The sequence below is a fragment of the Crocodylus siamensis genome, chromosome 3 (assembly GCF_052110815.1).
Source record: "Crocodylus siamensis isolate JL-2025a chromosome 3, ASM5211081v1, whole genome shotgun sequence".
NCBI lineage: Eukaryota > Metazoa > Chordata > Crocodylia > Crocodylidae > Crocodylus > Crocodylus siamensis.
Window position 1 is genome coordinate 30838404 of NC_143397.1, and position 288358 is coordinate 31126761.

At 43.5% G+C, this 288358-nt stretch overlaps 1 protein-coding gene across 2 annotated transcripts; it reads left to right on the forward strand.

Annotated features, from left to right (window-relative positions):
* The first annotated feature begins 17850 nt into the window (after positions 1-17850).
* PARP8 (poly(ADP-ribose) polymerase family member 8) lies at positions 17851-226731 on the forward strand. 2 transcript variants are annotated; one of them, XM_090038052.1, is made up of 27 exons: positions 17851-17979; positions 18507-18561; positions 102702-102875; positions 128978-129015; positions 136085-136174; positions 137344-137414; positions 140037-140114; positions 148711-148805; positions 153742-153802; positions 156161-156251; positions 164853-164919; positions 169849-169971; positions 170420-170984; positions 174654-174707; positions 174807-174902; positions 197831-197923; positions 203074-203199; positions 205175-205240; positions 207384-207451; positions 208257-208305; positions 209699-209811; positions 209952-210024; positions 211445-211514; positions 216282-216358; positions 217521-217590; positions 219206-219290; positions 220933-226731. In XM_090038052.1, the coding sequence occupies exons 1-27, from the start codon at positions 17889-17891 to the stop codon at positions 221033-221035; spliced, it is 2742 nt and encodes a 913-aa protein (XP_089894178.1). In that variant the 5' UTR covers positions 17851-17888; the 3' UTR covers positions 221036-226731. The 2 variants fall into 2 exon arrangements, with proteins under 2 accessions (XP_089894178.1, XP_089894177.1); XM_090038051.1 differs by lacking the exon at positions 102702-102875.
* The last annotated feature ends 61627 nt before the right edge of the window (positions 226732-288358 follow it).

Genomic DNA, 288358 nt, shown 5'->3' on the forward strand with positions numbered 1-288358 from the left:
GTACTCAAAGGGTAGTGGTGGACGGGTCATTTTCGACCTGGAGGGAAGTGGGCAGTGGAGTCCCCCAGGGCTCAGTCCTTGGGCCCGCACTGTTCAGTTTCTTGATTAGTGACTTGGACAATGGGGTCAAAAGCAGCCTGTTCAAATTCACTGATGACACCAAGATTTGGGGTGAGGTGGGTACGCTAGTAGGGAAGGACGGTTTACAGCAGGGCCTGGACAGGTTACAGGGGTGGGCTAATGAAAATAGAATGGGTTTCAATATAGAAACTATATTGGGCAGTAGGAACTAGCAGCACACTTATAAGCTAGTAAACTCCTTCCTTGAGAGCATGGTAGCAGAAAGAGATCTTGGAGTCATTACTGACTCCAAGATGAACATGGGCCGACAATGTGAGGTCACGGTCAGTAGGGCTAACTGGACCTTGTCGTGCATCCACAGATGCATCTCAAGCAGGTCCAAGGAGGTGATCCTCCCCCTCTATGCGGCACTGGTCAGACCGCAGCTGGAGTACTGTGTTCAGTTCTGGGCCCCGCACTTCAGGAGGGATGTGGGCAACATGGAGAGGGTCCAGAAGAGGGCCACCCGCATGATCCGGAGACAGTAGGGCAGACCCTAGGAAGAGAGGCTATGGGACCTTAACCTATTCAGCCTTCATAAGAGAAGGCTGAGGGGGAACCTGGTGACTGTCTATAAACTCACTAGGGGGGACCAGCAGGGTTTGGGAGAGACTTTGTTCTCCCAAGCGCCCCCTAGGGTAACAAGGAATAACGGCCACAAGTTGTTAGAGAGTAGATTCAGACTAGATATCAGGAGGCGCTACTTCACTGTCAGGGCGGCTAGGATCTGGAACCAACTTCCAAGGGAAGTGGTGCTGGCACCTACCCTGGAGGTCTTTAAGAGGAGGCTTGACATCAACCTGGCTGGGGTTATTTGAGCCCGGTTTTCTCTCCTGCCCAGGCAGGAGGTTGGACTAGAAGATCTACAAGGTCCCTTCCGACCCTGCTTCTATGAATCTATAAATCCATAATTGTGTGGCACAGGAAATTTAACTTTGTTTTGGTTTCTTAGGCAAACCCTGATGTCCTTGACTAGCCTAAGGTACTTTCTGTGTACTATACCTAACTGATTCCACAGAGCTTATTAACTTGTGTATATGGCTATGAGGGGTAAGAACTCACAGAGAGGCATTCTGGGAAAGCATGTGAATGATCCATAATAGTTTTTTATGAGCGCTGCCTGCAGTATCATTACTGTGATAGCTACTTTATAGCTGTACAAGGTTATTGGGATGATTACAGTATCCTTGTGTTTGGTTTAGTTTAATAGTAAGGGTCTACAAAATAAGCAGAAAACCCCCCAATAATTACAGATAAAAATATTTCCTGATAAAAGAAAAAATAGCAAACTTTTAAGAAACAATATCTGAGCAAATAGATGAAGAATCAAATGCATTGATTCCAGGCAAAATACAGAGAGCTTTTTTGGAACCACCAAATCAAAGGAACTATAAACAGTTGAAAACTCTGTCCAGAGGTGAAGGCAGTGTGCCTTCATGAGTCTGTTTTCTAGTTAAACACCTACCTGGAGAGTAGAAGAAGTTAGACCTCTGTTAAACTCAAATTCATGAAGATCAATTATTATTTTTATGCGCTTTTAATGCTCATTTGTTCTCTAAGATGGTCAGAGTAATACTGAGGAATATTAGATTAGAAACAGATATTGCCTGATATCACATCTGTGCCACCATATGATTTTTATGGTGGCACAAATGCCGAGCAAATAAATGTCCCTCCTTTGCCCCACCACAGCAGTAGCACAACAAAAGGTACTAATAGTTTATGCTGCTTTACTGTGGACAATGTCTATTTGCTCTGGGATGCACTGGTGCTTCAGGGGCTTGAGTGGCCCAATCAGAGCTGGTCTTATGGGTGGACAACCACCCAGGCTACAATGGTCAGGTGCTGTCCCCCAACCCTGCCCTGCCTTGGGCAATCCCTCCCCTTCCTCTTCCCAGACACTGTTTAGGAGGAGCTGGGCCAGGCAGTGTGGGTGGCAGCAGGAGCACATTCCCTGCCCTCCATGATGGGACAGAGGAGATGGGGACGAGCACTGGGAACCAAGCCAGGGACAGGGCCAACTGCTTAGGGCATTCCCCCTGCCCTTCCCTTCCCACACCCAGCTGTGTTGGGGGTGTTGCAATTACTCCCAGCCTCAGCAGCAGCTCCATGTGGACATTTGGCCACCGGTGGGCCAGACTGACAGCTGCCAGGTGGCTGCAGCATGGCATCTTGGGACAGGGCCGAGCCAGGGACAGGGCCACCTGCCCAGGCAGCTGTGCTGCCTCTGCCCTCTCCCCCCAACTCCACCTCCCTGTCTGCCTCTGCCTGCAGAAGCATCACTGACTTGGAGGGTGTGCCAAAATGCAAGTTTGCCCAGAGCACCACTTTCCTTATCATGCCCACCCCAGGTAAGATTGGGCTTCTTCTCAAGCTCCAGAGCATCTGTCTGGCTTTCCCCACTTACAGAAATGCCCAGGGCACATCTCAGCAAGCAGGAAAAGTCAGGGTTTCCCGCTTACGGAGACCTACCTTGGATCTCCAGAGGTGTGTGTGTCCCCACAACCATGGAAAAGCCACACAGGCCCTGAAATGAAAGCAAGGGACCTGGGATATCATAACGCCAGGCCTCCAAGCTGGGACATGCACAGAGCTGTGTTTCTTGTGGAAGCACTGATCAGTGTAGGTCCCGCATGGAGGCATGGGGTGCAGTGGATTCCCTAGTTCCCATGCTTCTTTGTGCCTCCTTACTGAGACCTGCATGGACCCATGCCTTGGGCAAAGGCATGGATCCTAGCATGGGCCCCTGCATGCAGGCACGGGATGCTGGGGGTTCTCCAGCTCTTGCACCAGGACCTGTGCAGGCTTGTGCCTCCACAGGACCCAGTGTGGGGCAGCAACAGACCAGGGGCATCCCTAGGGATCATTTCTTGTCCTGCATTGGGAAGGGGGCCCAATACGGGACAAAAGGAATCAAGCATCTGTTACCCAATAAAGCTCTGATAAGAGTTGTCCCACCAGAACTAATTCGCTTTGGTCTGGTGACCTCTGTTTCTACCCTTAATGTCTGTTTTTGCATGGTTTGCAAATTGCACAAGGACTCTTATTGAACAAGCCTCAATCTTGTAATGATAAAACTAGGTAAATTGCCAGGCAAAAAATGTTTTGGTTCGAGCTAGGCTTGTAAATATCTTTTTATTGCTTAAAAGAAAGTTCCCTTGAGTGAACTATGATTTTTTTTGTGTGTTTTTGAAAACACTAAGCTAGAAAGCCTAGAAACAGTAGCATAACTGACAAACCAATAAGCCGTATGCTACTATAATGTCAAACTGAAGTTTAAATTTCACATTACTACACAAACTTTAAGAGAGAAACAGTGTCACCAGGGAATGACAGAGATCTCACTGTAAGTCACTACATTTATGATGATTGTTCTGTACAGCTTTAGAAAATGATTCTAAGTTTCAAATGTAAAATTCCTGTGACACTTAGAAGAAATATGTGCAATACTTAACTGTATCTGCAGTGGTGGATCTTTTATCACTGGATTCCAACTGGAGACTTTGGCTAAGACATCTTACTAGGAAGAAAATGACTGAAATATCAAATGCCTGAATTTTATAAAACAATATTCTAAAGTGCATTTAGGCTGTACAAGATTCAAGTTGCAAATATCTAAAGGTCTTAATAAAATTATCCCTCACAAAAAGTCTTAATTAAAAGTGTTTTTGAAGAACTAGAATCCATATTTTAAACTTGAAAGCCTGAAGCAGGCTCCTCAATCTACATTTAGGCTTTTAAATAAACATAAGCTGATTTCCCCTCCTCCCTCCCCCAGTGCTGAGCACTTCAAGCAGTATTTGAATCTAGGCCTTGTTATTTGGATGGTCAGTATAATTTAAATGCCTCTCTGTAGGCATCTAGGTTTGTTCTGTTGCTAAACTATAATTTTGCACAACTGCTCCTCCCCATCCAGAGAGTTTGACCTAGATACACAAATTTGCACACACAAATTCATTGGGTTCCCATGGGCTATGTGCTGTAGGGCTTGCCACTTCTCTTTCCAAGAAATGCAAGTTCTGCATCCAACTTCCTCTAGACAGTGAAGGAGTTAATTTGTCACAAACTAATTTTCTAAAGATAGGTGTGTTAAGTGTTGGGGAAAACCCAGCTTCCTGTTATAGTATTTAAAGCAGCAGCTGTTCAGTGCAAAACAGATGTAGAATTAGGGCCTGGAGCCCTAAATCCCTTAGCCATTCAGATTACTGACCTAACCTCTAGGCTACAGTCTCTCTCTCATCCAATTAATCTTGAACTCTGAACAGTGGCACAGCTTCAACAGAAGGAGAGAAAATTCCAGTCTAGAGCCCAGGTGGTTAGGCCAGTCTCCTGGAAAGTTAGACTTCTCAATTTGAAGCCCTGATGCTGAGATGGGAATTTAACCCCCACTCCCCACCTCATCCGGACCTGCTCCCCACTTCCTTCCTGCTGTTTGGGGTCTGGGCCCATTCCCCCCCTCCCCACCGCAGCAGCAGTGACAATGGAAGAGGGGAGCTGTCCAGGTCCCGATCATCAGTCACACCTTGGTGATAGGATAGGTCCAGGTATCCTCATGTATGCAGGTCATATATATGCATTCAGGAACTGAACATTAGGTAGGGTCCGCCAGCTGCTCCTACACAAAGGTTTGGGCTGAGATCCGCAAGGGCCAGAACTTGGACATCTCCTACCCAGACTGGAAGTATATATGTTATCTATCCTGGAAGTTCTCTTCAGAGACCCCAGATTACCCCCTCATCAACTGTAGTTGCATCCAGTCTCAGTGCCAGTGCCCAAGTTGGCCACATGAGAAACAAGCCAAAGGTTTTCTTGGCTTATGATCTATTACCATCTCCCAGTGGTGACCCTCTCCTGGCTTGAGCTTGCTGAGCTCACCCTGTCATCTTGGGGAATGAGGGCATTCTTCAGGGCCAGGTGTCTGGCCTCCCTTCCAGGGCTCATGTGCCACCTCAATCTTTCCCTGTTTTAGGTTTGTAGTTTGGTGGGCCTGCCCCTTCGGCCAAGCTAGTCTTCCCACGTCCACTTCCTCCTCTAAAAATATTCTCAACAAGGCATATTGCCTCCTGTCCAGTGGCTACAGATCATTCCCAGGACCGTATTCCCAGGATTTGCCTTAATTATTATAATGTCACCACTTCCACCATTTTGTCAGCAAAATTAGTCTCCTATTTTAACCACCAGTTGCACAAATCCTTAAGGTGGTGCACCACTGCCTGAGGCCAAGAGTTGGGGTCAAATGGCTCTGCTCAGAACTACTGTCTGGAGGCCTCTTCTGCAAGTTCCACACAATCCAAAAAGGCCAACTTCAGGATGTTTCTACCCTTAGTATCTATTTTTCCATGGTTTTCAAATTGCACAAGGGCTCTCTCGCTGAACAAAGCCCAATCTTATAGTGATAGGTGCATGAAGCATTGGTTCCGAGGGCCTAACAGGCAGAGCCTTCCCAGTTAAGTAGGGTGCTACTTAATGGCCCAGAGATCACTAGGCCACCAATATGTCCTGGCCATTTGCTCAGATGTGTCTAGAAAAGCCAGGGGGTTCATCATCCAGCCTCATTTTTGTAAGATTACACTTGCATCTGTTGTGGTCTGGGATGCCCCAGCCCCTTTCATGCTGGGCTTCACCAGCAGCAGCATAAAGCATGGCTGTTCCTCTTGAATCCTCTGCTGGAACTGCTGCTCATGCTACTGCATGAGCAGCATCCATACTGCTGCTCATGCTACTGCATTCCTCTATCCATTTTAACGCTACCTTGGGGTTTTATTCTGCTGGCTGAAAACTACTCGCTCATGTTCTCCACCATGTATACCAGTTTTGGTGTCAGGGCCTTTCGACCAGGCTTTTTCCCTTCTCCAAGCATTTCTTGGTAAGCTTCAGTAATACAGTCTTTATCCACTTGGCCTTGCTGCCTGGAGCACCTCTCAGCATATCCTAGTCATATACAATCTTTCACGAAACAAGACTTTATTGTCTTGGACTCTGGAATGGGTCTGCTGTGGCTTCAGTCTTCCTTTCCCAAACTTGTCTTCGTAGCCCAGAGGTCTTGTTCCTTTGGTGCTTTTCCTTCCCTTGTTCTGCCTGTTAGGGTTTTTTATTCCTTTCCTGCTGTGCCCTCATTAGCCTTCTCACTGCTGCAGCCCTTCAGCCATGCTAGCTATGGATTATGACTGGGTTTAGATGAGGGATATGGTAGTGAGTTGCTTCAACTGCAGCAGTTCTGTGCATGCATACAAGCAGACTTTTAGGGGCATGGCTATACTCTTAATGGGCTGTGCTATGGCACAACGTACTGAGACTTGTAGTGAAGGGGGCAGCTGTGTGAGTTTATTTTTGAGATGATAATTCCATTCTGCCTAAATTCTTTATAGACTATAGTTCTTGTTTCTCTGGGCCCTATTCTGGAACATGAAACCTTCATGGATTTCTGCAGGAGTTAACAGTATTCAGTATCTTTATGCAACATTTGGTCAAAACGCACTAATTTAAAATCAGTCCTAGTTTGGCTGCAATTGAAAATGATGTTTTAAGGGGCAGGATCAGTACTTCATGACAAATTGTGACATGATGAATCATATTTAACATTACCAAAAATTAACAATTTGGAATATTTTTAGTGAAGTATGTGTAATCTTAGTGTAGTTTCTGTCATACCTTGTCTCCCTGTAGTTTCTGTCACACCTTGTCTGCATATAGACAATAGTCTAGAGGTAAAGGAGCAGTCCATTAAGATTTATTGCCAGGACTTTTTACAACACATTTACTCAGCAATTGAAAAATTTGATGGGTATGTTACAGCTGCTATAAATGAAACATTTCCTGTAATGGATTTTAGAAATAGTTTGTGCACAGTAGAATCATTCATTAAATATTGAGGGCCAGATCCTGTTCCACCTATTAGGCACCTGAGTCTACATACATGTTCTGTTCTGCCCTGCAAAAACATAACTGTACCTACTTTGGTAATATGCCATCATCTTAGCAGGAGGACTAGTCCACTTTTTGTATTACTTTTATTTCATGGATCCCCAGAGCGTGCAGTAGGAGGATCACACTTAAATGCTTAAATGCATTTAGGTGCCTAATAGATGGAATAGGAGGTGGTTCTGCAAGGCCAGTAAGAGTCCAGTCCTGCAAGAAGCTGACCACTACTTTGTTGACCACTACCTTCAACTCTTATTAAAAGTGGTAGCAAATTTATCCTCTACCGCAATTGTCTTAAATTTCCAAAATACTGTAAATTAGAAGCAGGTATCAGCCTTTTCAGGATTCCTGTCAGGTCAGGTAACAAAAGGAGGGAGGCTTGCTTCCTCTTGCTTCCAGTGCTCCTCTGGGAAGCCCCTGCTTTTTCTAGAGCAGACTCAGAGAAGATGAAATATGGGCAACTTTAGCAAGGAAGGAGACCGAATTGGAAGGGAAGGACAGAGACACTGAACTAGAGAGATGGATGGGATGGAGGTGGAGAGGAAGAGGAGTATGATTAATACTTGTTAGGAGAAGGAAATATTAAGTTCTTGGCTGGGAGAAGAGGGTTAATGAGGGCTTTCTCCTAGAAGGGTAGGAGAAATAAAGGTAATGCAGAGACTGACCTGGATGAAAAACAGGTCAGCGAAGAAATAGAAGGGATAACTAGAACAATGGAAACAATCATTAGGAAGTTTAATGTTAAGTGCTACAATAAATTACAGTGGCATTCTGGAGTGTGTTGCCATGATTTATTGACTGTTATTTAGAGCATCTATTGCAGCATTAGCCAGGGAGATGATTAAGAAGGCCATGCCTGTTACTGTGCCCTTGGTGGTGTCCGTAAAATGAATATTGGCTTTTGGCTAAAAGTTAGGGGGATCCACTGTCATCAGCAACCTATCCATGTGTGCTTCTATTGCTCTGTTTATGTGCAAAGTCCTTGCTGTTGCTAAATAGGATGATTAGACAAGCAAAATTATTTTTGTATGTTTCAGTAATTGAATTAAAATAAATCTTTGTTTCCTCACATACCATTTTAGCATTTTGCTACTTTTTTGTGGGGGTTCTGGTTACTTGATAAAGTTAAAAGAAGTGCTGGACTCCGCCTCTTTCTGAGTCACATTGCTGTACAAAGTTTTAAAGTTTTTCAATTATTAAGCTTGGTCTGAAAAGTCAGCTGATTATATTTTCCCTCTGAAATCATATTACCTTTCTTGCCAGATGTGCCAGAAATGATCAAATTGCCAGGTGGAGTTTTCTTGTTTGGTTGCACCTGAGTTACTGATTCACATGACTCTAGAACCATATACAGTGGAAGCTGGTAATTAGTAACTGTGAAATTTGTCACAATGGTTTTATTAGTTGGTGGACTAAATTGCCACCAGAATCCATTGCTTGACATGCAAAATGCTGTGGCTAATGCAGCTGTTAAATTGTGCTTAGTTATCTTCAATGGAGACATACTAAATGACAATGGAATTTGCTCCTGATAATTAGTCAGACTAAAAGGTACATATGCTTCTATAGTACCAGTCAAGCTAATTGATACTCACAAAACACTGAATACTCTTCTGATATTTTTGGCTGAACAATCATAGTTAATCAACTCTTAAATTTTCCAGGAAATATCTATTTTGGCAATAAGTACTCGGAAGACTGCAAAGCAAAAAACTTTTCCTGATTATACTCCACCATAACCATGTAATTTTTAATAGTTACATTCTAAATGTTTGTTGTAAGAAACTGTACATTAATCATGTCTTTGTATCATCATATAATGCTTATGCAGCAGACAGGGATGAATATGATTTGTAATATATATATAATATATGTAATATACACATATGTATATGTTTTTCTTCATTATAAAACATTATAAAACAGGATTGTAAAATTCATCCAGGGCCCCAGGTTTGATCCGGACCACAGGGTTCCTTGTAGATGGATCCAACCAGAGGCATGACAACTGCTGAGGTGGCTATTGTGGGGGCAGTAATGGTGACCTGGGGTCCTACAGCAATAGAGATAGAGGATATGGTAAGGGAAGGAGTGGGGGCAAGCCTGGTGGCAGGAGCATTGCAGGGTCCAGTGAGGGCAGTACAGAATCCAGCAGTGGCCAAACAGCAGGTTCTGGCTTGGGCAGGAGAGGCAGGATTGTGGGGTCCAGGGTGGTGGACTAAGCTCACCACCAATGGCCATGCCCAATGGGGCCAAAGGTCCCAACTTCTGGTGCCTTCAGATAGCTGGTGGACAGTTAGAGAGGCTTGCAGCCCATGGGCCATATGTTTGACACCCCTGTTGTATATGGTATGTATTGTTATGGTGTACAAAATACATGTTATAAAAAGTGGAAAATGGTTAAGTACTGATAATTAGTCATTCATAGATAACTAATAATTAGCAATACTCTTGAAGTGACAGATTATCCAAATTTCATTGTCTCTTTTTATGTACACAACTTCAAGATTTTTGTTTAAACAACTCCACTTTTTTTTGCTTCATTTTACATTTTTAATTTATTTAGTTAACTTCTAATTTCTGCTTGTAATCAAAGACCCTTTCATTTCTGTTTCCTATTAATTTATTTTTATTTATGTAGTACAATATCATCTAGGGCAGGGTCAGGCAATTATTTTGGGCGGAGGGCCACTTACTGAGTTTTGGCAAGCCATCGAGGGCCACATGACAGGCAGCCAGGAGCAGATAAATATTAATTTTCTAAATTTTTTAGGGCCCCCGTGGGCTATATAGAATGGCCTGGTGGGCTGCATCTGGCCCGCAGGCCACATTTTACCTATCCCTGATCTGGGGGTCCCAGTCACAGACTAAATTACTCTATCTGTTGTATAAATATAATATCTGACCCAAGGAGATTATAGTCTTGGTTGAGTTTATCACAAGAAGCTTGTCATCTATTTCATTAATAAAGAACTTCTTTTTCAGGATTTGCTCAAAATCAGGAGGGCCCACCTATGATATGTGTACCACAGGTGGCAAACACACCCTTTGTGTGTGTAGCACATGGCAAATCAGGGAGCAGACAGGCAGCACAGTAGCAGAAAGCAGAGAAGCACATTAGGGAGAGAGCACAGGTCAGGGTTCAGAAAGAAGAACAGCAGATCAGGCAGGGAAAGGAGATCAGAATGACAATCAGAGAGGTTGCAGGTGGCACCCATACCAAAAAGGTTGGCTGTCACTGCTCTGAACCATTCTCATGTCCATTTTCCCTTTTTTGTTGTCCATTGAACATCACACATACTTCCATTTCCTCATCCTTTTAAAGCTTCAATCTTTTACTTTGTTTCCCTGCTTGCACTGTGCCATTAACCCATTTTATGTTGATCCGCCCACATGAAGGGAAGAGGGAGGATTGATTAGGGAAGGGAAACAAACAAAAGGCCTGCTTTTTATGAGTGCCTACAAATCCTAACATATTCTGTCTAATGCATTGCCTTCTCATATGGTCTTTCAGAATCTCTTAATTGGAACACATTAACACTCCTTTAATCCTAGTAAAGACAAATCCCTCATGAGCAGTGACTAGCAGATACTAGTCTAGTGATGGGTGGGTTTGCTGATTGTGTAAACTCATAATTTTAATAGACTTATTTTCTTCCCTGAACTGTTTTATTCAGAGGCAAAGACTGAGCAGAGACCACTGAAATGTATCAAAGAGCCCAACTGGTGGCTTTCCCTTTCTCCCCAGACCCTCCCCTACCACCAGGCATCTTGCAGGTTGCATACTGGCCCCTTGCAGGCTGCCAGTTGGATAACCCTGTGTGTCAAAGAGCCTCTACTTTTGCTTTGGATGGTTGAAAACAAGTGCATAGCAGATAGCTGGTTTCAGGTTCACTTAAACTGGATTAAGAGCAAAGGAATGTAACAGTCCAGATATACTTATCCCACAGCAATGAGTATTATCTTTCTGCAGAATATAACTGCTCTTAGCAGACTGTTGGTAAAAGCTATTTGACTGTCATGGGCCAAGTATTGTTCTTTCAAAGGTATTTTAACAATGCGCTCATTGTTGGTAGAGTGAGATGAACATTATTGCTACAAACCTCACAATTTAGAATCTGGAATTTCTCATTTAGGTACAATTTATAAACAGGGTATTGCCCCGAGGAGGTTCCCCAGGGAGTGGGGAGGCATTCTGTCTCTCAGATCTCATCTGTACAGAAGTTACATGCTTGCTGTCATATTCTTCACTGTGGGCATGTCTACACATGCATTTACTCCATCTTAAATTTACTGCACAGTAAGTTACTGCAAAGTAAATGGGAACAGGCAGACATCTACATGAGCAGGCAACCTAGGACTAAATTTAGTCCCAGGTCAGAGCAGCCTACCGTGGGCCCCTGTGGCCACTGAGGGCCCCCGTGGGCCCCTGTGGTCACATGGCTGCCAGCACTTGGCAGCCATGCTGAGGCCACAGGCAGCTGCCAGCACTTGGCAGCCACCTTAGAAGCTCACCCCCACCCTCTGATCCCTGGCCAGCACCTTCCCTATCTGGGAGCAGCATGTCCAGTGCAGCAGCAGCATGGGGCAGCTCCTTCCTTGGCAGCTCCCTGCACTACGGCTGCCCCTACCCATGCCTCTGCCCCTATCAGCAACAACCAGTGCCCCATACTACTGCTAGCCATGGTGCTGGCCTTGCTGGTTGCAGCAGGCTCCCCCTGCCCAGGCTCCAGGACAGCTGTGCACCTGCTAGCCAGACCCAGAGCACCAGCTGCAGGAGGCTCTGGCCAACCCCCTACTCCTGCACTCCCTGCTCCAGCCCTCCTGACCCCCAACCCCCAACACCACTCCAGGGCACGTGCATGGGTAACACAAAACAGCTTTATTTCCCAAACAGCCTCCTCCACCATTTCTTCCCCCTCCCCCCTCAACAAACAGAACCCACCTCCCCACCCATCCATAGTAAAAAATGCATATCCCAAATTGAAAACTATGTTTAACTATAAGACCCGGTCCCTGTTTCCTGGCGTGGGATGCTGAGGAGTGGGCTGCTTAGGCTGCGGAGCCCAGTGGCAGGTGGCCAGCACCTCTGCCCTGAACAGTTACCCTGCAGGTCTGGAAGGTTTCATAGTTTGTAGGGTTGGAAGGGTCCTGAGCAGATCATCGAGTCCGACCCTGTGCCATGGCAGGAAAGAGTACTAGGGTCAAACTGCTCTTGCTGCAGTGCAGGAGGCCAGTGCTCCTGTCAGTCAGGAGGTACCCTTCCCAGTGCCCCTCCCAGACACCCAAGGTCAGGCCTAGGAGGGTCAGCATCTCCTGGTGGGGCTACTTCTGGAACTCCCAGTTCCTTGGCTGTGTGGAGCTAGAGTGAGTGGTGAGGCTGGGCCTTGGCAAGACGTGGCAGGGCCAGGAGAGGGGCTCCTGTGGTTGGGAGGCACTGGAGAGGGCTGTAATGAGGTGGTGGGTGGGAGTGAGAGGTCCTGTGGGGCCAGGTGTCAGGAGGCACAGGTGCACCTGCCAAGCCCAGAAAGGCATGCAGGGACTGGTGGTTAGCATCTGTAGCCACTGCTGCCTGGCCCTGGCTCTTGGCCTGCTGCTCAAGGAGCATGATGAGATACTCTTCCAGGGCCTCCATCCAGCCCCAGTGCTCCCACTTCACCTGCTGGAATGCCTCCTCCTGGGCAACATCCTCTACCTACCATGCCAGCTTCCTTTCCTGCTGCATCTGGTCAAATGCCTACTCCCATGTCTCGCGCTCCTGAGCCACCACCACCAGCTACTGGAGCAGGACAGTTCAGTCCTGGGTGCACTGCTGCCAGTGCCAACTCATCCAGGTGGCTCCAGCAATGGGTAGTGGCAACCTGAACCCTGTATCCAAACTGGGGTTGGTGGCCTCTCCCCTGTATCCAGATGTTGGCTCCACAGAGGCAAGAGACAGAAGCCTTTTGTGAGATTTTGCAACAGTTCAGAGACAAGATACTGTGCACCAGGGGCCATGATTGCTGTTGGCATCAGCACCTTCCTTGGGGTGTGAGAGGTCCGTGCCCACCCAGCTGTGGGGACACACACTGCCCAATAAAGTTCTGAACTGTGTCCCACCTCTCTGCGTACTGGGGTGGGGCCCCAAGGCCAGAGGACTTCAGGTGGGCTGGGCAGAGGCCAGAGCAGGGACTAAGAGTTTCCCCCCCACACACTATGTGGGATTTACCATGTGTCAGGGGTTGGTGAGGCTGGTGACTCAGCAAGGGATTCCCCAATGGCATGGGCAAGTGGCGGTGCCTGATGTCTGCAGCCTGTAGTGGTCAGGGAGGCTGACGCCTGGCCAGGGGCACCCCCTGGAGAGGAGCTGGTACTGCTGGTGGCTGGCAATATTATTGCCATCCACTGGTGGTAGGGCAGAAGGGTGCGGAGCTGGTGAGGCAGCTGCTGGTCAGGGCTTTCCAAGCTGGTAGTGGGTGCTGTAGCTGGGGAGGTGGGTTGGGCAGGGTGCTGAACACCTGAGGGCTCCTCCTTTAGGGAGGTGTCACATCCACAAGGGTTAGGGTGAGCCCGGGGCTCTGCTAGGCTGTCTCTGCTGGTGAAAACTGCAGGTGTGCAGCCTGGGTCCCAGGGCACCAAAATGTTGATCAGTTCCCACATAAAGGGCATAGTCTTGTGGACACAACTGGACCAACGGTTCTGGCTGTCACCGCTACCCACTGTGCATGGAAGGCCTTGACTTCTATGCAGCATTAGCGTGTTGACCAGAAGTGGCCTGTCTTGTGCATCCCACCCAACAGCCTCATAAACGTGGATGGTTGAGTGCCCGCCCCAGGCAAACTGGCTCTGTACCTCCATACACCCTTCCCCAGAGGGCCAAGAAGTTGCGCACCTCCTCCTGTGTCCATTTGGGGCCCCAGATGCTCAGCTTGGGAATGTGCATGCAGGTGTGGTCAGGCCCCACTGGGGAAGGATGGGGAGGACTTGGTGGTGGTGCCTTCTGTGCTGGGTCTCTAGGCCCCTATGCAGCTGCCTGTGTGGCCAGTATTGGACAACACCCAGGAGCACTCTGCAGTGGGTTAGGGCCAGGGCCCGGAAGCTGCATGGCAGAGGCAAGTGTGCCACAGCACATGCATATAGCTGCAAAAAAAGGAGACAGTGCTGGGGGTGCTCAGGAACACGGAGCCTATACTACCCTCCTACCACAGGCAGCCAGGCCAGGCAGGAGCCCTAGGGCAATCTGAGGAATGGGCAGGGAGAGCAGCAGGCTACAGCCCTTTACAAGACTCATCTGTGTCCAAAGGGCAGCTCTGGCTAGTGGAGTAGATGAGCAGCAGCAGCAGCCTGGGTCCTGTCCACAGGGCACAGAGGGCTTGCACTCCCCCAAGCTCCTGTGCAGAGTGCCCAAGGTACACAATGGCTACAGGCTTTTATACTCTGCAGCTGGGGGCTGCCAAAGAGCAGCCCAGCCAGCCCTGGGGGAGGGGAGGGGGCCAGCTACTTTTAACCCAAGGTAATTTAAAGCTACCTTTAGTACTAGCATTAGTACATAGTACTGCATTGTGCTTTGAAGACATACCTACCTTTTCATACAAATAGGACATTCTTATTACAAAAGACAGGATACCACGTATGTCCAGAGTTCCCAGATGTTTTCAGAGCTTTTTTGTGGTGTTCTCTTGTTAACTTTCTTAACTTTTTAAAACAGGTTACATCTTCAGTTCCTTTTTATGTAATTGAGGTAATATAAATCCTGGTTTTGCACATTGTTTAAAATCATCTGTGGTTTAACTGCATTAAAATCAGCAGAGGCATGCCAGAGATCAAGCTGGATCATTATCTAGAAATGTACACTAGGGAACTGAACTTGGTTCATCACAAATAACTAAAATATTCTACAATAGACATTTGTACTACACTTTCTACTTCATTTAATAGTGCTGTGAAACCATGAGCAGACTTCATCCTGTATTGGCTTCACTGAGGCCATTTGTGTTGCTGAATGGATGATTTTTATTCACTATTGTTTGGCTGATTTAACTTTGTCTACGGCTGAACAAGACTGTCAATATTTGTTTTTAATTGACAAGATTCTGGTAATATGGTGGTGATGAATGCAGACCAGAACAGTTATGTACAGCACTGTCAGCCTGACATGGCATATAGGGTAATGATAGACGTGGAAAAAATAATGTGCTTTATCAGAAGCAGCAGCACGTTAGTTCACCCTGGCTCGGCAGCATCTGTATAGATCGGGTACTTCAGCAAGACTTTTTGGCACTTTTATCTAATAGCTGATTCAATCAGCTATTAGATAAAAGCATCAAAAAGCCCCACTAAAGCACCTGATCTATACAGACATTGGAAAAGCCGGGTGCAGCTCAGGTGCTGCCTCTTTTGGGCGTGTGCTGGGCTCAGTTGGGCATGCAACCACGCTGAGTTTTAAGTAAAGCTCCACTTTTATTTTTCCCCCACATCTGAAAGTAGCCACAGCGTGCTGCCTGGCAGCTGGCCACTAGATTAGGAATGGACAATAATGATAAATAGATGTTAGGGATAAAGATCACTAATGCTGGGTGTAACTCTAAAATCTGACAGATGTTGGAAGGATCTCACTCTTAGTATGACAAAACTTGTATAACTTGTCAGACCAATAAAGTCTCAGTGAATTAAATTGTCTACCAATGGACATTTTGGCTGCCGCTGGTGTTTAGACATTTGAAAATTTTGCTGGAAAGGCTAGACTTTACTGGGTAACCAACATTACTTTAAGCCAGCCATAAGTGTCATTTTGAAGTCTCTTTTCAGTATCGAGTTCTAGAACAATTCCTCTTTGTTTACCAGTGAAGAACTGCAGTTATTTTCAGAGGCCCAGAACTAGTATGTGATTATTTCTACACTACAAGCTTACTGTGCCAAGCAGTGGTGCCCTCACATACACTCGTGCTACCTAAGGTTATCTCCTGATCTGGAAGCAGTAGAGATGCATGAGCTAATTAGCCCTTTAACCATGCACGTATAGCTATACTGCTTCCAGTTCAGGAGCTATCCTGCATGAAGCAGGGCAGTATATTTGAGGTCACTGCTGCCTGGTACTTTATCTTTCCAGTGAAGATGTATTTCTTTTAGAGCCATAAATACTTTGCTTTTTTCAAACAACAGATTCTCAGTTTTTTTCCTTGCCTAATTCACAAATCGGAGCAAGTGTAACATGGCATCCTTTATGATGTATTTGTATGTACTTGATATCAGAAAAATATCATGATGCATAATGTATAATTAAAACACATAACAAAATAAGGATCACATTTATTCTTCTGCCTGTGAAATCAACACTATATGATTCATACAGACGTATCTACTGGAGAAGCACTAAGGCAATTGTGCTTCATAATGAATAATCTATAGGAGTTGATTAGAGCTCAGTGAAGACTGGAAAAAAAATATCTGTGAATATTCTTGAATTTTTAAACAAATCTGCTTCTATTATGTTCACACCCATTTATTTGTTATGAATTATTCACCTAGAGCTTAGGCTGATGGAAGGTAATTGGTTTTGCAGCCATGGGGTTAGGCTTAACTATTCCATTTGAATTACATTACAATGATTATATATTACGTGCATTGTAGCAGTGCCCAGAGGCTCCAGTCTGGATCAGGAATCCATTTTGCAAAGCACTGTGCAAACACAGAATCCCTTTTACTGAAGCCTTCCCAGTTCCCAGATACAACTGTCAACCAGCGGCGCTCAAGGGACGTGATATACAGCTTGCGGGATGCGGGATGGGTGACAAACCTAACCTTAGTTTGTCATGGTTGGTTTGAATTGGGGGACAGGCTGTGAGGTGAAAGACAAGGGGTGAGTTCATAGGAACAGAGGATTCAGGAGGAGGGAACGTGGCAGGGGAACCTGCAGGGAGGAAAGAAAAATAACCCGGGGTCAAATCCTGAGGAAGTCGAGCCTGGCAGCAGGACGGCCTTCTGCTCCTTGGGGCAGGCGCTCCCGGGGGCTGGGGTACAGGTGATGAATGCCCCCGCAGGTGCTCCAAACCTAGAAAGAAGGGGCCTAACTGGGCTTCCCTCTCCCCCAGAGGCAGGCCAGGGGTGTCTTTGCTGCTGGGGGGCAGTTCCCAGGCCCCCGGCGCGGCGGGGAGGCCCTCCCATCCCGCCTGAGCAGAGCGGCGCGGAACCGAGCTGCTCGCCCCGGGGTAGGGCTAAGGGGACACTGGACCCCCAGCCCGGTGCCTCGGCGCTGGCGCGGCGGGCGCTGCTGGTCTCGCTCAGCGTCTGCGGCGGCGCCTCTGCCCCGGCGGGGAGGGGGTCCCCGCAGACGGCGCTGCCCGGTGCCCGCGGGTCCCCCCGGCGGCGGCGGCGGCGGCGCGTGTGCGTGCGGCGCGCGGGCGGTCGGAGTGTCTGGGCTGGGAGCGGCGGCGAGGGGAGGGTCTGCGGCTCGGCGGCGCTGCAGCAGCGGCGGCCTCTCCGGGACCGCCCGCTCCCTCCCCGTGCTCAGCGCTCCTGCTGCTGCTGCTGCCGCTGCTCTCCCGGCTCCGGCTCCGGCTCCGGCTCCGAGGCGCCGCCAGCCTCCGCAGCGGGATCTATTGTGCGGGCGAGCTCGCGCTGCAACCCCCGGCGGCGGCACCGGGGCGCTCACACCTGGGCATGCAACATCGGCCGCCGCCGCCGCCGCCTTCCTGCAGCCGGCCGGCTCTCCTCGGCGGCGGGCGGGCTCCCGCGGCTCCAGCCCCCTAATCGCTGCCGAGCGGAGGAGGAGGGGGACCGGACCAGACCGCACCGCACAGCGGAGCCCTCTATTTTTTTTTATTATTATTATTATTATTTTTTTATTTTTTCCCCCGGGGCCTCATTGCATGGGGATGTGTTCAAGGCAAGAGCGGATTCAGAAGGATATCGACGTCGTGATCCAAAAGTGCAAGGCGGACAAGGACTGCCTGTTTGCAGGTGAGGGCTGCCCGGGCTCTGCCTGCTCCCGCGGCCGCCCTGGCGAGCGGGGCTTGCAACAGTTCCCCCGCGGCGCGGCCCGGCCCGGCCCGGCCCGGCCCGCCCTGCCCCGCCGCCCGGGCCGGAGGAGGCAGATCCGGGCGGTGGGGGATGTGCATCCGTGCGGGGTTTTCCACGCCTGGGCCGGGCTTGGGGTTTGGCCCCCAGGAGCCCGTGGGGGCGCAGAGGGAGCTGGGCTGCCGCGCTCGGGTCCGCGGGCACGTCCCTGCCTGCCCCGGGCCCGGGCCCGCTGGTGGCTGCCGCTTGCTTCGACGTCAGCGCCCCGGCTTGTTGCTGCCTGTTGCCGTCACTGACAATGGAAATTCCTGTCGTTGCCATAGCACCGGGGCACTTGTTGCGAGGGGTGGGGGTGGCGGGGTGTTCCCTCTGCAGCTTCCTCCGCTGCCTGTTAACCCCTGTGAAGAGCCGATAGTTGGGGAGCGGGGTGTCAAAGGACAATGGAAAATAATGCAACTTCTGTATTTCAGATTTCAGGTACTCAGACTCCACCTTTACCTTCACCTACATCGGAGGCTCCAAAAGGTACTTTTCTCTAATAAGGATTCTCTTCATTTCTGGTTCTCTGCATTGTGTCTTCATAACACCCTTTTCTCTCTCTCCCACCCCCTTCTTTTGCAATAGCAAAATATTGAGCGAATGATTAACATCCACTTAAGGCATAAATATTAACCCGTGAAAAAAAGTATTGCATCTGAACAGGTGATCAGCGGGGTGAGGCTAGTCATCAGAGCATCATTCCTCCGAGTGCTGCTCTGTTCAGAGTCCCTGTCTTCGTTTCTGATTTCTGTCCATGTGTAGAGTTATCACAAGGAGCAAACTCAGTGAGAAAGGGAAAGAAGCAAAACCTCAAATGCAAGGTGTTAGCATGCTTTACAATGATCATGGTGGCCAACAAAGGAAAATAGGCCGAATTCTAATGTGTTACATCAGCACAGATTTATATGAAGTTCATATCACGACTTTCGGTCTAGTGATGGATGCAAGATCTTTTGCAGTACATCAAATAAAAGTGTAGAGATATGACATGTAAATGTCACTAAAGTTTATGATGCTAATAACCGCCATACATTTGTATGGCTGAACTGAACATACATTTGAATATTGCTGCTAAGCACTCTTTAGTTTATTCACAAATTGAGTTGAATATGTATGAATATTCATTATTATTGTTCACATAGGGCGTTATAGTTGTATCGGTTCTCCAGCTGCAATTCATTAGGTCGGGTTCCATGCAACTCTGTTTTTAAAGGAAAACATATTTTAAATAACCAACTATTGGGAAGTGTTTTGTTTGTTTCTTTCTTGACTTTTATTCTGCATGTATTTGTTAGGTTATCCTTTTGTCATTTACCTTTTATCACCTACTCTTATCTTACCATATATACAGCGAGGTCTTTTGGCTTGGGTCTATTTACAGCTCAGAATTTCCTTTCCCTGGACACATTGGCTTGAAATGCCTTATTCTGTACTCTGATCTTTGCAGGTGAAGGCCTGCACCCCGCAAGCAGAGTTCCCTTGACACCATCTGAGGTCCTGCGTAGGCTCAAGCACTACACTTTACAGGGCAAAGGTGGTAGTTGTACACAAGTTTGTAAATCACTTAGGAATGCTTATTTATCACAATCATGGCTTGTATCCATTCCCAGTGAAGGAAGTAGAAAAACTCCAGTTGCCTTCATTGCAAACAGGATCTTGCATCTAATGGCCAGGAATGAAAGCAAAAGTAAAGTATTAGCAGGTTGCTTAAGCCCCAGATTAAGGAGTTTAATTTTAAATTTTGTTGTGTTCAATTTTGTTCCAAAACAAGTTTCAGTAAGACTGGTTTATACTAGAAGAATTGTTCTTGTGACAACCTTAATTTGGAGGTTAACAAGTCTGTGCAGTGCTTGTAGTCTAAACATTGCAGTGTCAAATCAGGAAGTGAAACTGACTGACTGTAGTTCCTTTGTTGAAGCTGAATGAAGTAAAACGGTGATGTTGCGTAAGGAATGGAAAGTAAACTCGATTTATAGAAATGCTTTCGCTTATAGTAATGAAAGTTCTAGGATGTTCTTACATTTGCACCCTGGCATCTGGAAATTATAATACATGGTTTCAGCAGGCTCTGCAGTTGCTCGGCAAACTGCTGCCCTGAAAGTAGTTGCTAGATCTGGAAAATTCAAATAGAACTCAAAGCCTAATGCTGTTCCTAGAGAAACTGATGAAAGTAGGTTACATGGCGCATAGTCAAATATTACCTTCCTTTTGACATTTTAGGGACACTTAAAAATAATCAGTTGCTTAAAATAAAGGCTTCACATTGACTTATCTTTACTCAGATTATAAAAAAATAATTATAATTTTCATTGTACACTGAGATGCATAGGCAGCACGGTATATTGGAGCCTAAATGTTAGCTAAGACAGGAAGGGTAAAATTCTCATACGTCAAGCTGGCACCGAACAAGTGGGCTTTGCTGAAGAGAACTATGAGTAGTTGCAAGGAATGTAATTCTGTAATGATCTAACCTGGAAACCGGGGCTTAAAACAGCTAGGTGGCCGTAATGGCAGACTCCATAGAAGATTGTAATAGTGGCTTGCAATGTGGTTTTTTGGGGATAGATTTCTTTCCAAGATCTGTGTGGATTTTATGGCCATATTTTTTGTAAGCCTGGCTACTGACCTCGTTCCCACTACGTTGTTGCCATTATTGATTCCCTGCAACCCAGGGGCATTATGATTTGACCACTGCAGGCAGAAACTGCCCTTATGATTTAAAACCTTTATTAAGGTTGCACCAGACCTAACAGAGTAAATATCAGCTGATACTACTTATACCATTACCTGAGTTGCTCTCAGTCTGATAGCTTCATAGCTTCTGTGCTGGCAACACAACATGCTGTCTAGTAATGGGAAATGGGATATACACTGGATCTTTTTACTGAGAAATAGATTTTAATGACTAAGCTGGAATGGCGTGTAGGGAAGATTACAAGATGCTATCAGTTCTATAGCGTTCTGTACTCGCATTTTGAAACATATCCTTCATTGCTTTGCTTTCCTTAGATATGTTGTAAGGGAGATCAGGACGCTGAAATGTCAGTGCGTAGGTGGGTTTTACTTTGTTCATAATGGCTATGTACAAGAGCAAAATAGCTGAAACAAGACATGTTTAATGGCTGATGTTTAAGAAGATTGGTTTTTTGTCAGGTTGACTGCTGCCATGTTTCTACTCACCCTCATATAAAGATTGGCCTATTATGCCAGCAACTTAAACAGATCTGGGGATTTCCTCTGCACATAGTTGGTACCCATTGTCCACTGTAAGTCTATTAATGGTGGTCTTAACTAGTGCACTAATAGCCAGGTTCTTAGCTGCTGTGAATCAGTGGAACTCAATGGATAGCAGTAGAAGAATGCTGTTTCACTCGGACCTGAGCACATGACTTCTTCTAATTGTTCAAAAGTTTGTATTTATGAGTTTTTCTCTACATATATTCCCCCCTTTCCTATGCATTTTACAGCTTCCTCTTGGAACTGCACTGAGCTGTCACATGCTAATAGTTCTCACTGCGTTATCAAAAAGATAACACATAATCACTTCCTGAAAAACAGATTGTAAAGGTCTGATCCTGAGCTCACTTGTGCAGATACGCTGTGCTTCAACTGAGTTATTTTTTCTTACATTATGGTGTGTACAGATTAATCCTACACACGCTGCATGACTTAGCTATTATTGCATATACCAAATACCCGTTGAACTCAACAGAAGAATTTTTTTGTTTGTGGAATAGTGCCAGCATATGTCCCTACAGGCTGTATGGAGTAGTTACATTATATAAATAGTATGAGAAAGATTTAGCCAAGGTATAAATATGCTTAAAAAAGAGCCAGCATTTGAAGGGTTTGGGTCTTTTTTTTTTTTTAAAGTAGGAGGGAAAAATCTTTGTAAAAACAAACATTTGTACTTCATGGATTCTTATAAATATTTTTTTCTGTATGAGGCACAAGTAATCATTTAGGTCTTGTTCGGGCAAATTTTTCTAAAATAAGGTGTTTGGCAGTGCTGAGGTACTTGCCGGTTTAGCAATGCTATAATAGGGATTTATTAGTGAAGCACATCTTTGTTGTATAATGTGAGTACTAAATATGAAGCACACCATCTAACAGTTTATAATAATTTTTAATTTCATTTTCAAAAAGCAGTAGGCAAGTTGAGAGATGTTTCTCATAAAGTGAGGTGTTCATTCAGGTGCTGTGACTGCAAGATTTACTCTTATTTAACTGCTCCTGGCAGAATTTTAGAAACTGCTTCATTCTTTATGCTTTTTTACTGCAGGAACTAAAAGGATATTCTAATGCTAACATATCAAGAATCCTTCTCTTTTCAAACTCCTTATTATTTCTCCTGTCCTAATAGCTGGCCCCCTTTGTGGCACGCTGGGTCTTCAAAAAGCCAGTAGAGTGAACACAAATGTGGATCTGTCACTCTTGTACAGGAACTTCATGGTGTTCTGAATTTGTTTTTACTTTATAATTTGACATGTTTTTTACAAAGGAATATCTTGTTGACCTAAAAGATGTTCCTTTTTAAATGATAACTAAGGAGATCATGTCAACAGTGAGATATCACATGACTCATTTATGCATAGCTCCCTTTGTCAGTGACAATGAGGAATACATCCTTTAATGTGGATTGTTTCATGGGAGTTTTTAAAAAAAGGAACTAGGGAAGGCCTATAACAAGTAAACACAGATTAATTTTGTTGGTAAAAAATTCTTCTCCAGGCTGCACAACAGCCTCTGACGTGGTGTTTTTCCTACATGAGTGGAATGATAACAGTGGCAGCTCCATGCATGCGGAGAAAGCTGAACATCTGTCTGGAACTGATCTGAAAAAATCATACAGCCCTAAGAGTATATTTTGTCCATGCTTTTTCTTAAAACTGTGGCAAAATGTAAACAATTTTTGATTTTGAACGTTTAAATTCAGACTTTTATTTATAGGCTTATCCATGATGCTTATTAGTGTAGTATCAAAGAACACCATGTAAACTGAATTAATTCCCCCTTGTCTGTGAGACAGAGAAATATTTTGGTATGAGGAACTTTGTTCCAGAAAGGATAAGTGACTTACCCAGGTCACACAGCAAATATTGAATGGCTCCACAACCATTTTATTTCATGTCTGCTTTCTTCTAGCTGCCTAATGTGGGGGCTTGCAAGACCGTGGCTTACTTCTCCTGAGATCTGTTGCATATAACACAGAAATAGTGATCCAGGCACATAACCTAGGTACCTAAAGTCCCAGTTCAGTGGGTTAGAAGTCTGAGTCAAATGGATTCAATAAGTTTTTGTTTTTACCTGATTTTTAGGTCTATCCCAAAGCCTGCTTAAATTAATTTACTAAAGCTGTGCCCAGAAGAGAAGTTTTGTTTCACTAACTATTTTGAGCTTTTGAAACTTGGCTTCATTCACAGTTGTAATGAGAGCTGAATGTTACTTCTGTTGTACATTTAGTTACATGAATGAACTAAATGTCTTATTTGTGGTGAGAGCTATAACAATATTGTACGATATTGAATGAGTCTTGAGACAAGGGAGGAGGTGCTAAATAATCCTCAATGCATCAGAGATGATAGCTCAGGCCCCTGCTTCTCACATGGGTGATCAAAAGATTAATATCTAAAGGTAGAAGGTGAATGGCAGTGGCAGTGCTTACCTAAGCTAGCTAAGAAGAGAAAGTCACTGGCAGTTGAAACCTATTGTTGTGAATGCCCTGCTTTTGTTTATGAATTAATAAGAGAAAATTATTAGGCGAGTGATGGAAATGTTATTGCTACTTAGAGCACTCTCTTCTTCTCTAGTGGATGGTTCCTGCCCATTGCCTTGTGGGTCATAGGTTCAGTACTCAGAGGATGCACTTGTTTCACCCATACCAATCCATACTGTAGCAACAAAGGTTAGAAAGTAAATGCACAGCCTTGTACCCTGCAGTCGTTTTTTATTTTAAAAAATACCAAATAAATTATAGGTCAGGTATTGTTGTCATTTTCCCAGTGTATCACAGATCGACATTTTTGGTGGGAGAGCATATCCCTGGAATGCTGAAGATAAACATGCAGTCTGAAGCAGCTGTCTGGATTTAACAAATTTAGGCCATAGCTTGCTACTGCCTTTTATTTTCATGCATAAGTCTCAAGAATTTCATTAGGGATTCTACACATGCAGTGGAAGAATATAGCCCCATAACAGTAGATATTTAAAAACAGTTTTGTGTCAGGCTTAAACAAGATTTTATTTCAGTTTTAAAATCTTTAAAACCATGTATTTTTCACCTGGTAAATGCCCAATGGTATTATTCAACCCTACTACTTAGTATTAATTGTTGTGTGTATTAAATATTTTTAATGCAACCAATATTTAGATTAGGGCTGTCTAACTGGTGGCTCGTGGCCCACAGGGGGTTAAACTGTGGCCCCCGGGCTCCTGCTGCCTACCATTTCTCCATTGCTCCAGCTATAACAGCAGCTGGAGTCTCTGGGCTCCCCTTCCCTCCTTTGGCTGACACTTCCTGCTTCCACCCTAATAGGCATGGGGCAGTGTGGCAGCACAGGGAGCTGAGGGTGGTCCTGGGGCATGTAGTGAGGTGTGGAGTAGAGAAGTTTGGGTGGGTGGTGTCACAAGTGTTTGGTGCAGCGGTGCGAGGGGTGTGCTATAGAGCCTTGGTAGGGGTTGCCTGTAATATAGCTGTGGTGAATAGTCATGGGAGTGGGGTTGTGAGTTTATAGTGCAACGCAGCACTCTAGTAGCAAGAAGCAGAGCTGGCTGCGTGGAGTGCTGCCCCCAGCTGGTAAGTCCGGTGGTGGAAGGGGAGGGGAGAGGGAAGAGGCGTGGGAGGGGTAGATCAACGTCCCCCGCGGTGATGTAGGGGGCAGGGACAGGTGCTGCCCAGGTGGGGTCGGGGGGCGGGGGTAGGAGCCTCGGCTCATGGTGGGGAGGTGGCTCCTGGTTCTGCTTGCACCCTGGGAGGGCACAGTGGTGGGGCATGTACCCCCCAGATCTGCGTGGGGTGGGGTGCGTGGGCTGCAGCTGGGGCTGCGCAGGGCTCTTGGTGAGGGCTAGGTTCGGAGTTGGCACTGGCAGTGCTGGGAGGATACTGCATCCACCCCAGAATTCACCACTGCTCCGCTCCCAGTGCCACCTCTGCAAGCCGCCTGGTGCAGCCCTGGCTCTTTATGGTGTGTGAGTGGAGGTGGGGCGTTGAGCCGGGGCTGCACCAATCAGCTGGCAGCAGCAGCATGAGTGGAGCGGCAGCAACATTTGGGGTGGCTGCAGCATCCTAATGCCGCCGGTGCATGCTCCAAGCCCAGCCCCTGCCAAGAAGAGCCCCACGCAGCCCTGGCTGCAGCCTGCCTGCTCTGGGCAGATCTGGGGGGCACCCTCCCCCCCATGTCCCCTAGGGTGCAAGCAGCAGCAGGAGCCCTCCCATGAACTGTGGCATTATCCTGCGCCCACCCCACTTGGGCAGCGCTTGCCCTGCCCCCTCCCTCACTGTGGGAACATTTATATGGCTGTCCATGCCCCTTCCTTTCCCCCTCCCCTTCCCCCACACCGGACTTACCAGCTGGAGGCAGCTGTATCAGAAATCAGATTTGTATCAGCAGATATGCCTCCTTAAATATTGGCTATCGGTATTGACCCCAAAAATCTCTCTTGGTACATCCCTATTTGATAGCCCTGTTCTAAATAATACCTAGGTGATGGCTGCTTTTAGAATAGATACATTTTAACCTAAGTGATTAATTCTAAAAACAAATAAAGCGCTGCAGAGAACAACTGCAAAGTTTAAGGGATTAGGGAAGATAAGAATTGAACTTTGTTCACTTTTACTTTTTAATGGTCTATTCATCTTTTTCATAGTCCCTAGTTCTTTTGGAGGTCCTTCTTGCTTTACTATTAGAAACCTATTAATGTCTGAAGTAAAATGAATCCCTGTCAGTTATAATCTGCAAAAATGGTAAAGCAATAATCTATTTTAATTTATGTATATCAGTGGCTGGTTTGATATTTTGATGTGCTGTACTCTTCTTGCAAAGTGCCAAAGACAGAATATATAGATTTTGAGTGTCTAAATTTTGGCACCTGAAGCTGTATGTAAACAGCTAAATATGTAGCCTGATTTTTAGTAATGCTAGACATCTGCAGTCCCCACTAAAGCCAGAGTTACTGTATGGTTGTTCTGGAAATCCAACTGTTTATTTTGGTTCTAAACAATGGGCATGGATGCATAAATTGTGGTATCATGGTTTGAACATTTGTAGCTCCAAGGTGCTCATCCACAGTGGTGTGTCATCTGGCTCCTGGGGCTTCTTATGGGTCTGGAAACTGGTTGGCAGGAGAGTGGTGGAACTGATGCCCTATTGCCAAATGTCCAGACCTATGGAGAGCCCTCAGCACTGAGCACTGGATTGGGTGCTGGATCCCAGCATCCAGGGTCTGGCAAGGGTAGCACCAGACTCCAGGGCTCCATTCTGGCACACAGTGGCAGGAGCAGGTGGTTCCAAGTCCCTGGGTCCCAATTAACATGCATGGGGATGGCACTAAGTCCCTGGGGCTAAATCCTGGCACATGGGGTGGAAAGGGAATGATACTGGGCCCTGTCCTGGTGCATGGGACTCCATATGGCCTGAGGACCAGCCCTGTGCCAGTCATTTGGCACACAGGGCCAAAAAGCTGAGCACAGCTGTTTTAACTTAAATGTGCAAGTTGGAAAAATGTTTGAAATGCATATATAACACATTTTCAACAGCTTCTTTCTGTGCTTTCATCAGATATTTTAACACAATAAGTGCCTAAAAATAGACCTCTAGACTGTCATTGTTAAAGTATTAATATGATAAGACAAACATTTAAAAGCTGAGTTCACTGTGACAAAATCCATTTAGATCACTTTTGTCTGTATAGGGAGCAATGCCATTCCTGATTTTTCCCATTAGACCACACTAATGTCAATTATTTTTCAGTGTTCGTGCATGAGGACTTCAAGATAGTCCTCAGCTGGCATTTTTTCATGTTGGAATAGGTACTATACAGAATGTAAAGAAATTTTAGAGTTAAGTTATTCTAATTTGTGTGAAAATCTAATACTTTAAAATCAAATAACTTCCTTTAATAAATTACAATAGCGAAAAGCAACTCACATTTTAAACTACAGAATTCAGCTTCCCAGGACACAGTCTGGATGAGGCAGCAGAAACTTCTTGGAGTGGCAGGACAGCAACAAGATTCGGGTGCTGCAGCAGTGAATAGGTTAGCATAGGACTCTGCCCCTGTTTGCAGTCCTAGGGAGAAGTGGCAGCCATTGGCATCAGTAAGTCACAGAGTCTGATTGCTGTATTCCACCCTGTTTCTATTCCAGTGGTTTTCAACTTTTTAGACTTAAAGCATCCTTTAGTGGCTCAAGGTACCCCTCGTTCCACTCAAGGCACTGCTTGGAAAATGGCAGCTCTTACCTTCACTTGTTTTTTGACTACAGAGCAATTCTTTTGTAGCAAACAGTGTTAACATTGTGGCACCCTGAAACACCCTTGAAAAGGCCTCAAGGCACCACAGGTTGCCGTGACATCTGGGCTGAGAATCACTGTTCTGTTCCATCAAAGAAAAGAACAGCTTCTCGGGTGAAGATAAGCATGCCAGTATTGAAGGGCTGATTTTTTTGCAGGGGCAGGTGTATGCAGTACTTGCCTAAATATAGTATGTAATGTAAGTCTTATAAATTTCCAGTAAATATTTTTTGCCTTAGCATTAAATACGTCACAGTGAAGTGTATGTACCTATGAAGAATTAATGTATATATAACCTCATCAAGAATGTGATAATTATTTGATTCTAAATGTAGAACATTATAGTGGGTTACATTAGAGTCCACTGTACCAGCCTCTGCCTTAAAGGGAAAGAGCTCATGATGCATGAAGACCTCTGTGAAGGCTCATGACTTCTTGAAGTGGATACTCCACGTGAAATTGACATATAAAGGATGTAACAAATAGTTGATGTGCTTTAAATCTATACTATATTACAGCTGATCTTCTGTAACTGTTTCATCTGTTCACTATATCTTATGGTAATTTGAAACCAAACTGCAGTGATTTACTCCCTGTCTCATTTCAGGGTAAACTTTTGTGGTTTAGTTTCTCTTTTGCTTTTGGATAGAAGTGGACAGATGAACAGCTGCATCCAGTTGCAATAAGTTCCAGCCATCCCACGTGAGCACAAAACCTCTTTAAATCTGTCCACAGCCAGAGACAAGGTCAGAGCCTCTTAGCAGCAGCAGGTAAAGGTCTTGTTGCCTGTAGGTGTTTCTACATGAGACGCTTACTGTGCAGTAGCCTAATAACACTGTGCAGTAGCATGCCGGTCAGAAACTGTGCTAGTATGCTTCTGCACAGTGTTATTAGGCTACTGTGCAGTAAGCAGCACAAAAAACTATGCACTGGCACTACTGCGCAGTAACTGTAGTTACTGCACATTTAGTTAGTACTTCATTAAGCGAGTACTGAACTAAATGCACAGTAAGTACTGTGCATTAATGAACATGTGGACATGCCCACTGTCTCTAAGAGTACATGGAGCCTATACTGCTAAACTTGTGGAGATTCAGATATAATCAAATAACTGTCAGATTGGATCCAGCCCTTTGGCAGGGTAATAAGTAGAAGGAATTAAGGGCACATTATACAGGATATGGTTCTTCGGGAAAATCTACTCGAAGAACCTTGCCTACCTATGTCCTTAGACAAACATGGCTACAACCAACATCCCTGGGCACATTATACAGCACCCTTATATAGAAGAAGGGAACAGCTAGGATCTTTCTGACCCTGATTTTCATTGGAATAATGCACATTAACTTCAGTGAGCTCTGGATCTGTCATCATGCCTCTTTAGCAAAAGGAAGAACTGTAAGCACCATTTCTGCTTTACGTGTGATAGATTATAATAGGAGTGAGCAGTGGTCTTGCAAACCCCTACATGACCCAGCTAAAAGAAAGTAGCTATTGCGTGGAGAGTGTTTGTGGAGTGACAACCCTCTTGTATGGCTCCTGGAAGCATGGTGCCTGCCTGGGCCACAGAGTGGAGCGTGGCTCATCAGTACTGAATTCCAAATGCTTAGTCTCTTACACAATTTCTGCTTAATCCTTACTGAGACAGGTTTCTACTGTGCTCAGTGGGGATTTGCCTTAGGTGAAGAACTGGCGGAACAATACCAATCTCTAGCAAGTCCTCTGGATTTCGCCCTCAAGAGGTTGAAGAATTGTTCAGATGTAAAAGGATCCACAGGAATGACTCATGTAACTAAACGTATCAGGAAGATGTTCAGGTGGTTTATAATTAATGAAAAAGTTCCACGTTGTCAGAGTGACAGTCTAAGCCAGTGGTTCTCCACCTTGTTAGACTCAAGTCACCTCTTGGAGAATGCTAGCCATTTGCTTTTCACTTATTTTTTGACTATGGAAAAGTAGTAAGATCAGTTCTTGTGTTGCAGAGATCTCAGAAAGACTGTAACAGGTTCCAGAATGGTTTTGATAGTATGGATTCCTGTTTGAAATATCTGGGTATCTTGTGACTCGTGTGTAGGTGTTTGCACACACAACAGTGGTACTGTTGAGCAACACCCTTCAGTACTCTTACAAGAATCTCATTGATCATGTACTCCAACCCTTTGCTTAAGGCAGGAGCCTCCCCATCAAAACCATCAAAGATAAACATTTATCTAACCTGCACTTAAAAATTGCCAGTGTCAGTCTCTGCAACCTCTCTAGGTAATCTGATCCAGTGCTTAATCACCTTCTGATTAGAAAGTTCTTCCTAATATCTTACTGAAATCTCCCTTATTGCAATTCCAACCTATTACTTCTTGTCCTTCCCTCTTTGAGTCTGTTGGAGTATAGTAATAACTGGGTTCCAGCCAGCCTCCACGTCTCATGTTTCAGCATCCCTGCACTTCAAAATGGCAGTGGGGCACTTTAACTAAAGCTCATTCAACGAGCTTGAGATGTAGTGCCCCCACTGCCATTCTGAAGTGCAGAGACGCTGATACATGAGATGTTCTGGGCGCTTTAATTGGAACAGCTTTGGAGCTGTTCTAATTAAAGTGCCCCCTCTCCCTGGAACACGTGTAAAAGTGTGCTCAGTCCTCTCTTCTCTAGACTAAATAAAAATCCTATTTTTCCAGACTTTCGTCATATATCCCATTGTCTAGAGATTTTTCTTACTCTCTTCTGGACTTTCCTCAATTTGTCCACATCTTTCTTGAAGTGGGGTGCTAAACACTGGACACAGTACTCCAGGGCCACACCAGCACCGAATGAAGTGAAAGAATTGCTTCCAGCGATCTGTGAATGACACACCCACTTGGTCGCTGGCCTTTTTCCCCAACCATTTACAATGTTGACTCAAATTGGGTTGGTGAACTACTACAATCTTGAGATCCCTGCATGAATGCATCCTGTCTGGCTGTTTCCCATTTTGTATCTATGTATTTGAATGTTTCTTCATTATTGTAGTACTTCCTATATTGAATTTAATTCGTCTTAATTCAGACAATTGTCTAATTTAGTGAGAGATTTGTTTGAATCCCAGTCTTGTCTTCTAATGTTCTTGTAGCCTCATTTAGCTTGTTATTGTCCTCAGACTTCCAGACATTGAGTAGTACTTAGGATAGATCTTGAGAGAACCCCACTTGGTATGCTTTCCCAGTTTGTAACAATTTACACTATCCAACTGATTTTTTTCCCTACCCAATGTAGGATTTATGGCAGAGAATGTTTGCTCTTATATAAAGAAGATAGCCTACAGGCTAGAGATGGCATTCTGGATCACTGACTTTCCTACAAAACATGGCCTCATTGAATCATAGGGCTGGAAGGGAACATTTTATTTCTTGTTCTTTCCTCTCCTCGTGCTTCTTCTTTTCCCTTCTTTAATATTGACAAAATCACCTTTGATCAGAGCTCTCAGTCATCCGTGTTCAGTGAAGATGTGAAACAAATTGCTAATACTTTTGTGTAAGATTAAAAACAGGAAGGTGCATTTGAAAACAGAGGAGGATTCTGATAACATAAAAATCCATAGTGGGGGCCAGCTCCTGATTTCAGTTACGTTGCAATAAATCCAAAATAACTATATTGATGTGAGCAGAACTATCCCTGCATTTACAGCAGTATTGCTGAGAGTTTTATTTGGCCCTCCATGTTCCAGTAAATCAAAATGCACTTGATTTTTTCACACTGGGGAAGCTGTGAAGTACAGGTTCTTATTTTATTATTGCCGTCTTTGTTGAACTGTTCTCTTTCTTGAGTACTTTCTTAGATGATGGGAGACCTGCAATTTATCAAAGAAAGCTTCTTTTCATGCATTCTTATCAAGTTCCTGTCACTGCAGAGGGCAGTGACAGAAGGCCAGTTGTCAAAACTATGCTTTTTTTCCAACATCTTTTCAGCCTTAGTGTCTGAGAATCAGGATGTCACTGAATTCTTTTTTAAGAACATAATTTGTTAGGCCATATGAAAAATCTTTCATCTGTCATTCACATTAGCATCTAATGCTGATTCAAACTGAAGACTAAAATAGCCTCAAAACATTTTGTAGATATAACCATTAATTGAAAATAAAAATGGCCATTCCTAAAATAGAGTAACTTGTGAACATGCTTGAAAGAGTCCATGTTAACTTTACTGGAAAAATAACAATGAGAGTTTTAGTCATCTTACTGTATGTTAGTTCCAGAGGGAGGTTTCACATTATCTCAGAGGCATAAATAGCTTTCTAAGGCATAAAAAGCACACGAAACAGAAAAATGCATCAAAACTACCATAAACAATAGTATAGGCTTCATGGGCAATCAGCTAACATTCTTAGAATGACCCTTCTTTTATTGGAAAAAATCATATAAGTTTTTATTGATTTAAGGGAGTTCTATAGATGTGAGGTCAGATCCAGCCCTTGTTTATGTTGGTATAGCTTTGTTGAAGTTGCCAGATAAAGATCAGGAACATTATTATATAAAACAAAAGATAAACTGTAAGAGAGAAGTGCATTTTTAACTGCCCTACAGAATTCTATACTTAGGAGGATCATTTATATTTTGGTATGTTGTAATTTTGACATGTCCAAAGGTGATAATTTATAGATCCAACATGTGACGTGAATGAGGAGAAAATGAAGTTTGGAGGAGTTGAAAGGAATACAGGAGAAAAAACTGAGAACAAGTTCCTATAGATGTTATACACTGATTTTGTTCAACAGACAGAGCTCTTAATTGATGCCAACAGGTATTTCAGACGTGTTTAGTGTTTGGCCTCATATGTGCACATTAGAAACATGTACAAGCTAAATTCATGTGTTTCACATTTATCACAGTTTCATATATTCATATAGTTCACAGTTACCTTCCTGGGCTGAAAGCAATGTTACGTTTGGTACATTATCCTAGTTTTTTATACGTGCCATTTTACAGAGTGTCTTCTAAAAGAATTTCAGGGCCAAACTATGGTCTGAGTTACATCTGCACAACTGTATTAACCTTATTAAGATGGCGTAGAATGAAACCAAAATTTGGTTCTTTAATGTGGTGCACTTTGCTAAATCTTGTAAACCAAATAGGAACTTACAATTGTATACTTTTATCCAATCACATTGCTCTTGTTTTCAGTTGTCTTCTCGCTTCATTTTCACAATGGCAGTTCCTCTGTATGACTTCCTAAATTGGGTGTGGTGAATCAAAATAAATGCATATGCTCCACTTACAACTTTGCATTTCCCTATTATAAACCCCAGTATACAAGGGAAAAAATCTGTTACAGGCTATGTTGTACCTAAATTTAAATCTTCCAATTAGGATCGTGTTTGTTTCAGATTATCCTTCTTGTTCTGCATAATTGCTGCATTAAGCTGTCCATGTATTAAACATCAATAAATAGATATTTTAAGAATTAACACTGAGGAAAGTGTTACCATTTATTCAGGCGTGAAGGAACGTAAATTGATCTAACAGTTCAGCCAAAACCCGGCCTTTGTCAAGGACAGCAAACACATAGAGGTATCAAGTGTAAATACTTTTTGGCAACTGGCATCGTCTGGCTTCAAGACAGTAATGAATGATTGGAAAGCCCCAGAATCATAGCAGGCTAATAAGGATTAGGCACTTGCTTTATATGAAGAGAGCAGGAGTCACAGCTACATGAGTCAGAATAAAATTTACGAAGGCTATTGATCTTTATGCTGTAGGACATAAGCTGATCATCATCTAGGGTCAGGAAGAAGTTTCTACCAGATCATTGCAGAACCAGCCAAGGGCACTTTGTGTTGTTTAAATTCTCAAGTAAAACACCAGATAAAGCCACTGCTAGACATGTTATAGGTCTGACATACTGGGTTCTGTTCCCAGGCTGAGCTTAGAACATTCCCATAACAAGCACATTGCCATTAGTTAAGCAAAATATTATAGGAGATTACAAAAATCAGGAGTAGTTCATGATTATCATGCCTACTTACACCCACTGTGGTGGTAACTTACTTCTCCCTGACACAAGTACAAACAGCAACTGAGGATCTGACCCATAATTTTGTATAGTCTATTTAAAGCAAGAGCCTGCTACAAATGCTATACATATTTTAAATTACACTAAATAAACTAACTTTTGTGCTTAAGTTCATGTTTATATATCATGCAAAACGAAAATAGTTACATAGTACAGTTAAATTAGCACATTTATGTATTTTACAATTAGGTTAGAGATGGGACTGGATTCACTTAAGCTGGAGAAAGGACATATAAATTGCACCCTCTGAATTATTCTGGCTGTAGTGAGGCTTTTACTCTCAGGGCACTTTCCCTCTTTCCAACCTCCCCTAGGGTTTGCCACCTGGGACCAGCTAGAGGTTGCACCCAGAGTTCAGTTAGGATAGGCTACTGAGGACACTGTATTCACTCAGTGCATCTCGTGGCTGACCTGGTCATGCCACTTTTACTTCCAGTATTACAAACATATTCCTCCCTGCTATTCCCCACCCGTGATGTCTAGGTTGCAGTTACTTTCTATCAACACAGCTGCTTCTTCTGCCGGGTTGCGTCTATAGGTGCTTTGCATATAATTCTACACTGCAAAAAGTTGATATGTACCTTAGTTGAATTTAGTCTGGTATGTACCCACTGGTGAAGAACTGAAGATGCATGAAGTGCTCCGTATTAAATAATTGAACTGAGCTTGTATAAAAACACGATAGCTATAGATCAAATTTTTATAAGCTATCTCTAGATTACATTTACATCCAGAAATCCTGCTTTCAGTGCCTGAGAAGTTTTACCAATATAATTCAGAGTCTAAATGTACTTAAGCAGTTAGATCACATGTTCAGTGTTGCACGTCATTCAGTTTCTGATGTGTCTAGTATGTGGGTGGCTGGAAGAAAATCTCTCCCTTTGTAACACGGTTGAAATAATTGCAGTTGGAACCTGGGCACCAGTGTGATTCAGGAAACGATAAAAAAAATCTGATTAAGATTTCAGTTGTGCCTAAGAATGAATCATGGGAAAGGTTTAAAAATAATTTCCAGGTTTTAATGTTTTTGTTGCAATCCTAGCAATGCTTTAAGATTATTTTTGGATCTTGAACTAAAAGAGTTGGATGAAGTAACTCATCTCTGAACATTTCTTAAATAAAGCCACAAAGCAGTAATAAAGTTTTTTTATACAGTTACCTATACCTCTGCTTATGTGCCAGTTGAACAGCCATACCATTATCCATTACATCCTTAAAAATCACTGACACTACTAACAACTCATCGGTTACCATCTTCTAATCGCTATATTAATCATAGAAAATGTAAGAGTGTAACATCAAAATCAGTATGAACTGTAAATAAGCAGTTGTATGGTAGTATTAATTCTAACTCTGAATGTCCTAAGCTTGTAATGCTTTTTTGGGAATAATCACAATAACCCCTTAAAGTTTTTACCATATAGCAAAAACAGTATGTTCTCAACCTAAGTCCAGCCAAATGTGGAAATGTCCCTGTTTTATTCCAATTTGTATAATAGATATGGTTTTATTTCCACTGAAAAGCCATGCTGTAAACTGGTAAGTTGACTTTTCGCTGGTGAAAAAGCACATGAAAGAGAAGAATCAGGCTTGTTAAATCCACCTCAGAGCACTATCTTTTATCAGGAAGACTTTGAGCTGAGACATAGTCTTTCTTGGCAGGAAGAGTGAGTCAGTATGAAGAGTTCATCCCCCTGATAGTTGCCACTGTTCCACATGCTTCAGGCATTGGATACGAGGGTTAGGGACTGACATCCTGTGGCTGTGAGATGGGCATCATTTGAATTGTTTTTTTCCCTTGGTGTCAGAACAAATCATAATCTTAACTGATGGAACCAACAGATAAGACATTTATTGAGCTTGACTGACAGATGGGAAAGTCCTGCTGAATCATACAGTCTTGTGCATTCAGGTTCAATTAAAAACCAAGTACCCTAAATTGAAAAGTGTGCATGTATGTATTTGTAGTAATTGGAAAAAATATCTGTGATGAAATCTAGGGACCGAAGGAGGCATATAGGGAATTCCAAGATCTACGTCTGCAGAAGTGGTTCTCAGCCTTTTTTGTATCAGGCCCCTTTTGTAAACATTAATGGTCACTCCCAGCCCACAACCCTCTGGCCCTGCTAGTGCCGCTTACTCCTGACCCACGGCCCCCTGGCCTGGCCAGTGCCCTCGCTTCTGACCCACAGTCCCCTGACCCGCTTGGGCATGCTGCTGTCAACCTGCAACCCCTTGTCTCTCCAGCTCTACCAGAAGGGGTCCCCAGTTACCCTCGTCCTGCTCTGGCTGGGTTGCGGTGGCTGTAGTGGCTCCAGCTTGTGGGCAGCAGCGGAGCGAGTCCAGCCCCAGTACAGGATGGAGTGGGGAGGAGAGGAGCCCTGTGGCAGCCCCCCTGCCTTGGGCTGGGACTCCTGCACCATGCCAGGTAGCCTGTTCATGTCCCCTCCCACCCCCTGCGCAGCATCTTTTGCCACCCTGCCCCTGTGAGTATGGACACTGGCCCAGCCACACAGCTCCCTGCTACCCCTGAAGGACACTCCCGTTCCCTTCCCCCACTGGAGGGTCAGGCACCTGCCTCTACCCCCTGACTTTGATGCAGCCCTGGTTCCCAGCCAGCTTCTCCCAGTGCTGGCAGGCACACCCCCCCCACCCCAGACACACCCATCCCATACACACACCTGCACATGTACCCGGATAGTCCCCAAGCCCTAGACCTCCTCCCCCCCATACACTTATCTGCATCCAGCTTCTGGGGCTGCTCCCATTACTCTTTCTGGCTGCATGCTGGCCAAGTGCATGTATGCACACAGACATATGCATGCCCAGTGCCTCCAATCACCTCAAGCAACTCCTTGAAGCCTGGGATGCTGCCAGCCTGCAAAGGGAAATCCACTCTTTCCCCATGCTTTTCTGGGATTTGCTCAGAACCCTTTCAAATATTCTTGAGACCCACTTTTGGGTTGCAACCCACAGGTTGAGAAACACTGGTCTACAGTATTTGAATGGGAACACAAACCCATGCATAACCTCCATCTGAGCATAGTTCTTGTTAGGAGAGCATCCAAAAATCAAAAACAATATGAAGAAAACTGTTAACTACATTTAAACTACCAGAAGGCTTTATACAAGTTTCTTGTGTGAAGAGAGAGTCTCTTGACTGTAGACCTCAGTAAATTCTTACTAGAGCTGACATGTCTCCAGAATTCATCCTCTGTATGAAGATGTACATGCATTCTGCAGTGCAGCATGAAGCAAAAAATATGCTGTTGAAAGCCTTGGGGTAAAGGTCAAAGGAGAGAACAGCAGGAGGGATGTCATGGTTTGCTACAGACCACCAAACTAGGAGGAAGAGGTGGATGAAGCCTTTAAACAACTGACAGAAATTTCCAAATTGCAGGACCTCATTCTTATTGGGGACTTCAATTACTGTTAACTCTGCTGGGAGGAAACGCAACACTACACAAGCAGTCCAGCAACTTCTTGAAGTATGTTTGTGATAACTTTTTGATACAGGTGGCAGAGAGCCCAAGTAGGGGGGAAGCTCTTTTTGACTTACACATAGGAATAGGCTAAGAATTGGAAGGTGGAAGGCAAATTGGGTGACAGTGACTGCAAAACAATAGGGTTCATGAGGAGTTAAGAGGTCATATTAAGGGCACAGGAGTAAGCAAACCTGATGCAGCTGGAGAAGTGCAACAGGAAAGCAGCCTGGCTAGACAACAGTGTGTTCAGTTAATTGAAAATCACAAAGGAATCTTACAAAAATGGATAGCTTGGTCATAGTATTAGGGAAATATATCAGAATTGCACAGGTGATCAGGGAGAAAATTAGAAAGGCCAAATCATGATTTGGGATGCAATGGGCAAGGGGTGCAAAAAGCAACAACAACAACAACAACAAAAGGATTCTACAAGTGTATCAGAAGTAAGAGGAAACCATAGGTTCCTTATACAATATGAAAGGCAATTTAGTTATGGGTGATGCAGAGAAGCCTAAAGTATTTAATGCTTTTTTTACTTCTGTCTTCACAAATAGGGGCAGGTGCCAGATGATGAGTATACCTAGCAGTGAAGATAAAGGAGTTGTGGTTTTCAACCTATGTTTCAATTCATGGCTCCCTTAAAAATTTTGAACGGATGTGCAGACCATGGACACCTGGTGCCACCTTAGTCAGAGGGGCACATGCCCTCCCAGCGACCAGTCAGCCACTGGGGTGGGAGAGGTCCACAGCCAATCTTACCGACTCTGGGTGGGGAGTGGTGGGCAAAACTCATCAACCGCGAAGTGGTTGCGGCACTCCTGGAAGCAGCTGCAGCACTTCCAGAGGTGGCTGTGTTGAAGAGTTCGTGACCCCTTGCGGAGCTGTTCCCAAAGACACAGAGTCGCTGTCAGTCTCAAAATTTATTCAGCATGCTGGGCACCCTGAGCAAGCTCAGAGGCCCCGAATAAAACTGTTAGAGCCGATTTATAGTTTACAGACGAAATGTGCGCCCAGGTGGGAATTTTCCACTGTGAAAGAAAGCAAGATATCAGGTCAGTGTGAGAAAACTCTTAATTGTTTCACAACTGGTTTTTGGCTACGTTTGTTTTGAAGTGGTAACTCATAGGGACTTCAGACTTCAAAGTGAATAGGATTCGGTCATTGCAGAGTCTTATCATCCTGTCCTTGAAGCACTGAGTCTGCTTTATAGTTAACGTCTTACACTATTATTTATGGTCTTGTTAGTAAATTTCTACAGCTGCAGCTCAACATCTGGTCCTCCCGCTCCCTGGCCAGCACTCAGGGCGGCCACCAGCACTCCTGCCTTCCCCCCCGCCCGTACCCTAAGTGGGGAGCGCGGCCAGTCAGGGGGTGCACATGCACCCTGTATGCATCGCCACTGGTGCAGACCATTTTGGAAATCTGTTCTGTGTATAACAAACATAAGTAGACAATTACTGGCAAACTGTTGTGTTAAAAATAAAAATGACATCAACAATAACAGTAATAGAGTTTCGTGAACTCACCGTTTTGTCATCAGTTTTAATGAGATGGTTGAGCTTGCTTCCTGGCAGAAAGCACATAGGAGTTTGGTAGGAGAGGTGACAGTTTCAATCTTAGATGTCCTTCAACATCCAATTTGTTTCAGTATTTCATTTTTTTTTATATTAAGGCTGGACACCTACTTTCACATAACTACATGGTGGTGAATGGCATCCCATTAGCCCCAGCCTTCCACCACCTATGGGGCTATGTATCCACTCATTCTCATTGCCCATTTCAGAACAGTACTGGTGAAACTAAGAATTGAGCTCCAAGAAGTGTCCTTCAATTTCACTTTTCACATCATTGCCCAGTATCAAGTCATTTTCATCCAAAAAGCTGTCAAGCATTTGAATGTGTCAAAGAGTTGTTTTCTCTTACTTGAGCAATCCAGAGCTGAAGCTTCTCGTTGAAAGTCATCAGGTAGTCCTGTGCAACAGGCAGCCATTCACCCAAGGATTCTCCCAGATTGCCGTGTCAGACCCTCACAAATTCACATGCATTAGATGTGCTGTGAAGATGAAAAGTCAGGGCACAGACTGAGCTAGTAAGTATGCCTGTACCCCACCAGACTTTTGCTGGTAGCCTCCCATCGGTTTTATAGGACCTAACCTTCTACTAAAAATACGTACAGTTCTTATTGCTCAAAATAAAGCTTTCTATAAGTGTCTCAAGACACTGCCGATTTTCCCAAAATTCCAGCCAAAATGGTATGTGCTCTCTTTCTTTCTTTAATGGACTTACTAGACATGTTCCATGATCATGGGTTGAAAACCAATGATTTAGAGACACTAGATGTTGTCAAGCCATGAGGACCAGATGGGATGTGCCCTATGGCCCTGAAGGAATTGGCAGAGGTAATTTTGGAGTCTTGACTATCTTCTTTGAGAACTTGTGGAGTTCAGGTGAAGCCTGGGATGATTGGTAAAGGGCAAATGCAATGCCCATCTTTAAGAAAGAGGAACTGGGGAATTTTAGATGAGTCAGCCCAATCTCGATGCCTGGAAAGATCATGGAACAGGTTTCAAGGAATCTATTTTGAAGCAAGTAGAGGAGAACAAGATTATTAGGAACAACAGCATGGATTTACCAAGAGCAAGTCATGCCTTACCTTTTATGATAAATTGATAGCCTCTGTGGATTAGGGGAGAACAGTGGATGTGTTATACCTTGGCTTTAGCAAGTCTTTTTACGCCGTCTCCCATGACATGTTTATTAAGATGGAAATATACACTAGATGAAAGCGGATGTACAACTATGCTCAGCATGCTCAACAAGAAGTTGTGGCTCAATGTTTAGCTGGGAATGGGGAAGTGTGTAATCCTGGGGTCTGTCCTGGGTCCACTGTTGTTTAACAGCTTAATGATTTGGACACAGATTGAGAGCACGGTTAGCATATTTGTGAATGATACCAAGTTGGGTGAAGTTGCAGACATTTGGAAAGGTAAGGAAAGGATCCAGAATGACTTGGACAGATTGGAAAAATAGTCTCAACTCACCAGATTAAATTGAAAAAGGAGAAGTGTAAAGTCCTGCAGGCACAAATACAGACTGGGGAATGACTGGTTAGGCTGCAGAAAAGAACCTTGAGGTTACAATGGACCATAAACTGCATATGAGCTGACAGTACTTTCTTGTCGCAAAACAAGCCAACACCACATGCAGGGTTACATTAATAGGAATATCACTTGCAAACAATGGAAGTGATTCTTGCACTATATTCAGCAATGGTGAGGGCACATCTTATAGGTGTTTGGTTTTGGGCTCCATACTTCAGCAAGGATGTGGTGAGAAAAAGTCCAGCAGAGATCAGGAAAAATGATTAGAAGCCTGAGAATCAAGGCTTATGAACAATGTCTAAAATAACTAGAGTTATTTAGTCTGGGGAAGAAAAGGCTTGATGGAGGTTTTGATAATAGTCTTCAAATACCTGAGTGGTGATTATGGAGATAGACTATTCTCTGTGGTTGTAGGCCACAGGACTAGGAGCACTGGCCTCAAGGGTGGTCAAGTATTGGAAGAGGTTGCCTAATGAATCTGTGGACTCTCCATTTTTGGAAATTTTCAAGAACACATTAGATCAAGACTTGGCTGGGATGATTTAGTTGGGTATGTTCCTTCCTTGAGCAGGAGGATGGACTAGATTGGCATTTCTCAACCTGTGGGTAGCGGCCCAAAATGGGTCATAGTAATATATGAAAGGGTCACAAACATACTTTAAAAATGGATTCTTCTTTAAAGGAGAAAAGCATGGGAAACTGGATTTAACTTGAAGGCTGGTACAGTTCCAGCCTGCAAGGGGCTGCTTGGGGTCCCCCATAACCTGTGCGTGCACACGCTCACACACACACATACAGAGGAGTCAGAGTCAGGAGTGAAGGCACTGACTGGGCCAGGGGGCTGTTTTCTATTTAAAATATTTACTGGGTCAGGACTGGCCATCAATGTTTACAAATGGGTCCTGGTACAAAAAGGTTGAGAACCACTGGACTAGATGACCTTGTGAGGTCCTTTCCAGCCCTACTTTCCTGTCATCCTGTCCAGAAAGTTTAAAATAGAGGTTACAGAGGAAAAATGGTTTAATTTATAAGAGTCTAGAATGCGACTCTGCATTTACAGTTTGAATTCCTGATTCTGTCAGTGATTCTCTGTATAGTTTGGGCAAATCTCTGGATCCAGCGAAGGACATAGGTGCTGATAGCAATGTTAAAGTGGAATTTAAGCACCAAAGTCAAAATTCTGCATAGGTGCTGCCAGCCCTGAAGGTGCTTCAAGTCCATAGATGCCTATGTGTGTGTGTATGTGTTTATCTTAAAGTATTTTAGGTACCTACAGTCTTCTGCACAGACCCTTAACTGCCTTGGTCTTGGTAGAGCTGAGAAGCTTAGCAAGTTTGCCCTAAACCTGCTCAAAATCAGGAAACTAGGCATTTCTCAGTTCAAGAAGGTAGTGATTGTTAGAAAAAATCTAATGCACACCAATGTTAGACACTTTACAAAATGCAGTAGTGGCTGCTGTTTTTTTAAAAGGAGGTAGCATTGCCACCCACCTTTTATATAATTAGCTAGGGGTTAGAGAAGGGTTGGGCAATTACTTCAGCTGGAAGGTCACTTAATGAGATTTGTGAGCTGTTGAAGGCCACAAGGGTACACCCTGTGTCAAACTGATGAGCCCTCACACCCTTGATAGGTGCCCCGTCCCCTGGCTACCATCTTGGGACCAGGAGTCCCCCTCCCTAGCCCCTGACCTTTGCCACGAGAAGTCCCTGCCCTTGCCCCAGAGGTACTTGTTTGGGGGGCAGGGGGTGGAAGCCTTGGAACCAGGAGTCCTGCTCTGTCACGTGGTCCATGACATAAGAAGGACTGCCAGCCCAACACCAAAACTTTCCCTGCTTGCTGTTATTGGTCCCAGAATCCCCTACGCCAATCACATGATTCCTGACATCAGAAAGTTCACCTCTTTACTGGGAAACAATGCCCCTCCACAGGGCCCTTCCCCATGGTGTATGGCTTGCCCCTGAGGCCTCAGAAGTTCTGTCCTTTAGGTCATGAGGCACAAGAATGACCTATCAGGTGGCAAGGGGTTGTGATCCTTCTAACATCCTGCTCCATCATTCTCAACCAAGTGGTGGGAGTCTCAGGGACATTGGACCTCTCCAAGAACAGGGCCAAACTAATCAAATTGAGGACCACACACAAAATCTTTCTGAAGTCATTTTAACAATATATAGATAAAAAAATTAATATACTAAAAATCAAACATCTACTTTAAAAGATTTTAGTTTTATTTCAAAAACTAATTTTTGTCCTGACTTACGCTTTTTTCTAATAGCATATATAGAATCAATTGCATAATAGCTCAAAATCGCCTTACTGCCTGAAGTGTAGATGCAGTGTACTAGACCTCTCAAACTTTTTTAAGTTGGTCACCCCATTCCTACTGACTGGTCCCAACCAGTGGTCTCACCTGCCACAACTTGATGGAATAAGCTGACAAGGTACTGTCACATTAAAGGGACAGGCTCTTGGTTACACAACCCTTGTCTGGATGGGGTCCCCTCCATCCCTGTCCACTTTTTCTCTAGATGCACCTATTATCTTTGAGCCCATTATTCAAGGCTACAGGCTTCAGGAGCAGCATAGTATGGCATTGGCTTGTAACTGCCAAGATGGGTTGCATCAATGCCTTCCCGTCTTAGCTTCTCCCTCTCTGCCAAGCTCAAAGTCAATCCCTTGGTCTTGTCCCAGTCTTAGGTAACTACTCCCAGCTAGATTTACAGCCCCTCTCAATTTCTGTCCTCCCTCTTTCTGTCTCTGGTTTCACTCTCTGCTCCATCATAGCCCACTGGATTGTGGCTCACCTGTCATCCTGCTACAAAAATACTCTGCTGTGGGTTTACTTCACCCTGCACAGCCTGCTTTAAGTCCCAACTGAAAATGAAACCAAAAAGCCTTATCTGTTTCCTTAGTGCAACACTGACAGTCTCTCCACCTCGGGTATCTCTCCAGGTCACTCTTCCACTGCTTTCATTCAAGCCAGTTGCCATCTCTGCAGGGAGTCCCTTTCCATTTGGACTCTTACTGCTACTCTGCCTCTGTGTTCATAGTTGGGGCCTCACATAATGCCAGTGGGTCACCTGACTTTTCCACTTTCACCCCAGGTCATACCTATACCCGTCCCTGTGCCCATGTCCTTGTCAGGGCCTGGCCCAGCCTGCATTGCCTGCAGCTACCAGCCACAAGTCTCAGGGGCAAGGTTGGGTCATTGTGCTAGCTGCACACAGTGGGGCCAGGTACAGCTCCTGGCAGGCAGCTGCACATGGCACAGAGCAGGTCGCTGTGGCTCCTGACTCGAGTCCTGGGAGCCAGATGTGGCAGCAGAGAGTGGGGCTGGGCCAGCCCAGTCCCATCACTGGTGGCTCCCCATGGCACCGGCCAGAGTCCTGAGAACTGCATGCAGCAGCAGCAAGTGGGGCCAGGCTGGCCCAACCCCATCGCTAGTGTCTCCCTGTGGCTCCCAGCCAGAGTCCTGGCCAGAGACCAGGGAGCACAGCAGCCGCATGTGGCGGCACAGAGTGGGGCAATCTTCCACGTCTCCTTTTCCCCAGCTTTCTCCCAATAGGGAGAATAACAAGGTCCACAGCCCATGGAGCCCTTCCCTGAACTTCCATTCTTATGGGGGGAGGAGCTGAGGGGAAACAGCTGCAGGGTCATTGGGCAGAAGCCTCTGCCAGGCAGAAACTTTCTGTCTCCATCACTCCTACCTTGGGGCTGGGGGTGAGGCAGGTCAGGCCAGGATGGGTTGGGGGGTGGTCGCATAGCAACTTCAGCCAGAACTGCTGCTGTTGCCAGTGCCAGCTTTCAGAGGTCAGCCATAGGTGGGAGATAATCATCTTTTGGTGGGGCCCCCATGGGCTGGATAAAATTGCCCGGTGGGCCGAGATGCAGCCCATGGGCTGTGTTTTGCCTGCCCTGAGTTACAGCACTGTGCTGGAAATGTGTTGTAGGTTCAGCCTCCCTCTTGCTTCAGGGGATTCAAAGCCTCTACCTTTTTCTCTGAGTGCCTTAATCACCAGGCTATAAGTTATTTAGAGGGTGTGCTGGAGGGCATTCTCCACCCCTCATGCTGAAGCTGTGCAGGAAGAGTATTCAAGGTTCATTACCTGAGAGAAAGAGAAACACTTAGCTCATGTCTGAACCCTGCTGGGATCAACAAACAAAGCGGTCCTCTTATGTTGTCTGCAAGACCCAATTAAGTAGTTTTGGTTAGAGCACAAACCTGGGATGTGGGAGAGTGAGGTTTAAGTTCGTTTTCTGTCTGACAGGATGTGAATCGAAACCTATCCCCTCCCAGTTGAATACTGCAGTCTAGGGGCTTTGAGCTTACTTTATGCCTTGGGCCAAGTCCAGATTGTGGAGCTCTTTGCAGGTCAGATCTAGATTCCAGGGCTCCTTGCAGACTGGATCTGGACTAGGGCATGAGAAAGCTATGGTGGCAGCAGCCCTGGCATACCTGGTGGCGGCAGCTCTGGCTCCAACCTGGAGCACGTGGCAGCAACGGCAGCTCTGGCTTTGACTCGGAGCATACAGCAGCAGCTCTGACTAGCTCTAACCCTAACCCTGGTCATACAACATGAGCTGCCATGCCTAAGTTGGAGCTGCCTCCACCTTGTGCCCCATGCCATGACTGTAGCTCTAGCATATGGCCCACAGCTGCGATGGTAGATTTGTGGTAGTGGGGGTGGGCAAAGTGGCCAGAGAGTGACCTGGGCTGTGTCAGCCCTCACTTGCCTTCTTGCTGCCAATTGCCATGTCCACTGGGACCTGAGGGCCCTGGATTCTGTAGCAGACCGCTTTCCTCAGCCACACTAGTAGCCCAGTGGGCTGGAGAGGGTGGCTCTATGGGCCAGATGTAGCCTTCAGGGTGTGTGTTTGACGCTCCTTTTTTAGTATAACTATCCTACCAGAGGGTATTTCACTTTGGGCATCACTCAGTTTTTCTTGTTAAAACTGTTATACTTTGCATGAATTAATGCAACCCAGCTATATGTTGGGACAGGGAGAGATGCAAGGCTGTATAGTCCAATGCAGGGGTGGGGAAAATATAGCCTGTGGGCTGCATCCAACCTGCCAAGCTATTCTCTCCAGCCCCCTAAAATCTTTATCTGCTCCTGGTGGCCTGTCAAAGATGACAGGAGCCAGGCGCAGTAGGACCCAAGTGGAGCCATCAGTAGGATGTAGAAGCTCAGCACCACCCCACCCCTAGCCATTTTCCTGCTTTCCTGCCCACGCTTTGCTCCAACACCACGTGGCTCCTGGCTGCATCGCCTTACCATGGAAGCATGGGGCCTTCACTGGTGTCCTGTGTGTGCTTAGGGAGGGAGTGTGTGTGTTCATAGGGTGAGTCCCATGTACACATCCCTCCATACACATGCACCCACACCCCTCCTTGTACTGCCATACACATAGACACCCACACCCCTCATACACTTCAGCCACCCTCCCTCCCACGCACAGCTCCCCACAAACTCCATACCCAGCCACCCAGCCAGACCCCACATGCTCCCTCACCCACACCTATCCACTCCCACAGACGCACCCAAACCCTCCCCCACACCCCACATGCCCACAGCTCCCCACAAACCTATACCCACTCCCTGTGCCTCCAACCCCCCCACAATATACAAGAATAGGACTTCATTTTAAGCTGTTATATACTGTCAAAGATTAAAGTCTTTGATTTCAGATGCCGATGGCAAAAGGTCAGATGGCAAGGGGTCAGAAGCTAACAGAACAAACTCTGTGGTTGTAATTTATGCCTCTGTATTAACAGTGTTGCATATACACACCCCTGTCTGTGCCTCATTTCAAATTACTTGAGCTTTCCATATGAAAGAGAGAATCTGACCTTGACAGCCCAGCACAAAAGATAAAGTATCTCTAGTAACAAAATTAGCTAACTTTAGTGAAGTTGTAAAATTAATTAAATATACTATGCGTGCCATCCTGTGACCAAACAGAACCAGTACCACCCAAATAAAAATAACCCCCCTTTTTTATGAAACCTGAGCAAACAAAGAAAACACAAGTGCCAGCTCATTAATTATTTATAATTGGCATATAGTAATTGGTCACCTGTGTCAGATAAAACTTTGAAGAAACTTCCGCCCAAAGCAGAGAACAGAGAACTGTGTATACACTCAAGAAGAACAGATCGTGCACGAATATTTCTTTCCGCCTACGTTATCTTTTTGGCGTATCCCCGTTTATCTCTCTATCTCCGATGTTATCTTTCTTATCAAGAGCTCCCGGTAATATGCAGACTGCAACAACTTATATGAATCGCTCGGAAGCAACTGTCTTACCCATCCTGTAAATGCTGGGTAACATGATATCTGCATGCTGTAACTGAATGAATAAATCAACCCCACTGCCTGCGCTCTAGCCATCAGAAGCATAAGTAAAATAAATCTTTTGTGAAAACATCATGCTGTGTTTAAATCATCCTGACTCCTGTTCACCGTTATCACCCACCTGCCCGGTCATAAATCCCACTCCTCGTGCCAAGCCGGTCGTGCCGACCCAGGCTTGCAGGTCAAGGGTGCACCGGCGTTATGAGGCACGACATACGCAATCACATCTATGTACCCTACACAAACCAGGACAAAAGTAAACCAGGACAAAAGTATTTTTTAAAATCAAATTAATGAATGTTTTAGATGCTCACATTTTAGAATATAATTTGATATTTTTCTGGTTCTGAGATGGTAAAACCACTTGCTGAAAGGAGTATTTCTGGGGACAAGAGGAGGGACTTTCAGGGGTTAGGGGCCAGAACTTTCGGTCACAAGGTGGCAACTAGGGGGCAGGGCACCTGTCAAGGGGCGGGGCTACCTGTGTAACCCTCAGCAGCTTGCCAAAACTTGGTAAGCAGCCCTCTGCCTGAAATGTTTGGCCACCCCTGGTCTAATGCTTAAGGCACTTCTCTGGGTGAGGGAAAACTTTGATTCCCTGCTACAATGACCCCGTAAATATTTCTTGGTAAGCATGGGACCAGTGGCTAGAGGTCATGTTTCTCAGTCAGTTTGACAGTCTTTTGCATCATGCTTTTTCTTTCTGGTTGAATGACTGTTTATGAGCTCCATACATAGTGGAACAGCTTCAACTGAAGAAGCTTGTGATACAGCACCATGGATAGAACATTTATCCAGATGGGGAGAAAACAGGTTCTAATTCTTACGAGATGAGTGGACACTGATCCCAGGATTCCCAGAGCCTGTGTGAATCTTCAAGCAATAGAGCCAAACTTGCTTGTCATTATCTAGACAAAGGCACTTCTGGGAACGTCCAGAAAATAGAAGGTTAGGTGCTTGGTCAGCGTTAAGGCTGAAAACTTGCACATTATACACTGCCATAGTGGGGGGCAGCTGTATCAGGATTTTGTGGATCTAAATTTTGGACTTAGAATCTGTTTAAGTCCCACTCTAGATGCCAAGGTCTGTGGATGTAGCTCTAAATAATTGTGCTTATCTAGCATTTAATCTTTAGGCCTAAGCACCATCTAAATTTCAGGGTCTGTAAGACTTTGTTTCCCGTTTCCAAAATAGGAATAATAATGTTTCTTTTCTCCTGCACTTTTTCCTTTCTTGCTTGTTTAGATTGCTGTGGTCTCTGGGGCATGGACCGCTTCTTATTGTTCTTATATACAATGCCTAATATACTTGTATCACAGTTGGGACCTTTGGGCACTACTTGTAGTACAAATACATAAATTTTAATTATAATAATTTCTGCATCACATTGGAACCAGGTATAAGTTACACTGTTACAGTTACAGGATTTCATTTGTCATTCATTATGTCAGTTAGTGTGGTGCCAAATTTTATTCCATTTTATTTTGAGGAAGAACATTAATGGTATAATTTATTTTAATATTTTTAAATAAAGCCATTCATTTCTATAGCCAGTTGAAAGGACCAAACAGGTGCAAAAAGCAAGCTCTTCTGTCTGTAGTATTTCAGAGTTCTTTATTAGGTCAATTATATGGGGTTTTAGAATTACAGTTGAGTTGGCTGGGATCAGTTTTTGCCATATCATGAATCCATTACAAGTAGCAAACTTCAGCTTATTTCAGTTTTTAGTGATCTCAGTATGCCTGTGATTAATCAGATACAGTTCCATAATGAGTGCCATTTTGAACTGATTGACCCACAGTGTTACAATTATCCTATTCAAATTATTTTTGTTTTGAGGTTAGATGGTCAGAAGTGTCAACTGTATTAACGTTGAACCATTTTGTGTTATTGTTTTATTTGATAAGGATGAAGATTTAGCCTAAATGATGGATCAGTTTAGGTTTCGTCAGATTTGAATATAACCTAAACATTGGTAGTATATTAGCCTATTTTAGTGGAAGTAGGCTAAAATGTTCCCATATCCAATATCTCTTCACCCAAATAACCTCAACACTGTAGAAAGTAATATTGTTGCATGAGTATAAGCCAGGGAGGAACTGAATGCACTTCTTTCCTAATATAGGCAAATTCTGCAATCTTCTATACCTGTGTCACCTTGCCGATCTCAGTTAGATGTCGTGGGAGTAAGAAGGGAAATAATGCATTTGATGAAGTGCTGACGTGGCAAAACAATTAAGAATGTAGATAGTTGCATTTTAAGTTTATAAGCATCTTGTAGTATCAGATCACTTCAAATTCATCAGAGTAAAATTGGACTAACTACATACAATAATCGTATTTACACTTGTGATATGTGTGCCTCAGGTTTTCGGATCCTACTTGATGGATTCTTTTGCTATTGTTATATATTCATTAGCATTGACCATCTCAAAGAATGAATAGCATTACCAGAAGAATCAATGTTGGCTAAGTCTTCATTAATTACAGGAGAACCCTGAACAAAATTGCTATAACCTTTGCTCATACATTCAGGATTCTCTATAAACTCTATGGGTGTATCCACACATGCAAGCACGTGCACTTGCAGCAGCTCAAATAGAAGCGGTGCAAATTTCAGCTGGGGCTTTTTGCTTCAGTGCATGTGCTCGGACATGCACTTTGTTGTGGAGCAAATTGTGCCACTTGGGGCAAAATAATCCTGCCTGGCTCTTCCCAGATCTGCAGCCAGGGGGAGCTAGAGCCCAGGGCCAGCACCTATGCTGTCCCCAGCAGTATAAAAAGCTGCCCTGTCCTGGCCCCATGTATACAAAAAGCTGCCCTGGCAAACAGTGCGGGGCTACTCGCTCTCAGGAGCTTCTGGGAGAGGAGCCTCTGGGAGGAAGTTGGCCATGCCCCTTCCTGTCCCAGGCTGCTGCTGCTGCTGTGGCTGGTTGCTGCAACTTGGTCTCAGGAGCTTCTGGGGAGAAGATGGCCAGGCCCTTTCCTGCTGAAGCCAGGGAGCCTGGACCCTCCACCACTGATCTTTCCAGCTCGGGCAGCGGGGCCCCCTTTCCGGCACTCACCCGCAGGCATGGGGTGAAGTGCCAACTGCCCAAGCAGGAGAACCTGCACTTTGAAACCTGGGTGCAAGCCCTGGCTCAGGTAGTGGGCGCCCCCAAGATCATGGCGGCCTCTCGCTTTCATGGCAAGGGTTATTTTTCCCTTGCCTCAGAGGCCACTGTACGAAAGGCGGTGGAGAGGGGGCTCATGGTGGAGGGTGAGTATGTCCCCCTCAAGCCTCTAGAAGAGCGGGGGACCAGGGTGGTCCTCAGCTCCATCCCTCCCTATATCCCCAATTGGGCCTTGCTCCCCCAGCTCCAAACCCTGGGGAGAGTTATCTCCCCCGTGGTGGCCCTCTCACTGGGGTGCCGAGACCCTGGCCTCCGCCATGCGTGTTCTTTTTGTCACCAGGTCATGATCCAGCTGGCAGCGGGACCATGTCTGGAGGCTGAGGGTGCCTGGTAATTCCTTATAAGGGGGCCCTGGTGAGGATTTTCTATACACTGGGGAACCTGTGGTGTGTTGCCATGCCCCAGGGCACTCGCATCATGAGTGCCCCATGGGCCAGGTGGGGAGGGCATCTGCAGGTCCCACTGGAAAAAGAGATCCCCCTACCAATGGTGCCCCATCCCCCTCAGGCCCCCCTGGCACCCCAGCCACAACTGCAAGCCCACCCATGAGCTCAAGGGACCCCGCCTCCCCAACCATGTCTAGCAGAGTCCAGGGGAGGGCACCAGCAAGTGGGGGGAGAGAGGGAGCAGGGCCCCCCTGCCCCTAGTCATACCCCGTTGTGGCTGCCCCCCCCCCCCAGTTCTCACCTTCTCTTGCTGGAGCCTATCCACCTGAGGACCACCCCATGGCTGAGTGGGTGTAGGTCCCCTCAGGATGTAAAGGCAAGAGGAAGGCCCAGGCACACCTGGAGCCCTCTAACATGGAGGACTCCTCTCCCCCTCCCAAGACCACCACACATGGGGAAGGAATGGCCTAGTTTCCATGGGCCTCCCCAGCTATGCCTGACACCCCACCCCTGGGAAAGGTCAAACAGGTGATCCCCACGGAGGCTTCAGGGCTGCTAGATAGTCCTGAACAGGAGCCCATGAGGGAAGCCCTGCATTGTTCTGACCAAGGCCAACTCCCTGAAACCACAGGCACCGAGGCTGAAGCTTGCCCAAAGGAAGGCCTGGCGGCAGATCCTCCTCCCTCTGATCTAGGGGATACAGAGGCCCTATGGCTCACCCTGGTGAGTTCTAAGGAAGGAGGTCCCCTTTCCCATGACCCCAAGGCAGATGCCAGAGCCTCTAATTTGTGGATTTTCATAAAGCTTAGACATATGCTACCCACTTAGCTGTCTGGTATCACCAACAATGAAGCACATCTATACATAACCAGAAAACAGAACTTAATATCAACAACTAAGGTTCTTTTAGATGTCCTAGGATTAGGTGGCAGATGATTGGGAACTGTGAGTATCTAGATTTGGACTCTGTTGACTTACATCCTGTCCAAGTTTTTTCTAGGTCCTAAAGTGTGAATCAGAACATGCACAAGAGCATTGAGGTGCCTAAGGAACTTTACTGGTAGAAACTTAAGGTGCTTCAGGGTATTACCCATCTCCAGGGTTTACCAGCAGCTATGTGGAGCTTGAGCTTGAAGACCCGCATTTTGGAACTGGATGTCTGACAGTTAGGTCCTTTTGTGTATTGATATGATGAGTATCCCAACTACTGAGTCATTGTTAGGGGATGCAATTTAGTACTCTTGTATAAACAACTATATTTTCTGTTGGCCAGATCTTTGGCTAGTGTCAATGAGCATAGTTTGATTGACTGACTTGTTCACAGAATTTAGGCCTAGTTTGGTAAAATGTGAAGTAGTGGGGCAGATAAAATCCATTTTTCAATGCAAGACTAGGGTACAAGGTTTTCTTCTTCCATTGTCATTGGGAAAGATGGAAGTCACATCCCATATGTACCAACTCTGAGAGTTTCTGGGACACTGCATGGTGAGGGGGATATACCAATCCCTTTGCATTTAGGCAAATTTTACTGGGAAAGAATGAGGTTTGATTCTTTTTCAGATCCTACGTGTATTCAGCTCCAAAATAAATAAAGCTTAACCATACAGTTTACCTGAAGCAGCCTTATTGTAACACTGTTTATAAGCAATTTCCTTTCTGATCTGATCCCCAACAGTGCTCATAAACAAGTTATAGAGAATGGAGGATATGAGATCTAGACTACCTTACACAGATGGAGTACTGCATTGATAGAGCAGTGTAATTCAATCGTGAGTTTATGGACCCCAGAAACTATATGAGATGAACACAGATATTTGCATTTAGATTTCTGAATTATCTTGACGGTATTATTTATAGCGTAGACTATAGTGACATATTGTTGTATCATCATGGACATCTGTGGTTTTCAACAATGAGGAGCACTGTTAGGTCAGTTTTAAAGCAGAACCTTAAAGCAATTTGATTATGCAAATACTGCCCTAACTACCACAGCTTTGCTGTATTTCACAACTGAATGTATTCTGTTGTCACATTTCATTATGTGGCATAAAGACTCAAAGGTTTAGTGACATTGTTGGAAACATTGGCTATCATTGGCATCATTGGAAGTCTTTTGGGACTTGTTGCCATAATGCTCTTATAGAGAGCTATAATGCTTACTGTTAGAGAGGCTTTGTGCCTCTCAATAGCTAAATCAAGATAAAAAAGCAGACTAGAACATAGGTGATCCTTGATCCTTGAACATAATCTCCAGTTGTGCTAGCCAGGCACAACTGGAGTAAAGGGGTCCCTAAAAAGAGGAAAAGAATAAGAGTGAGAGAACTTGAGGATCCTGGAGAGAAGAGGAGGATTGGAGAAAGATAAATTTGAGAATGGGGAGAGAGTGAGGAGACAGGGAGGAGGGGGAAATGAAAAACTAAGACTATTAGAAGGAAGGCAGAGAACAGAGCTGAGCCAGAGAGAATGCAGAGCAGCTTAAAAGATGCAAGAGAAAGATGAAATCTGAAAAAGAAAATATGTCTTGGAGAGAGGAGGTTTGTAGACATTAGCTTTTTTTTTAAGGGAAATATATAGAGAATCAGAATGATGAAGTATAGATTACATAAATCTTAAGGAAAATTAGGCAAGTGAGTGTATAGATAGGAAAAAATGAAGTCCAAGAAGAGGAATGCAGGAAGAAAAAACCCACTCAGTGCAATGTAGGGGGCATGTCTACATGTTAAATCAGTGCGAATGAATAAACTCCGGTGCATATTGTGCTAGGCACCGCATCCAGGACCACAGCATGTTGAGCTGGGTTGGAGCAGTGCCAACTGGCCGAGGGTCCAGGGGGGTCAGCTTGCCAGCCTGGGGCTGCTCCAACCTGGTTCAACATGCTGTTAAGGGGCTGGCTGGGGCACAAGGATGTGACCAGCAAGCAGCCTCTGCACTGAGGCACCCTCATGACCCAACCAGCTCTGTCAGCATCTATGTGTGCATTGCTGCTCAGTAGAGAACTCTGCCATAGGCTAGTACTTGTGTTTACAAGTACTAGCCTGTGTTGGAGTTAATTAGTTTCCATCGGCCTCATAGGGCTGCATGTGTAGGTGTTGAGACTTTACTGCGGAGCTAATTAGGCAACATTGCAATAAATGTCTCATGTAGATGTACCCAGGGTTTCCCAAACTTTTGATACCTGGGGCACACTTTTCTTCTGGATTAAAATTGACAACACCCTTAACTCATACACCTCAGATGGTGTGTGTGTGTGTGTGTGTGTGTTTTCAAAACATAAAACATTCCATCCCTTGCCAGAGGAAATCATACCAGTTGATATGTACTGTGTAAAAGTTACACCAAATACATCTTTCTTTAAGTAAAAGATTCATCTCTATGCCAGTGATTCTCAAACTTTTTGACTCAAGGCACGCCTCCCTAACCTTTCTGAATTTTGTGGCATCCCAGTTGAAAATCGCTTGAGATAGAAAAGGTGTGGTGGTAGGCCTTGAGGCTGATCTAGGTGGTCCCTCACCCTGCTGTGCTGTGCCCTACTCTTTCCACTATCTGCCCCCTCCCAAACCCTGATCTGTACCTCAGGAAGCAAGGGCAGCTCTTGCTGTTGAGTCTGGACCTGCAGGGTCTCGTATACAGGCAAATAGCTCCACATCCCCTCCTGCCAGCCCCAGGAGCATGTGAGGAGTGAAGCAGATCAGTTGGGCTGCAAAGCGTGGCTTCAGTTGTGTATCTTCCTGCCTGCTCACAGCAGAGCTACTGCTAGAAGCAAGGGGGAGTGGAGGGGAGGGGACAGCACAGCAGCTTCCTAGGGGCAGGGAAAGATGGGGGAAGGCAGCAGTAGTCCCCAGAGGAATAGCCGCAGAGGCCACTGGAGTAGGTGAAACTGGAATAGCTAGTGCCAGACAGAAGAGCATTTACCTCCTCACCCAGGAGGACTCATGGCATGCTTCCATCATTTCTGTGTCACACCAGTGTGCCATGGCAGACCCTTTGGGTATCACTGGTGTAACCTATGATGAATAGGTAGGATGTACAGAGATAGAAAATGAGGGAGACTTTCTAAAAATGCCTTCTATACAATACACACATGCATGTGCATGAGCACACATGCATACAAAGTAACTCAGAAGATTATTATTAATGCTTCCAAGTCCAGCAAGTTAGGAAATGGCTAAAGTAAATTAACCTGTTGCTGCTGTACTTGAGCCCCCTTGTTCTCATGCATTATCATTAACCATATGGTCAGAGAATTATTTTTCCCCATGGACTCCTTCCTGCCTGATTCAGTGTATGGGATAACTGATAATCCATTAGTGACAAGCCATTCCATATTTTATTTTGTCTTCATTGTTCAATATGTGGTACACTCTTCCAACCCTGGTCTGAGGGCAGAGTTGTTATTTTCCTCATGGACTTTTTTGTGGCACTGTCACTATGGCAGAAGGTAAGACAGGGTACCTCAGAGACTAAGTGGTTCAGAGGCCTGCGCTTTCATAGGCAACAGTCTACTTTATCAAATACCTATGAAAGCTCATGCCTTTCTGAAACAGTTAGTCATGCCACATATTACACTGAAGATGTGATTAACCAGTTAATTATGTCCTAAGTTGTGATTCGGGCGCATGTTCAGTCAATTAATGGCATGATATAAGGAGGAATAAGCCACAAAATTATTCCACAAAAAATATGTAATACCTTTGTGGCTGTTTTCTATCACACCATCACCTGAATGTGTGGCCAGGGGCATCCCTACGGCTGAGAATCCAATTAGCTGACTGGGGCTTCCAGCTAAGGGAGGTGGGAGCACTATATGCCTCCGAGCCTGGGAGCCTACAGCTGATGGGGCTTCCAGCTGCTGGAGATTGCTACTTGCTGGGACTGTGATGCCAGGATCCCCCTGTACCAGCAGTAAGATGTGATGGGATCTGATGTGTGATCCCACAGTCACACCTCCTGCCACGCATCTTTACCTGCATGTCCAGAGGGGCCCCAAGATTCAGTCACATGGCCCTGGTTCTGCGGTCCCTCATTGTCATGGCTCCATGCTGTTATGGCCCTATGCTCCTGGGGTCTCTGTGGAGACCAGCTGGGAGCAGCGTGGGCAGTGCCTGCTAGGAAATGGAGTCTGGCTAATGGCTGGATCTGCCACTTTGCCCACCCCTGCTATAGATAATAGTCACTTTTATTAATACCCTGAATTCATTTTTAGATTAAGTCCTCTGGGGAAAAAAAATGTGGTCTTATATAAGGATGCACTGATAGAGATTTTGGGGACCAATACCAATAGCCAATATTTAAGGAGGCATATCAGCTGATACCGATCCGATATCTGATACAGCTGCCTCCAGGTGGTAAGTCCAGTGTGGTGGAATGGGAGAGGGGAGGGAAGGGGTGTGGGGGGGGGGGCAGATCAACACCTCCTGCGGTGAGGGAGGGGGCAGAGGTAGGCACTGCCCAGCTGGGGCGGGGGGGAGGGCAAGGGACAAAACCACAGCTTCTGGGGTGGGGGCAGCTCCTGCTGTGCTAGCAGCCTGGGAGGGCGTGTGCCCCTAGATCTGCGTGGTGCAGGGTGGGTGGCAGTTGCACGGTGGAGCTGGTGCTTCACAGCTCTTCTTGCCGGAGCAGGCTCTGGCAGCGCTGGGAGGAGGCTGCATCACCCCAAATTTCACCACAGCTCCGCTCCCAGCCCTGGACTGTTGCTCAGCGCAGCCCCGGATGAATACCCTTCCTCTACCCAAGCACTGGGAAAAGCTGGGGCTGTGCCAGGTGGTGGGTAGTGGCACGGGGCTGGGAGTGGAGCTGCGGCGAAATCTGGGTGGCTGCAGCTTCCTCCCTGTGCCATTGGAGCCTGCGTGGAGCCCAGCCTCCGGTGAGAAGTGACACTCTGCAGCTGTCGCCTGCCCCGCACCGTGCAGATCCGGGGGCACACACCCTCTGCCCTCTGGGGTGCAAGCAGTGGCAGGAGCCACCCCCATGCCATGAGCCTCAGCATGGTCCCACGTGCCCCCTGCCCTGGCTGGGCAATGCCTGCCCCTGCTCCCTCCCTCACGGTGGGGGGTGTCGATCCCCATGCCCCTTTCCTTCCCTCTCCCTTTCTCACCTACCTGCTGGAGGCAGCTCTCTATGCTGCCGGCCCTGCTGTGTGCAGCATGGGCATTTATCAGCCAAATTATCAGCCCCAAAAGGCCGATATCTGATATAGACAATTTTCTTCATATCGGTACTGATCTGAAATTGGACCCGTGTATCGGTGCACCTCTAGTCATATAGTTAAAGGTAATATGAAAATGCATACATGACAGGCGGAAGAATTACACTTGAAAAAGGAACTTGAATTCTGTCATTTCCTAACTTCTGGGTCCTTGCCTTTGCCTTTGTAGTTTTTATATGTTAAATTCCTTCACCTTTTTAAAAAGCAAGCTAGTGAAACATTCCATCATGTAGCATCATGTTGATGTCCCCATAAGCATAGTTGGTCTGAAACTCTTTAGATTTACTACAGTGCTTCTGTTATTTGTGCTAAAGTTGTCACTGATTACAAAAATAGATTGATATCTTGTATACGGATGGACATACAGGAGGATGAGGCCTATGAACTGGTACTTGTTGATAGAAAAGGAATGCGGAGCCATGGGATATTCCAGGTGCAGGAAAGGATTATGCTCTTGAGGCATTGATTTGTCTGACCTCTTCTGCCCAAAGCATTCCAAGGGAGTCTTCCCAAGTCTGTTCTCTTTTCTAATTCTGGGTCATGAACTAAAGTTACTGTCCCTGCTTATCCGTGTTCATTCTTCACTCATCAGACTTCTTTCCCAGTTCCAGTGTCCTGCCTAGCTAGTCATTGTCTTCCTCTTTGGACTCCTACCTAGTCTGTTATTCCTAATTTGTTCCCATTTTCCTACATCATCTCTACCACCATGCTCCTTCCTAGCCATTTCCAGTTTTTTTCCTGAAACCCCTAGTCCAGCTTTTGTCCTGTCTACATTTGAAGCGGATAGCTCTTTCCTTCTGCTGCATGCCAGTAAGGGAATCATTGTGAGTAGGGAAGAGACAGGCTCCCTGATCTCAGTTCTTTCCCAGTAGCTACAGTGACAGAGGAAGGGAAAGATTATGCATGTGGGGCACATCCAGATTGAATTGTCTCCTGCCCCTCTTCCCTTATAGTGTCTAGGAACATCTGTTAAGAGAAGTCTCACAGATGCCCTGAGCTGGAGCATGCCCCATCACTCTGTGAGAATGGGGCAGATAGTATGTGTGAGAGGCTCAGGCATGCTCAGGAGGAGGCAGATGCATAGCAGGGAAAAATTTAGCTCAAATAAAATAAAATTGACAGAGTTAGAATAACCTGAAAACAATATCTGAAAGTGGGAAGAATTATTGATAGTGCTATGGTAAACAGTTTCAAATTTGGCCATAAGCCTTTTTGTTTGTAACTTTTGTGGTTAATTGAAAATGATAACAGTAACCACTGAATCAAATTCCTGGCTGAACTAACATTTTCATTTCAGGTAAACAAATTAAAACTGAATTAATTAAGGAAACGCTTTTGGCCATTACTGGCTCAGTCTTCATATTATGGTGCTTTACTTCTTGGCTGCTCTGTGAAAACTGAATATGTACCTACAAGTATAGAGATGAGAGAGAGGTTGGCAATAATTTTCTAGTTTTATTGGGCTTAAATATGGAAATCAGTCCTGCTCCAAATGAAGTAAGTGGGACTCTTGTGATATAAAGCAAAGATTAAATGAAGTTGGAAATGTTCAGATCTGGCCTTAGTGTGTTTCAGATAAAAATCTGAATTCTAGACTAAGACTATCAAGACTACTGGGATTTGTAAAACAGTTGGTAACAGAGTCTGTTGTGCTACTCTTGGTGTTATCAGTACTTCATCACCAGGGATCGGGGCTGTCTGTTTGCTGTGGAAAAATGTGGATTTTCTCCTTTAAAGGAGAAAAATCACATGCATGTGACAGCCCGGCAGGGTAATGGAGACCAGGTCTGGCAGCTCCCTCCAGGTAAGTCTATAGGGGGGTGAGCATAGGTAATATGTGTGGGAAGGGGGTACAGGCGATGCGTCTGGGGTGGGGTTGGGGGAGGCTCAGGTGATGTGGCAGGGTGGCACATGACCCCCCCAGATCTGTGGCCACAGCAGGGCATGGGGCTATAGCTGGGCTGGACCAGCTCCAGGCAGGAGCTCCCTCAATGGCAGGACCTGGTACAGGAGGGAGTGCCACGCCACCATGGCTGCTGAGGTGAGGCACCTTGTGCCTTCCCTTAACTCCGCAGTGCTGCTGCCATGCCTCACCTTGGCAGCAGCACTGCCATGTGTCCATGGGGACACAGCGCCCCCTCCCATGCTGGGTCCCACCTGCTGTGCCGTGGAGGTGACTCCTGCCCAGAGCTGCTCCAGCCCAGCTGCAGCCCTATGCCCCGTACCCCACTGTGGGTGCAGAAATCTGGGGGGACATGTGCCCCTTGACACATCACCTGTGCCCCACCACTCCTCATGCGTCACCTGTGCCCACACACCCACCCACTTCCTAATGGAAGCCATGAGGGTGGGGATCGGCAGGTCAGGAGTGAGCAGTAGTGGCAGAGCCAGGGGTCTGTGGGCTGGGAGTGAGGGGTACCAGCAGGGCCAGGAGACTCTGGGTCAAGAGTGAGGACTGCCAGCAGAGCCAGTGGGCTGGGGGTTGGGAGTGAGGGGCACTGGCAGGGCAAGGGGTGTCTTGGAAGTGAGGGGCACTGGCAGGGCCAGGGGGCTGTGGGTTGGGAGTGAGGGGCACTGGCAGGGCCAGGGGCTGTCTTTGGAGTGAGGAGCAATGGCATGGGCAGGGGCAAGGCACTAACATATCAGGCATGTTCAGCACCACAAAGTCGGGTGGGGGAAGACAGCTGGACCCATGTCCTGGTGAGTGAAGGGGGCAGGGGGTGTTCTGATTTTCCAGAATAAAAAAATCAAATACCAAAATTTATAGGTATTTAGAATTTATTTTATTTTAATAGATTTCATAGACATTAGGGCTGGAAGGGACACTGTAAAATCATCGAGTCTAGCCCCCTGCCCAAAGGGCAGGACGTTAGCTAGGGTCAAAAGATCCCATCAAGATAAGCATCCAAATGCTTCTTAAAGGTGGTTGTACAACATCTGGAGGGAGTCTGTTCCAGGCTTTGGGGGCTTGGACAGTAAAGAAGTGTTTCCTTATGTTCAGCCTAAAACGGTCTTGTAGGAGTTTGTGACCATTGGACCCTGTCATTCCTTGGGGTGCCCTGGTAAACAGGTGTTCTCCCAGATCCTGATACACACCCCTGATGTACTTATAGGGTGCCATCAAGTCACCCCTGAGCCTGTGTTTCTCCAGGCTGAAGAGTCTCATGGCTCGTAGCCTCTCTTCATAAGGCCTGTTCTCTTGCCCCTCTGATCATGTGTGTGGCTCTCCTCTGGACTTTCAAGCTTCTCCATGTCCTTCCTGAATTGTGGAGCCCAGAATTGGATGCAGTACTCCAGCTGTGGCCTCACCAAGGCCAAGTACAACAGGAGGATGACATGCTGGATCTTGCTTTAGATGCATCGGTAGATGCAAGCCGGAGTTTTGTTCGCTTTGTCGGCTGTGGTATCACACTGGTGGCTCATGTTCATCTTGTGTTCAGTCATAACCCCCAAGTCTCTTTCGGTCGTGGTGCTAGCGAGTGTAGCATTGCTGAGCCTATATAAGTGTGATGTGGGTTTTTTTTCCCCTGAGGTGGAGCACCTTGCATTTCTCCATATTGAATGTCACCAGGTTTTAGTCCTCCCAGCTTGCAATCCTATCAAGGTCGGCCTGCATCACCAGCCTATCCTGAAGTGTGGATACTCTTCCCCAAAGTTTGGTGTCATCAGCGAACTTGGCCAATCCACTTTTGACACCAGAAAATTAATTTTAATATTAATTGTTGAAGCACTGATAGGTCTCCAAATTGCTTTAACATGGTAGAAATATCAATGAAACATTATGTTCAACCGATACATACATACATACACATACACATACATATATACATATATACATATAGATATAGTGGTGTTTCATTTTAATTATGGAAAACATGGATTTTGGGGGGTTTAATCAGAGAATTTGGGATTTTTAAACAGAAAAAAACCCAGTATCTCTCTCTGAATCATCACTGTCTCTAAAGTTGGGTTAGGACTTGAACTAGGAGCTTTCTCAAAGCTTGTTTTGTTATGTGGCTTCCTGAAACACTCAGAATTGTTGAAAAATTGACTTCCTGTTGTGAAAACTTGAAGACAAGTAAAAAAGGGATGTTTGGGGAGTTTGGACTGGTTTAAATGAAAGATGGAGGAGTGAGAGAAGAATCTCACTTTTGAAAGTTAGGGACTGGTTTAGAAGTGGGATAACTTCAGGACTCATGAACCTGTTCTCACGAATTTTCATTCCATGTTCACTTTGGGTTTCACTCTGTGTGATCTGAAATTCAAATGAAAGGTCTGGACCAAAAGATTCCAAGAGTGTTTGGATTTGAGGCCAACTCTAATTTTACAGGAAATACAATGTAATCACATAGACTGTAGATGTGAACGTGACCAGCCTCCTAAGTTTACATTTTCCTTTCATACATAAAGCTTAAGAATTATTTTTAATGCAGATGGAAAGAATGTGAGATCAGTTTTCTGTGATTGTTTTCATTTTAATTTTCAGTAACATTGATTTAATATAGGTTTTTTCCCCCATCCTGGTAGGAAAAGGGTACTACCTTCTAATTATTTCTGAATGTATTGTGCCGCATTGGTTTTGCACTGATATAATTGTAAATCAGTAGCAAATTCCACTGAAATTAGTCAAGTTGCATTTGTATCTACCCAAGCAATGGGAAAAGAATCAGACTCCGTTTGCTCTTTCAGGTATATTTTTACTCTTGGTTATTGTTAACATTGTGAACAAGAATATTGTGCATGCTTTTCAATAGTTTCTTTCCCAGACCTCAGACTGAAGCCCACTTTGATCCTGAAATATAGCCATTCTTATTTGCATGGATTTGCATAAATCAATATAAGTGCTTCAAATAGAGCTTTTCAAGAAAATTCTCTCAAGAATATTTGAAACATGTTAAACCAAACAAATATACTTCTGTGTTGTTCAGCTTGCCTTAATTCTTGGACCTGATTTTTTTTATAGCTATAGTGACTAATCTTAAATGAAAGGAATTTTATTCAGTAAAGTAATAGATACAAGAGGTATTGTTCTAACTACAAAGTGCTTATCTCAGTTCATAGTAGCACCTTGCATTTGCAGACAATTTAGTTTACATGGTTAGAAGCCATTTTGTCTCTGATACTGATCTACCGTGAATATTAAATATTTCTTCAAGCAGTTTGGTGTAATGTGGATGAGAGGAACGAAAGTGGCTGCACGAGAATCTAGAAAAGTATCTAATATAATTCAGATGACCTTTTTGATTAAAAACTTCTGTTAAGTATCAGAAGGCATTGGTGATTTCATGCACCTGAAAGAAGGACAGATGGCATCATTAACAATTTTCCTTTCTTTAGTCAACCATTTTAAGTGACTTAAAAGTAAAAATTGACAGTTGTTTTGTTGCACTTTTCATACGAAGCATATGGACACTATCTTTGCTAGTCTCTTAAAGTTATGTGTGCTATAGGTTAAGTTGGGTCATTTAGGTACTCTCCATAATCTTCTCTTTGCCTTCTGCCCTGTGCTCCCTGCCCAATCTACTGGTCTGTCTTCTGCCTCCTGCTCTACTTGCTAGTGTCTTACCTGGCACCTCCTCAGTCTGTCACATGCTACATACAGAGGCTGTCTATGCCACTTGTGGCATGCCAGAGGTTGGCTAATCCTCTGCTAGAGGAACATGCTGCCTGGTGAAAGGGACAAGATTTTTCTCTTCAGGTCTTTGTACTCCATAAAAACCAATTAGGGTGCATTCTCATATGCAGGGGTGTGCACTTGCAGTGGCAAATGTAGTAGCACAAATGTGTGCCGCTGCTTTTTTGCTGCTGTGCACACCCCTGCATATGTGCTTTGGTGTAGGGCAAAATGTCCCACTTTGGGGAAACTGCTGTTTCCCAGCTCCAAGCTCTGGGCATGCTGGAGGAGCTAGGGTGGAACTAGAGGAGGAGAGATGCTCTGGCCAGCAGCTAGACCGTCTCTAAATAGACTGAGCCTCCATGTCTGCTGATGCATGCTCCTGTCATGTGCACCATGTTGCTTTTTTCCACAGCTTTGTTTTTTTGCTACCAGGATTTCTTGGTAGCAAATTTTGCCCCTGCATTGCAAATTTACAGCCTGGGATATGTTTTAACATGCCAGGCCTGTGGTTTATGGCATCACAAAGAGGTTTGCAGTGCCACAAATCTAATGTGCTTGCATTTTTGGATTCAGCCTTAGAGGGAAACCGTTGCTTTCTTTCACTGAAGTGTTTGTACTGCCACCTCTAACTATGTAATCCAGCTGTCTTCCTTCCGCACAAAATAGTTATTTGCAGTGAAGCTGCCTTGCCTTTGGATGTCATAGTTGTTTGGTGTTATAAATATCATGTTGGTTACTGTGGAGAAGCTCTATCAGCTAGGAAGGACTTGCAGTTTTTCCTAAAGATGGTCAGACTTTGAATTCAGCTAGTCTCCAGAAGTTTTTACCATCAGATGCAATTGAGAATCCTTTGCCTGTGTGGCCTGGGTACACCTGGGGGGGGTGCCCTGTGCTCCAATGACAGTGGTGGCTGTCAGGCAGGGTGCTGAGGAAAGGGTCAGCTACTAGAGCAGCTTCCTCCCCTCTCTATAGAGCTAGGCCAAAATCAAATACTTAACTAAGTACAATTTATCACAAGAATAAATACAGATGTTTAATATAAAACATAGAATATTTACAGGGCTTAACGTATAATGCAATGTGTAATATTCCACAATTCTCATATAATACCAAGTACAAACCAAATAACTTACAACCTATACAACACAATTAACACGTAGGGGTATTAACTTATATAACCCAAGTCACTTAACCATGATATTTCTTTAAACCTTTACAAATAACAATACCAGTATACACACTGAGACATTAAAACACATAAACCATATAAACCCCCTTAAAGAATACCTCTGGCTATATAGCCTTTATCACAGCAACCTCAAAATAGGGAGTGCACGCTACACCTCCCTGAGGGGTTTCCTTGAAGCCCCTCCCCTTTAGGGCCCTGGGACGTGGACATGACCTTCCCACAATGGAGGGTGGAGGTGGCAGACCCTCTTCACCCATGTCTGCCTCCCTTGCGGGACCCGCTTCCCCAGTAACTCATGCTTCCTCTCTGGAGAAGTCAAGGCTCATCCCCTGGTGGCTGATCCTGCAGGAGCCTCTCCCCAGCGGCGTCTTTGGCTCCCCTCGATGGCCTGGTGCCCTGCACTAGGCACCCAGGGATTTCTCTCTCTCACGGGAACCAAGCCCTTGCAGGCTCCGACTCCCTGGTCTCACACCGGGGGTTCTCCCCTTTCTCAGGCCCTGCTCTGGGCACTGGGGCTCTTTTAGTTAAAAGTGGAGCCACACTGCGAGGCTTCGGTCACCCAGCCTAAAGGCTGGGGCTAACATGAGCGGCCACAAGCTGCTTCCATGGCGGTTTTCCATGCGTTGATCTGCGCACCAGGTGGTATGTGAGCAGCCTCGAGCTGCTCCCAGGGCCAGCTCTGTGTGTGCTGATCTGCACCCTGACTGCCCAGCTGCTTGCTGGGTTTGCAGGCTCAAGCCTCCTTGAGTAGCTTCTAGAGCCTGATCCCCATGAGCCAATTTGTGCACCGCTGAAGCTCAAGCAGGGTCCCAAGGATGGCTGTCTTTGGAGCTCCTCTCTCCTTGCTGTTTCTCCTCATCTCCCCTAGAGTGCTGAGCACATGCCCCTTTTATACTTTTCAGGGGCTCCACCCCCAAAGTTCTCCAGACCTGGCTGGTGCAGGTCTGATTCATGTTCAGCTGCTCCTTGCCCCCTCCCTTTGGAAAAGGGCAGGGCATTGCTTCTCTTTTGCTGCCTCCGGATTGGTGGGTGGGCTCCACCAATCGAACAGCAGACCCTCAATCCTGGGACTCAACCCAAGCGCTGAAGAGGTAAGCCTGCAATTCTGACAACTTCATTTTGGCCTTTGTAATCTGTTTATTCGGTGGAGCACAACTGGTATTACATAGGTTTGATTTTTGTAGCCATACCTGATCTTAAGTTTTTTTTTAATTTTGTAATTTTATTTGTAATGGCATATCCATCATTTATGGGCAGGACTTTTCCTCTATCTAGACAGAGAAAAACTGTTATCAGGCTGTGGATATTGTTATAGTCCCATTAGAGCCTCCTTTTCAGCACCATCAGCAAGTTGCTGTGTTTGAGTACCTAACACAGAAAAGTCCCTAATACAGACGACTTGTGTGCTCTTAAATTTCCCTTGCATTCAGTAAATCCTACCACTAACTTTTTGCTTAGCTCCTCTAGCACAATTGCTGGGATCATGCTCCCTGTCTGCCCTTTGTGGAATGAGTCCATGTGGTCCAGTGGCTCTAGTCACCAGGACCAATAAACTCTGGCATCCCACTCTCCTGAATGGCTTAAATACACCCTTGTTGAGTTATTCCTTCTAGTGCTCTGGGATTACCATTTAACTCTTTGGGGACATGTGCTAGGTGAAGCAACAGACAGAAACTTTGCAAAGTTTTCTGATCCAGTTACTCAAAAGATATCCAGAGAAAAACAACACTCACTTTTCTTCTTCAGTCTCTTACTACTTTTGAACTTTGCTTGGGTCAGAATACCCCATTCCTTCTAGGGTTTTTCTTCTGCAGATCATCTTCCTTAACCTTGACTGATCCATGGTTCAAGGTTTCTTCTCCCCAGTGCTTTGCAAGTGTATCCCTCTCCTTTGCTCAAAGATTCCTTTCACGCTCAGTGTATGCCCTTCCTTTCATTCCCTTAGAGTGTTGGTTCTCAGCTTTTTTAGACTCAAGGCACCCCTTGTTAGATTCAGAGGAACCCTTGGAAAATGCCAGCTTAGTTTTTACCCTTTTTTTTGACCACAGAAATATAATAGAGCAATTCTTCTGTTGCAGAGAACTCAGAAAGACCACAACACGTCAGAAAGTTTTTATCACCACGAATTCCTATTTGAAATCTCTGAATCGTATTTGCGCACCCAACAGTTAGAACATTGCATGGCATGCTGTAGCGTGCTGTAGCACCCTTGCTGTAGCACCCCAGAGAGCCATGACAACCTAGTTGAGAATGAGTGCCTTAGAGTTTGTAAGTCCTATCATCAATGCCTGGTTTCTTTGTTCTGTTGTTAGGCAAATTCCACTTTTCCAACTCTAAACTTCTGCAGACAAATTGGAGAAAACTGGCTTCCCTCAGACTTCAGCCCCTTCATTGATCTGTCTGAGCCAAGCTTGTTGTCTAGTTAATACACCATAATGACTGCCTCTTTCAAGAAAAGATATGTAGCTGCTACTTCTCTGCTCCTTAGCTCAAGCAGCATGAGGCAGTACACAGTAGTTCATAAAAGTAGTTCAAACTGGAAGTCATAGGTTGTTGCATATAAAGAGTCCTCCAGAATGTCACAGATGTTAATTGTAGTTGTTCCTTTACTCCCACATTTCATTGGTTTACTCAAGTTTACTAAGCTTTGTGATAGCTGGAACAACTTCCTCATCTATCATAGTTTCAGTGGTACCTTTTTATCAGTGTACAATCAGCTCATGGAGACTTCCTGTTTTTCTGAATCTTTCAGACCTTTGTTTCCAGCTCTCACCGTCTCACAGATTTTTGTTTTATGTCATCTAGTTTATTTTCTTGTTTAAAAACTTTGAAAAGAGGGCACCCAGTACTTTGCGATATTAGGAGAATTCATGTCATTCACGTAGAAAGCTTCACTTTCCCCAATATCTTTTAGAGCAAAACTTTTACAGCATCACAGAACAGAAGAAGACACACTAACTTGTTCTGTGTGCTGAATAGTTTTGAGGAAGAAAAAACAGTTATTTCACTATCCTGTGTTTTTCATGGGCACGATTTCTGTGACAGCAAGATAATCATATACTTGTGAATGCATTTGGCAAGCAGAACATGGTGGCAGAGCAAGTTGTAAAGGTAGACAATGTTTTTCTTACACTGCTCAGTAAACAGAGTCTCCTTGTATCTGATTGTTTAAACAAAAACCGTATGCATGAAATTGTCAGATGTATTATTGTGTTTAAAATTCAAACAGTTCCCACATTTCTGTTTATAGTGCCCAGTCGCAAAAAATTAAAAAATGTCAAGTTGTCCTTCATTTGCTTGTACCACATCCCCAGCCCTTTGTCCTATCATGGGCTAGTATGTAAACCTGTTTATCACACAGCTTATTATTATGTGATTAGAGAATACTGTGACCAGTGGTCTGAGCAAAAACCCAAGAGCCAGAAACAGTAATTTTTTTAAAACAAAAAATCTCTATGTACCTCAGTTTTACCTTTGTAGAATGGAAATAATTTTACTTGGCTTCACAAATGTTGTGAGACGAATTAGTTCATACTACCTTGCTGCTTTTAAGAACAGCATTAACAAGACTTATTATTTTATTAGTATGAGCCTCATTACTTTTAGTATATCATAAATTTAAGCACCAGACCATTAGTTGCTTCAACATTAGTTTATCTCTGTTCCCCATAGTTTTAACTTTGTACCACAACTGAATTGAAAATTATAGTACAGCCCATTTACGGGGGTGAAAAGCACACCGGCAAAAGTTAGCCAATGACACTAAGCTGTGGGAAAGTGAGGCCACGCATCAGGGTAGGCCAATGATCCGGGCACACCTAGACAGATTAGTTAGATGGGCAGACCAGAACCAGATGCAGTTCAACACTGAGAAGTGTAAAGTGCTCCATCTGGGGAGGGAAATCTGCAACAAACTTACAGACTCAGTGGTGCTACGCTAGCTAGCACCACATCTGAAAGGGACCTGGGGGTCATAATTGACCATAAAATGAACATGAGCTGCCAGTGTGATGCTACAATTAGCAGAGCAAATGATATGCTGGCATGTATCAACTGATGCATCTCAAGCAAAACTAAGGAAGTTATTTTCCTGCTGTGCTTGGTATTGGTGAGGCTGCAGCTGGTGTACCGCGTCATGTTCTGGATGCCACACTTCCAGAAGGATGTGAAAAAGCTTGGGAAAGTCCAGAGAAGAGCCACTCATATGATTAGAGGCCTGAAGAGCAAGCTATACAAGGAAAGGCTGACAGATGTGGGACTGTTCAGCCTAGAAAAGAGAAGACTTTGAGGGGGGAGTTGGTGGTGGCTTATAAATATATCAGGGGAGAGCATCAGGGGTTAGGCGAACAACTATTCACTGAAGCTCCCCAGGGGAAAACCAGAAGCAACGGTCATAAACTCCTAGAAGAAGGTTATATCCAGGTTATAACCTGGTTATATATCCTGGTTATATCCAGAAGACTGGATATAAGGAAAAACTTCTTCACAGTTCACATGACCAGACTCTGGAATAGACTCCCAGCGGGGGTGGTGCAGGCACTTGTCCTGGAGATCTTCAAAAGGAGACTGGGCACACCTTGCTGGGGTGATTTGACCCCAGCAGTCTTTCCTACCCAGAGCGGGGGGCTGCATCCAATGATCTCACAAGTTCCCTTCCAGCTCTAAACTTCTGTGGATCTGAAGAGCAAGCTACCTGGTTTTCTTTTGTGAACCTTCCCAATACAGGAACACCTTCATTTTTTTATTAACTCACACTGTACAAGCAGTCCTATATTTCTTTATGGTTAGAGGATTTAATATTTGCCATTTCAGTGTGTAGCCTGGGCAGTGGAACTACCTGCCAACTGCAGCCAATTATGGATCCCTGGGGTCTCTGTCTTGGAGCTCCCCTTCCTAAAGTGTGGGGAGTCTCCCTACAGGAGGACACTTGCAATCTTCTATCAGACAATACTCAATACATAACTATATACGATTTATTTACATAGGGAGAAAAAGGAAAGGTAGAAAAGACCATAAGGATCAATATATACACCAACAAAGATACTAATAATTATTATATACTAATAACTATTATACATATGCTACAGCAGCATGAAGCCCCAAATAGCCTCTTTTTTTTTGGAAATTTGGGAGCAGTCGGGGCTGGTGAGAACCCCTTACACTCAACCCTCAGGTTGGTTCCTAGATGAGTTTTGTCTTATGTTGCTTGTAGTGATGTTGTACAACTCCCCATGATGAAATTCACACTGGTCCTGGATGTAAGTAACAACCCAGTCTTTTACACGCACTCACCATCCCCACGGGAGACACAGCAAAGTTCTGACTCACTGACATGTGTAAACCCCTTCAGGGTCTTATAGTCTACAGTGTAGCAGTCATAGATCCCCCCTGGATGAGTCTTGTACCAGTCACCCCTCCTGCGGGGTAGGTGAAGCCAACCTCCTTCAGCCAGAACCTGGCTCCTCCCCCTCAGCAGAGGCTCTGGCAAGCACCATGCAGCTTACTACCGGGCTCCTGCACCCCGGGGAGGGGTTTATGTTCCGTTCCACTGCTCAGTGAAAACCTGTGGTTTTGCAATCCCCGCCTGCAGTATCTTTCTCTACCATTCAGAATTCAATGGGGCACTCTCCTCTGCGCGGGACAGGTGAGTCTCTCCACCGCCCCCTCACGTGCAGGCTGCGAGCACCCGGGAAAAGCTTCTCTGGGACTACAATTCCTTCCCCTACAACAACCCCTGGCACAGCTTTATGAGCACTCGTGGTGCTCTGGTGAGGTGCCTGACGACTGGAAAAGGGCCAAAAAAGGGAGGAAAGAGGATCCAGGAAACTATAGACCTGTTAGTCTTACCTTGGTCCTGGGGAAGCTCTTTGAGAAAATTATCCAGGAGCACATCTGTGAGAGGCCAGCATGGGAGTTTATGCTTAGAGGCAATCAACATGGGTTCATTAGAGGCAGGTCCTGTCAGACCAACCTGGTGGCCTTCTATGACGAGGTCACAAAAGCCTTGGATGCAGGTGTCGCGGTGGATGTAATCTTCCTGGACTTTAGGAAGGCCTTCGACACTGTCTCTCACCCCATCCTCATTAAAAAATTAGGCGTCTGTGGTGTTGACTACACAGTCAGATGGATTGTAAATTGGCTGGAGGGCTGCACCCAGAGAGTGGTGGTGGATGGGTCATTTTTGACCTGAAGGGATGTGGGCAGTGGGGTTCCCCAGGGCTTGGTTCTTGGGCCTGCACTGTTCAACATCTTCATGGGCGATTTGGACAAGGGGGTGAAAAGCACCTTGTTTAAGTTCGCAGATGACACTAAGATATGGGGAGAAGTGAGCACGCTAGAAGAGAGGGACAGGCTACAACTAGATCTCGACAGGTGATAGAGATGGGCAGATGAGAATAGGATGGGATTCAGTACTGACAAGTGCAAGGTATTGCACTTGGAGAGGAAGAACCAGCACCATACCTACAGGCTGGGGAACTCCCTTCTCATCAGCACAGAGGCAGAAAAGGATCTTGGAGTCATCATTGACTCCAAGATAAACATGGGCTGCCAAGGTCAGGACACAGTCAGGAAGACTAACCGCACTTTGTCATGCATCCACAGATGCATCATGAGCAGGTCCAAGGAGGTGATCCTCCCCCTCTATGCAGCACTGGTCAGGGCGCAGTTGACGTACTGCTTCCAGTTCTGGGTGCCACACTTCAGGAGAAATGTGGACAGCATTGAGAGGGTCCAGAGGAGGGCCACTCGCATGATCGGGGCAGCAGGGCAGGCCCTATGAGGCGAGGCTACGGGACCTGAACCTATTCAGCCTCCACAAGAGGAGGCTGAGAGGGGATCTGGTGGCCACCTATAAATTTGCCAGGGGGGACCAGCAGGCAATGGGAGAGTCCCTGTTCCCCTGATCACTACCAGGGGTAACAAGGAACAACGGCCATAGGTTGACTGAGAGTTGATTCAGGCTAGACATCAGAAGGCGCTACTTCATGGTCAGGGCTGCTAGGAGCTAGAACCAACTTCCAAGGGAAGTGGTGCTTGCCCCTACCCTGGGCGTCTTCAAAAGGAGGCTAGACAGCCACCATCATTTGACCCCAGCATCCTTTCCTGCCCATAACAGGAGGTCTGACTAGATGATCTGCTTAGGTCCCTTCCGACCCTACCAACTATGAAACAATCACTCCAAAGTTCACTTGTTACAACAGGTTGAAGCATAAGCCCAATCAGACAGAGACCAGGCTGTCAGAGAGCCTAACCTAACTCTGTTACAAGTCCTTTGCTTTTCCTTACAATTTTCAAGAGAATGTACAGTTCATGATTGTTACCATGCCACTCACAATCCTTGGGGGCTTTGACATCACTTGAGTCCTCAGAGTGCTGTCAGAATCTACCTTGTTTCTTCCACGACTCATTTCACCAAATACAGAAACAGCGTTATCTTCCAGCCTATTTTAATTTTTGCTTATTGTAGTTCATCACATCTCTGCATTTGTAAATTACTCATCACAATAATCTCTGAGTATCTAACCCATTCTCCCAAATAGAGCCACAGTTATCTTTCTTTTCCCTGTGGGAGTAGTGTCTGTTTTTTGTCCATTAGGCATAAAGTGGATGGCCTTTTTCTCCCCTAAAATCCTTATTGGCTATGATTCTCTTCCCTTTCCCCCTAGCTCCTCAGAAAATGACTTTCTGGCCTATTCCTTTCTCCTGTTCAAATTATGGGGTGCTTGTTTATTCATTTGCACCTTCAAATTTTTGGGACATAATCTCTTCCAGACTCAGAAGTGGCCTCAGGGGATGTTCCTATATGCAGGTCGGTTCAGATGCAGTTATACCTGCACTAGATTCTAGTAATAGATAATCCCCAATCAACCAAGTATTAAGAAACTTATTCAGCCTTGGTGTGTTTTAGTGATTCACTGAAATGACAGGATTATTTCTAGCTTCTGCTATAGCAGATGTATGTGGAGAGCAACCACCCCCTAAGCCTTGAAGATGTAGGCTGGGAAGAGAATGTGTTTACAGAACGCATCAAAGAAAAAAGAGAATACACGATGAACTGTGTGAGGAGGAAACTAGCTCACTGGAGAAATGGTTTTCTGGGAAGGGAAACCAAGATGTCTTTGCACATAGGACGGGATGGGACTTCAGTGGGTCACTGAGTCTAGTTCCCTGCTGTCGCAGGCAACCATGCTTAATATATATCCTGTTTAGAAATTACACAGTTCACAGTAAAATCTTGGCCTGGTACTAGAGCTTCTCCCCTCTGGCTCCCAACCTTCAATTAATTTCCTGACTAGATGTATTGGTAACCAGTTTATACCTATCTGTTTTTGTGTTAACACTGGCCTTTAGGTTAAATAGCTTTTCTTTCCCTCATGTTTATCATCCTGCCTCCTCCCCCCATATGTATTTATAGAGAGCAGTCATATGCCTCCTCAGCATTGTTATTTGGCTAGGCTAAACATAAAAATCTCTTTTTGATTCCTCTTGTAAGATTGCTTCACTTGACAATCAAGTGCAGGAATGCCTAATAGTAACTTATGAAATAAGATTAAGTATTTTCCAACTCAAGATCCATTCTCACTGTCTGCTTCTGCAGTCTGACTTGATTATGTGCTACCCTCTGACTCGGGCAAAGGGGTGTGTGGGTTCCTCTTGTTCTTCTGCACCTTGCTGCTCTTGCTCTGACTTCCATCTCCTGTATTATTCCTGAGCTGCTGGCATGGCTTATTAAACCAATGACAAATGCCACTTTATTAGTCACAGGTTTATTTTAAAAGTTTTTGTGTTTAAGAGTTGGAGACTTCTAATTTTGAGATTTACACCTTAAAGCATCAACTTTGGAAGAAAAGCCAGTCATTCATGCCTTAGTTGGCAATGATTTCAACCCTTTTGGTCTTGGACAAGTATCAGTCATTAGCCTAATGTGTTATAATTGAGCACATTTATGTTGTATTTTGAACCATCTGTTCTTCTTATTAGGCACTGGTACAAATTAAGGAACTGTGTGTCTTCTGGCATTGTTTTGATCATAATTTCATAAAAAAAAAGCATAGCATACTAGGAGGGCCACAGTCAGATATTTTTTACTGAGTTAGACACAGAAAAAAGATTCACTTTGAGGAGAGTGAAAGTTCATTAGACTTGGTTGTTCTTCATGTCCAACATGCCTTATCACTTGATGAATGGTGATAGCTATCACAACAAAGCTTTCCTTGTAATTTTTGTCTGATGATTGTATAAAGAAAGCTAGTATCCTCTGTAGACATGAAATTCAGATGAAAGCAGTTTATATCATTTGTAATTATGGTAGAATCATTTGTAATTAAGGGCATGTGTAGACGAAATGGGGGTCCTGAATTGAAGCAGTGGGTTTTTAAAAACACCACTGCAAATTAGAGCACATTAAACCCCTGTGTCGTGCACACACCTGAACTTACCTGTCTCTCCAGTGGTGGGGAGGGGAGGGCGAGCTTCCGGTGGGTGGAGTGGTCCCTTGCCTGCAAGAGAGAGGTGGGGGAGGCTGGTGCTTCCCTCCACAGCAGCAGCGGTCTTCCCCAAGGAAGCACTCACCCTCAGGCACCTGACTCACTGGCACACATGATCCTTGAGTGCACCAGGATGCAGCACCTCTACCTCCAGAGCCTCCTCTTGAGGTTCTGGTTGAATTTCACACCCCCACCTTTTTGTTTTTGGTCACCCGATGCATGGCCGCCCCAAGTCCTGGGACCCCCTGGTCAACCTCTTCCTGGCCTGGTGAAGTGGGCCCTGTATTTAACCAGGAAGGAGGCTCTGGCCAGGAAGGTTCCCAGAGACTGTGGGGCCGGTTTCCTTTCACTTGTCCATGCACATCACTGGGCGGAGCATCAGTGGGCGACATCCACCAGCTCCTTGGATGGCTTTGAGGATCGGTGGGTGCGGCTCAGGGGGCTTTGCTCCGTTTCCCCCTCAGGCACACTTATTTTCACGTTTTGACCCTTTGAACATTCCTGTTCTGTTTTTTGCTTTTGTTGTCCCAAGAATTCTGTTGTATCTTTCACCCATTGGCCCCACAGTAAGGGCTATTAGTTAGCTAGGTGGGCCTTAAAGCCCATGATACTTGAAGGATACAAATAGACACCTAACTCAGGCAGTCCTTGGGGGCACTGCAGCTATGAAGGGAAGCACCAGGCCCCTGCACAGCTCAGGCAGACTCCAGGGGGGGAAGAAAATAGAACTTGGGCAGAGCCTGCCTTGCTGGGCTGCTGCCAGGCTGCCTGTACAGGTTTCCTGCAGAGTCCCTGAGCTGCATGGACCCCAATGCTTCGCTCTGCGCCTGTAGGGCACCAAACTAAAACTCCTCGAATTTTAGTTTGCTGCGCCCCAAGTCATTAAGACGCGTTACACTGCCGAATTTGCTACAGAGGCTGGAATTACTGCACAATACGCTGCTGATGCATGCAAACTCCAGCACCGCTAAAATGGTGCAAAAGCATTTCCTGCTTTAAAGTGCCGTGCATACATGCCCCTCGTTTCATCTACACATGGCCTATGACTTTGGTGGAGTTTTAAAAAATGTATCTTTCTTTGGTGGCTGTATTTATGATGATCTCTCTGAGATGCTGGTGGAATTCAAGGGGACACTTGCCTCCCTGTACACAAATGCCAGGAGCTTGGGTAATAAGCAGGAGGAACTCCTCGTCCTGCTTAACACAAATAATTACAACATCATAGGAATAAGGAGACCTGGTGGGACTCTACCCATGACTGGACCACGGATATAGATGGCTATACCCTGTACAGGAGAGAGAGACTACATAAAAGGGGTGGGGGTGTAGCTCTCTATGTTAAGGAAAGCTATGCATGCCTGTAAGCTGATGTTGGTGGCCAGAGTGGACAACTGGAGATCCTCTAGGTTAAAATCCATGGGGAACACAGCACAGAGGACGCAACAGTGGGAGTCTACTACAAACCTCCCACCCAAAGTTAAGAGCTTGACCAGGAGTTCACCTGGGAACTGGCTGAGGCCGCATGCTCCAAGACCATGGTTGTCATGGGTGACTTCAACTACCCAGAAATCTTGTGGGAGCATCACTCAGCAAAATTTGAGCAGTCACAAAGCTTCCTCTCGTACATGGATGACCTCTACCTGACTGAAGAAATCTACAGGTCAATGAGAGGTAAAGTGCTGCTCGACTTGGTACTGGCTACTGGGGATGACCTAATTGGCGACCTAGTGATCGATGGGAAGCTGGGTGACAGTGACCATGAGCTGATCTACTTCACCATCTGCCGCAAAGCTAGCAAGTCAATCAACAACACTGAAGTCCTTGACTTCAGGAAAGCCGACTTCGATAATCTCAGGAGGCTTGTTAGTGAGGCCCTAAAGGACCACGACCCCAGGAGGAGGGGAGTTCAAGGAAAAGTTGTTGCTCCTCAAGGGAGTGATCCTCAATGCACAAGCTAATTCTATTCCATCTCAGAGGAAAGGCTGCAAGAGTGCACAGCAGCCCCCCTGGCTCTCCAGGGATCTAGCAGACCTCCCAGGGCTAAAAAGAAAGGCCTACAAAGGATGGAGGATGGGATTCACCTCCAACAAGGAATATTCTGCACTGGTCTGGTCCTGCAGGGAGCAAACCAGGAAAGCCAAGGCTGCAACTGAACTCCAACTAGCTTGAAGTATCAAGGACAATAAAAAGTCCTTTTTCAGATATGTGGGGAGCTGGAGGAAAAGCAAGGGCAACATTGGACTCCTGCTAAACCAGATGGGACAACTGACAACTGATGCCCAGGAAAAAGCCAACCTATTGAATAGGTACTTTCTGTCGATCTTTCGTGAGTCCCATGGGATGCCCCTGCCCACTGTGGGTCAGAGAGGCCCAGGTGAGGGAGATTGCTTACCCTCGATTGAAGCTGACCTTGTGAAGGAACACCTTGACAGGCTGGATACCTTCAAGTCAGCTGGCCCTGACAATCTACACGCCAGGGTACTTAAGAAGCTGGCGAGCATCATATCCCAGCCCCTGGCACGGATCTTTGAGAACTCCTGGCGCTCTGGTGTAGTGCCTGAAGACTGGAAGAAGGCCAACGTGGTGCCGATCTTCAAGAAAGGGAGGAAAGTGGATCCGGCTAACTATAGGCCCGTCAGCCTGACCTCTATCCTGTGGAAGGTCTTAGAAAAGTTTATTAGAGGCCATCCTTAATGGACTGGCTGACACCAACATCCTGAGAGACAGCCAGCACGGGTTTGTTGCGGGTAGGTCTTGCTTGACGAATCTCATTTCCTTTTATGACCAGGTGACCCATCACCTGGACAAGGGAGAAGAGATTGATGTCATATATCTTGACTTCAAAAAATCCTTCGATCTAGTATCCCATGGTCACCACTTGGCAAAACTGGCCAGTTGTGGCCTTGGGTCCACCATGATCTGCTGGCTGGGAAATTGGCTCCGTGGTCAGACCCAGAGGGTAGTAATTGACAGAAGTCAATCGTCATGGTGCCCTGTGACCATTGGGGTCCCCCAGGTCTCTGTCCTTGGACCCGTATTGTTTAACATCTTCATTAATGATGTGGACATTGGAGTCAGGAGTGGATTGGCCAAGTTCACCAATGACACCAAACTTTGGGGCAAAGCATACACACCTGAAGACAGGAGGGAGATCCAGGCTGACCTGGACAGGCTCAGCAAATGGGCAGACGAGAACCTGATGGTGTGCAAGGTTCTCCACCTTGGAAGGAAAAACCTGCAGCATCCTTACAGGCTCGGCAGTGCTATGCTGGCTAGCACCACAGAAGAAAGAGACTTGGGAGTCATCATTGACCACAAGATGAACATGAGCCTTCAATGTGATGCTGCGGCTAGTAAAGTGAACAAAAAGCTGGCTTGCATCCATAGATGCATCTCAAGCAAATCCTGGGACGTCATTCTCCCCTTGTACTCAGCCTTGGTGAGGCTGCAGCTGGAGTACTGCATCCAGTTTTGGGCTCCACAATTCAAAAAGGATGTGGAGAAGCTTGAGAGGGTGCAGAGAAGAGCCACGTGCATGATCAGAGGTCAGGAAAACAGACTTACGATGACAGGCTGAGAGCTATGGGGCTCTTTAGCCTGGAAAAGTGCAGGCTCAGGGGTGATCTGATGGCCACCTATAAGTTTATCAGGGGTGACCACCAGTACCTGGGGGAACGTTTGTTCACTAGAGCACCCCAAGGGATGAAGAGGTTGAACGGTTATAAACTACTACAAGACCATTTCAGGCTGGACTTAAGGAAAAATTTCTTCACTGTCCGAGCCCCCAAGGTCTGGAATAGCCTACCATCAGAGGTGGTTCAAGCACCTACATTGAACACCTTCAAGAGCAAATTGGATGCTTATCTTGCTGGGATCCTATGACCACAGCTGACTTCCTGCCCTTTGGGCAGGGGGCTGGTCTTGATGATCTTCTGAGGTCCCTTCCAGCCCTAATGTGTATGAAATCTGTAACTTTTTGTTGCTGTAACTAGTAAGTATCTGCTTTAATAGTACCAGAATCACTATTTTTTCTCTACTGTTTTATTTCATGCTTGCACATGTTACTCTGTGCATGACAAATATGTGCTTGGTTTTCCATTTTCAGTATATCAGCTCTGCTTTGCATATTAAGGGCCAAAACATCCTGTGTTGTAAATAGTTTTAGCTCCACTAATTTTAGTGGACTTGCATTTGTTTTAACTTGAGGAAAAACTAGACTGAGGCCATTTCATTTGGAATTTCCTTCTCACGGCAAGGGCTGCAGCTCCAGCTCTCTTGAGACTGTATGTTTTGGGGCAGATTTATTTAATTACAATAGTGTTATTTAATGCAGTGCCTTTCTCTTTCTTCTATCCAACTCTTTGGACCTACATAATTTTATCAGTGGGCTCAAGTCATGTGGCCGTTTTGTAGAAAACAGGTAGCTGTGCAGAGGAAGAATGACCTACAAAACTGCTTTTCCCTTTGCACTGCCCCTCAATACTTTTTTATGTCTGCTTTTCTCTCTTTTGTGCAGGTCAAGGGGATGTAGAGGTCTAAGTCACCTTTATCATGTAAAACCTTCACATTAAGCTGTACAAAATAAGCTCTTTTCTTTTAAATTACTGAGTCTTATGCAGTACGTTGATTAGTTAGTGAAGTATATGACCTTTTAGTTCTGTGTGCAGAATTAGATACTGCAGAATTATGCTTGTTCTGTGCTCTTTACAAGGAGAAACAATAACTAGGTGTTGTTGACATAGTTTGTATTTGCCCTATGTCAATAATATACTTCCTGGTACAGTTAGGCTCATTTAAAAACAAACTTGAAGCCTGCAAGGGGAAAGGCAAAGATTTTGCTAATGAACAGATTTCAAAATAACTAAAAAGAATAATTGAATTAAATTTTGAAGTATTTATCAAAACATTAACTCTTTGAATGTAACCAAGGGCGATCATATTAAGCTAATAGCTTTCCAACCAAGTATAATAATGATTATAAGACAGTGGACTTGCCTGTTGTGTTTTATTTCCTTAGATGACCAGAATTACCTACATGGAAGTTCTCAAGATGCACATGGTTTGTCCTGATGACACCAGTGTTATTGTTAATATTGCTAGTTATGATGGATGAATTATAATTGTCATGAGGTACTATGCATAAAAGAGAGGGAAAAGACTAATTTCATGCAGAGGTCTGCACTTTCTTTAATTAGGCCTGAGAATCTTACCCCAATCAGGGTTTTTGCTTTATACAGTATAATAGTTGGGGAGCACAACTTGGGGGCAAAGTTTAATTGTGGACTGTCCCAGCTACCTGTAGAGGGTTTGGGATTGAGGGAGTGGTCACGAGTAAAAGGTAAAAAGGTTTATTGATCTAACGAACACGGAACTACGCAAAGCTTAACAATACAACAAAGACAGATAGTAAAATTCTGAGTCAGCAACTTATCAACAGTCCCTTTTGATGCCTTTTATACGACAAGCCTCTCAAGATCCAGTGAAGTCAGCCATCCCAAATCTGCGCTGTCCAAGGGGGTACTGGGAAGGACCCTGGTATTTAGTCTTTTGGCTCCTTAAAATTCACTGGCCAACAGAAGCCAGGTCAACTACTCTTCCTTACAGCGATAGCTTTCTTTACCACGCTGCATGTCCCTTCTGTCGATTTCTGGATGTGCTAGCAAATTTATAAGTTTTGAACGATGCTGTCAGCTTACAGCCAGTTACAGGTGTTATGCTACAAACTTTCCTTATGATTAATTTCAGCTGTGCCATCACTAACGAAGCTGGCTTTAACTAGGTTTAAAACTTTAATTACACTCTTAAGTTTTGGCATATATTTTATAATGCATTAACAAATTACAGGAAATGCCTAGTTTGAACATCACAGAGCCCTAGCAAGCACTTAACTACAAACAGTTTTCTTTTACACTTTTTAGCTGTAATATATTTTGTGATGCATAGATAAGCAGCAGAAATCTTGGTTCAACCCTAAGAAAGCTGGTTTAGGCATCACAGGATGCTTCAGCAAGAATTTCTTTCAAGCAGACACTATTTTTTGCTGCTAAGAGACACGACCAGGTCACTACCACAGTGGGCTTCAGTTTTCAGCAGAAGGTTAGGTTTTATTTTGATGAATTTGGATTGGGATAAATTATAGAATGATTAAATTGACTGAAGCCAGGCCTAGTGCAATATTAGCTTCCCTGCCAATGTATGTCAAGTCTACTTTGTAATATACCTTGTTATGTCAGTCCCTAGCCTCTCCTGAACAGAAACTGTCAGTTAGAATGAACTCTGCTGAACTGCATAGTGGCTTTATGATGTAAAAAGGTATTTACTGGAAGCTATTGCCCTTAATGCACTGCTAGCCTCTTATGCCTTAACTTGTCTTGGTAGACATTTATCAGTGGTTCTCCAACACTAGCATTTATTAGCTCAGACAGATCAGTTTAGGGCTCCATCCTAGGAAGGACATATGTGTCTCTAAGTTGGGCACCACAAAATCTAAGTTCTAGGTGCACGGCCCTTGGAATAGAATCTGAAGCCCAGAAATTGAGGTTTAGGCCCTCTCTGAAGCACATGAGGAAAGGGAGTGTCTCAGCACATTGGATTTCTCAGATGGAGAATCTAGAAACCAATGAGAAATGCTGAAGACAGCTGTGTCTCTGATATTCTGTCCCTCAGAGGAGTTTAGGTGGCTGGCTAAGTAAGGCCTAGTTCTGTTTATTCGTGACACACTGCTGAGGGTAGGTAGCTACCACTGTTCTTAAAATATGTGAGCAGGACTCACTTTTTTTAAAACAAAGACACTGGTGGAGAAGATGGTAGCAATGCTTGTTTATTAGAGAACAGTATAGTGGTTAGAGTAGCAGCCTGGGAAATGAAAGAGTTTGGTTCAGTTTCCTTCTCAGCTGAGTGGCAATAGTGTAACTGGGAGGAGGAGGTGAGTGGGCCACCTGCCCAAGACACTGACTTACAGAGGGCACCAGAATTGCACTCTCTCCAGGAGTCTGTGTTGTGGTAGGTGCAAACAAGCCACAGAAGCTGGACAGCCTTGCTCCCAATATGTATAGGTGGAGCAGACCAATATGGTATGGGCTCCTTGAGGGCTTCCCTTGGTCCCTTGTTTGCACCCTCCCCTACATCTGCTGCTAGGCAAGGACCTGTGCCTCTCATGGTAAAAATCCTAGAGGTGCCAGGGGAGGGGGGGGAGGAGGCTTGACCTCTGTCCTCCAAATGCTGCTGGGTTGCACCTGCCATCACAAAAACTCTTGGGGGTGGAGGCATCCTCTATCCTTCCCATTGAAGCTGAGCCACTGCACAGAAATGAATGATAGATGCATTGAACCGTAAGCTGAGCATGCAGAAAAGAGCCTTCCCTATAATTTGGTGGTTAGGGAACTTAGCTGGGTGGGATGAAGTCTTGTTTCTAGTCCCTACTCCTGGGATTATTCATTTTACATTAAAAAGTCATTAGACAATGAATAGAAATATTCCTGAGAGAAGGAGTCAAACTACAACTTCCCTACACCTAATTCTGTTGTGAAGTCATTTCCTCTGTAATGTGGCTTAGCTTCAGCAGAAAGGGTGGTTGACTACCCTGCCTCACCCATTGCTTAGTGGTTAGAGCAGTCTCCTAAGAGATGGGAAATGTGAATTTGTTCCCCATCAGAGCGAAAAGGTCATATGACCTATATTTCCTGCTTCTGGGGTGAATTTTCTAAAGGCAGGCAGCATCGCTACCATCACCATCTTTTCCTCCAGGTATGTCTTTGAATGAAATAGCTCAATGTGGACTACATGCTGTAGGTGTGAAGTAGATGTACTCTGAGAATGTCTACTGTATTGGGCCTTTATAGTAACTTAATGTACAACACTGTACATTAGTTTCTGGGTCTTCAGGTGGCTTAGGAGGGAGCTAGTCATGTCTCTGCTCAGACTGAGGAAACTGAGGCAGTTATGGCCATGCCAGAAAACAACAGCAAATATCTAGAGATTATGTGGGTAACAATAGAGATGCATGTTCCAGGTATCTGGGGTTAAGCAGCTGGTGAGCAGGGTGGGGAGGAGGTTATCACAATTTTGAAGTTAGGCATGAAGTCTCACCATGTCCTTCTAGGGATCTGGTTCTTAAAATCTGTTTCTTGACAAGGTTATACCACTCAATTTTATGGCTGCCAGAGCTGGTGATGTAAAATAACTGAGTAGAATAGGCCAGCCAACTGCAGATATACAGGGCATCCCATCAATTAAAGTCTCAATATCTGTTCTTTGTGTTGTGCTATTTTCATGTGCTACAAGAAAGTAGAGTAGGGTGCCATTTTAGGGACTAACTGGTTTTGAGATGCCTGGGCTTTTGTAGGTAACAGCCTGCTCTGTCAGATGTTAGGCCTAGGGTTAAAATCATGTGCCCAATCTCCCAGAAGAGAGCCCTAGGCCTTCCACCTGATGAAATAGTTGTTGCATATGAAAGCTCATGCTTCTTTGAACCAGTTAGTCTGTGAGGTGCCACCCTGCCCTACCTCCAGCCTGATTTCAGATTAACACAGCTCCCCATCCCTACTTGTCAGATATTTTACTTTTGCAGCCCCATGACTTTCATTAGGCTAACATTGTGTATTTGTTGGGACATACACTTCTTTACTGCACTTCTGCGCAGTGGCTAGCACAATGGGGCATGACCTCAGCTGGAACTAGTGTGTGCTAAGGCATAACAAATAATGAATAATAACATTTTTCATTATAAACTTGACACCTGATATCTAACAGGGGACAGTTGATAATGTATTTTAGATAATACCAGTGTCAGCTTTTCCTCCAGCCTTCCTTATACTCTTATTGGTAAAGAAGTTGGAAGGAAAACAAAAACTTGTTCCTTATGAATCCTTGTGCTCTATTAGTGGTCACTGCTCCCTTGCCACCAAATTTACCAACCTGTAGGGAGCCCCATGGGCCAGATGTGATGGCTCCGTGAACTGAAGTTTGAGTAGCCACGGTCTAGACGACATTAAAAAACTGAACTGCAGTATCAATGTTTCATTAAAGCCATATCAAAATATTTCAATTTTGGGATGTTTCATGAATAATCATCAGTGGAAGAGAGACCCTTAGGATTAGCAGAAAACCCAAATTTTAATTGAAAACAAACTTTAAATAAAACATTTCCTACCCGCCTCATTTAAGTCCCATGCTGCATGCACTGCAGGTAGAGGGAACTGAAATAATGCAATCTCAGAAGAAAACTGGAAAAAACAGGAAAATAAACTGAAACAAAGAATACAAATACAAGACAAAATATGTTGAGAAAGAAGATGGTAGGCGAGATAAATCAGAGGGAGAGTCTTATTAGAGAAGAGATAGCATTGAGATTTTGACTACTAGTACAGTATCATATCAGAACTAATAAATGATTGTCTGTAAATGATTCATGAACACAGGAAAGAGGAACAATTACCAGTTTGGTAACTCTAAGGTAATATATCTTAAATACACAGTGATCTTTAGTGATAGGTTTTGTAATGTATTTTTCCATAAATATGCCCATTAAAATTGTAAGCATAAAGTGGTTTTTATTCAGCATAAGCCTTTATTTCCCAGAAACTAGAACCCTGTGAGCTTCTAATTACAGAAAGGACAATATTTCCCAGGTTTTATTTGATATGTTAAATCTAGTTTTCAGAAATAGCCAATACCAGCTTTTTTTCCATAGCAGAGTTTTATTACAGTGTAAATATTTTAATTTAAAATCAGACCTGAAATCAGAAGTGTTTAGTTCATTTTTAAAGTAGCAGATCTGGAGTTGACATGTAGCATCAGTTGAATCTTCAGTATATTGTTCCTGGCTTAGTTTAGGACTGGATATGACAGAAGTGGATTGGAAATGATGCTCATCTCTACTTTCTTTACTATCATAAACTCCAGAACTCCTTAGAATCATAGAATCAGTGAGTCGGAAGAGACCTAGACAGATCATCGAATCCGACCCCCTGCCATGGACAGGAAGGAGCACTGGGGGTGGGAGGGGTCGTAAGACCCCAGCCAGGTGCCTATCCAGTCTTCTCTTGAAGATTTCCAGGGAAGGTGAGAGCACCACCTCTCTGGGGAGCCTATTCCAAGCTCTGGCCACCCTTACAGTGAAGTAGTTCTTCCTAATATCTAACTTAAACCTATCCTCCCTCAGCTTGTGGCCATTGGTCCTGGTGACCCCAAGGGGGGCCCTGGTGAACAGACTTTCCCCGAATCCCTGCTGGTGGCCCCTGATAAGGTTGTAGGTAGCCACAAGATCCCCCCTCAGTCTCCTCTTGCAGAGACTGAAGAGATTCAGGTCCCTCAGCCTCTTCTCATAGGGCTGGCCACGGAGGCCCTCAACCATACGAGTGGCCTCCTCTGGACCCTCTCCAGATTCTCCACATCCCTCTTGAAGTGCGGCGCCTAGAACTGGACACAGTACTCCAGCTGCAGCCTGACCAGCGCTGCATAGAGGGGGAGCAAAGTCATCTGGGCCCACCGACTTGGATACATCTAAGCCGTCAAGGTAATCCTTAACTAGGTTTGAACTAACAGTTGGGGGACTCGCATCCTTCCTGGGCCTCTCTACGCTATCACCCAAGGGCACCCCATTGTCAGCAGACAGGAACAGGGAGGCAAAGAACTTGTTGAAGAGTTCTGCCTTCTCTCGCGTGTCCGTCACCAACTGCCCTGCCCTGCCCTGCCCTGCCCTGCCCTGCCCTGCCCTGCCCCGTAGGGGTCCAGTGTTACCCCGAGACTTCTTTTTGCTACCTAGATACTTGAAGAAAGATTTTTTTTTATCCTTAATACCAAAAGCTAATCTAAGCTCCAGTGCTGCTTTAGCCTCCCTTACCAAATCCCTACAAGCTCAGGTCAGGGAGGTATACTCCTCCTTTTTCCCTGCCCCTTGCTTCCACCACCAGTATGCTTTTTTCTTTGCCCTCAGGCCAGCCTGGATATCTGCTCTCTGCTATGAAGTTTTCTCGGACCCCTTCCCCGCCTTCCTGCGCAGTGGAATTTCATCCTGCTGCGCCCCAAGTATAGCCTCCTTGAGGAAGGACCACCTTTCCTGGACCCCCATCCTAGCTACACCCTGGGCTCCAAGTGCCTCCCTGACTACTGCCCTGAGCACATTGAAGTTGGCTTTCCTAAAGTCAAGCATTTGCGCTGTGCTAGTTACCCTCCCCACCTTTCTCTGAATAGCAAACTGGATCATTTCATGATCACTGTCCCTTAGCCTCCCTTGTACTAGCACATCCCCCACCAGGTCATCCCCAGAGGCTAACACCAGATCCAGTATGGCATTTTCCCTAGTAGGGACAAGTACCTCCTGCACGAGGTGTAGGTCCTGTACGCACGTCAGGAATCTTCGTGAGTGGCTAGACCTGGCCGACTGCTCCTCCCAGTCGATGTCAGGGTAATTCATATCACCCATGACCACAACATCCTTTGCACGCACGGCCTCCCCAGGCTGCCTGGAAAATTCCAGATCCAGCTCTTCTTCCTGATGTGGTGGCCTGTAGTAAACCCCTACCACCAGATCCCTCTCCCCCCGCCCTCCTTGAAGTTTGACCCACAGGGTCTCGGTTAAGCCTTCCTCTGGTCCAATATGGAAGGTAGAACTGGTATACTGTTCCCTAACATAGAGCGCAACCCCCCCTCCCCTTTTTCCCCTTCCTGTCTCTTCTAAACAACCTATAGCCCTCTATGTCTACTGTCCAGCCAAAAGTTTCATCCCACCATGTCTCTACTAGGACAACCAGGTCGATTTTACTACTTGCAAGCAGGAGAGCAAGCTCCTCCTGCTTGTTCCTCATGCATCTTGCATTAGTGAAGAGACACCTTAATCCCCCCGTGGGAGCCCTGGGCACCCCCTCTACCTGAGAGACAACTGGTCCATTGATATATACCTGAGCTCTTACCTGGGCAGGTCCTACACCTGGTTGAGTTTTTTCTTGCTCCTGTGGATCCCCATCCCCCAACAAACTTCGTTTAAAGCCTGCCAGAGGAGGTCACCTAGCATTTAAGAAAACAAACACTTACCTTTGGGAGAGAGATGGAGACCATCATGCCCCAGGACGCCCTTTGATCTGAAGTGCGGGTCATGGTCCAGGAAGCCAAATCCGGTGTGATGACACCAACTCGGGAGGTGCCAGTTCACCTCACGGATGCAGGTGCTCTGCCACTGACGGTGTCCAGTAACCGGAAGGAGGGATGAAAAGACCACCTGGGCCCCCAACTTTCTAAGCTTGGCCTCCAGAGCCCTGTAGCCATCCATGATCTGGTCCGGACTACTCTGGACTGCATCATTGGTTCCCACATGGATGAGGACCATAGGATAGTAGGTTCAGCTTGGAGGAGAGTTTTTTTTTAAAGGTCAAGTGTTGGATTTAATCTAAATTAAAAGGTTTATGGTGATGGTGAATGGTAAAAATTGCTTGAGGTGAAGTTTCATTTGATGTAACCCTAAAAGTAGTATTTCTGACTATCAATGATTTATTTGTCCCTTTTTACCATTTGTTTTCCATTCATTTCTTTCCTATCTCTTGTATTAATCATAATCGAATACAAGTCAGCAAAGAAATCTGTCAAGTGTCCAACCTATATATAGCATAATGAGGTGTTGAGGATATAGTTTATCTCCTTTGCCAAGGAAGTGACAGCCTTTCAGTTAAAGTACAAGAATGACATCGAGATCAATTTGAAATTGAGGGAGAAATAAATAAAATTTCATGATGTTACAGGAACCTAGCTTATTTTATGGTATAGCTCATGGATGGATTTAAAAGAGGTAAGATTAGTATCTTCTAATCTTTTCCATCAGAGAAATTCTTTTTTCTCTCTCTCCTTTCCTTTTTCTTTCTCTTTTCTTTCTTTACCTCTTTTTCTCGCTTTCTTTTTTCTCTCCTCTCTTTTTTTTCTCTCTCTTCTCTCTCGGCCTCCCTGTACACCTGGCACAGCACGAAAAAAATGATTGTTTTAAAACAATTTCGTTGCACACCTCCTGGCATGCTGAGGAAAATGTCTCTGTGTGCCATTAATTGGCATGTTTGCTGGAGGTTGCCTATCCCTGACCTAAGGCCTCTGGCAGGTACCCCAAATCTTCTCTGCGTTTAACATGCAACGAGCCTCCCTCTGCCCCAGGCAGCTTTCCCTTTTTCCTAGGCCTGCAGAGTGGCTAACCCAGTTCCACTATTAATTTGGGAGCCCTGCTGCTCTGTGGCCAGGAGCTCCTATCTTCATGGCTCTCAGGGCTAGACTGCCAGACTGGCTCAGGCTCATCAGGCTTGTCCCTAATAAATGCCAAGGTGCCCCTTGAGCATCTTCTTCTCTTAAAGGGACAGGCACCCCAAGCGCTCTGTCACAGGGTGCGTTGTTGTAATTACTAGCCTTTTTTTCGTATTTGGTGTTTAGCCAGTATTTACATATTTTTGTTTTGTTCTGACCCTAATTCTAGAAAGTCTGTTTAGGATAGGTTTCTTGTTTCATGGGAGTTAATACAGAATATATTTAGTTCTGATGGATTTCTGTAGGCTATTTCCTTATGCACTCAAAAATCACTTAGAAGTAAGTGTCATTTGAGGTGCGCAGGAAGTGTTAGCAGGCAATATGTATGACAGATAACATCCCTGTGATTGAATCTTCAGGATTTAAGCAGCTTACCTAAAATGCGTAGTGCAAGAGTTGAAAGCACAGTTTGAGTAGAAATTCCTGATATCTTTTAAAACACTTCTTGCTCCGTATTTTGATGCTACCTAGCTATTTTGTCATATTTGAAGTACTGTACATCCATTAGGTAATATATTTATGTTACACGTCTCTAAATCTGATATCAGAGAAAAATTGTACTTAAGGTCAAATCTTTGACATGGGGCGAAGGTAGTTTTACCCTTTAACAGGTCTGTATAGGTAGTCGGCACTGTCTTGATTGATTGCAGGGGAGGTCAGGATGGTGGAAAGCACCTTACTGAGTGTCTCTGAAGCTGTTCTAGAATTAGGAGCAACTGAATGGGTCAAGGAGTTTGCACTTAAGTTTTCTGGTTGCCTCTCCTCTTGACTGTAGCTCTGGTTATCATGCCTGTCACGGTTATTGGGCTGTGTGTACCTATACCATGCTGTCTGGTGTCTATTAGTGCACCTCCCACATTTGTTCAACTTCATGTCTTAATTGCTCAAGGGTGGAATATTGTAGTTTTCCCATTCTTAGGTAGCAATCTGGGATCTCTGAAGTTATTACTGCACAGAGCAGGTGTGTTTTTCTCCTTTCAGGAGCTTGCGTCCAGTGCTACACAGTGATATATAGCCTTCTTGAAACAAATAGGTGCCTATATCATTCATTCTAGTCCTCTCCGTATCATTTGCAGCCTTTTAGGCAAATGAGACAAAACTTTAGAAAAAAGTAATTCCAAAGCAACAAAGGAACAACACATTTGTGTAGATGCATCTAATCTTATGTTGGAAGGTGACCTTTCTGTGTTCCAGGAAAAAAATGTTCTCAATTTGCATTTTTACATTTACATTTCACAGCAATGCAGAAGTGCTTGGGCCTGAATGTGGTTTGCCTTTCAAACCCCAACCTATTCTGTCACTCAAACCTTGTCCACATCATACAGTTGTATTGGAATAGCTTTGTTGGCCAAAGGGGTGAGAAGATCACACCCAGTAGTCAGCATTGCACTGCCCGCTAAACCTCCAGTGTGGAGCTAGCTCTGCCAGCAGAAGATGGATTCAGGGCTTCTGTTGTTTGTGGGAATGGATGTAACTTGTAATAGGAAAATTTCTTCTGCTCATATCATAGAGCATTGCCAGCGGGTTCTGCTGCCATAGCTCTGCTGCTGCAGTTAATGTGGCAACAGTTCAGTGTCAGCTATGGATGTAGCTACGTGTTACAGCTAGCACTTGCTAACTTTAAGGAATGTTTGTTGGTGTTAAAGTTAGCATGTGCTGTGAGCAGTTGCACATTTGAAGTCAATACCCTCTTCTGTGATTTTCACAGCTCTGATCTGGTGCTAGAGGTCCTGTTTGCCAGCTCTTTTGCAGCAAGACCTGGCAAGACCTAGACTTTCTGGCAGCACATCCCCACACCGACCCCAAACTTGCCATTGATTCCTGCCACCAATGCCCCCAAGTAGTCGGGGGGGGCAGGGTGCATCTCCCCTGTTGCTGCTGCCACTCCCAAGCCCCACCTGTACTGCTGTAGGCAATGTGGAGAGAGGAGGGGGAGAGGCACAAGCAACAGCAATTGATGCTGTTCTCTTCCCCTGGATCTGGCCTATGCATCTGTGCTGGAACCCCTGTGATACCCGGCTGCTCACCATCCACCTCTCCTGCTTCCCCCTCCTTACTTACCAGCAGCTGCTCCAGTATCTGGGCTGTCACTGGGGGAGGCATGAGAGTCTGGGAGGGTAGCAAGCCCTTTTGGGCACGCTACCTCCTGAGATACTGGAGGACTGCAAAATTGGTCATGTTATGCTAGTAGAGCTGCTTAATGTTAACCTAACTTGAGCTGTGTAGTATGGCTTGAGGATAATACTCTTCTGAAGTGGCATAACATAACTTTTAGTTGCCTAGAAGGCACATAGCACTTGTTAACAGACATTTGCATTTTAACTGCTCTTTATGTGGTGGAATTGTAAGATGTAATCTCACCTATACCTCAGAAAGAAAACTCTGGTCTCAAAGATCCACCCTCTCTGAGTGTTTCTGAGTTCAAGGGCCATATTACTCAATGATTTTTTGATTAACTGACTTGAATATTATTTCTCTGTTGGGGTTTAATACAATTACCTTTGAGCACAGTGTCAAGTCCTTTCCAGATTTTAGAGACTCTTTTAAGCATTGTGGCAGGGCACTATGGGTGCCTGCCACTTTAAGGCCCTGGAGCTGGCAGCCTCCAGGTGCCTAATGAGGGCAGCCATTTCAGGCTCAGGGCTGCCTATATAAACAAGGCAGTTTGGCTGCTGGAGGCAGGCAACAACATTGCCTGGCCTGAGGGCTGCTGAGTTTCATTTGGAGGTATGGGAGGCACTGTAGGGGATAGTAGGAGGCTCCTGGTCCCCCTGGTACGACCAGAAACTACACCCTGCCAGGATGTGTGGCCTGGTGGGGCTGTCAGTGGTGCGGGAGCCCCCAGGAAATGCCAGGCCAGAGATCACCCCGGTGAAAGGCGAGTCAGGGTGGCTTAACCCCTCGCCCTCACCTTCTGGTGGGTTGCATACACCGGAGGTAGTTGTGGAGGTACAAGCTCCGAGGAAGAGAGTTGGAGGCCAGGTGTGGCCAAGGCTGCCTGAGCCCTGTGGGGGTTTGAGACCCCAAAGAGGAGAGTTGGGGCCAGGCATGGGTACAGCCACCTGTGCCCACCTGTGGAGGGAAGCCCTGAGACCCCGTGTAAAGGGGGTGTCATGAGCAGTGTGAAGGGGCTCAGCCAGAGAGAGGGAGTTGAGTCCTGACCACAGTAAGTCCTCCAATGCGAGGAGGCAGAGTTTGGGTTGAATATAATACTGGTAGTAGCACCACGACCTGCTGCCCAAGCGGGGGAAGTGAGAGTCCCCTGTGAGACCCAGAGGCACCAGCCATGGTGTGAGGTAACCCCAGCTGCCCATGTGTGGAGGAGGACCCAGACAGGGGGACCCTGGGATAAGAGTATGGGTCATACATTAAGGCCTGCCAGAGCTTCCCCTGACTGTCCCAGGTGGGGGCCAGGACCAGGAGGGTCAGAAGGGCAAGGAGGCCCACCCAGAGGGACACCCAAGAACCAGGGGCCTGGGGTCCCGACTGGCCTGGAGGTGGGCCGGGGCTAGTGTGAGCTGAAGGTCCCAGGGAGGGGACCACACCCGAAGGGGGACCGGTGGCAGGGAGATATATGGCCTGGTATGACAGCGGAAGAGTCTGCCTGAAGGGAGAAACTCAGTTGGGGTCCTACAGCAGGATTTGGGGCCCCATCATGGGGGGACTGGTGCATATGAGAACATCATGATTTCATCTGTGAGGCTTAGGCTGCAGTGTAGGGGAGGAATGGAGCTACAGATAGTGCCCCCTAGCAGCGGAGCAGAAAATGGGCAGCCTCCCGCTTAATTACATCTATCAATTAATCAGTTAAGATCAAGGCGTGGTGTGTAAGAAGGTGGGCAGTTTGCCGAAGAACAGGTGGGCGGGCCACGTGGAAATCAGCCCTGAGCTGGCCCCTTGTTACAGACATCAAAGGGTAGAACTCTAAATTTTTGTGAGAATCAGTAAATTGACTGGAGAAAATGGCAGGCACACGAAATAACAGGAATCTGGTACTTAAAATCAAGCAGTATAATAGATTCTACCTGCCGTGGAATCAGCTGTGCCTTTCTGTCCACTAAAGTTGACAATTTAAGTAGCTTTTCTCCTAGACAGAAAAAAAAGAAGAAACTAATTTAACATGTGCACCCTGGTTTAGATGGAACTGGGGAAGGTGGGGGGAAGACAGGCGGTCTCTAGCTTGAAAGCAGGGTGAGCAGGTTGAGGAAGTCTTTGAAGTACATGAGAATGGGATGGTGGAAGACAGGAAGCTTTTAGGTGAGATCCCAAGGATCCCCGTGAATTCATTTTACAGAAGCAACTCTTACATAGTTGGAAGGCTCAGATACTAAGTGTTTCTTCTCTTGAAATTAGATTTTTTTTCTTCTGCTTAGCCAGGCATATAGCTTAGCCATTTTGGAGAATGCCATTGTAATTGCTGCTCCCTTAACTCAGTCTTAATTAATTGTATCTGAAGGAGGGCTAAAACTGTCCACTGCCACACCACCTTGGAAACCCTGTACACAAGTATAATTTAGGATGCAAATTTCTGTTTACCCCCAGCAGCCCTTTTCCTATCTCACTGCCATTTTCTATCCTTCTAACTGCTCTACAGAGTAGAATTCTCCTGTGACAGGAGTACCTTGCACAGAGCGGCCGTGAGAAAAAACAGAAGAATCTAGGGAAGAAGGGGACAAAAATTCCAGTGAATGAGGCTCTTGGGGCCTCATTGGGAAGTGCTTTGCCACCTCTGACTTTCAGTGACCTAGCTTTTTGAAGAGGGAAAGACAGGAAACTACTGTTGTGACCGGGTTTTCCACCTTGGCTTCCATCTGCATTGTGGAACTGTTGACTTTCCTGAATCTGCAGACCACCTCCAGCTGAAATGCATGGGGTTAAATGGGGCAGGATCTTAGTTAATATATACTAACAAATGACATAAAATGGCCCATAGATGTAGAAAGTCAAGACACCATTGTTTCTGAGTTTTAAGGTTCTAAGCAATGAGTAAAGCAATATTTGACTATTCTGACTGCAATCCTAGAATATTTGGATCACAGAAAGGATCAGAAAACAACATGTGGGATGGTTCTAGTCTACTTTGTCTGGGATCTAGAATTACTGCAAGAAAAAACGTAATCAAAGCACTTCAGCTCTATTCTTCCACCCACAGATGCACTTCTTTATTCTGTGTGAGTCATCCAGAAGAGATATTTTTACATCACAACAGATATTAAACAAGTTTTGAATGACCTTAGACAAACTATTACTATGTCAATTGATTTACCAATCAAAAGGCCTGATCCTTCCTGCATTTCCTTACCTACACACAATTTTAATTGAAATTACTGGGAGATTTTTATAGTGGATAGAGACTGTCACAGATAATAACTTGGCAGAAAATAAAAATCTGCCTTCTGTTAATGATAAATATGGATTTAAAAACTGTATTTTTACAATTCTGAGGGAGAACCTTTGGCTCCTGGGAGTCAGTCAGCAAAACCAGTGTAAAGCAGTTCTGTTAAAATCAGTGAAGTTCTGTGATGATGTAAAGCCAGCTGAGAATCTGGTCTCTACATTACATTAATTTAAGAATTCTTTATTTAAATTGATTATAGATTTTATTATAGTAGTAATAGCAATAAACACTCTTCCTTTAAACATATCTAAACATTTTCTAGAGGTGAAAACTGTGGCGCAGGATTGTTAAGCATTGTGTCTGTTACAGGGCTAAACAGAGAACTCAGACTCCTTATTCTGACGGTTTTTTTCAACTGAATGACACTTTCATGTGATTCCTGCATGTAAAGAGGCTGCTGGGTTAGCTTCATGTTATTTTTATATACATTTAGAAAACTCCTAAATATAGCACTAAATCAGTATTTAGGCAAATGTTCAGTCAAATGTTCTTTGAGCTGTCTTATCCTGTAGAAGTATAGATCTTTTTTATTATTATTATTCACAATTTAGGCTCAGATATGTAACTTTTAGAAGATGTTGTTGGATTATTGAGTGATGTTGCATTGTGGAGGCTTCTGAAGAGTGCTAATGACAATTAGAATGATCTTAATCTTAATTTGTTGGATGCATAGGAAGTATTTGGAAAACAAATGGAGAATATGTACCCTTTTTGTTTACTAAAGGATCAGCCCTACAAAGCCTTGAGAATTTTGATGGATGCCAAATGCCCTCTGTTTTCACTAGGTTAAGTAGGAGTTCAGGTTGCTTAGACCCCAACCCAAAGTTGTCTTCTGCCTGGTGCCTGGCATGTACCCTGACTGTAACAGTCATTCTTAATTCATAAGGGTCTTGGATGTCCCTACATGTCCTGAATCTCTTCTTGCTGAGCTGTATCTTAGCAACTTTGTATAACTGTCAGTGGTGCCTTTGTAGCAGACTTACCTCTTGAGCTCTGGATGAGCCGTGGGCTCAAGATTCTGCAATTCTGATTGGTGGAGCCCATCTGCCAATCAGAAGCAAGCCAGGGAAAGCAAGACCATGCCCTTTCCCTGAAGGGAGGGGGGAAGGCGCAGTCTGGACCTGGTTTGAGACTGCGCTGCGCCAGATCTGGAGAACTTTGGGGGTGGAGCCCCTGATGTGTATAAGAGGAGAGCATGTTCAGCACTCTGGGGGGAGAGAGAGATACAGCAAGGGACGATGAGGTGAGAAGAGCTCCGGAGACAGCCGTCCTCGGGACCCCGCCTGAGCCTCAGTGGTGCATGTATCTGGGCATGGAGAGCTGGCCTTGGGAGCAGCTCAAGGCTTCTCGGCCCCCACTTGGTGTACAAACTGGCACCCGGAGAGTCAGCCCTGGGTGCAGCTTGAGGCTGGTTGGGCCCCACACGGTGCGCAGGTCAGCCCATGGAGAGCTGGCCCTCGGAGCAGCTCAAGGCTGCTCATGTTAGCCCTGGCTCTAGGCTCTGCATTAAATTAAAAGAGTTCCAGTGCTCAGAGCAGGTCCCAGGAAAGGGAAGGACCCCCGGTGTGAGGCCAGGGAACTAGAGCCAGTAAGGGCTTGGCTCCCATGGGAGCGCCCTGGGTGCCCAGTGTGGGGCTCCAGGCCATCGAGAGGAGCCAGAGGCGCTGCTGAAGAGAGGCCCTCATGGGACTGGCCACCAGGGGATGAGCCTTGGCTGCTTCAGAACAGGAGTGTGAGTTCCTGGGAAAACGGGTCCCACAAGGGAGGCGGGTTTGGGAGCGGGTTTGGGCATGTCTGCCACCTCCTCCACTGGGAAAGGGGAGTGTCCCCATCCCGGGGCTCTAAAGGGGAGGGGCTCCAGGGAACACCCTGTGAGGTGCTGAATGCATCGCCTTATTTTGTGATTGTTGTTGTTTCGTATTGTAGAGGTAAATAGAGTTATGGGTACTCCTTATGGAAGTTTATATGGGTTTATCTGTCTTCATTGTCTATATGAGTTTATTGCCTATTATCAGAACATACCTGTATTGTTGCCTGTGTACGTCAATGGTTTTGCTACCTCAACTCACTTGGGTTATCCAAGCTGATGTTCATATGTGTTTATTGTGTTGATACCTTTACTTACCTGTTCTAAAGTGTTAATGCTTATTTTGTGCAGGGAGGTTAATTGTTGCATATGCTGTGAATCATCTGGTTTCTGTTTTTGCAGTCCCTCAAAGTAGTACACTATGTTGATTGCAGGTTATTGTAAGTGGTGTTGCATACTAATTTTACTGTAAATATTTAATGTTCTTATTTATATGTATTTATTGTAGCAATAAATTTGTATATAGTTAAGCACTTGGTCTCAGCTTGGGTCTGTAGAGAAGAGAGGGAATGGCTCCCTGGTGGCCGGCCCCTCTCTCAGCACCCTGCCTGACCACCATCCCTTTCACTGGCAGACTGGGCACGCCCCTGAGTGTACCCGGGCTACAGCTTCATCAGTTTCATTTCCAACTAGGCAGAGATGAACTCCTTGAATCTTATTGTGTGCATTTTTTAAATGCACTGTGATTTGAAGACAGATGAATTTGGGCAAATTATCTTTGATTTTTATCTGTACAGAAAACCTCCCAATGGACCATAAAGTAAAAGAGATGATTGACTTTCATTCCGTCCTCTGCAGCAAGCTGTTAAACCTTGTACTTTTCTGATTCTTCAGAACATTATGGAATATCTTTTGTTTGCTTCCATGCATTGGTCATAAAAAAAGAGCATTTATGGATACTAGAGGATACTAGAATATATTTTCTTGCGTTTCCTTAGCGACACACTGAAAAAATCAGTGAAGTCAGTGTCAAAGCTCTTATTACTTTCATTGGCAGGGGATAAGATACTTAAGTTTTCTCTCTTAGAACTATTAAATATATACAGTTCCTGTTCACCTCTGTATTTCACCAGGTCCACAGACACCTCAGCTATGTGTATATATCCTAAGAGACTCTGTGCCACTTCCAGGCCATGGAACAGATACAGACAGATGAAAGCTGTTAAAACACATTTCTTTGATTTTTTGATTTTTTTTTATTTTAAAGTATTGTTTCTTAAAACTGGGATTTTTTGTTGCCAGCTGTGTAAGATCTATTACAGTCAAATGGAGGTTTTGTGAGAGCATATAAAGGAGAATTGAATTCTAAATGGATTTGTTTAGATTACTAAAGCTTTATTTGCCTACAGTTTATGCCCTTTTATCCTAAATTCAGATTGCATAATTTCTGCTTACACAAATATTTTAATGCCAGCAAATATAGCTCACTGAAAATATATTGTGTGTGTAAGTTGTTGATTGCCCATATTTGCCTACCTCATTAGGCACATTTACAGTAAATTGCTAAATTTACAGTAGATGAATTTTTCACTCCGAAAATACACAACTAATCAAATTCAGGTTTAGATTTTCTTAGCAAAGGTATGCTTGTTGATTTATCAAATGTGATGCAGAATTGGGGGACAGCAGGGGCAGAGACAGTAGGGGATGTTAAGCAAAAAATAAGAATTATTGTTTTTCTCTAGGCAGCACTTTATCCTCATATTATCACCATTATTCAGAGTCAAATGCTGTAGATACTATAGAGAGGAGTTATGCACAGGTTGCATTTATATAGGTGTTCATTGAGGTTGATTGTCATCGTGCACTTGTGGTACATGATGACAATAATTGATTTAGCTGAGAAAATGAATGTGAATTATATCAAAGTCCCATTAGAATTGAGACTCATTTTTTATGCAGAATATATTGTGAAAAAATAGATTTCAGTCCCTAATAGCTACTTCATATTGCAAAGATCCATTACAGAAGTTTTACGCACACAGGTACAGCTACACGAGACACCGCAGAATTGCCCGATTAGCTCTGCAGTAAAGCATCACTGTCTACATGAGCGGTGCTATTAGGCTCCAGTAAACTAATTAACTCTGTTGTAGGAAAGTACTGCCCAACACAAGTAGTGTCCTACAGCAGAGTAGTTATGCGTGGTGAAATGCATGTGTAGATGGTGGTAGGGCTGGCTGGTGCATGAGGCTGCTACAGTTCGGGGGCTGCCGACCAGCTAGCCCTACACCATAGCATCCTCGTGCTCTCCACAGCATGTTGAGCCAGTGTGGAGCAGCTCCAGCACGCCAGCCAGATTCAACATGCTGTGGTCCCGGGTGCACATGTAAATGCACCTGGGGGCAATAAACTCTGGCGTGAATTGAGCTGGACTATATTGCACTGAATAAATTTCATATGTAGATGTGCCCACACAGAATTAGTTTGACACTAAGGAAGCCCTTTAATTGATATGAAAATTTTCTCCAGTTCTGTTTTTTCTCTTCTGGTCTAGCTATATCTAGAAAATCTATGTTTTACCATCATTAAAAACCTTTTCCATGTAATAATCCCTTATGTAGTGAGAATAAGATTATACCAGGATGTTCACACTTAGTAAACTCCTTTCTGAGTGCAGTGTCCTAATAATGCCTCTCTATGATGATAGAAAAATGAGACTGTAATTTTTGATAGAAAATTAAGGGCATGTTAGAAGACTAGGAAAGTGGCTTGTAAAAATGAAACTTATTACTAGTCCTCTAATTCTGTGTATACTCATTTTAGCCAGTATGAATTTACTGAAGCACAGTTCTCTTGATATGAGAACCTATAACAATCAGTCATAGGCTTTTAAGAGTTCCTGCTGAAATAAAATGGATACAAGTTTCAATCATAAATATGTAGTGGATGTTTCAAGGATAAAAACAAATCTTTATGTTGAAAACATAAGGCACTTATACATGTGCTGGATGTCTGCTTGAACACATGCTAATTGACATGTGTTGGGGCAGACTGAATTAATTGAGTCTGCTGGTGTGTGCTAATTGGCAGCCTCCATGTAACAGGTATTCAGCATCCCCATACTTTAAAGTGGCGGTGGGGACACTTTAACTAAAACTTGTCAAATGAGTTACAATACACGTGAGGCTGTGGGTGCTTTAATTAGAGCATCTCCTGGAGCCATTCTAATTAAAGTGCCTCTCCCCCCACCCTGGAGCACGTGTAAAGATGCCCATAGATATCTTCATCAAAACCAACTCTGTCATCTTGGAAGTAACCGTGCTAGAGCTTTGTGGTTTGTAGGGCAAAATAAATGTTTCATACATATTACGCATGATTCTATTATGCAGTACTACACTCCAAATCAAACCACTGCTTTCAGTAGTATATGTGGTTTTCTATATCTGATGGCAATATGTTATTTTACTCATCTTGGATATTAACTTCTTGGTTGAAATAGTTAAACATATCTAGCTACGGTACTCCAGCTCTACTTGGCTAAATAGTTCATGGCTTGTATCCAGTATTTGTTAGATGGGGGTTCAAAGCTATGAACAAAGGCAAATCACTGCATTTCTGAGCCCTCATTCCCTATCCATGAAATGGGGATAATGGTTGCTAGTTGCTTTACAGAAATTTTACAAAAGGCAGCAATATTTTACAATAAATTTAGTGGTAGTAGTGTAGTTCATGATTTTTTTTTTTAAATAAAAACATATCTTTAAAGCCTCCACATTTTTCCTAAAGGTCTTTCTAACTGTTATCTAACTCTGAATAGACAAGTATCATAAGGGCTTTGTTAATGTTTGTGAGGTACACAGATATTTTGTGTGAGTGCCCATAGGCCATTAAACAATTATAAGAATAAAAAATACTTTTTCTGAAACTGCTCAATATCTGCTTAACTCTGCCCATTTGAAATGAATGGAAGATTTGCCATGGTCTAAACTGGGAGTAGAATGATGCCAGTACTGAGTGCTTTTGAGAACCTCCATCTATAATTTGTTTTCAGTTTGGTGTCAATCTATTTGATAAATGCTGTTATTAATGTTAGTTTATCTGAATGCAACATCCAGACTGTGATTTTATTAATGTGTCCAGGGGTAGTCCTACAGCCTGCTAAGCGTCATCAATTTTTACTAATGTCAACAAGAGCTGAGAAAGCTCAGTATCTCCAAGAGGTGCCAAGCCCTCACAGGGCGCATCCAGATGAGCCCACATGTGCCTCTGGTAGCAACTCAAACCCCTTTGAGACGGTGTAAGAGACACGTGCAGGAACAAGAAAATGTTCCCTGTTCTGCAGATTTGCAGCATGGGGGGGGCAAGATTAGACCCCTATCCAGGGATCAAAAAACCCCACAGAAAAACAAAAAAAACAAAAACGGGGCAGGGCATGGTCCCAAATCATGCTCTGAGGAAACTGGAGGCTGGGTCCTCCACAGATGCTGTGGCTGCTGGAGCATCTTTATTATTATCCTTCACACTGGTGCTGAAGCACACTGCCTGCCCGTGCAGGGCAGGCAGCGTGCCAGCTGTAGGGAGCTGGACCCAGGCTCTACTACCAGTAAGTAAGGGGTTGGGGGGGCTGGAGGAGGGGGGGACCCCCACCGGCTCCACCCTCTCCCACAGCCCCCCCGATCCCTGCCCTGCCTGGCCCCATTCCCTGCCTGCCCCCTGAGACTCCCCTGATCTCTCTCTTCCTCGCCCATCCCCACCCACACAACCTCCTGAGGCCCCCCCAATCCCTTCTGCACCTGAGGCCCCCCCCCCGAGCCCTTTCCTGTTCAGCCCCACTTTATTATTATGATAGGGACAAAGTTAGTCTTCCAAATTGCTTTACCACTCTAGATATATCATTAAAACATTGCCTAACTGATCACTCTCTCTCTGTAGTGGTCTTTTGTTTTAAGTGTGGAGGAACATGGATTTTGGGGTATTTTACAGAGTGACTTTGGGATTTTTTTTTATCAGGGATTTTTCAATTTTTCGATAGGGAACACCACAATTTCTGCTAGGGAGGCCAGTGGCAGGACTCTGCCTGCTCAGAGCTGGTACCTTGGACCCAGCTGGCTGTGGCTGATGTCCTGGCCAAATGGGGCCAGGAGGACATGCCTTGAAAGTTCAAAGCAGGCCAACACATCCGGAAAATCTTCTGGGCAATAGCTGCCCAGATGGCCAGGCAGGGGGCACACGAGGCAGTAGAGCCACACAAAGGCCATCTTTGCAGCTACAGCCCACTGGCAGCTGGCCCAGAGGGGCAGATGCCTCATCCCAGACTGCTGCAGTGGGTAGAAGGTGCAGGGAACTCTCAGGGCTGCTGCAGCAGTCCAGCTGGCACAAGGGGTAGTGTCCGCAGTTATCAATTGGCCGGGCCCCAGAGGGTCCTGAGAGCAAGTAGTCCTGAGGTACTTGCCAGGGCATCTTTTTGTACTGATGGGGCCAAGACAGGACAGCTTTTTATACTGCTGGGAACAGCACAGGTGCTGTCCCCGGGCTGTAGCTCCCCCTGCAGATCTGGGAGGAGCCAGGCAAGGTTATTTTGCCCCAAGTGGCAAAATTTGCTCCTCAGCAAAATGGATGTCCGAGCATGTGTGCTGAGACAAAAAGCCCTGGCTCAAATTTGCACTGCTTCTATTTCAGTTGCTGCAAGGGCACATGCTTGCATGTGTGGATGTCCCCACAAGGTTTATTCAGTGTAGAATAATTGTTAGACATACTGTTGGAAAAATATTAAAATTTATTACACATTTTTTTAATTCTTTGCCATTGTACTGTAATAATTTTCATGTTTTAATATAGCATTGTAAGTATTTATTAAGCTGTAATATTGCTGTATTTTCCAAGCCTTTTGCTATATAGTGCCTTATGTGAAAGGAAACTTATTTTTTTCCCTTAATAAGGATAAGTGATATCACTTTACCTTTCCATTTCACCCATGGGCAGTAATTTTGAACAGTTATCCCCACTTCTTCTGGGCTTAATCACACTATCAGATGATAGAAAGTGACTGACCTTTTGAAACAGAATGAACTATAATCACTCTACTGTGGTGGTGCTAGTTTTCAGTTTTGAAGAAACAGCCTTAGTAGCCTTGTGTCACCCAGCAGGGGTGCACAGGAAATCTGTTTATCTAGTGATCCAAATACTTCTGTGGCCCACATTACTGAAGTTTTTGAGCACAAGTAATTTTGGTATTCAGGATAGGATTTTGTATTTATTTTCAATTTTGGTAGGATATGTAGGTGATCTTTCTAAAAAGCTTTATACAACTATGCATATGCATCTTGCTCCTGAACTTCTCTGCACTTGGAAATAAAACCAAACAATTCATATTTGCTTTGTTTGAACATTTTGTCTGGTTTTAATTTGTTCCAAGCAATTACACCAGTTACTGGTGCTTATCAGTCTGCCTTTCCATTCTAGCTGGGGCATAAAATAGTCTAAATCTCTGATAAAATATGGCCCAAATGTCTAACATCAAGCATCTACACTTCTATATTTAGGTTTCTGAATTTCAGATGTGTGGAGCACTTGCAGCTGTTTGTTGGTTCCGTCTGTCTCTTTGCTTTGCTCACAGAGGTACTTACATACACACCCATGCATGTATACTTACAGGCGCACACATGCACACACACAGCTGATGCTGCCTGAAGAGGAATTGTTTTGTTACTTGTTTTGTTTTCTCTTTCCTGTTAATTTCATTTTATAAATTGTTTTTTTCCTCCATAATACTGTCTCATTGCTTCCATCAGGCCTGGCTTAGACATCATTCATTTTCCTCTCTCCTTTGTCAAAGTGCTTTTGAGATCTTGAGGCAAAACATTGTGTGTCAGCACAAAATATTCACTACCGTTGACTTCATAATTATGGAAAATCATGACTTTTTTTAATGCCCATGACTTCAAATGAATTTTTAACTGTTATTTTTATTTTAATCTTCTGAATGTATAAGAACAGCTTACAGTTATTTTGTCTTGGCTTTCACTTTCTCAATAGTAGAGTTTTCTAATTTTAGTCTTAGCATTCATATGCATACTTCCATCTTTAAAACATTGCATAATTATCATCAACACTGTTATTGTTCTTATTGGATGCATCTACATATAAAATTAACGTGATGCAATAAACTCTGGAGCAGTTTGAGCTGGAGTCAGCTGTTCCTTAGTGCAGTGTTTAGATGTGTGCCTGAGACAGCAGCAGTTTGAGATGGGGTGGAGCAGCTCTAGCCTGGCAGCAGGTTCAGGGGATCAGCCCTGGGCTCCAGGTGGTGGCATCAGGTGGTGTTGGGGCTGGCTGGGATACAAAAGTGGTAAAGTGTAGTACCCCCACACTTTGGCACCCTTATACTCTAACCAGCCCCTATCACCATGTACGTGTGCATTTTGTCATGCATAATTACTCTGCCGTAAGATAGTACTATCCCTAACAGTACTATATTATGACAGAGTTAATTAATTTACTGCACCCTAATACATATGTAGACAGTGACATTTTACTGTGGAGTGAATTGGTCAACTCTGCAGTAAAGTGCACATGTAGATGCACCTACTGTGACCTAAGTGTCATAGATAGTGGACAAACGAAAAGAGCTAGGTAGAAGTGGAGCTCTGAGCAATCATACAATTAAGGAAATGGGAGAAGACTTGCACCTTGTCTGTAGCATTATTCTCACCAAATTCCTAATGAAGATACTGACACCAAGTTGAACTCTGGCCTTGATGATGCCAGTGGAAGTATTGCCATTTCATTTTGTGTTTTTAAAAGCATGTGCCACTTCTGGATGCCCCATCTTTTGAGATTTCAGTTTGAGATACCTAGAGCCAAATTTTCAAGGGTTTCTTTAAGGGCTAGATCCACCAAGGGAGCCAGGCATGTAATTCTTTTTGGGATGGCTAACATTCCACTGTAGGAAGTGGAAGGTTCAAATTCTAGACCCTCCTCAGTCTCAATGGATACACACTCATTAGGGATGTGCGAAGCTTCAGTCCGCGATTCAATTCAGAGAAGATTTGGTGCAATTCAGAGGCTGAATCACCAAATCTGAATTGAATCGGCAGAAGGAAAAAACCCTCTGAATCTGTTTGGAGCCTCCAGATCCATTCAAAAAAGATTTGGGGATTTGGAAGGTACTGTTTCAGGGGAACAGGAACTGAGAGGAGGGAGAGGAAGCAGGGGAGGGAAAGACTGACATCTCTAGCTGGCTAGTGATTGTGATCTTTCCCCAAGTCCCCTTCCAGTCACAGTGCTCTTGGGATGGAAAAACAGTATATAAGCCTCTGTCTGCGGGCTCTCGGTGCCTTTTGTGAGCTGTTTCTGCCTGAGCAACAGCATCTGAAAGGTACTGGACTGGCTTGACTTCCTACCTAGTCAGTCTCCTGCTACTTTCTGTTCTTAGAAAGGATTGACTATAGCTTACTAACTAGAATCCCTCTCCTTATCCCTATGCAATCCATTTCTTTCAATTTATATTTGTTCTTGGGTTTTTTTTCCTCCACAGTTTTTAAAAAGAAAGCTGTTTACTCTGGCAGTAACCCCTGCACCTATCTCCTTGAAACTTGGCAGACCTAATGCCCTCAGAAGGGGCTACCATTTCTGCTGTTTCCATCTAAATCTGCCTTAACACACATGGCATGAGGTTCAGTTTTCAGCAGTTTGAGGTGCAGTTTCCCAGAAACCCCTGCATCTATCTCCGTAAAACTTGACAGGCTTCTGCCTTCCAGGAGAGTACCCTAAACACCACCCTATAGACTAGGGATAGGCAATTATTTCGGCTGGAGGCCACTTAACAAGTTTTGGTGAACTGTTAAGGGCTGCACACAATCTTTCAGAAGATATCATTTTAACAAATTATAGATACAATCATACTAAAAATGAAAAATGTCTGTTATAACATTTTAATTTTATTTAAAATATTTTTGTTCTGATTTATATTTTTTGGAGTATTGTATGTAGAGGTGATTGTATAATAGCTCAAAATAAAGTCTTTGGGGTATTGTGTGGGGGGTTTGTAGGGTTGATGTTTGTGGGGGGGATGTGGGAGGTATGTTTGTGGGGTGGTGAGCTTGTGTGGGGTGTAGGTATGGTGGGTATGGGAGGGCTGCCTGTGTGCTAAATACTAGGAGCTGGCTGGGGGTGCAGGGAGAGAGGGGGAAGTTCAGGGCTTATAATGGAGAGGTTGCCCAGTTTTGCAGTGCAGGTGTGGTCAGCCCCCACACACCCCATCTGGCCCGCAGCTAGCCACACAGCACTCCACATGGGACTAAGCCCCACTCACTTCTGCCCAAGGCAGCTCATACCACACTCCCTCCCTGCATCTGACAGACAGCACAGCCCCAGCCCCAGTCCTATCCAGTGTGCACAACTTCCCAGAGAGGCTGCTGCCTTAGCTGCCCACGTACTGCTTAGCTCTCCATGCCTCCAGTAGCTCCTCCTTCCTTGGTCTGTGCTGCTCTGGACAGCAAGTAGCATGGGGAGGCTGTGGAGATACGTGCCAGGCACCATATATTCAGCCAGATGGTGAGGAAACTGCATCTGAGTGGCTCCTGCCTCTTCACAGGGCTCCAGCTTCAGCTCCCAGCCATCTTCCACCCTCTTGGCTGCCCACAGGTGGCTGCTTCTCATGCTGGACAGGCAAAGTCTCCACATCTTCCCCTTGCTACCTTCTGCCTGGAACGGTGCAGCAGGGGCAAGAGGAAGAGGAGAAGCTGCTGGAGGTGGGGAAGCCTGAAAGGTAAGATTATTTTTTTTATATGTAATTAGGTTCGACTGACCACACAGTTTTATTTTAGCAACTAAAACTCAGCAACTAGACAGGACTTAAGCCCTTTGTTTAACTAGAGTCCAGAGCAATAGGGAGTTTTTTTTGGAAATGCTCTCTCACACCCCTTCACTGTAAGCTTGCTGAGAGGAAAGAGGTTGCAGGGAAAGGGGTACCCTTGAGATCAAGAAACAGCAAACAGGCCAGCTGTGGAGGCGTTTGCTAGGGAAGGTCTGCCTGGAAAGAGAGGCACAAAGTAAGAGGTAGCAGAGGACCCAGAGACATGGCTGGAGTATGTCACAATCCCAGAACTACTGCCATTTCTAGCTATTCCTCTGCTTCCATCTGTGAGGTGTGAGTCCAGGCAGGACCACACACCACTGAGGCTTCCACTCAGGTTCTGGCTTGGTGTTGTGAAGACTGTGGCTTGCAGATTCATTCCACTGTCAGCCAGGTGGGGAGTGTCTGCAATGCGAGTAGTGACTTCTGGTGGTGTCCCTCAGGGGGAAGGAAAGAGAGCTACAGGAGGAGATAGCAAGGCTCTGAAGCATTCTTTGCCATGAGGACTTCATTGATTCCATGCTGAAGGAAACCTCTAGAACTGTGGAGGAAGGACTGCCAGATGTGGTCCTAGAAAAGAAAGAGGGCATTGACACCCATGAAATTGTTAGCCACAAGATTGTATCTTCTGGCAGCAAGAAGTCGTCATCCCCATGTGCAGTGCAAACAGATATGGAGCGCTGGTAACAGAGGAGGAGGAGCACACTCCATTGGTGGAAGAGGCCAGGCCAGGAATCTCTAAGGTGGGAAGGATCGAGACCACTGCCACAAAGGGGAAGCAAGAAGTGGTGGTGGTTGGAGACTCCCTTCTGTGAGGGATGAAGGGATCCATCTGCTGACATGACCTATTGTCCTGGGAGATCTGCTGCTTGCCTGGAGCCTGAATCCAAGATGTCACAGAAGGATTACTGAGACTCATCTGACCCTCTGACTTCTACCCCATGCTGCTCATCCATGTGGGTACCAATGATACTGCCAAGAGTGAGAGACTACAGGGTTCTAGGTGCAAGGTTGGAGAGGATGGGGGAACAGGTGGTGTTCTCCTCAATCCTTCTGGTCAAGGAGAAGGGTCTTGCAGGAGTGGATGCATCCTGCAGATCAGTGCATGGCTGTGCAGGTGGTGTCACCCACAGGGATTTTGCTTCTTCAACCATGGGATGCTGTTCCAAGAACGATTGCTAGGAAGAGGCAGAATCCAGCAATGTAAAGAGGGAAGAGCATCTTTGTGGACAGGTTTACTAACCTAGTGAGGAGGGCTTTGAACTAGGTTCACCATGGGATGGAGAACAAAGCCCTGAGGGAACTGGGGGACGTGGAGGAAGCAGAAGCAGAAGGGAGCAGTAGGGAAGGCCTCATTCTTCTTGAAAAAGTAGGGCAATTGTCTAGTCACGTCAGGTACACAAATGTATGAAGCCTGGGAAAAACGCAGGTCAAGGGACTATAATGTGATTAGAATAACAGAAATTTGGTGGGATATCTCGCATGACTGGAGTACTGTCATGCATGGGTACAAATTGTTCAGGAAGGGACAGGCAGGAGAGAAGAGATGGGGGAAGTGGCTCTGTATTTAAAAGAGCTTTATGATTGCTCAGAGCTCCACTATGAAAATGGAGATAGGCGTATTGAAAGTCTCTGGGTTAAGGTTACAGGGGAGAGCAACAAGGGTGATGTCGTGGTGGAGGTCTGCTATTGACCACCAGACCAGAAGATATATGACAGACAACTAGCAGAAGTTTCCAGATCACAGGCCCTGGTTCTCATGGGGGACTTCAATCACTCTGACACTAGCTGGGAGCACAATACAGCAGTGCACAGGCAATCCAGGAAGTTTTTGGAGAGTGTTGGAGACAACTTTCTGTTGCAAGTGTTGGAGAGACCAACTAGGGGCTCTGCTCTTATTGACCTACTGCTCACAAACAGGGAAGAATTGGTGGGGAATGTTGGGCAGCAGTGAGCACGAGATGATCGAGTTCAGGATCTTGACAACAGGAAGAAAGGAGAGCAGCAGAGTATGGACCCTGGACTTCAGAAAAGCAGACTTTGACTCCCTCAGGGAACTGATGGGCAGGATCGCCTGGAAGGCCAGTCTGAGGGGGAAAGGGAGTCCAGGAGACCTGGTTGTATTTTAAAGAAACCTTATTGAGGGCACAGGAAAAAACCATCCTGATGTGCAGGAAGAATAGCAAATGTGGCAAGCAACCAGCTTAGCTAGCAGAGAATTCTTTGGTGGGGTTAAACAAAAAAAGGAAGCTTACAAGAAGTGGAAGCTTGGACAAGCAACTTTGGGAGGAGTATAAGAATATTGCTAAGGCATGCAGGGATGAAGTCAGGAAGGCCAAAGTGCAGCTGGAGTTGCAGCTAGCAAGGGATGTGAAGGGTAACAATGGTTTCTACAGTTACGTCAGCAACAAGACAAAGGTCAGGAAAACTGTGGGTTCCTTACAAATGGGGGAAGCAACCTAGTGACAGATGATGAGGAAAGGTCTATTTTACCTCAGTCGTCACAGGCAAGGTCAGCTCCCAGACTCTGAACTGGGCAGCACAGGTTGGGGAAAAGGTGAGCATCCCTCAGTGGTGAAAGAGAAGGTTAGGGCCTGCTTAGAAAAGCTGGATGTGTACAGGTCCATGGTGCCGGATGCAATGCATCTGAGGATGCGGTGGGAGTTGGTTGATGTGATTGTGGAGATGCTGGCCATTATCCTTGAAAACTCATGGTAATTAGGGGAAGTCCTGGGTGATTGAAAAAAGGCAAATATAGTGTCCATTTTTAAGACAGGGAAGGAGGTTCCAGGGTGCTACAGACTGGTCAGCTTCACCTCAGTCCCTGGAAAAGTCATGGAGCAGATCTTTAAGGAATCCTTTCTAAGCACTTGAGGAGAAGAAGGTGATTAGGACCAGTCAGCATGGATTCACCAAGGGCAAGTCAGGCATGACCAACCTGATTGCCTTCTATGATAAGATGACTGGCTTTATGGATTTGAGAAAAGCAGTGACCTTGACTTAAGCAAGACTTTTGATACTGGCTCCCACAGCATTCTTACAAGCAAGCTGGGTTGGATGAATGGACTGTAAGGTGGACAGAAAGATGGCTGGATTGTTAGGCTCAATGGGTAGTAATCCTTGGCTCAGTGTCTAGCTGGCAGCCAGCATCAAGTGGAGTTCCTCAGGGGTCAGTCCTAGGGCTGGTTTTATTCCATATCTTCATTAATGATTTGGAAGATGGGATGGAGTGCACCCTCAGCAAATTTGTGGATGACACTAAGCTGAGGGATGTAGTAGATAGAAGTCTAACAGCATGCTGGGCTGCATTAGTAGAAGTGTTACCAGCTGATCAAGAGAATTAATTATTCTCCTCTATTCAGCACTGGTGAGGCCACATCTGGAGTACTGTGCTCAGTTTTGGCCACCTCCTCCCCTATAGAAAGGATGTGGACAAGTGGGAGAGAGACCAGCAAGAGCAATGAAAATGGTTTGTGGGCTGGGGAACATGATTTATGAGGACAGGCTGAGGGAACTGGATTTGTTTATTCTGCAGAAGAAAAGACTGAGTGGGGATTTGATGGTAGCCTTTAACTACCTGCAGGGTGGTTCCAAAGAGGATGGAGCTGGATTGCTCGCAGTGGTGGCAGATGACAGAACAAGGAGCAAAGATCTCAAGTTGTAGCAAGGGAGTTTTAAGTTTGGTATTAGGCAAAACTTTATCACTTGGAAGGTGATAAAGCACTGGGACAGGTTTCCTAGAGAGGTGGTGGAAACTCCATCCTTGGATGTTTTTAAGGTCTGGCTTGACAAAGCCCTGCCTGGAATGATCATGCTGAGGATGGTCCTGCTTTGAGCAGGGGGTTAGACTAGATGATCTCCTGAGGTCCCTTCCAACCCTAATTTTCTATGATTCTATGAAGCTGAGCAGTACCCAGGTAGCTGCAGCTGCACTGGGAGCAGTGCTGCTGGGAACCACACTGACGGGTTAGGGCTGGGGCTGTGAGCAGGCATGGGTGGGAGAGCAGCATGAGCTGTTTTCATTTAAATACACGTATCATTAATATTAGACTTGACTTTCTGTTGTATACCTTGCCTAGACTTAAAGAAATGTCTCTTACACTTTATTTGGGCTTGGGTTTCTGGGCATATTTTCTGAATGATGAAGCATTTGACAGATGGTCCTCTGTCCAAAACATAGCTAAAAAGCTTGTGCATTCATCTCTGCATGCAGTGTTGTCACTTCCATATTTGAATGCAGAGAACTAATGGACATTTTGTGTTATATTGCATTCTGTCACAACCAAGCGATCAGTGGGTTATAACCATGGGGAAGAAGAGAAAAATGTGCACTTTACCAGAGGAAAACGCAGATTTCTCATTTTAACAGAGAAACCTGCGGATTTTATAGTTTTGTAAAGAGCTCTCTGAAGGCTGACAGAGTTCCAGCCTGCAAGGGGCTGGGAGGGAGCGAGAGGAGGGTGGTGAGGCAGGGGTCGCCATGTGCATGCACATGGCTGCCAGGTAGCCTGGAGAGCAGCTCCTGCAGGTAAGTGTGGGGGCGGAGATTGAGGCCCCCATAGAGAGGGAGGGAGTTGGGCAGGGCTGGGGCTGCTGCCCAGCCAGGTGGTGTGTGGGGCTTGGCGCCTGGGGCCACAGTGTGTGACCACAGGGCCCCAGCCGGGAGCAGGATGGAGCTGTGTGTGACTCATCCAGGAGGTAGAGAGGGGCAGTCCCGGGTGGGCAGGGGGGACCTGTGTCACCCGATCTGTGTGTGGGGTGTGGGCAGGCTGTTCGCTGCAGGCTCGGGCTCTCACCCTGCTGCCCTCCCTTGGGGCCTCCGCAGCCCAGAAGGTGCGACCCTGTGCTGCAGGGAACAGCAGGGCCACACAGGGATCTGAGACTGTAAAATATTCCAGATTTTCAGCCTAGTTATATTTTTCCCTAATTTTCTCTGATTGTGGCTTGTTATTTCTCCCTTGAGCCATCCTATAAATATCTTCTTTTAATCTTAACACCCTGTAAATATTTCTGGCCAAGCATCCTATTTCCATTCACATTACTCTTTGATTGTTGAAGCTATTGATAAATAGGATTTTGAATCTATTATTTTCTTTCCTTCCTTCTGTCTTTTTTAATAGTTTATTCCAGATTGACAGTCATTTGTGAAGATGATGTCTGAATTCTTTTTGGTTTGCCAACCTGTTTCTAACACTGAAATACTCAACTGGGGTGCAAGGGTGACTGCTCTCAAAAGCTTGCCAAGAAATTTTTTCCAACTACTCAGTTGTTTTAATAAAAGGGATCACATCTACTCAAAGAACCTTTCCTGCCTGTGTCCTCACACCAGCACAGCTACTACCAAAAACCCAGCAACCAGGAGTTCTGTATTCTAGATGGTGATATCACTTGTGCCCTATGACTAGGCTTTTCACACCCTTGTAAAAATTGTATTGGCTTTTTTCATCATATCCTTTGGTAGCCTCCTGTCTAGTTTGCTGACCCCTATGCAAGTAGTCCTTTCAGCTTTATTCACTGAAATTCAGAAAGAGCATTACCAGGAAATAAAAAGCATACAGAAAGGGATCCTCTGATCCTGCAGCTTTCAAAGAGCTATGACAAAATTCAGATGGTAAAAGATCTTGAAATTTTCCTCTCAGCAGTCACAATGAAATGTAAAAATAAAAATCAAACAAGAAATGTATGCTCGTATGAACTTTGAGAAGATATTTGTCCTTAGATTATTTGAAAGTATTATTTGTAGTACTATGACTTCATATGACCACAGATAAATACCACAGATAAAGTTTTGAAAATTAAATATATGCAGTTGCATATGTCTGATTTTTGGGTGTTATGTTTTTATGTGGCCAGGTATTGTGTGTGCATATGTGCAGTTAGGTGGATAGGTGGTTACATGTATGCAGGTATCTGAACTGTGTACACAATGTGTTCGTACAAATAAAATGGGTATGTGTAAAAAATATGTATGTACAATTGGAAATACAATAAAAGCTCTGTTATGCAGTGTCCCCTGGGAATGGGGGATGCCGGATAACAAATATGCTGGTTAACTGAGCGGCCCAAACAGGCATCCTTGCCTGTTCGGGCTGCCATTTCTCCTGCCATGTCCAGGGTGTTGCTGCCCTTCCCATAGCATTGTTGCCCCACCCACAGCGTCGCCGCCCCTCCCGCTGGCCCTGCAGGTCCCGCGGGACAAGGAGGCAGGCCCTGCCCAACCTGCTATGCCCTGGGCCATGGGGGCTTGACAGCGCAGGATGCTTTCTCCCAGGCAGTGAGGGCTCAGAGAAACTGGAAGTGCCACGGTAGGCACTTCCAGTTTCACTTTACCTTACAAGCAGGCATGCTGGTTAATAGAACATGCCGGCTTGTAAGGTGCTGGATAATGGAGCTTTTACTGTAAGTGTTTTCTGGCTGATGCACACTGAGCAAAAGCAGGGGCAAAATAAAATTCCTTTCTCGGTTTGGAATTTACATTAACGTTTGCCATTTGAAGGCCAAATTCTGCTCTTGACTGTGGTAGACAAGGTTCTTTGAGTAAATCTGATATTTTATATTGGATCCTACTCAAATAGTTGGAAAAATTCTTCCAACTATTTAAGTTGGTCTAATACAAGATACCAGATTTACCCAAAGAACCTTGTCTACCTATGTCCTTAGATGAACACAGTTATGACCTATACACCTGCTCTTCACCAGTATCTGGGGGAACGTTTGTTCACCAGAGCACCCCAAGGGATGACAAGGTCAAATGGTTATAAACTCCTCCAAAACCTTTTCAGGCTGGACATAAGGAAGACTTTCTTTACTGTCTGAGCCCCCAAGGTCTGCCGTCAGAGATGGTTCAAGCACCTACATTGAATGCCTTCAAGAGAAACCTGGATGTTTTTCTTGCTGGGATCCTATGACCCCAACTGACTTACTGCCCCTGGGGCGGGGGGCTGGACTCAATGATCTTCCGAGGTCCCTTCCAGCCCTAGTGTCTATGAAGTTGAATGTGTGAATTCTGTTCCTATTGAAATTAATGGGAGTCATCCACATAGGAGTAATGGAAAACATTAGCCTCTGGTCCACAGGTCTGTTATATCTGGAAGCATTACGGACTTGACTTATGAGAAATATAAAAATTACTCTTCCCATTATATTGATACTGTCAAACGTCCCAGAGGATGTAGCAGTTTTTCAATTTATTTTTTTTCTACACACACACACACCAGGAGAATTCACACACCTCATTTGATAAGTAAGCAAAATGGCGACTAATGAATGTCTAGAGTGATCTCAAAAGGACAACTAGAATCTGTCTCTTTACCTAAGTGATCTGCTATGTAGGGGAAAGGAGCATTTTCCTTGATTTATGGCACAACAGGATAGTACAGTATATATTCTTCCTAGTTCCTTATAGCTTTATTTATTTGCTTTAAAACAATAATAAAGGCAGGTCTGGTAGCACTGTCTTACTGGGATTGCCCAGCATGTCCTATTACAAGGCATTTTTATATAGAACTGCATAACTACCAAACTTTAACCATTTGACTTGAGATTTTCCATGCCAGGTGTCATCTGTGTTTTCTATTTTTGTTATTGGAAAATATCTAAACTGCTTGTAAAAACTGAAAAAAAGGTACTTCTGAGTAAAAGTATTGTGGAAAATACTCTTCTTTAGTAAGTCTCTCTTTTAAAATCCCCTTGTGACCTTCAGCTTTGGGGAAGGGACTTACTACTGGTATTTAGCACTTGGTGACTTTTGTGTCAAATAGGTGCTTTTTGTCATCCCTATGAATTTGCCTCAAATAGGCCAAGTTATAAGCTTTACAAAACTTACAGTCAAGGTTCCCTCCGAAGTGCCAGTGTGCATGGCCACGCATGATTTAAAATCTTGCTGCGCACCAACTTTTTAATGGTGTGCACCTACCCAGAGAGGAGCTGGGTGCGGAGCGCGGTGGAGGCGTCAAGTCTGGCGCGGGACATTCACCAGAGGTAAGCTCCTCACTCCTCAGGCAGCGGCTCCTCCCCGAGGCGAGATGAGGCAAGGCAGAGGCGGGGGTCAGGACAGGGACAGGGGCTTGGGGAGATGTCTCCTCGTGGTGCCGGGGAACTGCTCTGGCTGTCTGTTTGTTTTTATACCTTATTGCTGCCTGAATCCGCCCCTCTTCTGCTGCATCCGGTGTGCTGGGACATTCATTTAGTTACCAGCCGAGCCAGGGAGGAGTTCCCAGCCCCGGGGAGGGATCTGGCGTTCCCCAGAACAACATCCTGCAGGGGGTCCCCAAAGATTGTTGGCCAGCCCTGCATGTGATTTCCCTCATACAAGTTTTACACCACTGTAAGTTTCTATTTTTCAATGAAGTCACTGCTGATTTGCAAAGGCATAGTTGAAAAGAAAATATGGGCCTATAAACACCATAGAATGAAACTATGGCATGTAAGCAGTTCACATGACTTCTAGTGGTGCACAGAACTCTTTTACTGCTTTCTTTATTTTACTTTTCTTTGGCAGAATGTTTGGGTAAAGCCATTTAATTTAAGATGTAAGTACCTTATAGGAGTTTTTCATCAATACACACTCAAGTACTGAGATTATGCTGGTATCTGATTTTGTGTGAGGGGAATCAGACCCTAACCCTCCAGCTCTTTGTGACAACTGACAATTTTAACTCTTAAATCTGTTCATGAACATACAATGTCCCGTAAACACAATACCTTGCTGCTGTCTTTGAGACACACTGCAGACCCCCACCAGGCTTATCCAAACAATAAAAGCAGAACTCAATAACTATTCAAGTGGTCATGTGTTTGTTACGCTACTAATGGGAACAGACTGAAGTGGCACGCTCATGGATAGCTACACCTTAGAAGGAACGTTGCTTACAGTTTACACATATTCTATAAGGACCTTTATATATTCATAGCTAAATTATCTTAATCTACTGAGCCATGATCCATCCTGGGGCTGAGAAAAGGAGAACTTGCCGTGCACTTGCAGCTCTGGAAGGGTTCAGTGAAACTAAGGTGAGGGAGAGAGAGACTGGACAAAGAGCTGAAATAGGGAGACCTGGGACTTGTGATAAAGATCAAGGAGTGGGAAAGAGATAGAAAGGAGGTGGAGAAAAACAGGTTTATGGGAGAAAAATAGAAAGGATTGAGTTTGTCAAAGAAGACCAAAAGGGTATAGACTCACTGAACCAGCTAAAGCTGCAGTTTGGAGTGTAATGTTATAGATCTCTGCTGTCAGCAGAATATCCAGGATGCCTCCATACACAATGTGTGCCTCATCCCCTTGTAGTTCTGGTCTTCATAGAGGATGCCAGCCTACTTCTGATGTCTGACTGAGGGTCTCAGACTGGACTTCAGTTTCTTTATGCCTCTGATTTTCCATCCTTTGAATAGGGTTAATAATATCCTGATATCTTCCAGGTGTGTGGTTACTGTATCTATTAATCCATACTCATGAAGCACTTACATACTGAAGAAGTGGAAAAAGTCACGAGCAAATTAATTCCAGCTACATCACTGGGTTTGAATAATGTAGAGAAAATAGGGCCTTGAACTACATGTTGAATAATGAGATAAAACAATATGAATTGGTGCTCATCAAGGGCATGCTAACCCTACTAGCTTGTGTACTAAAACCACACTAGCTGAGCTAGTGGTCCTGCTGGGCTAATTTATCCTACTGAGGGGTTAATACTATCCATTCCAATCACTAGCTGGGACTGGGGTCCTGGGGAAAAAAGCTGTCATGTAATTAAGCAGTGTATCATAATAAATATGCAGAAGGAGATTTAAATATGGCTGCTTAATTCTGGCACTTCCCAATTGAGTACTTGACTTGCAACCTTAATAATGTACAATTATGTAATTCACATCAAAGCTATGCTTAGTTTTCTTTCGGTTCCTCCAGATGTAGCTTTATTTCATTAATTTTATTATTTTGATGTTTAGAAGTACCCTTACCCAACACTCCTTGAACAGATGATTAGGAACAATGAGGCCTCTTGAGTAGCGTACACTTACTAGAAGTTGACTTGTCATGTTTTTTCAGTGGAAACTTTGCTTAAGGGAAATGGTTGATCTGCAGTAGTTTGCATCACCTTTATTTGAATAACAAGCTAAATCGAGCATTGCTGTATGAATACTGTTGTAGTTGGGTGATGTGGAGGGATAAGTAGTATAATTATTCTTAGTGACAAATGCAAACATACAATAGGTTTGACTCAGCACCTCTGTTCCTCTTGACTTACTGCAGAAAGAGAAAGGAATACCATTTTTTCATGAGTGACATTGCTTGTATCTTTTTGAATTATTTCAATTTGTCATAAGAAAAAATGAGAGAGTGGTTTGGAACATGTTAAATATCATTCCATGTACATTTACCAACATCTTTCGTATTAGAGGAAAAGATTATTTACAGCCTCTTGTGAGTCATCGTTTCATAGTTAGTAGGGTCAGAAGGGACCTGAGCAGATCATCAAGTCCGATCCCCTGCCATGGGCAGGAAGGACTACCGGGGTCAAATGACCCCAGCAAGGTTATTGTTTAGCTTCGTCTTAAAGACCCCCAGGGGTCGCCTGGAAGTTGGTTCCAGATCCTGACAGTGAAGTAGTGCCTCCTGATGTCTAATCTGAATTTAGCCTCTGCCAGCTTGTGACCGTTATTTCTAGTCATTCCTGGTAGTGCTCAGGGGAACAAGGACTCCCCCAATGCCTGCTGGTCCTCCCTGACTAATTTGTAAATGACCACTAGATCCCCCCTCAGCTTTCTCTTGTGGAGGCTGAACAGGTTCAGGTCCCCGTAGCCTCTCCTCATAGGGCCTGCCCTGTGGCCCCCTGATCATGCGAGTGGCCCTCCTCTGGACCCTCTCCATGTTGTCCACATCCCTCCTGAAGTGTGGCACCCAGAACTGGATGTAGTACTTCAACTGCGGCCTGACCAGTGCCGCATAGATGGGGAGGATCGCCTCCTTGGACCTGCTTGAGATGCATCTGTGAATACATGACAAGGTATGGTTGGCCTTCCTGACTGCAACTCCACACTGCCGGCCCATGTTCATCTTGGCATCAGTGATGAATCATAGAAGTAGGGTCAGAAGGGACCTTATAGATGTTCAAGTCCGACCCGTTGCCAGGGCAGGAGAAAAAACTGGGCTTAAATGATCCCGGCTAGGTAGGCATCCAGCCTCCTCTTGAAGACCCCCAGGGGGTAGGAGCCAGCACCACTTCCCTTGGAAGTTGGTTCCAGAACCTACCCGCCCTAACTGTGAAGTAGTTTTTATGGATGTCTAATCTAAACCTACTCTCCAACAACTTGTGGTCGTTATTCCTTGTTATGCCAGGGGTTGCTAGGGGAAACAAGGTCTCTCCCAAACCCTTCTGGCCCCCCTAGTGAGTTTATAGACTGTCACCAGGTTCCTCCTCAGCCTTCTCTTGTGAAGGCTGAACAGGTTCAGGTCCCGCAGTCTCTCATTGTAGGGTCTGCCCTGTAGTCCCCGGATCATGCAGGTGGCCCTCCTCTGGACCCTCTCAATGTTGTCCACATCCCTCCTGAAGTGGGGCGCACAGAACTGGACACACAACTCCAGCTGTGGCCTGACCAGTGTTGCACAGAGGGGGAGGATCACCTCCTTGGCCCTACTTGAGATGCACCTGTGGATGCACATGACAAGGTCCGGTTAGCCCTGCCAACCATGACCTCACATTGTCGGCCCGTGTTCATCTTGGAGTCAGTAATGATTCCAAGATCCCTTTCTGCCTCCGTGCTCTCAAGAAGGGAGTTTCCCATCTTATAAGTGTGCTGCTGGTTACTACTGCCCAAGTGCAGCACCCTGCACTTGTCAGTGTTGAAGTGCATCCTGTTTTTGCTAGCCCACCCCTGTAACCTATCCAAGCCTTGCTGTAGTCTTTCACTCCCTACTAGCATGCTCACCTCACCCCAAATTTTGGTATCATCAGCGAATTAAAACAGGGTGCTTTTCACCCCATCGTCCAAATCACCGATAAAGAGATTGAACAGCATAGGCCCAAGGACCGAGCCCTGGGGGACTCCACTGCCCACTTCTCCCCAGGTTGAATATGACCCATCCACCACCACCCTCTCAGTGTGACCCTTCAGCCAATCTGCAATCCGTCTGACTATGTAGGCATCAATGCCACAATCACCCAATTTCTTAATGAGGATGGGGTGGGAGACGGTGTCAAAGGCCTTGCTGAAGTCCAGAAAGACTACATCCACAGCAACAGCTGCATCCAAGGCTTTTGTGACCTGATCATAAAAGACAATCAGGCTGGTCTGACATGACCTGCCCCTAATGAAACCGTGGTGGTTGCCCTTGAGCATCATCTCTGAGGCTGGCCCATCACAGACGTGCTCCATGATGTTCTTCTCAAAGAGTTTCCCTAGGATTGAGATAAGACTGACGGGCCTATAGTTGCCCGGGTCCTCCCTCCTCCCTTTTTTAAAGATGGGGACCACGTTGGCTACCTTCCAATCATCCAGTACCTGGCCTGAGCACCACGAGCACTCGTAAAGCTGTGCCAAGGGCCCTGCAATAACCCCTGCTAGCTCCCTCAACACCCTGGGGTGGAAAGCATCTGGACCCGCTGATTTGAACATGTCCAGCCCCTCCAGAAGCTCTCTAACCCAGTCCTCCCCAACCTTAGGTCTGGAGGCGTTCCCTTCGAGTCTGTCTTGTATCATGGTGGGGAAGTCCTGGTCCCTGCCCAAGAAAACGGAGGTGAAGAATTGGTTAAAGAGGTCTGCTTTCTCTTCTGGCGCAACCACCAGATTTCCCAGAGGATCTTGCAGGGGCCCCACATTTCCCGGTGCTTTCTTCATCCTCCCTATATATTTGGAAAAGGACTTTTTGTTATCTTGGATTTTGGATGCAAGTCCTAGCTCTATGTCCACCTTAACTTTCCTGACAGCCCCCCTACAGGCCCTCTTTGGAGATAGCACCCCCCTTCCACCGGGTGTACGCCCCCTTTTTGGCAATCAGGCATTCCCGGACACCCTTGGTGAGCCAGGGGGGCTTTCGGGCACTCCTGCCCCCCTTGCTTTTTATTGGGATGGTCACCCCTTGGGCCCTGAGTATCGTCTCCTTAAGGAACAACCACTCATCTTGGGCACTGAGTTCCCCTGCCCTTGAGATCCCAAGTGCCTCTCCCACTAATCTCAATCTGTTGAAGTTGGCCCTCTTGAAGTCTAGGGCTACCACCTTGCTGCAGGCCCTTGACACCCTGCGCTGGATGGTAAACTCCAGCAAGCAATGATCGCTATCACCCAGGGGTCAAGAACCTGGAGGCCCCTTACCAGGTTGTTGCCTGTGGCTAGGACCAGGTTCAAAAGGGCATTTCCTCTGGTGGGACTATGCACCTCCTGAATTAAGTGGAGGTCCTGTATCTCGGCCAGGAAACTCCTGGAACGGTCCAACCTGGCTGACTGTTCCTCCCAGCAGGTGTCCGGGTAATTAAAGTCACCCATGACAACTCCATTCCTTGCCTTAAGTGCCTCTGCAAGCTGGCCCAAAAATTCCCGGTCCAGTTGCTCCCCTTGGTTGGGGGGTCTGTAACAGATCCCCACCATTAAATCCCTCTCCCCACGGCCCCCTTGTATCTTGAACCAGAGCACTTCAGCTTGCCCCTCCTCTGACCCCATTTTGCTGGCAGAGGATGTGTATTGCTCCTTGACATAGCGCGCCACACCCCTGCCTTTCCTTCCTTCTCTATCCCACCTGTAAAGCCTATAGCCCCTAATGGTAACTGCCCAGTCATGGGATAAATCCCACCAAGTTTCTGTTAATCCTATTATGTCTGGGTCTGAACTGGCTATTCTGAGGGCAAGTTCCTCCTGCTTATTCCCCATACTACGAGCGTTGGTATATAGGCACTTAAGGCCCTGCCTAGCTGCGTGTGCTACCCCCCGATTTGGGAGACTGTTTGGACCCCTGTTTCTTACCTGGGCACTCCTAGCATTTGTTACCTGTCTTGCTCGGGTGGTTTTTCCTTGTCTTCCTGTGGCCCCCTCCCCTGGCAATGCTAGTTTAAAGCTCGCCATACGAGATCAGCCAACCTGAAAGAGAAGACACGCTTGCCTTTAGGAGAGAGGTCAAACCTCCTGCCTGAAAGCATGGGTCATTATCAAAAAACCCAAGGCCTGCCTGGCGGCAGCAACTGCTTAAACACTGGTTGACCTCGCCAAGGCAGGCCTCGTGTCACCGTCCCCGCCTGCTCACCAGAAGAAGAGAGGAGAATACCACCTGATGACTCCAAGATCCTTTTCTGCCTCTGTACTCTGTTCCCCAGCCTGTAGGTATGGTGCTGGTTCTTCCTCCCCAGGTGCATCACCTTGCATTTGTTGAATCCCATCCTATTCTCGTCCACCTACCCCTGTAACCTGTCTAGGTCCAATTGCAGGCAATTCCTTCCTTCTAGCATGCTTACATCCCCCCACATCTTAGTGTCATCAGGAAATTTGAACAGTGTGCTTTTTAACCCCTTGTCCAAGTCACTGATGAAGATGTTGAACAGTGCGGGCCCGAGGACCGAGCCCTGCAGAACCCCACTGCCCACATCCCTCCAGGTCGAAAATGACCCGTTCACCACCACTCTCTGGGTGTGGCCCTCCAGCCAGTTAGCGACCTAATTGACTGTGTGGGTTATCGACACCACAGTCCCCCAGTTTTTTAATGAGAACAGTGTGAGAGACAGTGTCAAAGGCCTTCCGAAAGTCCAGAAAGACTACATCCTCTGCTACCCCTGCATCTAAGGATTTGGTGACCTGGTCAAAGAAGCCCACCAGCTTTAATGAAACCCGTGTTGATTGCCCCTAAGCATAACCTTCCCCCGCTGGCACCTCATGGACAATGTGCCAGGATAATTCTTTCAAAAAGCTTACCCAGGATCGAGGTAAGACTAACTGGCCTATAGTTTCCCAGGTCCTCCTTACTCCCTTTTTTGAAGATGGGAACCATGTTGGCCCTCTTCCAGTCTTCTAGCACCACACTAGAACAGTATGGGGGGTGGGGGCTGATCCAGTCCCTGCTCAGGAAAATGGAGGCAAAGAAGTCATTATAAATAGGTTAGCTTTGTCATCTGGTGTGGCAACCAGATTTCCTAGTGTGTCTTGCAGGGGCCCCACGTTACCCAGTACCTTCTTTTTGTTCCTGTGTATTTAAAAAAGGACTTCTTGATGTCCTTGATCTAGGTAGCTAGTCCCAGTTCCATCTCCGCCTTGGCCTTCCTGACTGCCCCCCTGGAGCCCCGAGCAACCGCAGTATAATCCTCCTTGGTGATGGCCCCTCACTTCCATTGGGTGTACGCCTCCCTTTTAGCTAGGAGACATTCTCGGATGCTTTTGATAAGCCATGGGGACTTTTGTGCCCTCCTGCTCCCTTTGATCTGCATTAGGATTACTTCCCTTTGGGCTTGGAGGATCATCTTCTTAAGGAGTGACCACTCCTCTTGGACACCTGGCTCCCCTCCCCTCCGGGACCTCAGTGCCTCCCCGACTATTCTCCTTAGCTCATTGAAGTCTGCCCTCCTGACATGTAGGGTTGCTTTAGGTTTCAATGGCAGATGGACCTTAGGAAGACCTGGGTTGCATACAGATTTTTTCAAGTTGCTCTTGGGATAACTAGCTAATTTAGTCTGCAAAGATAAGCATGACTGAAGCTGGATCATCAAATACTGGATCACAAAGACTATTATTTTTTTCTGAACAAGCACATTTCAAAACATGATATAATATTATGTGTCTAAAAACAAATGTTGCAGAGACATTAAAAAGTAATTCGATGCTGAAAAAATCTGTTAAGTCATGATGATCTTTGTTTTGATGATGGATCTGGAAGACAATATGGTAGCCATGTAAAATAATTGGATGGTTTCAGTCAAATTTTGTGGAGTAGCTGTGTTTGTCAAATAGACCATCGTTTAAAATTTGCTCTGCATCTAATAATTCTTGTAAGTTTTAGCAGAGAGAGTATTCATTAATTCATTCATGCAGTCATTCATTCACAGAACAAATACAGAAATAGTTGGAGCAGGAAAGGTCCAATAGACTTAGTTGCCTCTCTCTTGTTATTCTGTAATCTTTGGTCAAGCACTAAAGACGTGGTGATTTCACTGGGCTGAGAATCCTGAATTCAATAGAATAAAAATAAAATGTCTTAAAAACATATCATTATTTCTGTGGTCAGTTAAAATACTTTTCATGTGCATCTTCACTAAGATTCTCAATAATGAGAAATGCTGTAAAGATTTGTTTATATATTTGGAAATTTATATTTTGTTAATATTTTTATTTTATTTCAAGTTTTCAATTCTCACTACAAATAAAAGTTAATCTTTTTGACAAAAATATTACTTTTAAATTATATTTGCTTTTCATTCTTCTGCAAAGGAGTAAAACCTTCTACTTAACCAATTATTTTAATTGTGTGCAAGACTGACCATTTAAAAAAATCAATATATTTTGCTATTCTTTGAAAAAGACCTAATACATACTTTTATTTTAAGGTGTAAGTCATGTCTTATGATCTGCTCTTGAGATTTTCTGAATGGTATCTTTTATATGTATTTTTACTTTTCTGGTACACATTTTATGTAACTGAAACTGATCTTAATTCTATAAATACTTTTACCACGTAATAGTCTTGTGTGGCTTTACTGTAAAGATGCTTTGAATGACTGACTAGCAGTATTTGCTGATCTTTTTATTTGGTGCACTGAATGTTTGCTTCCATATTAATATGATTTTCAGTACATTAAAGATTTACTAACCCTCCAGTATGGTTTGGCTAGAAATTCTGTAAAACAAACACTAGTAATATTTGATAAAACATTTACTTCATAAAAATTCTAGTGTGCTGTTCTCATTCTTTATTTATAAAGGCCTAAAAAATGGGTTGTAGTATATTCCTTAGCAAATCTCCACAAAATGAGGTACTTTAGTTGAAGAGATCCACAGCAGGATCTCTTCAACTTCACAGCACTATGAAGTAAACTGGGAATAACAGCCCCCCTGGATCTGAGGGTGGTGTCCCTTTCGTACAATATTGTAAGAAGTTAGTACAGGGCTAATAGAAAAAATATGGCTCTAGATAGTAAGGTGTAAGATATTGTATATATTGCTAGCTTGTTCTTCAACATATTCATGGATAAGAATATTTAGCATTCACTTTGGGGTACAGTCATGAGATTTTTCGATAATAAAACACTTGCATGAAGTACAGAAAGGTTCAAGCTGTTTAGGGATTCAAGAAGTTCAATTTTACATACTATCTATGTTCTATCATCTATACTGTTCTCATAATTAGACAAAACATTTGCTAACAAGTTGGCATTTTGATAGGGTTTGCCTGATAGGAAAGTTCTGTTAGCAGTAGAAGAAATTGATCATTTAAGGGACTCTTAGACAGTTGTAAGGACTAACCTGCTCTCATTTGCATGACATACATGTCCACCGGTATCACTTTCCATACAAATTAAGAAGAAGACATGAAATTGAAGAGTTCTATCTATAGAATATTTTAACAACTTTTTTAAACTCTTAGTTCCTCTCAATGAAGGTCTTAAGCTTAAACCACATCATATAAAGAAGAACATTGTGGGTGATATTTTTTTACTGGACCAACTGAAAGTTTGGGAGAGATTTAGACTAGCTGTACAGCACCAGACACCCTTTTCCATGTTGCCTTTTGCCTGGCTTCTGGCTTACATAGCTAACTACCACTCTTGTTTTTGTTTCTGCATTTTATGCCAGATGAGAGAGAAAAAAATAGTCCTGAAACCTGGAAACTACATAGATCTAGCTTTCAGGGATTGGTTAGATGAAATAGGTTTTATAATCTATAATATTTATCCATTAGTGAATCTTAAGCAAAAAGAGCTGTATTAGAATCTTGAGACTTCATATTACTAGATATTAGCGTGTCTAGAAGTGCTTAATATAGGTTAAAAGAGAAAATTTCACTCTATTCTTAATATTCTTGCTTTCCACTATTCTTTGTTAGGGGTCCATTATGAGCTGTTACAAGAAACTTTGGTTTTCTTTCTTCAACATATTTATTATTGAGGCATGTTCTTTGACACAATGAGAGAATTACTGAACAATGTATGGATAGAGCAGAGACTTATAGCAGGCAGTCAAACCTGTGCCACAGTGGTGGGTAATGCAGTACTACTGGTTTGGTGACTCCAAGATGAGCCCACGATCATGCAGTTTTTTTATACTGTGGCAACTACAGTCTGCACCTGTTGGCATAGAAAGGAACATTCAGGATTGATATATTGTTGTAATTGCTTTTACAGTTGTGTGTGTGAGGCACGTAACATTATTTAAGTACATTCCCGTGTTTTCATTTCCTTTGCGTTTGTTTTTAATCAGTGAAAAACCCTGTTACTTTAAATTAAGTCAACAGATGGAACAAAATGATTTTTCATATCATTGAGCTGTTTTACCTCAGTAACTTTTGTTTTGTTACTTAAGCATTATCTTCATTAACAGTGTCTTTTTAGAGAGAGTATGATTTAAAATTGTTTACTGTTGTAATCCCTGACACTACGAAGTAAACTCGATTCCTCACAGGAGTAGTATTACAACTAGGCATAGCTCTTGGTGGATCAGGTTCCTACTAGGGATTGGTGTTCTAGTACTGAGTACTTGCACAATTTACTATAAATATATCTTCTTTTTCTTTTTATAAATTGCCATTAAAATAGTTTGAATGTATGCTAGCAGCCTTATCCATCGTCCATTGAGATCAATGGTACCCACTGACTGACTTAAATGAACACTGAGTTGGGCCTTAACTCCTGAGAGATGGACTTTCGGGGGGCTAACACAATATGGGAGCATTTTTCTTATTACCTTTTAAATAATGTGAATGTAGTTTCTCTCTGAAATTCAGTTCTACATATATATTATATAATAAACAAATTCAGTACTTAGCCCAAAAGACTAAGGCAATCTTCTAAACATCTTAAAACCCACAGTAATGTAAATTCACATTTGAGACTGCTTACTCAATATCTAAATGTAAGATTCATCACAAAAATAGAAGTTATTAACAATCCTCAGTGAAAAAACTGTATCCAAAGCTAGTTTATGAATTCTTGTTCAAGTACAGATAGCAATTTGCAGGATAATCTCTGTAGAGAAAGAACCTAGTGTCTTACCCACTTTAGAAAAATCATTTATAAGAAACATACCATGAATAAAATTATCATTAAACTAAGGCTGCATCTGTATATGTGAATATTATTTTAAGCAATAAGAAGTTTATATTAAAATATTGTAAGTAGTGAAACATGACATTTCTCTGGCTTCTCAGATACTCTCTTAATGTTGTCTTTAAAATAACAAATATTTTGCAACGGCATTTCTATTACAAAGGTTGTTCTGAGCTTGAAGATCAAGGAGTGTCTTCATTTTCGGGTACCTGCTACAAAGTAGCTGCCTTTCCATCAATTAAATAGACTGAAAGCTGCCACTAAAGCATTGCCACTAATGCTTGTCTATGCACAAAGTTGTACCACTAAAGTATGCCACTATAGGGTATGGGGCAACTTATTTGGGGGAAAAATGGAGTGGGGCTTTATCACATATCTGCTATTCCACAGTACTTTGTGTGTGTGCTTTTAAATGACTTGCATGGTTTCGCTTCTCCTTTTCCATTGAGGGCTAACATTCCTTAGTTTAGCTTCCACATATTGTAGGGCACGATCATGCATATATGTAGGTACCACAGAGCCCGCACCCTGTCGTACTGTGTGTGGTAAATTGTTTGTAGATCCATAACCATAGTTAAAGCCCCACAACCCTGCTAGTGTGGATGACATTGTAGCAGTGTAAATGTACTTATTCCTGTATGGGGAAGGGAATAAGTTACATTAGTATAAGTCAGGGGTTGTCAACCAGGAATATGCATACCCCTGGAGGTACTTGGGAAGGCCCTAGGGGGTACACAGCGGTGGTGCAGAGAAACAGGGGTACTTGGGAAGCAGCAGCATGGGGAACAGGACTGCCACTGCCATCCATCACTCCACATTGCTGCTGGGCGCTGTTTCCCTGTGCCCAACTACCCTCGCTTCTCCACACTGCCAGTTTCGTGTCTGGCTGGGGGGACAGGGGTGATTGTAGCCGGCCAGACACAAAGCCGGCAGTGCAGAGAAACAGGGGTACCTGGGAAGTGGCAGCACAGAGTCTGTCACTCCGTGTTGCCGCCGGGTGTCACTTTCCCACTAGCCCAAGTATTCCCACTTCTCTGTACCGCCAGCTTTGCATCTGGCCGGCCTCTCTCCCCCACCTTGGTGTGAGGCAGCACTAAGCGCATAGATGGGGGGGGGGGCTGCTGTGTGGGAGCTCCCCACACCGCCAGCTCCACATCTGGAAGGGGTCCCCCCCTGGAAGGAGTACCCTGCTTTAAGAAGTTGAAAACCCTTGGTATAAAGCATCTTGATTCCAGCATAATTTTGTATTAGGGGATACAGTGATTCTCAACGAAGGTTACTCAGCACCCTGGGGTTCTGTGCAATCCTTTTAAAGGTGATGTGTAATACTAGCACTGTTAGGCATGTAAATGTCTACATATGATTCACAAGATAAACCCAGAGGTTTCAAACAGAAATATATAGTATCCAAACCATTCTGGCTTGTTGTGGTCTTTCTGAGTTCTTTATAACAAAATAATTGCTCAGTTATTTTTCTATACTCAAGAAGTGAATTAAAGCTAAGAGCTGGATAGTCTAAGGGGTGCCTTAAATTGAGAATCACTGGGTAAGGCTGATATTTTTATGCTGTTCAAAACAAAAAGCACACCTCTGACTGAATTAGATACAGTGCTTCATGTACATCAAGGCTAAGTTAAAACTGGTTGCCTGAACACTAACAAAACAAAGCTATTTCAGTACAGGAGCTGGAGGTGCTGATCAGCTATTAGTAGCATGCAGCTGTTTATCCTCTGCATCACGGTGTACACGTAAGTCAGGGGCCTGATGAATCTGCTTGTACCTATCACATCAAGACCTTTGACACAAATGCCTAGCCAAGAGTATGGAGGAGTGAAGCCTGCCTGAGACCTTTAGATCCCCTCTTTAGACCATTCACCCTGTAGACCATTGAGACAGAATCCAAAGGCCAGCCCAAGCCTCAATAGTTGTAGTTTTTGCCAGAGAATAACAGGTAAGAACTGCTGACTGCCTAATATCTCAGTGAGGGTGCATTTCCCTTAGCCTTTCTCCAGCCAAGGAGTACCCACAAGGCAGTGGGTGCAAGGGTTTTGAGGCACCCTATACTTGCCTTACTCTGGAGGTTAAAACATTGTGGTATTTTATAGAAGCTACCCCATCACGACTAGCTCCACTATGGTGCTACCAAGACCTCCAGTTGGATGCAATTTATGGTCATACCCAGGACCATGAACAACTATAATACAAATTGAGGGTGCCTGTACACAAGCCGGGGCATGATGTAATTGCAGCACGTTGGAGCAGACCATTACCATGCACCAGGCAGCTTCTGCATCTCTTGTATCAGGGTCCCTGCACTTCAAAATGGTGGCGGGGGCACTTTAACTAAAGCTCCTTCAATGAGATTCAGATAAAGCGCCCCCCTCACCATTTTGAAGTGCAGGGATGATGACACACGACATGCTCCGGGTACTTTAACTAGAGTGGCTCTTAGACCCTTGCCCTGCCCACAGAGCACGTGTGAAAATGCCCTGAATTTACTGGTAAGAGATGATGCTCAGCCCCCAATTCTTTGCTAGTCTTGTGATGCGCCCTTTTAAAGGATGTCTTTAAGTGTGGAACGTAAGTGCTCTTCAGGTATGATATAGCAGGTTTATAATCAATAGTAACTTATCACAGGTTCCTAAAATATTTTTATAGAGAAAAAGACAATTCTGTTCAATTTTTACGATTTTTTTTCCCCTGAAGTTGAATGTAACTAATGCATTATTACGAGGCATAACCAAATTGGGGTCCATAACTACATGGGGGTGAAGATAAACCGCTTGTTCTGTACAACTGTTGGCTCAGTTTAGCGTGATGGAAGGTATCAGTAAAGGGAGATGAGAAGCGGATGTGGCGAAGGGGGAGCTCTTTGTGGTCCAGTGCGTCTAAAAGTGTATTTGCACTCCTGTTGTCTTTTCAATGGAGACAGTATAAATATCCTACAAGGTTCAAGAGTGTTTAATGAGGAAGGGACTACATTGCTATGTGTGGATTTAGTTTTCAAAAACTCATGAAGGATTTTGCAGTATTATAACTAGAGGTGCACCGATGCATCGGTCCGATATCGGATCAGCACCAATATAAAGACAATTTTCTGTATCAGAAATCAGCCCAATGCGGCCGATAATTAGTCCCGTAAATGCCCGTGCATACACCCAGCCGCAGCGCAGCACAGCACTTGGGCAGGGAGGAGCAGAGCTGGCGGCACGGAGTGCTGCATGCAGCTGGTAAATCTTGTGTGGGGGAAGAGGAAGGGGGCTGGAGATCAAGGCCCCCGTTGGGAGTGAGGGCGTGGGGCTGGGGCAGGGGTTGCCCACCCGGGGCGGGGGCTCTGGCCATTGCCTGCGGCTTGTCCGGTACCCGTCTAGCAGCTCCCGCTGCTGCTTCCGCTGCTTGTGCGGGAGGACACGGGGAGGCAAGTGCTCCCGGACCTGCGCGGGCCGGGGCCGGGGCCGGGGCCGGGTTTTCCCGCCTGGGAAGACCCGGAGCCGCACGCCCTCCCTGACAAGCGGCCGGAAGAGCGGTGGGAAGTACCAGACGAGCACCAGACAGATCACGTGCAACGACGAGAGCTGCCCCGCCCCTTCCCGCGCCGCTCCGCCCCCCGGTGAGCTGGGCCTCTGTCCCACCGCAGCTCTGGTCCCGGCCTGCAGCTGCCCCCTGGCCTCCCCGACGCCTGCAGGCGTGCCCCGCAGCCCTCCCTGCCCCAGCTCCGGTGCCAGTCCCTCCCTCGGGGGGCCTTCCTTCGCCCCCCCCACCCCTTCTCTCCCCTTCCACCACACCAGACTGACCAGCTGGACCAGACTCTTCAAGCTGAGGAGCTGCCTTTCAGAAACCAGATCGGTATCCTGATATGCCTCCTTAACAATTGGCTCTCAGTATCAGCCCCCAAAATTTCTCTCAGTAAACCCCTAAATATAAACCCCAAAAAGGAAAACATTATAAAAAGCCCTATAGCATTTTGGATTTAAAACACAGTTGCTAGTATTTCTAATAATAGATAGTGGGGGGGTTTTCATCTTAAAGATGCCTTTTTCAAACATTTAATTTATACTGCCTCAGTCTCAGCTTCTTCTGGAGTGACAGCCCAGACCTGTCAGATTCTTCCATCTCTCACCCAAGGCGATACCACTATTTTGGTTTGGCAATTAGATTTTCTTCTTCTGTTCTCTTGGATGGAGGGAGGAGAAGTCAGATTTTCATGGTGAAGATTTTATCTATAGGTTTGATTCCCCTATTCTCAGCACCTTTCTCCCTCTGCCAGCTGTTAGTAACAGCACAAAACTATTTTAACGTTCTGGCTTTAATTCTTTTTTATCAGATGCATGGTTTCCAAATGTCTACACTGTCCTTCTTTCTCCTGGTTCATTTGTCTTCCTTCCTCTTTCCCTTTCTCTAATGGTCTTGCTACCAGGATTAGAGCACCCATGTACTTCAGTGAGCTTTGGTTATAGTTCACAAAACGAATGTGTGGATAATTTTTAATTGAATTGGTTGATCCTAAAAGTCCTCTCTATCTACCTATAAGGAGTTGTGTCTTCATGCTGCAAGAGTGGGAGTTACGTCTATGGAGGCTCCATCATATAGTATTTCTCATTAATTCCACCTCCATATGGTTAGAGTACCTGTCACTGCTACTGCTGTATTATGCAAATAGCATAACAATGATCAAAGTGATGGAGAGAAACTGAATAAAAGGAGAAGGAACAGGGAGTGACATTAAAATGAGAGGCACCAGTGTGCAAAACACAAGAAGGTAGAGGAAAAATAACAATTATAGAATCTTTTGGGGAGCAGGGAACAGGAAGGTATATTTGCACACATGATGAAGGAAGAAAAACGTAGATACGCAGTATGTGAGACTTGTCCGTATTTGAAAGTTAATTTGGATTAAGACAGTGTTAATTTAAAGCTTAATAGCAAACTCCTTGATAACTCCATACATGGATACTCTTATTCTGGATTCTTATTCTGTAATTGCTATTTCAGAATATCTTCATGTGCAGCCATACCCACAGAAACCAAGATGTTGATGCAGACACACATTCTGAAAACGTAAAGTCAATACCTACTTATCAGTCATAGTAGATGGAAGTGCACGTACAGTTGTCAACTCAACTTCAAGAGAAGTTTTGGCAAGACCTGACCTCTAGGTAGTTTCTTGCTGGGTTTGTACCACTCAAAAGTACAACAGTGCAAAGTGTAGCAAGCAACATACAGAATGATTTTGTAGACATTTCCCTTCATGAGTAAATTCCAAACTTTTAAAGAGATCCATTTTACAATTTGGTAGATTAGTTAGATTCAAACCTGCTTTAACGTGCTGGTTTTCTAGAAACAGTATCAGAAAAGATAGATTCTGAAGCACTTTTATAGTGTGTTCCAAAACTTTTAAAAACTGTCAATGATCAGGAAAAATAAATATTGTTTGATACTTTCAGAGCTGAGTAAGGGATTTTGTCACATAGTTCCCATAGCAGCTATTGAGAACTGAGTGCCTCTTGGAGGGTTTTGACAGTCTTAACCAGTTTGCATTTGTTTATGTGAACACATGCAGATGATGAAGAAATAAATGTGTATAAATTAGAATACTGCAGAATAATCAAAACATAAAACCAAAATCTGATACAATATAATGATGATTTCCTCAAACAAAAGAATTTTCTCAGCATTTTGTCATCTACTTCTACCCCATGAATTCATAATTAATTCATAATTAAATTAAGGTAAAAGTAATTTTACTCATCTGTCCATGAGAGAGAGAGGGACTACATTTATACGTTGGCATATGTAGACATTTTACCAGCATAGTTAAGAATGTCTACCTTATTCATGATTGAACTACACCAATTGTAGCAAAGATGAATAATAATAAAACCTTTCTGCCTCACTATGAAGCGTGTCTACCTGTCTCAATGCACTGTATGCATAGGGCCATATATTATTTAAGTGTGTTATATGAATTTTGAACTAAAAAGAAAGTTGTTATACAATAGACATTTTCAGCTAACTGGAAAAATTAGCTAACTTTATGCACATAGATATTATAAAACAAATTCATAGGTTTGATCCTACACATTGTCTTAGGAAAGACCCCCTCACGTATGCAGCCCCACTGTCATGGGTAATGAATGTTAATACTCTGTTGAAGGAGAAGTTATGCCTACATAAAAGAAACTGAAGAATTCCAACCATGTTGTAATTTTGCTTTAAAAATTAATCTAGTCTATAGGGGTAGGGGGAAGCTTTTTGACAGGCATGCCACAAATGAGCCCCATAGTCTCCACAAGTACCACTCCAGTCCCCTTCCTCTGCCCAATCTGCTACTCTGCTTTCTGCTCCTTGCCCAGCCTGTTGCTATTTTCTGCATCCTGGTGTATCACCTGCTGTGATACCTGTCCCTGCCCTAGTCTGCTGCATGCCACACACAGAGGCTGCCTGTGCCACTTGTGGCACATATGCTGCGGGTTGGCCACCCTTGCTGTAGTTGATTGAGCTGATACAGTGAGATATACTCACTGTATAATGCAATCCTAATATTTTTTTAAATGGTGTGATGTAGAGCTATACCAGTCTAGTAGAAGTGAGCCTTGAAAGTGGGGCATTACATTTTCTGAGCTATATACTTCAAAAGCTGTCAAAGTAGCTGTTACCTCCTGTCTTGGAAGCTGTCAGAAATCTATAAATAAACATAGAAAATGCAGAAATAGAAAACAAACTTATACTAACTGTTAGTGCTATTGTTATTAACTCCCTTGTTTATTTTCCTTTTTGTCTTTACAGTGTGTCCTATTCAGTACATGTCTCTGAGGATTATCCAGGTATAGTGAAACAGTCTTATTCATGAAGCAAAATCAGTGTTACAGCATTTTTCAAAGGTTGAAATGAAGATATTTGAAAATGCATTAAAGTATTCTAGGAGCTTCTTTATGCTAATCACTTTCCATTAGTTAGATTGTTTTCACAGCTATTTCTCCTTTTCAGCCTTCATTTGTCAGCAGGATCAGGGTGAGAAAAACCTGGCTCACGAGTTTTCTGAGAAGGGGGTTGTGACACTTACCATGCCATGAGCTGTCAGTGATGGGAATCTAAAAACTTCACTCCTGTTTGGTATGAACATAGGGCTTGATCCTACAAGATGCTGAACATCCTGGCTCTGATCCAACAACTATGTGCTAGAACTCAGGGAAACTACTCTGTACTCTTGAAATTAAGCATGTGCTTAGATGCTTTTATTTTATCGGAGCTTCACTTTTCAGGATTACAAGGGTTATTTGACAAAGTGCTCAATATCTGTAACATCCTAGTTTTTTGAATCAGCAAGACATTAAAGGGAAAACTATTTCATATGTAATGACTGCAGAAATTGAGATTCATAAAATATTCAGAAATGAAAAGCACAATGCTTAATAGTTATATTTCATAATATTGATTGATTGCTAAATAGAACCAGCTGTGAATTGTTGTACTAGTAGTCTAAAATATGTATGTAATTTATTGATAACTTTTCCTTGCAGTAAATAGTAATAGTGTATTTCATTGTTACAGTTTCATAAAGGCAAGCATCTAAATGTTGAAGTTCCCCCTAAAACTAAATTACAAGCTAAAGACTAGCAATTAATCCTAAATGACAAATTTCACTTCCTGATAAATTCCTCATCTCCCTTCCTCCCCACTTAGTGTCAGCCCCTATTCCTTCTTCAGCAGAAATCCAAGTAATAGATGCAATTTGCAGCATGTCTTGAAGGACAATAGCTCTGGGTGATTTTGAACCAGGTTGGTTCTAAAGCTGATTGAATATTCTTTAGCAGAGAGAGTTAGTTAGTTGTGCTAGTCTGGAGTCAGTCAGAAAGCAGGGTAGACATGCACTTTTACAGATTAACGAACTAAGATATAAAACTCAACATATATTCTTTATCATAAAACCTTCCCTTCCCCTCCCAATTTTAAATCATTAGGTTATTAACATTTTATAATATTACTACTTTGGAACTGGGGACTAAAATCTGTGACTATTTACTGATTCAAATCTAATTGTTTATGCCTGTCCATACCATACATCTTGGAAACAAGCTGATTTGCAATACTCAGTATGTTATGAACTACATCAGTCACGATGGATTTTTTCCCATTGGTAATGACTTCTCTCACAGTTCACAGAATCTCATTATATTCTTGCTACTACTCTATAATTCTTATCCCTAAAAAAATATTTTAATTTATTGGACCTTGTTTTCTGGTCCTTAATTGGGAAGAGAGGAGTGTTTGCTACTCCCTAGTTGTAGTTTACCTGACTAGATTGTATTGCTTTCTTTGTTCAATCCCCTGCACTACCTATCAGAAAGGTGGTGGTATATGTTGGAGAGATGGTGGGGGTTAGGGTCATGGTCATGTTGAGTTGTGTTGGACATTGAACACAATAGTAGAGTGCTCGGACAATCTCCAGGTGGAGAATGATCTTTTGGGTACTACTACCAGATCAAGTGTTCCTTTAGGGACAGCATACAATTACTCGGGTGAATAAGTCCTTGAAAATCAGGGTTTAAGTTCTTTAGCTGGCAGGTGTATCACACTTCCATATTCTATGGTTCAGGTGTGGAGGAGGTGAATAGAGACTAAAAAGTGGTTATGCATATTTTTTTTGGAAATACGTAAGAGGAATATCAGAAAAATATAGTCACCATGCAAACTGCTCTTATATTTAATAGGCCATGAATGCTGAACAGGTCAAGTTACTCTAGGATTTTGGTTGTTAACTTGACTAAAGAGAAAACTTCAGGTAAATTTGTAAATATAGGACACAAACATGACACATTTGCTACAGAGTAAATTGGCTTTGCTTTATAGGAAAAGCAATGACAAATGGCCATAAACTGGTAAAAAACACTCCACATCTTTAAGAATGTGACATTTTAAATTAAGCCAGTATACAGATCAGATCGTCATCCCCCTTGTTAGTTAATCCTGTGGGTAGATTTTTGCTCAATACAAACTGGCTCCCTGCCACCTAGTGATGAAGCACTGTATTAGCAACTGCTTCAGGCAGCCAGTTTGAGACAGCTATTTTTGTGTGTCTGCTCCTTCCTACAGCATACATTTACTACAGAGTAAAATCCAGGGTAAATTGCTCTAAAGCACTCATGTCGTGTCACATATATGACATGTGTTATGCAAAAGGCACCTTTACAGACTAACTAAATCAGAAATGTGTCACAAGCTTTCATAGGCAAAGGGCTTACTTCATCAGATGCTGTGAAGGAATTGCAGAAACAGACCTGTTAATACAAAGGGTCAGGTGGGGAAGGGAAAGAAAGGCACTGCTGGAAAGACAAGGTGAGTAGAAGAGAAACAAAAAAAAGCAGTTAATTTACTGAAGGACAGAGAGTTTATGAAAGGTAATCTAGTAATAGAGTGAGAATCCACCATCCTGGTTTAGACCAGGGGTGTTAAAGATCCGGCCTGCAGAGCCCTATTATTCAGCCTGCTGTAATGCCTGTAGGTCTTAGATCGGCCCTGCACAGTGCATGTGCCGGCCCCAGCCCCAGTCCCACATGCTGCATGCGACCTGTGGAGCCGATCTGATGTGGGGTCACATGGCACAGGGGCTGGATTGGTGTGCTGGCACAGGGGCTGGATTAGCATGCCAGACCAGCCCTGTACACTGGATCTAAGGCTACTCCAGATCAGGTCCATAGACAGTCCCCATGTGCTGGATCCAGCATGCAGGACTGGACTGACACGTGCCACTTGTAGAATGTGCCCCAGACTGACCCCAATTGACTCATGTTTCATGAACCTGGAGCCAAAGCATACTGTGTGCAGTGCGCAGGGCTGGTTCAGGACATGTGCTTTACATTGTGTCCATGCCAGACCAGCTCTGCACACTGGATGTGGGGCTGGTCTGGGTCAAGTACATAGACAGACCTGCACACTGCACCAAGTTCTCTTTGGTTGGTCTAGTGCAGGTGTCACATGCAGTGTATGCCCTAACTGGTCCAGGTGCCTTATGCAGCATGTACCCTGGACCGGCACAGTGTGCCATGCGCCGTATATGGGGCCAGGGCTAGGGCTGGCATGTGCAGCATGGAGTGCCTGGAACAGGAGCTGGTATTCGCATTGCATGCAGCCCAGGGGGCTGGTTGAGGGCACGCACTGTATGCATCATCAGTGCTGGTGCAGAATGCAGGCTGGTCTGTGGGCTCGATACAGCCCACAGACTGCCCCCTAAGCTGGATGAGCTTGACACCTCTGGTTTAGACTGAATTTAATGCAGTCCAGTCTAGGGATGATTTCTTGTTCCCCGGTTTCCTGGTCAAGTTCATTCTGAAGTTTTGTTGTCCAAGAACAGGTACTGTGAGGTCATCAGGGGACTGTCCACAGAGGTTAAAATGCTCTACCACGGGCTTGTGTGGAACTGAGGTCAGATCAGTGTTTATTCATTTTTACATGTGGGGGTTGCCCTCTTTGTCCAGAGTAGTCAGCAAAGAGGCATTGTAAACAAGCGGTAATATATATGATGTTGGTAGAGATGTAGATGAATTGAGAGTGGCTGGCACAGAATTTCTCAATATGCCGTTATATTTATGACAGACCTTGAAGTCTGCTTCAGATTCTTACCCCATTACCTGGATTACCTTCCATAAACCCTGTGTCCCTCACTGGGTTAACTTGTTTGTTTTCCTCTCCCCTACCCACCTTGCCTGTTTCAGCATTTCATCTCATTTTTCCTCCTCCCTTCCCTACCCTTTGTATTTAGCAGCTCTTATTCCTTCAGCCCCTTCTCAGCATCTGATGAAGTAAGCCCTTTGCCTATGAAAGCTTACGCTATACATCTCTGATTTAGTCTGTAAAAGTGCAAATCTTGCTTGCTTTTTTCTTCACTTCAGACTAAAATATGCAACTATCCCTCTCTGCCTATATTATGTACACACAAAAACATCTGAGATATCATGGAGATATTAGCTTCATGCATTACTTTATGTGTATCTCATCACCAATATGGCATTGGTATTAGTGTTGATATCACCTTAATATGGACAAATTGTTTCACAAACTTCTGAGAGGTTTTTTTAAAAAGTTGATTGTTAATCATTTATACTAAAATCAAAACGAGATGCAAGAATTTTTAATAATGGAAACTATTGTAAATTTTCAGATACAAAGTAAAAGCTAAAACTGTTCTTATATACCACGCTGAGGAACATAAATAGCAATGGTGTTGAGAGAATAATGCCTCACTGTTGTTTACACATTGCTGAAATTATGGAAGCATCACTAATATTTTTAGAAAATGCAATAATGGCTCCAGCAAATCTCTTTGAAATGTTTTCTTCATCATATTGACACATTATAAAAAGAATTATGTTCCAAAGGAGCTGTTATGGTGTATAACATCAATGAGTAAGCAAAACTATATTGATTCCTATTGATTAATAGGAATCAATATAGTCTAACTTCCTGAGCCTTGTGAGAGACATTACTATATACTGAATAAATGAATAAATGTCCGTAGTGATGCACGCTGGTTGATGTTATCTGATGAGGTATTGTTGTCTGTTGTGCCAATGATGTGTGGATTTCTCACATATTGTGTTAATGAAAACATCCTTCTGTTCTAAAAAATCAGTTGGTATCATTACCAGCTATAATAATGTCCTGAGGCTTGAGGATCCTGATGTTGCAGTGAATGGGTCCGTGCACCCAGGCATCATATTGAATATTCTGCACAGGTCTCATTGCAGGATCAGGGCCAAGAAAGTAAACCAGAGAGAGAGAGAGAGAAATTTAAGTTTCAAGTTCCATTAGATTTACTAGTAGAAAAAAAATCAAGAGTTGCCATTAGGGGAAAAAATTGGCAGTGCAAAATGTATTTTCAGGTTTCCCAAAGAGAATGACAAACAATGTGCTGTGAAAAAGATTATAATTAAAAATCTATAAAAGATGTAATGGAGTATCCTTTTACTTTGGTATATGTAGATGTTAGTCATTTTATATGCTGTAGGTAGTTTAGCATGCTATGCAGTACAGATGCTTATATTTCCTGCCATATGCTACACTATATTAATTTAAGTACAAGTGCATAGATTTGCTTTCTCCCATCCTTACATACTTGACATATTTAGACCCAAATTGTGACTTATGCAAACTTGTTAGAGTACATAGTGGAGAAGCTGTGTACGCACATATCAGAAGGAAGCTTGCATGTGCTACATACCCAGAAATAATCATGCAGATGTACACCCAACACTGTGAATGTTTCGTGTCATACCAATGAGAAAGGCCGGTGCAACACACAAATAGATGCACAGTTCCCTGTCAAAGGGGCACAGTCATTCAAATGTATTTTCCGAGGCAGAGCATACAATACAGGGTGGCAATATGTGGGAAGCTGTACCCACCACAAACTGAACTGGCTGAACAGCTGAAACAATTCCTATGCATGCTGTGTATTGTCTGGGCTATGGTATTCAAGAGTGAGGTACATTAGTTCGCAGATATTAATTTGATGCTGACCTTTATTGACCTATTTGCACATTATCCAAGCAAGGCCTTGGTGAGGACAGTGTAGCAGTGATAGCAGGCAATGGTGTGCGGTAGCATGTGGCTCTGTTGGTCTCTATATGAATGAGAATGAACATAGCTACATGACTTCCTTTTGTGAACTAGGGAGTCACATCCTTTTCATACGCACGTGGCAATGTAGCTTCTTATCCACAAAGGAGGTGGGGGGCATTGTAGCTAAAGATCAGCTGATGTAGCTTCAGGAGAGGGATATGTGGTAACTGCCATATGAGGTCATGGTCTGATCTTTGATAGTAAGTTCATTAGGGTAGGGTCCATGTCACAATATATCTGTAAAGTGCTTAAGCAGCATTGGGTCTTGATCTTTGTTCGGGGCTCTGGCAATATAGATTTTAAATCATATTAATAGTAGTAATAATAAAATTATATGATTTTATCCTTCAACTAGAAGCAGTTAGATAGTCACACTAAAGTCAAAGGGGTTCAATGAGCACAAATACTTGTTTAAGTGCTTTTCTGGATTGGGACCAGGATGATCAGCATTATTGAGTCCTTGTTTTGACTCTTTTTTTAACCAAATGTATTATTTTCAACCCATAAAACTAACTAATTCAATAGAAAACAAAACGTGTTCAGTGGCTGGTTAATGTTTCAGTGGCAATTTTTTCCAGCAGAGATCCTTCTCACAAAGAATACCCTGCACCTTCTTACTCATCACTACAGATGGGCTCAAGGGACCTACAGTTCAACCCCTTCCTCGTACTCCATGTTTTTGGAGAGTGGATTTAAAATCTCTGATTAAAACTCAAATCTACAGGTTTTAGGATGAGAGAGGCTTTCTGTAATCTATATCAGACAAACATTTTTCTATAATTTTTGGTTTTGTGTATATATGATCACCCAGTGTCACATGAGAACTTCTTATATGATTTTTATACATTCAAGGCCAGTTCTGAAGCAGCCTTCAATCTGAACACAAAGCCAGGTCTGAATGCTAGTCAGGCCTAAAACACAATCCATGGCCAAGTCGACAGCATAGAAAAGGTCAGAATCAGATCCACCTGAGATTGTTAGGAGTGTTCTGCTTCAGTGTTTTTTTGTTTAACTCATTCAGGGCATATGCTATTTAGATCATGATTCTGTGAAACTGGATGTGAACAGTGGCTCTTCAGGCCTTCTATAATTGGCTTCCTGGTAAACAATCTTAGCAGAGGAATTATGTATTGAAAAGTTATGGACTGTGATTTTTTTTCTTGCCTATGGAGTGGTTCCTCTGTTATGATGGAAGCATGCTAGGTGTGTGGTCTGGAAACATACTTAGATGGTGTTAATGAGTTTGGTCTTCAAAAGTATATTTTCCTTTTGTAGATAACACATATGTGTCCAGTTCCGACAACGATGAAGATGTGTTAGTTACCACAGAGCCAATCCCAATAATTTTCCAGAGAATTGCAGCAGGTAACATTAAGAGTCATGAGTGCTTTGTTAAGTTAATGTTTTGTGCAGGCATGCAAGATGTGACCCATACATAAAATGTGATATGTCAATACACATAGCTGCATAGTTATTTTCTCACAAATTTATTGTTGGGTATTCTCATGCATTTCGGAATAGAAGCAATTAAAATATTTCTTTCGGTGATCAGTGCAGTCCTGTTTTTATAATGTGTTCTCATTCTCTGAATGGCTTGCACTATGTGCTGAAGCTATTCTTTTTTAATACTGTGCTATGCACTTGTTTATTATTAAGGTGTTTAGCACTTCCCATTATAAGAATTAATATTCAGTTGCTTACAACTTTGCTGAAGTTTAATTGTTAAAGTTGACATTTTTCATGCAAGATCTCCACCTCGGAAGTTTTTTTAATGGAAAATGAGAGCCAAAATGATTCAGTGGTTTCTGAGGATCAGAATAGAGGGGAAAAAGTTATGACAGTGGCAAAAATTCTGGTTCCCTTTTCATTTATAAGCTTTTTTTCTTGCTTTAGAACAATATTTTACATTTTAGGCAGTGGGGGAGAGGGTGGTCTAGGTTTCAACAATGTGTCTCGCTATCCCCATGAAAATCTGTCCACATCTTTCCAGGTTTACAAACTTTTGAAAAATCAGTTTGTAACTGCTTGGTAGAGATGTCTTAGATTTTTTAGCAACTAGGCTTCCTAAAGATACCAGAAATAGTCTGCTGGGCAAGGTTTATTCTTGCCTATTTCAGAGAGATGCCTTGAAACATTCTGATTTAGAAATTTGATGTGTTACCCTAACTCTAGTTTACAGATTAAGAAAATGTAAGAAAAACAAGGCTCTGACAAACTAGCTGTTGGACAAATTGAACTTATTTTATATTCTAGAACCTGAGGTGTGGTGATTTCTTATTTTTATAATACTAGATTGCAAACCTTTTGTCACTTTTCAAAAGCTGCTTATCCTCTCTTTTTGTTTTGTGTTTCTGAAGTGCCTAGAACAATGGAGTCCTAGTCCTGAGTCAGGACTTGTAGGTGATGCTGCATTTCTAGTCTCCTCCTACTCCTCAATGTAGATAATTCAGTTCTGCTTTTTAAATTACATTGACAACATGATTTTAGACTTTTCACAGTTATTAACTATTTTTCTCTTTTATTTCTTTTTTTAGAATTAAAGAAAACCAGTGATGTCAATTGCTGCTTATCTATAAAATCAAAATTACAGAGGGAGAATGGAGAGGTGAGCAATATTTTCCTCAGCAGGGAGATTAACAGACTACAGAGCATAACCAAATTTGCAGTTTGCTGTGGACATCAAAATCATTCCTGTAGTTTTGCATAGAGACTATTAAACCTGGGAAAGTGTTTTTAATCCAGCTAGTAAACAGCATTGGACTGTCTCCAGAACATATATCAGGGGTGCGAAAAATATGGCCTGTGGGCTGGATGAGGCCCACTAACTAATTAGATGCAGCCTGTGGACAGGTGCTCTCCAATTGATTTGGTCTGACCCCCAGCACTCCACATGGGGGCGGAGATGAGCCTCACTTGCTCCCACCCGAGGCAGCCCGCACCCCACTCCCACCCACACCCACTAAGTGGTCTTGGCCCAAGCCAGTGCATAGCTTCCCAGCAGAGCTGTTGCCAGCCTTGCTCACCATCTATATGTGCATTGTTGCAGAGTAAATAACTCTGCCATAGGATAGTACTTGTGTTGGGCAGTACTATCCTGTGGAAGAGTTCATTAGTTTACTCCAGTCTAATAGGTGTGCACATGTAGATGGTGACACTTTTCTGTGGAGTTAATTAGTCAATTCTACAGTAAAGCATCTCATGTAGGTGCACGCGGTATGTTTGAATTTTCATGGTGCAGATGCTAAACTCTTCTAGATAAAGTGGGCTCCAAGGAAAAGACTTCTTTTAATAAAAATCTTTAAGATTGACCATTTCTGTTTGTCAGACAATCGTACATTTTATTTTATCATGTGATTATATCTTATAGGACGGTTTGCACTCTTTTAAAGATTTAGGGGGTTTTTTGCACTGGGATGTTTCCATCTTCATTTGGCTTCTATTTTGCAGCATGTTTTTCCTTGAGCTGGGTTGTTATTAAATAAAGCACACTGAAGTATTTTTTCCAATAAAGTAACAGCAAAAAATGATTTTTATGCCATCATAAAAAATGTTGTGAAAATGACTAAAAATACGATTTTCATTCTCTTTACACATGCACAATATACTGCATGAATACAGAACCCAAAGTAAGGCAAGAAAAAGGATTAAAATCTCATGCTATAAAGAACTGATAGAATATCTGATTTTTTATGAATCTATGAGGTTGAGAGGAATATTCTCGTTATTGATTCATACAGATGATTTCTGTTCCACTAAGAAAAGTCTGTACGATATGTATATATAGTACATAATATAGAACAAAATTATCTATTAAACAAGACAAATGTGTTTTTATGGCTTTATCATGTACTAATTTATGGTAGTTTCTCGGTAACATTGAGGCAATGAATCACAAGTGGATTATGGGAAAAGAAGTATGAAGTCTGTCTTTAAACAATTGTTTGATATTAAGAAAACACTCAGTTTTTAGGACTAGATTGTGATATCTTCTTTCAGCTGATTAGCATTAGGGATATGTGAAATGGGCCATATTTGATTTGGATTTGGGTAACAGGGGACTTGGGGGGGCCTGTACACTCCCTGGTGGACCCGGAAGTAGACTGGAAGTGCTTGTGGTCCACTTCTGGGTCTGCTACCAATTGTGTTGGGGACCCCCCGCGATCCTGTGGGACACTCCATCTGCCCCACCATCTCAGCACTCACAAGCCTCCTGGCACCTTGAGGTATGTAGAAAAAACATTTAAAGTTGTGTCTATATTCAAATTGTCGAATCTTTCCAGATCTATTTGAATGGTTCCGATTTGATTCAGAGAGATTAAAGGGTCCTCTGATTCAATTTGGATTCAGAGATTTGGCCACCAAATTGGGCCAAATCTCCACCGAATCGAATCAGGAACCAAAGCTTCGCATAGCCCTAATTAGCATGTTCTTCCATAATTAGTTCCACTGACTTAAATGCAGTTTCTAATAGTAAAATAAGCTACTAAGTAAATTACTTAGGGTCAGAATCTAGTATCCATACCTAACTAGAAGAGCCCTAGACCTACTGAGAAAATTATGTTTGATCTTGTCTGGTGAAGTCTAACCACTTTTATCAGAATAGAGGTTATTAGCAGATGTGACAGGGAGTCCTGTATGAAAAATGATCTGAGCTAGGAACTCAAGACTTCCCTGGTCTTGAGTCTACCATATAAGGCTTTTAATGTTGTTTGTTGCTACGGATGCATAAACAGAGAATCTTATAATTGATTTTCCAGAATACAGTAAGTTTGTGTCCTGTAAGACCATTAGCTAAGACTCAAAATTAATGAATTGTAGAACCTTTGTTGTGAATGAATAAAGCAATTTAAATTCAGTCTGATCATACAGGACTTGATTCTGATAGCTTTATTCAGCTGCCAGATTCCTGTTTCCCTGAGTGTTACAGCTTGGTTTATAAGGATCAATCTATTTTATCTAATCTAAACAGTCTTAATGTAATATATATTCTGCCTCCACCCAGAACTCCACAGGATAACATCTAGCAAAGATATGCAACTATTTTCCATACCCAATTAATGGGAATTTTGCTATTGACTTGGTGGTTGTCAAATCAAACCTATAATATCATTTCCAAAAATATTGTTTGAAATCTCTTTCAAAGAACTGTGTGAGGCATTTGTCTGAGAGAGAAAGAAAGAAAAAAAATCATTCTGCTATTATTTTCTGTTTGTTTTTTTAAAATAAGGAGTCAAGACACAATAGTACAGTTGAAGAAGATTCTGAAGGAGATAATGACTCTGAAGAGTTCTATTATGGTGGACAGGTAAGGGTGAACATTTCCAACAAGTTTAAAGCTAAGAATATTGCAGACTTCTGTGCTTCTTGCTATTTGGGATGTAGGATGTGATCTAAGACCATGTAATTTGCATTTTATATTGCTGTTCAAATCTGGACAGTGTAAAGAACAGGGCAACGAGCTGTAACTTGGAGGTGTTCAAAAACAGAATTTGTCTTACTGTTCCCAGAAAATAAAGTATTTGCTCTTTAAAACAGATCTTCTATTGACATAAATGGAAGCAAGAATGAGCCCTAATTTGTTTTCCGTTGCTATAAGGTAAAATCAACAACATTGCATTTCAATGGTAAAAATAGTTGTTGCACAATTATTATGACCTAGGAAATTATAAATTATCTTTTTGAGCTCCACAGCATAATTCACCTTGAAAAATGCTGATTATTTTTTTAAAAATTAATAGTAATGCTTAGTGTCTTTTCATCATGATCCCTCAGCAGAATTCATTATTATCACATCCCATTATGTAATCAAAATGAAAATGTTCTCTTCATACTTATTCCTTTTGAGACATCAGTGTGAGCATTTAAGCAGGCTACTTTATTTACTCAGCTTTTGGAATTTTGCCTTGCAAGTATTGTCTAAAAGAAATAGCTTGTCTTTTATGTTGGTAAAATCACTTGTTTATAACAAAATGGAAGTAAATCCCTATAGGTGCTCATGAAAGTAGTTACCTCAACAGCTCTGACACTGAATATGCAGAGGTCAAGCAGCACCAGTGGTACCTTCCCCTGCAATGTCCAGTCTGTAGTACACTGCTTGCAGATGAACAGGACACTCTCCAGCACTCTAGTTTTGCATAGTAGCTGGCACACTGATTTAGAGAACCAACAATGTACTCTGTGTTTTATACACATGTGTAAGCATAGGGTTACACAGAACTGTTCTGTGAGCAAAGTTATGGTTTAGTTTTGATGTCAGAAAATGGTTGGTTAGGGTACCAATAAATGTTAGCAATATGCATAGGGTTTAGAGGATGAGGACACCAGATCATTCTATAAGGTACAGAATAGCTGTTAAATGCTAATGTTTTTTCTTAGATTACTTTTTGAGCAAATAACTTTACATTATGTTACACTGTATATTTTTAATGTACCAAGAAGTGGTGGCAACATGGTTAATATGCCTTTCTACTAGTCCAGAAGCATGAGTTCAGGCTAGCTGTAACTGAGACCTGCTTACTGAGGTTTCAGAGTCAAAGGCAGGCAGACAGTGTGCTAGTCATATTGTTCCCCTGTGTGCCACTGGCTGTAAAAACTGTCAAGCAAAGAATATAAGAGAAAGACAGCAATAAAATTCAACAATCACTCGCAAAAATAAAACAATGAACCACCAAATATCATGAGTGAAAAAAGGAAAGACTGTAAGAGATTGTTAGAAATATCATTAATAGGAAGAAAAGAAATAGGTTTTGAGATAAGGTTTAAAACAGCGTGACCAGAAAGACAAAGTGAATTTAAAGAGTTCTGTCTCTGTGCACTCAATAAGAAAAGGCATGAAGAAGTAAAGCAATGGAAAAACTGAGAGGAATAAAGGGAGCATATAGGATGGCTGGTAATATGAGACGCCCCTTAAGAGTTTTAAATCTTTTAAATGAAAGTGGGTTAATTTTGAAGTAACTGCAGAGATGGAGAGGAAGACAGTGGAATGAAGGCAGATTAAATAGTTGAATAGATATCCATGGTACAGATAACAAGGTGCATAGTTTGAAACCAGTGATTTAAGTGCTTTAAGTGGGGTTTTGGAAGATAAACCTATATAGCATTTTGGAAGTAAAGGTATGACATTCTGAGTATTTGAACCAGAACTTTTTCATTATTAAAAGCAAGAAAAATGTAGATACATTTAGGCTATGATAAATGCCGTTTTAGCAAGATGGGAAATACAGATGGAAATAAAACCACCAGTCAGCGGTAGCCCTGACATTTTTATGTGGGAATAATGAGAAGTGAGAGGTGACAGTGGAAAATAGGAAAGGGTTTGGGAGGGATGGTGAAGGAGAGACACAATATTTTGTTACTAAGTGAAAATATTGTATTACCTTCCCAGTCCTATGTACATAATTCCTTCAAAGGATGTATTGGGTAAATATTTTATAGAAGTGAAGTAATTTTGTAACCTAAATCCTGTGGATTTTCACTGGGGTTTAGGCATGTAAACCACTTAATCTCTTGTTAAAAATGCTACCTAGTGTCTTTATGTAGACAAAAAAGTATGAATTGTGCTTCAGATTTAAGTCTGAGACTTTCTAGAAGCTTTGTAGATATGGCAGAGTTTTCATATCTTTTAGATTTACTGCTCCCTCTCTTGGAGATTCTTTGTTAGGTCTTCCTTTGAATTTCTGTATTTTTGCAAAAGCTAATTGCAGATCAGTAATTGTGTTCTTTCTTCTCCTAATACAGAGTACACTTGCAGATGCTCGTGTACAAAGCTGCCAGTCACTTCTTCATATTCATAAATGTGGCTGGGGCTCTATTACAAGGATGGAAACACCCTGTAGATGTGTGTCTAGTACAGTGTTCTTCCTTGCCAACATGCAGGGAACATAACATGATCTACCCTCTCCAGTCCTTAACTGCCCAGTGTTAGAAAATGCAGTTGTATTGAGCAGCCAAACATCCTGATTATTCTAGCTGGATTTTACTTAATATTGATACAAGAGCTTGACCCTGAATTACCAGCTTGGGGGTGGATAGGGGAGTTTACAGCAAAATAAAGTTCTGATTCACTTTTTCTTCTGCAGAAAGCAGGAGTCCATAATTATTAGTACATCCCTTCAGGATTTATGTTGGTTAAATGACCCTGGAGTGAAAGTGTGGTGTCACATTATTTTCTTCAAAAAAAGTTAGTCTTCTCATTTGAAATGGAAATTAAATCTGAAGTAAAGGTTTTTGAGGTATTCCAGAGTGACTCTCTGGGATAACTATTTCTGATTTAACTGTCTCTGAATTAGTGAACTCACAAAGTAGATTAAGCTCTTTCAGAATAAGAACTGGCTCTTCTGCAAGACATTATATTGGATACTTACCAGGAAGCTCTCCCTCCTCCCCATCTAACTCCAACCTACTCTTTTCTTGGGTGTGGAGGACACTTGATATCCCATGGTCCTTTGCTCTCCCTCCCTCCCTTCCTCCAAGGCTACTCTGGGGCAACCTGGAGCAGTTTGAGGCATGTTGCCATGCCATGCAGCATAATGCTCTCCTACCCCCCTACACCACCACCCCTGCACTCCTACTGGTTGGACTAGAGGTTTGCAAAGAGTGAAATCAGGAGGGTTCCCACCACAGAAGAATGCAGACCCCATCCCAGTGCAAGGAGGAGAATGTTCTCCTGGGGCTGGGACCCTCTCTGGGATGTCTGGCAACTGTTGCTTTTCAGCCCCTACCAAATGCCAATTGACACCCTGGCAGGAGAGAGAGCAGACAGTCAATTAATAGGTTCTCCTAAAAGTGACAATAGCACAGGGAGCAGCTTTGTGTAGCTCTCCCAAGCTGTTTTTCTACTGGTAAGAGTTTCAGAAATGAATTCCTGTCCATAGCCATTATCTTTTAAATTGACATCCATTCATAATCTGAATTACCATTCCCATATAGATAAGCCCTCAGGGTTACTTCAGAAGAGATCCTCGTTTCTTCTTGAGTCCTGAAACCCTTAGCTGATTCATTTTTTCGCTGACAGCTGTTTCTGTATGACACAGCAAAATGTCCACCACCCAGGAAAAGCAATTTTTCTCACTTCCCTGGAGTGGGACCTAGTTTCTTCAGTACAGGGGGCAAGATCAGAACTCCTTCTAGAACATCATCATCTATTTTTTTAAAATAACTCTGATTCCTTAGTTTATGTCCCTCACCTTCATAAATGTGGTAGTACCTCTGGGAACTCTGTGCTACTGTTACACAGCTGAATTGGTGCTCCATATTTTTTTATGAATTCTAAATGTAATCAAATTTATCCTTGGCTAATTTTCATTTGTAAAGGGGAATCAGATAACTACTATTTAATTACATTGAAAATGTCAAATTTGATAGAGACTACTGTTTCTTAGAAGTAGGGTCCTAGTGCATATAGAGTTATAAAAATATAGAAAAGTAGGGCTGGAAGGGACCTGCAGAGGCCATCAATGCAATCCCTACCGGAAGCAGGATCATCCCTATCTAAACCATCCTGTACAATCCATAATCTAAATTCTACATAAGATTACCATCAACCGTTACACAACACAAATATAATCTTCCACACGTGAAGCAGGGGAACCATGTCAGCCAATGTCCTGCTTCTATGAAATGTTGTCAATACACGCTCAAGAGACCTTGCGTAGAGGGCCACACACCCCACTACAAAGTAAGGCAATGCCCCTCACAATCTGTACCAATCTGATCATGGGGTAAAATTCCTTCCTGACCCCAAATATGGTGATGAGTCTGACTCCAAGCAGAGGTCAGACTCTGAGGGAGGCTTAAGAGCAAGGTGACACACATAGCAGAAACAGGGAATGAGGACAAACAGCAAAGCCCAGAAGCACAGGAAATATCCATGTTAGAACATAGGCATAGCTATACCTAGATCATCCCTGGCCTGTGGCTGCCTAGCCTCTTCTTGAACACCTCCAGTAATGGAGAGTCCACAGTTTCCTTAGGCAGTCTATTCTAACAATTAAAAAGTTTTCCCAGATATCCAATCTAAATTTACCTTGCTGCAACTTTAAAACATTGTTCCATGTCCTCCTCTCTGCCGCAAGAGAGAACAGGCACTTTCCCTCTTCTTTATAGTAGTTCTTCAGGTATTTAAAGACTGCTATCATGTATCTTCTTAAGCATCTTTTCCACAAACTAAACATGTCTAGCTCCTTCAGCCTCTCCTCGTATGACTTGCCTTCCAAGCCCTTGGCCATTTTATTGCCCACCTCTTTGCCCTCTCTGACTTCTACATTTTCTTTTAAAAATGTGGAGCCCAAAACTGCACCCAGTTCTCCAGATAAGGGTGAAACAATGCTAAGTAGAGCTACAGTATCATCTCTCTTGTCTTGTACCTAATGCTCCTGTTGATACATCCTAAAACTGCATGCACCTTTTGTGCAGCTGCATTATACTGCAGACTCATATTGAGTCTGTGATCTGCCAAGATTCCCAAGTCCTTTTTATAAAGCTGCTATCCAGTTGCGTGTCCCCCATTTTGTATTTGTTTTTGATTATTCTCCAGAGGTATAGCACCTTTAATTTGTCTATACTGAACTTCATCCTGTTAGTTCTAGATCAGCTTTCCAATCTGTCAAGACCCTTCTGAATTGTGCTCACATCCTCTGATGTGTTCACAAGCCTTCCCAGTTTCATGTCATCCACAAATTTGCTCAAGAAACTTTCTATTCCAGCATCCATATCATTTATAAACACATTGAACAACACCGGGCCCAAGATGGACTCCTTTGGGATGCTACTTGAAACCTTCTGCCATTCTTACATGGACCCATTAATAATTACCCTTTACTTATGACTATTTAGCAAGTTATCTATCTACCTTAGTGTAATTTTACTCAGCCCACATTTCTCCAGTTTATTTAGGCGAAGATTGTGCAGGACCTTGTCAAAAGCCTTGCTGAAGTTCAGAAACAGTATTCATGGCATTCCCTTCATCCACCCAAGTAGTTACTTTGTTAAAGAAAGAGATTGGGTTTATTTGACATGATTTGTGTTTCATAATTCCATGCTGGCTGCTTACACTTGGCCCTTCCTCTTCCAGATGCTTAAAAAAAAAGCCTTAGGATATCCTCCAGGAACTTCCCAGGTAATGAAGTGAGGCTGAGTGTTCCCCAGGTTCTCCTTCTTGCCTTTTTTTAAAGAGGGGCACTGCGTTGGCCCTTTTCCAGTCCTCTGGTACCTGGCCCATCTCTCATGTCCTTATGAAGGTCATTGCCAAGGGCTCTGAGATTTTCTCTGCCAGCTTCATAGATTCATAGATTTCATAGACATTCGGGCTGGAAGGGACCCTGAAGAGACCCAGGAAAGGGCAGCAAGGTGATAGCCCAAGCCCAGAGCAGACAGCTTGCCCCACCTCCACCCCTGCCCCACACACAGATCTGGGCAGCATGGGTCTCCCCTACCTCCCAGGAGTGTGCACAGAGGTGGGGAGCTGCCCCTCTCCCACCCCCAGATGAACCACCTGTGGTCCCTCCCACTCCCTGCTGGGGTCCTGTGGCCCGACATTGCAGCCCTGGGTCCCAAGCCCCATGCATTGCCCGGCTGGGCAGCAGCCCCTATCCCAGCCCTGCTCAACTTCCTCCCTCCTTTCCCCTCCCCACCCCCACTTATCTGCAGGAGCTGCTCTTCAAGCTGCCTGGCAGTCACGCATGTATGAATGCGTACCTGCACATGACGCCCTCTGCCTGACTGCTCTCCTCCCTCTCCCTTCCAGCCTCTTGCAAGCTGGAACTCTGTCAGCAAAATCTGCAGGTTTCTCCAGCAAAATGAGACATCTGCTGTTTCCTCTGGCAAAGGGAAAAATCTATCATTTTCCATATTTTTTCTTCAGAAATGCAAAACCTGGGTCCCTGCTGATCAGGTGGGCTATAATAAATCCCCACCATTATATCGATGCCATGTCTTTCACCTTTCATCTTCACCCAAATGCATTATGCTTTGCCATTTTCTTCCTCCTGAATCCAGGAACAAGTGCATGTGTTTTTGACATAAAAGGCAACACCACCACCTTTTTTCCCAACTCTGTACTTGCAAAACAAAGTGCGACCTTGGATGTTCACATTCCAGTCCTATAGCTGTCCCACTAGGTCTCAGTGATGCCAATCAGATTGTAGTTCTTTTCGCAGGCTGCAGTTTCCAGTTTATCTGGTTTATTATCCATACTTTCTACATTTGTATTTCTCCATGGGATGTATTTTGCATTTTCCCCTCCTCATTTCCTTTTTCTGCCACCCTGTAGCTTCCTGTAGGTCCTGTAGCTCTGTGGCCTTTTCCTAGAGTTAAGTTGCTTCTTTGAGTCCTTTCCCCTCTGGACTGCATGCTCCGTTGCTGAAGAGTTTTGGTCACCATCCCCTGTAAAACCAGTCCTCTAGCTGTTCATTATGGATCATTTTGGAGCATGCTCGTAAACCCAAGTCTAAGTGCGTTTAGCCAGAATGGAGGCTTTGGATGCATTTTTACAGCTACTGGAGCAAGGTTATATTTTTTTTTCTAATTTTTTTCTACATTTTGCCAAGGTCCCATTTGAGCCCCTATTTACTCACTTGTATCCAGCCTTTAACTACTAGGCTATGGGATAGGCAGAGCTGGGAACATCTTCCATGTTTAAACGTAGTGAATCTGGTATCAGATATTTTCTAGTTATTGCCCCCTTTGTCTCATGCATCTTATGCCTCCTTTGTCTCATTTTTATATGTAATGTGTTCAAGTTTTGTTTCTATGCTCCTGTTGCAATTCATACTAGGGACTTATGTGCCTCATAGCCTTAGAGAAACTAGATATATTAGATGGTCACAGACTACACCTAACACACCAGTGGCAATGTAAACATCCACAAAGTTGCTTCATTGTTCTCCTTCCCTATGAAGATGTCATAGATACCCAACCCTATTATACTTCTAAATGTTAATGTGATACTTTATAACATTTAGGCACCTAAATGACTCTATGCCTACATCTAAATCCATCCTGTGAACAGCCATAAAACCTCTGAGATGTCTATACTCCCTATAGGGAGTCTCTGTCTCTAGGCAGATAGACATGAGCTATTACACATGTTCATGTGTGATCCAGAACAACTAATAGACATCTAATTGTAACAGTGATCAGTTGCTGTAACAGTGCTGAGTTCCCATTCTAGAAAATACATCAGCTCTTCATATGTCTATGAATCTTAAACAAAGATAACTACTGTTTAACAACAACATTGTGTTGAGTATAAGAGTACCAAACCTTTTGCCCAGTATCCTCATGATTAAGATGCTTGTTCAGAAAATGGGAGATCTGGTTCAAGGCCCTTCCTCACTGTGAGAGCATTTCAGTCTACATCTAATTCTCAACAGAGCAGTGTAACTACTAGGCTATGGGGTAGACAGAGCTGGGAACATCTCCATGTCTCTGGGCCAGGGATTTTCAACTGGGTGTATGCGTACCCCTGGGAGTACTTGGGAAGACCTTAGGGGGTACTTCGCAATGGGTGCTGCTGCCATTTCCACCACCACTGCACCTCTGCCACTTCTGCCACCAGCACTTCCACCACTGACACTTTCAGCACTACTGACACTTTCGCCACCACTGGAACTCCCCTCCTGCTTGTTGACCGGCCACCGGGGGTACAGTATCCCAAAAAGGTTGAAAACCCCTGCTTGAGGCCACTGTATGGAAAAGAATGTGAGTCACAGGATCTGAAGGAGAGCAGGCAGGAGGAGCCTAACTGTAGTCCACGAAAGTGAGCACTGCCCTTGTTGAAAGCAGGGAATGTTGGATTCTGGCCTCTGCTCCGACTTGAGTAAAACAGTGATTGCATTTGACAAATTACAACTATTTTGCCATCGGTGAATGCAAAATTATTCAGTCATATTTTCTTTCTACAGGTTAGCTATGATGGAGAGCTTCACAAGCATCCACAACTGGAAGCTGATTTGACAGCTGTGAGAGAGATCTATGGACCTAGTGCAGTATCTCTCAGGTACATCATTTTACTGGGTCAAATTCTGACCAATTCTGTGTCTTGGAGAAAAGCAAAAATCAGCAACTATCAGTATGAACTTGGAGAGTAGAAACAAGTTTTCCAGCATCTTTAACATGTTGCAACCACAGGCACTGCTAGAGTAGCTGGGGCAGGTGCAGGGTGCCAGACAGCATTTATTTCTAATAGGATCTCACAGCACACTTTTGTCACTCTTGTGACACGTGAGCATGCCTCTACAAACCCTTTAGGAATCACTGGTTATACAAAGGGTCATGATTAAGAGACTACCTCTCACAGACTAAAGCAATGTGAATGAACGCTATGAGTTAACAGTAATAATGTAGTACTCTGCTTCGTATTGTTGCTGCACTTACTAGTTCAGCTGGGTACACTAGGAACAATACCTTCAAGCCCAGCTTTGCCAACAGTAAAGTCAAGACCAATGGACTTCATTGTAGGGCTGGACTGTTGTATTTTGTTTACAGTTATTGTTCAGTAGCAACTTACTGTATTTAAGGTGACCCTGAATTCAAGTCAACCCCCTAGTAATTAGATTCTATACATATAAAATATATTTGCTATAATTTTCCCCATCCGCAGTGTCAGGCCCTCCTTTCCCCCTCAGCCTCTGCTTTCCCCTGCCCCAGCCTCTGCTCACCCCCTCCCGCATAGCCTACGCTCTCCCTTCTCCTCCTTCCCCTTGCTCCATGCCAGCGCGCTCCATCCATGCTGCAGCCTAGACCCTGGGAATGGCCCCAGCCCAGCTCCCAGCTCCTGTGGATGCATAGCAGCCATGCAGGCTGTGTGCCACTGCCAGAGGCCAAGCTGGGGCTCTGCTCAGTGCACCAGGCTGCAGCATGGATGGATCCTGCCAGTGAGGAACAAGGGTAAGGGAGGCAGGGAGGGAGGGAGAGGAGCAGGTGGTGGACCAGGGGAAGCATGGGGGAGGGGAGATGGTAGGGTACAGAGGCAGCATAGGGGCAGGCAGGAGCTGTGGCTGCCGCTACATCCCTGAGATGGAGTCCAAGCCACAGAAACAGCATGCCCCCCTCCCACCCAGCACCCTCATACGTGATTCTAATATGAGGGGTTTTAAATGAGGAGGTAAAACTTGTCTTAGAATTGAATAAATATAGTAATTTAAAATATGTGTTTATTCTGTCATAGTCTGTTCTACAGTACATGAAGCATGCTAGAAGACATGACCTATTAGGAATGGTTGTAGGACCTGGGTTTGTTTAGTTTTGAAAATAAAATGCTTAGGTGGACATGATAATGGAAATGGCTGTCAGAAGGAGCACATTGATTAATTATTCTCCATGGCCAGCAGTGGAAAGACAAGAAGAAATAAGTTTAATTTCCGACAAAGAAGACTTAGGTTGGATATTAGGAAAAAACATGTCTAACGTTAAGGGGGTGGAACAGTAATACAGTCTACCTCAAGACGTTGCACAATCTCCTGCACGGGATGTTTATAAGAACAAAATAGACAAATCTGTCTTGGGGATAGCCTTACGTATCCTTGAACTTTCTTTAGGTTGGACCAAATGACTTCTCCCTAAATCCCTTTAACTCAGTGATTCTGTTTTTCCATAAGAAAATAAGTAAGAATACCAGGACTTTATGACAAGTGGACAGGATTTAGGCTACAGAAAAGGATAAAGAAAAGGTTGCAATTACCATACAATATCACTAAAAATACAAAAAAACACAACATAAAAAGCTTATATGTTCCTTGTAACTATTTCAATTAACCTTTCTAGGACAACATTTACTATTTTAGGCTAGGAAAAGAGATATTGTTTAAAACTAAATTGTACTAGTCTGCTAAACTATGTGAGAATTTAATGAGAGTACGTTTTAATGGCATAAATGTAATTCCTTCGACAGTATTTCTAAATGAAAAAATATCTTCATTATAATCCTTCTTAAGTAGAAATTCATTAGATTTAGAGGACAATGGGAATTAAAATTCGAGCAGGTTAACATGACATGGGAAACGAATGATATAATCAGTTAGGTGCCAGCATGATGACTGCTATTCTCTTGTGAAGCTATGTATACCTTGATAATATATTCCCACAGGCTCTTAAAATTACAACAGTAAATGTAACCTGTTACAAACTTTAATTTGCTTTAATTTATTGAGTAATCTGCTTCATTGTAAACTGTATGATCTCCTAAGGCTCAATTGATTAGGCATTGGCATCAGTGGCTGCTTCTGGCACGTGGAAAACTTTCATGCCTCCTGTGTTGGGAATACTTATAAAGCCTTAGTTACCACAAAATACAACATTCAGCATTTGGGTTTATCCTCTTCTGGGGCACTACTTCCCTGGCACCACCAAGTCCAGTTAATGATGATATTGCTGCACCCACTGAATGAGCATAGTTCTAAGAGGATAGACTCTTCCTCTTCCCTTTCTGTCTGTAACTGTCCATTAGCCATAGAAATTTAAGGATGAAAAAGGGTTATGTAGGTGATATTCATAAACACTACACCATTCTTCATTGAATTCGCATTAAAGATAGGCAAACACTTGTATCTTATTAATGTCCTCATGAACCAGACTCCTTCATTGGATGATTTCAGGATGAAATGGATAAACATTTGACAGGGATATGTTAGGAATAGTCCATCCTGCCTTTCTGCATGGGGTTGGAGTAGGTGAGCCTTGATGTCTCTTCTAACCAAATGATTCTGTGACTGTACCTCAGTCTGTTTGCATGCTTATTGAATGAGTTTCACAGCTCTTCAGGTTAGTAAAATTCACAGAAGGTTTCCTACCACATTGGTGTTATGGTAGCCACAATAGGCTATGGCAGTGATTCCTAGCTACTGCTGCTCTGAGAAGTTAGAGCATGAGTAGTTTTTACATTCCTAAAATCCTTTCTCAATTGGTTGCAGCTTTAGTAAGCATTACTTTCCTTCAGTTGTACATTTTCCTTTTTGTTTGCTAATCTTTTTCATGTTCTTTGGTTCTGCTTTACTTTTAGGCATGATTCTTCAACACTCACTCATTTAAGTAAAACTGGCATGCCCACTGAATTTCTGCTTGCATGAATAAACCTTACTCAGGATTGTAGAGTTTGGGCATTGGTTCTAGGAATTCAGCCAAAAAAAATGGAGAGCTTTGTACAGGTTGCAGTTCAGTGCATGTTAGTGACTTTAGCCACGTGATGCATAGAATATTGCTATATCTTGAATTTAAACCCTTATTCAACACTTAAGCCTAGAAAGTTAGTAGGGTCTCGTGTAGATTCTGATCCTACCTTTAAAAAACTCTTTGAAAGGTCAGGGCTTTTCTCAATACAGACTTGAACTTAAGTGCTATGAAGTGGATACTTGCGCTAAGACTGGTCCTTTTCATTGGCTTGCCAGGCCAATTGGCTGATGTAGTTAGACAGAATAGCAACAAAATATTTTCATATTTTAAAATGAATGTATCGCATTTAGTTCTCACCTGGTTGCCAGAATGTGTGTCAGGGGACACACAAAGGCTAGGAGATTTTTCTTATGTCCAGTTAGGGATAAATAAGCAATGAAAAGGGAAGAAGTAGGGACAAAGAATTCTGCCTCATTAATGTGACAAGGAACTGTGGATAGTTATAGACTGAAGAGAAAACTTTTGATATCACAGATATTTCTGCTCTTGATATTTACGTGCTTAAGTAATTTAGATGTAAAGGGAACATAAGAAAAGTATACTGTCGAGTGCAGCGGTTCTGAACTTTTTTCAGTCGACATACCCCTTGGTCTCAGAATGAGACTTCACGTACCCCCTTTCAATGGGAAATTAATTTTTTAGGCCCTTCAACCTGTGTCAGACAATTTATGAAATATATCTCACGTACCCCTGATGAGGCTTCGTGTACCCCCTGGGGGTACATGTACCCCCCAGTCCAGAACTGCTGGTCTAGTGTATGTGAAAAGGAGCATTCCAGCTGTTTTTCAAGAGTCTTTAGCAATACCAAGGGAAGAAGCCAAAATGAAGAAGAAAAGGAGTCTTGGAGGTTCACTTATTCTGCAGCAGTTTCTCCAAAATAACAGATATTCATAAAGCTTTTCTTTGACTAACATCAAATCCCTGTTCTTGACATTAAGACCACATAGGAATGCTGTCTTCTGATATTTTCAAAGATGTATAAGTACATTAGGTACCTTTATCCATTAAAAAGCTCTACAAACTCTTAGCGTTGTTTTGTCTCTTTAGAGATTGGGTTCTTTTTTATTACAGCAAATAAAACCCCCAGCTATAATCCATAATCCTTTTTGGGTATTAAATTAACAATTTGCATCTCACCTATTCTGTCTAAAACTGTTACAGCTGAAGTTTTTCAATCAGACAACATTTTAGGTATGCTTGAATATATTAGGCACTTCATTTGAGGTAGGTAAGAAATTATCCTGTGGGTCATGACAAAATGTTAACAAACCATGGAAAAATAAAAATGGGAAAATACTGTAAAAATTGTCTATAACTACCCCTCTCTCAATTCTCTATTTAGACCTGTGAAAGTTAAGGTAAGCAACTGAATTTATTCAAAATCCTTAAGTCAAAAGCAGTTTGATGTTGCCATGAACAGCTCAATACACAACCTATATTGTCTTGGGTTTTCATTTTTTTTCTGGTTCATGATGAAGTGTACATGATATGTGGAATAGTAATGGAAGCAGAAAATTGATAGACATTAGTATGAAAGCATTGGTCTGCTCGGGCAAAATATGTTGGAGCAACTGACCTACCTTGCTGTCCAGCAAAAGGTGACCCACTGTGGAAATGTCCTAACTCAGTATAAAATATCCATTTTATACTGGTTGTATAGCATTTTATAACTATCTTCCTTAATAAGCGCTCTCCTATTATAAATGCTCTTATACTGAAGAGTATCTTAGATTGTTCTACTGTAATACATTTTTTTTTCCTTTCAGGGAATATGGAGCCATTGATGATGTAGATATTGATCTGCATATTGATGTTAGCTTTCTTGATGTAAGTAATCTAATCCTATAATTATATAATGAACATTAATACCCATTTAATTCTGTCACATATCAGATTCTGTAGTCACCCACTGAGATTCCCCTTTTTGGACGCTTGATCTTCACAAATTCTTGTCACGTTATTGATTGTTCTTCAGTTCCCAGTAGAGACATTCTATTTTCCAATAGGAAACTCATTACTAAGATATTTTGTTTCTTTTCTACATTCATATTTTTATATTTACTTTTGAATGTGCCTTGCAAATGGCAAAAGTTTTAACTGATGCAAATGCAGTGCATTGCTTTTTTGCTGCAACAGGGTCTTCCCTATATTGAGCCATACAGTATGTTCCTGGAAGGAAAAAGGCCATGAATGAGGATCACCTAGATTCACTTTCAACAAGTGTTGTCTTCCAAGGAGAGATTTGAATGACAAAGGAATCAGAGAACAGTACCGCTTAGCTTCCCTTTCTCCCTGGAGGCATCATTTCTTTAGCTTCTTGCTTCCACACCATACTTCTGTAATAAGCTCCTTTAGGGTGGAACAGCATTACCTTCTGCACAGATGTATCATTTTCCCATGTAAACATTGCATATAGGATGATGCAATGGTTGGCTTTGCCCTGGAGCCAGATGAAGACTTAACATGTAGTGTGAACGGATATAGCAGTTATACTGGTGTTAAATTATATCAGCATAAGATGTTCTGAAATTACTGTTAATGACATAATTATATTTTACAGCTGTTAAATCACATCATCTTAAGATATTCTGAAATTAATATCTGCCAGAAAAAGGGAAACTAAAATGTTTCATTCAGGAATGGGAGTGGACACATGTAACAGTTTAGCTGGAAGAATGTATCTGTTCTTCCAAGTTCTTCCCTTTAGAAGGTTTAACAATCTGTCCACAGCCTCTGCTGTGAATGAATTACTAAAGGACCTTGTTAGGCCTTATACTGTAAGCTGATCAAATGTTAATTGGCTTAGTGTTATTCAGCTTAGTGGAGCAGTCATACGGTAAAGTGAAAAACCTGCTTTGACAGGTCTTCACCTGCACAGCTCTGACTTGCCACTAGAAGCTTGGTGAGCAGGTGCAGGACAAGGAGCAGGACCTGCTTGCTGCTCCTGGTGGGCAGAGTGGGCCCACTACCGTGCCAGTTTCAGCGAGGCCAGAGGAAGCAGCTTTCCAGGGGTTCTCTTGTGTTGCCGAAACTGACACAGAGGTTCTACGCTCAGTGCATGGCTTAAGCCTGGCAGTCCGCCTCTCACTATGGAGCTGCTGTGTCAGTTCTAGTGAAACCAGAGCAACTCAGGAAAACAACTTCCATGGGGTTCTCAGGCCTCATTAAAACTGACACAGCAGCTCTGTACTGAGGGCAAGGCCACCAGGCTTAAGCCCTGACAGCTCTGCTCACGGCAAAGCCGCTGTGTCAGCTTCTGCAGCCCTGGAGCTCACTCACTTTGAGCTCTGAGGATCATGATCTGTCTTTCTCCAAGGCTAAGGGAACACGCTCACTCACTAGTGGGAGCTCAGCCAGTCCAAGTGGCAGCAGGAGGCACCATGGTCACTGGGTGCTCTGGGGGGAAAAAAAGATCAGGCACCTGGGATCTTAGGTGACACCTGGCTAGCTGGCAGCCCAGCTGGTTGAGTGTGGGGCAGCAGGCGGTGGCTGAATTCCAGAGAAGAAAGGATCAGGCCCCTTAGAACTCACAGTATTCTGGGATACTGGAGGACTTCAACTTGGGGACTTCAACACTCCCAACAGCTATGAGAAGTGGCCACATAGTAATGGAACTACAACAAAATTAGGCAAATTGGAGATAATCCTGTCCTGGAGTGGCATAACGAATAACAAGTGTTCTGCACCAGCTAAAAGGTGTTAATGTGCAGCAAATCTGGAGGTTAAGAGCTCCAGAAGCCACCTAAGCTTACTATGTAACAAGGCAGTAACACAGGGAGATGTACCACATGTTTTTTTTCCTGCTATCTGTTTTTTTTTATTGTGTTTACTCCCTTTGCTCCCTGTTGAACCTCTGTATTGGATCATAGTCAATGTGTAGGCCTACATGGCAATCTGCATTCCTTTGCAGAGGTAGCTTTAAAAAGAATTAGTTTGGATATCAGAAGCAGTCTAGCTACTGTGTCATGGAGATCCGCATGGCCTAATTTACTCTGCTTATCTTGTTAAATGCTGAAGAAAATCCATCCTATCAATGGGCAGAGAGGTTAAAACAATAGCTCGTCTGAACTTACACACACAACGCTTTCAACAGTACTAGGATTGATTGACAAAGTATGGACAGTTCCTAATAATAGCTAATGGATTTTATTTTGTTGTTTTCTTTCCTTTTTTATCTTGAATTAGGAAGAGATTGCTGTGGCTTGGGATGTAATTCGCACAGAGCCTATAATAGTGCGATTGCACTGTTCACTTACACAGTACTTAAATGGTCCAGGTTAGTCACATTTGTAATTTTCCTGTGGTATCCTCAGTTGTAAGTGATGTACTGGGTGACATATTCATATGCTCCTTACTAAGGCCTCTGTTTTGCAAATTATTATATAGATTTACATCTTTGGTACTGAGAAGGGGCCTGTGGCTTAAGAAATAAGGATCTGTGACTTGTGATAAATTCTTGTGGATTTTAGAAACCATGTTCCTCATGGTAGGCCCAGCCTTCCAACATACATATGCAAGCATCTTTGATTGCACTGGTATCAAATGTGTGCACAGTATGTGCATGTACTTTTGAAGCTTGACCGCGGTACCTAAAAGTTGATGTTGATATGTGATTTCTGTGTTAGTATCTGATCTAGCTTTAATTTGAGTCTGACATTTTAAATATCACACTGTTAACTCATTCTGCAGTGTGTTACAGTTAGTAAATATTCTTGAGAAACAGAGATGGGGCTGAATCATAAAGAACTAATCCAGATTCTAGATTCAGATGTGTTCATGTATAGGATTCAAATTCAGGCATATATATAGAGAGAAGAGTCAGAACTGAGAACTTGTAAACTGAATACAAATATTGCCAAATCTAGGTTGTGAGTTCAGGTTTACATCTGAGGGAGAATTCTGTCCCTGAACAATAAAGATATGTTTCCAGTCATAATGTGCCTGGAGAAAAATATTACGACATGCCATTTTTTAGAGAGTGCTGTGTCTGCAGCTGCTAACGGTAAGCTTATGTTCTGCTCCTATAGATAAGCATTATTTATATTACCATTGTATTTCTGGCATGGCTTTGTGTCTTGTTTCATAGTATCTTACTATTTTAAAGTACTTATGAATTTAAAATATCTTTTTACAATAAATAAATAACTTTCATAATTACGATAGCAAGCTGCACTATTAAATCGTTGCTGCAATATGCACAATAATGGGGAATGAATAATGCAGATCCTTGTTCGACTGGATATGCTCCAGCCAGATCCTAAATGCCAGTAAGGTTCCTGCAGTCTCTGTACATGAGCAGCAGGGCAGCTCCAATGCTCTATAATTACAGTGTGTCGGAGCAGCATCAATTAATCAAGTCTGATGGAGTGTGATAATTACTGCACTGCCGCAGACTCCAGTGTCTTGTGTATCAGTGTCCCCGCACTTTAAAATGGTGGTGGGGTGCTTTAACTAAAGCTTGTTAAAGCTTTAGTTAAAGCAATGCTGCTGCTATTTTTAAGAGCAAGGACGCTGATACGTGAGAGGCTCCAGGCACTTTAATCAAAGCAGCTCTCAGAGCCCCTCTAATTAAAGCACCCCCACATGCACACTCCCAGAGTACATGTGTAAACGCCTCATAAAGCTAAACTACTAGGCTGTGCATAGTCAAAGCGGGATCAAGGGCAGAGACAGATGATTTTCAATTACTGGTCCTAGAAGCTTAGTGGTGTTGTAGTTTCAGTTAAATATTTTTTCCCAAAAAAGGGCCAAGAGAGCTATTATTTCTTTATTAATTTACAAAGGAACCCTACCCCACTCTCTGCTCTGGAAACATTTTGTTGAGTAAGACGTTCTTGTGATCTTGTGGTATATTTACCTTTCTTTTCTGAGTCTGTCTACACTATGTCCCTGGTGCTCCTGGTGAGGTCTGCTCTCAAGCATGCTGTACCCAGTAGTCCTGTCTGCACTCAACCCAAATCAGAAATGTGGTAGGTTATCTTCTGCTGCCGCTCTTGTGCTGTCTTGTCTCCAGCATCCTTGGAAGCAGCAGCAGGTGTGGCTGAAGTGGCTTCACTCTGTTATTTCCAGGTTTGGAATGTGCAGGTGGGCACAGGTAGATGGACCAGGATGGACAGTAATACTTCTGGGAGTGCCAGATGTGCAGTGTAGACATCCCCTTTATGGCTTCCATTGGCTACTGGGAGAAACAGATGTGCCATGTGCGTAAGGGGAAATAAAATGAGTTTGGCTGCTTTTTCAGACATATTATTTCAATACAGGAGTTTTGAAAGTTCTGTTGTAGTTTATTACTTAACCAGATTACTTTCAATATGCCTTTTTCCATGCATAAGAGTAGGAAGGATTTTTGTATGCTGATACAATATCTCTGGTTTCCTGTTTAAAAATGATTGTTACCATCACCTATTGTGAAAGCTGCCAAACACTTTCCATTATGAGGAAGTCCTCAACACTTAGCATTTTCAGTTGTTTGTAAACATACATGATAGTCTCACAAATTATGTATGTATTGTAGGTTTTTACGTATATATGTTTACATATATGTGATATCTAAAACGCAAATCAAATTTGCTTCAGTAAGGTATAGGCTGTGCAAAGAATGAGGTATTTTTCAGTTACCTGTACCATGCTGAATACTAGATACAATATTAAAACCTTAGCATTTACTATAATAGATTATGTAGTATACCTGGTCTGATATCCTGATTCTGGAAGTAGCCAATTGTTAATGTTTTTTGAGGAAATTAAAAAAATAGGTGATAGTGTTCCTTGTCCATTCAGAACTATAGTATATCAGATTGTGGTGTGAAAAAAGGTTATTAAACCCTGCAGGCAATCATCTTATGCACTGAAATATGTGAACTTGTAAATCTAAAACTACTACTAATTAAACTATCCATTCTTTCTGAAAATCCAAGCACATGCATCATTTGAATAGTAGTATTAGTTTTATCAGTGCTAAACAAATAATGGATGGATGGATGGATGTATTGAAACAAAGGAAATTTGGGGGTACCGAAGACATGTTTGTTTCCTTCCTTTCTTCTTTCCTCAAATGAGCCCATCTTTCAAAAGAGTACTTGCTAAGTATATCTAATAGGACCTGGTAGCTTTAGTTAGTTAGTTAGTTAGTTAGTTTTAAAGTTTCAGAATAGTAGATGCTTAAAATAATAATTTAATTCTGGTGAAAGTTAACTACAGTGCCAAACTCTATGAAATTCTGGTATAATAAAAAGCATGGTACGTTGATGTTCATCAAAGTTTTGTTATTTGTGATATCTGTTTTCTTACCTGAGCTGAGTTTTTCTCAGCCGGTGCTGGATGCCATCTTCTCACTTCTCTCTACCAAAATCCTTTAAAAATATTTATTAATCTCAGAGCTAAACGTTTGTATTCATGCTTATGTTTGCAGTTTTCTGAGTAGTAAAACATGGATGTTCTGAGAGTGGGAAGGTATTAAGGAGTCTATATCTTATGGCAACGTTTAAGCTTCTTTGGGGGTTCAGAACAAACATTGGCTATTGAGCTTCATACAGGATGCACACAAATGACAAGCATTGTGGAGCTTGTATTGAAATGTTGTTAGAAAACAAACCTTGCAAATAAATGAATGCAGTTGAAACTTTTGTTGGTTTTCTTCAAAATTCAGAGAGCAGGAAGAAGACAAGATGCTTGACTGCAGTTTGGATCCATAGGCTGAAAGAAAACCATAATTCTACTGTCTATAATGTTTCAGGAAAACTTGGATAAATAAGCTATTTTCATGGAGCACACTTTGTTTGTTTCCATCTGGAATTACCTTCCCAAACAATAATTCACAAGACCTTCTACACGTTTAGAAAGTTCTGAAATGATAAGATAAGAGGGAGATAAACATACCTCTAATACTATGAGGGAACAGAGAACCAATCAAATTACATAAAATTAACAGGAACACTGATGTACCCTGGTCTTCGCCTGTTAATTTGCTGCAGTTTCATGCAGGGTAACCCACAAATCCTTTGCAGTAACAGGGACAACTTATCCCTAAATTAAACCAAGGTTAAGGTGCCCCAGGTTAGCTTTTACTTAGTATGGGATGATTGTGGGCACACACACATTTACCAAGCGTCATCCATTCAGTTAACTTGCTGTATTTTCATTTTGCATCCATGTCCTGAGATGGGGAATACCTTGCTACAGCGGCTATCGTATGGACCCTATGGACTTACATTAAGCCTTCTTTAGCTGCTGGAGAGCTTGATTCTACTCTCAGTTATACTGGAGTAAAAGCAGCGAAACCTTGTTGATTTGAAGTTACATCTGTATTGATGTAACTCTGACCGCATCAACATAAGATGCTACTTCATAGTTCCATAGTTAGCAGGGTCAGAATGGACCTGAGCAGATCATCAAGGCTGACCCCTGCCATGGCAGGAAAGAGTACTGGGGTCAAACGACCCCAGCAAGGTACTTCTATAGCCTTGTCTTAAAGACCCCCAGGGTAGGAGCCAGCACCACTTCGCTTGGAAGTTGGTTCCAGATCCCAGCTGCCCTGACAGTGAAGTAACACCTCCTGATATCTAGCCTAAATCTACCCTCTGCCAGCTTGTGACTGTTATTTCTAGTCACTCCTGGCAGTGCTTGGGGAAACAGGGACTCCCCCAGTGCCTGCCGGTCCCCTCTGACTAGTTTGTAACAGGCCACTAGATCCCCCCTCAGCCTTCTCTTGTGGAGGCTGAACAGGTTCATGTCCCGTAGCCTCTCCTTATAGGGCCTGCCCTGCTGCCCCCTGATCATGCAAGTGGCCCTCCTCTGGACCCTCTCCATGTTGTCCACATGCCCCTTGAAGTGCAGAGCCCAGAACTGGACGCAGTACTCCAACTGCAGCCTGACCAGTGCCGCATAGAGGGGGAGGATCACCTCCCTGGACCTGCTTGAGATGCATCTGTGGAGGCATGACAAGGTACGGTTGGCCTTCCTGACTGCCTCCCCACACTGCCTGCCCATATTCATCTTGGCATCAGTGATGACTCCAAGATCCTTTTCTGCCTCTGCACTGATGAGAAGGGAGTTCCCCAGCCTGTAGGTATGCTGCTGGTTCTTCCTCCCCAGGTGCATCACCTTGCACATGTTGAATCCCATCCTGTTCTCATCCGCCCACCCCTGTAACCTGTCTAGGTCCAATTGTAGCCTATTCCTCCCTTCTAGAGTGCCCACCCCCCCCCACATCTTAGTGTCATCAGCAGATTTGAACAGGGTGCTTTTTACCCCCTCGTCCAAGTCACTGATGAAGATGTTGAAAAGTGCGGGTCTGAGGACTGAGCCCTGCGGAACCCCACTGCCCACATCCCTCCAGGTCGAAAATGACCTATCCATCACCACTCTTAGCCAGTTGGCAACGCATTTGACTGTGTAGGTGTCAACACCACAGTTCCCCAATTTCTTAATGAGAATGGGGTGAGAGACAGTGTCGAAGGCCTTCCGAAAGTCCAGAAAGACTATGTCCACTGCTACCCCTGCATCCAAGGATTTGGTGACCTGGTCGTAGAAGGCTACCAGGTTGGTCTGACAGGACCTGCCTCTAATGAACCCGTGTTGGTTGCCCCAAGCATAATCTCCCCTGCTGGCCCCTTGTGGATATGCGCCAGAATAATTCTCTCAAAAAGCTTATCCAGGATCGAGGTAAGACTAACTGGCCTATAGTTCCCTGGGTCTTCCTTCCTCCCTTTTTTGAAGATGAGAACCACATTGGCCCTCTTCCAGTCCTCTGGCACCACACCAGAGCACCACGACTGCTCGTAAAGCCGTGACAGGGTCCCGTAATGACCTCAGCTAATTCCCTCAGCAGTCTGGGGTGGAGATCATCTGTACCAGCTGATTTAAACACATCCAGTCCCTCCAGAAGTTCCCTGACTAGATCCTCCTTGACCCTTGGCCTAGGTGCACCTCCCCTGGGGCCTATGGGGGGCCTGGTGGTGGGGGCTGATCTGGTCCCTGCTCAGGAAAATGGAAGCAAAGAAGTCATTAAATAGGTTAGCTTTATCATCTGATGTGGCGACCATATTTCCTAGCATGTCTTGCAGGAGCCCCGTGTTACCCGGTACCTTCTTTTTGCCCTCTATGTATTTAAAAAAGGGCTTCTTGTTGTCCTTGATCTGGGAAGCTAGTCCCAGTTCCATCTCCACTTTGGCCTTCCTGACTGCCCCCCTGCAGCCCCAAGCAACTGAGGTATAGTCCTCTCTGGTGATGGCCCCTCCCATTGGGTGTAGGTCTCCCTTTTAGCTAGAAGACAGTCCCAAATGCTTTTGGTGAGCCCTCGGGGCTTTTGCGCCCTCCCCGCTCCCTTTGATCCATGTTGGGATTACCTCCCTTTGGGCTTGGAGGATCATCTCCTTAAGGAGCAACAACTCTTCTTGGACACCTGGCTCCCCTCCCTTCTGGGGCCTCAGTGCTTCCCCAACTATTCTCCTTAGCGCATTGAAGTCTGCCGTCCTGAAATCTAGGGCTGCTGCCTTGCTGCAGGCCTTTGCCACCTTGCGCTGGATGGTGAATTACAGCAGGCAATGATCATTGTCACCCAGGTGGTCAAGCACCCACAGCCCCCTCTCCAGGTCGTCACCCATGGCCAGCACCAGGTCCAACAAGGCATCTCCCCTGGTGGGGCTGTGCACCTGCTGGGTTAGAGGGGTGTCCTGCATTTTGGCTAGGAACCTACATGAGTGGTCAGACCCGGCTGACTGCTCTTCCCAGCAGATGTCTGGAAAGTTCAGGTCACCCATGATGACCACATTCTTTGACCTAACTACCTCCGTGAGCTGACTTAAGAATTCCTGGTCTAGCTCTTCCCCTTGGTTGGGTGGTCTGTAGTAGACCCCCACCATTAAGTCTCTTTTCCCTTGACTGCCTTGTATTTTAACCTAGAGCACTTCCACGTGCCCCTCCTCTAACTCTGTGCTACTTGATAAGGATGTGTATTCCTCCTTAATGTAGAGCGCCACACCGCCGCCTTTCCTCCCTGTCCTGTCCCTTTTGTACAGCCTACAGCCCTTGATATTCACCGCCCAGTCATGCGTTGGGTCCCACCACATTTCAGTAAGCCCCACTGTGTCTGGGTTGGTGTCAGCTAGCAGGAGGGTAAGTTCCTCCTGCTTGTTTCCCATAGTATGAGCATTTGTGTAGAGGCATTTGAGGCCTCCTGTGGTTGTGTGCACTGGCCCCCTAATCACAGCATTGCCCTGGCCCCGTTGCTTACCTGTGTATATGTTGTGTTCGTCGGAACTACTGTGCAGTTGTTACTGTGCATTTATTTATTACTTGTATAAACAAGTGCTAAATGAATGTTCAGTAACCTGAGTAACTGTGCAGTAGCACCAACGAATGCTTTTTTGTGATACTGTTGCGCAGTAGCCTAATACTACTGTGCAGTAGCATAGCATCACAGTTTTTGCCACACGATGCTACTGCTTAGTAGGGCGGTGCGAAGCTGCAGTTGCTGATTGAATTTGGCAGAGATTCAGCCCAATTCGGTGGCCAAATCTCCAAATCTGAATAGAATCAAGAGACCCTTTAATCTCTCTGAATCAAATCAGAGAGATTTAATGATTCAGACATGGACACAGCTTTAAATGTCTTTTCTACATACCTCAAGGTACCAGGCGGCTCATGAATGCTGTGATGCTGGGGCAGAGGGAGCATCCCATAGTAGTGCAATGGGGTCCCCAGAGCACTTGACAGCAGACCCAGAAGTGAACCAGAAGCATTTCCGTTCCACTTCCAGGTCTACCACGGAGCACATGGAGGACCCTCCCCCAGCTCAGGACTAGTGCCTCCTGGGTCTGGGGGGCACCCAGGGTTCCCCTGTGGCCAATCTCTAAGCCAGGGGAACATGGGGGGGTCCCCCACACACTTGGCGGCGGACCCAGAAGTGGACCAGAAGTACTGCTGCCGAGCATGCGCCCCCAACCCCTGCACTCCTGTGAGATGCTTCATCTGCCCCACCATCGCAGCACTTATGAGCCATGCCTGGTACCTTGAGGTGCGTAGAAAAAACATTTAAAGCTGTGTGTATGGCCAAATCTCTGAATCTCCGAATCAGCATCAAATCTTCAGATTCGGATTTGGCCAAATCGAATCGGGATAGTGCTCTATATCAATGAATCGAATCACTGTCCCTAATTCAGGTCTGCATCCAAATTGAATATGGCCTGTTTCACATACCCCTACTGCGGAGTAGTATTGGGCTACTGTGCAGCCGGTGTCTCATGTAAACGTGGCCTTTGAGTAGCATTTCGTCCATATTTTCTGAGAGCTGTTAAAGACTAGTAAATAACAAACAAACAAAAGGGTACGGAACAAAGGACAAAACTTCACATCGCCACAAAGTAAAGATAAAATGACTAAGTAAAAAGGTATGTTTTTTCAAGGTAGCAAAGACCAACCTCTAATACAAGAAGAGATTCAAAAGACTCTCTTGGGGAATCTTGAATTGGAGCTATTTTCTTGGACAAGAGAAGCTTAAGATAGATCAGAGACATGTAATTAACAAAGAGAAAGTTAAGTTTTCTTCTGTCTAACCTTTCCCTAACATAAGTAAAGATTTTGTAAACAAAAAGAAAAAAAATTACCATTAATAGAGGGAGTGAATGCATTTGAAATATAACATAAAATGCATTGCCACCCAATACTACAAAAAGGACCATATTCTACAGAGACTTGGGTAATACTACTGTTTTCATCACTGCTTCATTGACATTGCTATAGTTAGATGTCAGCATGAATTGTGGCCCATAAGTACCAAATAACTAATGCAATAATCAATTCTCTCTGTTAACCTGTACTAATATACACATTTCTATAGAAACACATGCATCACCGACTTCTTTTTTTTTTCCTCTAGTACCCACTGTGGATGTATTTCAGATCTCTACTAAGGAAAGATTTGGGTTGGGACATCAACTGAAAAAGTAAGTTCTGGGAAGAATCTAAAGCCTTGTAGCAACTTTGTGGTTATGCTGTGTTAGCTCTTGCATTGTATAAAGTAAACCACAGTTAACAGATGGGTTGTAGATCTGATTCAGATAAATAGCTCCCAACTTTACATATGTCTCCCATTTTCAGATGCTGTTGTGATAATACTGAAAAATATCTTCAATCATGATCCATATAAATATATTTGCAACCATTTGTGTTGCACTTCAGGTAGTATATATAAAGTGAGAGAACTCAGAGAGTTTGCATCTAAGAATGTTCTATTTCTTATTGACAGACAAAGTTTTTTGGGTAAATGTGCTATATTTTATTAGACCAAATATAGTTGGAAAAGTTGTTCTTTGCAAGCTTTCAGACACAAAAACCATTCTTCAAGCATAGGGAAAGTCTACTGGTATGTGTGTGCTCTCCAGGGTGAAATAGAAGCCAATATGCATTTCTTAGAAATTTCTTATTGCTACTTAGAGCAGGGCTGTCCATCTCATAGCCTCTGAACTGCATCAGGTTCATGAGAAGTTTTGTGACCTGCAGGCTCTCACCCAGCCACTGCTCCCTACTGCAGAGCAGCCAGGGTCCTGGCTCCTGCTCCTCCTTTCAGCTTCTGTTCCCTGCCCTTGCCTCTGTGGGCAGAATGGGATGAGGTGGGGCAGTGTGTGGGCCTAAGGCAGCCTACAACCAGAGAACCTGGGCAGGGTGATGCAGCTGGGGTGTTCATTCAGCCTACAGTTGCTCTCAAGTTGGGCTGCGGGTGCTCGACCACCTGGGCGACAGCGATCATCACCTGCTGGAATTCACTATCCAGCGCAAGGTGGCAAAGGCATGCAGTAAGGCAGCGGCCCTAGATTTTAGGAGGGCAGACTTCAACGAGCTAAGGAGGATAGTTGGAGAAGCGCTGAGGTCCCGGGGGGAGGGGAGCCAGGTGTCCAAGGAGAGTGGTCGCTCCTTAAGGAGACGATCCTCCAAGCCCAAAGGAAGGTAATCCCAACAAGGATCAAAGGGAGCAGGAGAGCACACAAGCCTCTGTGGCTCACCAAAAGCATCCGGGAATGTCTCCTTGCTAAAAAGGAGGCTTATACCCAATGGAAAGAAGGGGTCATCACCAGGGAGAACTATTCTGTAGTTGCTCGGGGATGTAGGGGGCAGTTAGGAAGGCCAAGGCAGAGATGGAACTGGGACTAGCTTCCCAGATAAAGGACAATAAGAAGTCTTTTTTTAAATATGTAGGGGATAAAAAGAAGGTCCCGAGTAATGTGGGGCCCTTGCAGGACGACATGGGTAACTTGGTCGTCACACCAGACGGCAAAGCTAACACATTTAACAATTTCTTTGCCTCCGTCTTCCTAAGTAGGGACCAGAACAGCCACCTCCCTGCTGGGCCCCCGTCGTGCCCCGGGGGAGGCACACCAGGACCATATAATAAACTATAATGAAATAGTTATAGAGGATTTAGTTAGGGAGCTTCTGGAGGGGTTGGACATATTCAAGTCAGCCGGCCCGGATGATCTCCACTCTAGAGTTCTAAAGGAATTGGTCAAGGTCATTGCAGGACCCCTGGCACAACTTTATGAGCACTCGTGGTGCTCTGGTGAGGTACCGGAGGACTGGAAGAGGGCCAATGTGGTCCCCATCTTCAAAAAAGGCAGGAAGGAGGACCCGGGAAACTATTGGCCGGTTAGTCTCACCTCGATCCTAGGCAAGCTGTTTGAGAAAATTATGCTGGCACACATCCAGGAGGGGCCAGCAGGAGACTGCATGCTTAGGGGCAACCAACATGGGTTCATCAATGGAAGGTCCTGTCAGACCAACCTGGTGGCCTTTTACGATCAGATCACCAGATTGTTAAACACAGGGGTAGCAGGGGATATAATCTCCCTGGACTTCCGGAAGGCTTTTGACACTGTCTCTCACCCCGTTCTCATTAAGAAACTGGGGGGCTGTGGTGTAGACACCCACACAGTCAAATGGGTCGCCAACTGGCTGGAGGGCCGCACCCAGAGGGTGGTAGTAGATGGGTCCTTCTCAACCTGGAAGGACGTGGGCAGTGGGGTGCCACAGGGCTCGGTCCTCGGGCCCGCACTGTTCAACATCTTCATCAGCGATTTGGATGAGGGGGTAAAAAGCACCCTGTTCAAATTTGCTGATGACACTAAGATTTTGGGGGGACGTGGGTACATTGGAAGGATGCAACAGGCTACAATCAGACCTCAACAGGTTACAAGGGTGGGCGGATGAGAATAGGATGGGTTTCTATTCCTCGGGAGGAACAACCGGCACCATACCTACAGGTTGGGGAACTCCCCTCTTATCAGCATGGAGGCGGAAAGGGATCTGGGGGTCATCACTGACTCCAAGATGAACATGGGCCGGCAGTGTGGAGAGGCAGTCAGGAAGGCCAACCGCACCTTGGCATGCATCCACAGATGCATCTCGAGCAGGTCCAAGGAGGTGATCCTCCCCCCCTATGCGGCACTGGTCAGGCCGCAGCTGGAGTACTGTGTCCAGTTCTGGGCACTGCACTTCAGGAGGGATGTCGACAGCCTGGAGAGGGTCCATAGGAGGGCCACTCGTATGATCAGGGGACAACAGGGCAGGCCCTATGAGGAGAGGCTACGGGACCTGAACCTGTTCAGCCTCCAAAAGAGAAGGCTGAGGGGGGATCTTGTGGCCTGTTATAAACTAGTCAGGGGGGATCAGCAGGCATTGGGGAAGTCACTGTTTCCCTGAGCACCGCCAGGAGTGACCAGGAATAACGGTCACAAGCTGGCAGAGGGTAGATTTAGGCTAGATATCAGGAGGTGCTACTTCACGGTCAGGGTGGCTAGGGTCTGGAACCAGCTTCCAAGAGAAGTGGTGCAGGCTCCTACCCTGGCGGTGTTTAAGAGGAGGTTAGATGAACATCTTGCTGGGGTCATTTGACCCCAGTATTCCTTCCTGCCATGGCAGGGGGTCGGACTAGATGATCTGCTCAGGTCCCTTCCGACCCTACAAACTATGAAACTATCCCTGACTTAAACTGCAAGCGTCCTAACACAGGGAATCTTGTGTACTGTGCCTAGCACAATGGGGCTCTGATGACTGTTGAGAGATCTCTCGGTTTTGCTTCACTTATACTAACAACCACGTTGGACACCTGAGAAGATTTAGCCACTTTATATAGCACAGTCCATGATATAATTCATTTAATTACAATGCTGATGAGTCAATAATGCTAAGCAACAGGAATATATGTTTCAATGTCTCAGTCTTTTAAAAGTGTCAGTTTGTTTCCTGAAAAAACATCTTTACTGCTTGGTGTTTAAAGAAATTATCAATACAAAATTCTGAGACATGGTTAAACCACATTAGTCTGAAATCAGGCAGAAGGCAGGTCAGGGTGGCACCTAAGAGCTAACTGTTTAATGTTTTAATAACCTTACAAATAAATCAGTCACATTAACATTACTAGGATAATGTGACACCCAAAAATAATTGAAATCACCTAACACTGGATTTCATTAATTCCAGTAATCTTGAATCACATATTAGGTGCTTTTACAAGAGGTATGCACAATTCATTCTTTTGTAGGGTATTTTGTCAAGCAAATGTAATTGTGTGTGTGCATACTAATTTAGCAGAACATTTTAAATAGTCATGTCTCATAGTCCTTCATTCCTCTGGACAATAATTTTTTTAAAACAATTAAATTTCCAGTTAGGCCAATACTATCATCCACTGTAACCTTACCAGACATGTATCCCTATTTGTAAACACCCTTGCATTCTATCAGTCCTGTAAAATTACACTTTCGAATATCTTCCAGCTTTCTCTTATGCAGGATGTATCCATGTTTTGGACATTATGGGTGGAATTCTATTTTCCTTTGCGTGTCTAAATGGCAGTTTTCTAGCCAATTCCCTCACCATTTTTGCCTTGGCCTTACGCTGGAGATGTGTAAGTACGTGAGTGTAGACTGAGCATATACAATAGGACTATACACCAGCCAGGTATGTGCACTGTAACCTGAGTGTAGGTCCTGGAATAACTAATGCTTTTTCTCCCCCACTAAAGTGCTTCTTCTCCTGCCCCCCTTTGTTTCATCTCTAGTAGCTAAGTGGTTATGATACTTGCCTAGAAAACCAGAGACATAGGCTCCCAGCCCCCTTGCCAAGAGGAGACTTGAACTGGTATCTCTCTAGCTTCCTAGCACAGTTCTATAACTACCACACTACACATCAGGCATTATCCAAGCCCCTCTCTCATGCTCCTTTTGAAGCTGAGCCACTGCCCCTTGCACTTAATAGTCTTTGGGTAAAGTGGACAGAAAGCAGTGTACTGGAGAAATTTCTGCTCAAATGGGAACAAGAATCTGGGCAAGACCTGAAGGTCTGCTCCCTTCTGGGGCAACAGTTATCTCAGTGACCTGAACATCCCCTAGCTTGCTCTCTTCCTTTTGGTCTCATATCATCTTCTGGCTGTCCAGGGGAGCACCTCCTTCTCTCAAGTCTAACACCTGCTAGTTATGAGTTTCGGACCAGCTGCATTCTTTTGACTTAGATACAGGTGTGTCCAGAATGGGCATGCATACATGACCAAGCATGGCCACTACTTCCTACTGTATATGCTTAGTATATGTGTCTGTGGTTACTCATTCAGACAGTCTGTGTGTAAGTGCTAAAAATGCCACCTACCCGGCTAGAAAGCTGTTGTTTTGACACAAGAGGGAAAGTAAAATTCCACCCTGTGTGCATTAGTTTCCCACAATAAAATAGTTATAGTTAAACACAAATATTGTCCTGTGTTCTCCTATGTATCTGTCAAATGCTGTTACTAAAATGAGGGTCCTATGTGGCATAAGGAGATGAATGAACAGACCTTAATATTGACTCTGAAATATATGAGGAAAATGTATTTTTTTAATTCTCAGGATCATGCAGACATTTGTTACACAACAGTGGAAAAATAGTAAAGAAAAATCAAATTGTACGCACAAGAAATTGTCGGAGAAAAAGGTGAAGTCCCCTCTGCACATCTTTTCTACCTTGCGCAGGTAATAACAAGAAAAATGAACTGTTATTGTAACATCCTCTTCATTCAGCACCATACTTAGCAAGGGGAGGTGTTGGCTTTCCTCCAGAAAGAAGCTTTCTATTTATATCTTACCTCTTGGGTCTTCTGATTCTAAACTGATTCTATTCCAGCCTGTTCACATCCTGAAAACCACATTAATACATCTAACTTTTGTAATACATTGTCCTCTTAGCCTTAATACTAAGTCACACGCATTCAGCAAGGAAAAGGAGGACCTACCCACCTTTTGCATTAAGTGTTTTTCTGGGGCTCACCCAGGTAGAATAAAATCGCACTTAGATGCTTAAGTCCAGTTATGTGCCTAATAGGTAGAATAGATTTGGCCCTTCGTTACATGTAGTTACTTGTTTATCTTGTAGAGACTTTGATTGTTGCTCAGCTAATTTCTTCTCCTCTTTATTTTGAAGGTCGCCAAGTTATCCTCCACCTGGCTGTGGTAAAAACAAATCAAAACTGAAATCAGAACAAGATGGCATCTCCAAAACTCACAAGCTGCTGAGAAGGACTTGTTCTAGCACAGTTAAGGCTGACAATGTTTGCGCCACAAAATCTCACAGAACATTTGGCCGCTCGCTGTCTAGTGATCCTAGGGCTGAGCAGACAATGGCTATTAAATCGCACAAACTGTTGAACCGCTCCTGCTCTACAGCTGTCAAACAAGAAGAGTGCATCACTCTAAAGCCCCATAAACTACTAAGTAGATCATGTTCTGGGGATCCTCGATGTGAGCACAACAGCACCTTGAAGCCCCACAAACTTTTAAGCAGGTCTTATTCCAGTAATCTTAGAATGGAAGAATTGGATGGACTGAAGAATCACAAGTTACTCAGCAAGTCTTACTCCAGTGCCCCAAAGTCATCCAAAATGGAGCTTTTCAAGGAACCGACCATTGCAGAGGGCAGGCGGCTCTCTCTTACCTCAGGGCTTATTGGTATCTTAACACCATCGTCATCATCACCTTTGCAAGCTGCTGTGCGTAATAATCATTATCCTGTTTGTTATCCCTCTCATTTGTTTTCAAAATTCACTTGTATGCAGGATATACCTAAATGAAATCATTGATGCAGAAAGGAAGCTTTGGTGTTAAATTAACTCGAATACAGGTCTCTATAGGTAAACATCTACAACACTGTACTAACAGAAATCACTTAGTTTAAGACAGAGATTTTACATCTGTCTGAATAAGGGAAAGCAGGCAGTTCTTTTCCTGGTTCCCCTGTTGTTCTGTAGACAAAGTAATTTGCTACTGGCCTATTTCAGTTACAGGTTAGTTAAGCCATAACACTGCTTCAACTGCTCAGGTCAACAAGTTGCAAGGAGTGGTGTGACTGGTGCCAAAGGTACAGCAATCTGCTTACACATATTCACAAGGGCTAGGGATAGACATTACACATAAACCGATATAAATGACTGGTTCAAATCTGTAACACAACAGAAGTTCAGTGCACGTAAATGAATTTCAAACGTAGTTCTTCCTATAACTGAGTATCAAAACCTGGGAGAGATTCTGTAATATTAGAGTAAGATCTGATCTTTTTTTCCTGTTTCAAGGTACTGGACTGTCTCAAGTGTCAGATGTGGGAAAAGGCATTAAGAGACTTGGGTTCTATCCATAACCCTTAATGAACACCCAGGCTCAATCCACAGAAGCAGTTAAATGTGATGGTGTACAGTATCTGAGCTCTGGGATTGTAGTGTACCAACCTGAATTAGATGCCCAAGATTTCTAGGCAGTGAAAATGGAAAGTGAGGTTTCTCAAAGTGGAATTCACCCAAACAGGCACAACCTGGAGCAGAGGAAGCCTAAGCTACCCATTAAGAAATGCAGAACTGGTGCTTTCTCTCTCTACCTCTCCCCTGGGTTTAGGTATGTGAGCCTGGGATTCAGAGGCCCAACCCCTTCCTGCACTTAGGCACCTAACTGGTCCCATTAGATATGGACAACTAGTTTACTGTTTTCTTTAAAAGCATGGGTGGTTGTGGTGCTGCCCAGGAAATGGGAGACTTTAGTTCAAAGCTTTTTTTCACCTTGAGGAGTTTGAAATGCCATAACTGGCAGGCTACAGGATGGGCTGGAATTCTGGCTCACTCTACCCCTCCTGGAAAGCTGTGCAGCAGGCAGATGGGAATTTCACATTCATGGGCCCAAATGGAGAGAAAGCATGACTCTATCTTTGTGATGAGGACACTCACCTTGGGATAAAGCGAGTCCTAAATGCTAGTCTGTCCTCTAGGAACTACTTACATGTTTTGGCATAAAGCAACCACTGAAGAATATGCATAGGAGGGATAATGCCGCCATCCCAAACTAATTCATAGTATGGTGGTCCAGGTCCTTACTTGGGAAATGGCTGATGGGGTTTTGAATCAACTTGCTTTTCCAGGTCTCCTACTTCCTGAGCAAGTACACTATCCTGTTATACGAAAAGGCAGGCAGAGGCACAACTACCAGCTATGTTTTCAAATGAAAAATCACTGTGGTTGTGATGCTGTGCGCTGAACTCAGGATGCATTAGAGATGTGCTGGATATGTTTATTGATTTGGGCCCCTCAGGGCTTGGAAATGCATTTTTTGTGAATTCCAAATGGCTTCAGGCAGCAGATAGGTGCTGAGATGTTCAGCTAAACCAGATGGAGGTACCCCTGGGCATTTGCAAGAGCAGAAGTTCAGATGCCTAAGTAAGTTTTTGACAGAAATCTCAGACACCTATAGACTATCAGGCAAGTAAGAGGTTTGCTGGGTATCAAGCAGGAGTTCAGGTGCCTAAATTCTGCTTAAGGTACTTAAGTGTTTTAGATCTAGCCCATAGCTTCACACTACTTTGAGCTTCCTATCTTGAGACATCTCTGAGATCCTTGGTTGAAAGGTTCTGTATAATTGCAAAATATTGTATTCTTCTAATTAAATTATACTGAATGTGTTTCATTTCATGGTAAATTAGTTTAGTAAGTTGTTTATGGACAGTATTCACTGTATCTAAAGGCACCGATACGGTGTGATTCAAGAGAATTGTTTATGTGCATGCTACTTGATTGTTCTGTAGCTTATACACCCAACATTAACTAAAGATGAAATGGAAAAAAATGTTTCAACCATACCGCATGTTTGGAATTCATTTTTCCTTTTGAACTTTGATGATGCTCCTGCTTTGGAGGCCTAAACAGGCTTCCACTTGAAATCAGTAGAAACTCCAACATTAACTTTGGCAAGATAATGAAGATTTGTTCAAGTTCTGGGTGCTGTCATTAGTGATATTGGCATCAGTGATACTGCAAGAAGAGATACAGACTATAATAATAAAAACTACTCTTCATAATATTCTTATTATTATATTACTTTTGAAAAAAACCAAGCTTATATACTATGAGATGCAATTCTGTTGGCTTGAGTGAGTGCCATCAAGACTGACATGGGCAATACATGTATTAAAACCTTTCACTATCTTGCCAAAATTGTTGGCATGACATCTAGAAAAACAAGTTTTAGAGCCATTTCCTACATGGAGTCAGGGGAAAGTTCTGCAAATAAAGTCATGAGATGGAAAACAGGCCTGTAAACAAAAGCTGCATAATAGCCTGATGTAAGTTTCACTGAAGGTAAAATGGTGGACTGAGACAGATGGTAGGTGGGAGTGTTCCATACCCTTTGGCCACCTTATAACCTAATATGTCACTGTAAATTGAAAGAAAGCAACAACGATGCTAGGTACAGTGGTAGCCAACCTTAGTTTTTAGGCATGCCACATGTTAAGCTGTGACCCTTCTCAAATGCTGCCCTGATCTGGGCCCCTGAAAGCCATGCCTGATAGAGTTTGTGTCCTGGAGTGCCAAAATGGGGGCAGGAGGGCTCAATACCTCTCGATTAATGCTTACCTGGTATTGCAACTGCTGCAGTTTTATACCGTGAGCCTTAAAATTGGCAGCAGCTGCAGGGCAAGGGAAAGGTTCATTCAGCTTTTGGCAGTGAACCTGACATCTTCTCTTGCAGCAGCATACTGCTCTATTCTGCTGTACCTGGTGGAGGCTCTGTGCTCTCTTGCTTCCATTCTGGCCGCTCTTTTCTGAGCTCCCAGGGCTTGAGTGCCACACACAGCAACTGCCTACGCCACTTATAGTTTGTGTGCCATGGGTCAGCCACCCCTGAACTAGGATGATACTCAAGGAAGGGGTATCAGTAAAGCATAAGAGAAAGGGAAGTTCAATTTTGTTTTTGTTTTAAAGGGAATTTAGAAATGTGAGTCTAAATATATAGTTGATATGTATGTATATGCAGGGGGAGAGAATACACAAACTTAATTTTTAAAACTAGCATTCAGCTCTGCTTGAAAACAATTGTTTAATGTTTGTACACCAGCATGGAGTTTAGCAGTTGTGCTTTTTGTTGAGATTAGTGTTTGGAATGGTTAGGTCCAGATACACAAGCTGGCAGTGGACTGATAAAGCAAAAGCTGCATAGACAATATCAAAAAGACAGATGAATTTATTTTGAATGATTTGTGTAAGCTGCAGATCTCTCCAGATGCAAATATTATTTGACAGATTTGCAAAGAAAAAAATACAATTTTAGCATCTCCACAAAAAAATAATCTAAAAATCTAATTAGCCTCCATGCACTGAAGTGCCTCACTTTTTTCCTTTCAGCCAAATTATGGTGCAAAATGCATTCCAGTACGAGACCATGGCTTTCTTGTGCAGGTAAGATATGATATCTATCCATTTTAGAAATACTTTGGAGCATGAGCTGCCTGTTAATTATTTTAAGCAGATGATGTTGTTCTCATTTTCATTTCTCAGACTATTGAATTTGCTGAGCAGCGGATACCCGTATTGAACGAATACTGTGTAGTTTGTGATGAACCACATGTGTTTCAGAATGGCCCCATGCTGAGGGTAAGTTGAATGTTGACAGATTAAGGGATGCATTGTATTGTCTTAAATAGCTATGAACCATAGAAACCTGTTATACTCAAGTTATTTTGGATAAACTACATCACAATATTCTATTTGAATAATTTGTAATGCACATTTACTTGCACTATTAATGTATTTTGTATATGCTTCAATCAGTTTTGTATTCCTTCTAAAAGAAAGTGCCCTTAAATTTAAGATGCACCCAGATATTTCATTTTAGTGAATTCATGGAACTTTTTGAGCTTTGTTTTCTATCCTTATTTCTAAAAATAATAACCTGCCTTCCTAAAAATGTCTGAATAATGTCTACAGTGTACAGATCCTGTGGATAAGTACCTGATGATTTCCTAGCATTCTTATTTTATTCCTTTTGAATTCCAAGACAGACAGCCATGGCAAGTCATGTGTAAGGTGTCACCACAGTGTTTTCAGTAGTTTAGACATGCAGTGATAAAGCAATAGGGTTTGCACATATAACTAGCTGGATTTTCATTGCAAGCCTGTTGGTGTTCAGACATGTAGTAGGGCTGAAGTTACATTTACTAATTGTTTAAGCTTATCTTTATATAATTTTGCTTTGGTGCAAAGTTTAATAATATCCACTTGTTTGTCCCTGAAGAACAGAGTCAAGAAGAGAAATTAACTCCAAAATTCCCCAGATCCTCTTTTTGATGGACCATACTTAACACATACCACAATTATTCAGTCCTTAGTTTGAAAGATGGTCAGCATCTCAGTGAATTTATAGGAAGTAAGAGTGAGGGAAAAGCATGCTGGCCACAGTACACATCCTCTGTAATCACTTTACAACTGGTATAACCTAGCAAGTATTGCAAAAATAAAACAGCTGTCCTTATATCACCCCAGACGGAAGGAAATGGCCATGAAGAAATCTGTCATGTTCTAGCTATGCTTGAGTGGCTCAATAAGCAATACAGAGACATTTAATGACTTTATAGTTCTGAAGAAAGAAGGGAAGAATCTCAACTTATATTCATTTACAAAATTTTAAAGAAAACTATGTTTCATGCCCCTGAGACCTTTGGTGAAGGCTGTGTAATCTGAAGTTTGCTACTATGCAAAAACTTCAAACTTATTTCAGTCAGATCTTCACATTTATTTACACACTGGAGAGGAAAAAGAGTGGCCCAGCTGAAAGAGAACTTTGTGTTTGAAGTTATTGCAGCACTTGGCAAATGTAGTAGCTTGTTATGCAAAGTAGAAGAGGGCTTTCACCTAAAGAAAGATTCAAAGGAATCCATCCATCTTCCATTTATAGATCTTACTATTCAGGTTGGCTCTGTGGGTTAATAATGTGATAACCTAGTTTGACTTAGGTTTTTTGTGGTGATCAGAGCTTGCTAATTTTGTAGTTTCTTTGACTACATAGTCACATTCCAATTCTTTCTGGATGAATGTTCATATCACAGAGCCTTCACCTGAATTTGGCACCCTTGGTCAGGTTCTTACCAGTGAAGTGGAACATTGACTGGACACTGAAATGGAGTAATCCTTCTTTTTTTCAAAAAATGTAGTAGACTCCCACCGTTAAGTCCCTTTCCCCTGTGTTTCTGATTGTGTCATATCATTTGTGTATTAAGAATGCTGATTTTAAAGAACTAGCATTCACTTCTTTGTAGGTTTAGGTTCACTGTGGAACTTTACATTCCAAACTTGGAATATCTGCTTGGAATTCAGGATGTTGGGGTGCCTTCACAGTGGGTTTCTATGCTTTAAAACATAAAACATACTCATTTCCAGGTCCCCTAATTAAGCTGCTGGCCTCCTATTGAATATATTAATGAAATATATTAATTATTGAATATATGAATGGGACCAAAGCTGGAGGTTCCTGGCTACAAGGTCTTGCCCCTCTGCTCAGGGTCAGTCTGATTGTAGCAGGGGGTATAGCCTTCTACCTGAGATCTCTTGAGCATATGTTGACAGCATTTCATAGAAACAGGACATTGGCTGCTACGGTTCCCCTGCTTTACTTGTGGTAAGTTAGGGTGTTGGGTCTGTGTTTTCTCAGCATTGATAGAAGTCTCATGTAGAGTTCAAACTATGAATTGTATAGGATGGTTTGGATAAGGGTGATCCTGCCTGAGGCAGGGGGTTGGATTAAATTACCTCTGGAGGTCCCTTCTAGCCCTACTTCTCTATGATTTTATTATATGAAATGGATATATGTATATGGGCAACAAGAACATTGTTTAAACGTTTTTTACGTTTAAGTAAGTTTAATACAAACATAACATATTTGTGTGTTAGATCCCAACTCCATGCAGCGTCCAATAACTAGGGAGACTACGATCCAATTACTATGGATCCAGTTGCTCAGGGAGCAAACACCAGCACACATTGCTTGCAACAGCTTTATTCAAAATGGAGACAGCTTCAGACTAGCTCCCAAAAAATTGGGGAGCCACAGTGAACATTCGTTTTTTCCACATTTATACACCTTGGTTCATACTCACTAACATTTATTCCACCTTTGTTCTTCGTTTGTTTCACCCATATTCCCTCCTATCTCAAGCTCTGCCTCTGATTACTGTTTACTTCATTAGCATGGAATTACCTATGCATTTCATTCATTTATGTGTCCTTTTGCTATTAGTGCATGCATAAGACTGTGAACCCACTTCCTCTGGTCACTTTCTGTTTCTCACTGACTCCTTCATCTCCAAGGTCTTGTTTCTGCTTTATCACTTGATGATAACTGGTGGGCTGCATCCACAGGCGTATTGTATATGTCTTATAACACTACGACATCATTAGGAAAATGCTTGCCTAAGTGCCTTGCAGTGTTATTTTTAATATCTCGTTCTGCCGTGTGGTCATCAGTTTTGCTGAAGCCTTTATTCAGCTGCAAATCCAGTGCTCCCCAAGATCCAAATATTGTCACCCTAACCGTGTGCAGCAGTAAAATGGGTGAAATTCTACTGAAATCAGTGGAGCTAGACCAGTTACATCAGCAAATAATTTGGCTTTGTTGGTTTCAGTACTGTCAGACTGACAGCTTACACAAGCACTGAATTAATTCACTTGAAATGTTATGTAAAAAATTTAACATTTGCCATCACACAATAATTACATTCTTATAATAATTTTGTGACAATTGAAACTTCCATACTTCATAATTTCTTGTGCTGGCTATTAATGACTTACATAAGTCCGTTGTCTCATTCTTAGGGCAGTTGAAGACATTGAGCAAGACTGGTTAAATAAAGCTTTGACTTCATATGCTTTTACTCTTTAAACAGCATTTTCATTTTAGTTGGACAGGGCCTTTCAGTCAATCTCTCTATCTCCCAATACAAACTTTTTCCTTAGTTCAGCATGGTTTTCTTTCCTAAATGTTTTTAGTCTGGTCATTTTCCTTTGGTATCCCTAAAATCTTAGCTTCTTTCCTAAGATACCAGCATAAAACAACTTATTTTTGTGTAGTTTAATTTAAACAATTTATCTGCATGTCAGACTTCCTGGAATATGGAAGATACCTGTTTCAGAGTTGCTGCTTTAATTAGGCTCCTGTACTTTTGTATTACAATGGCAGGCTGTGATTTTCCAGAACAGTAAGGCTGCTTTTTACCACTCCAGCTGTGTAAACATGCCCTATAGTTCATTAATGACTGAAAGCTCTTTTTGCCTACAAAACCCCTGAGTGGAGTTGATCTGTCTTAGTGGCCCAATAACTTGGTATGAGCCCTAGAAATGAAATCCATCATAAAAAGGTTAAAAACTAGGAGACAGTCCTGTAAATAATAAGCTGGAGACAGTTATAGATCCATCCACAGGGTAAACACTGAGCCCCAAGTTACTCTCTGATATCCCACTGCCTACCACAAAGAACAGACCAAGGTTTGCCCTGGGGTAACTCCTTATCCTTGTAAGTCTCAGGTCTACTGCTCTTATACTAGACCTCAGAGCTGCAGCAAGGTAATCTTTGCAAGTTTCAGGTGGATTCCCCTTGCTTTGTGAAATAATTTTAGATCCCTTTTTCTGTAGAATGAGTTGGCCTAGAATATCACTCATCCTGAGATAACTCTTTTTGTTGTTTTGTCTCCTTACTGATTGCATGTGCTAAAGAGTAATTAAATAGGAGAAAAGAATTGCACATTAAAAACTGGCCTTAATTTTGAAGATGGAATAAAAAGGCAAGTAAAGTTCCTTACCCTCTCATCTGACTAGAGAGATCTTGGCTACACACCTATTTTATGGAGATGGGAAATTTCTCCCTAGCTTGCTTCTTTTGCCTGTTGGCTAAGGGCAAGCAAGAGATGGGGGCACCTGAACCCCAAGACCTCTGGGCTTGGGGCTTGCACATGAATGTGGGAGTATCTGCAACCCTAGGCTGAAGAGTCTGGGAGGAAAGATGGTAACACCACATGGATCTAAATGACGGGGCTCTGCTCAGTGGATGAAATTTGACACTAATTTGGCCTGACACACAAAATATAAACAAAAAGGGAAAAAAAAGTTTATACAAGCAGTCCTTGAACTTACAACACAATTGGTTCCTGAAAACAATGTCTTAAGTCAAAATGTCACAACTCAGAACCAACTAATTTTCCCATAGGAACAATATTAAAAATAGGGGATTGGTTCCTGGTCCAAGGCCCGATACCCTATTTTCACCAAAAATAACCCAGAATTTTGTACTCAGTCAATTATAGATGAGTAATATAGCTACATTAATGTATTTATATTGTAAATAGCAATCATATTGACTTGGAAGGACTTCTTTGAGGTGACTTTGCTGGACTTTTTGAAGGCTCTTGGTTGGACTTTCTGAAGGGTTCTTGGCTGGAGTCTTCTCAGGAGTCTTGGCTGCAGGTTTTTCTGGAGTCTTGTCTGCTTTCTTAAAGAAAGATAACATGCATCAATTCTGGGTACCATGTGCAAATTGCTACAGCCATGTTTAATTGCCAGGTTATTGTTTTCAAATTTGCTCCTCACTTCTATATGTCCAGGGGAAGCAGGGTCGAACAGTAAGGAAGAAGGGAAGGGGCTGCAGGAGAAAAGTTGGTGGGAGGGGAAGGGGACAAGGAGGCTACCTGACCCTCCAGGTTTATTTTCTTTGCTATAGCAATGGGAAGGGGACAAAATCAAGGCAAACCCCCAATAATTAGATTCTATACCAGGAAAATTATATCAAATTTATACTTTTTCCATACATAGAATCTAATTATCGAGGGGTCATCTTATTATCAGATTCATCTTCTATTTTCTGTTTAGCAATAGCAACAGTTAGGGGAGGCTTGGTTTTGGGCTATGGGGAGAGAAAGAAGTTGCTATATCTGTGCTAAGAGCTGTGTAAGTGAGGGCAGGAATTTGAAGTGTATCACCTACTCCTCAATTGCTGTGTATAATAAGTCTCCATACGCATGTTTTGCATTCATAGTAAATGAAAACTAGCTCACCAAAAAGAGGCAAGCTACAGAATCTCCATTTTTGGAAGCTTGTAAGATGAGGTTAGACAAAATCTTTGCTGTGTTGATTTAGACAGGAATGCCCCTGTCTTGAGCACAGAGTCAGATTAGATGACCCTCTCAGGTCCCTTTCATGATTCTCTGAATACTAATAATAATAACAATAGCAACACTTATTTTAATATAAGATAATAATCGTAACATGAAATTTATAATTGTTGTTATTCAGTTTATTTTTCCTGTTGAGTTTTAATAGCACGTAGGTAAATGTCTTTACTTTTAAAAAAAGGAAAGATGAGATTCTGACAAGATCATGTGATTCTCAGAGCTGGGGCTTTAAGTAAAACACTAAATATAGCAAGATTCTCTGAAAAGTTATCAGCGCCATTATTTGGTTCATCTGGAAAAACCTATAATTATTGTATAATGCTCTGCTAGTGCTTTCTTAGAGACAGTTGAACTGTTAATATTATAATTTATTATTTGCATTTCAGTAGCTCTCAGAGCTTCTAATCCAGGTATAGAAATCAGTAGAGTGAGGTCAGAAATTACAGTCAGAAATTGGAGTCTGAGAATTTAACTCTTCATCCTCCCAGCATAAGGCGGGATCAATTCAGTCTACTTAGGAATTGTTAGAATGCTAAAAGGGGAGACTAAGATTTCTTAGGATAATAGCTTTTATTGGACCAACTATATTGGGGTGGGCAATTATTTCGGGCAGAGGGCCACTTACCCAGTTTTGGTAGGCTGTCGAAGGCTACATAGGTAGCCCTGCCCCTTGACAGGTGCCCTGCCCCCAGGTCACCATCTTGGGACTAATGTCCAAATGTCTTTGGTCCTAAGACATTGGTTCCATATCCCAGGGCCAGCACTGGTAGGGCCCAAAGCGAGGCACAGGCTGGCAGGGATCTGTGAAGCTGGACTGGGCTGCATCATCAGGGAGAGGGGGAGCTGGCTCAGCTCCATAGAGTTCCTGCTGGCTGGAAACCCAGGCTCCTGCCACCCTGCTCTGGGCCCCGCCGGTACTGGCCCTGGGACACTGGTGCAGGCCCTGTGCTTGTGCTGGCTCCCTGCCCACTCACTCCCAGTGTCCCCAGCCCCGCAGTACAGGTGGGAGGCAGTGCACAGCCCTGACCCCCTGCTTGCCAGCAGGGAAGAAGCTGGTGCTGAGTGTAGGGAAAATCAGCACCTCACCCACCCCATGGCCAACACTCCCTGCTGCCTGTGGGGCTGCCTGTGCCTGCTTAGGACAGACGCTTATGGGCTGCAAGTAGCTACAGCGAAGGGTGCCGGCCACGGGATGAGTGAGGTGCCACTTTTCCCTGCACTCAGCACCAGCTTGTAACCTGCCCCCACAGCCAGCCTGGGCTCCATGCTGGCTCCAGGCTTGCCTGTCAGGGCTGTGCATGGTGGCAGCAGCTGTGACCCCACCACGTGCCGTGCCGCACCAGGCAGTATTGGCTGCTGCTGCACTCCCAGAGATCATGCACTAGGCGGCACAGAGGCGGCAGTGGTAAACACTGCCCAGCATGGCAAGCAGGCAGGCCACAGCTGCTGTCGCTATGCACAGCCTCGACGGGCAAGCCTGGAGCTGCGTGGGGCCCAGGCTGGTAGTGGGGCTGGGTTATAAGGTGATGCTGAGTGCGGGGGAGTGGCTGATGCCCCACACCGCATTCACTCACAGTCCACCTGGGGCTGCCTGTGCCTGCTCCGGACAGCCCCGCATGGGATGCGAGCAGCTGCAGCAGGGAGCACTGACCATGGGGCAGGGAAGGGCCACTTTCCTTCATGCAGGGAAGGAGCCTGGGGAAAATCTGAGTGGGGGGGGGAAGGGGCCCCTCCCCCACCCCGTGGCTGGTGCTCCCTGTTGCAGCCACTTGCAGCCTACATGGGGCTGTCCAGAGCAGGCACAGGCAGCCCCAGGTGGGCTGCAAGTAGCTGCAGTGTGGGGCATCAGCCACAGGGTGGGAGAAGGGCCATTCCCTCCCCACCCCACATGCTCAGCTTTTCCCCGGGCTCCTTCCCTGCCCTTCTCCCCACCTTCCCCCTTTAGCCGGGGAACCTGGCTGGGGCTTCTGGCTGGGGGGGTGGGGCCGGGTGGACTCCAAAAGGGCTTCCCCTGGATCCTACTGCCCTTGGTTCCTGTCATTTTTGGCAGGAACCAAGGGCAGAGAAATATTAATTTTCTAAATTTTTTAGGGGCCTTGCGGGCCGCCTAGAATGGCCTCATGGGCCAGATCTGGCCCACGGGCAATATTTTGCCCACCCCTGAATATATATATTTAGAATAGAGTTAAAGAAGCTTTGAAATACAAATGTTTCTAACTCTATCCCAAATATACGCTTCAGCCAATAAAAGATAATCACCCTAAGAAATCTTTGCCTTTTACATAATTTCTAGACCATCACAGCTACGACATCATACTTATACCACAAAAAAGACATGACTCAAAGACATGATGCATAGGAGCTGTTGACAGATTTTCAAAGTAACCCCAGGATATAAGTAAAATGAGACAAAAAGGGTGAATTTAAAAGGAAAAGGTACAGGGCTGGGTCCTTGTGAAAAATAAGAAAATTCACCTGGTAATTCATTTTCTGCATCTAATCAGTGGACAGGTAGCTGATACTGTGCATGGCATTTGTAATCAAAATGATTTTTAAAAACTTAATTAAAAAGTAGAAGAAACACTTCCCTTCATGAACTTATCAGTTGCATAACTAGGGCTGAGGGCATCACCAGGCACCAGAAAAACAGCAGGCACTGAGCTACATGGCTGCTGTCACCATGAGCCCCATTTCAGATGCTGCCATATGTGCTGCTACTATCAGTAGCACAGAACTACCTGGTTATGCCTCTGGACTTTATATATGAGAGTTCCTTGTGAGAGTTGGAAACTGAAGAGGGAGAACCTGAATAAGTTAATATTTACAATACCAGAGTGATTGATGGGGAGTGAAGCCATAGCCAGAATGACTATTCAGCCTAATCGGAAGAAGTCAGAATAATGCCTGCAGGAGCAACACTCCTGTCTTTTGGGCCACCCACACACTTCGGGTGTTCAGGATTTTCATCTTCTTCAGCCACGGGGGCAGATAAAATTATTTTATATCTACAGCTTAGAAAAGATGCATTTTACAAACCAAAACATAGAAATAAAATAAATAAGAACACAGAAATATAATAACCAAGTAGAATAAAGATATAGTATTATACTCTGCTTTTATATAACACTAATTAAAATAGAATATATTCTCTTTTATACTGTCCACAAACTCTGCTGGAGGCCTTCTCCATCAATAGCCAATGCCATTGGAAAAAAACAGCTTCATGTAAATAGATTTCACTTCAAGCAGCAGTTACACAGAGCAAGAAACTATCAGATGATATTCAGTAGAGCTGTATGAAGCTTTGGTAGCTGATTAGATTCAGAGGAGATTTGGTCCAGTTTGGGGACCAAATCTCTGAATCCGAATTGAATCAGGAGACCAATTAAAAGCTCTGAAACAATTTGAAACATCTCAATCAATTTGGAAAAACTTCAGGAAAGATTTGGCTTCTTTAGTGATTTGGCCATAGACTAAACAGGCGCCTGACACAGCTGCCTCCAGCTGGTAAGAGGGGAGAGGGGAGGGAAGGGCCGTGGGGGGAGGGAGGGATTGGGGCTGGGACAAGCTGCCCAGCCAGGGTGCGGGGGTGCATTACTTCGGGAGGGGAGGAGGGGTGCAGGATGGGGGCACAGAAGCACTGGGAGCGGGGGTCTGCCCTGCTGCTGCTTGCCCAGCTGGGGCAGTAGGGGAGGGAAGCAGATGTGGCTCACTCCAGGCAGAAGGGGGAAAAGCGGCAGCAGGGGTTAGCCCCTGCTCCCAGCACTGCTGCACCCACATCCCAGCTGGAGGAGCCATGGGAGAAGTCCCCACAGCTGCCCTGCCCAGCCCCGGCCTGGCCCACCTCCAAGCACTTAAAAAAAAAAAAAAGAAAAGAAAAAAAGCCCCATACTCACGGGCTCTGGCAACAGGGATCTGGATCTCTGAGGGGTCATGGCAGAGCCTTCCCATGCAGTGCAGGGCGTTGGGGGCAGCAGGGATTGCCCCCCCCACTTGGCACCCACGTGGTAGCTGCCCCATGGCATGGGTGCAGCACTGCTCAGCAGGGCGCTGCACCCTGTCTGGGAGCGGGGCCACTCCATCTGTCAGCTGGAGCCCAGCACTGCTAAGCCCCAGCTCCCAGACAGTATGTGGCGCCCTGCCAAGCCATGCCGCACTCACGCCATGGGGCAGTTGCCACATGGGTGCTAAGCGGGGAGGGGGACGATCCCCACTGCCCCTCGGTGCCCCATGCTGCATGGGGAGGGCTCTGCCATGAGTGCCCAGAAGCCTCAATCGCCGCTGCTGCAACTGGTGAGTATGGGGCTTTTTTTTTTAAATGCTGGGATTAGGCTGGGGCTGGGCAGGGAATGGGGCCAGGCAGGGCAGCCTTGGGGGCTTCTCTCATGGCTTTCCCCAGCCTATCCAAATCTCTCCGAATCAGTGCCGAATCTTCCAAAGCTGATTTGGCCAAATTGATTCAGGACAGTGCTCTGAATCTCCAAATTGAATCACTGTTGTCCGAATTGGCCGAATCAGAATCAAGTACTTCCCTATTTGCACAGGCCTAATATTCAGCACAATGATATAAACATGTGGGTTACCAATTCTGAATTTAGATCTCTCCTTTAGAGTGCCATCTTGTGTTGAAATCTCAGATTAAATTCTCTCTAAAAAAAAGCAAGCATTGAAATCAGCAGGGAATTACAGCAAAAGCGCAGGAAAACAAATATCCTTTCTTTTGACATATAGCACCTTTGAGCTTCTTAAGTGTTCAGCAACAGGATGCAAATCTTAAAATATGTTAAATTACAGCATTTGAAGAATTTGCTGATTATTTTGTAATAATAGAGGTATCCTTACGGTTTTTGAATGCTTAGTATCCATGATGTTTTTTCACTGTGCTGAAATCCCATTGAAGTAAATGGCAGAACTCCTGTTGACTTTCATGGGGACAGTATTGCATTCCCCTGGTATACATATATTTTAACAGGCCATTGAGAGGCGGATATCAGCGTGCCAGAAACAGTATACAATGAGGGAGTGGACAGAGGTGTAATAGTAGATCATTTAACTACAAAGGATAGTGTAGATATGCCAAATCCGCAAGTTCAGCAAGGATCTTAGAACTGACACTGAATTTCTTGCCAACAGGCCCCAGGAGCCTTCATGACCACAAGTACTCAACACTTTGTTTTTACTTCTTTTCTTTAAAAAAGGCACCTCTAGCAGTATCCTATCCCCTGCCACTTGAGTGCAAACTTGTTTACTCAGAGGAAAGATGCCCCTCAGCATCGCTACAGCAGGTTTAGGTGAGAGCCAAGTACTGACTGGGTCCAACCCTTCTCAGTTTGAGATCATTGCCTGAACCATTGTCATCTGTTCATTTATTAAATATGTACTTGAAAACCCTTGTAAGTTGAAATGAATAAATTCATATGCCCAAAATAAAACTCTGAAAGGACAGAGAAAGAAGAAATGCAGATTGTGAAACAATGAGAAAACAAGGCAAGGTTATTTTCCTGACTACACATTAGTCTATCTAAATTCTTATACCTTGTCAGCCACTGTGGTACAGCAGTGTCCCTCGTGTATTTACACAAGTCCAGTGAGGTTTTCCAGAAAGGTTGCTCACAGCTTTGAGAAGAGGGTCTATTATTACCCCCTCCTTACTCTTTCTCTTGGGCCAATATTATCTGCTGAAGTTTAATTCAGTGTGATAAATATTAATTTTCATATTTCAGAAGACCTAAGTCTTTAAAAAAAAGAGACAATGTTTTTCGTCACTGCACACAGCCAGTTGTTCTTGTCAGTAGCAGTACTTGCTGAATGTGCTCCAGCAAGATAGCAGATAGAGTAAAAATAATAGAGATCAAAACAGGTAAAGAGCATCAGTTTCTGTATAGCCAGGCCCAGATAATTTGCTCGTCCATAATAAAGAACAAGCCTCCCTGACATCATAGAGTTGTCTCATGCCCTGCTGCTTAGACCAGTTGAACTTGCACATGAAGTCTTCCGTTTCTGTTTCATGAAGTAAGAAAAAAAGTTACTCATTTCTAACCAAAGTAGCAACTTCTAGTGCTGCTGGACTGATCATTCTGCTGCTGCTGTAATGGGTATTTCTCACTAGCCCCTTTAGCACACCTTGATCTCCAGAGAACCACTTTTTCAGAAGTAATACATTGTCCTCATAGCAGAGTAGGAGAGATCAAAGTTGAGGATGATGACACTTGAACTTTTTTGTTATTGTCATTACCTTGTTATTGGCTTGTCCCTGATAGCTTTCATTTGTGTCTCTGGCAGCCAGATTTTGCACTACTGAGTCTCCCATTTGAATTTGTTTGCAAATGCACACTTTCATGGGTCCTGTGATGGAAAGGTCTGTAGATGTACAAAGTAGTATACACGTGAAATTTGCACTCCCGAGTCACTTAACTTCTAGTTTTTCAGGAATCTTTTTATACACAGGAGTTCCACTGAATTCATAAAAGATTAAACTAGTGGCTCTCAATCTTTTTAAACCCAAGGAACCCTCATTAGACTTAAGGTACCCCTCAGAAAATGGCAGCTCTTAGTTTTCTCCCATTTTTTGTTTACGGAAGAATAGTAGAGGAACGTTTCTGTTGCAAGGAACCAAGAAGGAACACAGCAGGTCAGAATGTTTTTGGCATTATAGATTCCTGTTTGAAATCTCTGGGTTTATCTTGTGAATCTTGTATAGGTATGCACATACCTGCAGTGTTAAGATTGTATGACACCCATAAAATAATCTCAAAGCACCCTGGTTGAGAATCACTGGATTAAGCATTTGGGTAATAAGCATTAATACTACTTGTCGGTTTCAAGAGAAAATATATGATCTTTAGGGATTCAGTTGTGAACTCTCTATCTCTTTATTACCTTTGTTCTAGGGTTGGAGACCCAGATTTCAGGCTCCCCAGTTGATAACCCCTTCATGTAGCCAGATCCTCCTTGTTCACTGGACCAGTCACACACAGGGGGCCTCAGGGCCCCTCAGGACCTGGCCCCACACACGCCTGGCCCAGGCCGGCCCTGTGTACAGGTGCTTCACCTGGGACGGCAGCCCAGGCCCTTCCCCTCCGATCCCCTGCCCTGCCAGGGTCCTGGGTACTTGTATGCTGAAGGTGAGAGCCACCGGCCTCAACAGCACAGGTGCCAGCCAGGGCCTCTTCCTAAGTGTGGCTCCTCCTCACAACTTCACTTGCACCCAGCCAATCATGCATCACCCATCAGTAGCCCACAGAGCTACCTGTGCGACCAGCCATGGGAAAGTGGTGGACGGCAGCAGTGGCATGGGGTGGTGGATGACGGTGGCCACCACCACATACGTCCGGCCAGCTGAGCAGTGCCTTTGCAGCCTACAGAGTGGCATTGATGCCCTTGCCCCCCTCCCCCGGCCCTGCTCCTGGGAGGTGGTGGCATGGGCTGGTAAGTGGCTGCACTCTGTCCCCATCTGCTGCCACATACCTCCTAGGACTTTTCTGAGTACCCCTAGGGGAGCAGTTGACAACACCTGGGTTAGACACTAGATTTGTACTGCATGATTTGGAGAGAGATGATCCTACCTCAGGCAGGGTGTTGGACTAGATTTCTGGAGGTCTCTTCCAACCCACTTTTGTATGATTTCTATGAATCACAGGGTGGCTGGAAGACCATCTCTCCTTGTCATCCTTTAATTGTCTGAAATCCATTATTCATGGTTTTCCAGCAGTGAAATTTTAGGATTTGTCTGGCACTGTCGCCAAGCCTGGACAATTCTGTTTTGGCCAGGCACCTATACACCTAGAGTGTAGCCTACTAAAATTGCTAATTAAGGAAGTGCAGGATGAATGTAGCTATATGTGTATAGTCAACCAGACATACCATATTTACTTAATTGAAGATAAGGGTTTTTTTCCCTGTTTAACATGGGAGGGAAAGCCCCTCATCTTAGAATTAAGTGTTAGGGCAGTGGAGAGTGGCAGGCAGCTGCTATGTTTTGAGTTCCAGCCCCTACCTGGTTTCATGGCCAATAGCCACAGCTGCTGCCCGTCCCATCCCCATCTACCACCTCTGCACTCCACCATCTCCCCCCTTCAGCCTCTTCTCCCCATCTTCCCCCATGCCTCTACTTCCCCACCTGCCCCTCTCTTTCCCCCGTCACCCTTGCTCCACACCACCAAGCTCTATTCAAGCTGTAGCCTGGGGCACAGAGCATGGCCACAGCCTAGTGCATAACAGCAGCACACATCCCATACAGCTACCACAGGGACTGTGCTAAAGCCATGCTTAGTGCTCAAGGCTAGAACAGAGTCAGAGCCTGCCAACATGGAGCAGAGGCAGGCAGGAAGCTGGGAAGCAGAGACTCGGGGGAAGTGGGGAACAGAGCCTGGGGAAGGAAGGGGGTCCTTAGTCTGGCAAGAAAACAGGCAAAAGCATGAGGCAAACTGCTTGATCTCCCTGCATGATGAGTCCAATAATTATATTGTATACATGGAAAAGTATAACAAATATATACATTTTCTATGTATTGAATCTAATGATGTGGGAGGGTTATCTTAAATTCAGGGTCCTCTTAGAGTACATACGGTAAATGCTGAAAACTGAAGTTTTGTGGCTATATAAATGGCACTTATGCTTGTGAAGGTGAAATAGATTCAAGCTATTAGTTATTTTCTTAAGGCTAGGGACAGATATTGTACACAAACTGGTTTAAGTGATCAGAAACTGGTTTAAACCTGTAACAGAACAGATGTTCAGTGCACATAAACCAGTATGAAAACAGCTGAAACTGGTTTGAGATAAACCTGGTTGAATGTAGTACCAGGCTTAACTGATTTGGGTCAAACTGGTTTATGCAATGTCTGTCGCAGACCACTTCCTGATTTAAGGTAAACCAGACACCCCCAGCATCCTGGCATGCTCTCTGGGCTGGGTGGGGCTCTCTGTTCCACGGCAGAGCTGGCCCCTCCCCTCTGCTCCCTGGCCAGAGCTCTGGCAGAGACTTGTGGGCACAGAGTGTCTGCCTGGCTTCTTCCTGCTAAGCAGGGATTATTCCCCCCTGCCCTCTGCCTTACGCAGACACCTCAGCTTTAGCTAATAGACCACATGCTGGTTATGGTCCGTGCTGTAGGAAATCACAGGCAGAAAGGCTTTTTGGAGCTAAGCAACAGGTAGCTTCATGTCCTTATTTGGAAGAGCTGTTTAAGAAGAGCTCCACTAGCTAATGGAGAGAGGTTTTGTTTTCTCATTGGGTTGATAAACACTGAATTGGGGTAGTAAACATTCCCTGCTGGGCTGCCTGGCAGGGTGGGGAATAATCAGAGTTTCCTGCTAGGTCCTGGCCATGTCCCCCTCAGCTCAGCACTGTGCAAGCAAAGGGAGGGGTGCTCTAGCGCCCCCCAGGTTCTAGCCTGAGCCACTCCAGGCATTTGCCTTCATGTCTGATATGTCTGTGCAGTTACAAATCGGTTTGACCTTGCCAGGTTAAACTAACTTGCAACACTGAATCAATTCAGACTTAGGCTTTTTGAATGTCTGTCCCTAGGGTAAAGGTAGGTAGATTCTTATTGGTTGGTGTTCATCAATACATGTGGCTTCACAAATAGATTAAATCTTTTCTGGGTACTTCTGGATTATTTTCTAATGAAGAGGATATACTACAGAGCCATTTATTTAAGCCGGGGTGTTCAGCTCATGGGCCAAATTCGGCCCACAAAGCCATAGGTACCTGGCCTGCAGGTCTCCCCACATACTGGGAAATTTTACAGAAGGGGACAGGTGGCACTAAATATGTCCACCCTCCCTGGATGCCAAATTCCCAAACCCCAAGCACCCACAGCAGGTTGGGGCTGAGTCACACCGCCTCCCCCTACCCCCATGGCTGGATGAGGTGGAGCCACGTCCCTTCCCCTAGGCTGCATGGGCCATGCTCCCTTCCCTTGGGGGACCCAGGTTGGGGCTGGCTCATGGTCCCTTCCTTCCCACCCCTTTGGGATTGGGTCAAACCCCATTCTTTCTGTAAGGTTGGGTTAGGGCTGAGCCATGTCCCCTTTCCCCCACAGGGCTGGGCTGTGCCCCGGAGCCACTTCTCTTCTCCCTATCCCGTGGGGTTGGGACACGCCCCCCTGCCCTCCACAGGGCCAAGTTTGGGCTGAAACACATTCCTTCCACATGGCTATATGGGGCTCTGCCATGACCACATCATGCCAGATTGGGACCATCAGCAGGATCTGGCCTGCAGATGGCCTGGGCACTGCCCATCCACTCTGCTGGTGAAAAAGTTTGAGCACCATTGATTTAAGCAATTAGATATCTATATCTATTTATACTTGGTATTGTAGAAATAATAAAAGGATCTTGTGTCATTTACAAAATCATATTTATTTTTTGTTTCATTGTCTCAAGGTACATTTGGATGAAACATGACAATCAAGTAAACTGCACAAAACAGCATTTTAAATTGTTTATTATTAAATAAAGTTACCATATATGTGCTGGATAGGCTCAAAAAGTTGTTAAACATGTTATGTTTAAAACCAACTGACTCAATAAACAACAATCTAAAGTTGAGAACTTGAACTAATTATTCATGTTCACCATGTCCTTTAAGATTTTCGAATTAATAGTGCTCAACCTCTCACAACATGCTTTTTATTTATACATTGGCAGATGAAGTCAAACTTTCCTACTTTTTAAACTCCAAAATGTCCAAAACTTTGAACTGAATTATTTGAATAAACTGAAATCCAAAACATATTCTCTCAATCCCTGAAGAAGAGGCTTTTACTTTCAAGAGCTTATTTAGTGATTTAAGAAATACTTTGTTTCCAGGTTATTTAATATAAATGATTTCAACAAAATAAGTTCAGGCCTTAGTATAAGTTGTCATAATTTAAAATTTAATTTTACATAGAATTACTTTTAGAAATGTGTGCTTAATTTATATTTAAAAACTGATTTTAAAAAAATCTGATTTTCTAAAATTAAAATAAAATGGGTTTTTATCCATTCCAGGCTAGTAATAAGTATTCCAAAAGTATAAGAACTTTTTAACAAGCAGGTGGGAGGTAGTCTGCCTCCCACAGTAGGTTTCCTTTTGAGCTCTGATAAAGTGGCCTGAACCCAGAAGTGCAAAATTTTCTATCCTTCCACAGAAGTTGTTGTCAATTGTAGCCCTTCATACTCTCAGTAACCATATACATGTAAAGATCTTTACCTTTGTGATTTCTATGGCAATGAGTTCCACAATCTCATTATGCTATGTGTAAAGACAAGGGAGTTTTAATTTTCCCTCTTATTAATTTAATTAAATGTCTCCATGTGTTCTGACACAGAGGTAGGAGAGGACACTGTTCAGAGCTATAACCACAAATGATGCTTCTTCCTGCTCCTATTGTAATTAATGAGGATTGATTTCTTGGAACAGAATATGTTCCTAAATATTTAAGCAGGACATGCAAATAGTCTGTACAAAATGTGTACAAAGAGCAATTAATACCTTTTTTCCCAACTGGTAGTTATGCAGTCAGAAGGTACATCTACACATGCAATTAATATGAAGCAGTAAACTCCGGAGCCGTTCAAGCCAGAGTAAACTGCTCTTGGGTGCAGCATCTACACATGCACCCAAGACAGCAGCAATTTGAGCTGGGCCAGACCAACCCTGGGCCAGCAGGGAGCCTGGGAGGTCAGTCCCAGGCTCTAGGTGGCTGTGTTGGGTAGCATCAGGGCTGGCTGGATCATGAGGTTGCCGCAAGTACAGAGCCATGTGGCTAGGTAGCAGGCAGGATTCTGGCCCCATGCTGCCTGGGCTTCCTGGCTGTAAATTGTTCCCACTGTCAGGAGCTACACGTGTGTTCAGTAAATTACTCCACTATAATATAATACTATCCCTGAGAGTCTTATGGTGGCGTTCATTAGTTTACTGCACCCTAATACCAGTACACATATAGACAGTGAGGATTTACTGCATAGCTAATTAGTCTACTCTGCAGTAAGTCTCATGTGTAGATGCAGCCAAGATTGTAGGATTTATGGAAACACCTTGGATGCACATACATATATGTAGTCTCAGTACAGACATTTGAAAAGTTGGCACTTAAGTTTCAACTTGGATACTATTTTTCATAGTAGTCTGGCCTGAGAGCCAAAGGAAAACCCTGTTAAGCCTTGATCAGTGTACTATAATAGGCCCATGGACAACAGTACTGATCAGGCAATACACTGTGGAAAGCAATATACTTTGCTCCCACTGTCAATGTAATTTATGACTTTTCAGTTTCTTGTGGCCATGAGGAATGTCATTGTAAATGGATCTGTACTGCACTGTATCCTCTTAGTTTCATAGGCAACACAGGTGGGGAATCAATATTCTAGATTCCGTTTCAATTAATTAATTGCCATGCTCTAGCAGAGTTGATTATTCAAGTCTGCTCCAACATGCTGTAATTACAGCATGTCGGAGTACCCTCCATGCTTGTGTACAGGCACCTAGCATGTCAGTTGTTTAGAATATAATTGATCTTTAGGTGCACTGGATTCATAACTGGAGACTACTGAATCATTCTCACTAGTCAGTCTAAGAATTCATCTGTTCATCAAACCACTTGTGAAGTATACATTCAAAGCTCCAGGCTCATTTGCAGCAAATTCTACAAACACATATGTTTTCTTCATATTTCTTTCAGTATGTTCTGAATACTGGGGTTTGCACCATCATATTGACATTCATAACATGGAATCAAAATAAAACCAGAGACAATTTCTTCCTAAGGAAAAGCCCAATAATTACATGGTTAAAAGAGAGAAGTAGAATGAACTTCTATTTGAAGATAAGCCTCATCTTCACTACCAGCTCCTTCACTGGAAAAAGTGAGAAGCTTGTTAAAGGTTTCACCTTTACCATTTATGACATCTTCTGTAAAGAAGCCTTCCCTGCGCTTTTATTTTTAGATCAATAGTAGTTAGGTGTGCCAGTCAGGTTCCTGGCTCATTAGTGTCTTTCTAGCATCCCTTAGATAACTTGAGAGGATGACACATTTCTCTTCTAATCACAGCTACATAAAGCTTTAGTACATAACAAGATAAATCAACATGAACTATAAGGGTTTCTTTTTTTTAATTGAAAAATTGTCTAGAAACTATATTAGACACTCACTTGATCCCACATGTAGAAATATCTGTAGGTGTAACATTTGCCCACCAGCCTTTTATGGCCACCATTTGCAATAGAGCCACTTACCTTGTATCACACAGAAGACTTTGCAATTGGTCTTTTTTGTTCAGAACAGCTGTAGCACTCCCAGGAGGGTGATTTAGAATGTAGAATGGGAATGTCTGAACCCCACCCCCCCCGTCAGATATCCCTACAGGACTCCAAAATGATACCATTTGTGCCTTCTGTTTCTTAGCCCCTGCAATCTCAGCCTGTTAGCAGCCTAAGCTCTTACTCTCCCCTAGCTTTTCCCCACTGGAATAATTATCCCTCTGAATGGCCTTTCAGCACTGATGGTTCTCACTCAGATAACAGGTTTAGGGAAGTAATGTAAGTGGCTTACATTTATTTTCTGCATCCCGGTTAAAAATAGAATATATTTCAGATGGCTGATTATTTTGTCGTTGGCTTGTTTTATCTCAGGAGAATGACAGTATTGCTCTTCAGAATACAGAATGCAGTTGCACATATACTTAGTGGTGAATCTTAGCATATGTACTCCATAAACTGCATTGGATTCCTTCCAATTCATTTCAGGGTACAATTCAAGCTGATGATCTAAATCTGTAATAGCCTGTATATCACAGATCTTGACTAAGATACCCCATCTCTCAGGTCTTGTCAAGGCAACAAGGTTGTTAGAAAACAATTTACAGTAAAGATAGATAGATGGACAGACAGACAGACAGACAGACAAAATGAAGTAGTATTGATTTAATAGTAACAGATCTACTAGTAGAGGTAATATTTATTTTTTTGTATGGTGGCTAAGCATACCAATCCTTGTGATTCTGTACAAACATGGAACAAAAGACAATTCTAGCACAAGGAGTTAATAATTCAAGGAAAGAGTGTCTGAAAGGAAAGAAGCAGATACCACAAAAAGGCATGTTGAACACAAGTCAGCACAAAAAGCAGTAGTCACAACAGCTACCTAACCATTTTCAAAAGATTTTTGTACACTTCGTACAATGTTGCCAACTCTTACCATTTTTGCACATGCCTTGTGACTTTCTGAAAGTCCTAGCTCCTGGACATCATTTATTACACAAAAATGCCCAAAATTTAATTTTTAAGTAAGCTTCTAACTAAAACAGCAGCAAAGGCCTACAGTCCAGCAGCAGGAGGCCAATCAAAAGAACCCCAAATGCATTACTTTTTAAAAATTTCATGGATGTTTTAAACTAACTTAATGATTTTTAGAATACTAAGTTACAACTTCTGAATGCTTGGAGCTGACTAACAGTTGCAGCAGAGGAGAATTTTAAAAAGAGACTTTCAGGAGGACAGTGAGATACCTATGCAGATGTTTAGTCTAAAAGTATCTGCCCGGAGAAGAGATTGCTTAAATCAGCTGTTTAATTTGTGATTTAAAAAATATAATGTGAACTAGTGATTGAAAGCTAAAGCTAGACAAGTTCAAACCAGAAATATGACAGAACTTTTAACAGTAGGGGGAACTAACTTTTGGAGCAATTTATCTAAGGATGCAGTGAATCCTCTATCTCTTGAAGCCTTTAAAACAAGATTTGCTGTTGATACAAGTTGTATCTAGATATCTAAGTGCAATCCTGTTCCACCAGGCTCAAGTCCCTGAAAAATTGCTACTGTAAAAGTGGATTAGTTGTCTTCCTTTTCTTTATTTTTGTGACATAGTCTCAAGGCCATATCATTAGCAGTTGATGAGCATAAAAAATAATCACTTTTTACTCACAAAAGAGATGTGGTCTCTAAACAGTCCGTTACATTACTTGACTATACAGTACATTTAATGATCAATTTCCTGTATTTTTCTCAGAACCACTGCATGATTAAACAGTGGCAAGCAAAGGATTTTGAAAAAGTGGATGTGTTGTTTCTTTTTACCTCCTTATCATCTATAAAGACCTGGCAGATTTTATTTATGGGTTACAAGAGAGACTTTTTCCTAGCTCTTTTTTTTTTCAGTTTAGAGCTAAGTCTGGTCCTGTTTTCTGTGTTGGAGGCACTTGGAAAAGTAAAAAGATAGGATCAATATAGGATCTTAACATATTAAAGGCTTACTATTAAAGTGTGTGTCCTTTGACACAAACTTCGTTCAAAGAAAGTTTATTTGTCATTGAAGTTAAAAAGGTGTGAACAAAAACAAACAAAATATACAGCCCTCAAACTTGGACTGAAAATACATTTTAATGCATTTAATGTATAATATTGTCCTTCCCCAAATACACACATGAAAGTATTGTCAACACCTGTTAGTAGCAACACATGATCTACTCCTGTGTTGCTCCTAAGTGTAGTTGCTGTTATGGGGGATATCATCTGAATACATTCCCTGGGAAATGTTACCAGTAATAATGTTTTGCTTTGTTGTTGCTGCAAACAAGTGTCTACAGTAACTTTAATGCTTTTGCATTGTATGTTGGTCTTCTGTCGGTCAGTCTAAACACACTATATCTGAATGCACTTTTGATTAAACAAAAACAAGGTGGGAATGTTTGCACAGTTGCTCAGCTACTTAAGTGAATGGCTAAGTTATCCTCTGAATGTTTAAGCATAGGAATAATGACAATAATGCATACATTTTGTCTAGTGTGCAGTGGTACAGCGAATTGGATCATGCTAGGCTTCGTCTGCTACCTAATGCAATGTAACATAGATAAAATAAATCAAATGCGTGACACACTATTAGACTTGAAAGATGATAGGTCTTCTGAAGCAATTGCTATGAGAATATTTCAGTGCTGTAGGCTTTAGGTGGTTATTGAAGTCTAAACTCTTTGAAACCCAAGCAACACATATTTTAAGGGCTAAGAAACAAATGAGCAGAACTATAGCAGATGCTTATTACTAGTGAAGCAATTTCCTGAAACAGAATTTAGTTAGTTTCTGTTTTTCTTATAGCATTTGATATATTTTTCATTTTTTCTGGGTGCTTTCTGCATACATAGTCATGGACTTGATACCTCTGTGGTTATCACAGCATTGGAATTCACACTGGTTCAGTGGTAAAACTTCAGTACTTGACACAATGTTGTTTCATAAGTAGTTGTTTAATTTCATAGACTGACTAAATGATAAATGAGAAGTTACTAAAGTTGAATTTTCTCATTTATTATAATAAATTCCAAGAAGGGTTTTATCCTATTTCCACATGTTTATTTGTCCTAACTGACTGTTCACTAATCTTGAACATTTAAAATGTATGATTCATAAAGCAGGCCTTAAATATGTAATTCTACTAACTGTCTTTCAGCAATGAACAATGGTTTTCTAATAAATTGTATTCTATTTAAAATTCTGGAGAAGGCTTGCCTATTCATTTTACTGAAAACTTAAATATCTTCATTTTTTTTTGTTTCTGTTCTTACTTTGTGCTAACTTATTGTTGATAAGTTTGTTTCTGTTTGGTAAATGTTTTTGACAGTATAATGAATTAATCATTAATAAAAAGGAAACAACAGTCCAGTGATCTGTAGTGCAGGCTTACGTGAGTTCTGCAGTTAAAAACAATCTCTTACATACAAGAAGATACTGTATATTTTCCCAAAAAATGAATATAAACATCATGAAAACATGAATATGGACTGCATTCTATGAAAATACCATAGAATGATTTTTTTTTTTTTTTTTTTTGCAAATTTACAGTGAAATTACATTTAAATTCCCTAAAAAATGAAGGCTTTAAGAAATTTGGAATGAAATTTCAATTCAATTTTTTGCATGTAATTTCAGTAACAACATAATAAATTGCAATGGAGAAACTTCCAGTTTTAAAGAGGAGCTGTTGTTTGTCCGGGAAAAAAATATTGAAAAAAATAGTGTAATCTGTACAGAAGACAGCTGTGAACTTAAGCTATCTGAGAACTGTTAAGGTAGATTTAAGGTTACTTGATATTACAGATGTAAATTTGTGTACCATAACATGTTTGGATTTCTGAATTAAACTTGAACTTTGAGTTTCCCAAGTTTAAAATTCTTGGCTTTTAATTAATTACAATAGCTCTGCATATAAAATGACATACTTTAAACTACTGATGTGTGTTCACAACCTTGTCTTCACTTTAATTTGTGTATGGGAATAGAAATAGTTTCAAAAGGCATTAATATATGTGGTTGATATTTGAGGTGCTTCATGACAAAAATAATAGTAAAAAATGGAATAAAAACACACTTTTTTTTCTCTTTCTTAGCCCACTGTGTGTGAACGGGAACTCTGTGTATTTGCTTTTCAAACTCTAGGAGTGATGAATGAAGCTGCAGATGAAATTGCAACTGGGGCTCAGGTACAACTATTTAATGTTAAAATTGCCTCTCATTATATACAGTCACTCTTGTTAATTCACTTTTTGTAACTTTCCACTGATCTCTCTTCTTTAATGTTTAAGCATTGTGTGCAGTGAGTCATAGAGATACACATACTTTATAGATGGTACTTCAAAAGGTATTGAGTGGTCTCCTTATTCTGCTTCTATTATAGGAAATGAAGCAGTACTAAGCCAATGCTAGATATTTTTAACCTCTGCCAAAGCAGTTAGGCTGAACTCCTGATAAGTACAATTTGGATACCTGGATTGCTGAAATGAATCAGACAGTCTCTTCTATTTATCTTTTTGGAGACAATTTTTAGATGATAGTGTTCATTTTATAAATGTTACTGATTTCTTTTATCTAATAACTATTAAATATAAAATGCATAAACAGACCTGGGCACTGGGATTAAAACCTAGGTATTCCCCTCCCGGATGAGCACTCTCATTATAAGCTTACAGTCATTATCTTTTTGTGTGGACTCACCTATTGCATTTCTTTCTATACAGTAGCATAGCTTCAACAGGAAGATCTATTTGGGGGAATACCTCCCCAAACCAGCTTTGCCTCCAGCTTGTGGGGAGAAAGAGTAATCCCCACCCATTCAGGTTGAAGAAATTAAATACCTTCAATCTCCAAAATTATTTGGTGATTGGCTGTAACCTGTATGGTATTATCTAAGAATTTGCATGACCACCATCTCCTCCTCCAGCCATGGTTTTTAATGTTGGTGTAATTCGTGAAGAGCAACACCATTTGTGTTAGGTGTTCTTCCTGTCAAAACAGGCCCCCTCACACCCACACCTACAGCAGAATGCTAAGGTTTTTGTGCACCTAAATGGCAGTTTTCTGGCCATGTAAGTGGTGGTCTTGGCACTGTGGATATGTAAGCATGAGTACATAGATGAGCATGTTTAGTAGGCTACTCACTGGGTGGGCAGAAACATAGCTACATATTCACGACCATGCTGAAAGAAAAAGTGAATGTGCATTCTGCAAATGACTCAGTGAAAGTGAAAATGAAAATGACTCACAGTCAGACTTCTTTTCTGTTTTAATTCCATTAGCTGTATAATTGGGGTACATACTGAGGAAACAAAAGACTCAGCTTCTAAGCTTCCTTTGCTGAAATGGGGTTTGAACCTGTATCTCTTTGACTTCCTAGTATAGTTCTCTCTAGCACTCTTTTCAAGGTGATACTCTGGGCACCGAATGGGGAGATACGTAGGTGCAGGAGGAAAAGAACAAGCAAGAGGATGTGTGGCCCAGAGGCTTTGGGATTTGTGGATCTCACTCTTGGAGTCAAAGGCCTAAATTTCTTTTAAGGCTCACTTCAGCCAGCCAACTTCCTTTGTAGGTCTGGACCGAGGTATCTCAAATTTAGACGTCCCCATGAAAAGGGGGCTGCAGATGGTGTGGCATATCACCATATGTAACACAACTCGTATTTCCCTCCAGTTAAAGTAAACTAGAAACTTTGTCTATATGCTAGGTGGATAGCACTATATTATTCAGTTTAAAATCACAGAAAAAACAAGTACAACAATTGGAATATGCACTAATGTACTAGCATGTATAAGTGTGTGTAGCTAAAACTTTTATATAGCTGCAATACCAACCATGAGTCACTGATGAATGGATGCCGTGATGATATAAAGTTTTTTTTAAAAAAAAACGAACTAGGCAAAAATAGTCAATTATGCCATTAGTCTTGTAGTCATTATAGTTCAATGGACATCTCTTATTCAGATTCAGAAATCAAAATCTAGCCGCCTTGAACATCTTGACAGTGCCCCCAATACTTCACTGTCAGTCATTTCTGCACCTGAGTTAATATCACCACATGTGAGTTTCAGGGCTGTGTAACCGAAGAGAGACTTTACCAGGAATGGCTAACAGACAGCAAGATTGTAGAAGAAAGTATAGTTTGAATAGTGGAATATCAAGACCTATATTAAAAAGGAAAGAGAGTTGTTAATGTCTTTGGAGTGCAGAGAGATTAGCAGGAATCTCAGCGCTACCTAAATAGTGATGCCACTGCCCCTGCCACTGAGGCAGTTGGTTTTAACGCTTAGGTGGTCCAAGAATCAAAGGTGAGTGTAGCTGCACCACTTCACCCCCTGAAAGGGTGCAGAGAGAAGTGACAATTTTTGCCCAATCTGGCCATAGAAAGTGGTCTATATAGCCATGACCAAATACAAGTGCATGGTTGCAGACTGCTTCAAAAATGTCTGGTTGGGCAAAAGTCTGAACCCTCTTTGCATGAGGGGCTAGATGAAGAAGATTCAAAACAGAGCATTGTCAGTATCTTCTGTTGGCACTGCTTTCCAGCCTGTCACTGTTTTCAGAATGAGAGTGGGGAAAGGGAGTGAAAGGAGTTTGGTCGGGGCGGGGGGAGTTCAGCCCCTGCTGGAGAGTGTGCCGGTGTATTCGAGGCCCCTGCCACCCTCCAAAGCTGCCCGGGGAACCCCTAGAATGAGCTCCCTCTGCTCCCATTCTGAAATAGAGACAGACTGGGAGAGGAGGGGCCAGCTCAGCTGAATTTAAAGTAGACTTCAGGGTTCAGTAAGTTACATCAGTCCCACAGGGTATTAATGGAGTACATGTAAGATCAATCTATGCCCTTCTTTCCATGTGATACCAATAGACCAGCAATAGTGTGAAGAGAAGAAGAACTAAATTCCCTCACAAGTATTGTGAATTAAAACAGTACAACACAGAAGAATTTAAGCTACTGTATTTCACAGTTTGGATTTTCCAAATATCCCCTTTTTTAAATGTTATGTTGAATAATTTCTACTTTCTTCATTAAGTTGACGTTCATAAGAGAGAAGCAGGGCTTCCAAGTGCTAGGACAATAGTCCAAGTACTTCAATTACTCATCCTTTTCCTTGGCACTCAGGTGGAGAAGTGGGCATGATGTGGGGGGAATGGGGAGTTAAACACATTATTCTCCTGGGCTTCTTCGCATATCCCATCCCAGGTGCTTAATTTTGAAACATTCTTTTTGTCTATAAGAGTTGTACACTAAAAAGAAAATAGAATATCCTGAAATTTAATGTGATTTTCAACTTTCCATTAAGATACTTAAGGGAGGGAATTACTTAAGCAATTTTATTGTTCAATATGTATGAGATATCTAGTAATTTCAAGTACCAGAATATTTTTACTTTTAATCAGAAAAAAAGAGCTCCATTCATGCTAAGGGAGCACAGGAGAATGGAAAACAGTATGACTCACTGCAGAATAATTCCCTCTCCCTTTCCTTATGATTCTCATTTTCGTGCTGATTCCCTAAAGGACCCTCATTTTTATTTCCTTCAAGTGATCAAATCTGGTAACTTTTAGAACAGTTTGCACTATGAGTCAGAATCTAGTTTATCTGGAATAGTGAGAGGAATCAGAGATACCTATTAAACAAAACTTACCTTAGCCCTTGAAATCTTGCACTGAATAGACCATTTTTATAGAAGAAACAGTGTCAGGAAGGTCAGAAGAGCCCCAATCAAAAGCATTAACCATTATGCACATGTTGTTAAATATGTATGGTTTCACAGTTTTGGATTACTCTGCTAGTAACAGCAATTCTTACCTGCTAACAAATTGTTGTCTTCCTATTTGGTGATAATTCCTTTTTTTCCCAAGCTCATTTTTACTTATGCATGTGCTGATTTAATTTTAAGCTTTATTTAACCCCTCCCCAAAACACATAAGATATCATCACACAGTACAGACATTCCAGGCTATGCTAATTCTCTACAAGAACAAGGAAGAACTCCTCAATCTGGGCTTGAAGTGGCTGTTAAATCCACTATTGCAGCTCTAGAGGATTCAGTATTTACCAGGATATCTGCAACTCCATTCTTCAGAACAACAGGCAGTTCTGTTTTTCATATGAACTAATCCCAGTCTTACTCTACTCCTATTATTTATTAGAATCTCCAACACAGGCCAGAGATTTCATACCCACTCTCAATTCTGTTATGCCCAGAGACCACCTCACACGTCCAAGACAAAGTCAGATTTGCCTTATATTATAAATTAATATACTTTGCCATGCAATAAATTTGGGGGCAAATCTTGGTCCCACTTTATTCATTGGAAGTCTTTTACAGGAGTTGTCTGTTGTGGCCTGATACAGAACCTGTTAAAGCTGATGGATAGACTTCAGTCGGATATGAACCAGGCTGTTACAGTTTTACTTATGGCTGTGTTCTCTACTTCAGTAACATGATGTTTTTTAAATAAAACACTTGTTTCGTGCTTGTGTATGGTATAAGTCCATGGTATACAGCAGATGGGTTTCTGTGAACAGATAAAGTGGTTGGTCAATATTCTTGACAAACCACTTATTCCTTCATAGTGTTGCATCATTTATCAAGTAAACCCAGGTATCATCTCAGGCAAAAGTGCTGCAATGTACAGTGCTTGCTTGATCTTTCAATTCTACTTCCTCAGAAACAGTGTAGGCTAAATTTTGCTCTTTAGATGATCCTCATACACTTAGTAAAATGTGTATTTTTTTTCTTAATAAATTAAGTCTTAAGAGATGTGGACAGGAAGTTCCACACAGTTTATCTAGCATGGCTAAAAACATTTTACTTCTGAAGAAAATAAAGCTTATTATTTGATATTGAAATCCTTTCCTTAGTTTGCAATTGTAACTACTACATGCCTTATAAGAATGAGATGTTATTGTATATGCCCAGTCACAATGAATAGGTTTACAAATCAGTTAGTAAATAACACCAGTAAATCTGAGGCAGACTGCTATGCAAATATTATCAAAACTGGGTTATGTGGAATTTCAAAAGATGCCGTCAGAAAAGAGGAATGTCAGCTCACTCACAGGGCACAGTTATCACAACATTCAGGTTTACAACTGGTGCAATTTACAATTATTAACAGAATATACAAATGATAGGTTAGAATTCAGTTCTCATACGTACGTTGTAGACAAAGCAATTGTTGGTATAATAATAAAAGGCTTAATGCTCCTAAAGAAACAAATTCTATAATACAAGATGAAAGAAGATAATTCTGGATAGAAGAATAGATTATTGAAAACTCAAAAGAAATAGTATACTAAGAGCCATTCTTTATCTTGGTTTTTCTTTATTTCTAGGTGGTAGATTTATTAGTATCCATGTGTCGATCTGCATTAGAATCGCCTAGGAAAGTTGTCATTTTTGAGCCATATCCTTCTGTAGTTGATCCTAATGATCCTCAGATGCTGGCCTTTAATCCAAGGGTAAGTAATTATCTCTTCAGAATATAACAGGATGGTTTTTTGGTCATATTTTAGATGTGAAACTCAGATCTTGCTTCACAGGCCATCTGCCTTTACTATCACAACTGTCTATTTAATATATGGTATATGCTCAAAAATAATGCCACTGAACCTTATGGTTAGGGACAGAAATTATACATAAACTGCTATAAATGACTGGGAACCGGTTTACATCTGTAACACAACAGAAGTTCAGTGTACATAAACCATTTTCAAAATGGCCAAAACTGGTAAGATAAACCTGGATGGATGCAGTATCAGACTTAACTGATTTAGGTTATATAGGTTTTATTAAACTTCTGTCCCAGATCCCATCTATATTCAAGTTAACTCACAGTCTGCCCAGCATCCCAGGATGCTTTGCACCTCCCCAAGTCCAACCTTCACAGGTGGGCTGGCTAGCCTTGGCCTAAGCTGTCTGTTTCAGCTTAGCAGGGAGGCGTGCTCTAGTGCCCCTGGTGCTCCTCTGCACCACTTCAGGCATGTGGCTGCATTTCTGGAATCAAAAGTGAATGTCTGTTCCTTTGCTTATCAGTTCAATCTGTGCAGCTTAGACTAACCTGTGAAGATTGCATCAATTCAGCCTTGGGCTTTTTGATGGTCTGTATCTAAAGTATTGCAAACGATCATTGTTGTTTTGAAGGTAATTAGAAGTAAATTTTCATCCAGGGCTAAGGCTGAAGGTTGTTGTTTGTGAGTACATATTGTAAATGCAAAATGTGTGTTGTCTTTTCTGGGTATATATTATCCTCTCAAAAGGGGAGGCAACTTGTGGTCCATTTAAATCATGTGGCACTAAAAAACAATATATGTTAGTTTACATTTAAAAGAATTGTCTATCACTATACTCACATTGCTGTTAATAAAACAATTGTCTCTCTAAAATGTCAGTTTAATGTTCTATAGTCCTTACCATAAGCAGTAATTAATAAAGTGAAGTGTTTTGGCTATAACATAATTATGGAATTACTTACTATTCTATCTGATTGAAATTTGCTCCAGGAACCCTGAATTTTTCATAGGATTTTTCATAGTAACGTAATAACAGAAGGGACTTCAGGCTGTCATTTAGTTCACCCCCCTGCTTATGGCATCCCTGGCTTCTCTAACCTGCCCTTGAAAATGTTCAAGGATAGAAATTTTGCAACTTCTCTGGGTAGCTTGTTTCATTGCTTAATCACCCTCAGACTGAGAAAGTTCTTTGTAATCTTCATCCTAAATTTCCATTGCTCTGATTTGACCATTGCTCCTAGTCCTGTCACCTGTTGCCACAGAAGAGTCTACCTCCATCCTCTTTATAATTAGTTTTGAACAAAACTAATATAATCAGTAAACTGTCTGAATCCCATGTTAGCCCTGTGTTAAAGGATCACATGAGCTTTCTTGACTCTCTGCATCAAGATGAATTTCACCTTTTTCTGAGCAAAGGCCAGATAATGGAACACTAGAATGCTCTAGAATTTCACTGATTCACTGATAGCTCTTTAGTCTGCTGACTGGGTACCATGTTCTGTTGAATAATGAGATGTACTACTGGGCCTAGCATAGCTAGTAGTATGTTGAATGTTTGAAAGAAATTTTGAGATTAAATGTTTGCAAGTTAGTTAAATAGTTGCCAGATCCATATATGGTTATAATTGTTTAAAAAAAAAAGACAGAGAGAGAGATCTAATATACTAATTCCTTGTGGTGAATTCTAATGAAACTAAAAGAAACGCCACAAACCTAATTTTAGTCCTAGATTTTTCCTGGGCTATGGATGGGTGAAATGGAAGGATATAATTGCATATAGAGATTTGAGAGAGTTTGAGTTGTTGTGCTGTGGCTTAGTTGCTGTTTTATGCAGAATGTACAGGAGCTCAGAACCAGTGTTTTTTACATAGAAAAAAAGAGGTAAAATATTTAAAATATGTTTGTTTACTTTATATGACATCAGAAGAAGAATTATGACCGAGTCATGAGAGCACTGGATAGTATTACTTCTATTAGAGAAATGACACAGGTAAATACAGGTCTTTCAATATCTTGATTATAATTTATAGCAAAGCATAGATATTTTATTTGTTGGTATTTGGGGGTGGAAAGAAGGAACTGCTCCTTTATTTTTGCTATGCAACAGCAAGAACATGCAGTAGCCAAAAAACAGAACTGATGAAATACAGTTCAGGTTTTTGAGACTTAAATAAGAAATAATATCAGTGGAAAAGAACATTGTAACAGAATAATAGCCAACTGCTGCTTCATGCATTTCTGGAAATATCAAAGCCAAGCCAAGTCTTTTATTTTCAAAGCAAAAGAAATTGATTTTGTGACAATGTGCTAGGACAATGGCTTTATTTCTATTATAACTAGAACCTTGTTCATTTAAGAACAGTTGGCGGGTATTGAGAGTTAGGGCTCTTGGGATTTATGCCATGGGATGTCTGAATACTCACTGTAGGACAGATTCTGATATCCTTACTATTGTTGAATAGCACTATACTTCACAAGTAGTCCCACTAACGTTAACTGATAAGTACTCATGAAGTAAAATGCTATTCACTGGTATAAGAATAGGCATCTTACTGCTTTACTTTGGCAGGCTGGTAAATAGGTGAAGCTTCACCAGAGTTTTATAAAGTTAATCCATGTTTGGAAAGTGCTTTTAGCTTCTAGAAGTGCAAATCATTATTATCATATTAGTAATAAATAAATAAAAAAATACACACACACACACACACACACACAAATAAATAATGTGTATGTGTGTGTATGTATGTATATATGTTACATATGGGGCATCTACATGAGACACTTACTGTAGTTGCCTAATTAGCTCTACAGTAAAGCATCAAGCATCACCATCTACATGTGGAAAGCTATTATTAGGCTGGAGTAATCTAATTATTATCTCCACCATAAGTTAGTACTGCCTGACGCAAGTACAACAAAAGCTTTGTTATCCAGCATCCCTGGGGAATGAGGGGGGTGCCAGATAACAAAATATGCTAGTTAATTGAGAGGCCCAAACAAGCATCTTTGTCTTTTCAGGCCGCCACTTCTCCCACCACATCTAGGACATCACTGCCCCTCCCATGGGCCCTGAGGGACAGGGAGGCGGGCGCTGTGCAGCCCGCTATGCCCTGGGCTGTGGGGGCTCAGCAGTGCAGCCTGCTTTGCCCCAGACTGTGGATGCTCAGCAAAATCAGAAGTGCCACAGTGGGCACTTCTGGTTTTGCTTTTACTTTAGAAGCCAGCATGCCAGTTAATAGAGCATGCTGGCTTGTAAAGTGTCAGTTAAGGCAGCTTTTACTGTACTATGCTACAGCAGAGTTATTAACTCTACCGCAATGCATGTGTAGATGGTGGCAGGTGCTCACTGGGGTACATGGGTGCTACAGTGTGGGGGGATGCCTGCCAGCTAGGCCCCCCCACCCCCAATCGCACCCTCAAGCCCCAGCCAGCTCCTCCACAGTATGTTGAGTGGGGCAGAGCAGCTCCAGGCTGGGAGGCTGACCCCGGGCACTGCCAGCTGGGTCTGCACTGCCCTGGCTCAATATGCTGCAATCCCAGGTACACATGTAGTAATCTAGACTGAATGTTTTAAAAAATACTCTGAAACTTTGGACAGTTTAACATTAGGATGAAGTGTAATTAGTGCTGGCCTAAGTAGTTTTTAAAGTCCACTTTAAGGGCCACTGTATTATCCTAAGGAAATCAGTGAGAGTTTTTAGTGGGAACATGATCTGGTCCAGCAGGAATTTTACCTATCTAATACCATGAAGCAATTAAATTAACTTTGGGTAAATTACCCTAGAAGACTGTTTTCTGGAGTTCCAATCAATTTCCTTGTGTAGGTGCCAAACATCACTAAATGTTCTGTACTGTTCTTGCTGTAATCAGCAATGTTAGCTGTAATATACTCATTTTGATGCTAATTATATCCTTATAATTTTGCTACAGGGAAAATAATTGCTATATTAATTCTTGTTGTTGTCAAAACACATTTAAAACTGTACAAGGGTAGGTGTCAGCAAAGCTGGGGCATAGGTTTAATGATGAATCCAATGTATTATTTTTTTTCATATGAAGTGGTATATTGTAATATTTAAACTATAAACTTTGGATTTTAACCAATAATAAATAGCACAATTACTGTTTTCTAGGCACCTTACTTGGAAATAAAGAAGCAGATGGATAAACAGGACCCACTTGCTCATCCTCTTCTGCAGTGGTATAGACCTGGCTCCTGTTGGTTGATAATCACTTGAGAATCAAGTTAAAAGAATAATCATATTATTCCCACTAACTTGAGCTGATTTCAAAGCAAGCCTTTTAATCAAGTCTCTGTGGGCTCTGAATCAAGGAGATTTTATGTGGTTCATAAACCCTGAAGCTGGCCTTCCCCAGTGATCATTAGTCAACACACCTAAGAGAAAAATTCCTTATTTATCACAGGGTTTCCAACTAGCAGCCCACGGACCACATGAGACCTGCTAGGAGCTAACATGTGGCCCACAGGCTCCTGCCTAGCTCCCAGTCCCTTCAGTGCTTCTGATGCAGCAGCATCCAAGTTCTCCAAGCTCTTTCCCCCTCCCCCTGGCTTCTCTCCCTGACCCCACTCTTTGGTGGGGGGAAGGGGCATATCAGTGGGATGGGGCCAGGGTGGCCATGCTGTATGCAGCAACAGAGAAAGGAGCAGCCTGCGCACCATGTGCAGCAGGGAAGGTGGTGTGTCTGTGCTGTTTGCACAGCAGGGATGGAGTTGGCAACAGAGGGAGGAGCTGCCAGCATGGCACACCCAGCTGGCAGCATGGTGAGGCGACATGTGTCTTGACGGGGAGGGAACAGGAGGGGCTGTCTGTGCTACACAAGCAGTCGGGAATGGGGCGGGAGGGAGGGCCAACTGTACATCAGAGGCTCTGGAGCCAGCCATTGGCCCCCTGGTCTGTGGTCTATGTAGCATGTGGCCCCCAACCGCCCAAAAATTGGACAGCCCTGGTTTATCATATCTTATACATGTACTTTTTTAATTTCAGGGTTATTTCTAGTAATAGGTCACATATTGTGAAACTTCCTGTGAACCGGGTAAGTTTTAGGTTTTTATCTGTTTCTGTATCATTATGGGAGGCTCAACTGTGAATAATTCTATTCCCATTTAAGCCAATAGGACTTTTACTAGAGACTTTAGGGAGAGCAAATTTAGGCCAGTGCTAAATGGTCCGTGGTATTTGTGTGTGTCTTGTTTAGACAAGCACCAAAACCTTTTCTGTACCTTGTATAATTTCTTTAGTATTCATCTTACTGTTCAAATTTATCTCGTTAAAATTTTATACTATAATAGCTCCTTTCATTAACATCTTTTTAGGGGGTGTATCACAGATGTAGGACTGTGTGAAACATAGCCAGTATATTGTAAAAAAAAATGATACAGCCACTAAAATGGCTTGTATCAGGGATGTCCATCTCACCCTGGGCTAGGTCTGACCCACAGAGGTTCCTTTGGAGTCAGATCCGAGAGGTTAGCACCAACTGCGGTGGGTCTGCATTCCAGTAGTAGTGTGGGTTCAAGGTCATGTAGGCAGCAGCACTAGGCTGAACAACAGCATGTATTGGGTCCACATTCCAGTGGCAGCACAGGTTCATGTTCACACAGCAGTGAAGATCTGGAGCCCTGCCACCAATGGCCATGTCATTGGTCTGACCATGTAGTATGGACTGTAAGGGTTTTTGCTTTTCTCTGTAGCAAGGCTAGGTACCTAGGTTCTCTTAAGCATATATTAACAAGCTTTTATAGAAGCAGGACATTGGCTCCATGGTTTCCTTTCTTTACCTGTGGCAGGTTATGTCTGTGTTGTGTCAGAGTTGACAGGACTTTTACAAAGAGTTTAGATTATGGATTGTTTACAATGGTTTGGATAGGGATGATCCTGCCTTGGGCAGGGGACCTCTGGAGATCCCTTTTAGTCTTACTTCTGTATGGCTGTGCATAGATGAAATGAGTATAGTTGATTCTGTGTCTATCAGGATCCAGGGACCCCAAATTCTGGAGCAGGCCATACTTCCCAGCTTCCAGTAGCCTGCTGGACTACCAGCAGGCCATATGGAATGGTTCTGCCGGCCATATGTTTGTTCTTTCTTGAAAAAGTATGTCTGTGTCTGGGTTTTTATTCCAAGTAAATCAGTAGCTGTCAAGCCTGAGTCTTAATTGAAAGCTATCTCAGCCCAGTTTAATTATTCCAGTAGTGTCATATTGGGTTGGAGATTATATCACAAACTTACATATGCTTCTTAAACTAAGAATTTTTAGAGCTTGATTTAAAATAAAAGTTATGGTAATAAGACTGCTCTTGAGTTACTGAATTGAAGTGCAACAATATATATTATGTGAACTAGTACAGTATCTTAGGAAGATTTCTTTCTGGAAGTACAATACTTGTTGTATCTCTTCACATCCTCTGTGTGCTGTTGTATTTTACAGCAACTGAAATTTATGCACACTCCCCATCAGTTCCTCCTTCTCAGTAGTCCACCAGCCAAAGAATCCAATTTCAGAGCTGCTAAAAATCTGTATGGAAGTACTTTTGCATTTCAGTGAGTATGAAAAAAACCCCAAAATAATGATAATATTTAGTTTTTATTTGCAAATAAAATACATTGTACTACAACAATTGTTTATTTAATTCAGGATACTTAAAACTATTACTTCTCATACTTTCCATTTTATTTTTAAGTGGTTCACACATTGAAAATTGGCACTCCATCCTGAGGAATGGCTTAGTTGTTGCTTCCAATACAAGACTGCAGGTAAATAGCAGATGGAAGCATTCTTATTTAACTTGAGTATGTCATGTTGCATATTGAATGCAGGGCAAATGTGCAAGTGAGCATTTCAGACAGCAGTAGTGATGGAGACCTACATGGAGCAATTAGCTCCTTCCTTCCTCCATCCCTGGTACAAAGGTTCTACTGGTCCTTTAGAGACCATTAATGTGAAAACTTGGCAACATTGAACTTGGCATCTAACCTGCCATTGACTTCAACATAGCCATGATTTCACCCTTACGTTGTACACAGAAGAACCCATAGTGACGAAGAAGTGCCAGACACAGGGCTGCCCTTTCCCTCAAGAGATGTTGTTCAGTAGGGCTGTGCAAAGCTTCAGTCGCTGATTTGATTTGGCCCGATTCGGTGCCAAATCTCCAAATCCAAATGGAATCAGGAGACCCTTTCATCTCTCCAAATCAAACTGGAACCCTCTGAATCGATTCTGACAGATTTGGAAAGATCTGATGATTTGGACACAGACACAGCTTTATATGTTTTTTCTACATACCTCAAGGTACCAGGTGGCTCATGTATGCTGAGATGCTAGGGCAGATGGAGCATCCCGCAGGAGCATGGGGGGTCCCCAGCATGCTTGCCAGTGAACCGGGAAGTGGACCAGAAGTACTTCCAATCCACCCAGAGGGCACCCACGGTCCCCCTCCTCCCCCCCGTGGCTGATTCCTGAGCTAGGAGGGCATGGGGGGCCCCCCACTTGCTCAGCAGCAGACCCAGAAGTGGACCAGAAGTACTTCTGGATCACTTCCTGGTTTGCCGCCAAGCAAATGGGGGGTCCCCCTGCCGTTGTGGAATGCTCCGTCTGCCCCACCATCACAGTTTTCATGAGCCGCACCTGGTACTTCAAGATATGTAGAAAAAATATTTAAAGCTTTGTCTATGGCCGAATCACTGATTCTCTGAATCAGCATCAAATCTTCAGATTTGGATTTGGCTGAATCCAGTAAGAACAGTGATCTGAATCAATGAATCGAATCACTGTCCCCAGTTCAGGCTGAATCTGAATTGAATACAGCCTGTTTCGCACACCGCTATTGTTCAGTAATGTTCAATGAGCATTACTGAAGGCCCAGATCCACACTGGACTTAAGTGCCACAATGCAGAACATAGATACCCTTACTGAAGGTCTCTGTAGCAGAATCCATGTCCCTGAGTTAGATGCCTGAGGGTGCTAAATCTAACAGGGGATTTAATTTTTTGAATAACTTTTTGATGTTATTGAATGAATCCAAAACTCTTTAGGTTTGTAGGCTTTTTACACAGTAGCTGGGAAGAGTCAGGCTCATATAGTGGGATCAGATGGTATTGGATAATTGTCCTTGCAGTTTTCTTTTATAAAACTTAAAAAAAATAACATTAAACAATTCTTGCCCTTTTTTTCAGCTCCATGGTGCAATGTTTGGAATCGGGATCTACCTTAGTCCATTGTCAAGCATATCATTTGGTTACTCAGGTGATATTTATAAATCACTCTAGAGCTGGAGAGATGGAGGGGGATATTTTAATTTGCTGCTGCTTCTACCTGCTTCGTTTTTTAATCATTGTGATAACTTTGTCCCCTAAGCTCCATAGGTCAAGATTAAAAAAAAATGGTGCTTAAAAGTAGACTCTAAATTGCCCTTTGTGATCTTAAAAAACATATCCTGATTTTAAAACATGTCAAATGGTCAGAAAATTTCACAGAAATCAATGGAAGTTGCTGGGTGTTCGATAGTTTAAAAGTACATAGACTTGGAAGCCCAATTTGATATTCCTGTTTTTTAAAAGTGTGTAAATATATGATAAAAGTACACTGCTTGCATTTGTACACTGCTATGTATAGGCATATAGAACCTGATTTCACAAAACACTTTAAGTGTGTTTCCATTTCATTCATGAGGTCAATAGAATGCTTACATTTAAGTATATTGTAAAGTTCCCTGCTGCATCCGGCTCATATAGGGAATATAAGACAGACGCTACATTGTAGATGATATGAATTCCATAAGGTTGCAAAAATGGCATGACTTCCAAGTGGCAAATCCACAAATGAGTTAAGCAATTCACTCCAAAGCCTTTTCAGCAAGCCCCACATCAAAGTGTATATTAAGAAACTTTTGTACAGATTTTTAAAATATCCTAAAAATATGAAGCTGAGTTCCTAATATTTGCACATGCTCAAAATAGTTGGAACAACTTTGTATGTATAAATAGTTTTAAATTACTGCTAATTATAACTATAATATTAGTGGACTAGGATTAAATTAATATCATTGTGTAAAATATGGAGGCTCTGGATCATTTTCAGGAATGAAAAATTAAATTTTTCAAAATCATTTATATTGATTTGTATTTATAAGGATACCAAACTCTCACTTATCCTGAGATAGATCTCACAGTAAAAACTGGAAACCTTTTGGACACTCTGGTTCAGTTGTGTAAGCAATTTAAATGTTAATGTGTGGGTTTTTTGTGCTATATATCATAACATCTTGTTTTAGTTGCCTCTTATTCCCTAAAACCTAATGGGATAATACAAAAAGCACACAAAGTGGCCATGTTTACCCAAATATCTTCCATTTTGAAAGATTCTCCTAAGTTAAGAAAATTAAAATTATTGTTAGAATGTCATACGGATTTCAAAACTAGGGATGCACTGATAGAGATTTTGGGCCAATACAGATGGCCGATTTTTAAGGAGCCATATTGGCCGATACTGATCTGATTCAGATATGCAGCCAGGCAGCTCAAAGACCAGCGTTGGGCTGGTAAGTCTGGTGTGGAAAAAGTGGGGGGAGGGAAGGGGTTTGGGGTAGGAGATAGATCAAGGCACCTATGGTGAAGGAGGAAGTGGGGCAGGGGCAGGGGCAGCCACTGCTCAACCAGGGCAGGGCAGGATGCGAGACAGAGCCATGAGCAGCTCATCCACGAGGCAGGTGGGGAAGGTGGGGGTTGGCTCCTGACCTGCATGCACCCTGGGAGGGCATTGGGGGGCGGCACATGCCACCAGGTCTATATGGGGCGGTTTGGGATGCCACTATGGGCTGGGGTCAGCACTGGACTGGGTTGTGCTGCACTTGGGTCAGGTGGCGCCGGTGCTGGGAGCAGGGCTATGGGAAGCAGGGGGCTGCAGCCACCTGAAAATTCGCCATAGCCTGCCAACCCCCCCCCCTTCCAGTGCCACTGCCACCACCCACCCCAAGTGCAGTGCAGCCCAGCCCAGCCCCGCCCCCACCAGGAAGAGCCTGGCACAGCCCCCAGCCCACCCCACCCAAACCATGCACAGATCCAGGGGGGCACGCCCTCCTGGGGTGCATGCAGCAGTGGTAGCTGCCCTGCGCTCACCAGATGAGCCACTTGTGGCTCCATCCTGTGCCCACCTCAACCCGGCTGGACAACACCTGCCCCAGCCCCACTCCTTCCCTTACCCTGGGAGCCTCGATTTACCTTTCCCCCACACCAAACTTACAGCCAGATGCTGATCTCTGAGCTGCCGGGCTGCACATGCATGGGGCATTTATTCGCCGTATTATCAGCCACATCAGGAAAAAAAAAAGCATCTGATACTTTCAATTTTCCCTGTATTGGTACTGATCTGATAATGAGACTGATTTCATAGATTTCATAGACATTAAGGCTGGACCTTGGGAGATCATCGAGTCCAGCCCCCTGCCCAAAGGGCAGGAAGTCAGCTGGGGTCATAGGATCCCAGCAAGATAAGCATCCAATTTGCTCTTGAAGGTGTTCAATGTAGGTGCTTGAACCACCTCCGCTGGCAGACTGTTCCAGACCTTGGGGGCTCGGACAGTAAAGAAATTCTTCCTTATGTCCAGCCTGAAACGGTCTTGCAGGAGTTTGTGACCGTTCGACCTCGTCATCCCTTGGGGCGCTCTGGTGAACAGACGTTCCCCCAGATCCTGGTGGTCACCCCTGATAAATTTATAGGTGACCATCAGATCACCCCTGAGCCTCCGCTTTTCCAGGCTGAAGAGTCCCATGGCTCTCAGCCTGTCATCGTAAGATCTGTTTTCCTGACCTCTGATCATGCGCGTGGCTCTCCTCTGGACTCTCTCAAGCTTCTCCACATCCTTTTTGAATTGTGGAGCCCAAAACTGGACGCAGTACTCCAGCTGCAGCCTCACCAAGGCCGAGTACAATGACGTCCCGGGATTTGCTCGAGAAGCATCTATGGATGCACGCCAGCATTTTGGTCGCTTTACTAGCCGCAGCATCGCATTGCAGGCTCATGTTCATCTTGTGGTCAATGATGACCCCCAGGTCTCTTTCTTCTGTAGTGCTAACCAACGTAGCACTGCCGAGCCTATAAGGGTGCTGCAGGTTTTTCCTCCCAAGGTGGAGAACCTTGCATTTATCGGTGTTAAACACCATGAGATTCTCGTCTGCCCATTTGCTGAGCTTGTCCAGGTCAGCCTGGATCACCCGCCTATCTTCTGGCGTGGATGCTTTGCCCCAAAGTTTGGTGTCATCGGCGAACTTGGCCAGTCCACTCCTGACTCCAGTGTCCACATCGTTAATGAAGATGTATTAATGCACCTCTATTCAAAACTAAAGAATGTTTTTTAATGAGAAAACAAGGCAGGTCTTCGCATGTCTGTATTTCTTTTTTCATGCTTATACATCAAACAGTTCATTTGTATTTCAGAGCTCCTCCAAACTCACATCTTTCTATTTCTTATCTATTAGTAGTACACCAATAATAGCTGCTCTTGATTTCATTCCAGTTTGGCCTAGATCCCAGTATAAATCTGTGGGAATCTTTAAGTTGACTTCATTTGGGCCATGGGGCAGGCTCTTCAAGAAAATAAGAGCAAGCATAAATAATAGCTGATTATATATATTTCTGTATATAACTAGGAAGGAAAATGGACATCAGTAACTACATGATCTGTTCTCTTGGGTCTATAGTGCCCTATCCCCTTTTTTCTTGTACTGTCTCTCTACTTTCCCTCCTCATTTTCTCCTCTTCGAGGGTCTTGGCATGTGGTTCTGGTGTTACATGCATCGATTAATAATGTAAGCTCTTTATGACACAGACTTATCTTCCCACTTGCTTTCTAATGCTACGTATACCAGTACTTCTGTGAGACTAGGGCTAGAGCCTCAAACACTCATTAGACTGGAGAGTCAAACCTCCAACAAATTGCAACTCTCTGTTTGCAAATCTCATAGGGGTATAATATATTTTAAAACAAAGACTATGGGTTTATATAGGCACTGATGTGCAGCAGACGTAGAGTGTGTAAGCTGAAAGGAGCAGTGTAAGGAAGGTCTGAGATGCAAGATACAACCAAGGGCTTTAAAATATGCCTTGTTATATTGGCTGACAGATTCTTCTCTAAGATATTATCTCACACATAAAAATAACTAATTGAAAAAGAAAACCTTTAAATAGGAATAAAAAAATAAAAGAAAGACACAAGCCTATTTATTACTTATTATATTATTATAAAACAGCATGCAAAACAACAAATACAACTTAGTAAAATATTAAAGATGAAGGGTTCAATTAAAATCTCAAGTCAAGTTCTAATTGTTTTACTCATACTATGTAGGGCTTTAAACCACAAGTAGCCTGAGAACAATTAACCTGAAGCACTGCTAAAGTCCACCCCTGTTTATCATGCTCTTAAACTGAATTCTGTGGCACTAAATCTCACACTTAACTGATTTGGGACCTGCTTCATTGGCTATTCTCAAGGGCGGGGGGAGGCGGGTGGAGGAGGGAGTGTATAAATGCATGGCTCTTTGGACTAAATCAGTCTAGTAGTGAGGGAAGTAACACAGGCTGCCTATACATGTGGTCAGGGGTGAGGGGTGGAGCATTTTAATTAGAGCAGTTCCCAAAGAGCTGCTCTAATTAAAATGCCTCACGGTCACATGTAGTAAAAAGCCCTACGTGCTTAAAAATGGCCACAGGACATTTTATCCAAACCTCATTCGATGAGGTTTAGATTAAGCACCCTCACAGCAATTTTAAAGTGTGTGGGGACTTATACACATGATGGTGAGGCCATGCTGGAGTGTTCTAATTAGAACGTGGAGCAGACTCTATTAATTGAGTCTGCTCTGACACATTCTAACTGGAGCGTGTGTATAGGCAGACAAGTGTATAGGCAGACAAGTATTCCACACCAAAACCTATTTCCACTCTCCATATATAATGTACGCTGGTGAAGCTTTACACACCCCATTGTATCTGAAGTAATTTTGATGTCTTTAGGGATGAACAAGAAGCAGCAGAAAGTGTCAGCTAAGGATGAACCTGCTTCAAGCAGTAAAGGCAGTAATGCATCACAGGTACAGTAGCATATCATATATCTTGAAGACATACAGTATTATGATCAAGAGCTCAACATCTGTGAAGGAATTAATATTCCTTTTTGGAAGCCCATAGTCCTCTTCTATATCAGTAGTACTAGGGATACTGTTACAATCAAATATAACTCAACTGCTTTCAGGGACAACTTTTACTGATTACACTCTGTGCCAGTGCATTCCAGACAGAACTATGTGGAATGAAAATGGGAAAGAAAGGAAGATTGTCTGTTAAATTTAACATCACCTCTACCAAACCTCTGAACTCCTTACTAAACTAATGGCCATCAGGGCTTTAGAATGGATGATGCTGTAAAATGAGTTGATGTCTATTGTATTCCATCACTGATTTTCTTTATGTTAAATAGTTTCTAAATATTCAGCCAGTAAACTTGCTAAATCAAAGGCAAGATCATTTCAAGTAATTATACAGCTACACTGGATTGAGAGATAATAAAATCTATAGGAGGAAATTCTATAGCTGCCCATATGCAAATGCGTACAGAGCCTTTCCACAGTACTTTGTGCAGCTGATTCAAAAGGATTTTGTATCCCCTGTAGTTACAAATCTTCCTCTGTATTCTGTCACAAGCAGAGAGAATGAGATGGGCAGTAAAGCAGCAGTAGCAGGTGTGCACCAACTCACATGCTACAGTACTTTTGTACTATATCCTGTATCCTACTGCTGTATGGTAGCAAAAAAATCTATCCCAACCCATACCACTTGAGGAGAGCAGTTATACAGAAGGCTCAGATACTCTTAAAGCCCATGAATTAAATAATAGAACCTGTGCCCCTGTATTTGTCTGTCAGCCACAGGTGAAAACTCCATACATTAGGAATTTGAGCAGTGGAACATTTGTCCATTTTACTCTATTTATTGGTCTTTTTATTGGTAATAAGGTGATTCTCCTAAAAACACTATGCAGTCCTTCAATTAGTAATGAATTGGAACCATTCTCATTGGACAAGATGTTTAAATCACTACTTAACATTTTAAGTTCCTAAAATAAATGTTTTTAGCGAGACTGTGACCATTTTGTCAGTGACTGAATGAACTATTGAAGGAAACATTGCTTTTTGTTGCATTTGTTAGTTTTGCCTAACTGCTCTTACTGATTTTTTAAATCTTTTTACATCTCAGTCACAGAAGAAAGGACAGCAATCTCAATTTTTGCAAAGCCGTAACTTAAAATGCATAGCCTTATGTGAAGGTAAGGTGAAAATCTTTTCAAATACATTTTTTTTCTGGACACTGTATCTATCTGAACTAGTTAAAATGCAAGTTAATACAAGCTTAAATTGAAGTGTTTTTTTTATAAAAGTATGTTATCAGGCATGCAAATACCTACTTAATTTCTAGCCTTTAAGTCTCAGTGCATTCCACTGACCATTCGCCCAAAAATATTGGTTCCCAGAGCCGGTGCTGTGGACACAATGATTGGTTATCCTCCGCTCAGTCTCCTAATTTCTAACAAATTAGCTGTCTTGGTAGGGTGCTTTCCTTTACCACAGAGGCAGTCTAGAAATCTGTGAAAAAGCATTAAACATCAAACAATCAGAACAGAGAACTATCTAGTTTGAATTCCCAACCTACCTCTCACTACTCAGACAAATAAACACTTTTTCTGGTAAATAGTAGGGGTGTGTGAAGTGGGCCGTATTTGATTCGGATTTGGATTCAGCCCGAATCAGGGACAGTATTTCGATTCATTGATTTGGATCGCTGTCCCTGATACAATTCAGCCGAATCCAAATCTGAGGATTCGATGCTGATTTGGAGACCCAGTGATTCAGACATAGACACAGCTTCAGATGTTTTTTCTACATACCTCGAGGTACCAATGTGGCTAGTGAATGCTGCAATGCTGGGGCAGATGGAGTGTCCCACAGGAGTGCGGGGGGGGCGGACCTCTATGTTTCTTGGTGGCAAACCCGGAAGTAGCCGGAAGTACTGCCCAGTGATCGGCCGTGGGGGGACCCCAGGTACCCCCCCAGACCCAGGAGGCACCAGTTGCCAAGCCAGGGGGTCCCAGGGGGCCCCCCAGCATGCTCCCCAGTGGACCCAGAAGTGGACTAGAAGTGCTTCTGGGCCACTTCCCAGTCTGCTGCCAGGTGCACTGGGGACCTGCCCCAGCATCACAGCATTCACCAGCCACCTGGTACTTAGAAGTATGTAGAAAAAACATTTAAAGCTGTGCCAATCTCTGAATCTTTCCAAATCTCTCCAAATTGATTTGGAGGGTTCCAATTCAATTTGGAGAGATTAGGGACCCAATAAATGGTCCCGTGATTCAATTTGGATTTGGAGATTTGGCCACTGAGTCGGGCCGAATCTCTGCCGAATCAAACCAGGGACTGAAGCTTCAAACAGCCCTAGTGAACAGTACCCACTAGCTCCTGTTTGTTCTCTTCATGAGTTAAAACCCACTCTGTTTGCCTGATCTGTATACTTACTGTATTTTTAAAAATATTTAGTCCTTATGAAATACCTCACAAAATACATGTTTTTGGAAGGCAAATAAATACTCATGATGAATTTGAGCTGTACAGATAATTGATTTTTAGGTTCATTGGATAAACTGAAAAATAATATTAAAAAAATTATGTCGGATCTAAAATGAAAATAGTTGTATTTTGCTGGCAATACAGAAAATTGAAATAATCCTATGATAAGCTAACTAATCAGTTTCTACACCATGAAGCAGATATGTAGTGAAAAACTGGACATTCCCACAATGCTATTCAAAATATGTCAACAATAAGCAAATATATTTAGTGCTAGTTCCTATGCATATTTTCTTCACTCCACAAATTTTCTCCTTACAGTGATAACCTCACCTGATCTGCACAAACATGGGGAGATATGGGTAGTTCCCAATACTGATCATGTGTGTACAAGGTTTTTCTTTGTGTAAGTATAAAGTGTCTCCTTAGCTTTAAACTTCTGCTTGTATGTTGACTAGAATTTTTGCAAGTGTTCTCCTGACTACCTTTAAAAGATTTGCTTGTGTGTGTATGCTAAATTATTAACCATTTGTTACAAAAAATACAGTGAATGAAGAGCTCTTCACTGTTCCCACTCCATAGCAATAGGTCACACTATTATAGGCCTATACTGATAACTTAGAAAAATGAAAATGCAGTGCTACCAGAACATATTCTAGAAAAGCCAAGAGAAGTAAAAGTTTTCAAGAAAAACAAATCCATTCTATCACACAGATGTTTCCCTTTATCATTTTTGATTCTATAACAGTACACTCTATATTGACATAAAGTACAGTCCAGTTTGATCTTCGAGGAGGCTGAATGGGACTCTAGAAATCTAAATGGATTTTAAGAACCAAAGGCAGGAAAAGCAATCCACTTTGACCTGGTCCCACTAATCAGAAATCATCCTAAACACCTGCCTTACACAGTGCTTACAGTTTAGATCTTAGTGATCCCCAGGCACTTTTTTTTGTTTTCTAGGCCACATTAAACCCCTTTGCAATCCAGTTTGGTCTTGGGAAGGTGCATGATTCCTCAGAAAAACACAGCCTGCTAGATCAGCTGTCTAAAACAAATTGCAATCCAGTCACTAATGGCAAGGACTGGGATCCAGAACTCTTTCCACCCAGTCCAGCCAAAAACCTAATAATTAGCACACGCTCCCGGGAAATGAAAGACATGAGTTCATTTCCATCAGGGTAAGGAGGACCTAAAGCTGAGGCTTCCCATTTTTTAGCAAATACCCTATCCACTAGACAGTTGGAAAAAAGAGTCAGACATCAAGTGGACTGAACAAAAGTGCAGAGTTCAACATATGCTCTGGAAAGTGGGCAGGAATTCAGACACACCCTTGTGTTTTCATGTAGGTGATGCCACAGTTTCTGAATCAGCTTTTGGAGCTGCCTGTCTCTTGCCGTTCTCTGCATAGAACATTCAGGCTTTTAAACTCAGCCAGCTTCACCAGTGTTAGCTACTAGAGCAGACAAGGTCAATCATATTTTGAACCAGGATCTTTCACTCTGATTCTAAGCAGGAGAAAGCTGCACCAGTTTATCTGGTCAACACAGAAGGTTTTGCACAAGTACAACTGCATTAAATGGCTGACTACCGATGTCTGGAAGGGGGCAAATCTTCACTTTAGATAGTGCTCAGTTAGTGAAGATGAAAACTCCAGGAGCTTGTGTATGTTTTGATAACACTGCATTCCAGAGGGATTTCAGGTACAGCTGACAGTACCAAAGAATACTGTCCTCTTACTGTGGGGATGAGCTGCCAACAGGCTACACAGAGCCCAGGGGACAAGCAGTAGTATCAGAGCCCCTGTCACGTCTTTGTGTACTGTAGTATTGATGGGAACTACAGGGCTTTTCTATACAGGGCAAATCCTGTCACCAAGCAAAATCCACACTCCAAAGTTCTCACTGTCCACATAACCTTTATTGCTGAGTGTTTCAGTAAGAGGAGTGTTATAAAATCATATAATCATTATTATCTTTCATTAAATAAAACTATGAGCACTTTCAGGTGGATTAGTAAATGCTCATTTTGTTTCTGTGCTTTTTTAGTTATGAAGATGGTCAAGTGGGTGATACAAGTATAAATACGCAAGAGCCAAGCATTCATAAAGAGATCCTTCGAGTCATTGGTAATCAAACTGCGACTGGTTGAAAGGATCACTTTTATTTAATTGATGTGATTTGGAAGCCTTCCTCAGTCTCAAAGCTGGATTTTGAACTGAAGAAGAAGACATGAAAACTAATTTATTATTCATATTCTAAACAAATTAACCCTTTGAATACTTACTGTTTTCTTACTTAGTATTTCTTATCTCATTGAAATACCTAAAATGGTACAAGTTAGCAACTGTAGGGGTACAAAGTCTATTAATATACTACAACTAATAGCAATTAAACAGACATTTGGGTTGCTCACAATAAACAGAATTTAAAAAGGAGTTTTGTGCTGATATTTTTATATTAAACTCTTGAATTGGACCATTTTAGTACTGTATACTGGTAATTTACATTTAAAATGACTGAATTAAAGGAAGAAGATTTTATAGCTGCATTATACAGGATACTTTGCAATAAGTAAAATATTCACATATTTTAACACACAATAAAAATGGTTGTCTGGAACATGTCAAGGAAGGTGATTACCTAAAATATCATTGATTCATTTTACTGTATACAAATGTAGCTAGGATTTAGAGTAAAAAAGTTAAAAGAAGAAAAAATGTATGCTGTATTCAAGTTATTACCAAGAGAAAAATAATTATTTGATGGCATATAACTTGTTGACTTTATTCTCTCACTACAAACTATACCATCCAGTAAACAGTTGGGTTACATTTTTTTTAAAAAAAAGATACAAGCCAAGCAAACCGAACAGAATTTCAGGGGCTGATAATTTGTTGTTAGGATGTTGGCATCCCAGATTTTACAGTTGCCTATGAGCCCTGTTCAGCAATGCACTTGTGTTTTATTCTTGATTTTAACTGGACTGCACTTGTGGTTAAAGTGAGCAACTCTAAAGTCCCTTGCTGAAGGGGGTTATATGTTTGCCAGATTAGTAAGAAATAACAAATATTACAAACTGTCAGAATTACTGATGAGTTTTTTGATGGAAGTATTGTTAATTCATCAAATAAACAAATCACTGTTGTTTAAAATGAGATATTATAGCTATTTAAAATAACATGGCTACCATATTGTGAGCATGATGGTAGCAAGCCTAGGGACCAATCCTGCAAGGTGCCAAGTATTTATTGGGAGGTGCTCATTGCCCTCAGTTCTTACCGAAGTCATCTCTCAGAATAATGCCCTTACTTGTTACCAGCATTTTCTGACTGTACACCACCACTTTTGGCCAAAATCAGAAAGGGAAAGTTATAGAAACAAAAACTGAGACCTCCAACAGTGGCCATTATTGCCACTGGTATGATCATGATCTGAAAGACCCTAATAACAACAACATAGTGTTTTGTTTGTGTTTGGTTTTGTATTTCTTTAAAGAGGCCTAAGCTTTGCATAATACTGTGCAGAGATTTTAGGATTGGGAAATTCCTTCTTGAAGAACATTGACACTTTCTGTATTCCAAGCTAAGCCTAGTCCTATTTCGTTTAACACAAAAGAAACCTTACCCAGAATAAAGTTGAAGTTCTCTAGAATAAAGGTGGCCTCTGTGGCATAGGGCCATCTGTGGTGATGCTGTAGAATTGCAGTGTGGTTCCACCTCTTGCATCAAAGATGATTTCTGCAATTAATCTACATGCAGCAGTTAGGTAGTGTGGGTTGTGTGACTAAATAAAATCAAGCAAACTTAGAACTGAGAGCTGGAAATCTTGCCTGACCATCCCTACTTAGTTTGCCCATGTGTATACATACACACAAAATGGTTTATACGTTTACATATGTATCTTTGGCTAAAGAGCAATTGTGTGATGTTATCATAGTACATGTAATGAAATACTTAAATCCTGAGGGGAACTGAGTGGCTTCAGTGGCTAAGTGGAATAATGGGCCAAATACAGGATGTGGCATTCTTCTTTCTTTTCCCCAGCTGCAGCCGGTCTAAAGGAACCACGGAGCTTTTCTGTTTCTTTTTTCCCACTTCTGTGCTGTTCCTCAGCAAGGAAGTATAAAAGCCTCACAGACAGTGTGTGGTCATGGATTATCAGTCCTAACCCCGTGGGTTTTTCCTTTTAATGTTCTCTTTTTCAAAATTACTTCAACGTGAAGTAGTTTGCTGGGGTTGAACTTGTTTATACCAGTCTTAGGGTTTTAAAAGCCACTTGGGCATCCAAACAAACTGGGAAAAACCAGAGGGCCTGATCCGGCGAAGTTGTGAATGAGGTTGAGTGCTGTGAGCACACCTCAGAATCAAGCCCTGGCAGCACGCTATTTCTCTTCCTTCCTTCCCTTCTCTCTTCAATACACCGATTTCTGAAGAAAATGTAGTTAATTACCTCTGGGAAAGCCAGTGACTTCTGAAGGTCATATGACCAAAGCCTGCAAAGAGCTCAGCTGAATTCCCCCTGAAATTAGTGGGAGTTGAGGGCATTCAAAATCTTACAGGATCAGGCCCCGGGCAGGCACCATGACGGGAAAACTCTGTGTTATTAACAGTGGGAGAATTACACTGCAGCTCTTTTTGAAATACAATGCATTTATTTTTCTCCACCAAATTACTGCCAGGAAAATATTTTTAAGTGTTACAGTATCTACACATGAACAAGAAGCTGCTGTTACTTCCTGTAAAGAGAAAGCTGGTGCTTTTAGTTTTAAAATGGCAAGGAGATTTCTTCTGGAGGCCATGTACCAGAAGTAAATAGCTGAGCTTTTGTAAAGCAGACTGGCACAGAGATGGCATAGAGCAGAATGTCTCTTACCAGGGTAATGCCTGAGGGAGAGAAGCCAGTAGAAAGACCACGTCTCTGGGAGTCCTTCTGTGAGATTTCTCCCTGATTGTTTTATTTAGAGGGAAGAGGTTTCCCAACCTCAAACCCTGCAGATCCCTGTGGTCACTAAAAAAAAAAAAGGCTTTGTATGAAAATCTCCTATGTTGTCCCTGGATTCCCAATACTCCTTGCTACATGGCATCACAGCTCTGCTGCTAGCACACTTATTGGTCACACCTCTCCCTTTGAACTCCCCTTAAAGAAGTATGCCTGGCATAGGTTGAATTCCACATGAAGGGGAATGTAGCTCCAAACTCTATCATCTTTCCTAGCAAATCTCCATAATACCAGGTGATGCCACACCACATGGACCTACCCATCCAGTGCACCCATGCTTAGGTAGAACTCAGTCCTATGGAGAAGTCAGAATTGGGATAGGAAACTGCTATCTACCTTCTCTGTGATGCATCCCCAGGTTAGAAACCCAAAAATATGAGCATATTCAATGAAAAAAAAACCAAAGGAAAGAAAAGAAACATGTTGCACAACAATAATAATCTGTCCACCAATGGCTCCAGTTGTCGGTATCAAGTGTTAACACTCAAAAAGGAAAAAAAGATTCTTTTGAAGACCTTCATAAATTCAGTCAGATACTTAGCCTTCAAGAGATTAAGCAATGTGAGCCATTCCTTCAAGTTTAAACTAATATAGTTCCACTTTCTTCAATAAAGCTATGTTATTTTACATCATACAAGATTCTGGCTCAGCGTCTCTTACCCTACTGGCCAGTTTGTATAATACTCTGCTTCTGAATGTTTTATGGGAACATAGTCAATAATGCCAGAATTTTTATATTTGTACTTTTTTTCTTAAAAAGAACTGTTTACTGATGCTGTATAATTTTAATGTTAGAGCTGTGGGTACTAAAAGTGAATCCAATGAACAATGCTAAGATTATGGTTTCTTTAATTGTTACAAAGATGTGGCAGTTTCCTAAAGAAGGTCTTCTGCTTGGATGAAATGTAATATATTTGTAAAAACAAACTTTTTTAGCTGCTGAAATAATTAGCTAGTTTTCAGGGTTATCACTAAGTACAAAATGGAGGGAAGATAGATATCTAATATGGTTCTCTATTCAAAACAACAAATATGTTATTAGTCAAGTAGTATATACATTTGAATGTAGGTTTTCTTAACTCTAAAAAAAGCAATTCCAGTTCAGAAAAGAACATTTGTAATGCAGGTTTGACAAGAAAATAAATATACACAAGTAAAAGTTCTTTGATAATCTTAGCATTTTCAAACAAGTGGATTTTGGGTCCAGTCCTATGATGTGCTGAACACCCCATTCAGCGCCTCTTAGGAGTAGGCCCTTGAAAAAATATGTGTGTTGTTTTATGTACTACTTATTCTTTGCTATCATGGTAAGTTTTAAAAGAGATTCTGAAGCAAAGGCCCATTGCAAGTGAGACCATATTGTAGACTTTTATGTATATTTTAATCAGAATATTTGGGTGGATTTTAGCAGGACTGAATTTTTGTTTTATTATTCAGTGATACAATGAAGCAAGCAGCAGTTTTGGTTGTTAAGAAGATAAATGAGTGGGGTATACAGTCAAGATCACTGTCAAAATACCTGGGCATCTTTCTGGGTTATTTAAGACTTTGTCATGCCCTGAAGTGTTGACCCATTAGAACTGCCTTTTCCTGACTGAAGAATACATATGCTTCAATCAGCTACCATAGTTATGGGTATGGCATACATCAGTGATGGGAGCACTGACTGGAACAAACTAGGTTTCAGGTTGTCTCTTTGGGCATTTAGAATCCTACGGGCACTTTATTTGCAGAATTGAGGTGTTGATTTGATGCCCTGCTGAATTTCTTTGTTACAAACACTACCTCAAGATGAAAGGCAAACCTGTTGATTAAACGAAACAAGAAGCTCTCCTATTTCAAGAGCAGTTAAATATAACATGTAGGACTAAAGAAAATCTCCAGTTTTGTCTGCCATGTCTATAACTAGACTTCACTTTGTCCTTTATAGTGTCATTGATCATAGTGGAAACTTGTGCTTCAGATAGTGATGATAAAAATAATGTAGAGTTTTACATATGAAGGTTTTGTTTGACTGGTTGAATTTTGCAGTTTGACTTTGAAGACTTTAGGTTTGAAGATGATTGGCTCATTTTGTCCTATGCTGGATACCTGTTCTTTATGTTCATTAGCTGGAGTAACAGCCACTGAGAAGACCAAACAATATAATGTGTAGAGCTAATGTTTTAGTGAGGCAAAGGTAATACAGAAATCTTTTGACACCTTGTTCCTGCTAAATTTTAGTCTGCCTGTGGGCAGCACTGGTGTATATTACTACCCGTTAAACTTTGCATTGGGATTTTGTATACAGTATGATATATTAAGTATAAGTTTTTTGTAGGACAAAAAAAATGTCAAGTAGTTTTTAGACAAAACATCTAGCGTGTGAAAAATGTTGAAGAATAGATTACATTAAACATATACCAGCAAGTCAGTAAAAAATAGAGTCCTTATACACATTCAGCTTAATTTACTGTTCTAAAAGGATTTTTTTTAATTTACCCAACACTTACTGTACCTTTGAATTTAAAAAATGCAGCCACTCCTTTATGTAAACATTAAAATATGCCTATATTTCTTCTTGTTAAATATACAGCATTTTCCCCAATAAATTTCTTGAATTTTGTGCACAAAATAGTATTGCAGCCTGCTATTTAGCCTATGGTGCCTTAGAGTTATTACAAATATTTAACAATATGTACATAATGTAAATACTGCCAAAAGATCACTAAGGCCAAATATTTTCTCTATTCACTTTTTACTGCACTTGCTTTCTATTGCTATTTAAGCCTCTTTTATCCAGCTTTGTAACAGTTATAACACTGTAGCCAATGTAAATGTTTACTTTCAATAAATCTGAATTTGTTCAACAAGTACTGTGCATCTGGGCACTATTTTGAGAACTCTTATTATCGGTTGAACATTCTCCTACTTATTGAAGTCTAGTGCTGTTTCTGGATTTTTAATGTTCTCAGCAACACCTAAAGTTAGGCCATGTTTTTTATATTGATGAGGAAGAAAATTTCTCCACTGCAGCCTTTTTTAAAAATACCAGAAATAAACTGTAAAAAAATTTTAATAATACCTACAACTAAATGGTGATCTATGCTATATTATATTAGTGGTTAATATATATATATTGGATACAAGGAGATAATTTGCATATTTTTAATGTAAAGTATTATGTTGAATGTATAAGATGTTCACAAAGTGCATTTTATGGTATTTTGAAGATCCAAACCCCTGCATTTTCTGGAAGAGTTTTTGTCCTAACCACACCAAGAAAGTATATAGGAACTATGTCATATACAATGTGGGATATTTTTTAAGTGTAAATGCACATCTGAAACTCATAAAATACACAGACATTTGTGGGAATGGTTATTAATTCTGTTAATGTACTATTTTTTTTCAATACCTACAAAGCTGAAGTTATTCTAGACTTACAGGGTTTGGAATGAACTTGGATCTTTTAAACAGTTCATATTCTGTTTTACTAAAGTAGTATTTTATTAAATCTTGTTACAGATTTGGGATACACAGTACGCAAATAGCAGTTATTTTTAATTACATATGTAATTAATTCCATATGTAATTTTAATTCCAGAAGCTGTATATGTTCTACTCAGGCAAGACTATGTTAAAAAGTTAAGTTATTTGCATTATGGTCCTATCTAGAAGTCCCTGGTGAAATTGGATCTTATTTTGCAGCGGGCAAACATGTTGTCAGAGACAGCCCCTATTGTAGGAGTTTAAAGTCTTCATAGACAGGGCAGATAAAAGTAGGAGGGTGAAATAGATGTATGAAGGGCTCTGACTTACAAAAATTAAATAATATGTCAGTTACAGCAGAGTCCCTGACCCCATGAAATCAATTAGGTTTGCCATTGACTTTAAACAGACCCAGGATTTTACCAATTCCAGTGCCAAAGTCACTGAATATCACTGCCTGTCAATGTGCACAAAGATTTTTACAGCAGTCTCCCACTGTGAAATCCTCAGGTGGTAAATAAGTTGATTCCCATTACTAAAGGTTATTACTTACTACTTTTGCATATTCAACAGTTTTATTTTGGGGAAAGATTTAATTTAGGCATTGAATGACAACAGTATTAAAGTAAAAAAACAAAAGTATTAAACCACGGTGAAACATCTTTAAATACATATATTGCCTCTTAACAGAAGAGGGAAGGTGATCATTTTTGAAGAAAAGAAGTGTCTTGTTTGTTCAAATATATTTCTACACCTAACTGGCTTTCTTTTCTTGACTTTTACTATGTGATACAAATTGCAGCAGATTTCTTTTATACAAATGAGCCAATTTAGAGCCTAATCTGCAAGGAAAGGTACTCAATGCCTCTTAAGGTGTTTATCTATCAATGATATTGTTAAAGTGCCTAACATCTTGATATCTAAGTGTTCTGAGGAATCAGCCCCCAGCAGGAAAGCACCCTTGATGTAGAAATAGTGGAAATAAGTGTTTGAAGAAGGCAGGTGGAGATGCACTTTGCAGACCAAATGAATCAGAAACGCATGGCTAGTCACAGAAATTACACATAAACTGGTATAAGTGATCAGAAATCAGTTCGAATACATAACACAACAGAAGTTCAGTGTAAATAAACCTTTTTCAAAATGGCCAAAACAGGTTTAAGATAAACCTGGATGGATATAGTATTAGGGCTCAGACAGAAGTACAGCTCCCCACTGTAACTGAGAACACTTTACAGGAAACATTCTGAGTTAAAACAACCCCCCAGGCCAAACAGAAGTTCAGTGTTGGTTCCAGGGGGAGGGGAATCTAGCTGCAAGGCTGCAGCCGGTTTCCCCTAGCAATGGCTCCTCCTCCCTGCCAGCCTGAACTGTTTTCAGAATGGGAGGGGGGAAAGGGAGCAAAAGGAGCTTATTCTAGGGGTTCCCCAGCCAGCCTTGGAGGGTGAGGTGGGTGAATTGGAGTGCATCGCCCCCCACCTCCACCCCCAGCAGGGACAAAATAAACCCTAGACTGAACTCCCTCCACTCCCTTTCCCTGTCCCATCCTGAAAACAGGTTGGAGGCTCAGCCAGGCAGGCACAAGTTACAGAAGATGCTATTGTTTTGAAATTTCTTCATCTGAACCCTCATGCAATAAGCGAAGTGTCTGCAACCGTGCACTTGTGTTTGTTCACAGCTATAGACCACTTTCTGTGGCCAGATCCAGCAAAAATTGTCACTTCTGTCTGCACCCTCAGACATAACTGACTTAAATCAGTTTATTGAACTTCTGTCCCAGCTCCCCTCCAGATTCAAGTTAACTTACAGCCTCCCAGGATGCTTTGCACCTCCCCCTCAAACCCCAACTCAGCAGAGTGGGCCGGCTAGCCTTGGCCCAAACTGTCTGCTGCAGCTCAGCAAGGGGGTGTGCTCTAGCATGCCCCGGTCCCCCCAGCTTGTGGCCTGAGCCACTGCAGGAATGTGGCTGCATTTCCAGAATCAAAAGTGAATGTCTGTTTACTTGCTTATTTGTTCAATCTACACAGTTTAAACTAACCTGCAAAGATTGAATTGGTTCAGCCTTGGGCTTTTTGACTGTCTGTACTTAGCCCATAAGCTTTTGTGAGCAGAAACACATTTCATCAGATGCTATGGGAAGGTATTGATGCTTAAGTCTCATGATACGGATGCTGCATAATTGCCTAGATAGAAAGTGGGCAAAGGGAGTATTTACTACACTTCCTACTCTTACTGGAAAAAATAGACTCAGAAAAATGGTAAAATGTGTTAGAACTCAGGCTCACAAAAGCCTTGCATCGAACCATAGGAATAAAGGCAGTTCCATGTGCAAAGAAATAGTCATCTGAATTTCTAAATCAGCCCTCACTTGTACTGGTCCCAAGTACACAGCTTTGAAAATTTGATTTTCTTATCATATCTTAAACATTGCAAACATTTTCATTACGGTTAGAGGACATGAACCGTGATTCAGCAAAAGAAAATTGAATCCCCACAATCACAGTATAAAACACTTTTAGTAGCAAGACTGTATGTGCACTAGAGCAAACATATTGTGTATTGGATACAAGCCCACATGAGAAAATTGGCATTTTGTAAAAGCGGAGCAATGGGAATAGCACTAGCAGCAGGAATAGTAACTGCTGCAGAAGCAAGAGAAACAGGAGTCTCAAGAGATTATGTCTGGAAAACATACAGGAACTCCTGGCTTAAGCTCTGTTCCAACAAAAGCCAGGGCTTATCATCAGCAAAGCACTTCCAATGTGTAACTATTAAAGTGAAAGTTTTTCATTGTTTTGGAGAAATGAGAATAAAAATGTGGTGAATTGTATTAAAACAGCTGCCCTGGATCACTATACAATGATAACTCACTTCAGGCAATTCAGTTTTGATTCAGGCAATATTTTTGCAACTACATAAAGAAGATTAATGTCTTCCTTCCAATACATATACAGAGTAAAATCGGATTTTTTTTTTAAATTCACAAATAAAATTATTGCATGTCGTGCCTTTTTGTCTTACATATTTTCTCAGTGGTTCACATTACGAAAACATTTGTGTAGAAAGTCATGGGAGAGGAAGACTTCACCGCCTTATTCTTTTGGATATTTTATCATTATAGCTGTTGAATAAGTCATTTTGATGATCCTCCTCTCTTGACCCCTTCCTTTTTTTGAATCAGATTGTCCACCAAAATTAATTCAATAATATCTGTAAGGAGAAGAAAATAACAGGAGGGCAAATCATCAGCTACTATAGATCATAATAGCTCTGTTTGACTTCAATCAGTGGCTCTGTTTGAGCCATTCATTGCAATATATACTAGTTAAGGATCTTGTTTTGAGTATTTCTAACATACCTCTAACAAAGGCATTTTCCTTTCATTACTTGTTCTGATAGCCTAAGACTTAGTTTTCTGTCTTTTGTGCAGCTACATATTGTGTGGAAGGCTTTAAAAACTGGTTATGGTAATTCCATAGATGCTGGCAGTACGCTGTTCTGTATGTGTGACCACTTAGCTGACATGTCATTCTGCAATATTCCATCTGCAAGAAATAGTACTGTTCCAATATGTTTCCTCTTCATTATCCTCTGAACACTCAGATGCTATGCATGGCATGCTGACTTACAAATCATAAGCATTAGAAAGCTGACGTCCCCACCCTAATTTTTTGGCAGCTCCTGTCTCCTTCAATTTGAAACATTCCAGTTTATGTGTATTGCTTGTAAGGAAACATATTTGAACCTTCTGTGGGCAATAGCTTTGGTTCACTTTCCCTATTTTCACTTTCATCATCCAATTCTCTGAGTGTGCTTTTCACTGCTCCGAAAATGAAGAGTTATTAAGGGCAGATTTTGGAAGACTTTTTTTTTTCAGTGGGATTACATCAGATTCCATGGAGGTAACCCAAACTGATGTGATATATATATCCAATCCTCACTCACTCCCACAGCTATCCTTCACATTGTCACTGAAATACAAACACTGATGATCTTTGCTTTGAACAGAGCATACAGTTATGAATAAAAATAGCACTATAAATGCTATTCCTGCAACAAATAGAACATGTACACATGTAACAAATAGAACATGTACACATGTAACTTTCCAAATACACACAAACTGTGTATTTGGAAAGTTACTATTTTTCATTTAAATATAAAAGGTTGCTGAGTTTAAAAGATCTTTCTATGCAGTCTTCTTATATTTGTGTTCGTGTCTTGAACAACATCCAGACACCTATACTCAAAGAAGACTACTGCACAACACAACAGGAAATTATTTTAGCATGCTGGAAAGAAAGGGGCATTAAGTTACAGCATTTTACCATGAAAACTCCTTTTAATTTACTTGTACATAAAATATACAAATTGTCACCCCAAGAGTGCTCAGGGTATTCTGTGGCAAATAAATTATAAAACTGATCATGATCCTACATGATTATATATTCAGTACATATACATTGTTATCCATTAGAGACTTTCACAACTACCTAATTATAATGTATCTCTCTAAGTATTTTTTCTTTAACAATGGCATTTTTGTATCTCAGATTGCATGTGCCAATTATATTTGGTGCATAACTTAGCAAAATTGTCATGTGTTGTCCTTGATAAACAAGGATGCATGTCCAAAAACAGCAGGAAGAAAAGGGTAATGCCAAATGATTGTTTATATACTGCCTTGTATAGTTTCTTTTAATCTAGACAAAATTGGAGGTAAAAACTTAAAATTCTCTCTACATTTAATAGCAGCCATGTCTTTAAAGAAGTTTTATCTTGTATTACTGGCATTTACTTACCAATTTCCATGAGCTTTCCTTAGGAGTATTGTCAGGGTTGTACTTTAATGTAAGAGAACATTTTTTAACAATTTCCATAAATTGTTGGTCAGAATGTGTTTTTTAATTAATGAACTTGTACATGCCACTTGTTTCCCTACAGCAAATTAATTGAAAACATGTCCTACAGCAAATACATTAATAAAGTCTGGAATCTCTTTTTAACTCTGCTTTAATAATGGATTAAAAGTTTTGGTTCCGTATATCAAAATTTCTGCCAAGGCTAGCTGCCCATAGGACAAACCTTGTTAAAGTACTGTATTTTCACATACAATACACATGTTGTTGCTCCCCCCACCCCGCCCCGTTAAAATTCAGCTAGTGGAAATTGGTGTATGCACTGTAAATGAGGAAATATGTTAATAGCAGTTTCTGTCCCTTCAGGTGAGATGGGAGCAAGAAGGGAGTGAAAGTTCGTAGATGTAGGGTTGGAGGGGACCTGAGCAGATCATCAAGTCCGACCCCTGCCCTGGGCAGGAATGAATACTGGGCTCATATGACCCCTGGTAAGTTTATGCTCATATGCCCCCAGCTAGGTAGTTATCAAGCCTCCTTTTAAAGACTCCTAAGGTAGGAGCCAGCACCACTACCCTTGGAAGCTGGTTCCAGATCCTGGCTGCCCTGACTGTGAAGTAGTGCCTCCTGATGTCTAGCCTGAACCTACTCAATCAACTTGGGGCCGTTATTCTTTGTTATTCCGGGAGGTGCTTGGGAGAACAGGGTCTCACCCATTCCCCTCTGGTCCCCACTGGGCCACCAGATCCCCTCTCAGCCTTCTCTTGTGGAGGCTGAACAGGTTCAGGTCCCGTAGCCTCTCCTCATAGGGCCTGCCCTGCTGACCCCTGATCATGCGAGTGGCCGCCTCTGGACCCTCTCCATGTTGTCCACATCCCTCCTGAAGTGCGGCGCACAGAACTATACACAGTACTCCAGCTGCGGTCTGACCAGTGTCGCGTAGGGGGGAAGATCACCTCCTTGGACCTGCTCGTACTGCATCTGTGGATGCATGACAAGGCACGGTTAGCCTTGCTGACCATGTCCTCGCATTGGCAACCCATGTTAATTTTAGAATCAATGACGACTCCAAGATCGCTTTCTGCCACTGTGCTTTTGAGAAGGGAGTTCCCCAGCTTATAGATATGCTGCTGGTTCTTTCTGCCCAAGTGAAGCACCCTGCACTTGTCAGTATTGAATCCTATCCTATTCACATTCACCCACCCCTGTAACCTGTCCAGGTCCAGTTGTATCCTGCCCCTCCCTTTTAGCATGCCCACTTCACCCCAAATCTTGGTGTCATCAGCAAATTTGAACAGGATGCTTTTCATCCCCTCACCCAAGTCGATAATAAAGAAATTGAACAGTACGGGCCTGAGGACCGAATCTGGGGGACTCAGCTGCCCATGTCCCTCCAGGCTGAATATGACCCATCCTCCACCACTCTCTGGGTGCAGCCCCCTAGCCAATTTGTGACTGATCTGACTGTGTAGGTGTCAATACCACAGTCACTTAGCTTTTTAATGAGAATGGGGTGGGAGACAGTGTCAAAGGCCTTCCTGAAGTCCAGAAAGACTACATCCACTGTGACACCGGCAACCAGTGATTTTGTTACCTGGTCATAGAAGCCTATCAGGTTGGTCTGACAGGACTTGCCCTTAATGAGCCCATGCTGGTTGCCCTTGAGCATCTTCCCACTTGCTTGTCCCTCAGAGATATACTCCTGGATAATTTTCTCAAAGAGCTTCCCCAGGACTGAAGTAAGACTAATGGGCCTATAGTTGCTTGTGTCCTCCCTTTTTTGAAAATGGGGACCACACTGGCCTTCCAGTCTTCTGGCACCTGAGCAGAGCACCATGAGTGCTCGTAAAGCCATGCCAGGGGCCCCGTGATGACCCCTGCCAATTCCCTCAGCACCCTAGGGTGGAGAGCATCTGGACCTGCTGATTTAAACATGTCCAGCCCCTCCAGAGGTTCCCTAACTCGGTCCTCTCTGACCTTAGGCCTAGCAAAGTCACTCCTGAGTCCATCCTAAATCCCAGTGGGGGAGATGTCCTGGTCCCCGCTTAGAAAAATGGAGGCAAAGAATTTCTTAAAAGGGTCTGTTTTTTCATCTGGTGCAACTACCAGATTGCCAAGCATATCCTGCAGGGGCCCCACATTGCCTGGTGCCTTCTTTTTACTCCTAATGTATTTTTAAAAGGACTTTTTGTTGTCCTTGATCCTGATTATCTTTGTTGCTAACCCTAGTCCTGCCTCCGCCTTAGACTTCCTAACAGCCTCCCTACAGACTCGAGCTATGGAGGTATAATCCTCTTTGGTGATAGTCCCCCCGCCCCTTCCACTGGATGTACACCTCCTTTTTGGCTTTCAGACATTCCTGAGTGCCTTTCATAGATTCATAGATGCTAGGGTCGGAAGGGACCTCAACAGATCATCGAGTCCGACCCCCTGCATAAGCAGGAAAGAGTGCTGGGCCTACATTACCCCAGCTAGATACACATCCGGCCTTCGCTTGAAGACCCCCAGGGTAGGGGAGAGCACCACCTCCCTTGGGAGCCCGTTCCAGACCTTGGCCACTCGAACTGTGAAGAAGTTCCTCCTAATATCCAATCTAAATCTGCTCTCTTCTAGCTTGTGGCCATTATTTCTTGTAACCCCCGGGGGGGCCTTGGTGAATAAATACTCACCAATTCCCTTCTGTGCCCCCCTGATGAACTTATAGGCAGCCACCAGGTCGCCTCTCTTGGCGAGCCAAGGGAGCTTTTGAACACTCTTGCCCGCTTTGACGCGCATTGGGACTGTCACCCCTTGGACTTGGAGGATCATCTCCTTAAGGAACAACCACTCATCTTGGACACTTATTTCCCCTACCCTTCAGGACCACAATGCCTCCTACCAATCTCAACTCATTGAAGTCAGCCTTCCTGAAGTCAAGGGCTACTGCCTTGCTGCAGGCCCTTGACACCCTGTGCTGGATGGTGAATCCCTGTAGGCATTGATCACTATCACCCAAGTGGTTGGGAACCTGGAGTCCCCTCACCAGCTCATTGCCTGTGGCCAGGACCAGGTCCACCAGGGCAATTCCCCCTATTGGGACTGTGTACCTCCTGGATTAGATGGAGGTCTTGTATCTCAGCAAGGAACCTACCTGAGTGGTCAGACCTGGCAAATGTCTGGGTAGTTTAGATCACCCATGATGACCACATCCCTTGACTTAACTGCTTCCGCGAGCTGACCCAAGAATTCCCGGTCCAGCTCTTCTCACTGGCTGGGTGGTCTGTAGTAGACCCACACCGTTAAGTCCCTTTCCTCATGACCCCCTTGTATTCTGACCCAGAGCACTTCAGCCTTCCCCTCTTCTGACCCCATCCTGTTAGTTGAGGGTGTGTATTGCTCTTTGACATAGAGCACCACACCCCCATCTTTCCTTCCCTTCTGTCCTGCCTGTATAGTTTGTAGCCCTATAATTTTTACTGCCCAATCATGGGTTGAATCCCACTAGGTTTCAGTGAGCCCTACTGTGTCTGGTTTTGTACTAGCTATCCAGAGGGCAAGTTCCTTCTGCTTATTCCCCATACTTTGAGCATTAGTGTAAAGGCATTTAAGGCCTCCTATCGGTGCATGCACCCCGCCCCGATCCCTCCTTCCCCCTCACCCCCCACCAATTCCTAGGACTATCCAGACCCTTATCACTTACCTGGGTACTTCTGTGCTCATCACCTGTCTTTGCTGGGCAGTGTTCTCGTGTCCTGTGGCCCCATCCACTGGTGAAGCTAGTTTAAAGCACACCGTACTAGATTAGCCAGTAAAACTGTATTCTGATCTCACGCCATATGAGATCAGAAAGTAAAACTATAGTGCTTCTCATTCAGAGGTTTCTGCTGGAAAAGCAAGGAATAATTCTTTTTTTCTCATTCTGCCCTTCAAAAAATGTAAGTATCTTATTCAGGGGCATATTTATGTGAGAATATACAGTGTGTTTGTTTCTATAGACAGTAACAAGGGAGTAATGTGGCCAGTATCACAACTGATCACTTGATTCTCCAACCCAAGTGGCCAGGTACTCGTACCAAATCCATTCCATAGGGACATGGTAGAAGAACACTTGTGTGCTAGATGTCCTCAAAACCTATCAATGAGCTGAGGTAGAGATCATCCTTGAAACAGAGGATTGCCAAGATGACCTCTGGCTCACGCCAAAGGCTATGCTCACTTGACCTAACTGTATTTCCTCACTTATATTGCATATTATAACATAAAACAGAGAGACTGATATTACCGGAGCACAGACTAAGTTTCCAAACATAGCTGGGCCAGGATACTTCCATTTATTTCAGTCCTCTCACAGAAACTGAATCCTGTGGGTGGTTTAAGATCTAAGCCATCATCCACTTGAGACTTCTGCATGTGTGATTCAAATCCAAGCTTCCAGAGGTGTAGAGCTTGTGGTTCTACATGCTGCATCCCTCTATCCCCCAAACAAGGATTTGATTAAATACTCCACTTACCAGAAACTTTCACTTGGCAAATAACTTTGACCAAAAATTTTTCTAACTGTAAAAGCCATTGCTGGCTAATCACAGCTGTGTCAGTTTAAAGATGTGATTTCCACAACTTAGTCCCCTAGATTTATGATACCTTCTATGATTTTTATTTTCCCCCCGCATTATGAATGCCTCATTTCTCCTGAGGTCTATAAAAACTTGAAAGGTATAGTAGCAATATGCAACACAGACTTCCTTGAACCTTCTTGCTGGTCCACGTAAAACCTGAATTGAGGTAGTCATTTCCTGCAGTTATTAATCAAACTAATGTGATCACTTGATGAAAGTCATGCTGCACTACTTAGACATTTTGAAGGAGTTTTTGTTTTTCTGTTTCATTGACCCCCTTCTGTAGTGAGCTATATTTGTTCCTTTCTCTGATGGATTCAGCTCACCACAATGTTTGTTTGTCCATGTTGGGAAAATGGGTTATCAATTCAAGACATATGTAATCATGTGAGTAGCTATATGGCAGTATTTCTGGGTGCTGGGAATTAAAGGCTGAGGAAATCTATAAGATGATCCCCTCACAAGGTGCCTTCTTGTTCAATCTTTTAGCAGAGATAATTTGTCTCCAGCTAAAAGCAGTGTACTGCCAGCCTGCAAACCAAGCAGGCCCCAGAGAATATGCATAAGGCCATGGGTATCCACATGGATGCCCTGTCTCTCCCTTCAGCCTTGGAGCTTTAGTACCTCCTTCTTCACACTCATCTTCTGCTCCTGGCAGCACAGTCTCAATGAAAGTGAACCAACAGGGACTTTCCCCTGCTATGGCTACCTCACTTTTCCCACAGGTATGTCAACTAAGAATGTGAATACATACATAACATCCAGCTATGTTCAGGCAAGTACTTAAGTATATGCTTAGAGTTTAAGCATTTGCCTAAGTTTCAGTGACTTCAGTATTCCTTAGGGAATATTCTGCCTTATAGGGGGCTCTTATAAAGAACAATTGTCGGCCACTGCTGCATTGTTTTTTCCATGTAATCTCAGTGGGGCTTTTTCTGGCCTGGTGGTAATTCCCCATATGTCCTTCTGCATGGATCCCTAGACAATGTTGTATCCTGGAGACTTTTATGTGCAAAGGAGATACCGGGTGTGAATTGTAAGGTCATGCTCTAACCCAATGTTATGGCAGGTATGTAATTCAGCTGCTTGGCTTTGCTTATTATCAGAAAATGTCAAGGCAACTCTTAGTCTACCCATGAATCTGGCCAGTTGTTATATATAAACCAGACTTGTGTGGAGGATGAATCTTTTGTCTGGGCTACAGATATGACCTTCACAGTCAAAATGCTGGCATAAATATAAAAAAAAAAGGAATGTATAAGCCATGTCCTGGACTTATCAGAGTAGTGTGTCATATTTCTATGATACAGTATTGATATCGTGCTGGCGAAAATGAAAGTAAAAACCTAAGCCTTCAAATAAAATTTCTCTACCAATCATCTCAACATAACCAGGTTTGTACATGCTCTTCATCAAAGGTATGTGAAATAAACCTATTCCTGCTCCCTGCAGCCTCAGGAAATAGTTTCATAGTTTCATAGTTTCATAGTTTAATATATTACAAACATTAAACTAAATATAGGGCATCTTATCAGTGTGCATATGTGGTAATTTTCAGAAAGAATGATAGTCTGCATCAGAAAATCAGGCATTTTACACACCTGGATGCACACAAACAATGGGGGAAGTATTAGAAAGGCTCTATGCATAGCAAAGGATAGGAACTTCTTGCTAAATAACATGCAAGCATGTGTCAAAGATTAAGGAGCTAACAGTAGTAATTTTGCTGCTGTTGAAAATCAAGTTATATGATTTGTGTTCTTTCTATTCCAAGAGCTCTGTTTTCATTAACCTTCACGTGCTCTATGGCAATTGTTCTCAACCTGTAATGTGCAAAGCCACAGCACATGAATGGACAACACTAAAAGAAGAAAATTAAGACATCTCTATTTAACTGTAACATACACAAAGAAGGAAACAAAAACAAAAGGAGGAAAAGGAGGCACTCAGCATACACAAAAAAATATTCTAATTTATTAAAGTAAGTTTTCTGCATTTCATTCTTGTCAGCATGTGGAAGAAGAGAGTTCTTCCAGGAGAGAGGCAAGTTAGTTATGCAAGGCCCAAACCACATAAGGATTTATAGAACAAGAGCTGCAGTAAAACCCTGAGGCAGCAGGGAACCAGAATAGGTTTATTCAGCCTCAGATGCATGTGTAATGCACTATCTGCAGGAAGCACAGCTGGATGAGTGAACAGCCAGATTCTGTTGTAGTTAGCTTCTGGGCACTGAAGACATGCAAACAGAATGACTTATGTGAAGTGTTATTCTATATAAATCATAATAGTTTCTTTGTAGATTTATAACTAACCCAGTTATTTCATTGCCCTGCACAAAATAAATTTTGCTTCCCCTTCTTCCATGTTCGCATGCTCATTTTCGCAGAGCCTGCCTTCCTCTCCTGTGGCCAGGGGGTGAGCTGCCAGTGGGTGATGAGCTGCGGGAGGCCCTGGTACTTCCCTCCCTGGTGGTGGCACCCCCAGGGCCACCCAGGTGAGTGGCTAGCTGGGCAGGTGCTCCCTTAGCTCAGAGGCAGCAACTAACTTGATCCAACCCTTCTCCAAGGCCAATCTGGGGCAGTATCTGTCTGCTCAGGCAACCCTGGGGGGGTGCCACCACCACAGTGGGAAGGACTGGGACCCCCTACAGCTCAGGGGCCACTTGGCCCACTGGCAGCTCACCCCCCAGCTGTGGGAGACATGGGCGGGCTCCATGAAAAAAGAAAAAAAAAGAATCGAGCCCCTCGCCGTAACAGTGATGGAAGCCCCTAAATTGAAATGATGGGTTTTTAATCATCATAATTAAAAACCCACCATTTCAATTTAGGGGACTAAATTCCCATCACGTGTACAAGCACCCTAAATGTAACATGTAACTTCACACTGGTTTTGTGATTTTGTGCTGTTGCTGTGAAATGAGTAGGCCAAAAAAAAAGGAACTACAACTCTTATTCCAATATATAAAACATCCTCAATCTATCTTAAAAAGTCAATGGAGAATTCTCCTGGGACTGAGGTATCTCCAAGTACAGCAGAGCAGGCATAATAGTGTCTACACCACCCTCCAGTGATCTCAGGTGAGGGACAGCTCATGTGACTATTGGCAACTAGCTTAATATAGAAGAGCCCCTGTGCTGTTCCAGCTTGTGCCAGGAGCTGAAGCCAGTGTCTGACAACCATAGGCTAAGGGAGCTGCAACAGTCAATACAATTACGTTCGTTTCCTCTTTCTACTTCCAGATGTGTGCTGAGCACACCTATGTTAATCTAGACAAGATAATTATGGTAGTGTGTGGCCTTGATACTCCTAGGCTTCCTATACAATTTATGAGGAAAGTTAGGTGTCTAAGAGTGGGAATTGCAAAAAGCAGTCTGCCTGATAGGGAGCCAGACAATGATAGTATTTATCTAACGGTAATGCCAAAGGTGACTCTTAGGGGTTAAATCCTTTTGTGAATTTAGTCCCAGTGGAATTCAGAGGCATAACACTAAGTAACAGCTGAGGGGGATTTTGAGGCTCTAAACTGGAGAGCTTGAGACATTGTGGCATCTTGGCAAATCCATGTCCATATCACACAAAAAACCTAAAGCATAAAAGAAGTTTGAATTATTTAAGTTTTCAGGTCTCAGGCTAGTGCCTGAAGTTCCTACACAAGACACTACTGTACAGCTGTCACTGCACGTTTACTTAGTATTTGCATTAGCAAGCACTAAATAAATGCACAGTAACTGGAGCTACTGCACAGTAGCACTGGCAAATGATGCTACTGCATAGTAGCCTAATAATACCGCGCAGTAGTGTATTAGCACTCTCCGCAGTGTCTGCACTGCTGCGCGGTCAGCGTCTCATGTAGATGTGCCCACTGTTGCCTTTTTTATGGTTCTGATGAAGAAGAGAAACAAATAACACCTGAGCTGGCTATTATTCTACACAGGCACAGGCAACGCACCCCATGCAGCACAGAGACCATCTCAATGTGTGGTATGTAGTGCCGCAGATGAGTTTGTGGCATCACATACCACATGGCCAGTCCTGCCTGTGTGTCTAAGAAACGGAGTCAATTTGACTTCTGCTGATCCTTTGGAGCAACATGAAGTTGGGGTCTGCCAACCAAGAAAATAAAAGAATGCCAGATGACTTCATCCATGGGAACATTAACTCCAGAATTACTCTAGAAATCACTGGGGCAAAAAATGATTTTTATATATGTCCAGATGGTGGGAAAATGCTTCAAACAAAGATTTTGTTAGTTTAGAAAATATGGTAAAATGAAACAGGACATTTTAATGGAAGCTCTGCAAATTCAACAAGATAACATTTTGGAGTCCTTTTATTTTCAAGCCAGATATATTCTATACTGTGCAGGTTGCATATCAAATAAGTTCAGTTTATAAATCACAAGATTATTCTCCTGCCACAAGCCCAGAAAACTCAGGAAAGTGTTTGATAATCTCTGGTTTTATTCCACCTCTGACTTCCTCAGAAATAAGGATTTTATAGATGAAAGGTATCATGAAAGGTAACATTTTGGAAGTAACTGAGCCAGAATGCTCAGTTCCATTTTCAAAAGCCCTGGTGGCAGTTCAGCCAGATTTTAGGCCACTCAGCCATGGAGCTGAGAGCCTGTAACCCTGGGAACCCCAGTTCTAATCAAGGCTCTCACGGTTTCTTTGTAGAGGAATGAGAATAAGAGTCCTGGATTTCAAGCCCCGAGACTCCCAACTCTACCATGACTCCATAGGAGTCACCAACAGCAGAACAAAGGTGGGACGGTGGTGACTAGGGCACCATCCCCAGTTGCTGATCCTGGGGAGGGGGGGGACACACAAATGGTAACACCTGCATTGCTAATCCAGTCACAACTATGCTGCCGGAGCATTGTCACTGATGCTACTACCCAGGGCACTCAGTGCCCAGCTATTCCTTTGGGGCTGTGTCTATACAAGATGTCACTGTGCAGTAGCACTGGGAGGCACTAACTGTGACGTGACACCACTGAGCAGATGTAATGAGATACTACACAGTAGCTTGTTGCTACTGCACAATAGCATCAGAAAAAACACATGTGGGTATGCTACTGCACAATAGCACCAGTTACTGCACAGTCATTTAGTACGTGGTTATGCAAGTACTAAATGACTTTGCAGTAACAACTGCACAGTCCACTGCTCATGTAGGTGCAGCCTGGGAGTCACAATGGGGCTGACAGACATGGAACCTGGGCTCCCAGATTCAGTTTTTCCAGATTATTTATACAAAGTGTTACTTATTTTCCTCTACTTCAGGCAACACATTGGGGATCTATTTTGCTACATTTTTATAGAACATTCTGTCTCCTTTCTTTTCATACCTAAAAAATACAATGATATAAATAATGAAACAAAACAATACTGATCATTCTACTATACTTCCTATTCATTTTGTGGTTTATTTTTTTCAGCTTGCATGGAAAACATTTCCCTTCCTACCACTGAAAGTCTTGTTTATTACTCTTTGTATTTGTCTCTCCATTTAAAAAAAATTGAGTTTACAGCTGTTTTCTCTATCTATGTTATTTCTACATATTCAAAAAAATCAAAAGTCTCTGACCACTGACTGCTTTGGGATATAGCAATTTCTACCAGTCTCTGCGACTTCCCCTTCTGCTTCCTGTTTTGTAACCATTCCACCTCACTTGGCATCCTTGTTCTGTGTTTAGCATCAACCAGATAAAATTAAGATCGTAGCATAAATAACTTCCTTTTATTTCAAAATTATTACCTACAGTCTATCATTCTTGGGGAAAAAACTGCTTAAGTTTTTGGGTGTCCGAAAATGCAGATAGATGCTAGTAAGATTACAGAAGCTTGTGAGTGAGTTATGAACCTAATTTACTGACTTTCAATAGGACGTCTGCAATTAGCTTATTTAGATGCTTTTGTAAACCCCATCAGAAACTAATATATATTCAGGCAGTTAAACATCTTTGGGAATCTGGGCTCTTGTCTCCTGCTCTCTCTCTATTCTGGGCTAATATACTTACCATGATTTCCTGTATAGCTTCATTTCTAAATCAATGCTAATTTCTGAAAGTTGTGGTAATTTATATTGTTGTTAGGCTCCTTAAGGAACCACAAAGTCAGCTGCAAGGGTTTACATGTAGTAATTGGACAAGTAATCCTTCCAGGGGAAAACAAATCAAGCTTGGTTGTAATAGACTTAACAGTGCTTATTTCACGGTCTCTCTTCTGTATGGGGGATAATTTTTTAGGACAGAGATTTCTGACACTTGGCAGCTTTTTACATCTAGCAGGAAAAGGCATAACATGACCTTTGACTGAAAGTATGCAAACTCAGGCCAAAGATAAATCTGACTGTCTGAACAGTGAGTACTATTAGAGATGCAGTGAATTCTCTCACAGTTACAATCTTTCAGTGAAGTCTGGCCATCTTCTTAATGAAACACCAAAGCTCAAACAGAAATTAGGGGCTTGATGTAGAATTTACTGTGAAAGAGTGCCTGATGCATGTTATGCATGAAGCCAGGTTAGATTATAATACTGGTTTATTCTGGCTTTGAAATTGCTGAATCAATGTGTTGTTCTGTAATTGTAAATTTAAGCTAATTATGTGCATGCTAAGGTTCAGAGTTCAAAACTTCATTCATATAAGCATCCCAGGTGGATTCAGTACATAAGCTAAGTGAAGACTTCTGCCATGCACGAGGATCTGCAGGTCAGGTCCTTGAAACTTAATTTAGATCCCAGGTCAGTCTGAGATTAAGAGCAAGTTTGTATATGAAATTAGTGAAATCAGTGAAACTCCCATCATGCTTAGTGCTCAGCATCTCTTTAGGGCTTTGGTTGTATATAATTGGTTTTTTTTCTTTTGAGATTTTAGCTTTTGATAATACATTGCTTTCTCTCACAGAGATAAGTTGGCTCTGAAGTGACATATTTTCCTAACTACTTTCAGATGTCACAAGCCTTCAAAAATATTTTACTTTCTAAATTGAGAAGTGGCAGTAGAAATTATTCAACAATTTTTATAAGAATTGGATCAGTGTTGTGGCTGTGATGGTTCAGAAACTGTAATAAAAAAAAAGTTTTGTTGTTCATTTTTGTGGGGGGTTAGGGGCGAGGAGGTTTGCAGTTTTATTGGACCAACTGCATAGTTGGGAGAGATGTTAGAGAAGCTTTTGGGACCAAAATGCTCTTCAGAAGATATCATAAACACCCTTTCCTGAACCATTTTTGTTGCATGTAAAAAGGAAAATAAATTTCAGTAATTGTTGCATTGCTGTAGCTAGTACATAAATATATGCTTTAACCATTAAGCAGCTTTTGGGTGGAGTGCAAAAACAGGAATCTAACAGTGGTACAAGCAGCCGGGTAACAGTTGATCTGGCTTTAATGGGAATGCTGGCTTACACTATTTTCTTTTAAAAAATGATCTGTGCCTCCACTTTCAAATGAATGATTGTATTAAGTTTGTTTTATTTCTAAAAAGAGTAACCCTCAAAATGTGATGTCACATAACAGTCATGTGACATCCTTTGAAATATGACTCCTTGATAATCCTTGATGACTCTTTTGATAATTATTTGACAAATACACAATCTATTTCCAGTTCAATTTCACCTTCTGGCTCTAATCTTGACACTGGGAAGCAAAATTCCAATTCTTTCCTAGGACACTGTGATGTCTTCATGCATCCTCCTTTCCCCTTTCCTATATCCCTCTCCTCTCTCTCGAGCTCAAAATGAAATATTAATTCTCTTAAACTCAAAATGAAGTCTGACTCAATGAGGTAGGGATGCAGTGGTAATACACATTTAAAAGCTGTAACAAAAAGGTCATAGAGATCATGAGAGGTGTCAGGGAAATGCAAAGACTCTAATCAAACATGAATTATCCAGAGTCTGTCACAGTTATACTGACAGAGGTTGAGCTTATATTCCAGCAGTGTATTTTCAGGGGAAAAAAATGGTTTGAAAACCGAGAAATATTATCAGGGAAGTAAATTAGAATTTTAAACCTTATTAAAAGAAATGAATATAGCAGAAACAGCTCTGCTTAAGAATAAAGATACAAATCATTGTTAATTGGCCATGTCCATGATTCTAAACCTGCAAAGATTCACTGGGAATTTCTGAATCTGTCATCCTTGATTTACATAAGACATGATCTATGAAAAAGAGAAAAATTTGATTTACCAGCAACACCAATTGAAAATAAAAGGAAGTTATTCCAGTGTAGATGTGGAACAGCCTTTATTAATCTATTAAGAAAGATTCAGCATTGCCTCAGAAGGAATAGAAATATTTTATATGGTCATTTTTTAAACGAATTAGAGGAAGTTTTGATACGTTTCTGCAGAACCTATTGTGATACTATAGTTTCATAGTTTCATAGTTTGTAGGGTCGGAAGGGACCTGAGCAGATCATCTAGTCCGACCCCCTGCCATGGCAGGAAAGAATACTGGGGTCAAACGACCCCAGCAAGGTGTTCATCTAACCTCCTCTTAAAAACCCCCAGGGTAGGAGGCTGCACCACTTCTCTTGGAAGTTGGTTCCAGACCCTAGCCGCCCTGACCGTGAAGTAGCGCCTCCTGATATCTAACCTAAACCTACCCTCTGCCAGCTTCTGACCGTTATTCCTGGTCACTCCTGGCGGTGCTCGGGGGAACAGGGACTCCCCCAATGCCTGCTGATCCCCCCTGACTAGTTTATAACAGGCCACAAGATCCCCCCTCAGCTTTCTCTTGTGGAGGCTGAACAGGTTCAGGTCCCGTAGCCTCTCCTCATAGGGCCTACCCTGCTGTCCCCTGATCATATGAGTGGCCCTCCTCTGGACCCTCTCCATGCTGTCCACATCCCTTTTGAAGTGCGGCGCCCAGAACTGGACGCAATACTCCAGCTGCGGCCTGACCAGTGCCGCATAGAGGAGGAGGATCACCTCTTTGGACCTGCTCGAGATGCATCTGTAGATGCATGACAAGGTGTGGTTGGCCTTCCTAACTGCCTGCCCTCACTGCCAGCCCATGTTCATCTTGGAGTCAATGATGACTCCAAGATCCTTTTCCGCCTCTGTGCTGACAAGAGGGGAGTTCCCCAACCTGTAGGTATGGTGCCGGTTGTTCCTCCCGAGGTGCATCACCTTGCACTCGTCTGTGTTGAATCCCATCCTGTTCTCATCCGCCCACCCTTGTAACCTGTCTAGGTCCGATTGTAGCCTGTTGCTTCCTTCTAGTGTGCCCACGTCCCTCCGCATCTTAGTGTCATCAGCAAATTTGAACAGGGTGCTTTTTAACCCCTCGTCCAAATCGCTGATGAAGATGTTGAACAGTGCGGGCCCGAGGACCGAGCCCTGCGGAACCTCACTGCCCACGTCCTTCCAGGTTGAGAAGGACCCATCCACTACCACCCTCTGGGTGCGGCCCTCTAGCCAGTTGGCGACCCATTTGACTGTGTGGGTGTCTACACCACAGCCCCCTAGTTTCTTAATGAGAACGGGGTGAGAGACAGTGTCAAAAGCCTTCCGGAAGTCCAGGAAGACTATGTCCACTGCTACCTCTGTGTCTAATGATCTGGTGATCTGATCATAAAAGGCCACCAGGTTGGTCTGACAGGACCTGCCACTGATGAACCCATGTTGGTTGCCCCTAACCATGCAGTCCCCTGCTGGCCCCTCCTGGATGTGTGCCAGAATAATTTTCTCGAACAGCTTGCCTAGGATCGAGGTAAGACTAACTGGCCTATAGTTTCCCGGGTCCTCCTTCCTCCCTTTTTTGAAGATGTGGACCACGTTGGCCCTCTTCCAGTCCTCCGGTACCACTCCAGAGCACCACGAGTACTCGTAAAGCCGTGCCAGGGGCCTTGCAATGACCTCGGCCAGTTCCTTTAGAACTCTAGGGTGGAGATCATCCGGGCCGGCTGACTTGAATACGTCCAGCCCCTCCAGAAGCTCCCTAACTAAATCCTTGCTAACCCTTGGCCCAGGTGTGCCTCCCCCGGGGCCCGAGGGGGGCCCAGCAGGGAGGTGGCTGTTCTGGTCCCTACTTAGGAAGACGGAGGCAAAGAAATCGTTAAACAGTGGTCTTTTGTTAGAGTACTTCAGGTGTGACTAGGAAGAAGCAGCAGGGTGCTGTTAACAGAGGAAAGAAAGAAGCTTTTTTAGGGCAGAGATGACCTTTTGGTTCTGCACCAGTGGCAACATGCTACCCTTCTGCTGTTGTGGATCTTACAGCTCGATATATTCAGAATTCACTGTCCTAAAGGCAGTAACTGAATAAGAATGAGATTCCAGGAGACAGTTTTATGCACTCAACTGAGTCATACCTTTCTATGATTCTTTTATTAATCCCTTCTCAAAACCCACTTTTGCTCTGAACAATTTAAGAAACTAGCCAATGTATAATGGCTGGACTGAAGGTCAATTGAGATGGAGTCCCTTCTGTCCTTCCACTTTGGACGCATCGGACCGGGCTCGCATTGTGGGGTGATCCTGAGCATAAGACCCCCCCACCCCGGCTTCCTATGTCTTTTCTGTTCTGACTCCCACCTATCTAAAGGTCTCTTGCTTCTGTTTATCTCCCTTTCTGCTTCTTTTCTTGCATTTTCACAATGTTTTTCCTTCTTTTTCTCTGCTCTCTGCCCCCTCCCCCTTCACTTCTGGTTTCTTTGCCTGCAAGTTGCTACTTTACAGCTTGTTTCTTACTGTTTCTTTTTCTTTATTTCTTTCTTTCCTTTCTGCTTGTTTGTTTTGGGGAGTTATCTTTTTCTATATCTTTTCTTTCAAGGAGTGCTCTTAATCCCCCCCCCCTTTTCTTTTTTTCTGTTTCTGTTTCTTTCCTAATCCTTATAACTCCCACCCCCTAGCTCTTTTCACTCCACCCCTTTCCCTCTCCCATTTAGTATTTTATGGTTGCATTCCCAGACAGTTATCTCTGTAGTTAATATATTCATCTTTTTTTTCATTCTCTTAGCTTTTAGCTTTTGAAATTAACCCTGTACTAGCAGGAATGGCTGCTCCTACACCCAGCAGCTGGCATGAAGATGCCTTTCAAGATCTCCCCCTTACCCACGTCTTGAGGGTTCACACCCCTCCCTATGTTGGGGTCGAGGTCTGCATAGGTGCCCTAGCTGGTCTCCTGGGACAGCGTAACAATGCAGTGAGCGCTTCTACCCTGGTCAACAGGGTGTGCACAGAGGACCTGGACATCGCGGGCGTACACTATCTTGTCACACCCCTAGACACCCAGACAGTGAGGGTGGAGATTTCCAACATGCCTCCAGACGTGACTGATCCGGAGCTAGCCAAGGAACTCAAGCCGTATGGGGTTCCTTCAAGTCCCTTTCACAGACTGATGATCAGAAGTAAGGACCGAATCTGAAGCATGTCCTATCCTTTTGAAGGCTTCTTTCATGCTCCTCAGGAAGGGCCCCCAGTCTCTGCTTTGCTCCTTGAACCTCAAGCTTGACAGGTGGAAGCTTGTGATTTATTTTTCCTTGTGGGAGGCCATGTGTTTCCAGTGTGGAACTTCTACCCACCTAGCAGCCCAGTGCCTGCAGGGGAAAGCGGCCAGAACATCAGCGACTGCAGTGGCGCCAAACAATGGTGCATCACTTTTAAGACACAGGCCCTGCCCAGTGAGGGCTCTTCCTGACCTCCTTTCACCCCTGTTCCATCTGAAGGTGCTAGGGTCTCTGGTGTGAGAGCACCATCCAGAAGAGGGGCTAGGACTACTCCCCAACCCTCTTTCTGGGATGGGCACTATTGGTTCCCACAAGCCATCCTTTACTTACCTGTCACCAAGCGGGCCAAAGCGTGGTCAACCTGGAGAACAAGGTAGCTGCCTTCAGCCTGCAAGCCCTTTAGTGATTCCTCTATGGCAAGTTCCTGTAGAGGGTGGGGTCCCTTGCCTTTGACCGGGAGCTCTTTCTGCTGGACCTCACACTCTTGAACTGGGCGGTAATTCTGGCATTGTACTGCAGCACGGTACGAGCCAGGCAGGCCACTTTCCACCTTCAGCCCTGGGCCCAGTGCCTCTAGTTCCTGCAGCTGCTGATGGAGCCCCTGGTGCACAACCCAGCCCTGAGATGCCCCGTGTCGAGCCGAGCCTCCACCAGCCTCACAGCCACCCTCATCTGGGTGCATGTCCTCCATCTCCTTGACCCTGATCAGTTGGCCTGGCTCTCATCCAAGGCCTTGACCACTCAGCTGGGCATACATTCTTTCCACAGCATGGGCCATCTCCTGTGTGACATCCAGGCTGCCCTCCCACTGGAGGCAGCAGCCACCCTGAATGACCATCTCTAGGCACATCAGGTCCCCTTCACTGTGGATGCCCTAAGCGAGGCCTTACCTCTGGTGCTGGTCACCCTGGCCAAGGCCAGCAAGCTAGCCAGCAAACCTGGCTCCCTGTTGATGTTCCCCGTACCTTCCAACAGTGACACAGGTTGCCCCTCTTCTTCTCTGCCATGTAGAAGTTTATATGACTGAGTAGTTTATGTCCACCATGCCCAGGTGCTGGCGGGCTGCCTTGGTACACCGTAATGATGGCACCTGGGGCCACCAGATTTCCCACCAGGCACCCAACTTGGCACACATTGTATAAGCCACCAACCACTAAGAAGACTGGCAACCTGCAGTGGCAGTTACTGTATGACATCCTAGCCACTGGCACTTTTGCACCCCACTTTGACCCAGCTGCCTCGACGGCCTACCGCTTCTGCCCCAGGGGCATTGAGGAGAAGCTCTTTCATGCCTTTCTTGACTGTCCCTGCCTGCGTAGTCATATATAATTGCTTTTTTACATATAGACATATTTAATTGCTTCCTTATCTCCTTCTATATTGTTCCTTTCTTAGACTTCACAGAGGGTGCATCTACATGAGACACTGACTGTGCAGTAGCCAAATAATACTGCACAGTAACACATGATAGCATGGACAGTGCTAATATGCTACTGCACAGTATTATTAGGCTACTATGCAGTAGCATCACTTAAAAGTTGTTTACTGGCACTACTGTGCAGTAACTGAATACTGTATTATCCTTACACAGAGCAGGTTCCATGTAGTTGCTGTTGCTGGATTCATTTTCCTCCCTCCATGGGATGGACCTCTGTCAGCAGTGCAAGTGACCAACCAGGGAAGGCTGGACGTGTGTATGTATAGCCATGTAATCTCCTGTTTCTGACTTATGACCCATTAACTCTTCTCTATATTTCTTTGTACTATTTTTCCGTCCCAATGATTCCTGGTTCACTGAAATCTGAGTAAAATTGAAGCAAGCTATTTTCTTTCATGAAAGTACAAGAATGGGCTCACTCAATAGGTTCTTCTACATTCTGGAATGTTCCCGTCAAGCAATATATATGTCAACATGTTTAATTTATGATTTAGACAGACAAGCACTATTCTGGAGATACGCACCACTGCCTGAGCTTTATCCTTCAGCTTTATCATATGAGTCATAGTTAAAGATCCCATTTCCTTAGACATGCTCAAACTCTGTCACTAAAGACAATACAGGATTCTCATCAGTGTATATACAGTGAGCTTTTTAAATAATTTTCCATATCATACACATAAGCAGCCCCAATGTGGGCACTAAAGCAAGGCAAAATTTGCTTGCTTAGTTTATATTTGTAAAACAGTATTTTCTTTATAAATTTACCTTCATGTTATTATAATTTGTTAGTAGCACAGACTTGCATAATAAGTTTGGAGGCCTCTTTAATGACCTACACATTTTTTTACTGCCATTTTATTTGTTTCAGATTTACCATCTAGTGAAAAGCTCGTTCCTGAGCAATTTGTACAGTGCCTGTATTTGTTATTCAGTTTTCCCCACATGGTTTGTACATTGTATTTGTAATACAATGAACCTTTACACTTAGTTACAGTAACTATTTTATTGATGATCAGTTGATTTCAGTTTTTGCATGGCTGTGTATAACCAAAGTACTTCAAATAAATATACATGTGCCTGCAGCAGGTCTGCTTCCAATGCCTGATGTTTATATATAAACTGTACTTTGTCCATTGATATACCTTCTAATCCTAGGTCTTAAAAATCTGTTATCTGTGGGCTCTGTTTAAAGGATTGTATACCAGCCTTTTGCGCTAGTAATTTAACAACAACAAAAAGGATAACATTTACTATTTAAATATTCATTCTGAAACATTTTCAGCAAGTGAGTTCTTTCAATAGATTATTTTGCCTCTTTTGGAAAACAGTTCTAGTTTCTAAGACTGTATCAGATAGGCTACTTGATACTTGCTCTTTTACCGGAATGCAGGGAAAGCCAAAATTTAGCATTTTTCTGAGATGCAAGAATATAGCTTTGTTACCCTTTCACATTTTAGAACGTGTTGGAAATAAATACATACTTGACCCAGAATAGTCAAGTTGGGCAATATTCAAAACCTTTGTAGACAATGTTCAAGTGGTACAAAGGCAGTGAAAGAATTTTATGACATCACCAGGCAATTAATAACATTAGTTTAGAAAAATACTTGTTCTGGAAAAAATCTAAACAGATTGGGATTTTTGCTGCAGATATACACCCAGAATTTTATTTTGTATCTTTATGTCAAGTCTTTATTTTACCATTTGAAGCTTCTGAAAGGATATAAGCTGTCATATTTCTAGCTAAATAAAATGCACCACTTACCTGAGCTTAAAAGTACCTACATTCATTTCATCTACCTATATTCAAATGTAAACTATATCCATGTTTTTTTAGAAATCATGTGTAACCTGGTCTGGAAATCTCATAAGAGACTTTGGATGTGTGAGGTTATGGTCCTACTCTGTGTTGTTGGATTAGAGATTCAGCAAGATTTCTCAGCAGCAACACCATGGCTTCAAACCCTGACAGTCTTTTGTGTTATAATTCTACTCTACAGCTGGCTCAAGTACTCCCAAATGATATATTTGCATACTGATTGTTAACTCTCTGATTCTCTCAAAATGTGACCTCCGTGGTGGAAGCATGCAGTATAAAAATATCCAGATGCCACAAGCTTTCTCTATTGCCTGTAGACAGAAATAGTTTCCATAGATTCATCCCTTTCTATAATATCCATTCCTGGAATTGTGCCACATAGTCTATGGTAGAAAGAATAACTTTGGTGAAATTATTTACATTTGCTTTCCAGTAGATAAATATTACTTAGTTATTTAACTTCTATTAAGTTACCCGAATTGAAAATTAACCTTACACTTTCCTTCCTTCCTTGCCATAAGTTTTCTTCCTCAGATTAAACCAGTTTTAAAGTCATACTGCTTAAGTGAATATTATTCAGGGGGAAAATGTGTTATTCAACTTTGCTGATATTTTTTGCTTCTGAATGAACTGTCACTGCAACAGTTTAGGGTTCTTTAGGGAAAGTAAAAAAGGAATATTTTAAATGTTTTGCACCTGGAGACACAACTGCAAAAGCACACATCTTTTCCTCCTTCACTGCTGTTGTCATCAGCAATGTAATATATATATGGCAGTTTTAAAGATGGCATCCATCATTTCCAAAGATTCCTCATTCTGGAGCAGTACAATAAATAATCTTCCCGGAATTTGTCTCACAACAGCCTGTGACCTATGTTGAAAGATATATTGAGAATCTCAGGTGTGTATGTGCCTTCTGAGGAAGCCAGAGATGAAAGGATGAGCTAGTTACAAAATGGTGACTGAAAACAGTTCCTACTGTTTTAGAAAATATCACAATTGTGATAGTTTGGTCAGTTGACATAAGAGGGCAGTCTGCCCTTTTAAGGACTTGAAGAGAGAAAGCAGGGAGCAGGCAGTCCTGTTCTGAAGAAGACCCAGCTGGCAGATGTAAAGGCTCCTCCCAGCAAGCTGATTAGGCCAATGGTCCTAGCTAAGTGTTTAAGAGAACTACCAGCCAAGCAGAGGAGTTGGAGGGGAGCTATAAAGCAAGAGCTCTCCTGCAACAAGGTGACTCCCTTAGGACTTGTCTTGGGGTTAGGACTATGGTTCTTTCATGTTTAGGTGAAGAGTCTGCAAATGAATCCACTGTGGGTGTATACAGATGTCTGGGGAGGTTAGGGGGAGATTCATAGAATCATAGAAGTAGGGTCAGAAGGGACCTTGTAGATCTTCAAGCCCAACCCTCTGCCTGGGCAGGAGAAAAAACTGGGCTCAAATGAGTCCAGCCAGGTAGGCATCAGGCCTCCTCTTAAAGACCCCCAGGGTAGGAGCCAGCACCACTTCCCTTGGAAGTTGGTTCCAGCTCCTAGCCACCCTGACTGTGAAGTAGTTCTTATGGATGTCTAATCTAAACCTACTCTACAACAACTTGTGGCCGTTATTCCTTGTTATGCCAGGGGGCGCTAGGGGAAATAAGGTCTCTCCCAAACCCTTCTGGTCCCCCCTAGTGAGTTTATAGACGGTCACCAGGTCCCCCCTCAGCCTTCTCTTGTGAAGGCTGAACAGGTTCAGGTCCTGCAGTCCTTCACTGTAGGGTCTGCCTTGTTGTCCCTGGATCATGCGGGTGGCCCTCCTCTGGACCCTCCCAATGTTGTCCACATCCCTCCTGAAGTGGGGCGCACAGAACTGGACACAGAACTCCAGCTGTGGCCTGACCAGTGTTGTGTAGAAGGGGAGGGTCACCTCCTTGGCCCTGCCTGAGATGCACCTGTGGATGTACGACAAGGTCCGATTAGCCCTGCCAACCGCGACCTCGCATTGTCTGCCCATGTTCATCTTGGAGTCAGTAATGATTCCAAGATCCCTTTCTGCCTCCATGCTCTCAAGAAGGGAGTTTCGCATCCTATAAGTGTGCTGCTGGTTACTACTGCCCAAGTGCAGCACCCTGCACTTGTCCGTATTGAAGTGCATCCTGTTTTAGCTCGACCACCCCTGTAACCTATCCAAGCCTTGCTGCAGTCTTTCCCTCCCTACTAGTGTGCTCACCTCACCCCAAATTTTGGTATCATCATCAAATTTAAACAGGCTTCTTTTCACCCCATTGTCCAAATTGCTGATAAAAAAATTGAACAGTGTGGGCCCAAGGACCGAGCCCTGGGGGACTCTGCTGCCCACTTCTCCCCAGCTCCAATATGACCTGTCCATCACCATCCTCTGAGTGTGACCCTTCAGCAAATCTGCAATCCATCTGACTGTGTAGGCATCAATGCCATAGTCACCCAATTTCTTAATGAGGATGGGGTGGGAGACAGTGTCAAAGGCCTTGCTGAAGTCCAGAAAGACAACATCTGTGGCAACACCTGCATCCAATGCTTTTGTGACCTGATCATAAAAGGCAATCAGGTTGGTCTGACATGACCTGCCCCTAATGAAACTGTGCTGGTTGCCCTTGAGCATCATCCCTGAAGCCGGCTCATCGCAGATGTGCTCCATGATGATCTTCTCAAAGAGTTTCCCTAGGATTGAGGTAAGACTGACAGGCCTATAGTTGCCTGGGTCCTCCCTCCTCCTTTTTTTAAAGATGGAGACCATATTGGCTATCTTCCAATCATCGGGCACCTGGCCCGAGCACCATGAGCACATGTAAAGCTGTGCCAAGGGCCCTGCAATAACTCCTGCTAGCTGCCTCAACACCCTGGGGTGGAGAGCATCTGAACACACTGATTTGAACATGTCCAGCCCCTCCAGAAGCTCTCTAACCCGGTCTTCCCCAGCCTGAGGTCTGGAGGCGTTCCCCTCAAGTCTGTCTTGCATCACGGTGGGGAAGTCCCGGTCCCTGCCAAAGAAAACGGAGGTGAAGAATTGGTTAAAGAGGTCTGCTTTCTCTTCTGGCGCAACCACCAGATTTCCCAGAGGATCTTGCAGGGGCCCCACATTTCCCGGTGCCTTCTTCATCCTCCCTATATATTTATTATCTCTGATCTTGAACGCTAGTCCTAGCTCTATGTCTGCCTAAGCTTTCCTGACAGCCCCCCTACAGGCCTGAGCAGAGGAGGTATACTCCTCTTTGGAGATAGCACCCCCCTTCAACTGGTTGTACACTGCCTTTTTGGCAATCAGGCATTCCCAGATGCCCTTGGTGAGCCAGGGGGGGTTTTGGGCACTCTTGCCCTGCTTGCTTCTTGTTGGGATGGACACCCCTTGGGCCCTGAGTATCATCTCCTTAAGGAATGACCACTCATCTTGGGCACTTAGCTCCCCTGCTCTCGGGACAGCGCCTCTCCCACTAATCTCAACTCGTTGAAGTTGGCCCTCTTGAAGTCTAGGGCTACCACCTTGCTGCAGGCCCTTGACACCCTGCGCTGGACGGTGAATTCCAGCAAGTGATGATCGCTATCACCCAGGTGGTCAAGAACCTGGAGGCCCCTCACCAGGTCATTGTCTGTGGCCAGGACCAGGTCCAACAGGGCATTTCCTCTGGTGGGACTGTGCACCTCCTGAATTAAGTGGAGGTCCTGTATCTTGGCCAGGAACCTCCTGGAACGGTCTGACCTGGCTGACTGTTCCTCCCAGCAGATGTCCGTAATTTAAATCCCCCATGACAACTACATCCCTTGCCTTAAGTGCCTCTGCAAGCTGGCCCGAAAATTTCTGGTCCAGCTCCTCTCCTTGGTTGGGGGGGTCTGTAGTAGACCCCCACCATTAGATCCCTCTCCCCATGGCCCCCTTGTATCTTGACCCAGAACACTTCTGCTTGCCCCTCTGACCCCATTTTGCTGGCAGAGGATGTGTATTGCTCCTTGACATAGAGCACCACACCCACACCTTTCCTTCCTTCTCTATCCCACCTGTGATAGCCCCTAATGCTAACTGCCCAGTCATGGGATGAATCCCACCATGTTTCTGTAAGCCCTATTATATCTGGGTCTGAACTGGCTATTGTGAGGGCGAGTTATTCCTGCTTATTCCCCATACTCTGAGCATTGGTATATAGGCATTTAAGGCCCTGCCTAGCTGCGTGTGCCACCCCCCCCAATTTGGGAGACTGTCTGGACCCCTGTTTCTTACCTGGGCACTCCTTGCATTTGTCACCTGTCTTGCTCGGGTAGTGTCTCCTCATCTTCCTGCAGCCCTCTCCTCTGGTGATGCTAGTTTAAAGCTCACCGTATGAGATCAGCCAACCTGGAAGAGAAGATACACTTGCCTGTAGGAGAGAGGTGAAGCCCACCCCAGCAAGCCCCCTGCCTGAAAGCATGGGTCAAAGAACCCAAGGCCTGCCTGGCGGCACCTGCATAAGTACTGGTTGACCTTGCCAATGCAGGCCTTGTGTCACCGTCCCCACCTAGTCACCGGAAGAAGAGAGGAGAATACCACTTGCGCCCCCGTCTCCTTAAGCTTGTCCCCCAGAGCCTTGAAATCCTTCATAATGTGGTCAGGGTTGCCCCTGGCCGCGTCATTCGTCCCCACGTGGATGACAATCGTGGGGTACTGGTGTGCAGGTCAGATGTAGACCGGGATCCTCTCCATGATATCTCTAACCTGAGCTTCAGGCATGAAGCAGACCTCCCACATCATGGGGTCAGGCCGACAGATGGGACCTTCCAGTCCTCATAGGAGGGAGTCTCTGATGACGAGTATCCAGCGTTTCTTCCTGCTGGTGTTCGCTCTCTGCCCATTCTTTACCATGTGGGGAGTGGCATTGTCCCTGCCAGAGGCAATTTCACTGTCTTTCTCCATCACAGCTGCCAGGGCATTGAACCTGTTCCCCAGGTGAACCTGGGGAGCTTCCATCACTCTAGGTCTAGCAGCTCTGGATTTGGACACCTTCTGCTACTCCTGTGTTGGATGTGTCTCCTATGGGGGCTGTACAGCGGGTGACCAGGCCTCCAGAGAACAGAAATAGGCATCAATTTCATCCTCTGCATCTCTGATCCCCCTCAGCCTGGAGGTCCCTCACCTGCTCCTCCAGGGCCCTAAGTCGTGCACAGGAGGGGCAGGCAAGGGGACCACCAGGCCCCACCCCCCTAGGACCTCACCGAGCCCCCCCCACAGACAGGGGGGCAAGGGGCCACCAACCCTGCCATGTGCTCCATCTGGGTGGAGGCCTCAGAAAAGCCCATGGTAGGCCGCCACGCCCGGGCGGGGCCCCTGGCAGCTGCACTTCGCATCTGCACCATGTCTACAGAGCTGTGCCTGCTGCTTTTGCTCAATGGAGGTGCCGCTCTGGGCAGCTACCTTGCACCCACCTTACGTGAACGTCAGTGCAAATGCCGGAGTGCCCTTTCAGAGTGCACCTTTTTGCGCACACTGTTTGCATGCGCTGCCTGCACGTGACTCAGGAACGCGACTCCCTATTGGGTGAGCTAAAAGAGCTCCGGAGGGCTTCCCCTCTGGATCCACTTCAGCTGTGCTGTACCTTCTGCCCCACTTACCTTAGGGGGAAATCAGCTGTTGCTGCCCCTGCTGCTGTCTCCTCTGCAGTTGCTGCCTTTGCCGCCAAGGTAAGGTGGGTACACGTGTGGCACATGTGTGCCCTGCTCCTTCTGCTCCTGCTTCCCAACTGTGAGGGAATTTCATATCGCCACTTTTTAAAGCCTGTGGTTTGAAATTCCCACGGTTGTGCCCTCAGCCAATCAGGCATTCCGGCTAAGCTGGGAGTGCTTGCTGGCAGCCTGTCCCCTACCAACCATCCTGCTGGGATCCCAGGGTGGCAGGGATTACCACCCCAAGAGGCTACTCGGAGCTGCCCCCCCGCTTGTGGGAAAGATTCCCCCCCGCCCACTGCCTGCCTGCACGTGGCTCAGCTCCCTGTCGGGCGAGCTAAAAGGGCTCCGGAGGGCTTCCCCTCCAGATCCACTTCAGCTGCGCTGTACCCTCTGCCCCACTTACCTTAGGGGGAAATCAGCTGTTGCTGCCCCTGCTGCTGTCTCCTCTGCAGCTGCTGCCTTTGCCGCCGAGGTAAAGTGGGTATACGTGTGGCACACATGCGCCCTGCTCCCTCTGCTCCTGCTTCCCAACATTAGATCACATTGATTAGATCACATTGAAAATGACCACCCAATCTAACTTAGTTTACCCAGGTGAGAACCTTACACTAAGACCCTAGTTGGGTCAATCTACATGCAAACTGTTTAGAAGTTCAAGACAGCTGGGTCAGTCTAAAAATGGCTGACTTGATCTAAATTAACTATACCTCCAAGGTTGTCTAATTTAGATCAAGCTAGCTATTGTAGCCCAGGTGTACTCAGGTATATACTCCCCTTCTCCAATTGAAGGGAACTGTTAGCTGCCAGGTGTGCTGTGGGGGAACTGCAGATGGGTCAGTTTCCCTCTGTCCATATAGAACCAGGGGATTTAAGTTAATGTAAATAAATTTGTATATAGTTATATAAGGAAAAGAAACATGGAGATAAACATATGTACAATATATATCTATATATGATATCCAAAAAATAACATAAACAATACCCTCTGGATAAATGTTATAAAACCTTATACCAGTGCTCCAGGTACAGGTAAGTCACAGGTAAGTATCTATCTGAAACAGATAAACCCCAAAATAAACATAGATAACCAACAGATAAACTATAGGTAAGTATAGGCGAACAATAAATAAATACAAATAAACAACAGGTGAATAATAGCAAAAGGGGGTCCCAGAAGAGTCCTAGTCAAAATTATAAATTTAAGACTCTACTCTTTTACTAATTTGCAAACATGAGAGTTCACAAAATATAAGGCATGACATAACATCACTTACGGCACAAGAACCTCAAATATAGACTTAATCCTAAGGGGAAACCCCAATGACCTTGTGACTTTTCCCAAACCCTTCAAGGAAGCTGGTAACTTCAGAGGGGGCCTCCAAGTGGGACCTCCATTTTCAGGAGCACTTAACTAATCAGGGGGGACTCCCTGTCCCCTGTGGGAATCCTTTTCCCCTGCAACTCATAGCTCCCAGGCCTGGAGAATGGCCCTCATCCTCTGCACCAAGCTGCTCTCTCGCCTGCAGTGGGCTTCGGGAGTTGCTGTCCCCTAGAATGGGACTCCGCTATGCAGGCCTTCTGGGGTTTCTGGCTTGGTCCTGTCCTCTGGCTTAGTAGCCCAAGCTCCATCTGGCTTTCTGGACTCAACCTTTTGCTATGAGTTAGAGGCTCAGGCCACCTCATGCAGCACCGGGGCTTGGTCCACTCCTGGACCCTCCATGCGGTGCCTCCTGCACCGAGCTCCTGGCCTCGGGCTGGGGTTGGGGACCTGACCCACCCAAGTGCTCCAAAGACCCTGCAGTGGCCTGTGCACTGTGTCTCTTGCCACACAGGTTGCAGACCCGAGCCACCTCACGCAGCTCCCAGGGTCTGGATGCCACGTGCTGTGCTGTGCGCTGAGAGCCTAGCCGCTGTTGCTCTCCGCTGTTCCTCACTGATGGACGTCTTCAGGGGCACTTCTGGGCTACTGCTTTGCCCTGTTGAGCAGCTCTCCTCAGCTCTTCTAAGCGCTGCTCTTCTCCATCTCAGACAAGCCTTCTCCGTGCTGGACACGCAGCTCCTTTTATACTCTTCAGGGCTCTGCTCCTGAAGTCTTCCAGACCTGACAGTGTTGCAGTCTTCAGTCAGGTCCAGGGTGAGCTCCTCTCCCTCTCCCCTCAGGAAAGGGGTGTGACTTCACTCCTCTTGCTGCCTCCCGATTGGTGGATGGGCTTCACCAATCAAAACAGCAGAATCTCAAGCCAGGGACTCAGCCCAAGCTGGGAAAGGTAAGCCTGCTACACCATTTTTAGACTGATCTAACTGTCCTGAGCTTCCATACAGTTCCTAGGGCTTGGAAAGCCCAGCTGCCAGCCTTAGCCCCAGGGCTGTGCTTTTCTTACCCCCTCCCTGTCACTGGGCTATTTTTAGCCCCCTGGTCCCTGGAGGGTGGGTGGGTGGGATACAGGGAGCTTGTTCACTGGGCAGAGGTTCTTCATCTGGGGGCAGAGGGGGTTGAGGAGGGATAAAAACAGCACTTGGTCAAGGAGGGTGGGGGAGAGAGACCCCCCTATGCTTCCTCATGGTCCCTGTGCAAGAGATCCCTACCTGCCCCCTTCCAAACCTCATCAACCCCCACATGAACCCCTACTTGCCCCCTTAGGTCCCTGAACCTCCCCATGGATCCTTCCTGCCTCCCCTGAGTCCCACCCACAGACCCCATCTGCCCCCCCAGCCTGACTCCCCCCTCAGAGCCTGCTTACCCCACAATCCTCCAAGCCCCCTGCTATCTCTCCTATGCCAACTTACCCTAGATTGGATGGCCAGTTTTAACTTGAACTAACCTCCCTCTAAGCTCCCCAAATGTCTGTATACACCCTGTGTAGTTGGTGAGTTTGACCACAGCTTACAGTAGGGTTGTTTTGTGTTTTCATTTTCTGAAATGATGCATTACAGTGAAAGGAATTAAAAGTGCACATTTTGAACAGTTAGACCTTTGAAGATTTTAGTGTTTAGGGGTTGTTGTTTCTTTTGGCACATAAATGAAAGAATACTCTCTTCAAAATGCAGTAGAGAATGAGACAGTGTGGTGCCATTCAATGTCTCTGTTGATAGCACTGGAAACCTTTATTTCAGTTTTAATTGCATTATTTCATCCAGTAATTGATTTAATATTACTCTAAGAGGTTGGGACATTTCTGGAATAAATACTGAATTTGAAATTATACTGTAACAGGGATGGGAAAATATTCTTCTGTCTGATTATGTATTGTCTAGCACTTCACTGTATTACTTCATTTGGCCTTTGCCTCAGCAATGTATTAGAAATAATTTTAGAAACTACCCTCCCCTCTGTATTCACCCTCAATGGCAAAGTACTTGCAATATGCCAGGTACTGACTATTTACCACAGTACGGACTGAAATAAAAGTGAAACAGACTTGCTAAAAAGATAAAAGAGAACCAGAAATTGAATCAATTTGAGTCTTTCAAATTGTCATTAATGTCCCACAGAGTAAATGAGTTCCCTAATACTAGCTGTGGAAATAATGGACCCAATTAATGATACCAACTGAAATTCTATAATGCTGGGTGTCCCAATGGCTAAAATTATCAGAGGATTTGTTCAGCCATATTGAACAAACTACTTTGTTCATAATCTACAAATCCAGATGCAGGAAATACTATTCTGTGCTACAGTTCTTAATGTAGGTTGTGTCAATGCTATTCTACTGAAGGTTCACGAAGGGAGAAGAAACAGCCCACACATATCCACCTGAGATCTTATATATGAAAGGATCTCTTGAAGATTTAGGGCATGTCTACACATGCCACCTACTCACTCATTCCTGAATGAGAGTGGCCGTGAGCATTTACCAACAAGCATGCCCAAGACTGAGAGACCTGAGAGCAGCATGGGGTTGTGTGCTCAGGACTGCTCTTAGGCAGTTATACTGCTTCATTTCCAGGATTTGATTTATGTTGAGCAGGACCGAGTGGGCAGGGTTTCTCAGCAGGGGAACTTGCTGTAGCACAGTGGCAGTGCAAACAAGGTCTTAGAAGTGGTATAGCTAATTCCTTGGGCAATGCATTAAAGCCTCTAGCACTGGCATAGCAAAGCCTTATGTCATGAGTCTGGGATTTAGTTTGGGGGAGAGGTAGTAGCTAAAATGAAGAATTGGATGTAGCCCTGTGTTGGCTCTTATTTCATGAAGCCTATCTCAATCATAGCAGAGCCTAACAATGATTAATAATAAATAATGTATGTTACGCTACTTTCCCCAATCCCCAGCTTGATTCAGTCCCCTGAAATCAGAAAAGTTACACTGAATTAAAAATGGACAGATGCAGCAGTGAATCAAGCCAATTATTTCGACCATTATAGGGACATGAAGTTATAATCCCACTTAGAGTGGTGTCTGTTTATCCTTTTGTTGGAAAAGGACAATAACACATCTCCTTTTTGTTGTCTGCATTCAGTGTCACCCTGTTCATTTGAAGATAGGACCTCCTGTAAATAATTGATTTTTCACTTTCCTCCAACCTCCAGGGTGTGACTTTTCAGAAGACAATCAGGAAATCAGCACATGCACAAAATAAAAACTATAAAATAACCATTAATTTATCTTCCTGCCACTGTCATTAGGGGTAATATTTTTTAAAGCAGCCAATCAATCTCTCAGGTGCCACCATTTAAAGGTTGAATGTGTTCTTGACTGCTGGCACTGGGCCAAGTCAAATCGCTCTTTAGAACTTTGTGAACTTCTACCAATGTCCAATTTAGGCAGCACTAGAAACACCTTGTAGCTGGCCCTGTCAGCCCACCACTTTCCACAGCTGCCTATAGCCTGGTGCTTGATATATTGCTTTAGGAAATGTGTGTGAGGTCGCTCAGAGCCAAAGAGCCCGCAGAGGTCTGCTTCATTCAGTGTATGTTTTATAAATGAATAATATTTATGGAATCATAGAAAAGTAGGGCTAGAAGTAGTGTGGCCATAATCATTTGAGGGAAATGGAGGCTGGGGGCATCAAGGGGCCATCATACAGGTGCAAACTCCCTCCTCCCCCAACCCCACAGCTCCCAGGAGCAGGGCTGGGGAGGACAGCATGGCATGCACGTGCACACCCACCCACCCACCCACAACCCTGAGGCTGCTCCCCCCCCCCTCCGCCCCCATCAGGAGCTGGGCATGTGCAGGTGGGTTGCACCAAACTGGGACTTTTGCTTCAATGTTCTCCACTAGACAGGATGCTGAGACAGCCTCTGAAATCCAGGATTGTCCTGGCCAATCCGGGCCATATAGTCACCTTAGCTAGAAGGCATCTCAGGAGGTCATCTAGTCCAACCCCCTGCTCAAGGCAGGATCATCCATATCCAAGGCATTTTCTAAATTGACTGTCAAAACTATTTTTAAAACTGAATGAGCAACCCCCAGGCACAGTGCCTAGATGAACTAACTTATCACAGGCAAAGCAGGAGAAAGAGGTTTGAGCTTTTGGATAAAGGAGTAGATGTGTGGGAATTTTCTCACTCATTATATGCAGAGTGTGATCTGTTCAGGATGCTTGGAAAATGCCTCCTAGGTAAGTGATTTAGGCTTGAGCTGAGCATCTGACTTCTTTAAGACTGAAATGCTTCTAGGCATGCCCAGAAACAGACCTTTGGGCACCTAAGGAAATTTTCCAGGGAAAACAGACACACATGGAAATTTTAAGTGCCTTCAGGATTAGACAGAAATTAAATAAGGCTTTAATTATCACAGTTTTGGGCTTAGACACTTAATGGAGTTAGTCAGGACTTAGGTGTTTACATCTTTGTGTGAGTCTAACACTGAGAAAATGATTTGTTCCAAAGGAAAGTGCAAATGCTGGAAATGCTTTAAAGAGAGTGAGCATCAAGGTTTGAATTACATTCTTGCCCTTTCTTTAAAGCTGATATACACATTTTATAGCCACATTGTCCTATTATCTCTGAAGCTGTCTTGCTAGTAACATCATTAAATGAAAACAGCAGCCCTCTCCATGTGCCTTTTTGTTTTTACAAACCTGAAAATGAACACATCTATATTATCATATACATCTAAGTATGCTATCACTTTGTGTCCAACACTGGCTCTGCCTGGTGTCCTGTCTGGTCCCTGTCTTAGGAAACAGACCAACTAGAAATATTTGTATTTATGCAGATCTTCAAAGAGCTGTGCTCACTGTATCTGAATTCTAATGTTTGCTGATGTCCTATTTATTCCAACGCCTCCTTTTAATGTCCTTTTTTTTACCAATGCTTTTTCAACACATTGGTTAAACTGATCATTAATATGATTTCTCTTTGCAGAATCTGGAAGATTATGCAAAAATTGTCACACCTTTGTGGCAGGAACTTTACCCATAGGTATCTGCAGCAGTTGACTAGGACTCCAGTCTTAGTGATGGTTTTCAGGCACAAATTTAACACAGATAAATGTGTTGTGGCTGTTTCTTCCTCTCTCGTCTTTGACTGTGGTTCTTTGGCTATTTTGTTTTCCTTTTCAGTGTATGAGAATGCAGGTCGTAGCATTCTTTGGTTCACTGAGTCAGAGCTGCAAGCTCTTTTCCTTCTATGGCAGACTGAAATGATTTTCCCTGGCAATTACACCTTCTAAGATTTGGTTTCTTTTCCTTACGGAGATGGAAAATAAAGCTTTAAGCTTAGGTGCTTCACTAGGCTATAGATTTTCTATCAGGTATACATGACAACAATAGAAATTATTATAAAGCTTTTTAGCTCTGAGCTATAGTTTAAATGGGAAATTGCTAAGGAAGAAAGAAAAGCCCCTGGAGGATGAAAGTTAATGTTGATGTTAATAACCTCAAAAGTCCCTCACTTAAATGCTTCTTTGGAGAGAAGACACAGCAATTTGCAAGGGTACAGCTGCAGTGCTATGAAAATTGAAAGTCAGTTATTATGATGGGTCATGGTACTATTTTGCTAGAGTTGTACCCAGTAGTGTAGCTGGTCTTTATTTTTTAGCTAAGATCATTCTCAGATGAGGTAGAGAGCTGAGATGATTTGCTGTTTACTCTATAATCTTCTAAGTTCAGCTATTTTTGTACTTGGATGGTTCACTATTATATTCATGCTGTCAAAAGTCCTTTGGTTTAGTGATATGTCAAGTACTCACCACCACCTCTTGTTAATTAATAAAGTCTATGCAGCAGAGACATTTTATGTGAACAGTTTGTGAGTTAAGATGCTCAAGTGCAGTCTCAGGCTTATTTTTTGTTTCCTCACTAATAAAGGAAATCAGTTACATTTCTTGTACTTCACTTACCATTTGCATTGGCATCAATATAAAATGACACAGCCCCCTTTCCTGAAACATCTTTTTGCAAGTCTTTCTTGTTTTTCTACCAGCCTCTCCATGTTAAACACAGGGCCTGGGCTAAGACACGGGTACTGAAAAGCACACAGGTCTGTGCTCAGCTTTGGAGACAAGTAATTCCATTTGCTTTTCTGGCTTAGAGTGAAGCACCTGTTTAATGTATTTTGCTGTTTTGGGACCTAAATTTTATTTCAGTCACTGGAATGAAACTTGGGCTACCAGTGGATTGAAGTAGTTTTTTTAAATTGCTACAAACCCAACTATATAGATAAAGAAGAGATGAGAGATGAAGTGGAACAAAACACTGAAAACTGGAGAGCTTTAATACAATAGTTAAGTATAAGCAGTGTGGATGACCTATATATTATCCCCAACCAAATGCATTTTGATATGTGAGTGGATTTATTTTGGTGAATTTATAGGATAATGTCTTTTTGCGGACTAGACAGCTGTGCTGTGAGAGATACTGTGTATTCATATTTTGTTTACCAAGTGACAAATCCTATCAGAGTTTATTTTAATTTTTCATGTTTACTTTCAGAAAAAATATGATAAAATGGAGTCTACACAGCCTTACTCAGGGCTCAGGTTTTTAGTTACAAAACAACAATAACTTAATGCTGCATTTGTTAATTCCAACTTCAGCTTGTCTTTGTGCCCATTTAGTGAAACCTGACAGACTTATATCTAGGAGCCTAAAGACTGGAATTTACACAGGGAATGTCACACCAGTGACTAGCAATGATAAATAAAGATGTTTTTTTCAGATAGAAATTACATGTATCCCATTCTACTTAATTCTCTAAAACCACATGATATTTTAGCTAAATATATAATGGAAGAAGGGTTTTCTCTTGGTTTTTAATTCCTCACTAAGTTCTTTGCTATTCTTATATACTGTTAAAGGCTAAGCTTACTTTAAGCACATATTGTTTCAGTATGGGATGCAAAATATCAAACCGTCAACTTAGCACTCAAACCTGTCATTGTTCTAATTCTAGTTCTATGGAACCGGGACTCAACACAAAGGAGCAAATACTATTTCTGCATTTATCCACTATTGTTTCATTTACCCACCAGAGGGCATCACAGATTTTCCTGGGATGATTGTGTTTCAGGGGGACACTGCCAGTTTCAATATGTTATTAAAAGGTCCCTTTTCAGGAACGTTCTGCTGACAGGTATACTGCATCATCTCTTTGACAAATACTGGGGTCATTCTATAGGAAGCTTAATACAATCATCATGAGAACTCTCTTTAAAAACTTGTGAAAGTCAAGTGAGGTCCTGGGTAATTGGAAAAGGGCAAATACAGGGCTCATCTTTTAAAAAGGGAAGGAGGAGAATCCTGGGAACTACAGACCAGTCAGCCTGATGTCAATACCTGGAAAGATCATGGTACTCAAGGAATCCAGTGTGAAGCATCTACGCAACACGGTGATCAGGAACAGCTAGCATGGAGTCACTATGAGCAAGTCTTGCCTGACCAACTTGATATCCTTCTATTAAAAGGTGACAGGCTCTGTGGATGGGGGTAGAGCAGTGGATATGATATAACTTGACTTCAGCAAGGCTTTTGACACTCTCTCCCATGACATTCTTATGTATCTGGTGGATACATAGCTGTCATCAATAGCTCAATGTCTTGCTGGGAGGAAGTATCAAGTGGGGTGCCCTAGGGGTAGTCCTGGGTCCAGTATTATTAAATATCTTCATTAATGATTTAGATGATGAAATTGAGGGCATGCTTAGCAAAGTTCTAGATGAAACTACACTGGATGAAGTTGCAGTTATTCCAGAAGGCAAGAATAAGATTGAGAATGACCTGGATAGACTGGAGAAATGGTCCTCAATCAATCAGATGAGATTCAACAAGGACAACTGCAAAGTCCTGCACTTGGGGCAGAATGCTACTGGACCATAAAAGCCTGCTGTCCCCCACCCTGATGGACCCTGATGGACCCTGCCACCACCTTGCTCCTCCCACTACTGGGGCCTGTGCAGCCACAATCACTGTGGGACCCAATACTACCACTGCCACTGTAGTGGCCACTGCAGCAGCCCTCATGCCCCAGGTTGGATCCAGCCCATAAGGAGCAATGTGTTCCAGATCTAGCTCTGAGCCCCAAGTGAGTTTGATACCCTTGACCTAAACTAAATACATGCAGTGGTTTATCTATGATAGGAAAAGCATTGTGTTTGAAACAGAATTCATCTCAGGCTTCAAACTACAGTAACTTAATTGGGAAAAGGGTCCAACTTTCCAATTTGTCTTCTCCAGCCCTAGACATTTTAGCATCCAGACCTAGCTTCGTACCACATCAACAGTGCTCAACACTCAGATACTAGTCCACTGCAAACCTATATGCATATGCCTACCTTTCAGCATGTGAGTAGTCCCACTGAAGTCAGTTGGATAAGTCATTGGGACTACTTATGTTCTTAAAGTTAAACAGAGAAATATTTACAAAATCATCCTATCAGTTTTGTGTGTGTCCCTAATATTAAATCTATTTAGTCTTATTATTAATGGATATAAACATAAAGGCTGCATCCAGATGAATGCAGACATTTTGTTCCCTGGAGACAACTAGTGGTAGACTACCTTGTGCTGCTGCTACTTCTCCCCGGAGAACGCCTGTGCCACGCACCCTCTGGCACACAGCAGGTTATCTCAGGTGGGGTAGGAGAGGCTGGGACCATTAACTGTGCTGACCCCAGCAGCCTTACCTGGGGGTTTGGGGGCCGGGGAATTTGCAGCCACATCACTCCTGCAGCTTGGAGCCTGGTCAGCAGCTGGAGTGTGGCTCCGGCTGGCCACGCTCCAGTTTTGGGTGGTGCTCACTGCCTCCACATGCGCCACCCTGCTTTTCTTCTGTGTGGGGTTTTTTTTTGACCCCTGGATCTCCAGGGGTTAATCCCAGGCCCCCCACCCCCCTACTCCCCCTGCCTGTACTGCAAGGTAGCAGCTCAGGAAATGCCTGAATGCGTGGTGTATGGCATTGCAGTTAGGTCTGCGATGCCACATAATGCATAGCCACGCTTGTCTGCACATGGCCAAAATGAGTTTTTTATGGATGTGATGCTTCCAAAATAATCTTAAAAAAATAATAATAAACTTTGAGAAAAAAAGTGAATCTGTTTTGCAAGAAAACTGTTAGATTTTTTTTTTAAAGAATCACTGACAATTACCTTCCAATTAATTAATTCCAATTAATTGGTATTGGGTTTAGCCGGAACAGGCTCATGTAAGCTGATAAAATAGCCAAATAAGCATAATGGGGTACATACTTTTGTTGTTTCAAGTTCTTACAAAAGCAGCCCTCACACAATGATGGGAATTATTCTCTGGGATCTGGAGAGCTCTCTAGAAATGGATTCATTTCATTCCTATCCTAACTAGACCAGTTCAGGAAGATGTTGGTGTGCACGGTGTCTCTCAATGATCATCCAACTGTCTTTACATTAATGAGGGGCTGGGCTCTAATGGAGGAGAAACAGACCCCTGATCCATCCCTCTCATGACACTGATATGTCAAGGGAATCCAGTGAAAATGCTACCACACAAAAGGCTATTGCTAAAGGGAAGAGCAACATTTTTATAATGGGTGCATCTACACAATATGCTATGTTGCCATAGCAACAAACTACTGCACCATAGCTCTTTGCTATGGTGATGTAGCATTACCAGCCATGAACTGTGATGGTGATGCTACTGCGCAGCAGTGGATTGCTACTGCACAGTAGCACCTAAAAATAACTGCGTGGTGACGGGACTGTATAGTACTTACTTAAGCAAGTCCTAAATGACTTTGCTTGTATGCTGGTATGTACTAAAAGACTGTGCAGTAACAACTGTGCGGTCCACCACATGTGTAGACGTGCCCAGATGTGTGCACGTATAATTTTTACATATATAAAGAGGAGATGGTGAACGTGATAGTGTAAGGTTCTTTGCCCCCTCACCTATGACAGATAATCCTCAGAGAAAAATGATGTGTCATTACTTTCCATGGTATAAATCATATTTTCTATTTAAATAAGTAAGACTAGATGATTTGTGGGGAAGGAAAGAGAATGTGTATCTGATTATGAGGATAAGAGAAAGGGATGGAGGCGAGGAAAGTGGACAGAAAAACACAATGGTTTAATGTGGAGGAAGAAAACAATGAGATTGGAACAAAAAAATAAGCAGAGAGAAATTTAAACAGTGAGTGATTGGTTTGTATATACTGTGATCATGGACAAGGGCAACAAACCTAGCAATAAATATTTCCCACCCCAATTTAATGCAGTGCGTAAAAAAAGAGAGACGATTCCTGGACTATGTGCATGAAAACCTTTTGAGAAAAGAAAACTACTTGTCTGATGAGGAGGTGCACTTTTTAGAAACAAAAGTTCTCATTTATTACAATCATTCACCTGATTTGTTCTCAGAATGGTTTAAAAACTCTTAGGTTATTTGAAGCATTAAATGAATTCAGGTCACATTGAATAATTCTTTTGGGAGACATGGGTTTTGATGTCCTTTTGTCCTCTTTTTCTTTCTTCTTCTTTTTTTTATCTAGGTGGCCATGATGAAAAAAAATCTTTAAGAATAGGTAGATGATGAAGATGAATAGAACTGCTCAGTGATTGACCATGGCAGTGGTCAAAATCCGGAGTACCAAATCAACTAACTGCGGTGAGGATTAGTACACTGTAAAACTGTTGATTGATGAGCACCTCCTATTCTTAGAATCCAACACAACATGACACTCTCTCAGACCATTGCAATTGAAATATGAGATTGTAGAATGAACTTGACATGAAGGGGAAGGCGCTCTTTGGAGGAAAGGAGAACATTAGAAACAAAGCACTGTGATTAGGCTCAGGAGAATGATAGCACACGATATGGGAAGCATAAAAGGTTGTTTTTCAATTTCTTTTTTATACTGACATCAGACATGTGGTGTCCGTCTAGCTAGCCAATTTCATTTGCTTAGTCACTGCACTATTTAAGCTACAAATCAATAGAATAAATAACATTCACCATTTTTGCCAAGGGGCTATAATGATCTTCTGTGATTATTCTGGAAATGTCACAGATTTAACAAAATCACATGGAGGTTGGTGGTGCAGAGATCTTCAGACCAATACTAGCTTCTGCTGCTGCAAAACTGGGGCCCAGGTGAGGCCCAGGCACTGAGGCCAATGCCACCGTATCAGGTAATCGACTAAATATCAAATGACTTGTTTCTTCTGCTCTATAATGGTCTAGTAAAACACCAGTGACAGTTCTGTAATCATGATTTTTTTTTACATGATTTAATACAAACTGGTTATGCTGAAAATAATGGATATTATCCAGTCACATTTAAGGCTTTATCCCTAATCTCGTCTTGACAGTTGTAAATCAGGGAGTAACTAAATATTCCAGTTAGTGGAATTATGCTAGTGTGAAGCTGATGTGACATTAGAACTGTGTTCACACAGTTCTCTTCACACGGGACAAATGCATGTTTTTATCCTACTGTAGACTGAAATGGGAAGATGACTTAATTCCCATCTGTAGTCATTCTTTATCTGGAGCTGGCACAAAATTCAATGGAATTATACAAGCAAAGTGGCTGCAGCACCATATGCACAGAATTAAATTAATCAACTACAGGGAATAAGTGATCCCTTGACTGTTCAGTGCTTCCTCCGTCTCTTCACATTTTCTGGGTTTAGGGACAAGATGGACAGATTGAACAGCATTTCCCTAATAGACCTTATTGAATGAACAAAAAAATCACTTAGTGCAGATATGCCATTGGACATGAAAGCTCACAGGTAAGGATTACAGAAAAACAAACTGATTTCTGTTCAAAACAGCCAGGTAGTAAGAGAAACCAGGTAGAAGTCCTACCTCATCAAGTATTCACTACAGAACGATGTAGTTAAAAACAGGTTATATACTATGAGGATCTAGATTCATTAGGTAGGAAAGTTAATAATATTAGGCCTAATGAAAAGTTGTTGGAAAGATTGTTTTTGGTTTCACTGAGCTTTTGGATCAAACCTGATTTTTACCAGAGAGACTTAGGCAACTGACACTTTAGGCCTATAAATTCAAAATTTAGTTCTTCAAAATCTCTGCTTTGCCCCTGAGTTGCTTAAAGTCCCTAAGGGTTTGGACAGAAGAGTGAATTGCAGCATGTAAAAAGAAGCTAGGGTCTTACTATGGAGCAGCTGATGTGTGGTAAATAAATATTTGCCTGCTCCCTCTAACTCTGCTATAAGGGATCACTAAGCCAGGACAGTTTACTCCTATATGAAACAGAGGTAACTACCCCTGGGGTAAAAGCAGGTAGGCAAATGGATGGTTGCCATGTTTTGACAGCTCCACAAGAGGTTTCTTCCCCCTTTTAGCATACTGCAATTTGATTGTTTATTTAAATGACCATCTGCCACTAAAATCTCTTATATTTCACTGGCTGGGCACTGTACCAATCTAAAATAATCCTGAACTTCTCCGTACCCATCTCATGTCTGTGCCTCAGCCAGAATCACAAATGAGGTGTTCCCCTGCCTCTGTCTCCTTTGAATCCCAAACAAGTAAGCATGCTCTAATCACACCTAACCCCACCCAAAACACTGCTGGAAGAGGAAGTGATACTGCCCCCACTTTCTAACCAACACTTGAGTGGTTAGGCCATCCAGCAGGGATTCAATCCCTGATTCAGGGAGGGACTTGAACTTCAGTATTCATTGTAGAGTTGGTGTTGCCCATGCTCTCCTGGTTCTATTCCGTTTTGCATGCGTAATTAAATATTCACTGGTTGACGGAGAAGAAAATGAGACACTGACTGCAGAGCCAATCACTGAGGCATTCACATGGGAGGTGGCAGGCTCAGGTCTGGTAAATCTTTTATTATTTATGCAGAGTGATGCCGCTCTTAGCAGGAACAGCACCTAGCCCCAGGAGAGAGTTTAGACTACCAAATTGAACATGGGCACATAACTCCCTTTGAGGGCCATAGCCAGATCCCATTCCTTCGCATTTCCTATACATTAACCAAAACTCAGCACTTAACTTTCTCTGTGCAGCGCACAGAGACCATCAGCATATAACTGGGTTGTCTGTTCCATTTACCAAAAGGCACCTAAAAGACTGACATTGTGACTCTGAGCCCAGGTCCCCTTTGTGAGTCTAGGCCATTTTGACTTTGCTAGTTGGTAAACCTGTTCCAATTCTGCTGTTTTTATGTGGTTTGATTACTTTTACAAATAGTCTTCACCCGACATTAGAAATGTACAGCAAACTCCTTAATTTCTGTAGGGAAACTAAAATTTTGACAATCAAGAAGAAAAGTAGTATAGTTATGTTCTTGACATCCTCATTGTCAAGTATTGTCTAAGTATACACTCTTTAGTCTATTCCTATGCAATACAAAACAGTTTTAGTACCATATAAAATAGGTCCTCGTTAAGGGAAAGAGATCTTAATGATTTTCCATAACTGCACCTTCTCTTGTAGACCACAGTGTGGAGAAATACAGTACATAGTTAATCAAATACCTTAAATAATCACTTCAAAGCTGCAGGCTTTTAAATCATTTTTACTACTTTTCTAGTGACATCATAAGAAAATGCTGCCATAGAAAACCCCCTCACTTCTTGGCAGATAATAAACAAACTTTGCAGAGTGTAAATTATGAACACAATAGAAGTATCTAAACCCCCCCAACCAGGTCATTTTTAGAATTTCAGTACCTGGCCCATCAACCCAAATTAAACTTATTTGGAGATTAGAAGCAACAGTTATCTGAGATGATCTCTCTTGCCTGTGTTAGACTGCTGCCCTGCAGAGCACTATCAGACTGCGCAGAGAGAAATGAAAGGATTCCAGATGTTTGAGAAATGCTTGGTTTGGTGGAGTGATTTATCCCAAATTGACTATTACATTCTTTGTAGCTTTCTACATACGGAGAAGGACTAAAGAAGAGGCATAAGCAAAAAATTAGACTTTGTACAGGCTGCTGTGGACTAACTTTAAGAGCCCGGCTTACTGAATAATTCTGAGAAAGTAACTGACAGCAGAAAAGTTGACTACATAGAGAATCACAGTTTTGGCATTTTTAATTCTTAGAAATTTCTAACACCTCTGTCATGATATAGTCTGATTGTATATAATTACTTATATCCAGATTCACTCACTAAAGGGAGCACTGCCTATACATGTTGATAAGTACTGGGCATCTATCCAAAATCTTGAAGGTTAGTGTCAGGTAATCAGAAAAAGGTTCAGAAACTTATCCAAGTGTGTACAAAATATGTGGTATGGGAATCAGATCAAAAAACAAACCGTGCCAGAATTCCTATTTCACTTGAGAGACTGTTTTTTTTCTCTTCCATTATTCCCCTCCACCCAAAATATATTCCAATGCTTCTAATTCCAGCTAATACCAGAAAAAAAAAACCCTAAAATGTTTCAAAAGATAATTGGATGATAAGAAAATACCAATCATAACCAAAACTCCACATCCAAACACTAGGGAAGATCAAGCTGGAATCCAGATCTGGAACCAAATGTCATGGTTATCTACTTGTTCCAAAATTGGATGACTAAGACAACCTGCCTGAACTCTGTCAAAGTTCAGGTACAGGTAAGAACAAAGCTCTGAGCTTTGCAACTAAGGGTGCATGTTACACTTAGACCACACTAAAGGCACTTAAAACTTGAGTGTCCATATGTTAAAGCTTGTTAAAACTTGTTAACTCATGCTAAGTGCCCTCTGAGCATCTCAGAGTTGCACCACTTCAGGCAAGGGTTTATTCTGGGCTGTGCTACCTAGCTAGAGTTAGGATAACTTTAATTTGTTCCACAGAGATAAAATTAGTAATTCCTTCATCATCTCAGGATGAACCACACCCAGGTACTCCCCTGACCCAGGACAGGGATAGAGTCTTCTACTGGTAAATCAGAGCTGTGCATGCAAGAAATGGGATGAACCCTTAACATGGGATTGCTCACAGCACTTTCTAACTTTAACACTAGTTAACATTCCACAGATTTAGTCTGGTCTAAGCGTAATGTGTAACGTCACTTCTGTCTAAAAAAAAGAGCTAAAATAGTCTGAATCATGCCTTGTCTTGGGTGCAGGTTTGGGCCAATTCTGATTTAGTGCTAATCAGTTCTTGACTCTCTAATGTTTGATAAAGCCCCAGTAAACCATAACAAATCAGATTGAATGTTTGACAGGTAATCATCCACTTCCTGATCACCCACTCTTGTTTTTCCAGCTGAAGCACAGCCATCTCTTTTACCAGCCTTTTTGCACTTGAAAATTGTGAAAAAGATAAGACATTGCCAAAGTGCAGCAGATGTCTGAGTTATTCCCTACAAGAAGCTTTATTTATAAAGCCTCAGTCCTTTGAGGGAAACCTCCTAAAGTCTTGGTAGAATGGTAACCACTTAGTTTTAATCTAACTTATGCATTCTGGAGCATAGTTATCATTTTCTATTAAATCCTATATATCACTTTTAAAAAGCCAATAAAGGATAGCATTTTCTGTTAAATATTATAGAAGTTTAGCGTAATTCTGATGAACATTTTGAGCGCCTCTACTTTTTGTTACTTCACACACCTCTGCATGTGCAAGGCACTTTGGTGCAAGGCAAAATGCTCCTCTTTAGGGAACCTGCCAGTTCCTTGCTCCTCCCAGCTCCTGGTGTGTTGGAGGAGCTGGGGTAGAACTAGAAGTGGAGAGGCACTGGCTGGAAGCCAGAGCATCTCCTGGGAAGACCAAGCTTCTGTTTCTGCTGGCACATCCTCCTGTGGCATGTGCTGTGCTGCTTTTTTTCACGGCATTTTGTTGTTGTTGTTGTTGTTGTTGTTGTTATTGGGGTTTCCTGGTAGCAAATTTTGCCCCTATGCTGCAAATTTGCAGTAAAGGTCATGGTTAAACATGCCGGGCATGTGATCTGTGGCACTGCAAAGAGGTTTGGGGCACTACAAAGTGAACATGAGTGCTCATCTGGATCCAGCTTCTGGTGTTTACATACCTCTAAAATTCTATAACATTTATCCATAGAAAGTGAGGAAGAATTTGATTATAGAGAAGGAATCCATTAGATTTATCAAATCTACTGGCCTGAAAACAAGTTAAGGGTCAGTCAGTATATTTAAGTTCTGCTCCTGACTGGTACTGACTCACTGTGCAGATTTAGACATATTAAAATAGGGGAAGGAAGCTCCGGTGCTTAGGACACTTGCCAGGATTTGGTTTTGCTTTGTCACATATTTCCTGTGTGACCTTGGGAAAGTCACAGAGAGCTACTTCCGCAAATCTATTCTACCTGTAATTCTAGGATATTTCACACAAAAAAAAATTCTTTAAAGAAAATGATGAAAGCAAGGCATTGTATTTAGTTGTGTTTATACATGTTGCCATATGGTGACAATGCTACGGCGCTGTGCTTTAGTACTTCCTTTCAGTAAGTTCCTTTTGGAAGTTCTAAAGCACGGCACAGTAACTGCCTGTACTGCGTCATGCATGCGGTGCACAGTTAGATTTTGCCACTATGTAGCTGTAGCATTGTGTTAAAATGGGCTGCTGATCATGGATAAACCCATGTGATTGCTACATTGCCATAGCACGCCATACGGCAATGTAGTGCATCACTGTGTCTCTATAGGGCTATGCATAGATGCACCTTATGGAACCTAACAGTAACAATAAGCCTTAAATTTTCTCCAGCTACTTCTACCATGGCCATGAGTACTGATTTATTTACTGCTCTTCACATTTCACACCTATTAATCCTGTGATCAGATATTAGCAGCAGTCTCCTGTTCTTGGCTGTAGAGTACTTTGCTCTGGAACTTAAACCTTATCTCATTGACCTTGTTTGTTTTTAACTTGTAAGCACTAAAGATGTTTCTCAACCAGAACCTTTCCACTTAGCCTACATTATGCTGTTTTCTTTCTTGTAGTTACTTGCACAACATTGGAGATAGCAGTTATGCTTGTCATTTTTTGCCCTGTATGAATTTGGACTTGAAATGATATCAAGCAAAGAAGCTCACGCTATCAATGCACTATGTTCTAGTTCTTCTAATGATCTACTCTGGTTATGGGTCCAGTGATTTAGCAGTTTTCATCCTTTGTGGTGCAATGCTCAGGGCACACATTTTTCCAGCTTTCAAGGCAGAAGATTACTTATAGGGTTCCTGTATAACATATGGAGTTAATTTTCTCTGATTAATGCAGAAACATTGTTTACAGTTTTTCATCACTCTTCATTACACCCAGATAGTCTTTAATCTAACAAAATTTATGGACAACAGAGGTGGACCCAGAGGAGTGCAATTGCACACTTGCACTCCTAGTTGAGATTGTGCTCTGAGAGTAGCATCTGAGGACTTTTTAAAGTCCCCAAAGCAGATAAACATCCCCTTCTCTCAGCATGCCCTGCCTTTCCTCAATGCTGAGTGGCATTTCCCCTCTCTGGTCTTTCCCTCCCCTCCTACTCCCGCCACTGTCCCCATCTGACTTGGGGGCAGGAGGAGTTCTAGAAGCACTTCTGCACCACTCCAGCCAGGCTGCTTGGGAGCCAGGCTCAGCTGGGGACAGTGGGAAGTAGCAGATGCATTCCCCGTCCCTGCCTGGTCCCACCAGGTGTTCTGCCTCAGCCTGGGAGCAGGCACAGGGAACAGGAATCTGCCCACTGCTGCCACTGTCCCTGGCTGAGCCCAGATCCTGATGCAGCAGTCCCCTGCAGCCCTAGTTGAAATGGGGCAAGAGCAGCCAGGACAGTGGTTGTAGCATGCAGATCTCACCTTCCTGTAAGTAGAAACAGGGAGAGGGAGAATAGAAGGAAAGGGAAGGGGCCACTGAGCATGGAAAAGAAGTGATGGAGTCCTGGGAGCAAAGGGGAATATTTTACCTGGTTAAGGGACTTTAAGAAGACCCTAGCTGTGTGGTCTACTCACCCCACTTTAAGCAAGGGAATGCAATGAAGCCTGTAGTGCTGGTCACTTCTCCTTATCCCTTTTAAAAATCCTGGATCTACCTGTGTCCATAAATGCAAGCTACACTGTTCTAGGTAGCCATGGAAATTTCATTTATCATGCCATAGTTTATTGTGCCTGCTGTTATAAATATATGTTAATTGCCTGCTCCTATGCAGAAGAATGTTTCTGTTTATGTGTGTGTGTGTGCGTGCGCGCGCGCATAAAGAAGCTTGGCCTGGCTTTTTTAAAGAAGCTTGTGCTGTCTGATGTCTTCTTGCACGTAAAGCATAGGGAGCTCTTTAGTATCCAAGGCAGTGTAGGTGGGGGAAGGGTGATGGGTGGAGAAGGGGGATTATACTGACCACTGGAGAGCAGGGTGGGGGAGAGAAATCTTACCTGCCCTGCTCAGTTTTTAGATGGCAGCTGCTTTAGCTCCAGCTCCTGCTGTAGTAGTTTAGGCTTAGGCTGCTGCAGCTAAGGGGCAGGTTCGCTGAACACTGATGCAGCAGCCTGGTGGCACAAGCTTCCCTGGTGCCCAATTTGCTCTTGCTCTTCTCCCTCCCAGATACACTTCTGGGTTCAGAGCTGCACCGCCCATGGTGGGGTGGGGGGAGCAATTCCACTCTCCTTGCTCATACCCCTCCCCCATAGGTCCACTATGGGGCTGCACCTGCCTAGCTCCTCTGGCTGGGCTGCGCCCATGCAGCAAAGACTTCTGTGGGAAGGAGACCATCATGGTATACCCCTTAATTTGGTGCCTGGAGCTGGTGCCTCACTTAGCCTTCCCCTAGTTACATCACTGGTTACACTAGTGGAAGCACAATCCATTTCCATGAAACCAAGTTCTCTTCAGTCCCTCCATCAAAAAATCCTCATACTACCATCCTCGGTGTTCAGCACAGGCCACGCTGCTACATCTGTGCCTGCTGTCACCTGTGCTCATGCTGCCTCCATGTATAGTCAGCTCTGAAGTTTGCCTGATGAACTGTTGCCTCAGGAGAAGTATCAGGGAAAATGTGTCATGAGGAAAGTGTAAACCCTGCCAAGAGAAAACAGTGGGGATACAAGTCAATAATGTAAATACCTTTTCAGCCAGATTGGAAGGAGTAGCTAATCTTGTGGGGCAGAAACCTGAGACTGGAAAGGCAAATATATAACACAGAACTTTAACAAGTTGCTAGAAAATTCCTGGGAAAGACACAAATGTCATAGGCAAAAAAGGAACAACGAAGGATATCTGAGAGAAGGGAAACCATATGGTGGACCGGACCAGACTTGCTTAATGGAACCAGACATGAAGACCTAATGCACTCCTGCTGTAAGCCCACTGAAAGTGTAGGAAGCTGAATATCAACCCCAAATACACTTAGCTCCTTTGGAAACTCAGACTACTGATACAAGGGACATCTAGGAAATATGCAGGACAAGAATGAGAATACATAACAACATTGCTGGAAGGTCCTTTCCAGTGCATAAGAATTTTTTTCTGACTGCATTACATCAGTTTGTCTGTGTGGGGAAACCTATCGCTGCATCATAGTCACCATCATCTCACTGATGCCTCAGTCTAAGCTAATCTCATTAGCATCTGTATTTCCCTGAGATCACTGGTGGTATAATAATAATGATGATGGTGGGGGTGGTGATTATAATAATAAGAAGAAATTAAGCAGGGATAATAATTGATAGTTGAAAATCAATCAACTCAGAACAGGAGTTTGTAACAGTGAGCACTTTGTCTACAGTTTCTATTCATCCTAAAGGATCCTCATATGCTGTACAGACTCTATATCACTCCTTTTTAACATGCACAGCAGGTGGAAAGGCTCAACTGTGATGGAGAAAGGGAAGTTAAAAAAGAAGGAGTATTTCAATCACCTGTCCTAAGCAGGTGGTGAAAAGTTGCATGAGTAAATGATTTCACTGATTCATATTTTTGTTTTACTTCTTACAGCTTTGCTAAGTCAACCAAAGATGCCATAATGATCAAAGCAGATGCTGAGTCAGTTTTCTTTAAGAGTAGCTGGTGAAATATGTAGTCCATACAGAATCATCTCCAGTTAATAGAGGCTATGAGAGACAATGTTCCTTTGACTATCCATTGAGTGCTATTCACAGGGAAGAAAAAAGAAGACATGAGCCATGTTTTCCTTGGTATATATGGGCACAGGTCTGTTAACTTTAATGTAGTTGTGCTGGTTGACACCAGCTATGCTCTTGATCTCTAAGTGAATCTAAGGTGAGAGTCCCAAAGCAGTATGTTCAAATATATCAATGAATACATTTAAGATCCTGTAGGATCTAATGGGAACAGTAGAGAAAATAACTCTAAATCTGCTTATCTCATCCATGGGCTAGCTGGATTTTTCTTCCCAGATTACTTCCATGGCTAAGCACTCTCTTGGCAAATATTAATGGAAACAGAAGTCAACAAGGCTCAACAACGTGTGGAATTTCATTATGGGCTCAATTTTGCAGGGAGGGCTAAAAGTTCATTTTCACACCAATCTGTCTCAAAATGTGAAGTACTTTGGGGCTGGGACATTTGATTGCAAAGAGCTATTCTTCTGTAATTCTTGACTAATAAATTTCTGGAGATCTACCATGCCTCCAACTCCTGCAGACAAAATGTATATTTTCAGATGCATATTCTGCTCCCAACTGCATGACTTCCTCAATTAAAAAAAAGTAACTAAAAGAACAACAGATCAGGTCTATGGTTAAAAGTGAAAGAAACTGTATTGTCAGGCTAATTACAGCCTTTTGGTGAGACTGGCATGGCTAAGCTCTGCATCTGAGGTGCATAATGTAGCACTATTTATGTTGTTTTATATATAAAGTTATGGAAGCAAAATTATGGGGATTGTTCTTCAGTGGCAGCATGGCTAATTGATAAGATCAATATGGTCAGATATTGCTGGTTGTAGTCATAATTGTTACAGTCACACTTAGAAATCATGATATTCTGTGCTTTGGACAGCTACATAGCAAGAGACATCCTTTGCTTGCTCCAAAGAACTTACAATCAAGCCCTTATCTTTATTGCAAAGTTCTGCCAGGAGGGATACATGAGCCTCAGGGGGGCAAAAATATCGCATTTTTAGACAATGTAGTTATGCCAACAAAAACCTGGGTGTGGACACAGTTCTAGCTTCAGGAGGTAGCTTCTGTCATCAGAAATTCCATTGTGCAGAGGATCTTGTATACCATTTGTGACACCCAAACGCCTTCTGAGGGCTTCATTTTGTCTACCTCAAGAATTGGGCCTACCTTAGTGCTGTTAATTTAGCATTAACATAGTTGAAATATGTAAGAGACATGCATGGGATGAGAGAAATCCAGTATTATTATTCTCATTTTTCAGGTAGGAAACTGCAACAGAAAGAGATGAAGTGGCTAGTCCAGGGTCATTGAGTGATTTTGCTGTGGAGTAGGGAATAGGAGTCCGGGAATGGAATAGAAAAACTTGCAGTTGACTACTTCATATTTCCTAGAACTTCAACAGTAAAGCCTGAGGAATGACAATTCTGTTGGAAACTCAGGTCCTTTCCCATCCTCCTACCATACTTCACAGAAATATCTTTTTTTGGATAAACCCCCAAATTTTAGGAAAGTGAAGGAGAGTGGGGTTGAATATTAGATTTTATTTAGAGTCAAAGAGCCCTTTTTAAGCATACTGCTTCAGTGAAATTACTCACCCAAAGGTAGGCAGGAAAAATCACAGCAGGATGCGCAATACATTCTACTAAGTGATGAGAAATGATTAACCTGAGCCCACAGTTCTCTTGTCTTCCTAGCCTTTTAACTCAGCAGCCTCACTATTACTTACAAATCTACTTAAGCAGTTTTAAAATGTAGGCCTGTGAAATCTGGAGAAAGTTAATATTTTGTAAAGCACTATAGTTAAATAGCTCCCCAAGTTTATAGATGCACTGGAGATGATATGCCGTGTGGGAAGTGAATCCAATAAACTACAAACCAATGCAGTAAAAAAGACAAACTAAGAAGTATAAACTTAATGCTTAGGCTCTTCTCTTCTTTTTACAATAGTCAGTAAAATAAAAATAAATTTCTAATGGTGATGACAGAAGGATGCCCTCACTAGATAAAATAAGAGAGTATTTTACAATTTTAATACAAGGTCATCTCTCTCTCTCTCTCTTTCAGACATCCCCACCCACTCTGCTGGTTTTTGTATTAAAGATAACTCCAGAGGCTTGAACTGAGGGTGGGATCCCTTTGTGTTAGGTGCTGCATTATCAGATTGTCAAATAAAATAGTCTATAAAGACTGGGAGGATTGTCAGGAGCTTTAGTGGGACCTAACAAAGCTAAATAAATGGGTAATACAATGACAGATTAACTTCTGTGTGGGCACCATACATGCGAAGCAATGAACATTGGAGAGAATAATTTGAACTGCTCATGCACTTAATTGAGTCCTAAATTAATGGTGTCAGCTCAGAGGAAAGGCCCAGGCATCACTGCAAGTGGCTAAATGAAGACCTCAGTATGTAAGAAGTGTTCAAAAAAGTAAAAATGATGGAAGAATAAGGAACAGATTGAAGAATAACATGAACATCATTATGTTATTATAACATCATTATATACATGGTTGTACATGGAGTTTTGTATTCAGTTCTGGTCAGGCTATCTAAGGGGGGAATAATGGAGATAGGGATGGTTTCAAAAAATAATTAGGGATGTGGAAAACTCAGATACAAAAAGAAGTAAAATAGCCAGGGACTGTTTGTCTCAAGGAAGATATAAATACAAGGATAAATTTATTACACATGCTGAATGTTATAGGTAGGGGTCTACTTAATTTGCAGTTTTGAGGTTTTGACAGAAACACGGGAAAATGGCATTGTCTGTAATCACCAGGAAATATTGCATTGGCCATGATTTACCACAACATCAACCTAAAAAGCATATTATTCATGTAATAAGTTGTTTACAATGGCCCAGTGTTCACTACAGTACAAAGACAATGTGACAATCACTGCAGCTGTAGATCACGTGATTGAGAGTTACTGCCTGCAAGTGATGTAGACTAAGTGAAGGCACCACTCAGTGAAGTGAAAATGTTTCTATTAAGGTTATCCTTAATTAGTATTTCTAAACTTTTTCTAAAATACTATATAATAATAAATTATGTATATAATAATATATGATGATGCTATGTTACAATTCATAGTGTATAATAATTTATAGTACATTTAAATTTAGATTCAAATTTAACACTTAGATGTATAATTATATTATATAATTTACTTGCTGGGAAATTTGCTATTAAATTATATAGTATGTGCCTCTCTACCAGTCAGTGGTGATGGGTGGGGCTGCCAGGAAATGCTTGCAAAATCTTCTCTTTGTGCTGTGACCAAGCCCATCTGTGACAAAGTGTTATTTCTCACCATGAGTTAAGTAGACGCCCCAGTTATAGGGAAGGTAGACTGGAAACCTTCATATGCTCTTCTTCACAATACAAAAACTGAAGGAAGTTGTAGGAAATTGAAAAGTGCTAGAACAAAATATATTTCACACACTGCACAGTTAGCCATTGAAATACAACAGTACAAATGTTGCGTATGAACAAAGGAAATACAGTATAGATGAATCTGTCATAATATAGATTCATAATTTCTTGGCTAACTGTGCTCAAAGAGTTGTCATTAATGACTCAATGTCTACGCTGAAAGAGGTATCAAGTGGGATTTGTCTAGGCTCTTTCCTATGTTTAGGACTAGTCAATGTTTTCCTCGGTGTCTTGCAGGATGCACCTGAATGTGCTCATGATTTTGGGTCTAAGATCAAGGATATAATGTAATGGTGCAGGCCTGATCCTTGGGGCCCTTTTAGTGTGGGACCTGAGCTATAAGAGCATCCTGCAAGTCTGCAGAGATCCCTGCTGCTATGCAGAATTGATGAGGCACCTCATGGTATCTAATACGATCTGATTGTGAAGGTTATCTACATTGAGCATGTCAGAGGTCATCACCACTGTAGGACTGCATACCACTCACCAGAAGCGAAAGCAAGGGCGGGGGGCTGATTCCCCCCACACACCATAGGCCTACAAAGACTTAATGCTTTTGAATATTCCCCGCCCCGGCAATCATACCCCACATGCTAAAACCATTGTCTAAGAACATCTTAGCATCTTACAACTCTGTACCAAGGTGGTTAAAATGCACAGGGTCTTAGCACTTTTCCTATCATAGTATGGCATTGGACTCCCTTTTCCTTGAGCTAACATAGGCTGCATGACTAACTATTTTAGATTGTGCCAATGTATACCAATTATATACCCACGTAGCTACCATTTGTGGGGGTCCTATATTTCCTTCCAACTCCACAAAGCCACATAAATAAACATTCTTTCTAATATTTTCTAATACATTTTTAATTCTGAAGATGTTACAAAGCTGGGTAGGCTAGGCAGCCACATTAAAGGCCAGGAATAGGATTCAAAAGGCCATCATAAAATGGAAAAATGATATAAAAACAATCAGTTGAAATTCAATAAGGATGAGGAAAAGTATTGCACTTAAGGAGGAATGATCACGTGCACAAGTACACAATGCAGAATAACTGTCTAGGCTGCAGTACTGCAGAGAAAGACTAGGATGTTAAAAATGGATCACAAACTGAAGATTAAAAAATGTAATATTTTGGAAAAAAGTTAATGTCATACTGGGGTGTGCTATGGCATGGACAGGTCAAATGCAGGTCTCAGGAAGTGCCTATTTATGTTCTAATGGCATTGGTAAGGAGACTGTGTCCAGTTTTGAGGACTGGACTTCAAGAACATAGATCAGAGTCCAGAGGAATGCAACACAAATATTTAGAGGTCTGGAAAAGATAATATTGACAGAAAAGTTCAGAAATGCTAATTTTTCAGAGTAGAGTAGAGAAGAGAAGACTTGGGGTTGGGCTGACAACAGTTTTCAAATATAAAAACCTTATTAAGAAGAGGATGGTGATAAACCGGTCTCTGTGTTCTCTGATCGTGCCTTGAGCAGAGGATTTAACTGGGTGACCTCCTAAAGTCCCTTTCAGCTTTACTTTTCTCTGATTTCATGATCATGGAGGCCAAGAACTTTGAAGGATTCAAACAGATTAGAAATGCACACAGATCGCAAGGAGAGCCATGATTATAACAGCATTAAAATAAATGGGAGGAAATGACATGAACCCACAAGACAGCCTGCATTTGTGAGTGCACAGAACGCAGCTCGGCCATGACTGCTGGCGGCAGGGTTTCTTCCCTTGCGCGCCTGCACCTGGAGAGTCTAGACAGACAGTTTAAGAAGATGAGGTGGCCAAAGTGTGGGAGCAGGACTGTTCCTAGGGGAAACCGAGGTACAGAGAGACTAAACAGCTTGCTCAGTGTCTCACAGGAAGTCTCTGGCACCGTGTTAAGCGCTAAGCCCCTAACTCAGATGTAAACACTAATTTCCCCATGCTACCACCCACAGACAGAGCCTTGGCCACGAGAGCTGTCCTTGCCTGTTCTTGCAGGATACAGGGATAAGACAACCCACAAATCCCAAAGAAGCACTTGGCAGAAGAATTCAGACACCAGGCCAGGCATTGTGTGTGTACAAGTGCTCAGTTTATATTGCCTAAGGGTCGTGGCAGCTCGCCCCGGAATCCCCACTGCCGAGGGAAACAAAACCCGAGGCTGCCCTATCGCTTCCCGCCGCCGAGATGAGCCTAGTTCCCCCTCAGTCCCCTAGGTGGCAGCATGGCACCGCGCTACCGCGGCCCGGCCCGGCGCCGCTGTCCCCGCGGCGGCCGCTAGGCAGCGCTGCCTCCCCGCGCTCGCGGCCGCCCCAGGCTCCCTGAAAGTCCTGTCAGAGTTAGGCAGGCGTCTGGATCAAAGAACGAGATTTCTTTTCTTGAAAACAGCAAAAATGACAAGGCAAAGGAGGAGAGGAAATAAAAAAAAAGGGCGGCGGAGTCTACAAAGGACTCGGTTTATTATTCTGGGTGATGCTGCTGTTGGGAAGCCGGTGGGCTCCCAGCTTGTCCTGCTTGCAAGCAGGCTGGGACGTGGCTGGGACACATCCTGGGGATCTTGGGCAGGTCTGTGCTTAAAGAAATGTTAGTGAGCAGTGGAGAACAATCTCCACATTAATCTCGTGCAATTAGCATTATAGCCCTTGCCAGCTCAACCACCACGAAAGACAAAGCGCTATGCAAATTCCCCTCGCCGCCCCACTCCTCTCCCCCTCCGCCTGTCGCTGTTTTCCAGCCCCGTTTTAATGATGCGGTACACCGGGCAACTTAAAATTAATGATAAGGTTCTTGACTAAAAAATAATAATAATAAGAGGAGGGAGGGGGGAGGCTCTGCTATTAAAAGGGTTTAGTATTCAGGGCTTGGCCACCTGCACTTGGCAAAGCTGCCCAGCAAAGGACCGGGCCAGCGCGTTATTGTGTGTGTGCGCGTGTGTCCGGGACGCGGCGTCTTCTGCTCACGCCGCACTTTGGAGGCCGGGGCTGCGGCTGGGAAGGGCTGTGCAGCCGGGAGGAAGGTACGAGCTCCGGGGCTGAGGCGAGCAGGCGCCCGGCGGCGAGGCGCGGGACCCTCCGGTGCTTCTCGGCGTGGAGGGAGCGGACGGGCTCCACGGACCAGGCGTGCGCGCGCGCGTGTGCCAAGTGAAGGGACTGCGTGTGCGTGTGCGTGCGCGGAGGGCTCGGCTCTGAGAGGCTGCATTTTCTCTTTGCACGAACCCGACATAATCCCCCCGAAGCCGGCTTGCTGCTTTAGGCACGTCCTTAGGAGACGACCCGAAACCCTCAGATAGAAACTTCAAACGACTCTGGACACGCTGGCCACTCCTGGAGGAAGCAGAGCAGCCGGGCTGGGGGAGGGGGACAGTTTGCTCGCGTGCGCCGGGGGAGGGGCAGCCCGGGGAGCAGTGCCCGGCGCTGCAGCGGGCCGGCGGCGGCGGCGGCGGCGGGACGGACCCCGCCAAGTTGCGGACAAAAGGCCTCCGCGGGTCCCTCTCTTTTGGGGTCTTTGCTGCCCCCCAAGAAGTGGGCTCATTCCGGCGTCGCCGGCTGGACGCTGCCCGGCACTGGCTTCCCAAGCTGAGATGAAAGCGGGCGCAGCCCCGCAGCCTCCCCGCCCCGCACCGCCGCCTCGAGCCGCGGCGGTGATTGATTCCCGGCTACCAGTGATTAATGCGCCGTAATTAGCTCATCTCAAAGCCATTCTTTACGTGCGGGGCAGACAAAGCTGGTGCTCTCGCACTTCACGCGGTTTCAGTGATGACAGGCAGAGCGGTGCCCGGCTCCCGGCGGGGGCGGACGCTGGCCACCCCGGGGCAGCAAAGCGCCCTCCCGCCCGGTTCTTGCTGCGGGGAAACGCCCGGGCAGACCTGCGGTGCCGGCCGGGCGGGGGCTCGGGCAGCCCTCCCCGCGGAGCCGTGCGCGCACGCTCAGCAGTGCCCGCGGCAGCCGGGAGGGGGGCGGCCGGCTTGGCTTCATGCCCCTTGTCCAGTGGAAAGCCCGGGCCGCCCGTCTGCCCGCGGGGGGGGGGCTCCCGCCACCCGCGCGCTGCCCTGCTGAGGAAGCGCTGACCCCGCAAAGCCCGTGGGGGCAACACCTAGCCCGCTGCCTCGGCTGGGGTGTCTCCTTCGTGGTCTGAAACAAGCTGAGAGGCGAAGGGAAGGAGGGGATCTGGACTCTCGCAGGTTGGGGTGGGGGGAAGAAACGACTGGATGGGGATATCACCGGAGCGAGGAGAGCTTTAGAGGAGGAAACGATGGGCAGGGACAGGGTGTGTGCATCTGCCAGCTGCTCCTTTCCGGGGGCTTTGTTTCAAAAGAGGCAGAGAGAGGAGGAGGATGACATAATAATAATAACAACAGTAATAATGGTAATAATGATAATAGTCATGATGATAACGCCAACAACAGTAGTAACAACAATAATAATGATGATGACGATGATGATGCACAGCCAAGCTGGGGGCGCAGATTGGAGCCCAGCCCCCTCCCCAGCTTTTTTGACATGAACTCCGCTGCCTTGCCGGTGCCACCAGACAATGCCCCAGAGACGATAGTGCCCTGTCCTCGCAGCCTGGGCACTGCAGCAGGCAGGGCCAGGCCGAGCCCCCACCGGGCTACAGGGATTTTAAGAGTCTCAGCAGTAGGACGCAGCTTTCCCCAAACCCTGCTTGAACCCCCACAATGTGCCCCGCGGCTGTAGCAGCAGCCCTGCTCGCCGCCCTTGCACCCTTGAAGCAAATCTCTAAGCTCCTAAGTGTGGGCTGGCTGGCAGTGACCTGGCCCAGGGGTTTTGAAAGGCCAAAAGATGATTGGAGGACTTGGGATTCCCTTTCCTCACCAATCTGGTAACGAATTGGCCCTGGTGGTTCTGAAGGGGTAAAAGATGATTGGAGGACTTGGGACTTGCATGATGCCTTTGGGCACACGGGGGTGGAGTGCATCCTGGCACTAGCCCGTGAGCGGTTCTTTTGGCCCAAAATGGCTGAAGACGTAAGGACTAAATGTTCAAACTGTGATAAGCCTATGCGGAGGAAGACCCTGCCCACTTGAACTGCCTATCTACACACCATCCAGAGCTCAAAACCCATAGAGCTCGTGTGCATGGATTTCCTAGCCATAGAAGGGGAGAGGCACCGAAAGGGGAATGAGCTGGTTGTGACAGACCACTTCACCGATATGCCCAGGCCTTCCCTCCACCAGATCAAACAGCAAGAACAGTTGCCAAAGTACTGTGGGAAAAGTATTTCTCCGTGTTTGTGCTGCCCGCAAGAATCCACTCGGATCAAGGGTGAGATTTTGAGAGCTGGTTGTTGCATGAAATACTGACAGTGACTGGCATACAGAAATCAAGGACTACACCCTACCACCCCCAAGGGGATCCCCAACCCCAGCACTTCAGTTACACTCTCTTGAATATGCTGGGTACCCTCCAGCAGGAACAGAAGGCTGCATGGAGCCAGCATATGGCATACCTGGTGCACGCCTACAACTCCACTAGGAATGATGCAGCAGGGGTCAGTCCGTATTTACTCATGTTCGGGAAGGAGCCCCGGTTACCCATGGATTTGTGCTTTGGGGTAGAACAAGTCTACCAACAACATTTGACTCATGGTCAATATGCACAACAACTTCGGACCGTATCCCTCGTGCGTACCAACTAGCAGCTGAAACTGCTGGAAGCGGCTTTATGATGCTCGCCTGCGTGAGCAAGGGTTACAAGGAGACTGGTTGCTGCTGCGAAACCTGGGGCTAACTGGGAGACACAAAATTGCTGATCGATGGCAGGCTGAACCCTATACAGTGGTGCGACAACTGGGGCAAAGGGGAGACGGGGACTGCTGCTGGTGGGGCCCCGCCTGGCGAGACAGAAGGAGAAAACATCCCCACGCCTTTACCTACCAGTGGGGCAGACTCCCCCAGTGAGAGGGAACCTGAGCCGTCGGGGCCCCAGACCGCACCCCGCCACCAAGGCGGGAGCTTCGGCCAGTCCGTCGCTTCACCTACAATGCCCCGGGGGTGCCGGGGGAGGTCCCCATCGCTGCCCCTTGGGTCCAGTAGTCCTCCAGGCTGAGACCTACACTTCACCAGGGGTGGTGAAGGGTTCTGCAGGGGGAGGATGTGACGGGCTGGCTGGCAGTGACCAAGCCCAGGGGTTTTGAAAGGGCAAAAGATGATTGGAGGACTTGGGATTCCCTTTCTGCACCAATCTGCCCCTTTTATCCCCCCCCCCCCCCGCGCCGTGTCCCGATTGGCCCCTTGGGTCACCTGAAGGGGGATTAAAGGGGCAGCTTGGCTGACTCAGGAGAGAGCACTGAGGGACAACAAGGAAGGAGCTTCACAGAGCTGGC

What these genes read in the sequence shown, in the direction of transcription:
- PARP8 (XM_090038052.1), top strand. Translation starts at nt 17,889, where the DNA reads ATGGGGATGTGTTCAAGGCAAGAGCGGATTCAGAAGGATATCGACGTC. An exon ending in CCTAGTGCAGTATCTCTCAG is followed by an intron (nt 148,806 to 153,741) that starts GTACATCATTTT and finishes TTTTCCTTTCAG; the next exon opens with GGAATATGGAGCCATTGATG. An exon ending in GCTCATCCTCTTCTGCAGTG is followed by an intron (nt 207,452 to 208,256) that starts GTATAGACCTGG and finishes TTTTAATTTCAG; the next exon opens with GGTTATTTCTAGTAATAGGT.